Here is a 243,896-nt window from a genome sequence, read left to right on the forward strand (position 1 = left end):
AATTATAATACAATACGGAGATTTAAACTATTTTAGTTTTTAAATAATAATTAAAGGTCCAAGCCCCGCGGGGCTGGAACAGTGGATGCAAGGCAGCGCAGTTTCCAACGCCATGCTCACTTCTGCCTGTGTAGTTTCCAAGAAATATCACAAAACCTGCTTTTACAAACTCATTAACATTGACTTTAGTCAACATATCATTATTATTATTATTATTATTGGTAGTCATGGCAATTCTTCCATGCTGAGAAAGAATGTCTCTTATTCGATTCTCGGACAGGATTTCTACATCCAGCGTCGATCTAGAGATGCCCATGTGTGGGTTTGTTTAATATGGGAGTATCATTGCACGCCGACAAACACACAGTCCTTGAGAGATCCTTAACATGGGCCAATGGCTGGGAATTCCCAGACAATTGAGGTCTGAGGACCTGCTGTAGCCTCATTACCCCCTCCACCTGATCTGCTGTTGAGGACGTCTTGTTTCACCAGAGCCCTGTTAGCTGTCTTGTGTTCAGGGTTCCTGTTGGGCCTTCATGGCTACCATAACGGACATGGGGCACACAAGGTCCCCAGTGTATTTCACCCCAACAGGCAATCCCCTACTTGAGCCGTTACCCATATGTCACGACATGGACAAGGGGTTGAATTTTGACACCGGTGTAGCCAAAGCACATGGTCACCCCAAAGACTGGTCTGCTTATGCTTCTCCTGATAATCAGAATGCCTGAGAGCCACTGATGGGAATGTACTCACTCGGGGTGTATCAGGTTCGACCTCACGCATATGAAGGGCCTTGTGGAAACTTATGTTGTGAATTGATGCTGTATAAATAAATTGAATATTTTTCCAAGCATGACAATCTTCTCTGACCTTTATGTGTAACACAAAGAGAATACTTCTGTCAGTGTTGTTGGCGTGTGATCCAACATTTGGTTGAACAAATATGTTAGTCAATAAAAAAAAAAAAAAAAAAAAAAAACTTTTATTTTGAAAGCACTGAGCGGAAGTTGAGCGCATGTTGCTGTAGCTTCATTCTAAACCTGGCTAATAATCAGGTTTACTGAATTCTGTATTCTGTCTTCAATTCGGAGTCTCTTTGCGGAACTCGGGACTGAATGGAAGGAGGCGACATGAGGAACCGAGCTGATCCGGATCAGTCGAGGTCAGATGGCGAGAAGAAGGACAGCAGCACCCAGACAGACAACAGAGGACAACGTGAGACTGTCAACAACACACACAGACCGACACTTTACGTTTTAAATGTCAGGCTGCCACTGTTTGAAATGACAAATAATAATAAATGTCTGAATTATTTATGTTGTAAAATAATAGACAATATTTGGAAAGTGTCGCCAATAATTTAATGGATTTAAGAGCCAAAAAAAAAAAAACACCTTCAAACTTTAATGCTGTTGACCAGAGTGGCACTCAGTGGAGCGCAGCCCTTTAACAAAGCACACACCGCTTGGAGTTCTAACAACGCCGCGCTTTAACATACAGGCTTTCCTGTCAACTTTTACGTTAATTTAGCTCGTGCTTGAACGTCAGGATATATTGTTGCTTTGTGTTAGCGTTTACGTTGAGTGAACAAAAAACACGACTTTATGTACGAAAGCGATTGGACTATGAAGTATTTAGCATCTTGTACTGAGCTGCACATGTGTGAACTTCTACAATCAATACTCGTGACATCATGATGTGTTTTGTTTTTTTTTGTTTTTTTCACATTCAGTGTACATAATATATTGCGGGATTTCTCCCAGGTCACATCTTTTATGGCTAATCTTAAACACTTATTCATTCATTCTTTCATTGATTCATTTTCTCATGCTTGTCTGGGTCGCGGTGGCAGTAGACCAAGGGGCTTATCCCACACTTCCCTGTCCTACACCAAGTCCTCTTCCGGGGAATCCTGAGGGGTTCCCAATAGAGGTGGGTGGATCGAGCCTAATATTGATAATGTCAATACCAACGCTGATATTGATATTGAACGATCCTCGTGTAAAAAGATCGATACTCAAGCTTTTTTTTCTCCCGCACGCACTGAGTGCTGCACACGCAGATTCATCAAAGTCTGCTCTCTGTCTGTAAGAGCAGCGCTGCGCTGTGTCACACAACATGGAGCAGCGCACCCTCCCCCCTCTGGTCTTTTGTTGTTACGCCGTCACGTGGCTCAGTGGCGCCAGCCAACAGCCATGCAGGTAGGCTCAGTCTGGCCCGCCCACTCAGCGCTCTCCTCGAGTCAGCCCTCTACCTCAGGAGATTTTGTTTTAAGTTGTGTTGAGTGATATTTTTAAACAAAAATGTTGATTGTGATAAAGTATTTTGTTGTCATGTACAATGTTTGGCGAAATTCTGTCCTAGGTCTTTTGGATCCTTTTGATCTATAAAGCTTAAATATGAAAAAGTATTGGAATCGGTATCGATATCGGCGATACTGGGCCTGTATTTACTTGGTATCGGATAGATACCAAAATTCCCAGTATCGCCCAACTCTAGTTCCCAAGACAGCTAGGAAATACAATCCTTCCAGCATGTCGTGGGTCTACCCTGGGGTGTCCTCTCAGCTAGATGTGCTTGGAAGACCTGCCTTGGAAGACCACCAAGGGGATATACTCACCAGATACCAGAACCACCGCAGCTGGCTCCTCTCGATTCAAAGAAACAGCAGCTGTACAGTAAAACTCTCAGAAACTGTCATCATATAAACCAGATATGCGCACTCGCCACACAAAAGCAAAAGTCTCAATGCTTATGTATAGTTTTCTACGTAATAAAACTGTATATACCGGATTTTGTATAACAGATTTTTTTGCTCACGTCAAACAAAATGTCCTGTCTGATCACAATGTATTCCATTAAAATCCCCTCGCGTATACCGAGCAGAGCAGTCTGGACGTGCCCAGTAACAGAGGTATGAAATGAAGTTCAGCAATGACACTTGCTAATTCGAGAAAAGCGTGTACCGTATTTCCTTGATTAAAAGACAGGGCTTTTTTTTTTTTTTTTTTAAATCTGTGCTCAGACCCAGCACCTACACCAGGCAGGGCATAATTCAAGGCCAGCGATTATTAACAAACTGCTGCTTGCTGCCTGAACTGTAATATGGTGTTAAGTTTCACACGTCTCTGGATGTGACGAACCAACACGCACACCTGCTAAATGACGGACACTGCAAGGGATGTGATTTGTCACTTTTTCGATTTCACTCCTTCCTCTTCCGTCATATTTTAATTTTTTTTTTTTTTCAGTCCAATCAGCAATTACATTTCGTTCATGGATCAAATACATTTGACAGAAAAGTCCGCAAATATGACCAACTTTACTACACAGAGTCAGAAAAAGACTTGCAAATGACCCACAATTCATGGAGGAAATTGTACGTACTGCATCATTGGTTTGGAGGCTGTAAAAAAGTGGAGCTCGTTGAGGGACAAATTAATCCAGAAAAAGGTGCTGTTTTTGTGGCAAATTGCTTAAAGACGCGACAGAGTACTTTAAAAGGGTCACGTGCATGTCAGCGTCATTGCATGGCCACAGAGCTACAGAAACATAAATCAATCTTTAGGATTTTAAGGTACCACTCCTCAGCGGACCAGACTAAATGTAATCTTTTTAATGCACATAATGTCCGGCGCTTATTTAAGGCAGGTGTTTATTATTATTCTGACGAAGTTTTGACCCAGTCATTAAATGAAGCAGGTCCAGATTCAAGCTCAGACTTTTAATCAAGGAAATACATAAGCCTAATTGGTGCTGGGGATTACCCGTAGATCGTTCAGCACCTCATGACTGCAACTAAATGGATTTTGTCTGTTTGCCTGGATTTCGATTAGAACAGACAAAATCCATTGGTCTACCTGAATCCATTATATGCAAGTTTTGCTGTACTCCAAGTCCCTCCCAGATAGTCAAGCTTCTCACCCTGTCCAGGAGTATAAGCCCAGATACCCAACAGAGGAATCTTATGTCTGCTGCTTGTATCTGTGACCCTATTTTTTCAATCATTACCCAAAATTCATGACCATAGGTGAGGATAGGAGCGTACAGTACATCTAGAAGGTATTCACAGCGCTTCACTCTTTCCACATTTTGTTATGTTGCAGCCTTTTTCCAAAATGGAAGAAATTTCTTTTTTCCCTCAAAATACTCCACACAATATCCCATAATGACAATGTGAAAAAAGGTCTCTCTTTTAATTTTAACAAAATTATTTAAAATAAAAAAAAAGCCTTTGCCACAAAGCTCAAAATTGAGCGCAGGTGCATCTTGTTTCCACTGATCATCCTTCAGCTGTTTCTACAGCTTAACTGGAGTCCACCTGGTGTAAATTCAGTTGATTGAACATGATTTGGAAAGACACACAAATGTCTGCATATAATGTCCCACAGTTGACAGTGCATGTCAGAGCACAAACCAAGCATGAAGTTAAAGGAATTGTCTGCAGACCTCTGAGACAGGATTGTCTCGAGGCACAAATCTCAAGAAGGTACAGAAACATTTCTGCTGCTTTGAAGATCCCAATGAGCACAGTAGCCCCCATCATCAGTAAATGGAAGAAGTTCAGATCCACCAGGACTCTTTCTCGAGCTGTCTGCTGGTCTAAACTGAACGATTGGGGGAGAAAGGCCTTAGTCAGGGAGGTGATCAAGAACCCGATAGTCACTCTGTCAAAGCTCCAGCATTCCTCTGTGGAGAGAGGAGAACCTTCCAGAAGGACAACCATCTCTGCAGTCAAGATATCACAGGAGTGGCTTCAGGACAACTCTGTGAATGTCCCTAAGTGGCCCAGACCTGAATCTGACTGAACATCTCTGGAGCATCTGAAAATGTCTCTGTACCAACACTCCCTATCCAACCTGATGGCGTTCAAGAGGTTCTGCAATGAGGAATGGACAAAACTGCCCAAAGATAGGTGCACCAAGCTTGTGGCATCATATTCAAGAAGACTTGAGGCTGTAATTGCTGCCAAAAGTGCATCAACAAAGTATTGAGCAGTGGGTGTGAATACTTATGTATACGTGATTTCTTGTTTTTTTTTTGTTGTTGTTGTTGTTGTTGTTGTTTTTTTGTAATAAATTTCTAAAAAATAAAAAAAAACCTTTTTATGTTGTCATTATGGGATGTTGTGAGTAGAATTTTGAGGGGGGGGGGGATTTACTCCATTTTGCAATCAGATTGTAACGTAACAAAATGTAGAAAAAGTGAAGCACTGTGAATACTTTCCAGATGGACTGTAAATCGACTGGTAAATTGAGTCTTGCCTTCTGGCTCTGGCTCTGGCTCATTCTCAGTCCATTCGTTCCACACTCTGCCTCAAAAATGCTCAGTGTGAATCGGAAGTCACAAAAAGCAGAAATGCAACTCTGAGGCCATCAAACTGTCTCCTGCCTGTAGCTATGTCCTTTACCTGATCAGGTTTGTTTGTTTTTAACAGAGGTCCATGCATTATCTCAAGATGATGTGAAATGATTTTGTTTTTAACACTGACATTCTTGCTTTATGACATCAGAAGGCTCTGAAAAAGGAAAAAAAAGCATTCAGACTATTTCCCCTCCTTGCTCAGTTTGGGGAGGTAATAATGGATGGCCAGTTACCCTTCTCGTTAAAAATCTTTTCTTGTATCAACATAGCTGTATTTTAGTTTTAAATCGTATTTAAATGAACGTGCAAAGTCACGTCACCTTCCTGCTGTGACCTTTAACCTGTTGCGTCGGATTCATTGCTTGGGTACAGCTTCACCACATGCATTTATTGTTTCCTGAAAGGTCCAGGCCCTAGGTTATCCAAGATGAACCTCTTCACACTGTTAAGTCTATGGATGGAGGTTTTCCCTCAGCAGGAGCAGCCTTCAAAGGAGGAGGAAGAAGAGGAGGAGGAGGAGAATCACAGTGAGGTTTGTGAACCCATCACCACACCACCTCAGCATTCAGTGATGTGATGTCACACTGCCGTTTCGCCTGTTGCAGATCCGAGGTGTGGGTCTGGTGGTGGTTTGGGACAGTAAAGTGGTGGGATTCCACTGTTCGAGTCCGGACCTCCACGCTGGACAGGCAGCCATCATCCAGCACGGCGCCCGGCTGGCTGAGTGTCAGTTGTACTTCTCTCGAAGACCATGTGCTACCTGCCTCAAGATGATCATCAACGGTGAGGGGACGGGCACGAGTGGGTTTTAAATAGGGACGGGTGGACATGAAGGGACTAAGGAGCTAAACTCCTGAGACTCTAAAGAGACAATGAGAGATATGACATTTTTCATGACTCGACTTTACAGATTTCCTTCTTTTTTTTCAAGACATTATGGGGAAATTATGCTTGTTTCAAGTTTTGGACAAATTTTCTTCGAATGCTTTGAGACTTGACAGAAGACTCTTTCACAATGCAAGTGGTCCTCCTCATCTTAGTCTCCTTACGTAACCACTTGTGTGATACAAAGTCATTATAGCAGTACCCAAAGGTCCTCCGAAGAGATGTAGTACCAAAGACATCCAGTTGTAATGATACTGGACTTGGACTGGTTAGCGTCCATGTCTCATAACCATACATCAAGATATGCAGCACCTGGACCCTAAAGACTTGGACCTTCATTCTCCTGTAAAAACATTGACATCACCAGACACCGCTGTTCAGCAACCTCATGACTCCATAAGCTCATCCTGTGAGTCTCTCAGTCTCAAAGGCCAAAGATTCAAAGACATGAGTGTCATTGCTGAGATACGTGAATGTCTCTACAAGTTCACCACTTTCACCACATACAGATACACTAGTGATGGCTGAGTCCAGGAAGTCATTCAAAGCACAGATCTTAGTTTTTCTTGATCAAAGACCAGACACAAACCCAGACACACTGACTCCTCACTCAGCTTCAGGGTCTCCAGTGATTCTACAAAGATTGCCCTTGATGTCAAGGTCAGTAAACCTGTCCTTGCCAACAAAAGCTCCTAGTCTCCAACCCAAAATCTAGTCCATGCAAGTGCTAAACAGCATAGGAGCCAGAACACAAGACAGATTTGAGATTTTCTTTGAAAAGACCTTATTCAAACTAGTCTGTTTAATTGATAGTTGGTTCAGTGTGACTTGAGACTTGATTTGAACTTGTTTTGATTGTCTTTAGGTGTTCTGTTTATATATTTTTATTTTTTGACTTGCGGTTTTCATTGGCAAGACTGTTGACTTCTCTTGGAACTAACTTGATAACCCCAAGACTTGAATACTGGCATTTGACTTGTATTTAGTTTGGCGGGTTTAAATTTGGTTTGACAAGATTTGAACACTTGGGTGGGGACAGTTAAGATTGATGTCCCAACTTTTTTGGAATGTATTTCAGGTCAGAAATGCAGGAATGGATGTACATTAACAAATTAAATGAATTTGGCCATACGAAACATGAAATACATTTGGTTCATACTCTCTGCAATGAAGGGTAGCACACTGGTTTAGTGGTTAGCACTGTTGCCTCACAGCGAGAAGGTCATGTGATTGATTCCCACCTGTGGCCTTTCTGTGTGGAGTTTGCATGTTCTCCCTGTGTTTGCGTGGGTTCTCTCCGGGTGCTCCAGCTTCCTCCCACATCCAAAGACTTGCAGGTTAGGTGGATTGGAAACTTTAAATTGTCTGTAAGTGTGTGTGCAGATGTGAATGTGTTTGTATGTCTATTTGTGACCCTGCGACAGACTGGCATCCTGTCCAGGGTGAACCCCACCTCACGCCCTATGACTGCTGGGATAGGCTCCAGCCCCCCAGTGACCCTTAATTGGAGTAAGCGGTTGAAGATGAGTGAATGAATGTTGAAAAATGGATAGATGGATGCCTGCAATGAAACAGAAGTCAAAGTAAATTTTGTTTGTTTTTATGTTGTCGTCATTGTCGTCTTTATGGTTCAACTAACTCCAGACTTGCTTTCGAGAACACTTGAATATCAGGGCTCTAGCTATGATGGGCGTCGCCGGGTGGCACAGCCCAGTACCGCAAATTTCCACCCGGCTCTCAGGTTCAAATTGACTGTACCGCGTAACACGGATTTTCCAAAAAAATGAACTGAAATGTTGCTGAAAATGTACCAGTTTGATTGTATTTCGTAGTTTGCTTTATTTTGCAATTTCAAGCAAATAATTAAAAAAAATAAGCAATATATATATATATATATATATATATATATATATATATATATATATATATATATATATATATATATATATATATATATATATATATCATTTTCTTCTTATCAAATCCACCGCAAACAGCAGAGATCAGCAGTCAGCTGCTTTCAGCGTTCTGTGAAGCCACAGTGCTGAAGGCAGCTCAGAGTGGACAGCTGTGTCCGCTCTTACTGAAAGCGAAAAAAAAACAGCTCCATCAGAATCTTTAATGAAATAATCCTGCATTCATTCTGTATCCATAGATGGTGATACATTCAGAAATTTATGGTTTATTTTACAGTTTAACCGCTTTGTGTTTCCAAAACGCTTCATTTTCTCTGTGAGAGTGTGTGTGTGTGTGTGTGGGGGGGGGCTTCACTCATTTTCCACATGAAAAGGTAATAGCTTTCATGTTTTTGACAGATTGACATGTTTTCATGTTAATAGTTTTATATTGGCTTTTTTTAAGTAATGCAGTCCCATTCAAAAATGTTGTCATGACAGAAAAACTGCCTGCTTCACTGGATTAAATGTCATTTTTGAAGAGAGCAAATGCTATGTCCATAAATATTTTTTTTTAGCCTTTTCAACATTATTTATGTCCTTTTCAGCATTATTTATTTTATTAACTTACATTTTGATAAAAAAAAACATGCAAAAAAGAACTTTGATATTACAAATATTACAACATAAATGTCATCTTTTTGTCTATTATTCTTGCTTTCATTGCACCTAAAACCACTCAAAATTAGTTAAAATAGGGCTTGCCAATAATGTTTTAGAGGTATAAAGCCCTATAGCTTCAGGGGGCTCTGCCCCCTCGACCCCCAGCCATGACCCGTCATCTCGTAAATTGCCTGGCACTAAAATGGTCCTAGCTAGAACCCTGTTGAACACTTGTCTGAGATTTTTTCGATAGATTTGAGACTTGGAGTCATTTCACTTTGACAACACTTGATTTCCATTTTTTTCACAGACACTTTCACAGCACTAGTGACTCGACTTGTACTTGGTTCAACTGTCCTTGAAGATGAGATTTGACACGTTTTGAGATTTGCCCATGCTCATTTTGATTGACTTCAGACTGCTTTTTTTTGTTTTTGTTTTTTTTGATGACTTGACTTTGACTTAATTTGATAGACTTGCAACTTGCACTTTTTTTTTTTTTTTGGTCACTGACTTGACACAGCCTTTACTGTCGTACACTCAGACAGATGCTGCTCGCTGTAAACGTGTTCTAAGTCTGGATGTTCTTCAACCACATATTTCAAAACACTTGTTTTGCAAGAGTCCTGATTTTTCTTGTTGTTCTTCAGCCGGTGTGAGTCAGATCTCCTTTTGGCCTGGAGACCCAGAGGTCAGCATGCTAAAGTCTACATCGACAAAACCTTCCCGACACCAGTGCCACGGTCCCACTGACTGGATCACAGAGGAGGCTGCGTTAGATGCCATGGCGACGGAGAAGCTTAAGTCCAACAGTCGTCCTCACATCTGCATGCTGTTGCAGCCGCTGGCTCCTGGTTTTGCTCAGTTTGTTGAGGAGACGTCCCAAGGGACCGATTTCATGGAGCGAGTCGCTGATGATGAACCAGAACTGGATACAGAGAAAATCTTCAACAGGTAGGATCGGTGTTTCAGGTCATTTGCAAACAAGAAGCCGTGTCATGGTTAAAATAAAGATGTTGTTCCTGTTCTCCAGAGAGCAACAGAGGTATCTAAAGACGTTTTTCAGGCAGTTCTTGGTGGAGACGTCTGAGGAGCACCACAAGGTTTTGACACAGATGGGGCTGGAGAACATCTGCATGGAGCCCTACTTCTCCAGCCTGAGGAGCATCATGAAGGAGCTGGTGGAGGTTCTTGCTGCTGTGGCTGCTGGGGTTCCACATCAGGAATTCGGATTTTACAGGTCAGACAGACAATCTGCTTTTATTTGTAGCACCATTCATGCTTAATGTTTTATTTCATTTATTTATTTATTTTTAATTATGTGATCTAGAGATGGAAGATCATTGGAATTGCTATATTTGCCATATAAAGGAAACCTGAACCATATTCATATACGAGTTCAAACTAGCCACAGTTAATGCTAACAGTTAGCCAGTAATGCTAAAGGTACTTGACACTAACCTTGTCCCTAAACGCTTAGCAGTTCATGCTAAAGGTGGTTCTTACTCATCACATTGCTAGAGGTGATCGTCAACTATGGTTAGCGTGACTGCATATGCTAATGCTAACCACAGTTTATGGTTGTTTGTTTTTTTGTTTGTTTGTTTTTACTAGCAACTCCGAGCAGTCAATTGCAAAGTCAACATAGTAATGTACGGCATCAACAATGGGATGCTCCACATCTAGAAAAGTTTGATCCCTGTTGATGAGTATTTTATTTTTTTTAATTGTTATTTCTGTATCCAAGGGAAGAGTTTTCAACTGGTGGACCATCACAGGCCAAAACGTCCTTGTTACCTTGTCATTATGAGGATATATCGCAGGAAGTGGCCCGCCACTGCATGGTCCAAGCAAGGCTGCTGGCCTATAGAACAGGTCAGCTGGTTGGTCCAGATGTGGACTAGATAACTCACACACGGCTGGAATTTTATGCGTAAATTTTAAAATTAAAGGGCCTTTGGTTAAAATATTATGCTATTAAAGTGGAAAGTCACCAGTGTGTTTACAGATGCTATTTCAAATGGGAGACAGAAACATCACTTGGAGACACTGAATTAATTTTCCTGAGGCTTTTCTATGATGAAGCACAGAAATGTGTGAGTTGGATGACCATTAATATGAAGAGAAAGCATTTTATCAGATGCCTTACATTCACCCATTCACTCACACGTGCAAGGCACTCCACTGCACACCATTTATAACGTGGGGAGTAAGCGCAAAGGCTGTGAATACTTATGCACATATGATTTCTTATTTTTTAATTATTATTTTTAATAAATTTGCAAAAATCTCAAACATTTTCATGTTGTCATTATGGGGTATGGTTTGTAGAATATTGAGGAAAAATGTAATCTATTTTGGATTAATGCTGTAACATAGAATGTGGAAAAACTGAAGCACTATGAATACTTTCTGGATTCACTGTAAATAGTTATGATAATTACTATTATTAACAACAAACTTGTGATTTTTTTGGTATATAAGTCACACCAGAATATTAGTCACAGGACCTCCCAAACTACTTTAAAAAAATAAATAAATAAAATACGACTTATACAATAGAAAAGTCTGTATGAGTTTATCAATCTTTCTAGCTCCTTATGTCTTTGGATTGTTGAGGAAAATTTCATTTATGTTCTCAGATTTTGTCACCAGGTGGGTTTTTTTTTTTTTTTTTTAACGTGCAAACTGTCATTTTCATTTCAGAAGACCCGAAAGTGGGTGTGGGAGCTGTTATCTGGGCCAAAGGCCAGCTGGTAAGCTTAGTTAGCTTTTCTTTGTTTTATTTGACATTTAAAAGAGTCATATTGCACAAAAAAGTAAGTAAAATTTAGCCATGAAACAGCTCTTTCTACACTTTTATGATGTAACATCGTGTTTGTTGTATGAGACACGCCCACAGAGCCGTTGTGTGCAAGTGGGAAAGAAACTCTTACATTGCACCTGCTCCCACTCCTTTCAGAAAAGGGGTGTGGCAAGTAGCAGCTCCTTTCCATTTAAAGGAACAGGCGCCAAAAAAAGGTTAAATCCTGAAAATGTTCTTTATTTGGGTCTAAAATTCAGTTTCTACAGCATGACTATAATAACAAATTCACTTTTTTAAACCACCTTAGTCATATTAAAACATCGTTGGTAATCAAACTTAATAATTCAACCCTTCTAATGGGGCGTTTGCATGGTGGCAAAAACCACCTGTTCGATGTGCATTCATGTTCTGAGTTGGGAGTAATGGGGTTTGCTCAACAGCACAAATTCAGATTTTGCTTGTTACATTTTTCTCAGCAGTAAACAGTGAAAACAGATTGTTGCCTTAAACTTCTGCAAAAATGCAAAAAGAAACCAGCGTCTGCATTTGTGCCCTGATTGCTGCAGGCCGGCTGTGAGGGGACAGCGGGTCTGTCCCTGGTGGGCTGTGGGTATAACGCCTACCCAGCAGGCTCACAGTATGGCGAGTACCCTCAGATGGACGACAAACAGGAGGACAGACAGAGACGCAAGTACAGATTCATCATACACGCAGAGCAGAACGCCCTCACCTTAAGGTCAGTGTTCGGAAAGAGTCAAACTGGGACTCATCTCACAGCTCTGTGTTTTCAAAGTCAAAAGCCGGTGTCTCATTTTACAAAACGTTGTTCGCAGGGCTCGGGACATCCAGTCAGGGTGCGCCACCATGCTGTTTGTCACGAAATGCCCGTGTGACGAGTGTGTGCCTCTGATCAGAGGAGCTGGCATCACGCACGTCTACACCTCCGACCAGGACCGGGACAAGGACAAGGGAGACATTTCCTACATCAGGTTCAGCAGCCTGAAGGGAGTCGAAAAGTTCATAGTGAGTGCATGAAGGTTTGGGGCGGGGGGTGTTGGAGTGTAGGCGGCGCTCAAACGGGTCCATATGTAAAGTTCAGTCTCTTGGGAGGTTGCATGTGTCAGAGGACTCAAATCAGAACTGTTTTCTGTTGTATGAAGATTATAATGAGGTTCAGCTCTATTAACCCTTGAGATATGTCAATTTCAAAAGCTAATTTCTATTTTCAAGTCCAATTTGGGCCCTCAATAAACTGACCATTCGAGAGGCCCTGTGCCTGGTACCTTTATTGGAAGTGTTCGACTGAACATAAGACTAATTTGTCCTTAGATTTAATCAGCTTGGTGAATTTTGTTTGTGTCTTCACAGTGGCAGAAGAACCCCTTATCATCTTCTCACCTCATCAGTAAGTCATTTAAGTAATTTGGCTCTATGTTGAATGTGTGGTATAGATGCTTTTGGGTCTGTTTTCTGTCGAGGCAGCACATAAACTGAGCACGAAGGGTATGGCTCAGTAATCCTAAGGGTCATTGGTCCTATGCTTTGTGGTGTCAAACGATATGTGCCAAACTGTGCACACCTCAGTTTTAGACCAACATGCCCACATGAGCGCATCTAGAATTAGTGTTTAAAGAAGCTAGCAAGGGGGATCAACTAGTCCTAGGGTCCGCTGATCCTAACCTCTTTACATTATTTGATGATGTGCATTACCACCCCAAGCTGATTTTAAAGTTCACCCTAACCCTAACCAGGACTAGTAGACCCTAGGACTAGTGGACCCTAGGACTCATGGGAAGTTCCCACAAAGTGGCTTGCACTTTGCAGTGCATGGCTTGGCACCAGATTTCTAGAGATAAAAGTGCTCTATGGTAGACAGAGGCATAAACTGGAAATGGCACAAAAAATCTCTGCAGTGGGGAAAAAGCCACAAACCGGTCGTAAGCCGTAAAAAGCCACAAACCGACGGTAGACGAACACAGACAATGTAAAGAAGATTAGATGCTGCATTTGGTTGCTGTGGCCCAAGAAATGCGGCCGCCATCTTGAACCAGTCATCGCAGTGATTCTATCACTAGGCTGATGGTAGACGAACGCAGACATTATAAAGAGGAGTAGACACTGCATTGGTTGCTGAGGCGCAAGAAATGCAGCCGCCATCTTGGAGCTCTCATCATAGTGATTCTCTCACAAGGCACAGTGAAGGTTTGATTTTATAATCTTATATTCTTTTTTAATCTTTCTAACATAATACAAGTCAATCAATCAATCAATCAATTTTTTTATATAGCGCCAAATCACAACAAACAGTTGCCCCAAGGCGCTTTATATTGTAAGGCAAGGCCATACAATAATTATGTAAAACCCCAACGGTCAAAACGACCCCCTGTGAGCAAGCACTTGGCTACAGTGGGAAGGAAAAACTCCCTTTTAACAGGAAGAAACCTCCAGCAGAACCAGGCTCAGGGAGGGGCAGTCTTCTGCTGGGACTGGTTGGGGCTGAGGGAGAGAACCAGGAAAAAGACATGCTGTGGAGGGGAGCAGAGATCGATCACTAATGATTAAATGCAGAGTGGTGCATACAGAGCAAAAAGAGAAAGAAACAGTGCATCATGGGAACCCCCCAGCAGTCTACGTCTATAGCAGCATAACTAAGGGATGGTTCAGGGTCACCTGATCCAGCCCTAACTATAAGCTTTAGCAAAAAGGAAAGTTTTAAGCCTAATCTTAAAAGTAGAGAGGGTGTCTGTCTCCCTGATCCGAAAGCTGAAGGCTCTGCCTCCCATTCTACTCTTACAAACCCTAGGAACTACAAGTAAGCCTGGAGTCTGAGAGCGAAGCGCTCTATTGGGGTGATATGGTACTACGAGGTCCCTAAGATAAGATGGGACCTGATTATTCAAAACCTTATAAGTAAGAAGAAGAATTTTAAATTCTATTCTAGAATTAACAGGAAGCCAATGAAGAGAGGCCAATATGGGTGAGATATGCTCTCTCCTTCTAGTCCCCGTCAGTACTCTAGCTGCAGCATTTTGAATTAACTGAAGGCTTTTTAGGGAACTTTTAGGACAACCTGATAATAATGAATTACAATAGTCCAGCCTAGAGGAAATAAATGCATGAATTAGTTTTTCAGCATCACTCTGAGACAAGACCTTTCTGATTTTAGAGATATTGCGTAAATGCAAAAATGCAGTCCTACATATTTGTTTAATATGCGCTTTGAATGACATATCCTGATCAAAAATGACTCCAAGATTTCTCACAGTATTACTAGAGGTCAGGGTAATGCCATCCAGAGTAAGGATCTGGTTAGACACCATGTTTCTAAGATTTGTGGGGCCAAGTACAATAACTTCAGTTTTATCTGAGTTTAAAAGCAGGAAATTAGAGGTCATCCATGTCTTTATGTCTGTAAGACAATCCTGCAGTTTAGCTAATTGGTGTGTGTCCTCTGGCTTCATGGATAGATAAAGCTGGGTATCATCTGTGTAACAATGAAAATTTAAGCAATACCATCTAATAATACTACCTAAGGGAAGCATGTATAAAGTGAATAAAATTGGTCCTAGTACAGAACCTTGTGGAACTCCATAATTAACTTTAGTCTGTGAAGAAGATTCCCCATTTACATGAACAAATTGTAATCTATTAGACAAATATGATTCAAACCACCGCAGCGCAGTGCCTTTAATACCTATGGCATGCTCTAATCTCTGTAATAAAATTTTATGGTCAACAGTATCAAAGCAGCACTGAGGTCTAACAGAACAAGCACAGAGATGAGTCCACTGTCCGAGGCCATAAGAAGATCATTTGTAACCTTCACTAATGCTGTTTCTGTACTATGATGAATTCTAAAACCTGACTAGAACTCTTCAAATAGACCATTCCTCTGCAGATGATCAGTTAGCTGTTTTACAACTACCCTTTCAAGAATTTTTGAGAGAAAAGGAAGGTTGGAGATTGGCCTATAATTAGCTAAGATAGCTGGGTCAAGTGATGGCTTTTTAAGTAATGGTTTAATTACTGCCACCAAGTATGTGTGAAATACCAAGTCTTCTAATACTTTTGGAGGGCACAGTATCCTAACCTTATGATGAGTGCAAAATGAGTGTGGTATTATTACTGTTTTGTTTAAGAATGTTTAATTTTCACTGTTGCTGCACTTTGTGCGAAATCATAGTCATATCTTATATCATATTGATATGGCAATATTGCAATATGATAATTTGGCCATATTATGGGCAAAAAAAAGAGCCCCCCCTCCCCTCCCCAGAAGCTGAAAGGTTTTAGCCATGCTCATGCTCCACCGAAGCATTTACTCAAAAAAAAAAAAAAAGAAAAAAAAAAAGTCTGAAGGACCTAAATGACATGGTGAGATGCTGAAGAGCTTCACTCGTCATGTCCACGTATTGGAAATGAATCATGTAATTTAGAAAACAAAAGTCTAAAGGTGACATTTTGTGTTGCAGATGGTTACGTCGGGAAGCAGGACAACCAGAGCACAAAGAAGCAGTGCACCAGCAGAACCCTCAACACGCCTCTCGTCAGCTGAACTTCAGCCGTGAGGGTAGTAACGGGTTTGCAGAGATTTTTAGCACACATGCTGCAGATTTGGAATGATGTCATTCTTTCAGACTGCAGACTGAATCCCAGCTGCAGCCAAAAGTGACTGTTTTGACGAGGAACCACATACAGCTACAGAATAGTTCATGTTCCTGTTCGGGAAGTTAAAGGAAAAAGTTCAGTTAAAACATCCCTTAAGCCATCGAGCCTCTGAATATTGGACTCATCTGTGACATTTATTGTTTTCAAGAATTTTTGAAGTTAGTTTTGGAGGGAATAAGATGAAACACAGCAGCCATACTAGGAGTTACAAAAAAAAAAAAAACACACCACACGCTCAAATTGCTAGCAAACAACTTTGTAACTTAACTGAGGGTATGTTAGTGGAATGATGTTGTCTGGGGAAATATGGCTAGCTAGCTAGGTGCAACTTATTTTTTCCTGCTCATATTCCATTTGAGCCTCACAGTGAGAAGGTCCCATGTTTGCTTCCCGCCTGGTCTTTTCTGTGTGGCTTTAGCATGTTCTTCCCGCGCTCACGTGAGCTCCCTTTGGGTGCTCCGGCTTCCTCCCACTTCCAAAGAGGTGAATTGGATGAGTTTGTCTGAAACGTTAGTCGAACTAGCTATCATAGAGCTTTTTTTGTTCATTCTAAAGTTAATCAAAAAACAGACATTAAAAATTGCACTTTACAGTACGAGTACAACCAGGGTGCAGGTGGTTCCAAGGAAATATAATTTCACCAGCAGTTCACGTGATAATTAAACATGAAATGCAACATGTTCATTACTCCACTGTGCATTTTTAAGATTTGAGAAAATGTGGCTTGAGCTTATTTTGGTGCCCTGTTTATATTCGTATTTGTTTTCAGCTCTTCTCTTGCGTCACTCACTCGTAGTAGGCAAGTTGATCATTTAGCAGTTTGATACGGATTTTAAAATGTTCACTTGTCCTTTAACTGTAGTATTTTTATTACCACTTCTAGGAGCAGTTAAAGGCAGTTAAAAGCTTTGGATCTGTTTTTACAAATCTGAAATGACAAAAATGGAAATATATGAATGACAGATGTGTTTATTGGATTGATGTGAATACAATAAGTAAGCAGTAATGTATTTATGCTATTTTACTTGTAAATGGTGTAAGTTGACGTTTGTCAGACACGAGCTGCTGCTGCTTTGAGAATATTTAATTTTACAGGGGTATTTGACTGGTATTGAAGCAAGGTATGTGGCTGTTGCCATGACAACAAATGTTTTACAGTTCATGATTCTTTGCACGATGGTTTGTTGTAAAAGTTTTTCCAGTATTTGCTACTTGTTTAACTTATTGCAAATATTTGCGTGATACGAGGGAAAACATTTGGCAGAACCATATTTTTCATGATGGATTGGAGCTTTAAATATCAATTCTTCTTCTTCTTTGTCTTTCGGCTGTTCCCGTTAGGGGTCGCCACAGCAGATCATTCGTTTCCATTTCACCCTGTCCTCTGTATCTTCCTCTGTCACACCAACCACCTGCATGTCCTCTCTCAGCACATCCATGAACCTCCTCTTTGGTCTCCTTCTTCTCCTCCTGCCTGGTGGCTCCATCCTCAGCATCCTTCTCCCTATATACCCTGGGTCCCTCCTCTGCACATGTCCAAACCATCTCAATCTCGCCTCTCTGACTTTGTCTCCAAACCGTCCCACCTGAGCTGTCCCTCTGATATGTTCATTCCTAATCTTGTCCATTCTTGTCACTCCCAAAGAGAATCTCAACATCTTCAGCTCTGCCACCTCCAGCAGTGCCACTGTCTCTAAACCATACAACATAGCTGGTCTCACTACTGTTTTGTAAACTTTCCCCTTCACTCTTGCTGATATTCTTGGGTCACAAATCACTCCTGCCACCTTTCTCCACCCACTCCACCCTGCCTGCACTCTCTTCTTCGCCTCTTTACCACACTATCCATTACTTTGAACAGTTGACCCCAAATATTTAAACTCATCTACTTTCACCACTTCTACTCCTTGTAACTGTACTATTCCACTGGGCTCCCTCTCATTCACACACATGTACTCAGTCTTGCTTCTACTGACTTTCATTCCCCTTCTCTCCAAAGCATATCTCCACTTCTCCAGACTAGACTCAACTTGCTCTCTACTCTCACTACAGATCACAGTGTCATCTGCAAACATCATAGTCCATGGGGACTCCTGTCTGATCTCATCTGTCAACCTGTCCATCACCACTGCAAACAAGAAAGGACTCAGAGCTGATCCTTGGTGTAATCCCACCTCCACCTTGAATGAGTCTGTCATTCCGACTGTGCATCTCACCGCTGTCACACTATTCTTGTACATGTCCTGCACTACCCTAACATACTTCTCTGCCACTCCAGACTTCCTCATACAATACCACAACTCTTCTCTTGGCACCCTGTCATAAGCTTTTTCTAAGTCCACAAACACACAATGTAACTCTTTCTGTCCATTCTTAGAGCAAACATTGCATCTGTAGTCCACTTTCTCGGCATGAAACCATATTGCTGCTCACAGATCTTCACCTGTTTTCTAAGCCTAGCTTCTACTACTCTTTCCCATAACTTCATGCTGTGGCTGATCAGCTTTATGCCTCTGTAGTTACTGCAGCTCTGCACATCACCCTTGTTCTTGAAAATAGGAACCAGCACACTTTGTCTCCACTCCTCAGGCATCCTCTCACTTTCCAAGATTTTATTAAACAATCTGGTTAGAAACTCTTCTGCCATCTCTCCTAGACATTTCCATGCCTCCATTGGAATGTCATCTGGACCAACTGCCTTTCCACTCTTCATCCTCTTCATAGCAGCCCTCAATTCTTCCTTGCTAATCTTTTACTTCCTGATTTACTCTCACCACATCATCCAGCCTTTTCTCTCGCTCATTTTCTTTATTCATCAACTCTTCAAAATATTCCCTACACCTTCTCAGCACACACTCCTCACTTGTCAGCACATTACCATGTGCATCTTTTACCACCCTAACCTGCTGCACATCCTTTCCAGCTCTGTCCCTTTGTCTGGCCAATCGGTACCTTTTCTCCTTCCTTACTATTCAACTTCTTGTACAGCTCGCAATATGCCATTTCCTTTGCTTTTGCCACTTCTCTTTTCGCCTTACGCCGCATCTCCTTGTACTCCTGTCTACTTTCTTCGTCTCTCCGACTATCCCAAAACTTTTTCGCCACCCTCTTTCTCCTTATGCTTTCCTGGACCTCTTCATTCCACCACCAAGTCTCCTTGTCTTCCTTCCACTGTCCAGATGTCATACCCAGTAATTAAAAGTTGAATTCAATTGCATATGTAGTATACTGCCTTCTACAGGTCACTTTTGGACAGTGGTTTCATAGTGAAATGCATCTGCTGTACAGTGGCGACTCCTGTTAGCAGCAGATGGTATAATCATGAGTTGCTCATACGCTCGATCGTAGTGTTCAATCTCTTCGTGCCACAAATTGATCAGTAAGTCACGGAACACTAAATACATTTGAATAGAAGAAGTCTTTCAGCACTTTTACCTTTGCACTTTGAGACACTTCTTTTTTTAATGTTATGTCTGGGCAGCTGACTTCGACCAAGCAAGCTTGAATTTATAATTCCAGGTGAATTTACTTGCACAGACACTTTGCATCATCATCCTTTTATTTTTGTGAATGTGGTACAACAGAGTCAATGTGGGAAAACTGGTGACTGCTTTCAAAGTGGACACTGGAACAAAACGGAGAAGTTTAAAAAATAAAGCCCGTAAGTCTCAAACATGCCCAGGTGTTAAATTTGTAAAAGCTGGTTCTCTACATATGAATTTTTAATATATGCCACTCAATTTATTTAACAAAAGTCAAAGAATATTAAAAATATTGACTTATTTAATGTTTGAGGGGAAAAAAATGTAAATATAACATTTGAAAAGTCAATCGTGTGTGTGTTTTCTTTAATACATTTAAATCCAGATCAGTCCAGTTCAGTAAATTAATCGCCACTTAATGTATATTAAACATGCATTTAACCTTTAAATTGAAACATAAGATTTTTGGAAGCTTGTATCTCTTAAACATTTGTGCCAGTGTCAATTTTCATAAGTGAAATCATCAGTTTTCATTTCAAAAGGCAGATTTTACCATTTGATCCAGTTACGGGTTGTCTTTGGACTTCCTGAGATTCATTCTCATTCTGTGATAACTTTTCAATGGTTTGGTAAATTTATCACATTTGTTTCAGGAAACCCTGAAAGCACTCAGTGAACCCATGAATAACAGCAACCACTCCGGTGCAGGAAGTTAAGAAAGCAAAATGATTTTTCAGACAACGGAACTCAAATATAGTGAGTTAAGAGGTTCATGGCTTAATCACAGCAAATATGTTCCATCAGAGCATATTTTCGTTGAACACAATTAAGCTCTCCCTAGAAAGTTATGGAAAATACAAAAAGAAAAGGATGGGAAACCCCGCCAAAATAAAGGCACCTCTCAAGCTTTTTTCTGTTCTAATACCAACACCAGAACTACTTAAACAAAAAAACTTAAATCCTTCAGCTGCTTCTAACACAGCAAAATGTCTTCTGTTAAAAGTTCCAACTCATGACAACAAACTGTACAAAAGAGAAATATACCATCAAGCCACGTGAAAACTGATCTTAAGATTAAAAAATAAAATAAATCATGTTACTTTATTATACAGAAAGTGCTATCAGCCACCAGCAGAGAGAACCAGTGGTCAAAAACCATTGAAGCTTTTTTTTTTTTTTTTTACTAGAAAATAACAAGCCCTTCTTCTCAAATAAGTACTAAAATGTAAAAAAAAAAAAAAAATCCATCAACAGTTACTAAACAATTCTCACAACTTTACTTGGTTGTAGTTTTCAATTTTTCTCAAAATTTGCTTTGTGATTAAATCTAGATTAGTACAGTTATTTCTGCAGCTATATATAATAGCCAAGCGGCCTCTCTGTGTACGTGTGCACATATGGCTTCAATCATGCAGAAACCGGAAAGAGCTAACATTTGCCGTTTGGTATGCTTATGTATTTTAAGTCAAGGAAACAGCGCCAAAATGGAAAGTTGATAGAACTAATATTTTTGGTGAAATAAGCTATTTTAGCCAACCAGTAAACAGGGTTGGGTTTTGGGGTTTTAAATGTTTTTGTGGTTCATGTTAGTTTAACAGTGTTTAGTGTTATTGATTTGTGTTTTTATAGCTCAATTGGTCTAGTCAGTTTAGTTAACATGAGTGAAAAGAGTATTCCTTTTGATGTCTTCCGCTATGGTCTTTGTTTGCGCGTGTGCACGTAAAAATTGCAAGCACCTGCTTGCAGAAGAATGCAGAAAAAAAAAAAAAATAAAGCTCTGACATTTGCCATTTGGTATACTTATGTATTTTGGGCCAAGGATGAGCAGCGTCAAAACGGAACATTGATAGTATATTAGCTAACGGTGCCAATTACATTCTGGACTAACAACCCATTCCAGCAGGGGGTGGTAAACCATCTTTATATTAAAAGTGTGAGTGCGTGTGTGATTTTATTTAGTAAGTTCAATGTAAGTACATAATATAATTGTAAATATGTAAAAAAAAAAAAAAAAAATACATGGATGACAAGAAAGTGAACACATTTCCATTGTGGTCCCTTTACAAATCAAATGAAAAAATACAAGTATAATAATAAAATATAATACTAATAAAAAACTGATAATTGTGTGTATGATAAGAATCTAAAGAAATTTTAAATACATTAAGATAGTAAATTAACATTAAAAAAATACATAACAGGAAATAAAAGGGTTAAGTTCCTCTTTTAAAAATTGCTGAGGTCTACAGTTCTAAAAACATTTTGGATTTACACACCATTCCAACTCATTATACAAGCGTTGCTTAATTTATGACTACCCTTGAAAATGTCAGCTATTTTATAAACACTACCCAATCTAGAGTCTGTGGATCCCCACGGCCAACACACAAGTTAATTTTATTGCTGGTATGTATGAGAGTTTTCTATGGCAAGTACAGTGGTTTCAATCCACGAGTTCATCCACCTGATCTTTATTAACTCTGCTGTCTAAAATGAATGTTAGATCCACTCCTGTTTATCAGTTGTGAAGGTACAGCGAAATTACTGAATTATAAATCTGAACAGCGGATGCTGATTGGCTCACAGCTCCAATGTCTTCATCATGACGAAGCTGTTGCAAAAGGAAGGAAAATGTATTTTAAGCATTACTAGAAGAGGACTTAAACACATCACGCTGACCGCTATGACAGTAGAAAGCATATCCCGCCATCTATATTTAACCCACCTGGGTCAAAATTCTTGTTTCCAGACGAGGCATATTTAGATCATACTGGCGACAGAAGACTGTAAATCCTTGATTTGAACACTAAGGAACAAACATAATGTGGTGCTGTAGTAACTTTTTTTTTTTTTTTTTTTAAGACAAATGGTTTAAAAAAAAGGGGGATTGCAATTTTAATGTGATCTACATAAATACAGTAACTCAATCTTTTACATTATGTCAAATTAATCCAATGATGTTGGTACTATGAGGGGCACGTTTTAGGCTTCACTAGGAGGTGGCAAACCTAAAAACTGCAACTTGGTACGCCAATAAGAAAATGGTCCTTTTTTGGTCTATCACCTTGATAAAGAAGAAAGTTTAAGTCCTCCTGTTTAAGAGCAGTTCCATTCTAAAATCTGTATTGGTTGACCAATTTTAAAAAGGCAGAATTCTTAACTTTTCATTTTTGCACTTTAACAATTATGTCCACCAACCAAGAGCGTGAGCACCCCCGAGTGGTGATGAAAAACACTACATTTTCTCTATACCAGCTGCTAAGGCTTTTCAACCATTGGTTCTCCCAACAGAACAAATCAGCTGCCTCCAACACAGTGGAGCTGTGGCACTACATGCTACAGAAATTTAAAATAAATTACAAAAAAGTGAATGAGAACTATTCTTATATGAATTTTAATGAGCCAGCGGCGGGGAAAAAAAAAAGAATTCTTGAATTTTTTTTAAATAGGAGAACTGTTATTGTTACTGTTTGTTTCTTTTCTAGATCTTCCTATTGATAAAAAGTTAGGCTAAAGGGGAATGTTTCTTTAGGAGGCTGGTTTCTTCAGATCTCTGATCTGTTTGATTAGGTAGGTCTTCTCATCATTGAATTGGTCGTCATCTGTACGATCTTTCTGGAAGCTGCTCAGGAAGTCGATTAGTTTGGTCTGGTTCTTGAGAAGGATGTCAATGATTGGCTGCGTCTTGTTGGGATTGGCTACAAACACCTGAGGACAGGAACAACAACAAAAAATATTCCATTTTCAGTTAAAGCTGAAGGCTGAATTACAGATACATGGAGCCTCTCACCACCACAATTTTTCTTTTTTTTTTTTAAATCCTAATTACTGAACAAAATCAGCAATCCTGATTACACCATCAAATTAATCGCGATCAGAGATCAAAGCTAAATTGGGATCAAAATTGAGATTACAAAATCAAAGCAAGAGCGACAAATGGCAATGAAGTCATAGCATCTTTGGCAAGGATCAAAAGTTAAATGCTCAAGGAAACATGGGACAAATATAACAATAATAAAGTCTTTGTAATTTTTCATGTACATACAACAAATTTGTTCTTTGCATTTAACCCATCCTAGTTACAGTTAGACACAATCCAACCACGAGGAGCAGTGGGTAGCGACAGTCCGGTGTGAGATTAGGATCAAATCTCAGTGATAAAGGACCAAAGGCCAGAGATCAGGATAAGCAGTCAAAAATAAGCAATCAGGAACAAAGATCAGATGGAAGGCGGACCACAATCTTGATCAATAATTGTCCATTTTTATGTGTACCAACCTACGCCCAACCTTCACTGCACAGCTACTCATATGTAGATCTTTTTTTTTTTTTTTAAAGCTTTTTCACACCCCTTCTCCCACAGCACTGTCAGCTCAGCGGTTAATGACTTTCTTGGTTCCCTTTGACCACATAAAGTAATCAGTCCTCAGTGATGTTGGCACAAAATCTAGGCATGAACGTGACCTGTCAAAATCCCAACCACTTTTCATTTGCCGCCTGACTGAAGATCCCAGTCCTTGTGTTTAGCACCTCACTGCAGCTGAGCCTTCCTTCATAACTCTACGACGGCTGTTTGACATTGCGGCAATATGAACTCTCACACAGTTTCACACAAAGAAACTAGTAACCAATTTAGTTCTTGAACTGGTCCCTCTCTAGTGGTACAGAAACAACTCGACAGATTTCCCACGTCCAGGCGGACAAACACAGCTGCCGCTAGACTTCACTTGGTCTTTGTTCACCTAATATTCATAGTCACGGAGTGTGAATGTGACCACAGAACCCATTTTGGGAACAATGTAGCTCATGTTGAAGGTAGTCCCATTTGAAGAAGGTCCTAATTCAGCTCTGAACCTCTCCTATTGAAGCACTGGTTTGTACTTCTTGCTTCCCAATGCAAGACCAAATTCTGACTGGACCTCCTGCCTCCTCCACAATAAATTTATTTAATTTCATCACATTGTGACAAAATTAACACAATGTCACTACAACAATGACATTAAATAAATTTTCATAAAATGTAATTTATTTTCATGCTTCTCCAAATTCCTACACGATACAGCAAATCTGAAATTCTATTTTTTTTTTCACCAAGTACCCATATGAAATTTAACAAAAACACTGTCTTGTTGACTGCTGTTGGATGTGAACGAAGGCCGACTGATTACCTTGAAGACATGGAAGGCTTCAAATTGGATGTTGGGACTCTTGTCTCTGAGCAGGTTCATCATCAGCTTGAGATTCTCAGGCTTGCTAATGTAGTGCGTCATCACCGTGAAGTTGTGTCTGTCCAGTAAGAGCTCGCCCAGCAGCTAAGGAACACAAACACAACTTGACTGGGAGGTGAAATCTTTAGATTTTTTTGATGCTTCATTTGATTCTCCTGTTGAACAGAAAACATAAACCAACAGATGCAGACACACTGGTTAGAAATGAGTGAGCGAGACCCAAACCTTTAGCGACTGCCTCTTGGTGACATAGTTCTCAGAGTGCAACAGCTTCTCATAGTCTGCAAACACCTGTAACGACACACAAGAAGACACACTGTATATTATTAATGCGCCTAAAATCCTTAAAAATTATTCTGAAAATAATTAGGAATTTTTGCAGCGGTGAGTGAGTGGTGTATTGACCAAGAAAACACCTGGTATATAAACGAGCGCAGACTTTTTATGCGATTTTATGACACAATAATCAGATACGCCTTACAGAGGCAGGTTCACAATGCATGTACACAGTAGGAGGCGATCGCATTCCTCTTCGTCACTCAAACTAAAACAAAACAGAATTGAAAGCAAAAATTTAAAATGACAAAGTAAAAACTATTTATTTTTTCCCCAGCTGCTTGGAGTTCCCACAGTGGATCCGGTACAGATCCACACTGGGATGTGGCACAAGTTCTACGCCAGATACAACTCTGGTTCCACATGAAGAAACACGCTCACCGCTCCTGGTATTCCCAAACCTTCTCCCAATGAAATACTAATCAGGACTTATATTCTGCTTCAGTGTGGGGAGCGCACAGAACGATACACGTGCAACTAATGGAGAAACACACAATTCTAATAACTCTGGTGTGTGCCATATTTTTACAGTTTTCTTCCTGCCTCAGTTCGTAGGTGGGGCGAAGGTGGCCACAGAATGGACCAGGAGATACAGAGTTCACATGGGCAGAGATGAAGAAGGTGGTGGTGGTATTACAGGAACAAACCAAATTAACTGCTTCAGCTCAGGAAGATGCAAACGACCCGTGAAGGATCTGCTGTCATCTTTTGAGCACCAGAAAACCTTTCACTTCTCTCATCTACTGAGTCTGCATCTAAACAGCAATACACCACCAGGTTCAAGTGTACACAAACAACTCTTAAAGGCAATGACAAATTACAGCTGAACTGTTGTAACTCATGTTACACTCACCACAAACCTACAACTGACTAAATATAACTGCTAATATGTCAAGACCTCTGGAGATGGGCAGGCACTGCCTCGAGAGGGGGCGTCAGGGAAACTGCAGTCTGTACGAGGTCTCGACCACCAACTGGACCAAAACTACTGTGCGCGATAAATCAGCAAGATAGGGCCCATCAAGTATTTTTCTGTGATAAAAATCTGTAATACCTGCTTCAAACCCATGACCTTCCTTCTGTGAGTCGATGGTGGCAACCACAGCCATGCCCATTTACATGGATGTGAGATTGATAAGAGTTAAAAAAAAAAAAAAAACAAACTATAAAAAGGACAAAAGAAAAACTCAGACACCCACTCCTTTTCGTAATCAGGATCCAATAAAGGCTTTCAAACCTTTTACTCACAGCAGCAATTTCAACAAAGTCAATGTAAAAATGTAATCAGTTATGTTGATGTAAACATAACACAGTCTGATGACGTACAACACATCCAGTCGTCAAAACGTAGGTCCAGCTTATACCAAAAGTACACCAAAGCACAAATACACTACACTCTGGAGTAAATCTTAAGAACATTCTCAGTGAACCGCAAGACTGGACACAGAATAAACAGTTGGTTTTGAATGACTTCATGAAGGCTATGACTCCTGAGGACAAGACGTTACTTCAGGAGTTCTCCATCTGCATGAGCATCTGCACCACAGAGTAGTTTGAAAACTGTCAGAGTTCATCAGTGTTAAACTGAAAGTCTGAATGCTGGTGCTACACGTCACAGGAAAACACTGAAACAGAAGCTAACCTGACCAAAACCTAATCGAAATACAACAAAGACGGCGGGCTGTAACCATCCTGGCTCAGCCATGTCACAAGAGCCTGACTTACATCAACTCCACAGCAACGCTTTGTGACAGACGTCGCACCAACACACCGATGTTTGCCAACATGCAGCGTAGAGCTAAAAAGGCAGTTTTTTGTGGGTTTGTTCAGCCTGAGCCCCTTGAGGGAGCTACATATGAAAGGGGTCTCTCTGCTTCAGGAAGCTGAAGCTGAGAGCAGAGTCAGTGGGCGGAGTTAAAATCTGACTTCACACTTACCTGCAAAACCTTTTTGGGATGCGTGTACCTGTATGTGTTTTTCATTTCATGTGATTTCCTGATAATTTCTTCAGAGCACTGGACAAACTATCAGAGGCTAATCACATATGACAGGGTTCTAACCAGGATGTGGTTTGTTTTTTTTGTTTGACAGCGTAAGCATGAGGCTACCGTAAGTGAGACTGAAGTTTTAGGGTATTAGGAAGGCTAATTTGGCAACCCAGAGGGGTATAATTAATGATCGATGTTTAAACCTACTACACAGAGTTAATGTCAATTAGCAAGACCTTGACATAATACAAGTTCAGAGACAACCCCCAGTCATAGATTAAAAAATAAAGGAAAACATGACTCCAGGGGCAGATCTACAACCCCTGGCAAAAATTATGGAATCACCGGCCTCGGAGGATGTTCATTCAGTTGTTTAATTTTGTAGAAAAAAAAGCAGATCACAGACATGACACAAAAGTCATTTCAAATGGCAACTTTCTGGCTTTAAGAAACACTATAAGAAATCAAGAAAAAAAATTATGGCAGTCAGTAACAGTTACTTTTTTAGACCAAGCAGAGGAAAAAATATGGACTCACTCAATTCTGAGGAAAAAATTGTGGAACCATGAAAAACAAAAGAACGCTCCAACACATCACTAGTATTTTGTTGCACCACCTCTGGCTTTCATAACAGCTTGCAGTCTCTGAGGCATGGACTTAATGAGTGACAAACAGTACTCTTCATCAATCTGGCTCCAACTTTCTCTGATTGCTGTTGCCAGATCAGCTTTGCAGGTTGGAGCCTTGTCATGGACCATTTTCTTCAACTTCCACCAAAGATTTTCAATTGGATTAAGATCCGGACTATTTGCAGGCCATGACATTGACCCTGTGTGTCTTTTTGCAAGGAATGTTTTCAGTTTTTGCTCTATGGCAAGATGCATTATCATCTTGAAAAACATCCTTTCAATTGATGGGATAAGAAAAGTGTCCAAAATATCAACGTAAACTTGTGCATTTATTGATGATGTAATGACAGCCATCTCCCCAGTGCCTTTACCTGACATGCAGCCCCATATCATCAATGACTGTGGAAATTTACATGTTCTCTTCAGGCAGTCATCTTTATAAATCTCACTGGAACAGCACCAAACAAAAGTTCCAGCAGCATCACCTTGCCCAATGCAGATTCGAGATTCATCACTGAATATGACTTTCATCCAGTCATCCACAGTCTAAAAAAGTAACCGTTACTGACTGCCACAATTTTTTTTCTTGATTTCTTATAGTGTTTCTTAAAGCCAGAAAGTTGCCATTTGAAATGACTTTAGTTTTGTGTCATGTCTGTGATCTGCTTTTTTTCTACAAAATTAAACAAAATTAAACAACTGAATGACCGGTGATTCCATAATTATTGCCAGGGGTTGTAGTTTCAAGTGAAATGGGGCTCTGCAGTTTTCCTGCATTCTAAGGATCTGCTTCATTTTAAATGCACAAATTTGTTTTAAACACAGGAAATCTTCTAATTCCACATGCAGTATCAGTCAGCCTTTGGTTATACAAGAGCTTTCCCATATTTTAACACACCTTTGGACAGCGGCACAAGAATCCACCACTGGACTGCTATTTGATGTCCTGAAGTCTGAACACAGCAACTAAATTCACTCAGACCTCTGTGACTCAGAGGATATGGATTTAAAACTAAAACTAATAATAATAATAGCTGTTGAGTTTATAGGAATTTGCATATTATATTTTTTTAAGTTCAAATTTTATAAAGCATTCAACATAAGGTGTACTGTTGGGCGAAAGTTGTATTAACTAAACAAGCCACTTAAAAAAATAAAATTAAATAATGCACACATTCAACCGTACACAAAAAAAGCCCAAACTGAAGGCGCACCTTAACAGGTAGGTCCACAAATGGCAGCGTGTGGAATAAAAGTCTTGGCCAATGACAAATGATGTGGACAGATTGAGCAGCAGCTGAAAACACTGCTAAGTGCAAATACAGAAATGTGTGAGACCGGTGCTTGCAGACGTAGCAAAAGACACCATCAATCCGACTTGTGCGTTCAGAGCTAAATGGATTTTTGTTGCCAGTCTGAACAAAGCGCTAGAGACCAGAATGTATTACATTCAAGATTTCAACACAGATTTAATTTTATTCCTTATTATTCAAATAAAGGATTAACCATTTTATAATGCCAATATGCTCAACATTTGCCTTGTCTGGAAAGAATTCAACATTTTGAATCACAGGTTAAAACTAACAAAAGCATGTCATTTGAGACTCAAAGGGCACAGCTACACTACGTATGCTAACATTAGCTTCATGAAACAGAAGAAATGTCATAAACCCTTAAATGTGACTAACAGTGCAAGAAAAAAAAAAAAAAAGAGGACAGCAACATAAATATAGGTTCTAAGTGATCCCATTGGGAAGAACTTTCGCATAAAGGTTTTGCTGGATATCTGCTGGACAGGTAAGACGAGGCTCACACGGGTCTACTGTGTCAGTTGTCAATACCAACAGTTACCAAGTTTTTACTTGGTTTGCCAAGATGAGTCAGTGAAGACTGATGTTTTATCATTGTTTTAACAAAAGTATTTTTCCCAGCTGTAGCCAGAAATGCAGAGTTCCCTTTTTATTCAAAAAGCAGCATAAACTTCAAAACTTGTGCTTCTTCCTCTATGTTGAGCAGTTACTCTATTTGCCATGGAATCCTCCCAAAATACATACTTTACCAGCAATAAAATCAGCTGTAGTTTTGCGATATACCACAGAACTAAAGGTACTTTATAAGAATGAGATTTCAAAACAAAGCAAATTTTGCCAAGTCTGTGACACGTCCAAAGGGACGACACCTTTAAAGAACATCTAGGATGGTGTGCAAGTTTATGCTGACAGTTTTTGATAAGATCAGATCTTTTGTGGTGGTTCAGGATGATGTTTGTGAGTGATTTATAGAATGACACGGCCAGGAACTCAAATCTACTCTAACGTCTCGGTGTCGCAGACCAAACGGTCCCCCCTAAAAGTTGGTCTGCCCTGCCTCCACTGCGCATGTGTCATTTTGGAGGACAGCAGCTCATCTGAGACGGACTCTTTTCACCCAAAGGGATCAAATGGATTAATGAGATTATTAACCATCAGATGACAAGCTAAAACCTCTTAAATCATTCTAAAGTCAGTATCAAGCAGAAAATGTGGCGATAATTGGTGACACTTTGAAATGACAAACGCGCAGTGAACACATCAGCTAGCAGCTCGTGTAGCTGCAGCGCTCTGATCGCTTCCTCCGTCTTTTATGATGAAATAATAGTGAATTTATGTGGAAATGATTGTTGTACAAAAGCTTCAGATATCTGTCGCTGAGATAGTAATGACTGGAGTGCAGTTTAAAGTAGAAACAAGGTGATAATCGGTGAACTGCGGCTGATGACCCATGCACAGTGAAGGCAGGGCGGACCCATTTTCAGGGGGCACCGCTCGGACAGCGACACCAGTCCAAATAATAATAATAATAAATAAACAAACATTAGATCTATGTCACATGAGAAAGCCAATCAGACCTGAGACATCTCAGGGTGTAATGTGCACACAGCCAGACTCAGAATCCACTCACCGCATCATAGTTCTGTTCAAGGTATTCAGCCACAAGCACTTTGTGTCTTGTCAGGAGATCCTGCAAAGACAAAACAAACCCAAAAAAAAGTATCAAAAGTACGGATTTAACAAAAGGTTATATTGCCATTCACTAGTAATTGAATTTAAGATAAACCAGAGATCTAATAACATTCAAAGGTTGGGGGCTTTCAGCAGCAAAATGTAAAGTAAAACCCTCACCACCCTCCACTCACAGTTTAGTTACAATCAGATTCAACCAGAAATTACAAAACAGACTATAACATGCAAGTGATGACATTATACACATGATTATTTACTACGCCAATACTGGTACTGGTTTCTATGCTTTTTACTCTTTTAATTAATTTTATTAGGAAACGGAGCATGCCGCTGCCTCAACTTTATCTAAATTCTGGGTCTTTTAGTGAAGCTTGGGGCTAGCGGCCGGCGATCACCTTAGTATTTCTTCTGTCTTCTTGTTGCTTAATGCTGACAAATTACACTGTATTTGTCTTTCTGATGCTTCATTCTTTTTTCTTTTCTCTCTGAGGTGCGGCTCCATCCAGAGATGGGTGTGGTATCTGTTCCAGAAACTGTCCTGTGCACCGGCAACATTTCCTGTATGTTCATTTTGTGAATTATTTTGTAATTTATGTCTGTAGCATGGCCCAAGCAGAGGGTCACCCCTTTGAGTCTGGTCTGCTTGAGGTTTCTTCCTCAGAGGGAGTTTTTTCCTTACCACTGTTGCTCTGGGGGTTGGTAAGGTTAGACCTTACTTGTGTGAAGCGCCATGAGGCAACCTTGTTGTGATCTGGCGCTATATAAATGAAAATAAATTGAAATTGAATTGAAATATTTATAGTTACCATAGTGATAATCTGTAAAAGTCTCTGTTATAATACTGAAGCATACATGGTTGCTTAGCTGTAGCATTTCTATCACTGCATGTTCTGACAATCCTTTGTTGTGCTTTATTTTATTTGCCATTTTGATTTTGTTTGGATGTTCAAAGCACATAGTCACTTTAAGCTGCGTTTTCTACTCAAGGTTTCTAAAAACAAGTAAAAACAAAACAAAAAAAAACCTCAGTATGGGGGAAAAAATAATCATGATTTTTATTTTCTGCACACTGATTGGTTTTGATATTTATCATAATACATAATTCGATAATACTATCAGTTTGAAGAGTATAATGACTTAAGCCTGAAGAAACCTTGTCAGATGCAGCAAATACACTCTCAAACCATTATCTAATTTAAAAATGTGTTGCCAGTGTCAGACATGAGGAAAAACACTCTGAAAGTCATATTAGCAGGAGCCCCCCCGATATTTTGGTAGACGAGCATGGCTTCAGATTGTTTTTCCTCATCTCTGACATGGGTAACATATCAAATTGAGCCAATCTGGCAACACTGTGTAAACAGGCCCGTGAGGGGAGATAGTGGAGATGCATCACCGTGCTATTTCTCAGAGTCGTTATTCCAAGCCCAAATGATGTGCAATGATTACTTTCTCAGTTCTTTTCTTCTGTCTTTTAGAAACAAATCTGCCATTTTTATCTGCACTTTCAAAGAGTCTGCCATTATTCTAGTTTATACCATGGTCAGTGAGAATTCCATGTCTGATTAGCGTGCATTATTTTCGTGTATACACACACGTAGTTCGGCGAGTTAAGTCACTTGTTATAATCACTCTGCTCTGGTCGTCACCATAGCAACGCGTAAATCAGTTGGCGCAGATCAGCTGTGTTTTGACAGGTGAATGACAGAAACGCGATAAAACATGGATTTCCAAGTGAATTTTAATATTTTTGACCAAAATAAAACGTTTGAGGAATGGAAAGAGGAGAGCAAACGAGAAGAACAGCAAAAGCAATGGCGTAAAGATTTAACATCAGACGAACTGGACAAGATTGAAGACAGGACAGAAGAAGAGAACGGTTCTATCCTTGAGGGCTGCCGGAGCACTCTGCATCAAAACAGCGAGCGCAGTTTCTGGACCTGTTGCCAGAGTTGGTCGCAGCTCCACAAAGCAGAGAGGGGGGCGGTCTGTCTTGAGACTGGCATAAAATAGTCCGAAATACTTACGCATTTTTTTCATGTTCTGTTAACTAAATAAATATTTGTGTGTTAGCTCACTGTGTGGGACCATAGTATAAGTGGATTAAACAACTCAAAGCCGTGCATTATACGGTTTGAATGCACTCCGCTTCGCGTCGTGGTGTTTTAGACTCCGCGTCGTGCATTCAAACCGTATAATGCACGGCTTCTCGTTGTTTAATCCTTACATATAGAACTGCAAACACGCTACCAAGCAGCTAAACACTACTCACGAGCACATGCACGACTCGACTGTGTGGTAACAATCTTGTTGAGTCTTTAAAAAAGAAGAAAAAAATGTGTTTCTCCTTTAATGTTTCTAACAAACACCTAATGACTATCTTGTAATGCATACGGTGATAAAAGCACTCAGTCTGCAGGAGCAAAGGGTCCGCAGACACAGCAAAGCTCTTTGCTCTTTCCCTGAAGGTGTGAAACCTTTTCCTGCCTCCGCCTCGCTTGCCTGAAGGCAGAGCGGTGTAGATGCAGCCAGTGTCTTTCTGCAGAGATTTTCTCTTTAAAGTGTCTGGAACAGCAGCACAGAAAAACTAAGTTCTTTGGAAGACACGACATACAGTGGCTCTTCTCTCAGTGGCTGCAAATGCTCCGTTCTCAGTGACAGCAATTACAAAAAAAAAAAGGTATGGAGGGAATAAAAACAATTGCACTGTGTGGACACGGGGTCAATAGGCTGTTAGCGCTGCACCTGAGGGAGTTTTTGCTGACTACTGTAGCTGATGGGGTGGGTAAGGTTTAAACCCTGCTCGTATACAGTGCCTTGGAGCAAATTACGTTGCAATTTGATGCTGGGAAAAAAAAAAAAAAATTTTTTGTTAAATTTGAATTCCAACCCCTGTGGTTGAAAGTCACCAAAGGAGGTATTGTCATCAAAATACCAAGTTATCTTAATGTTAACAAAAAGGTCAAATAAATGGACACAGAATCAGCCTCAGATATGAAAAATACAGTGTTTGACCACATTCACCAAACCTCTGAAAACCACAAAAATATACAGTAGTGTTCAGAATAATAGTGCTATGTGACTAAAAAGATTCATCCAGGTTTTGAGTATATTTCTTATTGTTACATGGGAAACAAGGTACCAGTAGATTCAGTAGATTCTCACAAATCCAACAAGACCAAGCATTCATGATATGCACACTCTTAAAGCTATGAAATTGGGCTATTAGTAAAGTAAAAAAAAAAAAAAGTAGAAAAGGGGGTGTTCACAATAATAGTAGTGTGGCATTCAGTCAGTGAGTTTGTCAATTTTGTGGAACAAACAGGTGTGAATCACGTGTCCCCTATTTAAGGATGAAGCCAGCACGTGTTGAACATGTTTTTCTCTTTGAAAGCCTGAGGAAAATGGGACGTTCAAGACATTGTTCAGAAGAACAGCGTAGTTTGATTAAAAAGTTGACTGGAGAGGGGAAAAGTTATACGCAGGTGCAAAAAATTATAGGCTGTTCATCTACAATGATCTCCAATGCTTTAAAATGGACAAAAAAAAAAAAAACAGAGACGCATGGAAGAAACTGGAAAACAACCATCAAAATGGATAGAAGAATAATCAGAATGGCAAAGGCTCATCCTTTGATCAGCTCCAGGATGATCAAAGACAGTCTGGAGTTACCTGTAAGTGCTGTGACAGAAGACGCCTGTGTGAAGCTAATTTATTTGCAAGAATCCCCCGCAAAGTCCTTCTGTTAAATAAAAGACGTGCAGAAGAGGTTACAATTTGCCAAAGAACACATCAACTGGCCTAAAGAGAAATGGAGGAATATTTTGTGGACTGATGAGAGTAAAATTGTTCTTTTTGGGCATCATGATATGGGCATGTTTCTCCTACTATGGTGTTGGGCCTATATATCGCATACCAGGTATCATGGATCAGTTTGGATATGTCAAAATACTTGAAGAGGTCATGTTGCCCTATGCTGAAGAGAACATGCCCTTGAAATGGGTGTTTCAGCAAGATAATGACCCCAAGCACACTAGTAAACAAGCAAAATCTTGGTTCAAAACAAACAAAATTAATGCCTCGCAGATGTGAAGAAATCCTGAAAAACTGTGGTTATACAACTAAATACTAGTTTAGTGATTCACAGGATTGCTAAAAAATCAGTTTGAACATAATAGTTTTGAGTTTGTAGCGTCAACGGCAGATGCTACTATTATTGTGAACACCCCCTTTTCTACTTTTTTTTTTTTTACTAATAGCCCAATTTCATAGCCGTAAGAGTGTGCATATCATGAATGCTTGGTCTTGTTGGATTTGTGAGAATCTACTGAATCTAGTGGTATCTTGTTTCCCATGTAACAATAAGAAATATACTCAAAACCTGGATTAATCTTTTTAGTCACATAGCACTACTATTATTCTGAACACTACTGTAAACTAGAGCATCCAGTATTATGTACTTTAAAATTATAGGGTCCCTTCACACATAACACGATTGAAGCCGACTGGCGCACGAAGGATGAATTACACGCCACTCGTGAAAAATCGGAGCCGCCTCAAACACCTTGTACACCTGTCACCACAACCCTTCACACACACAAGCGTGCCAAAGACAGCAAATGCCTGCCAAGTGCCCATTTGACCCTTCTCTCGGCAGGTGTCGGCCAAATTCCAGGTGCCACACACGAACATCTAACACCGCTCGCCGGGCACTTAGAAAAGGCAGAGCTATTCACGCTCCCGGCATGATAGTAGACAGCAGGCGACCACATTCAAGCTGTCTGTGAAAAGTGCCTGAGTGCCACACAAATGTTGCATAACCTAGCAACACACGTGGCGTGCCACAGTGTCAGCTCCCCCCTCAACACATGTGGCATGCGTGTGTATTGCGCAAGTGTTCCCCCACCGCAACACATGTGGCATATGTGTCTTTTACCACCCCCCAACACACATGGCGTGCGGGGGGTGCACACTTGTGTGAAATGCTGATATGTATAGACATGGTCACATGAGGAGTGACCAGCCATGTCTGACGCACACCTGAACGCACACAGCTGGGCAAGGCGCCTCTCAGCTGATGTCCGGCCAGCCACTCACTGACCGCTGGAAATGACAGCTCCATGCACACGACGTGTTACATTAAAAGCACAGAGACCACACCAAGGACAGATATATAAATAATTACTACAATAATTACATACACAATGACATGACATAAATAACTAAAACGAATGATCACAGAAACAGAGTGTGACACTTTGTTCTGTGCACGACACAAACAGGTAGGCGTGGACCCAAACAGCAGCAGCTGTTGAGATCTCCAGGTCCACAAGTCCCAGCTGGAGAACACGTACAGTGTTTGGAAGGACATGGCCTTACAACTCCATGCTGTGAGGCGCATGTGTGTGCCTTGAGGCGCATGTGTGTGCCTGCTGTTCTCACATGGAAAACATAAAAACATATATTGCTTCTGCCACGGGCTGGAGCACACACCGGCAGGCTGCTCCATGTGAAAAGGACCGTGTGATCATGTGAACACAGCTGGTGATCTGAATGTCACGTCACCCACGAGAACTATGGTCCACATGACACGGTGTCTCTCCTTTAGCGCGCCGCTCCTTGGACATGCATGTGGGGCCGGCTGGACACCCGGGGCCAGCAGATGTGAACATGATAAGAGTGCACTGCTTCATTCATGTCATTTCCTGACTGTACGTCTATGACCATGGGTCATCTACAGAGAAACAGAAGGTTCAAACTTGTATTGTCCGCTTGATAAGAGGGATTTTTTCCTCCACAGCAGCAATGTCCATGGACAAAGGGGGTCGTGTCCCCCTGCGACCTGCAGCTGCAAGGCATGTGCCACTGCGGGATTTCCCCATATTGTAATAATTAACATACATATCACATTTGCAACGGGGTCACCAGTGAATCACTGCGCACTGGACATGCCATGCCGGCTGATGTGCTCATGACAAGAGCCGGCTCTTCATGAGAGGAGCGCATCAAGTAATAGGGCAGTACAGTCTCCTTTGGGGGCGGGTGCTAAAGGGGTAAAATATGATGCATATGACGTAATTTCTCTACTGAAACCATGGCATTTTCAATGGGGTTTTGGGCAAATTACATGCAAACAAAGAAAAATTGACGATGCGGTGGGAAAGTGGACATGTGTTGGGGTTTGTTTATGATCCGGAGCACAAACATGTCGAGGCGGTTTTGCAGGCGAGAGAACAAAGCTACGCTGGTTAGCTGTGTAGGCTAACATTTACCGACACAACATCTTCTACCTCCTCACCTTTTCTTTTCCACCGGGAACCGAAAAAAAAAAAGAAAAAGCTTTTTCACGTCTGCTTCAGTGACTGTAGCCGAAAACAAAACCGTACATCATTTATCCGTGTGTTGTGTATATATTAAATGGAGGTCCCCGTAAGTGGTCAAATCCCGCGATATCACAGAGGGTTCAAACGAGACTACGTTCTCCTATTCATGTAAAACATAAAAGGGAGAACAGTAATCCACGTCATTTCATTACTTCCTGGTGTACAGGTATGTCTAGGTGGAAGCTAAATCCGCTTTTTATAACAGGATTTAAGTATTATTAATTGGGTGATTTATACATTTTTTACTCTGCTCCTGTGTGCGTGACTTTCCACATGCTCACAATGTGTTCGTGCGCGCGAACATGAGCGTGCATGAAACAGTCGCCGTGGTATCATGCATGCCTGTCCGACCGTGCGTCCCTCCCAAAAGCAAGTGGAATGTGTCGCAGTTCCCCATTTTGTTTTTGGTTCGAGAATTTTCTTCCAGTTTCTGCGTCTTTCACGTTATGTGTGAAGGGGCCCTTAATAATGACCTATTTAAAAAGGACACCTCTGGAATAAAAGGGTTTTTTTAAAGCACAACTTTGTCCAAAGACGCTACCTTGAAGGTGGCAAAGGCGTCCGAGGCGATATCAAAGGTTGACATTTCCACGTAGTTGAAGAAACTGTGGAAGTGCTCTGAGTGAAGAACGATCTTGGCAAGCGGCTCATGGCGGATGCATTCTCTCAGCATGATTCCACAATTCAATGCTACCTGGGGTGTCTCATACCTTAAAACACAGACAGATGAGTAGTTTCACATCTTTGGCAGCTGACAGAGAGCAAACAATTAGGACTGGGTGTCTCACCCTTTCAGCAGTATGAAAAGGACCTCTTGGTGGGAACAGAAGTATTCAACAGTCGGACTCCTGGTTCCGATCTGCCTCCTCAGGATGTTGTTGAAGATCTGACATACGTCCTTCTTCCCCTGGAAGAGCAGCGCCACTCAGACAAGTTCACGAATTTGCAGTATTATATAAAATGGTACTACAGACATGCAATATTGTTTGTAATACAAATGCGGCATTACAGTGTGGTCCTTCTACAGTGTTATTTAAGACAGGTCTGTCTGGTAAAAGCTTTGATGTCTCACTCAGAAATCATACTTAGATTTGTGCACAGATGCTACAAAAAAAGGTTTCCTACAAAAAACAAACAATAATAATCCCAGAGACACACACAGCAAAGGTCACCCAGGCCAGGACTTGAACCTGGTCACACTGCAAACAGTGCCCTGTGGTCTGTGCTAGGCACGTCAGCCACTTGTTCACCAGCATGCCAGGACAACATTTTGCCATAGACATATTGTACATAAATGGACAAGCCTTCCATGATGTCACCCACGGCAAATACACAGTAATACTAAAATGTCACTCAGAGGAAATACTGGAGTACAGTCTTATATAGTCACAGTTAGTACAAATAACCACACGACAAGACATTATATTAGATATTTGGAAGAAACTGCTCAGAAAGAACAGGCACAGTTGTGTCCAGAGCAGCTACCAGCCACTATTAGCCAGAGATAACCGTCATTCAAAATGATCACACCACAATTATTATTTTAAATTATTCAAAAAAAACCTTAACTGGAGTTATGAAAAATTAATTAATTCAACCCCCATACATGTGTCATGAATGGGGGAACTAGCTATAGAGATTTAAACTGCTTTTTGTATTAATTTGTAAATGATTATTTCCACTGTAAAGATGGGCATTCTAACATGGGCTCTGTTGAGGAGTGATGATTTTTAGAGCCATTCAAGGAACTGCAAATTTCTGGCACTTCCATGGTAGCCTCATTTTCCAACACTGGAGATTAGCAACTGTACTAGTAGATAAGCCTTTATTCATCCCTCAATGGGGAAATTTCAGATTTCCACACACACATTCCACATACAAACAACAACTGATCTACAATTATTACTTGTTTACCGTAATAATGGCACACATCAGAATTAGGACAACACATATACATTTGACATTGTTTATGACATTGTTTGTTCTAAACTTGAAACAGTCCGTTTTCCAATTGAGGCGATGTGAGTGTGTTGGTAGCTGCTGCAACTATCAAATCGCACTGCCTGCCAGCTTGGGAAAGAACAGAGGCCAGCCACAGGAAGGGAGGGGCAGGAAAGAGGTGAGAGGAGAAAACTGGAGCATGCTTCAGTCCATGTGTAAGTCTGTCAGTTTATTGTCCTTGTGGGTTGAGATAAGAATGGAGCCGAATAATCTCACCAGAGCCTGGATAAATTCCTCTGGAGGTAAACAGTGGGCAATTGACCTTGATGCTAGATAGCTGGTAGTGTTGCAGCCGAGCAATGAAAAACACTATTAACAGTTCCACTCATACAGCCAAATCCCAATTATGAATTAAAAATATTCCCAATATTGAATTAAGAATATTCACCGGCCTCCAAAACCTTCAGCTTCAACTGCAAGGCACGCATCAGCTCCAAGGTGTCATCCAATTTGCGTCTGATTTCAAGAGTCAACGCAGTCTGAGAATGCACTGCCTTGCCAACCTCGTTAATCATGACGGACAAGCGATGGCCCGTGGTTCTTGATGCCGCCGTCTTACCAATTTCCGGTAGATCAGGGCAGCACATAAGCCAAAAAGTACCAGCCCTGCTACCATGAGACCAAAAATGAATAAATCCTCGACATCCTCAATGAAGAAAGGCGCCAAGCATGCCACACACCAGGAACTCCAGGAGTCGAGGACATACCCGCAGGATACGTTCCATCTGGGCAGGCAGGATCCCCCGGTGCTGACCTTCTTGTAGAAAAAAATGGTGTCAATAGCGTTCAGAGACCAGCTGATCAATTCCATGGTTAATCCAATAGTAGTCCAATCCAGAATCCAATATAGTTTTGAGGAATTCACAGTCTTTTGGAGTAGGGACTTGAAGGTTAAAAGCAGAGAGATAAGGGAGAGTGGAGGAGATGCGACCGCCCTCGTCGGAGTCCCAAGCTGTTTACATTGGTACACATGCTGGACTCCAAAAAATGATGCTAACCTCTTCCACCATTCGGAAGATTCAGACGGCTTTCGGTGGCTTTTCAGTCGTGTGACTATCCAAGAAACTGTGGAAGAGGTGAGCATGTCACAACATGTCCTGTGAGACTTCAACATGGTGGCGCCTTTGCTCTGTCAGCTTCGCGCCGAAGCCATCGGCATGAATTTCACTGCAACTCTTTTCATGGCCAAATCTTCTGTCACAGTGGAATGTGCCGAAAAAGTGCTGATGTCCACCTCTTCCGCAATTTTTCAGATAGTCACACAACGGTCCCACATCACCACAGCGTTCACTTTGGAAATGATCTGGTCATTTTAGCATGTTGATGGCCGACCGGAGCGCGGCTCCCTCTCCACCATTGTGCTGCCGTCATTAAACCGGTTGTACTGCTCCTTAATCTGTGTGATGCCCATAGGATCATCACCGAAAGTCGTCTGAATAATCCGAATGGTTTCCACCTGGCTGTCGCCCAGTTTCTGGCAAAATTTGATGCCGTCGCGCTGCTCCAGTCTTTCCGTCTTTTTCCTTGGAATGAAAAAACGCCGCGCGCACAGCACACGTCCCACACAAAGGCTGCTTACCAGGAAATTACGCAATCGACAGGTGTGAAAAATTTCACGCATGCGCACAAAGGTTCAAGGTTGGCTCATGCAAGCACACGTGATTCAAATCAATCAGGTTTTTGAAAAAAATAAAAAGGTCCGATACTTTTCTAACAGACCTCGTATGTGCCCATTTTTTCCCTTTAACAAGGTTAAATGTAAAAGGTACGAGGTCTATTAGACAATAAACCGACCCTTTTATTTTTTTTTAACTATATGGATTTGAATGACGTGCGATTCCACCAATCATGCTTGAACCCTAGTGCGCATGTGTGAGTTTTTTCACGCATGTCGGTGACGTCATTTCCCTGTAGGCAGGCCTTGAGTGAGATGTGGTCCCGCCCTCTCGGCTGAATTCCTTTGTTTCACACGCTGCTCCAGACGGCGCGCGTTGCTTTATCAAAATTTTTTCTGGACCTGTGAGGAATATCCGAGTGGATACTATTCGAGAAATTAAGCTGGTTTTCGGTGAAAGTTTAATGGCTGATGAGAGATTATGGGGTGTTTCTGTCGGTGTAAGGACTTCCCACAGAGCGGGACGTCCTGCAGCGCTTCCAGGCGCCGTCGTCGGCCTGTTTCGACCTGAAAACATCCTAATTTAAGGCTTAATTCACCCAGGACGTCGTGAGAGAACAGAGAAGATTCAGAAGAGGCCGGCATGAGGACTTTATGCGGACATTCCACTGTTGAAGGACATTTTTTAATGAAAGACGTGCGCGCAAATTCGCCGAGTCGTTTCCGTGACGACTCGGCGAATCTGTGTGTGCCGCGACAGGAAAAACACCTCCGTGTTGAAAACCATTTGTAAAATTCAGGCAGCTTTTGATGGCTTTCAACAAGTGAGTAACTGAGAAATTGTTTAACAGCTTGGGCATGTTCCAAATTGCCCGTTAAGGTTTCCAACGGAGGTGTTTTTCCTGTTGCGACCCCCTGCGGTCGGGTCCGGCCCGACATGCGACTCTGCCCGCACGTTCTTTCATTACAAAATGTCCGTTAACAATGGAATGTCCGAATAAACTCCTCATGCCGACTTCTTCTGAAAGTTCTCTGTTCTCTGACGACTTACTGGGTCAACAGAGCCTGAAATGTGGAAGTTTTCAACTTGAAACGGCGAGACGCTGCCGCCTCGAAGCGCAGATCGCCGTCAGGCGCCGTGGGCCGTCCTTACGGCGACACTACCAGACCAAAATCTCTCATCAGCCGTTAAAATTTTTACCGAAAACCAGCTGAATTTATCGAATGGTGTCCACTCAGTTGTGCCTTACAGTTTTGAAAAAATTTTGATCAAACAAAGCAGCAGTCTCTGAGCCATTCCTAAACAATGAAAAAAAACGACGAGAGGGTGGGCGACTCCTCACTCAACGACTGCCCACAGGCAAATGACGTAACCGACAGGCGTGAAAAAACTCTCGCATGCCCACGAGGGTTCAAGCATGTCTGATGTAATCACACGTGATTCAAATCCATATGGTTTTTGAAAAAAATAATAAGGTCGGATACTTTTCTAATAGACCTCGTATGTGAAAAGACCAAACTAAAAAAGTAAGTTGTTTAAACTTCTACTTTTCTGCTTGGGTTAGCCACAAAAGCAAACAAACAAACAAAAAAAATGCAATACACAATAATCCTTTTCTCCAGTTTTTGCAACAGGATGTTGCTGTTACTGCTGGGACAACACACTCAAAATCACATGTGGTGGCTGAAGCATTTAAGAAACAAAAAAAGCTATGATTTTCAGTTGTCTCCCTCCATCTCTTTACCTCAAAGTCTATGAGCTGGAGGTTTTCTACCAACGCTATCAGCAGCCCGCTGACATACAGCTCCTGTGCCAGCTGGGCCACAGTCTCCGTGTGAGGCTCCTTATCGTTGCTCCCATACAGGATCTCCTTCATGGACACCAAACACTTTGACACCTCTTCAGATGCCTGAAGAGCAAGCAAAGGAAAAGACTCATACCAAAGACACACGTGAGAGAGTTCATTTGTCAGCTGTACACTACAAGTCTTTTCGGAAATGACAGGTCCAGTAGGTATTGCACCTGAAATACTTACAGACATGCTTCTATCATTCCTACCTTGTCTGTCTTCTTATCGTGTTTGACCAGGATAGCCAGGTTTTCCTTCAGGGTCTTGACGATATCCGCCGGACTCTTAGGGTTTTTTCCAAACAGAGGCATGATGGCGACGCACTCACCTTGGGACCTGAGTGATGAAATGCATACAAAGTGTGTGAGGACACAGACTACCCAGCTCTGAACTGGGGTGCACTTAAACCTTGGACAGGATTTAATCGATTCATATATCACTATAAACACAGTTATTAATTTTAATAAGAGATTAACAAACTGGTACCAATTTTCATAAATAATTTATGCTTTTTATAATCAATGTGTTTTGTATTTCTGGCCTTTTGGTGCACAACATTAGTACCTTTAAAAACACTGCTTTGGTAAACTAATGAGTGTTTTCTATAACATTTTTAAAGATTAAGTATTTTTGGAAAAAATAAAACATAGCTTCACTGTCACACTGTGTGTACATGATCCAGAAAAGTATTATTAAATTCTCAAAGAAAAATCTTCAACTTTAACTGATTTCAGCTTTTCAAAAAATGTTCTGCATTTTCTTTTTAATAAAGACACCACTTTGTAAAAATGTAATAGTTTATATATAAAAAAAAACTTTTACTAATGATCAGACAAGTACACTTCTCTAAGAAAAATGGTCAATTCTAACTGGTTAAAATGGTAAATAAAGTGACTGCATTTAACTGGTTGCAGTTTTTTGTTTCAGGAGTCAGTACAGTTTTGTTTTTTGTCAATTGTTCAGAGTTGAACCGAACATAGTTTGATGCTGAATCACTTAATTTTACAAATACAATTAAAATGTCTTCAAAAAGGAAAGTTTTAAGCCTAATCTTAAAAGTAAAGAGGGTGTCTGTCTCCCTGATCTGAATTGGGAGCTGGTTCCACAGGAGAGGAGCCTGAAAGCTGAAGGCTCTGCCTCCCATTCTACTCTTACAAACCCTAGGAACTACAAGTAAGCCTGCAGTCAGAGCGAAGCGCTCTATTGGGGTGATATGGTACTATGAGGTCCCTAAGATAAGATGGGACCTGATTATTCAAAACCTTATAAGTAAGAAGAAGAATTTTAAATTCTATTCTAGAATTAACAGGAAGCCAATGAAGAGAGGCCAATATGGGTGAGATATGCTCTCTCCTTCTAGTCCCGGTTAGCACTCTAGCTGCAGCATTTTGAATTAACTGAAGGCTTTTTAGGGAACTTTTAGGACAACCTGATAATAATGAATTACAATAGTCCAGCCTAGAGGAAATAAATGCATGAATTAGTTTTTCAGCATCACTCTGAGACAAGACCTTTCTCATTTTAGAGATATTGCGTAAATGCAAAAAAAGCAGTCCTACATATTTGTTTAATATCACATTCTACTCTTAAAATCCTAGGAACTACAAGTAAGCCTGCAGTCTGAGAGCGAAGCGCTCTATTGGGGTGATATGGTACTATGAGGTCCCTAAGATAAGATGGGACCTGATTATTCAAAACCTTATACACTCAACAAAAATATAAATGCAACACTTTTGGTTTTGCTCCCATTTTGTATGAGATGAACTCAAAGATCTAAAACTTTTTCCACATACACAATATCACCATTTCCCTCAAATATTGTTCACAAACCAGTCTAAATCTGTGATAGTGAGCACTTCTCCTTTGCTGAGATAATCCATCCCACCTCACAGGTGTGCCATATCAAGATGCTGATTAGACACCATGATTAGTGCACAGGTGTGCCTTAGACTGCCCACAATAAAAGGCCACTCTGAAAGGTGCAGTTTTGTTTTATTGGGGGGGGATACCAGTCAGTATCTGGTGTGACCACCATTTGCCTCATGCAGTGCAACACATCTCCTTCGCATCATCCGTGAAGAGAACACCTCTCCAAAGTGCCAAACAGCAGCGAATGTGAGCATTTGCCCACTCAAATCGGTTACGACGACGAACTGGAGTCAGGTCGAGACCCCGATGAGGACGACGAGCATGCAGATGAGCTTCCCTGAGACAGTTTCTGACAGTTTGTGCAGAAATTCTTTGGTTATGCAAACCGATTGTTCCAGCAGCTGTCCGAGTGGCTGGTCTCAGACGATCTTGGAGGTGAACATGCTGGATGTGGAGGTCCTGGGCTGGTGTGGTTACATGTGGTCTGCGGTTGTGAGGCTGGTTGGATGTACTGCCAAATTCTCTGAAACGCCTTTGGAGACGGCTTATGGTAGAGAAATGAACATTCAATACACGCGCAACAGTTCCGGTTGACATTCCTGCTGTCAGCATGCCAATTGCACGCTCCCTCAAATCTTGCGACATCTGTGGCATTGTGCTGTGTGATAAAACTGCACCTTTCAGAGTGGCCTTTTATTGTGGGCAGTCTAAGGCACACCTGTGCACTAATCATGGTGTCTAATCAGCATCTTGATATGGCACACCTGTGAGGTGGGATGGATTATCTCAGCAAAGGAGAAGTGCTCACTATCACAGATTTAGACTGGTTTGTGCACAGTATTTTAGGGAAATGGTGATATTGTGTATGTGGAAAAAGTTTTAGATCGTTGAGTTAATCTCATACAAAATGGGAGCAAAACCAAAAGTGTTGCGTTTATATTTTTGTTGAGTGTAATTTAATGAGAGAGTTAATTCCAAATTTATCCTGTTTAAATGGGTTTTGATCAGATTAAAATCAGTTGAAGTTGGTTTTCAGCCAAATTTTAAAGTGGTTTAAAGTTACTTTGCACAAGTCTGCCTTTGACATTGAACAGTGTCTGTTTCAGAGGTTTTAAAATTAATCCAGTTTAAATGAGGCAATTATGGTTGAAATAGTTTAAAACATGCTTTAGGTTTAATGAAAGATTTTTAAAAAAATAAATAAGTATATTTGACAAAAACAATTTTTTGCAAATAAAAGAAGCAACTTCTCATATCTAAAAATAGCAGAACTGAAATTATATTGATAAATGACCACCAGTAGTCTTGTCTGAGGGTGTGCAATAAAGGGGTTAAATGAAAGAGCATATGATGAACTTGTTATCCCCAGTGTCATTATTCACATTAAATCTCGCTAAAAAGTACCAACATAACCTCTCCCATTTGTCTCATCTTCCTGTCTCCACTGGGAACCGGAAAAAAAAAAGCACTTTTCGCGATTGCTTCGGTGACTGCAGCCGAAAACAAAACAATACACCATTTTTCCGTTAGAAGTGATGCTGTGTTTGTGCAGGCTGTCCCCAGAAGTGGTCAAATCCCATGATATCATGCAGGGGTTCAAACAAGACCGCGGTGCCCAGCTGGGAATTATTTTTCACTTTTTCAACTATGTGCTTCAGTTGTTACCTTTTTTCCCAACCTACCAAAAATATTGTCATGTAGAAATTTTGCACTCAGTAACTGCATTTAATAGACAAATTTAAGGCATAAAATAATATGGATAAAAGCCAGCACTCAGAACTCCTCCTAAGTCATGTAAGTAGTAGTCCATCAGTCATAAAGAATTCCTGGAATGGGTGGATTTCTACACTTCTACTCTTCTTTCATCTGATTGGAATGATACAAAAAGCTGCTGAGAGAAGAAAAACAAAATGTGGCTTTTGTGTGCTTCAGGATTCCTGTAGCACTTCAGAGACACATTCCAAAGTCGTCACTCGTCCGCATGAGTAACTGCAGACCTTAGTCCATCAATGTTCACACAAACCATGACAGTCTGACTGGTTTAATGTTCGGACCACATAGTTAAAAAAAAAAAACCCTACAATACAAATCTTTGTAGTTTGCTTTTTAAAAAATACTATATGGATATAAATGTGCAAAACGTTTTGAAAACACAAAAGAATATTCTAAACACCTACAACAATTTTGACAAAAACAAATGAATCATCACTGAATGACAGAGATGAGTATTGTACGAAGAAAGCAATCACTTTTATCGTTAACAGTTTTTGATGGACAGTCTTCGTTACACAGACAAGTCTTGAAGTGAATGTACTCCCAGTGTGATTCTGAATGAAACTTCTAACTTGCAGGAACCTAAAAAAAAAATGTGTTTGAGGTAGATTATGGCCCGGTCACACGGCATACAATGATTCCTGAATGACGAGAAAAAAGTAAAAAAGTCACAAATAATCGAGAAAAGGTAGACGAATGAGCTTTTGACTTTTCCCCATCACCGAATAGCCTGCAAATCAAGAGCGCAAAAGGAACAAAACAAAACCGAAGCTAACATTGATCTTGACGCTTTAAACGAACTGCGTCTGGGACCACTGCTGGGGCAGTGTGTGTCTGCATTCTGCTCTGCTTCCCAGGACTCGGCGCTGGGACGGAGCTCTGTAGCGCAGCTGCAAACAGAAGTGTGCGATCCGACCCACTGTGGAGATCTGTGCACACGTCAGTGGATCCACCTGCTCTGGTCGCTCATCCAGAACAAAAGAGTTATCATCTCCTTCATCATGATGTGCTGCATGCGCCGTCTTGCTCCAATTAAAAAAAAAAACAAAAAAAAACCTGAAGCACTTGCTCAACATTCATATGACGCCTCATTTTTACAATACAAAAACAAAGAAAAAAAAACACCACCACACTAACCACACACGCTAATATAATTGAATATATAATCAGAGCAGTAAATTGATCAGTCCGTGTGAACACCGCGCACTGACTCCCCATGTGTTGCAGCTGATCCACAACGTGAATTCTGCCTTCCAGAACAGCTCTTTATATAATCATCTGAATCATCTACCTGTTGCCACATGTGCAGAAGGGCTGGATTGTCCTTCATACACTCACATTATTATTATATTTATAAAAAATTATTTATATTTAATAAAAAATAATAATAAGCGCACGCAGGAGGCGATTGCTGCTACTGCTGCTGCATTCAAGTACCGTCGGAAATTACATGACTTTTTTGTTTCAAATTCAGCAGTTGCTTGTGGCAGGAGCATGGTTTTCATTTTACTTTTGGCAAAATAATTCATTGTATCGACACAAAAGATTAATTCTGGCCTATATAAGGTCCCAGAACCCACTGAAGCTGACCCCCCCCCCCCCCAATCCAAATAAAAAAAAAAAAAAAAATTAGAAGCACACAGGCTGAGTTTGCCATGTAATTTCCGACGGTCCATGAACGCAGCAGCACCGCTCACAAACCGGCTTCTGCACTCAACATTCAGCTGGTCGAACGAAGTCGAACTAAATGCTAAAAAACTAAGCAAACGATAAGAAGCCATTAAGATCAACAGCAAAACGAAATACTGACAAATTGAGGTTTTTGGCGGCATTCATTCAAATTTTTCGACAGTTTAAAAATTCGGACAAAGCGCCAGCTGCAGGAACGAAGCTGCACGAAGGTTAAACAATGCCAACGAAAGTCCAGATTTCTTGTTTCATTTAGGCTTCATTGCCCTTTGTTAAGTACCGTGTGACTGCGTCATTATTAAGTAATCTTTTAACATTATTACAGGAGTTCCTTGCAGTAATAAACCCCGTTTGATCATCGTAATAATATGGGGAAGGATTTTTTCCAGCCTTAAAGCCAAAGATTTAGATAGGAGCTTAAAGTCTGTGTTCAACAAGCTAATGGATGAACATTCATCCCCTGGTTTATCCTTCTTAAGAATCAAGCTAATGTTTGCTTCTGTAAGTGTTTTTGGAAGAGCTCCTGTTTCAAGAGAATGATTAAACATATTCAGTAAAGGCTTCATCAACAGTGACCTAAATTGTTTGAAAAATTCTTAACTAAAGCCATGGAGACCTGGGGCTTTTCCTAACTGGAAAACACGGACAGCTTCATTCATTTCTTGTTTTGTTTTATTTTTATAATATATGAGGAGTTGGCTTGTAGCTCACCACGGTGCTGTCGGAATACCACAATGTGTTTGGGCATCAACGCTTAAGAAAGTGCCAATAAATGTACCACAGGTTACAACAGTATTCCGTTTGCCTAACTATTGGTTTGACATGTAACAAGTGTGAACTCAGCAGGCCTCAAAGTCTGACCCTCGTGAAGGCAATTTAAATATCTAAAAGTAAAAATACATTCCAACCGAACATAACCATCAAGTTCTTTGTTCCTATTCAATCCTCATTCGTATTTAACTGATACACGTTAAATAACTTCATCATGCAAGTCAGTTTGAACAATTAAAGCTTTATTCATTATTTTTTAACAAATTTGTGTCCGAAAATTAAATTACCAAACAGTGAAAGAGGTTGGACCATCTTTAGTTCTGATAACAGGGCATTTCTAAGCGAATCAGGAAGTACGCACAGGATATAACATCAGCACTAATTTTATCATTTGAAATTTGATGCCACTTGCTAGTCCCCAAGAGCCGTACTATGCCTACTCCTACTTCTGAGCCCTCCCACAGCTCTGAATGTTTACAGTATCACATTTTACACAGTGGTCAGCATTGTTACGGTTTTTGTAGAAGCGTCTTGTTGTTTTATTAGTTTTATTTCCGCCCTCAGCTTCAACTTTTAATCAGTGTTTGACTTCCTGTTTCAGTGAATAATGAGCAATCAGGCTACCCACAGCTCAAAAACATATAATTTAGCTGTGAACCTAAAGTAAGTAAAAGTAAATAAAACCCTCGCTGCAAAAAGTCCGACTCCACTCATTCTCGTTTATTCATTGATTGTACATCTGTACATTCCTCTCAGGTTTAGAGCAAAAGACTTACACAAACTTAAAAAGATAGAATAATATCACTTGTAGAGCCCGACCGATATATCGGCCGATATAAGCCCTTTTCAAAGTACTCACTATTGGCCGAAATTTTGCCAATAATTCTCATAAACAGAACAGTTACTGAAATAATGTTTGTGTCAGCAATGTAAAATGTCCTTGCACCATTTGTCCAGTAGATGGAGCTCTGACTCCATTCAACTGAGAGCTGCTTATACCCCTGCTTAAATGTGTTCATCACCGGACCCCGTAGTTCGCCGTCACACTGCACTGATCGGCTGACAAAAGCAAACAAGTAAGTTTATAAGGATGTTGTTTGTAATAACTTTGCGATTGTATTCACTCCACATTTCTCCCGTTTCAGTTCAACTCAGTTTGATTAACTCAGTTTATGTAGTAATGCGTCAAATGTGCTTCATTGCGTCGGTTACGCTTTTTATTAATCCCACGTTGTGTAGACCTTATTTCTAGCATGAAAAACTTTCGTTTACTGCTAAGAGGTTGAAACATTCAGATTCACAGGTCATCCGGAAGGGTTCTGTGAATTACTGCCATTCGCCTTGAACCCTCTGAGGCCGACGGCTGGGACCAAGCTTTACTAAATTGTAAATAACTTTTTAATGATATGAGATGGAAACATACTTTTTTTTTGCTGAAAAGTTAACTCCACGGACTTTCGATCCACCGTCGGCCATCTTGGTACTCCTCATAGAAGATGTGTGACGATGTGCGCAATGTGAGTGTCCAATCGGAATTGGTTCTCTGTCACATGGTTTTCCAAAATCCAATCGTAGGGCAGATTTACCTCACGTGATATGGCAAAGATCGTTTTCAGGAGTGATATCTTACCAACTGTCCCATCTGAATAGCCCCCAAACTGCTCCAATTGCATTTTTGCATTTTTTTTTAACTTGAAAATTTTTATAAAGTTAATCAATATGACGACAAAGCTTCAGCTTTTAGCTCATACCTTTTTTGGGTCCAAAAAAGAACATTTTATTCATTTAAAAAAAAAAAAAAAAAAAAATTGGCTAATTTATCAGCTATCGGCAAATCAGCTGATTTATCGATTATCTGCTTTTTTTTTTTCTTCATCCAAATATCATTATCGGCCTCAAAAAATCCATATCGTTTGGGCTCTAATCACTTGTACTATGCAACACGACTTCACAACCTACAATTTCTGCAGCATGAAGTTTTTATGATGCACTTTGCGTACCAACATTAAAAACAAAACATCTGAACATGATAACATAATTCATAGTGTTGCAGACCTCACTTTTCTTTAACAGTACACAGTCCCGCGGTTCAGTACATGTCAAATACTGCAACTTTTCAGCTGCACAGCTTTTTTTGTTGAACTCTACACTGAAGGTTGTTCAGTGGATTATGACAAGGACACACCTGTCCCAGTCAATCCGGTTGTAAATGGGTACCAGCCTTGACCGAGGATGAGTCCTGCAATGGAGTGGTAACACATCCGGGGGAGTCATAGAATCCCATCTGCTTCATGCTACAGAATCCAGGGACATGCACAAGAAACAATAGGCCTTAAGACCTACATTGGACTTACTACAGTAAACGTGACCTATGAACCTAAAACAGATGACCAAACGAGAAATCAGACTGACATTCATTCAAACAGGAAATGTCACTGACTGAACTGGTAAACTAAAGTTTGGGATGAATGAATGTAAAGAACTGTGTTCCTGTGAGAAATCATCTGGTCCTAAACACCCGGTCAGGCCTCAACTTTTCTATGATCTTATTCGGTACTTCTGCTACTATGGGAATGACATGTTGCTAGCATGCTACTAATAACATAAGCTAAATATCCTTTTCACATGTGGGTAAAAACAAACAAACAAACAACAACAAGAGTGCTCAGAGCACAATATCCCCCCCACTGGCAAATGCTGCTTTGGTACAAGTGCTTGATACATTCTGTTAACATTTCAAGGTATGTGATAGTTGATTTCAGAATGCAGACACAAACTTGTGAAACTGGCAGTGTCTGGGTTTGTTAATCAAGACCCATAACTCTGCCATAATGTGTCAATCTTGTACAATATCACAATATGTGTATTACCAACCTATAACAAGGAATTGTACCAAATTTCCTGAAATTCCTCTTAAAAATGTGAGGGGAGTTGATTTCAGAACGCAGCCACCCACTCATGAAACTGAAGTCTAGATTTATTAATCAGGGGGGTCATTCCATGTCAATTCAACAAGGGTCTCACGCACTTTGTCTCAGATTTTCTTCAAATTTTAATCAAATATTCCCAGACTATTCAGAAGAACAAATCTGAGGTTTGAGGCCATATCTCAGAAACTACTTGGCCTACAGGCCTCAAACTTCAGATCTGTTCTTCTGAATAGTCTGGGAATAATTGATTAGAATTTAAAGAAAATCTGAGACTAAGTGTGTGAGGCCCCTCAAATATTCTTTGACTTGACATGGAATGACCAAGGGGCCATAAATCTGGTAAAATGGGCTCAAATGGAACGAGGTGATAATATGCATATTACCAACCTAAAAGGACTTAACCAAGTTTCACAAAATTCCTCCTAAAAATGTGAAAAGAGTTTATTTCACAACACTTATACCCTTTTTGGGACAGAGGGAGGGAGAGATGGACAGAAATCACCACAACATCATCCCCCTTCGGGCCTTTGGCCAGCAGGGGATTAAAAAAAAACTGCCAGAACCCTCTGTGGACATCTGTAAATTTATGATGGAAGGAGAATGAATACTTCAAATTTGGACTCGTGTGAGGTAAATCACACCTTTTCTGTACCAAATTTTGCTTAAAGAAAGAGCATTTGAACATGCACACACACGTGTCCTTGAGCTTCCATAACAGGGATTGCAAATAATTACACAGAATTTGGAGAATTCCATGACTGTGTGGGCGTTTAAAGAATCAAAGAACTCAGAACTCAGGAACAAACACAGAACTTGTGACTGCTAATCCTCAACAGGCAACATAAGGGCGTTACTTCTTCCTTTTACCCTCCCTCCCACCTTCATTCCTCTCCATCCACCCAGTAGCTGTCCTCCTCTGCCACTCCCCTCTTTATCCACCCATTTTTGTCCATTTAACTCACTCGATCTCTCCCCATCCATTCCTGTCATAATGTTCTTCTTTCTCAGCCTGCTCGGTTCTTGCTTCATGAGAAAAGTTCCATCTTTTCTCTGGTTACCAGCTTTCATACAGGGCAGCTGACCACATATTAACAACTAGATATTTTCCAGTTTTGTGAAAATTTCAGAGACTCTCTCCACAAAAGACAATAATTTAAAGGAGTCAAAGGTACTTTTATGTGCAAAATGTCATGTAACTAACAACATGCAACACGTGTCTTCATCACATGTCCAATTCTATCAGTGTTTTCAAAGGAATCAAAATTCTACTTCTGCCAGTGACGGTCCATTTTCCACGTCACATAAAAAAAAATTGAAATAAAAGGAACTATAAAGATTATTATAATAAGTGTATCATATTTGACAAAACAACTTCTTGCAAATAAAATAAGCAACTTGTTATATCTGAAAACAGGAGAAAGGAAATTTCATTAATAAATGACAACCCTGTAACAAAATAATTAAGAATATATTTGTCATTATAAGCTGTGTGTGTCTCTCAATACCTATTTAGATACACTGACTATGATGCAGCATTTTTTATTATGGAGCCTTTCGTTGAGATTTGCAGACATTCATTTTCCATGATAAATGAGAATAAGCTAAAAGTGGCATTGTTTACCTTCTAACACATATTTCAAGTAAAGCTAGTGCCCTTCTTCAGGTTTTAACTATGGTTGACGCTGTCTCTGCTCGACTTTGTTCACCACTGGGGGCAGCACCACAAAGCACAGCATGGAAGAAGAGCAGAAGAAGTAGTCAACTGTTAGCACAGCATAAATTTCCCTTTCTGAGTCAGGAGGTTAGTGTTAACAAATGGTGAACCAAAGCAAGTTGCAACAGGGACATTAATCTGTTATGCTGCGGATCACTATTAGACTTGATGATTTTGTTTTTACCTCACAAAATTAACAATCCCCTGATAAGCCTTGCTACAGCCAGCTTTTAAATTTTTATGAGTTTGAAGATACAGACATAGTGAAACAGGATTAACTCAAGCCATTTATAACATTAAAAACTGAGCCATTGATTCGTTCATAGAATATTTTGAGTGATTCAGGGGTTTGTGTATTTATGTGATCATATCTGTTAAAATCAATTTTAGATTTGTATCAGTTAATTGTTACATCACCCAATAAAATGAAAAAAAGCATTAGCCAGTTAAAAAACACTGTGGGACGTTCAGCACAACTGAAGAAATCAGAAGGCCCAACACTGCCTTCATATTTGTACAGTGTGCGATCCAGGGAAAGTGGAATTTCATTTTACCCCTAAACATGACTGTTATTTTTATCAAAATGAGACTCTAAACCTGTCTCAGCTGTCCACCAACATTGCAAATTCTTTTATCTGAAGTGGTTTAGGGTTAGGATTAAAACAGTGAGCTGTACATTAAGACACTAAGGAAGAAGAAAAAGACTTGTACCAACTGGCCAGGCAAAGGGACCATGCTGGAAAGGATGTGCAGCAGGTTAGAGTGACAAAGGATGCAGATGGTAATGTGCTGACAAGTAAGAAGAGTGTGTTGAAAATGTGGAGGGTATATTTTGAGGTGCTGATGAATGAAGAAAATGAGAGGCTGGATGATGTGGCAAGGGTAAATTAGGAAAAGCAAGACATTAGTAAAGATGAAGAGGATTAAGAATGGAAAAGCACTTTGTACAGATGAGGATGTGGAGTTGGTGGAGAAAGGTGGAAAGAGTGATTTGTGACAGAATATTTGCAAGAGTGAAGGGGAATGTTTACAAGACAATAGTGAGACTAGCTATGTTGAACGACTTAAAGATGGTGGCAACAACAAAAAGACAGGAGGCAGAGCTGAAGATGCGGCGATTTTCTCTGGGAGTGACAAGGATGGACATGATTAGGAATGAACAGAGGGACAGCACAGGTAGGACAGTATGGAGACAAAGTCAGACAGGCAAGACTGAGATGGTTTGAACATGTACAAATGATAGACCCAGGGTATATGGAGTACAATGTTATGGATGGAGTCACCAGGCAGGAGGAGAAGAGGGAGGTCAAATAGGAGGTTTATGGATGTGATGAGGGAGGACATGCAGGTGGTTGATGTAACAAAGGAAAATGCAGAGGACAGGATGAGATGGAAATGGTTCATCAGCTGTGGCAACCACTAACAGAAGCAGCCACAAGAAGAAGACATAAAGCATTTGGAAATTTTAACAATTCTTCTGCTTAAAGAACCACAACTTTGCACCCTTCCAAGTCTCAGGTAGAGTAGCACAATACTGATATGGTCCAGGTCCCATTCTGAAATATCTTAGATTTGCAAAATGCGTGGAACATACACACATGTATATATGATTGGAGTGAAACCAATCAAGTAGGCACGTGCATATGACCCAAATATGGAGTCCATCGTTTTAAACGTATCAGCTGCTTCTGGCTTGCGAGACTTTCCAGGCAGTAGTGCTGAGTTCGCACTTTGAGGAATGCGTTTATTTTTTGACAACCGAGAATCTCCCTATTTGTTGACGTAGATGAAATCTCCCCCTGCAACCTCGTTTTCAAACGGTATTTCTGTGACGAGTAGGTTAGGAAATTCCATGAAAAATGGAATTGGAAAATTGCATCGATAACATTCACTTGTAAAAGTGAGTAAGATCGGTTTTCAAATAATACAGAACATTTAATTCACATGATTATGTACTTTGCTGTGAAGTTTGGCGATGATCACAGCGTTAGCATGCATTTTTTTTTTTTATCCGCAACACCGATGTCAAGTCTGCAAGACAGCGGACATGGTGAAATAGCCTGGCAAATAGCTTGGCAACTACTGTCAGAAAACAGCGTTTATATGGCAGATCTTTGCAAATCACACATTTAAATGAGATAATAATTAGGTTTGATGGAGTACCATCATTTTGAAATGTAAACAATGAGACACCAGTCACAGCTTTTCCCTTAACCCCTTAACGCCCATCGTCGCATATATGCTATAATCTCTGACTCAAATATGCAACTTACCAAATTGACCTGTATGCCTGTTGTCGCAAATTTGCAACATACCATCATTATTATTATAACATTATAACAAAGTCATTACCAGAATACCCAATATTACTATCTAGTTTTTGTGCAAAAGTGAAATGAATAATCTCAACATTATTTACCAACTACTTAAAGGCAAAAACACACACAAAACTTTTTTTATATACAGCTATATAAATTCGGGCGTTAAGGGGTTAAGCACACAGACGAAAGTTACCAAGATCTTCCGACCTTCAAATGCTCATATCTTTCTTCATATGTGACTGAACAAATATTTAAACACCATTTTGAAGGTCTCTATAGGCTCTTTCCAACCACACCATTTCTGTTACAATTCCTTTAACTTTAATTTTTTTTTATCACATATCTAAATCAAGTACTAACAGAGACCACCAATATTGATAGATAAAATACACAACTCAAAAGAATAAATTGTTCCTAGTCCCAAAACCAATCAATAAACAAACAAACAAATAAATATTATGACCGATAATTTACAGACAGACCGACAAAAAGGAAGAAGTCAATGAAGAAAGCTTATGGACAGTTTTATGTTGAAAGCTTTGAGCAAGATCTCTATTGTTTCACGGTGGCTTGACTGATGACCTAAAGTAACACCAGGGATGGGAAGGGGGGTTAAAAACAAAAAACAAAAAAACCCAAAACGCATACATTGTGGGGAGGTTTTACTCTTGGGACATTTAAACCTGCAGTGCACAGCAGTGTTAACGGGAGTGGACTATTTAACACATATTGTGGTCACGTAAAAAGGCCGATAAGGCCGCAAAAACAGTCCCAGATAATGTGATTGTACCAGGTTACACCCCTGTCGCCTCCGGCTAAACTCTCCCTTATTTCTGTTTGACAGACTCCCAACACGAATTACAGCATCATTTCATAAATCAACACCGAGATGGGCACAGCAGAGGTCCATCTTATCAACATTATTAACGTTTAAACATTGCAACCAAAGTGAAGGGCGAGCGGAGCTACTTACAGCAACAACAGCTTTGTTCGATGTTCTTTAAATGTCCAAACCCGCTCAAGCCTCAGAGACGAGATTGTTATGGTGACGCCAGTGCTGTTGGTTAACACGAAAGTCAGCTAAAAATGTGTGCGACACAATTTAAAATGTGAAGAATCTGTTGTGAAGCTAGTGCTGAATTCCATCTGGTGGCCGTCGAGCCATCGTCAAGTTACGAACAACAACCATTAAGACATCCTGTCAGAACTTTCAAAATAAAGTTCCCTTAGAACAGTCTGATTTTCACTGCGTGTGGAACATGGAAAACAGAGGCGTTTCAAAGCATACACAACCTAGATAGTGCAGCAGATAACAGAATATTTACAGAGGAATCCTTCAAATGGTGATACAAGCACCAAATCTAGCACAAATTCTTCTTAGACATTGCTCTTTTGAAAAAACTGACAGGCCACTTGAATTTTCAGTAGGTGGCCATGTAGGGGTCAACTGAAGAATTTCACAGAGGTTAAAATATAAAAATGCTCCAATCATATTAAAGACTACACCACATTATTTGTCTGATTGTAAAGATTCCAAAAAGGTATAGTTTGAACTATCTATGACTGAATTCTATAGCGTTATGGGGTAAAAACAAGAAGAATGACAAACTTCAGTTTCAGTTTGTACAGGGGTCAAAAGTTAGAGTTGCTCCAATTTTGTACAAAGGTGATGCAAATTATTGGTTGGGTTAATAGGGTTTCAAAAAGGAATAGTTTGCACCATGTGTCATGCTTAGGGGAGAGTGGGGTAAGTTGTGACGTTTTTTTTACTTTAAAGCTTTAGTTTTTTTATTTTAAAGTTACTTTAAAGCGAGGCCATGTGAGTAACGCCTCCAACTTAATTATGTAAATATATTTCAGGATGTGGTGCAACCCTGGGAACAATGACTTTGGAACTGAAGTAAAGTATTAAAGAAATATAGCTTTCTGAAAAAAAGTGGTCTTGTGGCACAAATTGCCCCCGGTGCGGGGTAAGTTGTGCCTTTGGAGAGCATACATTGGGGTAAATTGTGCCATTAATTATTTAAGTAAAACTATATTTTAATAACAGAAATTGTAATGCTAGCTGTAATAGCTGTAAAAACTAGACAAATGCAATACAAGCTTGCTCATTTAAGGTTTATTTAAAGTTATTTTAACAATATTTCTCAATATTTTCCTGAACAAGGCCCAACATTTCAGAACAAGGTTGAGTTCAAAATGAAAACAGTTCCAAGGCCTAGAGCCACACAAAACATAAGAACAAAATAAAAATTCAAATGAGACTCTTCACAGATCTGGCCTACTACATCACATCCCACTTGTCAATGCTACAAGGGAATAGAAATTTCTGCTCCCTTCTGGCTGTACCACCAAGTTTTTGTGGTGTGGGTAGTTTCCTACACACATCCTCTCTAGGGATAACTCCATCATTTTCTTTGAAAGTGAAGATGGGCTTTCCATCCACAGACCTCTTGCTTCTTCTTAGGAACTTTGCTCTCTCTGGTGTCAGCACCATCAACCTTCTTAACCAATCCAACATAGTTGTAGGATTTGGTTTTGCCTGCAAAGTTCACAATAACAAAGGCCCCAGCAGACAGATCCTTTGTTGGGAAAGTGTAGTGACACGGACCCACAACAGGGGGCGCAAATGAACGGTCAATAGATGAGCCAAAAAGTAACGATTTAATGTTGTGAATGTGCACAACGAACATACAGACAATCACAGAATATCATAACAGTCAATACACAGAGGTGACGTGTGGGCAGGCTCGAGGATAGAAGACGTCTGTCCTGAGAAGAGCCGGAACCACACGATTTCCGCCGCCCCAGAACCTGGTGAATACTGGAGCCGCCAAGTCCCGAATTCCCAGGTGATCACCGTCCCCGACTGTCGGATCTGGTACTGCTGGCAAAGAACAAAGACAGTCAAGTGTGGGTGTGTGTACACCCAGTAACAACAACGGTGGGAATGCCACCTCCACCTCTCATTCAATATGTTGCAGCGGTCTCAGCTGAAAAGGAGCGCCGTCTTGCACAGCCTCCTCACAAACGACCGGTTCTCCTGCAAATTCTCACAATAACAGAGTTACAAATCTCACAAAAAGGCTGAGTGTATTACCTCCTATGAAGTACGATATCTCGGCAACGAGGTGGAGATGACGTCTGGTCTTTATGGAGTGAGATGATGTTGAGTAGATGGGTGACAGCTGTCAAGAGGTAATGAGCGACAGCTGTCACCCCCGGCTGTGTCCATGGCGGCAGCGCCCTCTCGTGCCTGAAGCCCGCACTTCAGGCAGGGCGCCCTCTGGTGGTGGGCCAGCAGTACCTCCTCTTCTGGCGGCCCACACAACAGGACCCCCCCCCCCCTCAACGGGCGCCTCCTGGCGCCCGACCAGGTTTGTTGGGGTGTCGGCGGTAGAAATCGGCCAGGAGGGCCGGATCCAGGATGAAGCTCCTCTTCACCCAGGAGCGTTCTTCGGGTCCATACCCCTCCCAGTCCACCAAGTACTGGAACCCCCGACCCATCCGACGGACGTCCAGGAGCCGGCGCACCATCCAAGCCGGCTCCCCGTCGATGATCCGAGCAGGAGGCGGCGCCGGTCCGGGAGCACAGAGGGGTGAGGTTCGATGCGGGACATGTGGAAAACCGGATGGATCCACAGTAAAGCCGGGAGTTGGAGCTTCACTGCGGCAGGACTGAGGTCTTTGAGGATCCTGAAGGGGCCAATGTACCTGTCCTGAAGTTTTGGGGAGTCCACCTGGAGGGGGATGTCCTTCGTGGAAAGCCACACCTCCTGCCCGGGCTGGTAAGCAGGGGATCGCCGGCGGTCTGCATGGGTCTTCGCCCTTGTCCGGGCCTTCAACAAGGCAGAACGGGCGGAGCGCCACACCCGACGGCACTTACGCAGGTGGGCCTGGACCGAGGGCACACCGACCTCTCCCTCCACCACGGGAAACAACGGGGGCTGATACCCCAAACACACCTCAAATGGGGAGAGGCCGGTGGCAGAAGACACCTGGCTGTTATGCGCATACTCGATCCAGGCCCAGATGGTTACTCCAGGCCGTCGGGTGCGCGGATGTGACGCAGCGGAGGGTCTGTTCCAAGTCCGGTTGGCCCGCTCTGCCTGTCCGTTTGTCTGTGGATGATACCCGGACGAGAGGCTCACGGTGGCCCCCAGTTCCCTGCAGAAGCTCCTCCAGACGTGTGAGGAGAACTGGGGACCACGATCAGAGACGATGTTGGAGGGTATCCCAATGCAGGACGGACGACGTGGTGGACCAGGAGGTCTGCTGTCTCCTGGGCTGTTGGGAGCTTCGGGAGGGCCACGAAGTGGGCCGCCTTGGAGGAATCGGTCCACTATCGTGAAGATGGTGGTGTTTGTGCCCTGGGACGGCGGGAGGCCCGTGACGAAATCCAGGCCGATGTGGGACCAGGGGCGATGAGGCACCGGCAGCGGCTGGAGGAGTCCTTGGCCTTCTTATTGTACTGACCTTGCCCCTGGCAACAGGTGGTGCAGGCCTGGATATATTCCCGGAAGTCGGCCTCCAATAGACGCCCACCAGAAGCGCTGCCGGACAACCCCCTGGATGACAGGAGAGCTTGGAACCGTGACAGAAGTCCAAGACTGCAGCTCTGGCCTTGGTGGATGTACTGACGGTTTCTTCGGACCGGTTCCGGGCCTCCCGGAACGGTCTTCTCCCACGTCCCAGGTGAGGGTGGCCACGACATAGTGGACTCCGGAATGAGGGCTCCCGGTGGATCCGACAGCTCGTTTTGACTTCGTCTTCGTGTACCCGGGACAAGGCATCTGATCTCTGGTTCTGGTCCCGGGGCGATAGTGATCCGGAAGTCGAAACGCCCGAAGAACAGTGACCAGCGGGCTTGCCTGGGGTTCAGCCGCTTGGCGGTCCTGATATACTCCAGGTTCCGATGGTCAGTGAAAACCGTGAATGGCACAGACGCTCCCTCCAACAGGTGTCTCCACTCCTCAAGGAGTTCTCGATTGCCGACGTCATAGTTCCGTTCAGCCGGGGTCAACCTGCGGGAAAAGTAGGCACACGGGTGCAGAACCTTATCGGTCTCTCCGCTCTGGGACAGCACGGCTCCTATCCCTGAGTCAGAGGCGTCCACTTCAACCATGAACTGGCGGCTAGGGTCGGGCTGCACCAAAACTGGCGCAGTAGAGAACCGTCGTTTCAACTCCTTGAACGCGGCTTCGCACCGATCCGACCAGGTGAAGGGAACTTTTGGAGAGGTCAGGGCTGTCAGGGGGCTAACTATCTGACTGTAGCCCTTAATGAACCTCCTATAGAAATTAGCAAAGCCGAGGAACTGTTGCAGCTTCCTACGGCTTGTTGGTTGGGGCCAATCTCTCACCGCCGCAACCTTGGCCGGATCAGGGGCGACGGAGTTGGAAGAGATTATAAACCCCAGGAAGGACAAAGACGCACGGTGAAACTCGCACTTCTCGCCCTTCACAAACAGTCGGTTCTCTAACAACCGCTGCAGGACCTGACGTACATGCTGGACATGGGTCTCAGGATCCGGAGAAAAGATGAGAATATCGTCCAGATATACGAAGACGAATCGGTGCAGGAAGTCCCGCAAGACGTCGTTAACCAAGGCTTGGAACGTCGCGGGGGCGTTGGTGAGGCCGAACGGCATGACCAGGTACTCAAAGTGACCTAACGGGGTGTTAAATGTCGTCTTCCATTCGTCTCCCTTCCGGATCCGACCCAGGTGATACGCATTCCTAAGATCCAGCTTAGTAAAGATTTTGGCTCCATGCAGGGGGGTGAACACGGAATCTAACAATGGCAACGGGTATCGGTTGCGAACCGTAATCTCATAGGTCTCCATTGATTCGCGCTCAGGTCGTGAGAGGTTGTACAGCCTGCTGGACGGGAACTCAGCGCCTGGAACCAAATCAATGGCACAATCGTACGGACGGTGCGGGGGAAGGGTGAGTGCCAGATCCTTGCTGAAGACGTCAGCAAGATCGTGGTACTCAACCGGCACTGCCGTCAGATTGGGAGGGACTTTGACCTCCTCCTTAGCCTGTGAACCGGGAGGAACCGAGGATCCTAAACACCCCCGATGGCAGGTTTCGCTCCACTGAACCACCACCCCAGACGGCCAATCAATCCGGGGATTGTGCTTCAACATCCATGGGATGCCCAAAATCACGCGGGGGGTAGAAGGAGTCACAAAAAACTCAATCTCCTCCCGATGGTTTCCAGACACTACCAGAGTTACTGGTTGTGTCTTGTGTGTGAGTAAAGGGAGGAGGGTGCCATCTAGTGCCCGCACCTGCAATGGCGAAGGAAGCGCCACCAGAGGGAGCCCTACCTCCCTTGCCCATCTGCTGTCTAGCAGATTCCCTTCTGACCCCGTGTCCACCAGTGCTCGGGCTTGAAGGGTTAAATCCCCGCTCAGGATTGTGACTGGGGAGTCGTGTGGCAATTTGTGTGTGTCTCACTTGAATGGTTTGACCCCTCCTAGCCCAGTCTCTAAGGGCGGTTGTTGTCGCTTTGGCCGTTTGGGGCAGTTTCTCTGTGTGTGCTCAGTTGAGCTGCAGAGAAAACACTCTCACGGATCAGCCTCCCCCATTTTGGCCCTGTGCGTTTCCCTAAAAACGTCAGCAGGGGAGCTGTTGCCCCACAAAGCGCTGCGGCTGTTGGAGCGTGGGCAGGGGCGGCGCCTTATCGAACCCCGGAAGGGAGAGGGGCGGCGCATATCCGGTCACGTCCTTCGCCTCGCTCCCGACGGCGTTGCTCCAACCGATTGTCTAACCGTATAACGAGATCGATAAGCCCATCTAAATCCCGCGGTTCCTCCTTAGCTACCAGCTGCTCCTTCAGACCCAACGACAGTCCGTTTATGAAGGCGGCGCGGAGCGCAACGTTATTCCAGCCGGACCTCGCAGCCGCGATGCGGAAGTTGACTGCATAAGCGGCTGCGCTCTCGCGTCCCTGTCTCATTGACAGCAGCACAGTTGAAGCGGTCTCTCCTCATCTGTTAGGGTGATCAAACACTGTTTCTGAACTCCCCCACAAACCCAGTGTATGCTGATAACAACCGTGAGTTCTGTTCCCAGAGCGCCGTAGCCCAGGCGCGTGCTTTACCCCGAAGCAGAGCAATCACATAAGCTATTTTACTAGCATCTGACGCGTACATGACGGGACGTTGTGCGAAGACGAGCGAACACTGCATAAGAAAGTCCGCGCACGTCTCCACACAACCTCCGTACGGCTCAGGAGGGCTTATGTATGCTTCAGGGGATGGTGGGAGGGGTTGTTGAACCATCACTGGAACGTTTATATCCTGCACAGGGTCGACAGGAGGACGAGCTGCAGCAGCGCCCTGAGCGCTCGCCGCCATCTGTGCGGAGAGAGCCTCCACCCTGCGGTTCAGGAGGATGTTTTGCTCAGTCATTTGATCCAACCGAGCCGTAAAGGCGGTGAGAATGTGCTGCAGCTCACCAATCACGTCTCCTGCAGACGCCTGCGCTGCCTGCTCTCCAATTGGTCGTTCAACAGCCGGGTGACGCCCCTCGGAGTCCATGACGCTGGCCGAGATATCCTGTTGTGAAAGTGTAGTGACACGGACCCACAACAGGGGGCGCAAATGAACGGTCAATAGATGAGCCAAAAAGTAACAATTTAATGTTGTGAATGTGCACAACGAACATACAGACAATCACAGAATATCATAACAGTCAATACACAGAGGTGACGTGTGGGCAGGCTCGAGGATAGAAGACGTCTGTCCTGAGAAGAGCCGGAACCACACGATTTCCGCCGCCTCAGAACCTGGTGAATACTGGAGCCGCCAAGTCCCGAATTCCCAGGTGATCACCGTCCCCGACTGTCGGATCTGGTACTGCTGGCGAAGAACAAAGACAGTCAAGTGTGGGTGTGTGTACACCCAGTAACAACTACGGTGGGAATGCCACCTCCACCTCTCATTCAATATGTTGCAGCGGTCTCAGCTGAAAAGGAGCGCCGTCTTGCACAGCCTCCTCACAAACGACCGGTTCTCCTGCAAATTCTCACAATAACAGAGTTACAAATCTCACAAAAAGGCTGAGAGTATTACCTCCTATGAAGTATGATATCTCGGCAACGAGGTGGAGATGACGTCTGGTCTTTATGGAGTGAGATGATGTTGAGTAGATGGGTGACAGCTGTCAAGAGGTAATGAGCGACAGCTGTCAAGAGGTAATGAGCGACAGCTGTCACCCCCGGCTGTGTCCATGGCGGCAGCGCCCTCTCGTGCCTGAAGCCCGCACTTCAGGCAGGTCGCCCTCTGGTGGTGGGCCAGCAGTGCCTCCTCTTCTGGCGGCCCACACAACATCCTTGTCACCATCATTATCATCATCATCATTCTGGACATCTGAACTGTCATAGTAGTCATAGAGTGTAGTCATAGAGTGTGACAGTGAGTGTGAATGACAGTGTGAGCCATATGATTATTACCTGTCCATCACTTTAGAGAGGTTATCAAAGAACTCCCCCACATTGTGCCTATTAAAGGCAGTAGCTCTACCAAGAGAGGTTGCTTCAGGAGTGCGGCATGATAACTGGTAGCGTGCTTTAAAGGCCGCAAACCAATCACGTCCTATAAAAGATTAAGTTTTTTAGCATTATTATAATATCTCTTAATTTTTCTCTTATTAAGCCATTGCAGTTTACATTAAGATTTACATAAGTTGAAGCTATAATAATAAGCATTTCCTTGGGAAATAATTATTAATGGTCCCTATTACTTTTCTTATAAATGCACACTTAACCAAACCTGCTTTTTCCTCTTGATCCAGCTGGCAGGGGTATTGATGTCATTTCTTCGTGCATACTCAAAAGCCAGTTCACTGGCTTGGAAGTCCCAAAAACCAGTTTTATTTGTTATTATCTATCGTCCACCTGGTCGTTACTGTGAGTTTCTCTGTGAATTTTCAGACCTTTTGTCTGACTTAGTGCTTAGCTCAGATAAGATAATTATAGTGGGCGATTTTGACATCCACACAGATGCTGAGAATGACAGCCTCAACACTGCATTTAATCTATTATTAGACTCTATTGGCTTTGCTCAAAATGTAAATGAGTCCACCACCACTTTAATCATATCTTAGATCTTGTTCTGACTTATGGTATGGAAATAGAAGACTTAAACAGTATTCCCTGAAAACTCCCTTCTGTCTGATCATTTCTTAATAACATTTACATTTACTCTGATGGACTACCCAGCAGTGGGGAATAAGTTTCATTACACTAGAAGTCTTTCAGAAAGCGCTGTAACTAGGTTTAAGGATATGATTCCTTCTTTATGTTCTCTAATGCCATATACCAACACAGTGCAGAGTAGCTACCTAAACTCTGTAAGTGAGATAGAGTATCTCGTCAATAGTTTTACATCCTCATTGAAGACAACTTTGGATGCTGTAGCTCCTCTGAAAAAGAGAGCTTTAAATCAGAAGTGCCTGACTCCGTGGTATAACTCACAAACTCGTAGCTTAAAGCAGATAACCCCGTAAGTTGGAGAGGAAATGGCGTCTCACTAATTTAGAAGATCTTCACTTAGCCTGGAAAAGAGTCTGTGCTCTATAAAAAAAAGCCCTCCGTAAAGCTAGGACATCTTTCTACTCATCACTAATTGAAGAAAATAAGAACAACCCCAGGTTTCTTTTCAGCACTGTAGCCAGGCTGACAAAGAGTCAGAGCTCTATTGAGCTGAGTATTCCATTAACTTTAACTAGTAATGACTTCATGACTTTCTTTGCTAACAAAATTTTAACTATTAGAGAAAAAATTACTCATAACCATCCAAAGACGTATCGTTATCTTTGGCTGCTTTCAGTGATGCCGGTATTTGGTTAGACTCTTTCTCTCCGATTGTTCTGTCTGAGTTATTTTCATTAGTTACTTCATCCAAACCATCAACATGTTTATTAGACCCCATTCCTACCAGGCTGCTCAAGGAAGCCCTACCATTATTTAATGCTTCGATCTTAAATATGATCAATCTAACTTTGTTAGTTGGCTATGTACCACAGGCTTTTAAGGTGGCAGTAATTAAACCATTACTTAAAAAGCCATCACTTGACCCAGCTATAGTACAGAAACAGCATTAGTGAAGGTTACAAATGATCTTCTTATGGCCTCGGACAGTGGACTCATCTCTGTGCTTGTTCTGTTAGACCTCAGTGCTGCTTTTGATACTGTTGACCATAAAATTTTATTACAGAGATTAGAGCATGCCATAGGTATTAAAGGCACTGCGCTGCGGTGGTTTGAATCATATTTGTCTAATAGATTACAATTTGTTCATGTAAATGGGGAATCTTCTTCACAGACTAAAGTTAATTATGGAGTTCCACAAGGTTCTGTGCTAGGACCAATTTTATTCACTTTATACATGCTTCCCTTAGGCAGTATTATTAGATGGTATTGCTTAAATTTTCATTGTTACGCAGATGATACCCAGCTTTATCTATCCATGAAGCCAGAGGACACACACCAATTAGCTAAACTGCAGGATTGTCTTACAGACATAAAGACATGGATGACCTATAATTTCCTGCTTTTAAACTCAGATAAAACTGAAGTTATTGTACTTGGCCCCACAAATCTTAGAAACATGGTGTCTAACCAGATCCTTACTCTGGATGGCATTACCCTGACCTCTAGTAATACTGTGAGAAATCCTGGAGTCATTTTTGATCAGGATATGTCATTCAAAGTGCATATTAAACAAATATGTAGGACTGCTTTTTTGCATTTACGCAATATCTCTAAAATTAGAAAGGTCTTGTCTCAGAGTGATGCTGAAAAACTAATTCATGCATTTATTTCCTCTAGGCTGGACTATTGTAATTCATTATTATCAGGTTGTCCTAAAAGTTCCCTAAAAAGCCTTCAGTTAATTCAAAATGCTGCAGCTAGAGTGCTAACGGGGACTAGAAGGAGAGAGCATATCTCACCCATATTGGCCTCTCTTCATTGGCTTCTGTTAATTCTAGAATAGAATTTAAAATTCTTCTTCTTACTTATAAGGTTTTGAATAATCAGGTCCCATCTTATCTTAGGGACCTCATAGTACCATATCACCCCAATAGAGCGCTTCGCTCTCAGACTGCAGGCTTACTTGTAGTTCCTAGGGTTTGTAAGAGTAGAATAGGAGGCAGAGCCTTCAGCTTTCAGGCTCCTCTCCTGTGGAACCAGCTCCCAATTCAGATCAGGGAGACAGACACCCTCTCTACTTTTAAGATTAGGCTTAAAACTTTCCTTTTTGCTAAAGCTTATAGTTAGGGCTGGATCAGGTGACCCTGAACCATCCCTTAGTTATGCTGCTATAGACTTAGACTGCTGGGGGGTTCCCATGATGCACTGTTTCTTTCTCTTTTTGCTCTGTATGCACCACTCTGCATTTAATCATTAGTGATCGATCTCTGCTCCCCTCCACAGCATGTCTTTTTCCTGGTTCTCTCCCTCAGCCCCAACCAGTCCCAGCAGAAGACTGCCCCTCCCTGAGCCTGGTTCTGCTGGAGGTTTCTTCCTGTTAAAAGGAAGTTTTTCCTTCCCACTGTAGCCAAGTGCTTGCTCACAGGGGGTCGTTTTGACCGTTGGGGTTTCACATAATTATTGTATGGCCTTGCCTTACAATATAAAGCGCCTTGGGGCAACTGTTTGTTGTGATTTGGCGCTATATAAAAAAAAAATTGATTTGATTTGATTTGACTGCATTTAATGGGACTTAGACCATGAAACATCGCTGCTTAGGGCCTTTATATGTTCTGCCAGCTCTTTCTCCATATGTTCGTTAAAGACTTGATTGGCAAGTCCAGTTCTTTTATATCCTGGCCTTATTTCTTCTCCATCTATCTTTTTCTTCTCCATGTAACGTTTTAATGTCATCCTGCATATGTTCATCTGCCTTGCCACCTGACGAATGGGCTCCCCTTTCTCCACCTCTTGCACTGCTCTGTCCATGACCTCTAGAGGAGTGGAAGCTCTGTCTGTCTTCCTCTTATAATTTTGTGGCATGATGGTTTATTTCTGTTTTTACCCTAAAAATAGGAATGTCACACAGTTTTAGTGATTAAATATAAGAATACAGTTTTTGGCACAAATCACCCCAACCCCACCATTTTGGAAAAAATGCATGATCCAGCAGATTTAAGCTAACATCATGCTAGCTATATAGACTCAAAGTGTAGCTTACCAAAGCACTGCAACATGTATGAAATGTTTTTAAACTTGTCTATATCCGTTCAGATACAACAATAAAAAAAACCTTGATCATAGAAATTTTACTTTGAAGAGCAAAAAACAGTGTTTGCACTTAAATATGCTTACATCTTATGCAATGATGCTCCCTTCTTTACAGGATGAGTAAAATGTCTGACTCTTCAAAAATGAGTGGCCACATGACCAATTCCTTATATGGTTCTCGAGAAACAGGTGCTGGCACAACTTACCCGCGGCACAAATCACCCCACTCTCCCTAGTTATCACATTATGGGGTAACATATGTCACATGTCATAGAATTCAATGGATGTCAATATTATTTGACCTTTACTTTAGAGACCAAGCATTCAACACAGTCAAAACTATTCCATTTATTAATCCAAGTAGCTCAATCAACAATTTGTAGCATTTTTTTTACTAAAACTGGAGCGACTTTAACTTTTGACCCCTGTACAAACTGAAACTGACCTTTGTCACCATTCTTAAGGTTTTTACCCCATAATTCCATAACATTCAGTCATAGATAGTCCAAACTATACCTTTTTGGAATCTTTATGATCAGACAAATAATGTGATGTAATTTTCAATATGATTGGAGCATTTTTATATTTTAACTTCTGTGTAATTCTTTAATTGTCCCCTACGTGGCTGCCTATTGAAAATTCAAGTGGCCTGTCAGTTTTTTCAAAAGAGCAATGTCTAAGGAGAATTTGTGCTGGAGTTGGTGTTTGTATCACCATGTGAACTATTGTTTCAGTTATTTGCTGCACTTGTCATGTATTGTGTTTGCCCTCTATTGTAAATGTGGGGTTTTGGTTTTGGATTTTGTTGCTTTTCTGGCTGGGGGTGCTTTGCTTGGGTTTTCTGGTCTGTATGTCTCTTGGCTGCCTTCTCTGAGCTTGGTGGGTTGGCGGTTCTTTGTGATTGGGTCACGCCTTGTTCTGGGTCTTTCTGCACCTTTTGCTGGGAGTATTTAAACACCACTGGTTGCACCGGGTTTTTGCCTGATCGTTGTGCCCTGTGCCATTGTTTCAAGCTCTGTACCTCGCTCCATCTAAGTCCTGCTTCCACCTTGTGTTTTGACCGCCTGCCTGTATTTTTTGACCACGCCTTTGCCTGACGTTTTGGACTTGTTTGCTTTTCTTAGACTGCCTTACTGTGTACCGTACCCAGCTAAGCCTCTCAGTAAACGCTTCCTTGCACCAGAGCTACTAAGTGAGTCCTGCATTTGTCTCCTGCCTTCTTTGTCTGACACTCCTGATAGAACGATCAGGCCAACAATGGAGACAGCGGACTCGGACCTGTTCCAGCTGGCTGTTCATCACCATAGCCGCCAGCTGGCAGAACAAGAGGACCGCATCACCGTCTTAAGCACCGGTATCTCTGACCTGGCCAAGAGACAGGACGCCTTCATGTCCTCAGTAAGCGCACAGATTAACCAGCTTGTAACCTCCCTGATGCCTCAGGCTCCGTCCACCTCGGCCTCTACCAACCAGCCGCCGACAGGACCGAGTGCGGGCCCGCCGTTGCCTACAGCTGCCCCTGTCGTCTGCAACCAGCTGTCTCGACCTGAGCATTTCTCCGGGGAATCCGGAGACATCAAGCCTTTCCTTACACAATGCAACCTGCACTTCGAGTTAATGTCAGCAATGTTTCCGTCCGACAGGGCGAAGATTGCCTTCATCATAACTCACCTCACCGGCCGGGCAGTGGTGTGGGCCTCGGCAGAGTGGAGCAGGCAGTTTCCGGCATGTGGAACGCTCCAGCCTTTCAAGACCGCACTCCACCAGGTTTTCCAGCATACGTCACCGGGCCATGAGGCAGCCTGTTCCCTGATGCGTCTCCGGCAGGGAAACAGGCGTGTCGCCGACTACGACATTGATTTCCGCATTCTTGCGGCTAAGAGCGAGTGGAACCCGGCCGCACTCCACGACGTGTTCTTCCAAGGCCTGTCCACACAGATCCAGGATCAGGTGATAGCCGTCGACCTCCCAGAACAACTGGACGAGCTAATCGCGTTAGCCATCCACACTGATTGCCGGCTGGCGGATCTGCCCCGACGAGACGTGCGCGCCCCCAGCTCTCGGAATCTTCATCCACTCGTCACGTCGGGTCCTCGGCTTCCAGCTCCAGCTCGTCTCATGCAGCCTCAGAAGAACCGATGCAGTTGGGTCGTACCCGGCTGACCACCGAGGAGCAGCAGTGTCGGAGAGACCAGGGATTGTGTTTCTATTGTGGTCAGGTGGGTCATGTGGTCACTGAGTGCCAAGCCAGGGGTGCCCCCATGCGGACACAACGGGTACGCCAGGTGAGTCAATATTCTATTACTTCTGTCACTCCTCAAAACGTGATCACGGCCAGGTTAATTTCCAATCATTCGTCATGTTCAGTTCTGATAGTTATTGATTCAGGTTCTGACGCGAATTTAGTGCAATCTTCTCTCGCCAGGTCTTTACACCTCAAGCTTTACCGTCTCACACGGCCGCTGGTAATGCATGCCGTTGATGGTCATGTACTGGGTCACATCACCCACCGCACTCAGTCCGTTCAGTTGATCATAGCCGGTACCCATTCAGAAACGATAAGCTTTCATGTATTCGATAAAATGACTCACTCCGCCATTTTGGGGCATCTCTGGTTAAAAATACATTGTCTGATTATAAACTGGTCCGACGGACGAATCACTTCCTGGGGCTCCGCCTGTACGGGGCACTGTTTCGCGATGTCCGTGAGGGTCGCTAATCCCCTTAACCCTGATTTGGCAGGCGTTCCTACTGAGTACCACGATTTATCCAAAGTGTTTAGCAAAGTCAAGGCAAAGTCGCTGCCACCTCATCGTGCTTATGACTGTGCCATTGAGCTACTTCCGGGCACGAGTCCCCCACGGGGAAAACTATTTTCTTTGACCGGTCCTGAATGCATCGCCATGAACGAATACATCCGGGAATCCTTGGAGGCCGGTTTGATTCGCCCATCATCTTCTCCCGCATTGGAGGGGTTTTTCTTTGTAGAAAAGAAAGATAAGTCACTCCGTCCCTGTATTGACTATCGCGGGCTTAACGACGTCACTGTGAAGAACCGTTATCCCCTGCCCCTAATAGCTTCCGCGTTTGAACTACTAGAAGGCGCCACAACCTTCACCAAGCTCGATCTCCGCAATGCCTATCATTTAGTGTGAATCAGACAGGGAGGTGAATGGAAGACCGCTTTCAATACTCCCACTGGCCATTATGAATATTTAGTCATGCCCTTTGGTTTAACCAATGCACCTGCGGTATTTCAAAACCTGATTAATGACGTGCTACGAGATTTTTTGGGTAAATTTGTGTTTGTGTATCTTGATGATATTCAGATTTTTTCCCCAGATGCTGAAACACACTCTCGACATGTGCGTACCGTGCTTGAGACCCTGTTACGTAATCAGTTATATGTAAAAGCAGAAAAATGCAAATTTCACAAGTCCACTGTATCATTTCTAGGATTTATAATTACACCAGGGTCTATCCGGATGGACCCAGCTAAGGTAGCCGCTGTGCGTGATTGGTCTACACCTAAGGATCGCAAGGAGGTCCAAAGGTTTCTTGGATTTGCAAACTTTTACCGAAGGTTCATTCGAAATTTTAGTGCGGTAGCTGCCCCTTTGCATAATGTCACCTCAGTACTCCGGCCCTTTTGCTGGACTCCGGAGTGTGAGGAAGCATTTCAGGTCCTAAAGAAACGCTTTACTACGGCCCCTGTGTTGCTCCTCCCTGACCCCACCCTACAGTTTGTGGTCGAAGTAGAAGCCTCCGACATAGGGATCAGTGCCGTCTTGTCTCAGGTCCATCCCATTGATCAGAAATTACATCCCTGTGCGTTTTTGTCCCGTAAACTGACTCCGGCTGAGCATAATTATCACATCGGTGACCGCGAACTGTTGGCGGTTAAAGTGGCCTTGGAGGAGTGGCGCCACTGGTTGGAAGGGGCACAAGTGCCGTTTTTAGTGTGGACCGATCATAAGAATCTCGAATATCTGCGCTCAGCGAAACGACTCAATGCCAGACAGGCTAGATGGTCCATTTTCTTTAGTCGTTTTAACTTCGTTTTATCATACCGGCCTGGAACAAAGAACGGTAAACCCGATGCTCTCTCTCGTCGGGAAGAACCACCGGATGAAACGGCTGAACCGGGGTCCGTCTTGCCCGCATCCTGCTTCCTTTCGGTTCTTACCTGGGACATTGAGACCAAAGTCCAGTCCGCAACGCGCAGTATTCCTGTACCTCAGGACTGCCCTCCGGGGAGGCTGTACATACCAGAGGGCCTCAGGGGGGAGGTGATTTGTTGGGCACATAGCAGCCATTTTGCTTGCCATCCAGGAATAGGAAAGACAGCCACACTCATCCGGGAAAGATTTTGGTGGCCTCGTTTACTCTCCGACATCACGGCATATGTTGGGGCATGTACTACATGCGCTATGCACAAGCCGTCCAACCGATCACCAACCGGCAAGCTCCATTCGTTACCTGTCCCCACCCGACCATGGTCACACATCTCTGTGGACTTTGTTACCGGATTGCCTCCTTCCAAGGGACATACTGTAATTCTTACAGTGGTAGATCGTCTATCCAAGATGGCCCATTTTATACCACTACCGAAGCTTCCTACAGCCAAAGAAACCGCAGAGGCCTTGTTAAACCACGTGTTCAGATTACACGGTTTCCCACAGGACATAGTGTCCGATCGAGGGCCCCAGTTTGTCTCACACTTTTGGGGGGAGGTTTGTCGTCTCCTGGGAGTCACCTCCAGCCTCACCTCCGGGTATCACCCTCAGGCCAATGGGCAGGCTGAGAGGGTCAATCAGGAGTTGGAAAAGGGACTTCGTATTCTCGCCTCACAGCACCTGGCTTCCTGGTCATCTCAATTAGTATGGATAGAGCTTGCACACAACTGTTTGCCATCTGCTTCTACCGGCTACTCTCCTATCCACGTATCACATGGGTTTCACCCTTCTTTGTTCTCTTCTACAGACTTGACCTCCCGGGTGCCCTCTGCCCTCTCCTTAATCCGCCGTTGTCACCTAACCTGGGAGCGGGCCCGACGAACATTGCTATGATCTTCGGCGACCTACAAAGAGGCGGCCGACAGGAGGAGGATCCAGCAACCAAGATACTCCCCGGGACAACGGGTTTGGCTCTCCACCCGGCATCTGTCCCTCCGAGGTCTGCCGAGGAAACTCGCTCCCAGGTTCGTGGGGCCGTTCCCCATCTCAAGGGTGGTTAATCCGGTCTCGGTACGTCTGTGTCTGCCCCGGTCTATGAGAATTCATCCCACCTTCCACGTCAGCCAGGTCAAGCCTGCTCGGTCCAGTGTTCTGTGCCCTCCGGCCGTTCCCCCGCCTACCGCCCGGTTTGTGGCCAGGGGGGCCGGTTTTTACTGTGAGGCGCCTCTTGGGGTCTCGGCGGCGTGGGAGGGGGGTGCAGTACTTGGTGGACTGGGAGGGCTATGGGCCTGAGGAACGCTCATGGATCCCCTCTCGTTTCATTTTGGATCCTGGACTGATCACGGACTTTCACGCTCGGCATCCTGGGTCCCCCGGGCCCTCAGGGGCCGGCCGTTGAGGGAGGGGTCCTGTCATGTATTGTGTTTGCCCTCTATAAATGTGGGGTTTTGGTTTTGGATTTTGTTGCTTTTCTGGCTGGGGGTGCTTTGCTTGGGTTTTTCTGGTCTGTATGTCTCTTGGCTGCCTTCTCTGAGCTTGGTGGGGGGGCGGTTCTTTGTGATTGGGTCACGCCTTGTTCTGGGTCTTTCTGCACCTTTTGCTGGGAGTATTTAAACACCACTGGTTGCACCGGGTTTTTGCCTGATCGTTGTGCCCTGTGCCATTGTTTCAAGCTCTGTACCTCGCTCCGTCTAAGTCCTGCTTCCACCTTGTGTTTTGACCGCCTGCCTGTATTTTTTGACCACGCCTTTGCCTGACGTTTTGGACTTGTTTGCTTTTCTTGGACTGCCGTACCGTACCCAGCTAAGCCTCTCAGTAAACGCTTCCTTGCACCAGAGCTACTAAGTGAGTCCTGCATTTGTCTCCTGCCTTCTTTGTCTGACACTCCTGATAGCACTAAGATGCAGCAAAGCTGGTCTTGTTAGGAGAGACGGCATCCATCCCATTTTGGATGGAGCAGCTCTCATTTCTAGAAATCTGGCCAATTTTCTTAAATCCTCCAAACCGTGACTATCCAGGGTTGGGACCAGGAAGCAGAGTTGTAGTCTTACACACCTCTCTGCAGCTTCTCTCCACCTGCCATCCCCTCATTACCCCATCCCCATAGAGACGGTGCCTGCTCCCAGACCACCAATAACCAGCAAAAATCTATTTAAGCATAAAAATTCAAAAAGAAAAAATAATATAGCACCTTCAACTGCACCACAGACTAAAACAGTTAAATGTGGTCTATTAAACATTAGGTCTCTCTCTTCTAAGTCCCTGTTAGTAAATGATATAATAATTGATCAACATATTGATTTATTCTGCCTTACAGAAACCTGGTTACAGCAGGATGAATATGTTAGTTTAAATGAGTCAACACCCCCGAGTCACACTAACTGCCAGAATGCTCGTAGCACAGGCCGAGGCGGAGGATTAGCAGCAATCTTCCATTCCAGCTTATTAATTAATCAAAAACTCAGACAGAGCTTTAATTCATTTGAAAGCTTGACTCTTAGTCTTGTCCATCCAAATTGGAAGTCCCAAAAACCAGTTTTATTTGTTATTATCTATCGTCCACCTGGTCGTTACTGTGAGTTTCTCTGTGAATTTCCAGACCTTTTGTCTGACTTAGTGCTTAGCTCAGATAAGATAATTATAGTGGGCGATTTTAACATCCACACAGATGCTGAGAATGACAGCCTCAACACTGCATTTAATCTATTATTAGACTCAACTGGCTTTGCTCAAAATGTAAATGAGTCCACCCACCACTTTAATCATATCTTAGATCTTGTTCTGACTTATGGTATGGAAATTGAAGACTTAATAGTATTCCCTGAAAACTCCCTTCTGTCTGATCATTTCTTAATAACATTTACATTTACTCTGATGGACTACCCAGCAGTGGGGAATAAGTTTCATTACACTAGAAGTCTTTCAGAAAGCGCTGTAACTAGGTTTAAGGATATGATTCCTTCTTTATGTTCTCTAATGCCATATACCAACACAGTGCAGAGTAGCTACCTAAACTCTGTAAGTGAGATAGAGTGTCTCGTCAATAGTTTTACATCCTCATTGAAGACAACTTTGGATGCTGTAGCTCCTCTGAAAAAGAGAGCTTTAAATCAGAAGTGCCTGACTCCATGGTATAACTCACAAACTCGCAGCTTAAAGCAGATAACCCGTAAGTTGGAGAGGAAATGGCGTCTCACTAATTTAGAAGATCTTCACTTAGCCTGGAAAAAGAGTCTGTTGCTCTATAAAAAAGCCCTCCGTAAAGCTAGGACATCTTACTACTCATCACTAATTGAAGAAAATAAGAACAACCCCAGGTTTCTTTTCAGCACTGTAGCCAGGCTGACAAAGAGTCAGAGCTCTATTGAGCCGAGTATTCCTTTAACTTTAACTAGTAAAGACTTCATGACTTTCTTTGCTAATAAAATTTTAACTGTTGTGATGCCGGTATTTGGTTAGACTCTTTCTCTCCGATTGTTCTGTCTGAGTTATTTTCATTAGTTACTTCATCCAAACCATCAACATGTCTATTAGACCCCATTCCTACCAGGCTGCTCAAGGAAGCCCTACCATTAATTAATGCTTCGATCTTAAATATGATCAATCTATCTTTATTAGTTGGCTATGTACCACAGGCTTTTAAGGTGGCAGTAATTAAACCATTACTTAAAAAGCCATCACTTGACCCAGCTATCTTAGCTAATTATAGGCCAATCTCCAACCTTCCTTTTCTCTCAAACATTCTTGAAAGGGTAGTTGTAAAACAGCTAACTGATCATCTGCAGAGGAATGGTCTATTCGAAGAGTTTCAGTCAGGGTTTAGAATTCATCATAGTACAGAAACAGCATTAGAGAAGGTTACAAATGATCTTCTTATGGCCTCAGACAGTGGACTCTCTGTGCTTGTTCTGTTAGACCTCAGTGCTGCTTTTGATACTGTTGACCATGAAATTTTATTACAGAGATTAGAGCATGCCATAGGTATTAAAGGCACTGCGCTGCGGTGGTTTGAATCATATTTATCTAATAGATTACAATGTGTTCATGTAAATTGGGAATCTTCTTCACAGATTAAGGTTAATTATGGAGTTCCACAAGGTTCTGTGCTAGGACCAATTTTATTCACTTTATACATGCTTCCCTTAGGCAGTATTATTAGACAGCATTGCTTAATTTTTCATTGTTACGCAGATGATACCCAGCTTTATCTATCCATGAAGCCAGAGGACACACACCAATTAGTTAAACTGCAGGATTGTCTTACAGACATAAAGACATGGATGACCTCTAATTTCCTGCTTTTAAACTCAGATAAAACTGAAGTTATTGTACTTGGCCCCACAAATCTTAGAAACATGGTGTCTAACCAGATCCTTACTCTGGATGGCATTACCCTGACCTCTGGTAATACTGTGAGAAATCTTGGAGTCATTTTTGATCAGGATATGTCCTTCAATGCGCATATTAAACAAATATGTAGGACTGCTTTTTTGCATTTGCGCAATATCTCTAAAATTAGAAAGGTCTTGTCTCAGAGTGATGCTGAAAAACTAATTCATGCATTTATTTCCTCTAGGCTGGACTATTGTAATTCATTATTATCAGGTTGTCCTAAAAGTTCATTGAAAAGCCTTCAGTTAATTCAAAATGCTGCAGCTAGAGTACTGACAGGGACTAGAAGGAGAGAGCATATTTCACCCATATTGGCTTCTCTTCATTGGCTTTCTGTTAATTCTAGAATAGAATTTAAAATTCTTCTTCTTACTTATAAGGTTTTGAATAATCAGGTCCCATCTTATCTTAGGGACCTCATAGTACCATATCACCCCAATAGAGCGCTTCGCTCTCAGACTGCAGGCTTACTTGTAGTTCCTAGGGTTTGTAAGAGTAGAATGGGAGGCAGAGCCTTCAGCTTTCAGGCTCCTCTCCTGTGGAACCAGCTCCCAATTCAGATCAGGGAGACAGACACCCTCTTTACTTTTAAGATTAGGCTTAAAACTTTCCTTTTTGCTAAAGCTTATAGTTAGGGCTGGATCAGGTGACCCTGAACCATACCTTAGTTATGCTGCTATAGACTTAGACTGCTGGGGGGTTCCCATGATGCACTGAGTGTTTCTTTCTCTTTTTGCTCTGTATGCACCACTCTGCATTTAATCATTAGTGATTGATCTCTGCTCCCCTCCACAGCATGTCTTTTTCCTGGTTCTTTCACTCAGCCCCAACCAGTCCCAGCAGAAGACTGCCCCTCCCTGAGCTTGGTTCTGCTGGAGGTTTCTTCCTGTTAAAAGGGAGTTTTTCCTTCCCACTGTCGCCAAGTGCTTGCTCACAGGGGGTCGTTTTGACCGTTGGGGTTTTTCCGTAATTATTGTATGGCTTTGCCTTACAATATAAAGCGCCTTGGGGCAACTGTTTGTTGTGATTTGGCGCTATATAAATAAAATTGATTTGATTTGATTTGATTTAAGATGTCACCTGGGTCAGACTCTCTGAGCTCTGAAGAAAAAAGGATGGAAACCAGTGGCCTGGAGCACTGAATGGGTGCCTCTCCTGCTCCTCAAGCCACCAAAATTATCTATATGTTTATAAAAATAATTTATATTACATAATAAGTATATGTTGTATTTATTAGATTTGTTTTTAATCATTTAAGAATTTATTTCATTACGCACTATTCTTGAATATCTTATTTTAACCTTTTTGCTGTTTAGTGCTTTGCAGAAGATCATGTTAAAATAAGTTGTGTTATTTCCTCATTTAAAAGCCTATTTTTGGGGTGGGGGGGAGCAGTGGTTAGATGCACCAAGAACTGCATGGAAGCTTCCAGATTTATGACAGATTCCCTGACATAATTCAGCGTTAATTAGGGAAAAGTTGCTTCTATTTAAGAGCCTAACTGTAGAACCAGTCTTCTTGTGATCAAGAATGTGAAAAAAAAGAAACGTAAAGAATTTAGCAAAGGCATCCAAGTCCAAATTTAAGATCACAGTTCACGTTTCTCCATCACAAAAAAAAAAAAAAAAAACACACACACACAAGCGACTGACTGTACAATCTATTATACAAACATAAGAAGTTTCAGACCATTCAGATGTTACATCAGTGAGCACGGAGGCCCAAATGAACAATCAACAAACGTTTGTTCTAAAAGGTCCACTTGAACCTCAGGATCGAGGCATCAGATAGAAATGTGACATCGGCCACCTTTAAAAGACTGTAGACCATTAAACCATAGCGAACATGTAAAACTAACAACTAACTTTTATCAAGCTTTTTTAACTTAGATTTTTACAGTCATGGCTTCCTCCAGCTTGCGGACTAGAAATGTTGAGAAAATGCTTTGTTCCATACTGGAACAACCAGGGCCACGGATGTCACAGGTCAGGGCTTTTGTCATGTTTGTGCTTTTTAAGCCGGTTGTGGTGAGTAATAGTCAAGCAAACAGGTATTGTTTTCAGGTTGTTGGTGCAAACATGTTGAGCTGGTCTGGGCCTTGGTTAGCGCTGCTCAAAAAGAAGTCACATGCCTGAGTGGGGCTGGGAGCAGAGGACAAAGCCTGCTTTTGTTCCTGAAATGCATAAAAAGACAGGTGAGCAAAGCACCTACGAGACTAAAATTCTCTTTGTGATGTTGTTTTTGTGACCAGAGGTTCCCAAAATCAAGGTCCTGGTGGCTTTGGAGGCCACCAGGTTACTATAGAAAACAAGATTACCTGAACCAGTTTGTACCAGTTTCCTCATGTCCGGATTATTTATTTATTTTGTGTGTGTGGGGGGGGGACTTGACCCAGATGTGTTTGACAAACACGTGCAATAATGCACTCAAAGACTCTGCACATGCAGGTATGTTGGCTTTGTATAAATTTACATCCAAAGCACGTTAATTACTCTACAAAAGAATACCCAAAGTGATTTGTAGAAGGCAATTTTTAAATGTAAATGTGTCCTTCTTAGAAGTCAAGATTCAAACGTTTTTAATGTTAGTTCACTCAGTGTCCCAGCGATTTAACATTTAACAGAGGCAAAATTCAAACACGTCAAACTTTGTCACCTCAACCAGTGAGATTATGGGGAGGTGATGGTCTAGTGCAGGGGTGGCCAAGTTTGGTCCTCGAGAGCCACATTCAATGAAAGACTAGTTAGCAGACTTTTAATGAGCCTTTCATTGGATTCAGGTGTGTTGGAGCAGGGAGACAAATAAGAGTGTCAGGAATGTGGCTCTTGAGGACTGAACTTGGCCACCCCTGGTCTAGTGGTTAAGGTGTTGGGCTTGAGTCCAGAAGATCATGGGTTCAAATCCCCGCCTGACTGGAAAATCACTGAGGGCCCTTGGGCAAGGCCTTTAATCCTCTATTGCTCCCGGTGTGTAGTGAGTGCCTTGTATGGCAGCACCCTGACATCGGGGTGAATGTGAGGCATAATTGTAAAGCGCTTTGAGCGTCTGATGCAGATGGAAAAGTGCTATATAAATGCAGTCCATTTACCATTTACCATTATGCTTCTGTTCATTTGTCCATTAGAAGGATTTCCAACAGACATTAATTGCAACAGACACCAGACCAGCAGATTACAGATGGACATATTACAGATTACATATCACAAAGGGGCATATTACAGATAACAGGCAAACAGATTCCAGATTACAGAAGGCAGCATTACAGATTACATATAGATATATTGCATATTACAGACGATTGCAGATCGAGAGATTACAGATGGTCATATTATTGATTGCAGACAAAGACTACAGATGGAGAGATTACTGACAGATTACAGATAGACATACTTAATTTTATAGACAGATTACAGATGGACATATTTCATATTATAGAGAGATTACAGATGAATATATGTCATGTTATAGGCAGATTACAGATGGACATATTTCATATTATAGAGAGATTACAGATGAACATATTTCATGTTATAGGCAGAGTACAGATGGACATATTTCATATTATAGAGAGATTACAGATGAATATATGTCATGTTATAGGCAGATTACAGATGGACATATTTCATATAGATTTCTTACAGATGGACATATTTCATGTTATAGACAGATTACAGATAGACATATTGCAGATTATAGGTAATAAACAGATCACAGATTACACACGGACATATTACAGATGGTCATATTATGATGGATGCCTTCCCTTTAACAGGTTAACAGAACACAGATGGACAGATTACCTTGGTGTACAAATTTTTAGAAGCTGTCTGTTTCAGAAATCAAATGTGGTGTTTACTCTGGATTTTGGCATGCTGAATTCAGTTATGACAATAAAAATGGCTGACTGGCTATTGTTTCCAAGATGTTTGTTTTGCTTTTTTCTTTAATTTTTTTTTTTTTTTTTTTTTTTTTTTTACATTTTAAAGCTATATAATTATATTGTGTTGATAGTAGAGTTTTCATAATAAATCATAAACTAGATATTTTCATGTCTCTCTGATCATTTATAAAATAATATTTCACCTGCTCTCTCTGTGCAACACTTTAAAAATTAGCAAAATGGTTATATATTAAATTTATTTTGGAACAAAAGCAAAAAACTAAAAAAAACCAAAAAACAAAAAACTACTATTCATAGTGCAAAGAGTGTCTACTCAGCACTTCTTGGCCTGTCTTTTGTCTTCATTAAACATTTTTCATTCTTAGTGGCCTAAAACAGATTGCAGGTAGGATTACAGATTCTATTAGATAGAGCTTTATGAATGCCATGGGAAGAATCCCTCAGGGAAATTGAGGTTCCAGCAGCATTGTATAGCTTCATACAGGGTAAGAAGCACACAGAGTATCAAAAGTAGAAGTAAAAAAAAATGAGCAAAATGTAAATACAAATATAAATATCAGAATACTGTTCATTACTGGTTTTCTGGCTGCTGCTGTTCCTCTCCTTTCCGTCCCTTGTCTTCCTGTTACTCCTCCTCCCCCCGAGTGAGGAGCTGTGCAGCCTGATGGCCTGAGGGACAAAGGAGTTTTTCAGATGAACAGATTATAAATGGACAGATTACAGACATATTCCAGACAACAGACAAAGATTACAGACAGAGATCTCACACACAGACAGATTACAAATAAGACACATTCCAGATAAACAGATTGCAGACAGATATATTATAGATAACAGATGGGCATATTAAAAGGTAACAGACTACAAATGGGCATATTATGGATAACAGATTGAATATTTTCTGAGGCCAGATAACATCATGATCTCAACGCTAACACAGGTCATTCAGATCACCCTAACAATCCCAGTCAATAGCTGTAGTTGTGAAAGGTCATTCAGTGTGTAGAGACGGCTCCACACTTGGCTGAGGTGCACAATGGGACAAGACAGGCTTCACCATCTTACTGTCTTAGTAGTTGAGAAGGAAGAACTTTCAAAGTTTCAACTTTCACAGTCAAGTGATTGACAGTTTTGCGAAAATGGATAAATAGGTGGTATGTTTTAATGCTCAAACAATAAACAAACTCAGTTCGGACTGAGCTGAACTTTCCCTTGAAGTATAACCCTGAAAACTAGGTAATAACCATTTCTTTGGAATGTGTGTGAAGAGAGTTATCACTTGCCATTGTTTGTTATGATTTATATGCTTTTGCTGCCATGTTAAAAATGTGCATGTTTGTTAAAATAAATATGTTCCTACATTCATTAATATCTCAAGTAGCAGTTTTGGTAAGAATGTGGCAGTGGGGTTGGGCAGTGTATGTGTGTGTGTGTGTGTGTGTGTGTGTGTGTGTGTGTGTGTGTGTGTGTGTGTGTGTGTGTGTGTGTGTGTGTGTGTGGGAGGAGGAGGATATGCGGTAGGGGGCCTGTGCCCTAGTAGAGCTTTATGTCTAGCAACGCTCCTGGTTAATAGTATGAAAACAAGAGTGATGTAGACACCAGAGACACACTGATGAACATTTAACACAGCCACGTCTTTGCAATTATATGGATGGATATAAAAGCACGTGCCAAGTGATGCGTAACATGGCACTAACAGCTGCTGCATTAGCGTCAGATGACCTTGCAAATGGTGCAATCTGACGTGAGCGTGTATTTAGGTAACATGAAGATTTACTTGCAAATGACAATAATTGGCTCATAAACTGATATTGATTACCAAGGCCACTGATACTGGAGTTGCGTGCAGAACTGCAGCCGTCCCAGAGCACAATACGGCGAGGAGCCAGAAGGTTGTCTGTGCCCACACAGGTGCTGACCACGCCGCACTTCCTGGCAAAAGGGGCATTCCAGCTTGAGCTGGCCGATCAGTCAGGGGTGTGCCAGTCAGCCTTGAGCCGAGCCATGCCAGCTGCGTGGAACGCAATCATCCAAAAGTCATCCAGATACAGCCCATTCCAAATCACCATTTGCTGCAAGAGCTGGTTTCTATGTAATCGGAGCTATTGACTGCACGTTCACATAGTATGTGATGCACAAATGCGTATCAGGCTGGTTTTTGGCACGGTGCGTGATGGCAGCTGCTCAATCAAGCAAGCAACTTTTTTAATCTCATAAGGGCCAATTAAATAGCTGCTTGCTGTGTAAATAGTGAATTTGTGTAATTTATCTGAACAAAAACCAGCGTGGCCACATTTGTGCATGTGCACATTCAAATATGTTTATTATTATTATTGTTAAGGGTTTTTTATTTTTGCTTGATGTTGAAAGCTGCAGAACTTCTTAACAGGCTTCCTGTGTTCCGTATTTGTCAATAAATGCGTGTGTAAATTGTGAACTTCACACTGTCATCAGAGGCGCACCTCACCTTAACATCAGTGTGTGTCGGCCTCACACACAAACACTCCATAGCTCCCACAAATATTTTTCCTGTTTCATTACTAATCCATTTAACAGTGTACTGAATAAACTGTCCCCACATGTCTCCACGTAATTTCCAGTCATCTGTAGTAATTACAGACACAGTGCCTGGGGGAATCCAGGTAGTCGTGGGGAATCCAGGCTCAAAGAGCCTATTTACATAAAATTGTATATTTAAATGCGGTGTGGCCAGGAAGGAGTTTGGTTCCACGTTTAGTGGGATGTACAAACGGAACATGCATGGATCCATGCCTACGCACACTTTGATACATCTGAATATTTTTGTGCTTACGCCAGATTCAGGGTTTTGGTGTACGCCATGTTTTAGTAGGAAATCCACACAAGTCTTTGCACATGAGGCCTCTGGTTCTTCCAGTCTTACTGTATGGTTGTGAGACTTGAATTCTAATCAGTGACTCAGTGACCGTAGGCGACTACTGAATGTCTTCTACTAGGTCTCTTTGGACAATCCTTGGGTACTGCCGGACTGATTTTCTGTCAAACCAGCTGTTACTTAGGGAAAGCCAGATGGGGAGTATCGCTTGCCTGATGAAGCAGTGCTAGCTACGACATTTTGGCCATGTGGTGCTTTTGTCTACACATGATCCAGCATGTGGGTGGCTCAGCATTAAGGACCCCAGTGGCTGGAGAAGGCCATGGACACGCTCATGTTTTATCTGGCTAGAGCAGACAGATGGCTACTTTCAAGAAGCAGGGATGTGCCACAGGGGGGGCACACTTGCATGACATGCTGATAATTATGTACAGACAAGATCACATGGGGACCAGTTCAGCCACATCTGAGCGCACACAGCACAACAAGGCGCCTCTCAGCTGATCGCCGACCAGCCACTCACTGACAGCAGGAAATGATGGCTCAGTGCACACGACGTGTTAAATTAAAAACACAGAGAACACAGCCAGGACAAGTATATAATTACTGCAATAACTACATATACAATTACATAACAAATGACTAAAATAAATAATCACAGAACACAGAAACAGAGAGTGACACTTTGTTCTGTGCGCTGATCGAAAAAAGTGGGCGTGTCCACGTGTGCAGCTGCTGCTGTTATCTCTGGACCTGCAAGTCACAACTGGAGAACACATATCGTGTTATGAAGGACTTGACCTTACAACTCTACATCGTGAAGCGCATGTGCGTGCTTGCTGTCCTCATGTGGAAATACATAAAAACATATATCTCCTTTGCAACGGGCTGGAGTGGCCATGTCAGCGCACACATCGGCAGGCTGTACCACGTGAAAAGGACCATCTGATCATGTGTACACTCAGCTGGTGATCTGAATGTCACGTCACCCATGTGAGCTATGGTCCACATGAAGCGGTGTCTGTCCTTCGGCACGCCACTTACTGGACACGCGGGCTGGCTGGACATGATGGACTAGCAGATGTGGACATGAAAAGAGTGCACTGCTTTATTCATGTCATTTCATGACTTGACGTCTATGACCATAGGTCATATACAGAGGAACAGAAGGACCATACTTGTATTGTCCACTCGATGAGGGATTAAATATTAGAAATTGTGGTGTATTTTATGGCGTGTGGTTTTTATTTTTTTTTCTCCACAGCAGTGGCACAATGTGGGATCACACATTCCAGCTGCTCACACTGTGTTCGTGCACGTCTACAAGCGTGCGCAAAACCATCGCCACGGTATCGTGCACGCCTGTCCGAATGTGTGTTCCTCCCGACAGTAGGTGGAATGTTTCACAATTCCCCATTTCGTTTTTTTGTTCACAGATTTGTAGCCGGTTTCTGCTTCTTTTGCCCAACTTCATTTTATGTGCGAAGGGGCCCTAAAATTTGGTGACTTGCAAGATAATCACATTTACTGTTTTTTAGCTATATTAAAGTGGAGTGGATGGACTCATTCCTTCATTTATCTATTCACTCACTGCATTTTAGAGGATACATACCTGTTGTGTGTTGGGGGGTTTGGCTGGATGTTTTTTTGTTGTTTTCTTTTCTTTGTTCTCCAGGTGGTATGCAAACTGGTTTTTGTCAGTGGAGACGGTGCTGGCAGAAGAGTCCTTCACCCTCATCAGCATTATTAGCTGCACCTGTGGATGATGTTCACGTGCAGGCCTACTGACTCGCAGCACCTGTGGATGATGCTCAAGTGTAAAGACTTTCAGCTGAAGCAGATAATGAGATGGCGTTCTGCATTTAAGCCATGAGTGGTTCAAGCAGAATTGCTGGGAACTCGACTTTGTGACATTCGTTTGTGAGATGCTGAGGACCGCGCCAGGGTTTGACACATCGTGCCTATGAAGGAGGACGGGTGAGGGACACATGCTGTCAGCACACATCAGAGGTGATTATTGTCTGTATGATCGTTAATAGTAATTTGGCATTTTGTTACGCAGTATATTTGAACATTGATGAGAATTGTGCAGTTTGCTTCTCACTGCCGTGGCGTACGGACTAATGATCCTCCACCTGTTGTGAGAAGCTGCTCATTTACATAAAGCTTAAATTCAGACCTGAATGTGTTGCTGATAGTGTGTGCCTCTGAAAGATATTTGCTGTAGCTCTGTTGACTTACCTCACCTTTTCCATCCTACACAGAGTCAGTTTGTTGTGTCCACCTGGGGGGTGTTTGGCGGTGAATCTGAGTCCAGAAACGCCGAGGCTTCGATCCTTTTGGGCGCTGGAGAGCGCGCCGTCCTTCACTCCGCCAGACAAACTCAATATTTATGTTGTACACTAATTATTGCACTGGAGGGGAAATAAAATTGTTTTGTTTGTGGAACCGCTTTCTGGTTATTTAGCGCTGGGTTCAGTCAGACGTTAGTCCGCTCCTCAACCTGCGTCTGCACATAACACATACCTAGGCTTTTCCAAACCCTAGGAAGTTTGCAAAGCCTATGAATAATGTGTAATAATTATTCTAATAACTGTTCTTACATTTAGATATATAGAATCTTCCAGGAAAGTAAAAGTCTATTTAGGTCCACTTAGTTCAACAATTAATTCAGTGTACCAATTATATCATGTGAATATTTAACATTAGGGCCAAGGGTCCTGTGGGTTACCGGTTCAATTAACGCCCAAGGCAAAATGGGCTAAAAAACAATGTCAATGCCCAATATTGTGCCCTTGTTATATCAAAAGAAAAGTTATTGGACAGTTTTTGAGAAAACTGGGTCCAAATACACAAATTGGCTGTTTTCGGCATAAAAATGGCCGCCATTTCCAAACAAACAAAACTATGGCTATAATGTTTTGATGTGAAATATGCCAATGACCCATATTATCCCCTTGACAAATTAGGAAAAAAAAAGTTATCAGTTTTTGAGAAAATTGCCTTTAAATGCTCAAAATGGCTATTTTCGGCATAAAAATGACCGCCATTTCCAAATGAACGAATCTACGAATATGAATTTTAGACGAGAACAATGTCAATGACCCATATTACACCCTTGCCAAATTAGAAAGCTATCAGACTGTTTTTCAGATATCGCAATAAACAGACACCGATGCTGATGACATAGGGTTACCGGCCTAAGTACATGTTTTAAAATAAAATCAAAAAGAATTTTGACACTGACATACTATTTTTTATAATTACTGAGCTAACAAAGAACATAGTTTAGAAATTATAGGACTAGTAAATTAGATAAAGTGAAGCGCTTTGGAGGAACTTCTATTGTGATTTGGCGCTATATAAATAAACTGAATTGAACCCAGAAGAAATGTGCAAAGTCCTTTAGACAAAACCATCTCAGACTTTATTAAACCTGCTTTTCAGTTTACATACAATTCAGAATTACATATTTACAAATATACACATTTATAATATCTTAATATCAACACCACACTCAATAGATACAATAAGAAAATAAAGACGGTGGTTGCTGCAATGTGCTGCATAAAAAGTAAATTTAAAAATATAATCCTTCTCATATCTCCGACCGCCGAGTCAAAAATACAAATCATCCAGTAAGATTTAGCGTGTCTTCACAGTCAAACACAGATAAGTTCAGTGCCCGTGTCAGCTTCCATAAGAAAGCAGAAAACCTCACGAGAGATAATGTGTTTGACTTTTCCAGTGATTTGACACAAGAGCTTTAAAATCGGGGCACAAGTAAAGAGTTGCGTCTTGACTGATGATTTACAAGCAGAAAGACTCAAACAATGTGATCCCAGTCACACAAAAAAGTGAGGTATAGAGGGTAGACCTGTATACGTCTTACACATAATACCAGAGACGGTTTAGTCTCCTGATTAACTCACAGTTTGACACCAAAAAGACAACATATTTTAACAACCTTTCCCTTCATGTGTAATGGAGATTTGACCCATAAGAGCTTCTTAAGGTCCAGTAATGTGAAGAGCAGCAAGAACGTCAAAATAAAAATAATAACGAGATAATTTAATAACACTATAAAGGAGTCTGGCATAGTTTGGTTAAGTCACCAAACAACGTATCAGAGTATGGAACTGTGGGGCTGGTTTTAGCTCAAATACATGCTGCACTTTGGCATCTAATAACAGGGAATGGCCTTAAAGGGGTCATATTGTGTAAAATTAATTCCGATATGTTTTTGTAGACAATTATCACTGATGTTCCATTTGCAATTCATCCAGAAATTCTCACACTATAAGACAAATGTAGGGCTGAAGGTGTGTGCAGTCTTGCACTCCATGTACCGCATTAGTCCCTGCAGATTTTTACCACACTTTCGTGGAGCTACACTTTATTATCCTTTGCTCCCATCCTTAATCAATGCTAGGATTAGCTGTAACATTAGCTGTAATTATTTTAAAATGATCATTTTAGTAACAAAAAAGCTGCATTTGAATGCTGACATTTCCCCATTTGCTGTTATTAGCATTAGCTAATATAGTCAGGGCCCTGCTCTACACTCACTCATTGGCTGTACGTTCCAGTGCATGTTGCAGTCTTCTGTGCAAGGCTAATTTTTGACTTTTGCCACCTTACTCTGTGACACACCCGTTTTAGAGAAACCAGTCATGTCTCGGACACCTAAAAATTAACTAATATTATTATTAATTATAATTATTATTAATTATTATAGGACACAGGATCACTTTAATTGTTTCTGGTTGCAGAGCAGAGTGACCTGTATCATTTTGCTGAAATGGTGCACAATATGACTCCTTTAAGGAGAGAAAAAGAAGATACAGTTTCACAATGCAATCTGTTGAGCAAAATACTTGGAAAATGAGTACTGCAGTGATGTGCCAGACGTTGGCTTTGATGTTTATGTGACCAGGGGTTCCCAAACTGGGGTCCTGTAGGTGGCATGACCTAAATATTCTTGAGAAACATTTCTTCTGACGTGCATATGTGCAATAATGCACATAAAGAATCTGCACAAGCAGGTATGTGGTCACACCTGCCTGTACAAACAACCTATTGGGTTTACTGCAAACTCAACCCAGAGCAGATGAATTACTCTTCAACCGAAGCCCCAAAGTGATTAGTAAGTGTAGTTTTTAAATGCTAACATGCAGTGTTTGTGATAAAGTTGGGGTTCAAGCAGAAATTCTCCAGCTATAAAGTAATGTTCAAATTCAAAACATCAAATTTTAGATTTCTGTGGCACAGGTAAAGGAAATCCACATCTGGACTCCTGCTTGCTTTGTGAGAGTCTCTGCTCCACATGCAGAGAGATCAAGGCATTGGAGGAAAGAGGAGGTGTGGCAAGCAGTTCATTATCATTTAAAGAAACAGGTGGGAAAACAGGTTACCTGATTAGCTTTCTGAAAATGTGCAGAATATGATGATGATAACAGTTACTACCATAAAGCAGTGTTGAACAGAAGGTCATATTTCCAGTTTTCCCCATGTGACATGAATACATCATGCTAAATGAATTAAAAATAATGAAAATCCAAACATGGGTTAAACACCATATTTAAACTGAGCATATTTAAACTGCAGGTGTCTAAAAAAAGTGGTAAGATTTACTTGAACATGCTCAGTGTGGCACCAAGATGCACTGAAAGTTTTTTGTTGTTGTTGTAGCCATCCGGCAGTTCTCATAATGCAGGAATAAAGTTTGACCCCTAAACCGATGTGTCGTGAAATATCGACCAGATATCAGCAAATGTTTTCACACTATGTTGCAACATCCTCGACTTTAAGGTGCTGTATGAAACTTGCAGTGATTACAGATGCAGACGTTATCTGCTGACATCTGTTATTTAGTACAGATGTTCTTCCAGTTTACTGATTTTAATGCTACAAAAAATAAATAAATAAAAGCATTCAGTTCAACGCTGAATCCCAAATTGTTGAAGCAAACCAAAGAAACTGTCAAAGGCGGCCTTGCAAGAAATGCCACCTCTTAAAGGAGAACTCTGGAATTTTTCCAACCTGGGCTGTATTTTTAGATCTTATTTGGGTCCAGCTTTTCACGCTGGAGAAAAACGACAGTAACTAGCCCAGGATTGAGTTAGCCCGCTAACACTGTCATGGGCTAAACAGCAATGCATTAGAAGCCTATGGTGCAAGCCAAAAAACCTCAAAGCAAACTGCTTCTTGATGGCACTGCATTGGCAAAAAAAAGTCAGAATTATCTAGTAGCATGGAGAGGATCCCTATGGACATAAATATGTATGTTTATCAGTAAATGTAAAGATAATTTGTAAACTGAGACATTATACAGGCAGAAATTTACCTTAGTTTTCTTCCCGGTTGGTGGTGCAGCTCTATATTAACGCCATACACGTTAGTTGTTGGTGTTGAGTTCATTCTTGTGCTTAAAATAGGAATCAGCACCTCATCTACAATCAGGTTGTTTGGACTTAAATGAGAGCAGCAACACCAAAAAAGAAGGCGGCTAAGGTAAGTAGCTGCCTGTATAATCTGACAAATGAAAAGGTTCTTTACATTTACTGAGCCATATGTGGAAGCTACCAGACTCTAATCTAATTTTCACAGAATTATTGGTGAGTTGAAGCAGTTTACTGTGGGGTTTGTAGCTTGCCCCATAAGTTTTGATTGTACAGCTGTTTAGCCTATGATGGTGTTAGCATTCCAACTCATTACTGGACCAGTTATCATTTTTAACTTGACTGACAAGCTGTACTGAAAAACATATAAAAATAGAGACCAGGTTGAAAATTCCCAGAATTCCCCTTTAAAATGTATCTAGAGGGACTATTTCCACAGACATTTTTGTTAAACGCAGTCCGCATCACTGGAATAAATTGCAAATAAATCTGATCACTTTAGGTAAAAAAAAAAAAAAAAATTACAAATGACAGTATATTCGTTCTGAGTGAAGATAAGATTTTTGTTGTGAATATGAAATTTGAATAACAATACTGAAAAATACACTGAGAGGATTAGATTAGACACAGATTACTCCTGAAGAACAGAAAACTGAGTCTAGATTAAGGTTTACATTCTGCATTTCCACCTGGAAACAGGACAACGCCCGGACATGGATGTCCCCTGTCAGGGTTTGATATCAGAAAAGCTGGTGTAGGTCTCACTGCAGCTGGAAGAGGTGCTGAGGTTCCCAGAGACACTGCCATCTACAGGACAAACACACAAACAATTACAGTGATTTGTAGAAATTAAAACTTTATAGCCTACGGGAATAGAAAGAAGAGGTTATAGATTTGTGAGCCCATGAGCAATGGTTATTGATCATGGAAAGGTTTATTAAATTTTGACTGTGACCCTAAGACTGAAACCTCAACGTACCTTATGATGTCATAAAGACTTATACTAAAAAGAAAAAGTTTGTTGGAGGATAGTTGGCCATTATTAAAGTTGCAAAGATGTATGTGCACTCCGAGTCCACTTTCTAATTATTACTTTAAAACAAATAGTACTTGTCATACAATTACATAAAAAGTTTGGATAATTTGGTGTCTTCATACATCTTCAGGTGTCCTTGAAAACTATGCAAAAACTTGTTAAATACTAATTGACTGTCAGCTTTCTCGTAAAATACATATTTTGCACACTGCAGCTGCTCTAAGGCGGCCAAATTTTTATTGATAATTACTACTGAAATGTAGTGTAGTTTTACTACGCACTGCAGGAAAATGTACAAATGTATAAATAAAAGTTGAGTTGAGTAACAAGCAAATGCCCAGATGTTTATACAGTTGAGCCAAAATGTAGTTTTTACTGTCAAACTTAGTACTAAATAATGAGGCGTTGGCTGACTAATGTAACCAACCTGAGCTGCTGAGTGACTGGGTGGACTTAGATTCTGAGATGAGGCTGAGGAGGTTTGCTGCTGCCACCCAGCCCTCCTTACTGCTTCGGAGATTCTTCACAAACCTGAATACATTTAAAGAAACAGATTTAACAACTAGCATAATAACATAGCCGATTATCACTACATTTGGATTATTTTTAATATGGGAATGAAGATGTTTACCACTGTCCCTCTTCTCCTTCTCTGATAAGTTGGACCACGTCTCCACTCTTGACAGACAGTTCCTGAGGTCCTGCCTTGTCGCAGTCCGCGACAACCGTATACTTTCCTGGAGTCTACAGGCATTAAGCATCATAAAAGTCAGAAAAAAACCCAAATTAGAAAAAAATTGTGAGAATACAGAAAAAGCCAAAAGCATCTTCTACCACAATTATTCACAACTTTCTGCCTTATTTAATTTAGCCTTTATTTAACCAGGTTAGTTCCATTGAGATCGAGATCTCTTTTGCAAGGGAGTCCTGGACAATTATAAAGTTTCCAATTGACCTTACACTTAAAATATCTTAAATTGATAAGCTTTTTTGTTTGTTTTTTTATTATCTCCCCCACCACAGCTGTCATGAACAAGGAAGCTAGATACAGACAGATGTGGAGAACCCCAGCGTCAGAAAGTAAGTCCTACCATGTATTGTTTCTACCCGTGTACCTAAAACAGGTGATTTCCCTAATTAGCTCATCTACCTGACTGAAGAGTTGAATTAATTACATTGAGCTGGCTTAGTGAGAGGATGGAACAAAAAGGTACTAGGACTTTGACTTTCTGAAATGGAGAGGATCCCTATGGAGGTAAACATGCATGTTTAATCAGTAAATATAAAGATAACTTATAAATTGACACATTATACAGGCAGAAATTTACTTTGGCTTCCTTCCCGTTCGGTGGTGTAGCTCTATACTAACTCCATACATGTCAGTTGTTTATGAGGCGTTCATTCTTGTGCTTAAAATGGGAATGCGCTCCTCATCTACAACTAGCTTGTTTGGGCTTAATTGAGAGCAGCAACACCAAACAAGAAGGCGGCTAAGGTAAGTAGCTGCCTGTATAATCTGACAATTGAAAAGGTTCTTTACATTTACTGAGCCATATGTGGAAGCTACCAGACTCTAATCTAATTTTCACAGAATTATTGGTGAGTTGAAGCAGTTTACTGTGGAATTTGTAGCTTGCCCCATAAGCTTTGATTGTACAGCTGTTTAGCCTATGATGGTGTTAGCATTCCAACTCATTTTTGTCACAGCGTTCTGAAATTGGGGTTTTCCACCTCTGGCTATTGAGAATAAAGTCAGGAGGTTTTTGTTTTGTTTTGTTTATTTATTGTACCAGGTTGTAAATGTGCTAATTTAATGGGGAGTGATTAACTTTTGGAGGCAGCCAGAAGTGGCCACTGAAGGAACTGCCAGATTTTGCACTTTCACTTCCTTATTTTTATTTATTTATTTTTGTACTGGACGTTGGGGCTCGGTTACCAATCTGCCGCATTCGCCTCCAGTGGACTAGGTCTCACAGACTGGGGGCAAGTCTAGTGGTCACCCCACTGAGTCTGGTCTGCTTGATGTTTCTTCCTATGATCAAACAACACTGAGGGAGTTTTTCCTTACAGACATCGCCAGTGTGTTGCTCATGGGGTGGGAAAGGTACTCATGTATAATGCCAGGAGATGACTTATATTGTGATTTGGCACTGTATAAATCGATCTAAAATTGTGTAAACTATTACAGCGATCCAAAACCCGAGGAAAGCCTTCACAACGTGCATAATTCCATTTTAAGGGGGAAAAAAGGTTGAAATACCGTTAGACTTTACCTAAAGTTGTTCCAGTAGGTGATCAGACCCACCCCAAAATAAAAGCCACAAAGTAAAAATGTTTCATGTTCAGACTCACCAGCTTCTTTCCTACTTCATCCTCTGGGTCAGAGTTCATGGGGTCCTCACCACTTGAGTACCCGTCATTCTCTTCTGTGGCATCCACCGAACCAGAAGTCTTGTTCAGAGCTGCTGCTGGACGGGGCGAGGGTTACGGCAAATCGGCAACACAGAGGACAGAAGACGGAAACAAATTAGACACACTGTACTATTTTGTCAAAAATACTGTGAGATAGACTGCCAGACATATGAGCACTTTTATCCACACAAAGGTCATCCCAGAACCCCAGAAAAGATGGATGGTGACAGCAGAGAAGCCCATTTACAAACCCCCACCCATCTGGAGTCCAGGAAAAACACACAGGACACAAAAGTCAATCAAGGATTGTGATCAGACTGTAAAATATTTTCATATCAATGCTCAAAAGTGTTTTTACAAGAATGAGCATGGGAAATCTGGAAACCCCAAACAGAAGAGATTGATTGATTGGACATATAGTGGGTGTCTTCAAAAATCAGTGATTGTTTAGCCAGATAGAAGACATCAAATCGACTTTTCCGCCATTTATAAGGTCAATTAAGACTAACATAAAGCTAAATTATCTGAATTTTTTTTTTAAATCTTTGCAGCCTAATATTACACTGCAAAACTCCACTTTATCCCCAAATCAATCGTGACCACAACCAGTCACAGCAGACACCCGCAGAGGTTAATGCTCAGAGTGACTCAATACCTCGCCGTTTGCTCTGTAACAGACTAGAAGTACTCAGCCATTTGATTCTGCTCAGAGTGATTACGGAACCCAGGTCTAGACAAAAACAGACAGCCAGCAGTCAGGCAGCTGGTCAACAAGGCAGTTAGTAGAATGAGAAGATTTCCTCTTTCAGTTTGATTGGTTTGAGTGAGACCTGATGAGCATCAGAAAAACCAAACAAATAAGTTGTATGTAAAAGTTTGGGCACCCCTGATGATTTCCATGATTTTCCTTTATAAATGATTGGTTGTTTGGATCAGCAATTTCAGTTAAATATATCATATAGCAGACAAACAGTGATATTTGAGAAGTGAAATGAAGTTTATAGGATTTACAGAAAGTGTGCAATAATTCTTTAAACAAAATTAGACAGGTGCATAAATTTGGGCACCCCAACAAAGGCCTTAACTAGTACTGTGCCTGCGGTCTTCCATTTCCTCACTATGTTCCTCACAGTGGAAACTGACAACTGAAATCTCTGAGATAGCTTTTTGTATCCTTCCCCTAAACCATGATGATGAACAATCTTTGATTTCAGGTCATCTGAGAGATATTTAGAAGCTCCCATGTTGCCACTCATTAGAAGTGATGCAAAGAGGAGAAACATTTGCAAATGGCCACCTTAAATACCCTTTCTCATGATTGGATTCACCTGTGTAAGGAGGTCAAGGGTCAGTGAGCTTACCAAACCAATTTTGTGTTCCAATAATTAGTGCTAAATGTATTCAAATCAATAAAATGACAAGGGTGCCCAAATTTATGCACCTGCTTAATTCTGTTTAAATAATTATTGCACACTGTGGTGACCCTGAGTGCAAACAAGGGAGCAACCGAAGGGACTTACTTATTTTATGTAAATACTAGAAACTTCATTTCACTTCTCAAATATCAGTGTGTTCGTCTGCTATATGGTATATTTAACTGAAATTTGTGATCCAGAAAACCAATGATTTATAAAGGAAAATCCTGAAAACTATCAGGGGTGCCCAAACTTTTACATACAACTGTATATCTCAACATTTGGTCTGGCCAGAAGAAGAGGTTAGTGAGCAGACAGATTTATACATCTATTAGATGTTGTCAAATGAAAATGAATCACAGCACAGAGAGCACAGGATGATGAGATGATTGTGATCTGTGGAAGAGGATCATCAGCGCTGTGCACATAGAAATTATTGCAACATCCCGGTAGTAGCCAAACAGTACCCAGACAATCTACCCAGACTACCTCCATACTGTGAAAACGGACTGCACTGTGCTATGCAATGAGGCAGCTGGAGCATGGTAACCAAAGAAGAATCTCCGGAAAAATTCAATGAAGACAACAGACATGCATGAAAATTGTAGTGTCATCCAAGGGGCCGTGGTACTGTACATACGACAGCAAATGTTTTAAAAAGTCTGCCATTATAAAACAGAAGTTTTCAAGGCATATGTAGGTATGTACATATGCGTCATCTGTGGAAAAAAAAGGCTGGTTAGGCATAGTTCATTGGAATTGTGTCCGTACGACTTGCTCACTTACATCTAGGACATAACCATCCCTGGTTCTCTAGACCAGGCACCTAAGTGGCTCTACTCTACTCTACTGTTCTATTCTACTCTTCCTTTTTTAGATATATACCTTACTATACACTAGTATACTTCTACCTTGCAACTGGAATATATTATAGAAGACATACCTTACTGAATTTTCATAATACAGTAATGGCTGGCGAGTAGGATCCTAACTGATGTTAACTACATATTGAGTATTCATATGCAGGGTACATGTTTCAGAAATACACAGACTAAATATACGCCAGTAGTAGCGTGCATGAATTCCCTTGATATCATGCTATAATTTGAGCAACATTTGTCTATCTGTCCCTCAACTTCTCCCAGGTCCTTTGGCCAGATTCTATCAAAAAGGATGTGGATGGATGTCAACCTGAAATTTCCCTTTAAGGGTTAGTTTCAGCAAAGGTCATGGTGACTGATATTAAATGTCAAATTTTTGATTCCCCCCCCCAATCACCAAACCTGGCATACACCCATATGTAGGTAGCTTCTGGAATTTAAGTGGATGTATGCATGTGTATATTCAGGCCTGTATGAATAATTGCAACCCTGTGTGGATTAGAGAAGATCCAAAATAAATTCAAACTTCTTGTTTTTTTAAAGTCATTAATGATGTATGCTGTACAGTCAATCCACCCTGGCAGAAGAACAGTTCAAGGACATCATTAAAAGCTCAAAATTAAAATGACGTTCATGCCCACGATGAGAGTATGTAAATGTCTGACCACAACTGTATCTTTAGTTGCAACATCACATCTTAAAGAGTACATTAATGACATCATGTGCTATAAGGGGGCGTGACAGTATATTGGAAGAAAAAAGTGACAAACACATTTCTCTCTTCCTGGTGACATGACAAAAACATGGGACATGATGATGAAGAACTAACTCTAGTGTTAAATTAATATCTAGTAGACCATCAAAACCCATCTTGATGAGATGGATATGAGAAACAAATACTGGAAGTAGAGTGGAAACATTGACATGGTGAAGGAGTGCTACAAGTAGACGAACAGAGGTCTGGCCTCCGTGACAGGACTAATGTGTACCTTTGAACCCACATGGTGTGGTGTCACTCTTGACCAAACATTGTTTGGTGTTATGCTCGGGGCTCAGGGCTGAGCCTGGCCACGCAGACAGGAGAAGTCAAGAAGAAGAAGACATAAAAAGGAAGGGAAAAACATGAGTGGAAAGAAAGCAGAGAAGGGAAATTTAACACGGTCATGAAAACAACCCAATGAAGTGCTGATACAAGATTAGTGTGGATAAAATTAGACATTTAACTGTTAATCATAATTGGGCTAAGAAAAAACAACAGCTATACAGACCACACTATTTTTTTTTAATCTAAATTTCTATCATAGCGATCTATAAACTGTTGTAGGAACATATTTTGCACTCAACTGCAGGACAATATCATGAATTAATATTGAATCAATTATGAACTGCAACTGGATTAAATAAATATAATCTAGAAGAACCCTGGGACACGTTTCTCAATATTTTGCCAATAATTCCTCTTAGGAAAGACTAGTGACTCAACAGATCATAACCAAATTTACTAGCTATGATCATAAGAATGCATATTTTATTTAGCAACTCATATTTAATATTTTTTATTTAAAAAACTACTAAAATAATTAGCTATTGTTATTTGGAAGATTTTATACACTTCATTAATTGATGTTTTTATAGTATGTGGGGATATTTCAACTAGATTATAATGGCTTTACCTAAAGGTTATTGCGCTAGTATATCGTAATTCTGTAATGTCACTGCAACAATAATGAAGCACTGAAAGTGGTGAAAGAATAGGATTAAAAATATGAAAACAGGAAAGAAAAACAATAGTTTAATCTAAAAATGAACCAACACAGTAAATGAACTTACAAACAACAATTTTATGGAATAGAAAGACCTGTTACATAGCTAATTATGGTGACTCTGCAAGTGTTTGTAGTTATGACTATGTTTTAAGCTAATACTAATACTAGCTATCTTACTAAGCTACTACTAGCTTAGTAGTAATAATACTACTACGTATGTAGCTAATACTACATACTATTGGGTTGCATCAAATTAAATTATTACCGCTTTACCATTAGGAGGCCATGTGAGTGGAACTAAAAAAAAACAAAGCACCTCATTCTACATGTATGATACTTCTCAAACACTGAACTGGAATTGGTTCATTAATGGATTTTGGAACAATTCCAGACACATAAATAGTTTCAGAAATGCTTCCCACTCAGCTATGGTGGCTCTGGTGATCAAGCACCAGAATTGTATGGAGTCAAAAGCAGCACCAGTCAGCTGGTCTTACTTGGAATCAGTGGTGGGCACAGCTAACCAAAAAGTTAGCTTCAATAACTGCTAATAAGCTAACTGAAAACTTATCTTTTATAATGCTAAACCGATAACCTGCCTAAAAATTTATCGGAAGCTACAGCTAACCGGTAACTTTCAATTCTGTCTCCCGTACACTCAGCTACTAACAAGCCGATTTTGAGTTTAAACAACGCCAAAGTACAAAATGTACAAATCTTCGGTATTAGTGCATTATTTTAAAATGAACAGATATGTGTTATATAGAGTGGTGGGCACACTTCCAATAATCTGATAACAGATAACTATTGAAGATAATGTTTTCATTATCGGATTATCTTTTTAGATAAATTTAAAAACCATCATCAGACTAATTATCTTCCAATGAATTACCGTCCGATAACTTTTAGACCGATAACGTACTAAACTAAGCTGAACAATGAAAAACATTTTTAAAACTGTTAAAGCTGTTGAGACCTACCTGTTAAAAGTTTCCTAATAGGCAAGTTGTTCCACCCTCTGCAAACAGAAACCACTGTATTGTCTGTAAGCAAAGGAGAACTGGTGACCAAAAAAAAAAACTAATTTCCTTTAACACCATACTAATATAATCGCAATGTCACCAAGTCATCCAGAGGCATACATGTTTAACTTATGGTTCAAATTTTAACCACTCATTTTAGACAAGTTATTTAAAATTATTGTCATGTCTGAAGTTTATAAAGTGAAAATATCAGATATATGTTTTCGTTTTAAAGTAATGTGCTAATTTTTAAACATTTTTAAACAAGAGCTTCCAGCAGGGGCAGAATGTTGAAAGAAAAATGATTATGATTAGTAAAGAGTTGATTTCGTGGGTGCTCTCAGGATTTGTCTGTGCTGCTTCCTGCAGGGGGCAGCATGGTCAAACATTCTTGCTTATTCTTTAGGTCTTTTACCGTTTTTGATGCTTTCAAAAGCGATCGAGTTAAAAATCAATTTCAGCTCTTTAGTAATTGCAAATGTCCCATAGACAACAACGGAATTTATCGGTTATCGATTATCTGTAACTTCCGATACATTTTTGGGTGGTTTATCGGTTTATCTTTATCAAAGATAACTTTTCAGTTATCTTATCTGTTATCGAAGTTAATTTTTTGGTTATCTGTGCCCACCACTGGTTATATATATTCACTTTGTACATTTTAAGAGTTTACTTTAATGTAGTTATTCTATCCGGAATAATTTGATTTATAAATCAAAACCATAAGTCAAACCTGCTTTCCATTTCAAGACCTCTGCCTCATGGCTGAACCACTGTATGGTTTCTGTGTAGGCTCTCAGTTGTCAGTTGGTGGTTTTCATAGTAGAGAAGCTTGAATCTTATTCTTCTCTACAAGAGTCGAGACAGAAGTCAGACTACCAGAGCAAGAATTTTAGCTGAGGAAACGTCTGCGATTTGAAGCGAAATGTCCTCGCGTCAAGCAACCCAGTCCAGTCGAAGATTCAAGCTTCTCTACCACTGTATGGTGTTACGGAATAATGACTTTTCTTTATTCTTTATTTTTTGTGGTAGTCTTGTGGCAATGCCCCTTTGCTGGGGGCAGAGTTGAGCTCAGCTCCTCTTAGCTACCTCACTGCTGCAAAATACATAGCAGACAGGAGCAAAAGGGATTATAAATGTTTTTGAATGTTACTAGCTATGTAAAAAACGTTAGTGGTCTAAAAGTTATCGGAACTAAATTTATAGGAAGATAATTGGTCCAGTGATGGATTGAAAACTTATCTGAAAAGTTAATCCGCTAACAAAAACATTATCTTCGATAATTATTGGATTAGCTGAGTAGTGCCCACCACTGCTTGTAATCAACATCAAGTGCTACTAATTTGGACTTTTACAAAGATCCCCATTGTTAAGTGTCAGGATGTATTTCACAATGACCGTTTTAAAAAACTCCTCGTGCTCATTCATGTTACCTTTTGGACTCTTCAGATTGCTGAAACCCTGCAAAGTGAAACGCTTTTTAGCCACTGAGGACCGCTCAGTGGTTGGACTGGTCACTGCTTCATCTGAAAGCGATGGTTTGAAATGGAAAGGGGAAAGCGTGGCAATCCAGAAAAATAAATTGTGTGAAGGAACCATGAGAATGAAGAAGGAAAGTCCTTATTAGTGTGAGTAAAGCTTTCGAGGGGAGTACAGATAAAACAGAGTATTAAGACAACTATTACAGAATACATTTCCCCACCGATGTGAACATGCGTGAATCAACATGCTCACCTTTGTGTTTTGGTGAGGAAGATTGGTTCTGGTCAGAGGTTAAGCTGGGTTCAGCCTTCTTTTCCTCTTGCTTCTTCTGGTTTTTCTGTCCATTGTTACGAAAGGGGCTGAAGAAAAAGAAAAGGTGCATAATAGATAATGTCCCAAACTAGGTCAGACCCATTTAAAACCCATGGCTTCGGATTTATTACTTCTGATTACAGTTTTAAAATAATCAAACATTTTTATGTCATTTTAAACTTCTTTACAAAATTGAAAATCAACCAACCACTCATGACCCACATGCAGTACCTTCATGACCCAGCAGGGGACAGCGACACTTTGAGAACCACTAACATACAGTATATGCAAACGTGTATAAATATTATGTCGTAGCTAGGAAAAACAAAAACAACAACAACAACAAAAAAACCCTGAAATTTTTATCAAGAGGCCAAGATAGACAACTCAAGTTTTGGGTCCCCTGCTGGATTTGTTGCCCCTGCGACCCGGTCCTGGATAAGTGGTTGAAGACGAGTGAATACAAATAAATACTAATAAATAAAAATTGATGACGACCAGTGATTCAGAACATTCAAACTCTGTTATTTATTGCTCCAAACTGTTTGGTCTTTACATATTATCTCATAAACTGAATGCAGAATGAATACAGAATAAAGTATTTGTGCTGTACTGTACTGTATACTGCACCAACCTGAGGGAGATGGAGGTGTTGTTGCTGACGGGACTTGGGAAAACAGAATCTGTGCCTTTCTGCTGACTGGCTTCTAAACCAAACAACACTTTACTGTACTTTGAAATCAGTACAGTGTGGAAAATACTGAAAAGTGGGTTTGTTTTTCTTATACCTCTGCAAGCTTTGAGCTGTTCCGTAAGAAGTTTGCGGATCTCGTTCACCCATGTCGTTTTAATTTCTGTTGTCGGAGCCTAGAAAGACATTTCAATGACAGTTAACAGTGACAGAAAACCCTCCATTATTATCGACAGTACTTCATTGAGCAATACTGATGTTACCTGGACAATAAAAACTTCTTCTCTGGAGTTGCACCATATCTCGAACTTTTTGTTGTCACCTTTTGCATTTTCTGTGATGCCCACTGCACTCATCTGATAGATAGGAGTGGAAGAAATTGAAGACAAAGCACACAGAAAACAACTAATGTTGGTAGCTGTGATTTTCTCCTGCAGGTCTTACATGGATCAGTGTTGTGACCTCAGGCCGTGTGGGTGAGAACATGTTAAACCAACAGCCTAACCAGAGTTTTATGGTCCAGAAAAGCCGTCCCCTATGACTGACTCGGCTTAAAGCCAAACTCTGGGACCCCATTGGATGAGCGCCAGTGGAATTCCCATGAGCCTTGGCCCCTCTACCATGTTGTCACCCAAAACACATGAAGTAACTGCAGCTATTCAACGCTCTCTTTTTCTGACATCTTACAAAAGTAAACATGACTACGCTATCATCGCTAATGCTAATCAGCCAAGAAGACAATAACTGCTCTATTAAACGTAGTACTGTCACCGGGCCAATCTTTGAACATCGTGCTTCTTCTCTCTGTCTCTCTTTGCACAAACCCACATTTACATTTGCACACAGCTGCTCTTGGGGGCTAGAGTGGTAGCACAGCCGCCATATTGGCCCTTCCCACGTTCCCTCGTTGCCAAGGACACCCGGGATGTTGTCACCATATTGGCCTTCTCACACTCTACCATGTTGACAAGGGAACATGTAGCATCACTGCCAACACTTTGCACTCTCTAGTCCCTGTGCACACCCGTGGTGTTATGTTTGGCAGTTTAATGTTTTTGTAGTAATTTTAGTAAATAACAGACATCATTAGTGAAAGTTATGTTTATGAGAATGAATACTGCTCATCACTCATCTTCAAAAGCTTTTCCAGATTCGGATCGCGGGGGGCAACAGCTGAATATTGAATGAATATTGCTATTGTTAATAAATTCTGTTAAACCTGAAGCAGCCATTACTGCCATTATTATCCAAGTGTATTTATTGTGATAACAGCTTTTTGAGATGGTCAGTCCTTCCACACTATCTTGACATGGCCTTTTCATAGTCTGGTTACTGGTCCTCATCATGAGGATGGTGCCCGGTAATGATCAAAATATACAAATTTATTAATATCAACAGTTACCAATGCCAACTATTACAACCCCTGGCAAAAATTATGGAATCACCGGCCTCGGAGGATGTTCATTCAGTTGTTTAATTTTGTAGAAAAAAAGCAGATCACAGACGTGACACAAAACTAAAGTAATTTCAAATGGCAACTTTCTGGCTTTAAGAAACACTATAAGAAATCAGGAAAAATAATTGTGGCAGTCAGTAACGGTTACTTTTTTAGACCAAGCAGAGGGAAAAAAAATATGGAATCACTCATTTCTGAGGAAAAAATTATGGAATCATGAAAAACAAAAGAACGCTCCAACACATCACTAGTATTTTGTTGCACCACCTCTGGCTTTTATAACAGCTTGCAGTGTCTGAGGCATGGACTTAATGAGTGACAAACAGTACTCTTCATCAATCTGGCTCCAACTTTCTCTGATTGCTGTTGCCAGATCAGCTTTGCAGGTTGGAGCCTTGTCATGGACCATTTTCTTCAACTTCCACCAAAGATTTTCAATTGGATTAAGATCCGGACTATTTGCAGGCCATGACATTGACCCTATGTGTCTTTTTGCAAGGAATGTTTTCACAGTTTTTGCTCTATGGCAAGATGCATTATCATCTTGAAAAATGATTTCATCATCCCCAAACATCCTTTCAATTGATGGGATAAGAAAACTGTCCAAAATATCAACGTAAACTTGTGCATTTATTGATGATGTAATGACAGCCATCTCCCCAGTGCCTTTACCTGACATGCAGCCCCATATCATCAATGACTGTGGAAATTTACATGTTCTCTTCAGGCAATCATCTTTATAAATCTCACTGGAACGGCACCAAACAAAAGTTCCAGCATCATCACCTTGCCCAACGCAGATTCGAGATTCATCACTGAATATGACTTTCATCCAGTCATCCACAGTCCACGATTGCTTTTCCTTAGCCCATTGTAACCTTGTTTTTTTTTCTGTTTAGGTGTTAATGATGGCTTTCATTTAGCTTTTCTGTATGTAAATCCCATTTCCTTTAGGCGGTTTCTTACAGTTCAGTCACAGACGTTGACTCCAGTTTCCTCCCATTTGTTCCTCATTTGTTTTGTTGTGCATTTTTGATTTTTGAGACATATTGCTTTAAGTTTTCTGTCTTGACACTTTGATGTCTTCCTTGGTCTACCAGTATGTTTGTCTTTAACAACCTTCCCATGCTGTTTGTATTTGGTCCAGAGTTTAGACACAGCTGACTGTGAACAACCAACATCTTTTGCAACATTGCGTGATGATTTACCCTCTTTTAAGAGTTTGATAATCCTCTCCCTTGTTTCAACTGACATCTCTCGTGTTGGAGCCATGATTCATGTCAGTCCACTTGGTGCAACAGCTCTCCAAGGTGTGATCACTCCTTTTTAGATGCAGACTAACGAGCAGATCTGATTTGATGCAGGTGTTAGTTTTGGGGATGAAAATTTACAGGGTGATTCCATAATTTATTCCTCAGAATTGAGTGAGTCCATATTTTTTTCCCTCTGCTTGGTCTAAAAAAGTAACCGTTACAGACTGCCACAATTTTTTTTCCTGATTTCTTATAGTGTTTCTTAAAGCCAGAAAGTTGCCATTTGAAATGACTTTAGTTTTGTGTCATGTTTATGATCTACTTTTTTTCTACAAAATTAAACAACTGAATGAACATCCTCCGAGGCCGGTGATTCCATAATTTTTGCCAGGGGTTGTAATATTCCATTTAAAAAAAACAGACTTGCTCCTACTTGTGCACAACAATCACTCGCCCTCAGTTCTCAAATCAGTGTGTACTTACACTGAGAGAGTGTTTGAAGCTGTAGGATGGAGCTTTCTCATAGCCCTCTCCGTTCTCCTCCCTCCTCTTACAGAAGAGCAGGGCCTTCTCGTGCAGGAAAAGGTGCCTCTGCATGGGCTTAAACCTGGCCAGGTCTTTGACCTTGGCGTGACCTTTCTTGTGCTCAGTCCATACGCTGAAGGAGCCCTGCATCAGCAGACGACCTAAACCTGACAGGCTACCCTGTGAAGGAGAGAATGGAGACGTGTTTATGTGGCGGAGGACAGCAGGAGTCGCTGTGCAATACTAGTTAATGGGCCTCACTCCCCCCCCGAGAGCCAAAGAACAGGCCAGGGCCCAAGTTTTGGCCGACTGGACAGAGCACCCATCTCCCATGCCAGAGATCGTGAGTTTGTGTCACGAGGGGAGTGAGTGGGAGGAGTCAATCACAACCCAATACAGAGCAAAAGTCACTACGTTTACACCAGGTGTCAACGTGGAAACATCCATCACATTGACACAATACACACGCAAAGACTGTTTGTTCCCCATATTTTAAATATTTCAGCAAAACCACAGGAAGAATCGGTGCTTCAGAACCATGTAAAATTAACAAAAATTAATTCAGATGTATTTGAAAAGCTATACGTATAACAATAAGCAATAACAAGAGCAATCAGAGATTTCTGACGTCCGCCAAGGGTTGTCAAGGACTCAGAATAAGAGATATGTGATTTGCATCATGACCCAGACTTTACCTGGATCCGGATTCCAAAACACAATGCAATAATTGCATACTGATCCAGAATGGTCCGACTGATCAAGATGTTGCAAGCTGATATTTAATTCAAAAGCTGAAACAAAATGCCATCTTCCTGATCTTGGTTTTACATCGTGATGTTATATCCGTGAAGTAGTTTTGATGTAATCCTTAAAAGTCTACAAAGTGAAATCCTGATCCAGAATCTGAATCCAGATCACCTCTAAAATGTAATGGAGTCTTCCATGGCCTAATATCTGTCTGTGATGAAAGGTTTGTCTAAATCCATGCAGCAGTTTGGACATAATCCTGCTAAAAGACAGGCAGACAAATAAATAAGTGCCAATGATTTTATTATATCCTTGGCAGACATAATGATAGCAACAATTTATCGCATGCTACAGCAGCTGATTTACAACCCCCAAAATCAGAAAAAGATGGGATGATATAGAAAATATAAATTAAACTAAATGTAGTAATCCTTACATTTAATTTGACTTAAATTTCATTGCAGACAGTATATGAACCCAAAATATTTCATGTTTTCCATGATCAACCTCATTTCCTGCAACACATTCCAAAAAAAAAAAAAAGTTGGGGTGGGGTAATTTATTCTAAATATAAGGATTATTACTTTTCTGGCCTAGTTTTCTTGAGACAAATCAGGGGATGGATACATGAACATTTCCAAGTCACTGAATATGTCTTGGACTCCATTTACATTAATCATTAAGAAATACAAACAGTATGATACTGTATAGTAAAAGCTGTGTCAAGTAAACAGTTCTCAAAAATCGAGTGACCCTGCTGGAAGGAGACTAGTGAAGGAAACCACCAAATCACTCAGACAACACTGAAGAAGTTACAGGCTTCTGTGATTGTAGCTGGAGAAACAGTGCATGGTGCAACTTTTGCGTGTTATATCACCAGTTATACAGCTTTATGATGAAGTGGTAATGAGAAGGATTTTCTTGATAAGAACAAGAAAACTTTCACCTGCCTTTTGCCAGAAGGCACATGGGAAACCAAAGCCTAGAACTGATTTGTTTTCCTGTTTTAAAGTTATTCTGTGCTCCCCCCCCAATATGAAGCTTTGAATGGGATGCACCATTCTCAATTTCTCCATTCACATCCACTGACTGAAGCCTATAATTCTTTCAGAGTTGTCTGGTGCCTTCCCTCACTAGTCTCCTTCCAGCATGGTGCCTACAAGTCACAGATTTATATTTATTACTCACTGATGCAAATGAAGTCCAAGTCATATTTCATGACTTGGAAATGTTCATGTATTCATGTAAAAGTGATGATTTAATATTTAATTTAGAATAAAAGGTTCTGACCTTTTTTGGAACATGTTGCAGGCGTTAAATACAGGAATGGGTGTAAAGTAACAAAGGAAATTAAATTAGCCACACAAAACATGAAATATCTTTGGTTCCTACCGTCTGCATTGAAAATGAAGTCAAAGTAAATAGAAGGATCAAATTCCCCCCCCCCCCCCCCCCAAAAAAAAAGATAATTAAATTTTTTTTTAAATACCTTTGCATTTGGGTAACACATGACTTTAAGGAGCTTTATAAGGCTACTTAGGGGTGGTGGCCAAGTGGTTAATGCGCTTTGTTTCAGTTCAGAAGGTTCCAGGTTGAAATCCCACCCCTGCCACATTTCTCCATGTAATGTGGAGTTGCGTCAGGAAGGCCATCCGGCGTAAAACTTGTGCCAATTCAACATGCAGATCCACCTTGGATTTGCTGTGGAAACAAGGGAGCAGCCGAAGGGACTTACTATAAGGCTAACTACTTACCTCTGTTTCAAATCTCAAACATGATATTACCAGGTGGGAAACTCTACCTCTTTCTCTTGGGGATACAATGAATTCAATTAAAATGACAATATTACCTCATTTTTTGTATTTATTTCAGAGTTTGCCAATATTTTTGACAAAATCATTCTTTTCTAATTTGCAAAGCTAGCTGTCCACTTTCATTTGTAATAAAAAAAAAAACACCCACAAATTTGCAAAAAAGATGTTAGAGCTGCCCCGTAGCCTCCGTGGCATGTCACTGCCTAATTTCACGTTTTATTACTTGGCAGCCAATATTACAGCATTACTATATTTGTTAAAATTCTTTAAAATGTCACATAATGTCTCTGACCTCGTATCCTGTGATGGCGATGAGGTGCATGGAGTCATTCACAGCTTTCAGAATCCCCAGAATGGAAGAGAGAGCTTCCTGTAAGTCGTCGTGGCCTTCACAGCCACGACTGTACTTCAACAATTCCTGTAAAAATAAGTTAAAGAACACAGTAAGTCCTCTTGCTCTCAAAGGGACCTGCATGTGTTTCCTGATGACATTTCACCTTTAGCAGTAGCTGGTACTTTGTGATTCTCTGTACGGGTTTAAGGAGGTAAGAGTCCAAACCAAGTTTGTGTTCCAGCTTCTTCTGACACTCCTAAATCACAAAACAATTTTTAGCTTTTCCGAACAATCATATTCTCCTCCAATATCAGAAATCGATATCAGAACTTCATAGTGGAGTTTCTGTTCATTGTCTAAGTTGTTCAGGTTTATTCATTAAGAGCTCAAAAATAAAATCACCACACATGATGGTGACAGAACTTAATATGCAATGAAAAGCTGTCGACCTGGAAGAAGGCGCAGTCCGAGCACTGTCTCCACAAGCTCTCAGAGCGCGGTTTGTTCTGACAGTATGCCTCGTAGATCTGCAGGTCCTTCATCTGCACACAGAACACACACATTAGGTTTCTTCCTCACAGAGCGCCTACCTACAATACAAACTCTTACCAAGTAGATTTGTCTGTTTTAGTCAAGATATCTAATCTACACTTTATATAAGATACAATCACTTAACAGGTAACATTTCAGGAAGATAAAAGGATTTGTTTTTGAGATGAATACATCTTTGTCAAATTAAAGAGTCTTGGAAACCTTTGGTTTTAAGTAATATCTGAGCAGAAAAACTTTGCTGACTCACCACAAGATTTTTAAACTGATGCTCATTGTCAAAAGATGCAACACTTCCTAATATAAGTAAAATAAAACCCAAACATGTTTTCACTGCTGATTTTAAGACCTTGTTTCAAGAAATCTTTGCCACACAGATTTAATTTTTTTATGTCACGTTAAAATATAAGCAGGAAAAACTACTATTCCTGTTGTATTTTTTAGATTTTTCAAAAACCGCTCTTTATGTACATGATGATTATCCTGTTGATGTTTGTGCAGTTCTTTTTACTGGTTGGTGTGTTAGTTTGTATAGCTTTAGATTTTTTTTAAGGGGAATGCAGAGAAGTGGCTGAACTACAAGTCCCAGCTCAGCATTAGTAACTCAGCAGAGGTGTAACTCATCCTGCTGGTTGTACTAAGTGCCTGTATGCTCTTGCCCAGATATGTTTCTATTTGAGATGATTGCAGCGCCCTGATGAAGGTCTTGTGGCCAAAAGCTATTTTATTAAAAATTCTTGTCTGGATCAAAGTGTGCAGGAAACTCTTCTGACCTAACACGCACCCCCACCACATTTTTAACAGCATTTTAAACTTGTAACAAGATTTCTTGTCATAAGGTATGGGAAATTAGCTGATAAAACTCATTTTGAACTTTATTTTACTAGTATTAAGAAGTGTTATGTATTTTATAAACAACAGCTTAAAAATCATAAGTGAAAAAAATGTCAATTTTTAAAAATATGACTGATATGACTCTGAGCAAGATATTTCAAAAACTCATTCACTTCAGTTTTTTCATATGTATCACCTAAAAAGTCCTTATAGTTTACTGACATTTTACTGAATTAATTTAGACTATAAATCAGACAAATATACTTGTTAAGATTTTGCATTTTTTTCAGTGTTCTGCAATTTATGATTTAAAGAGAAATATAAGCTACCAAATGATTAATATGTTTCCCGCTGTAGTCAGTAAGTAGTCAGAATGTGAGACATACAATCTTGCAAAAGTGTTTACCCTTTCTAAGAAACAGCGGCCCACAAGTTCAGGACAATCAGTGTACGCTCCAAGTTCTTTTAGAAATGTCCTGAAGAAGGAAAATAGAAACAAATATTAGTTGAAGATCATGTGGTAATTCCTCTTCCAAAATAACAAAAAATCCCAGGGTTACAAGGGTCAAAATTTGTTTGTTTATAGTCCACAACTGAATAGTTCTCACATTTTAGAGATACTGATACAGAAACTTGAAAGTTAGTATTCCACAACTGGGCTACCTCTTATGAAACTGGTAGATTTCTGACATGTTTCCAAAAAGGACGTCTTTCTTGCCGAGCAGGGTGCTGGGGATCAGGTGAAGCATGGCCGGGTTGTCCATCTCTGCTGCATATCCCTGGAATTGAATATGAGAACATCGCTTCATGTCAAAGACCATCATCACATACGGAGATAAGGTCCAACACTGCACAATATTTCATTCTTACCAAGATAAAACAACTTTAAATGCAGAAGGGTTAAATAATTTATCTTGTTTTAAGGGTTAATTTCTTAAGTGTTTGACATGCTTATTTCTTTAACAATCTTAATTCAAGACAGCTTAAGTGAAATGATCTGTCCCTGCAGCAAGATAATTTCCTTCAGATTTAGTGTTTTTATCTTGTTTTTAGACACCCCTTTTTGCAGTGAAACAGCGCCATATGATTTGATTTTGTAAGTTTTGGTCCCATGATATGCTGGCAGGACTGTATATTCAGGCTTTATCACAAATGTGCTTGTTTCTGTTTGTTTCACATTTCTTGTGAATATGGATGTACTGAACTATTAATCATCCAACTGCACTGTATATTCAGAAATTACAGTGACAGCAATGATGTAACATTTCTGATTAATGCGTTATAAGACTTCAACGATTTACAAGTGTTGCATGAGACAAAAATAATTTGATCTACGGTATCTTTTACAAGAAAATATATTAATAATTCAATGGTAACCAACACACAGTACAATATGAAAAGTCTAAGCTCAGTGCAGATCACAGACAGAGAATCACAGTCAGGAATGTCTCTTTCCTGTCTCTGCAAGATCAGATTTTAAGGTCCTGCTACTAGCTTATAAAATTGTTCACTTAAGCCCTATGTACCAGCCCAGGCTTTGCGCTCACAGGACGCAGGATTGCTCTGTGTCCCTAAGGTGAATAAAAAGTCTGTGGGAAATAGAACCCTTTCCTATCATGCCCTGGTCCTGTGGATTGATCTCCCTGTACTAGTGAGGCAGTCAGACTCTGTGGAGACTTTAAAGTCGTGTCTGAAGACGCAGTCGTTTTCTATTCTATATGATTAATATATTCTATATGATATATTGTTTACTATTCTTTTATTCTTTTATTTTTTACCTTTTTAACCTTTTGATCATACTCTTTCATTTTTTTATTACCTCTGCCAAGGAGGTTATGTTTTCGGTCACGTTTGTTTGTCTGTCTGTCAGCAGGATAACTCAAAAAAGTTTTGAACGGATTTTGATGAAATTTGTGGAGTGGTTGGAAATGACGAGGAACAAGTGATTAAATTTTAGTGGTGATCGGGATCGGGATCGGGATGCTAACGCGTTAGCATGCCTATGGCATTTTCAATGTTAAAAGTTAGCATTAAGCAGTTGCAGCTGTCATCACATTCGGGTGCATTTGTTTTCAAATTGTAATATTTCTTAAATTTATTTTTGTTGATATATTAATAATCTAATGATTATTATATACAATTTTAGAGAAAGAGACAAAAAGAAATAGATCACTGTACCAAGGAGGGACTCTCTTTAGGGTCAGTGACCCTATGGCCTTGTTTAGAGAAGTGTTTCATAAATGTTAAATTCATATATTTGCAGTTTAGCTGAATAATAAATTGAATTTTGTCTTTTATTTGTTTTTGTCTATAAGCACATGCAATATCAATATCAGTGCTCAGATGACAGTAGCTTCTGGGAAAGGTGCAAGTTGCAATAAACTGTGATACCAAGCGCTAAGGATACATGCTATCCAGTCACAGCAGATGAAACTTTTTTTTACTACTGAGCAAACATCACTGTTAGACTTTTTTAGGTTCAATGATTCCACGGCTTGTAGATGTTATGGCGTCAGTGACCCCATGGCCTTGGCGGAGGTTTGCACTCTCTGAGTGCTTCTAGTTTAATTTGTTTTGGTTTTTATTGTTGTTTTATATGAAGAGCCTTGAGACGATGCTGTCGTGATTTGGCGCTCTACAAGGTCTATTAGAAAAGTATCCGACCTTATTATTTTTTTCAAAAACCATATGGATTTGAATCACGTGTGATTGCGTCAGACAAGCTTGAACCCTCGTGCACATGCGTGAGTTTTTCCACGCCTGTCGGTTGCGTCATTTGCCTGTGAGCAGGCTTTGAGTGAGGAGTGGTTCAGCCCCCTCGGCGGATTTTCATTGTCAGGAAATGGCGTAATGATTTGGGCTTTTTTTTTTCCATCAGAATTTTTTCAGAAACTGTTAGAGACTGGCAGCTGGAAACCATTAGAAAAATTTATCTGGCTTTCGGTGAAAATTTTACGGGCTTCACAGAGAATAAGGACTGTTACTACAGCTTTAAGGACGCTCGGCACGCCGCGCACCGTGCCGCCATCGAGAGCCACAAACCACCGGATCATTTCTAAACGGATGGCTCTGTGGAGCCGGACCGTCGTGTGCACTTTCTCTGGTTATCACAAGAGCTGGACATCAACCATTTTCCGGCAGATTTCACTTTTAACAAGAGATTTTGTCATGGAAAGCCGAGCGGAGGCTTCGCGCGTCACGACCGATTTGCTGATGGAGCGAGACAAAGGAATACCTCCGTTTTGGTCTCACAGGACGGCTTTGAGATGGCGTTCAGACAGCTGTCGGTGGTTTTTCCATCCAGTGATTATCCGAGAAATTGTGGATGTGCCTGGACATGCCAGAACATGTCCCGTGAGGCTTCATCACGCCATTGCTTTGTGCCATGCGGCACCGCCGCGACGCACGGAATTCCTCCACACGTCTGTCTCAATGTGCCGAAAAAGTGCTGATGTCCACGTCTTTTCACAATTCCTGTGCTAGTCAGACGACGTCCCGGATAAAACACAGCGTCCAGTTTGGAAATGAACGGCACATTCCACTGTTACATGAGTTTTTGTCATGGAAAGAGGAGCGGAGGCTTCGCGCGTCGTGGCGGTGCCGCATGGCGCACAGCAACGCTGTGATGAAGCCTCACGGGACATGTTCTGGCATGTCCAGGCACATCCACAATTTCTCGGATAATCACTCGATGGAAAAACCACCAACAGCTGTCTGAACGCCAACTCAAAGCCGTCCTGTGAGACCAAAACGGAGGTGGTTTTGTCTCGCTCCATCAGCAAATCGGTCGTGACGCGCGAAGCCTCCGCTCGGCTTTCCATGACAAAATCTCTTGTTAAAAGTGAAATGTGCCGGAAAATGATTGATGTCCAGCTCTTGTGATAACCAGAGAAAGTGCACACGACGGTCCGGCTCCACAGAGCCATCCGTTTAGAAATGATCCGGTGGTTTGTGGCTCTCGATGGCGGCACGGAGCGCGGCGTGCCGAGCGTCCTTAAAGCCGTCCTTAAAGCTGTAGTAATGGTCCTTATTCTCTGTGAAGCCCGTAAAATTTTCACTGAAAGCCAGATAAATTTTTCGAATGGTTTCCAGCTGCCAGTCTCTAACAGTTTCTGAAAAAATTCTGATGGAAAAAAAAGCCCAAATCATTCTGCCATTTCCTGACAATGAAAATCCGCCGAGGGGGTGGACCACTCCTCACTCAAAGCCTGTTCACAGGCGAATGACGCAACCGACAGGCGTGGAAAAACTCACGCATGCGCACGAGGGTTCAAGCTTGTCTGACGCAATCACACGTGATTCAAATCCATATGGTTTTTGAAAAAATAATAAGGTCGGATACTTTTCTAATAGAACTCGTATAAGTTTAATAAATTGAAATTGAATTAATGACAAGTGTATATTAGCTTGCAGAACAGCAGCAATAAATGATCCACTTACATAAAGAAATTCTTTTGACAAGAAGTTATTGTCTTTTTTAAACTTGTGAATGCACATACCGGTTGCTGTAATACACACAACTCACCTCCAACACACACAGCAGCTCCTCCACATACGCTCGCTCAGTCTCCAACAGCTCATTCATCACGTGGCTGCCACAGACACATAAAACAGACATTGAAGTTGCTATAAGTTTTTTTTTTTTTATAGCTCTTTCACTACACATGTTCTTAGAAACGCTTACCGCCGAAGTATTGCAAGATTTTCTTCTTCTTCTGAGAGAGATGCGTGTCTGGTACCACCGTTTTTTAAGGGAGATTCCGCCTGGACACGCACAGTCATATTTCATCACACTTCAAGAGTACAGATAACCATTAACCGCTAACTGTAACTAAATATCAACAGACAGAGCTTATGGTTTTAAATCATAAAAAATTCAGCCATTTAACTACCTTTTTGCCAATTACATGATCAGCAGAGTATCTCCTCTCCTTCCTCTGCTGACCTGATGGATAAATGGAAATTAAACCTCTACCATTACAGAGTGTTTTTCTTTTAATCAGCTGATGTATCCACCTATCCTTACTGGGAGATGAGAGTGGAGACTTCACTTCAGGTCTTGGTGCTACAGGTTGGACTGGCCTAGTTTGTTTGGTGGTGAGTTTCTTCAGGCTGATGCGTCTCTTCTCAAACATTTCATGGACGGATATTTGCTTGAGGAAAACTTTCTCTACCTGGTCCTGATGGAGGACAGAGCACAAAGATGCAAAAGAAAAAAGAATGCAGTAAAATCAATATTATTTATAAAATATAATATAAATAAATAAACACACACTCACACCCAAACAAAAAGGGAGCAAAAACAGCAGCACATTATAAGTTAATATAAGGTCTAAAACACAAAAAAATGATAAAGGGCAGTCCAAGTCTCCTCTTGAATATATAAATCAAAAGACGACTGGTCCAAAAAAATATATATTTTTAACTATCATGGTGCTAAATCATGCAGTCACCAAGTCAAATCTGGGGCCGTGTACTGGTGCTGTGCTTCCCTGCATCTACAACGCCACAAAACTGCCTTGAGTCCTGGATGGCAAACACTCAGGAAGTCAAAGAGTCCATCCTCACATCTCTAAAATAACCACCCCCATGGCCTTTTCCAGCCCCTGGGGTCCTCAACACTCAGGCACCTATGTGCTGGATCATGTATAGAGAAATGCACAAAATGACAAAGGGACCATCAGCTCCCTCAAAATGCAAGTGATACTTAGGGAAACTAAGATGAGGAGTAACTGCTGGTTTGACACATTCATTTCAGCAGTATCCAAGGATCCTCCAAACTGACCTAGTTACAAAAGTAGACTAGACCATTAACCCAACCCTACCCAACACTGACTCTGTGCAAACATTGAACAGTGTAGGAGGCAGCAGGCATCCCTGATGAAAACCAGTTTTCACTAGGAAAAACTCTGAAGAACTGAGAGAAGAACTCTGTACTATGGTGTCCAGCAATGTCTTAGGGATCCCACAAATTCTCAGGTTGTTCCAGAGAGCAGTCTGATCAACTGAATCGGATGCTTTGCAAAAATTAACATAGGTTGCAAAAAAGCACTGCTGATATTGACAAGAACCCAAGTGAGTATGTCTTGGGTGTTCCCAAGACTGGACTGGATCAGGTATGCTCAGAATGGTATGACTATAAACCAAACTGAAGTCCCCACAAAGACTTGCCATGACCATTACACTACAGAACCATCAATCTTAAAATGTGACTGTTGCAGGCGCACATAAAAAGTGGACTCATACTGTTAGGAAACCACTTTAAAGCTTTTTACTGACCCTGAGCTGAGGTGTGAGCACTGTCTCATACTGGCAATAGATGGCGCTACGGTCGGTGAGGGTGTGTAGTGTTGCTGTTTCAAAGTAACGCTCCAGTTCTTGCAGGGTTGCTTCCGCTCCATCCTGAGACTGACAGCGATCTACAGACTGGTTAGCCAACAGGTAGATGCCATCCTCACACCAGCGTGATGCCTGGTAAAAACAAAACAAAACAAAACATGGACAGCTAAAGACATCGATGAGGACAAACTGCAGTTTTTCACTTTGATGAATCCCTACACTAATGCACTTTTACATATCTGTTAAAAAGGTAGCTTATGTGACATTTCCAACCAACAGCAGTTGGGCAAAAGATGAGTCCACTTTGGTCCACTTTCCATCCTCACTGTGAACCAGATTTCATTCAGAACTGGCCCAAGGAAAATATAATCTGATGCAGCTGATGTTTTCAGATTTAACCAAATTAACTAAACCAAGGAAAACTGAACCAATTTGATTCAACTAGTCCAGAAACATCAACCTTGCTCCTGGACGTCATTTGCCCTCCGTGTTTTCTATGTGGATACCTGCTGCAAACACAGTTGTTTAGTCAAATCTGGTGTTTCCTAGCTCTTGATTAGCTGATCATACCTGCCTTAGTTAATTAGCAGTGGGCAGAGCTGGGAGAGAGTTATAAAACATGCAGGGCATGTGATGTTGAGAAGCAGTATTGGTGACTCTGGAAACAGACTAATTGGCTCTGGTATTGGACTGGTGATTTTATATTGTACAAATAATGAATGTTTATGAGTTCAATGGTACGAACATTTCATGAGTTGAAAGCTGGAACATACCATTTCACCGAATTAAATATTTGTTCCATTGAAAGAATGTAAAAACATTCATTATTTGTTTTATATAACAGCTAAAATAGATCCTTGTCATTTAATATTTTATTAATTTATAAACAACAGAAAAGGGACTTACATTTTGGTGTTCCACTGCTGCTAAAGTCCAAATTGTGATGTGTAGTCGGGTGATGCAGTGCACTGACTTCGGATTTCCATAAAAAAAAAAACAAAAAAAAAAACAAGACTTTGTGTAGTTCCTCAGTCCAGCCAAAAATCATGTCAGCTTTTCAGCTTTTCATCTGAACAGTTCTTCATGCATCCAGAGAGCTTACAGCGGAGTGGATTTTATGTGTGTGTATATGTGTGTTACAAGAATTAGCATCAGTTAGCTCAATCAAATCGTCCTCTCTGTAGAGTTGTTGTCCCCCACACACACAACTCGGTCGGCACTTGCGCGCGTGTGTACTACCAAAAAAGAAAAAAAAAAAGACTGTGTACATCCTCGTTGCGAAAAAAAAAAAAAAAAAAAAAAACTCACATCAGAAAATGGTCCAGCTTTTCATTCTAAATTCCTGCTAACAGCCTCCAGACAGTGCAGTGGATTTCTTTTGTGTGTGTATGTGCGCACGCCTGCATGTGTGTGCCTGCGCACACGTGTGTACAGAGTGCAATGGTACCAAATGTATGGAACCAAATTTGCACTCTAAATGGAACCAAACTGCACTCTAAATGCAATGCAACACAAAAGGGACGACTAATCCATGTCATGTGACATACAAAGCACCAATCAAATGACAAGGATCCACTCAGCTATTATAAAAATATAGTTATAGATATCAAAATAATCACACTCATTCTGTTGCTGGATTATTGGTTGTGTTTGCACGCAGTCATACTTTTTCCAGAGCTTGGTGGAGCTCCATTGCCTGGAGTAGGAAGTTCTTCTTGCTCCGAAGAGTAGAGTTGATTTCCTCACACACTGCTCTCAACTCACTGCACTTTGGCCTGATTGAGTCTTCGGCATAATGAGAGTTTCCAATCAGCTTCTCACCTTCACTGGCCAGGGACAGGGTACGGTCGAGGACGTCCTGTTGCATTACACACAAACACATTGCACACAAGTCACATGTAAAGACATGAAGCTCTTAACCGTTGTGTTAATGGCTGTGTGGTGATAAACAGGTCTGTGAAAGGATATCTGAGGACTACTGGCTTTGGCAGAAGTCTGCACTCTTCAAATTTCTCTATACTTGGCAACATGGCTTTGACAAGACATTAAAGGTGAATCTACTGAACAGAATCAGAATCGCCTTTATTGTCATTGTAATTTGCATTACAATGAGATTTGAGTGCAACTCCAAAAAGGTGCCTTCCGTGGTGCGAGTAATTTTTAGCCAAATAAAAGATAGTGAAATTTAACAGTAAATTATTCAGAGTATATGTACAACTAATATATATATATATATATATATATATATATATATATTTATATATATATATATATATTTATATATATATATATATTTAACAGGACGAACATACTCGTAAATGATCAGGTCTCTGAATGTGTCTTACACAGGCTTTGTCCTCAAGGCCACTGAGCTCTTGGAGGAGATGCTCAGCGTGGGCGGGACTTATGCTGACTTCAGAAAAACACAACAGCCGTTCTGATGTCAAATCAAGCAGTGTGCGCACCTACAAACATGCACAAAACATGACTATTAGTAATATGCACACACACCGTCACGTTTTATTTCATACAGTATGTATTATAGATCTATTACAGATGATTTTAGACAGGCAGGCAGAGAGATGGGTAGATCAGACAGACAGATAGACAGACAATTATAGATAGAGACACAGCTAGAGCGACTGCCAATGCGCACCTACAATTTATATTTATGTCTGTAAGAAAACTGTGTTTTATGCAATGTAACTCACTTCACGAAAGTCCTGTTCAAAATGTCGAAGCTGCAAACATTGTTCCAGCTTGGTGTGGTGACGCTCCCAAAAATCATCAAATGCCATCTGAGTTTCATCCAACTGACCCATAAGTCTGGAAAGGAAGAAAAGAATGACAGGGGGGGGGAAAGAGCAAGTAGATCAACTAATGCATGAACAAATAAATTACTCAACCACTTGTGTCATTTGTACCTTTGTACAGTATCTAGATTTTCCAGTTCATCATGGGTCATACTGTAGTCCGGGTCAGACTGTAGTGGCTCATTGATGAAATCCAACAGGCTAGCCCCTTGAGACAACGCCACCTGCAGGTCCTCCTGGAAATCACACACATAAGTTGCAGGCATCTAAAACAAGGAAATTACTAACCGATGGACAAGTTAGACTGTTACCTCTAAGGTTTATTGACTAAAATGTCAAACTGCCAATTTTATATATATATATATATATATATATATATATATATATATATATATATATATATATATAGTTAGTTACAGGAGACTAAAGGTCATCTGATTTTTCTCCAGCTCATATTTTGTTAAAGAAAGTTACTTGCATTTGATGTGTTGTTTTCTATTCAAAAAGGAATACTTTTTGATGCAATACTTTTCAAGGTACCATATTCTAAAAGAAGAGGGGTTTTTTTTACCTTTATATTTTTCTTTATCTTTTGACCTGAACAACGCCAAAACGAAACCACCCTGACAGGAAGCGATTAGGCCAAAATACACCTAAATATGAATCCTGATAATTAATTAATTCTGGATTCTGTAGCTCCTGTAGGGTCTATGTTACCTGGTCACCTCGTAGGTTTTAATGAGGACCATCATTTTGACTTGGTTCTGTGCAAGCACGATTTTTAAATATTTTTAAAAGTAATTTCACAATTGATCTGACCAAACAAGCAGAAATGTAAATACCCAGGACCCACCAAAATCCACAACTATGTACAACCGTTATACAGTAAGTCAAAACCTATGAATACCTTCATTTATGCAGATATTAATCTAATGAAAACTTGCAGTGTATTTTTTAAAATATCTTCCAGAGACAATGTACTGACCTGGCAAGATATTCTTGTTGGAAAAATGTTGTTGGACAGAATACACTCAAGAACAACGTTCAGTCTTTTTTTTGTTACTTCTTCATTTGGCATTTGTCTCAATCAAAGGTCCAGTACATTAGATTATAGATACTTGTTGACAAATGACAATATCTGCTTGTGAAAGGTACCTCTATGAGCCAAAGGTGAAAAGCATTGCTTGAGAGGTATTATAAATTCATCTGAAAAACTTTAATTTAATAATATTAATAATAAGTAATGCCCAGTAAATGTTAATGTTTTTAATTAGCATTTTATTAATTTCCTGTCTTCATTCTTCTTAATTAATGTGAATTATATGGAGGTAGTTATTGCATTTTACTTTGAGCAGCACTTTGGATGTATAACTGAAAGTGTTAAATATTGTGATGATTAATAGTCTGACAATTTATATATTTATCATTTTTTTTAAAGTATAAAAATTTAACAAACTTTTGAATTGTAACTTTCTTATAAGCATATCTTATATTATCCAAATTTGGGGGAGGGGAAAAAAAAATCCTTTAATAGTTTTTGAGATATTTCCAAGACAAATAAAAAGAAAAAAAAAAGCTTTTTGATGGATAGAACGACGTTCAAAGAGAACTCATTAGTATTTATCTATACCCTTTTTGGTCAGGTGTACAAAAATTGTACATTTTGCAATCTAGCTCAAATAGAGTTATGTCAAAGAAATGCAAATTATTGAGCTTGGGACTCTGGTGAGGACGGTCACATCTCCTCTCCTCTCTTATCTCTGCTCCAACCTTCAAAGTCCCTAATTCACCTGACTGTGAATTCTTCAAACTACATTTGGAATAACCATGGAATTGATCAGCTGGTCTCTGAACGCTATTGACACCATTTTTTGGAGGATGTTGAAGACTTATTTATATTTGGTTTCATACTGGGAGGGCTGGTTGGGCTGGCTTATTGGTTTATGTGCTGCCTGGACCTACCGGAGAATTGGCAAGACAGCTGCTACCAGAACCACAACCCCTCACCTGTCCATCATGATTAATGAGTTGGGCAAGGCGGTACAGTCTCAGACTATGTTAACCCTTGAACCATCTGGGAGCAAATGTACGCCTTGCAAAGGAAGATGTCGGGGACGAAGGAATACTCAAAAATTGGATTTGGTCAGTCAGAGGAGCTATAAATGGTGTTTCTCTGCTTAACCCTAAACATGGCAGGCTTATCAGTCTCCGAAGGTCAAAACACCCTGCTGTTTTCCTCCAGAAGAATCTCTACGGCCTTGGTGAACCATTTGGCTGCCCCTCTTATCTTTCTGCCCTCCCCTACAGTGTGATGTTGTCAAGTCTACTCCAGAAATTATGAACACACTGACAGAAACCTTATACAAACTCATCTCATCTGCACACATGAGGCACACCCCCTCTCTCCCCCACCCCTACCACCCCACCCCCTTGCCTCTGCCCTGCCACTCCCCCCGAGCTCGCGGCTGTGCGGGATACTGCTGCGGCTACCCCACACTCGCAATGCCTCACTTCGGATGACAGACTGTCTTAAAGTTTAGTGTACACAGTGGTGGGCACACTTCCGATAATCCGATAACAGATAATTATCGAAGATAATGTTTTCAGTATCTGATTATCTTTTTAGATAACTTTAAAAACCATTATCGGACCAGTTATCTTCCGATTAATTTTTGTCTGATAACTTTTAAACCGATAAACAAAGCTGAACAGCGACAAGCATTTTTAAAATTAGTTTAGCACCCACCTGTTAAAATATTTGTAACAAACGCATAGTTATAACCTTTGCAAACAGAAGAGAACTGCTTGTATAAAAAGCATCTCAATCCTCTGCAAACAAAGGAAAAACAACCCCAAAAGGAAAAAGAAAAAAAAAACATTTCCTTTAACACCATACCGATATGCGGGCAATATGACCTAAGTCATCCAGAGGCATACATTTTTAACTTATGGTTCAAATTTTAACCAAACTAATTTTGGACAAGTTATTTAAAATTACTGTCATGTCTGAAAATATCAGATATATGTTTTAGTTTTAAAGTAATGTGCTAATTTTTAAGGTTTTGGGAGCACATGCTCTGCCCCGTAGTGCATTTTGGGTAGGATGTTGTAATCTCAGTACGTCACGACAGGACAAATGCATTTCAGACACTCTGTTCAGGCTCCACGGACAACAGCATTAAACTCTAGTGCTTAAAACTCTCTTGAATATATTCTCTGCGTTTATAGACGTTGATTTTTTTTTTATTGCGTTTGTTAAATTCCACGCATTTTAAATGTGAGCAGACAGGGATTATCTAGAATTTGTTTTGAAAGCCTCTACTGCCATCTAGCATCTACTGGCCAGTAGTGTTCATGGCAGTGTCTGGGAACCAGTAGATGGCAGTGTTCTATTTATTTTGACCCCGGTTATGTCAGATGATTGTCAAATCAACTTTTTTGCTTTGCAAATGGCTTTTTTTTTTTTACAAATGAAGTTTAAAAACAAAACAACTGCAAAATAATAATAACAACATTATTACAAGACAGCTCTGCAGTATTTGCACAGGCACAGTGCAAACGGTTGGATGCTGCTTGTAGCTTTCAGCAGCAGGATAACCTCACGACGGCCGACCACAATAATATATCAAACAGGTTTGATTCTCATTTGACCATACGATCGGCGATCAGGAGGTGGTCGTCAGATGTTGACCGCAGCTTGATACTCCATGAACACTAAACGATGCAGGATGCACAATTAACCTGAAACTTGGTCCAAAAAATTCCTGCATGAAAAATCATCTCGCACACTGTAAAGCATGTTTTACAACATCAAATGAATGTTGGAAAGAGAGAATGTGGAGAGAATGTGTGCAAATATGCGCACATTCTCTCCACATGCAAAAACATTTTGCGATGACACTTCCAGGGCTCCGTAAAAATGCCTGTTTTTACAAATAAAAAAATGGAATATTTTACAAAAGCACATTTAAACACCAACACACGACAGACGTCACATTAACGTGTTGGTTTACATAATGAATGACTGAACCAATTAGTGTTTAGCAGAGGCACGTTTACCCAGAATCCTTTGCGATCTCTTTGTTACAAAATGTCAGAATTAGTGCATTATTCAACATTAAAAGATATATGTTTTAATGTCAGAATTGACATTAATGGAGTTATTCTATCGGTATTAATGTTATTTATAAATCAACACCATAACTCAATATGACTTTATTTTTCAAGACCTCCGCATGACCGGAGCTTTGTCGTTGATAGAGAGCTGGCTTTACGGCTGCTCTCAGGGTGCCTCTGTGTTGGGAGGGCTGTAATAAACAAGAGCTTCCAGCAGGGGCCGAATGTTGAAAGAAAAAAGTGTGGTCTCATTGTTTGGGTCTCAGAGTGCCTCTGTGCTCAGAGCGCTGTAGTAAACAAGAGCTTCCAGCAGGGGCAGACTGTTGAAAGAAAAAAGTGTGGTCTTATTGTTTGGGTCTGTTGTTATTTATAATATTATTAGAAGCTATTAAATTTGTTTTACTAGTAGTTGTAAATGTGCCAGAGATAATATTGGAATTTATCTGTTATCGGTTATCTGTAACTTCCGATACATTTTTGGGTGGTTTATTGTTTTATCTTTATCGAAGATAACTTTTCAGTTATCTGATTATCTATTATCGAAGTTAATTTTTTGGTTATCTGTGCCCACCACTGAGTGTACATAAACAATCAAATGCATGCGTATGGTTGTTTTAATTCTGATGTGTGCCATTATTACGTTCAACTAGTCATAATTGTGGATTAACTGCTGTATTTTTGTCTGAGGTGATTAGGTGTGAAGATAATTTTGTTGCACTTGTTGTAACTTCGTTGCAATATCTATCTATCAAATTGAAACATTTAAGGCATAAAGGTGAGGATAATGGGCAAGGATAAATATATGCATTTTATAGCCCCTCATTCCACCATGCCAGCCTTTATTCACCATGGGAATGACAATAAAATTACAATAAAGCTGATTTAATGAAAATTCCCTGTGAACTTATAATAAAAATAATAGAGTAACAATAGCTGCAGGTGATAAGGAAGCCTGAACATCTCTGACCTTCATTTTCTCCTTCTTCAGGGTGTGTGTGTGCAGCAGGATGGTGGTGGCCTCGGCATTGTTCGGTAATTCAGTCTCTGCAAGCTCAGTGCCAAACGTCTGCAAGGTCTGTGCCGTTGTCTTCACCATGAGGGCAAATGCCTCGATGGCCTGCACATACACACGGAAAAACAGCATGCGCAGGATCAACACACCAGTGCTCAAAATGGTCCTGATATTTGCACAGTCGCAGCTGGTTAAACCACCACTCTGTCCATTCTTCCTATCGCTAATTATGATGATATAGATTTTCTGTTCTCAGAGAGCTGACTTATAGAAGCCATTTGTTATCGAGGTGAACAGAAATTCCTGCTACTACAGTGACTTCAATCAAGTTGCTATTTTAAAGTCGTCGGCTCATATGGCCACATTAGAATAAATGCAGTTTAACGACACACTGATTCACGATAGAGTAGCACAGAGAAAAACACCGTGGTTGCGTTGCACACACCCACAGAAAAGCTCTGTATTTCTGTTCGTGGAGTGGCATGGTAGGAAGTAGGATGTGGGAGAACATGATAAACACCGCTTATACTGAATTACAGTCAATAAGAAAAATAGCAGAATTATGGTGACGGCTCAGAATGTGTGCATACAGTGCGGTGTGAGATCCAGGTATCATGACAGTATTCCTGAGTTCCTCCCAGCTCTGTGGTTAGCTGTCCAGGGTCGATGTAGGCGTGGAGCTCAGTCACCGAACTCAGCATCACCACCTGGAAGCCAAATCAACTCACTAGATCATTTAATCCAACAAAATAATTCATCACCACAATGTACATATGGAGAACAAGGGCAATACTGATGCTAACCCCCATCACATATTTTCTGAGCATAGCAAACAGACTAAAGTACTCTGCAAAGAAAGACATGCAAGTTATGAATGAGAGTGGTACCTTCATGTTGAAGTCATTTTCGTTGTACTTGAAGAGGAAGTCTGACAGCGTCCGCTGGAACAAGGATGTGGGACGCAACACCAGAACCAAGTTCACGTTCTCTCGAAATGTGCCCTGAAATAGACAATAGACAAAGAGAATGAGGACAGAATGTTTTATATATAAAATTCAAAAGGTGTGCAGTTTTGATATTGTGCCGTTTAAATGAATGCATGTTGAAAATAATCCTTCGAGCATTTGTGATTTCAATATCAGCCCCAATATGCTGCTGTAAAATGCTGATTGAATGTAATATGGTCTCTAAACAGGAAGATGAATTACAATATATTTTGGACACAGCTCACGATATTGCATTGTAATGTTCTAATTCCCAGAAATTAAAAAAAAAAATTTAGTGTGTGAATCAATTCCTGGCGCTTTGTGGAGGAAGTGGTCTTCTACAACTGCTGTTTTCAAAAATAAATCCATCTATGGAATATATTTCAGTTACTCCGGGTCACAGTACAGCAGGCCAAGCAAGGCAGGCCAGATGTAATTCTGACCCAATCGTATCCTCCAGTTCCATCTGGGAAATTCAAAGTGTTCCCAGCCAGACTGAATATAATCCCTCAAGCATGTTCTGGTTTACCCAGGAGTCTCCTCCCAGATGAAGGAGGCCTGGAACACTCCTCGAGGGAGGCATCCGGGGGGGTCCTGTTAAGATTCCCAGACTGCATCAATTCTCCTTTTAATGAGGGAGGGAGCAGCAAATTGCCTCAGATCTCCTTATGGAGCACTTGCATATCATTTTGATTACCTCCAAGAAACCGGTTATATTTTCATCCATATCTGTTTGCACAATTATGTAAATATACTAACTAAATTATTTTAATAAAACTTTTGAAAGGGGTGGGGTATGGACCAAAGAAGAACTCACTAATGGTTAGGAACATGATCAAAGATGAATGATCAGGATCAAAGATCAAAATCAAAGGAGAGCGTTCATGTACAAAGATTAGAATCAGGATTGCAGGTCAGTAATCATAAATAAAAGGTCGGCAATCAGGAACAAAGGTACATTTTCAGGATCCCATGATCAGAAAAGTGTACTTCAGTGCAGATTGAGATAATGATCTAGATCTGCTGCACAAAAATCTATTTTCAGACAAGGGTTGGCCAGTAGAATGAACTGTACGAGGGCTGTCAATAAAGTATAGGTCCTTTTTATTTTTTCAAAAACTATATGGATTTCATTCATATGTTTTTACGTCAGACATGCTTGAACCCTCGTGCGCATGCGTGAGTTTTTCCACGCCTGTCGGTGACGTCATTCGCCTGTGAGCACTCCTTGTGGGAGGAGTCGTCCAGCCCCTCATCGGAATTCCTTTGTCTGAGAAGTTGCTGAGAGACTGGCGCTTTGTTTGATCAAAATTTTTTCTAAACCTGTGAGACATATCGAAGTGGACACGGTTCGAAAAATTAAGCTGGTTTTCTGTGAAAATTTTAATGGCTGATGAGAGATTTTGAGGTGATACTGTCGCTTTAAGGACTTCTCACGGAGCGAGACGTCGTGCAGTGGTCCCAGGCGCCGTCGTAAGCCTGTTTCAAGCTGAAAACCTCCACATTTCAGGTTCTATTGATCCAGGACGTCGTGAGAGAACAGAGAAGTTTCAGAAGAAGTCAGTTTCAGCATTTTATCCGGATATTCCACTGTTAAAGGAGATTTTTTTAATGAAAGACGTGCGGACGGGTCCGCGCGTCGGGACGCAGCCGGCGCGGTGCGGCGGCACAGGAAAAACACCTCCGTGTTGATAACCATTTGTAAAATCCAAGCGGCTTTTGATGGCTTTCAGTGGAGTGAGTATATGAGAAATTGTTTAACAGCTGGACATGTTCCAACTTGTCCTTAAGACTTCCAACGGAGGTGTTTTTCCTGTGGCGGAGCGTCACGGCGGCTGCGAGCCGACGCTGCAATCCGCCCGCACGTCTTTCATTAAAAAAATCTCCTTTAACAGTGGAATATCCGGATAAAATGCTGAAACCGACTTCTCTGTTCTCTCACGACGTCCTGGATCAATAGAGCCTGAAATGTGGAGGTTTTCAGCTTGAAACAGGCTGACGACGGCGCCTGAGAGCGCTGCGCGACGTCTCGCACCATGGGAAGTCCTTAAAGCGACAGTATCACCTCAAAATCTCTCATCAGCTGTTAAAATTTTCACTGAAAACCAGCTTAATTTTTCGAACCGTGTCCACTTCGATGTGTCTCACAGGTTTAGAAAAAATTTTGATCAAACAAAGCGCCAGACTCTCAGCAACTTCTCAGACAAAGGAATTCCGACGAGGGGCTGGACGACTCCTCCCACAAGGAGTGCTCACAGGCGAATGACGTCACCAACAGGCGTGGAAAAACTCACGCATGCGCATGAGGGTTCAAGCATGTCTGACGTAAAAACATATGAATGAAATCCATATAGTTTTTGAAAAAAATAAAGAGGACCTATACTTTATTGACAGACCTCGTATTTTCTTTTTTCTTTTTTTTTTTGGGGTGGGTGGGTGTGTGCTTAATTTAAATTAAAGGGGACTGTAGGGCCTTGGTGGGAGGATGAGCTCTATCAATTGCACTTTAGATAAAAATGAATAAATTATATTATAAAACACATTTTGAAACATATAGCTCTGTAAATTCGTATATATATATATATATATATATATGTATGTGTGTGTGTGTGTGTGTGTGTGTAATTAATTCAGCTCCTATACTGACTGAAACCACTGCTGCCCTTGTGGACCTGCCATAAAGAAGATTTCCTCAATAACACACATTATTTATTTATGCGTTTTTCTGGTGAACAACTGTTCCCTGACACCATCCCCCCTCCAGTCAAGCAAGATGACATGTGATTTTATCCAGTGCATCTGGGAGTAACTACCGGTTTTTTATTTCTCCAACACATTAACAGGTTAAAAGCCTGGAGGTGTCTTCACACAGACCGACAGCCCCAGAAGCCACTCAGCGGATAGACTAAATTGGTTCGAGCTTCAGCTAAAACCCTGGGTAAATTGGTCTATCCTGTTAGGCACCATAAATCGATGCAGGATGACAAGTAGACACACACAAAGCCAGAGGCAAGCGCAGCAATGCAACACGCTCATGAATTATGTAATGCTGCCACAAAAAGAATTTATTTATTGCTTATTTAATGTGCACTACATTGCTCTGGAATATTTACAAAGCACTGTACCCTTCAATGTGAATCTGAAGTGTCAGGATTTATAATTTTTTTTAATTAGGACAAAGAGAGCGAGAAATGGAGAACAGCTGTAGTATTTTGAATGTGTTTATATGATCAAACATTATATGCTTTATGAGGTTTGTGCCATTTAAAGAGACAATCGTTGAAAAACAGTCTTCAGAAATGAAGCCCATTTGAAGTTACAGTACATGTAACTTCAAAACTGCACGTTGAGAGACAAAGAGAAGAAAATAAGTGTGTACTTCAGCACCCTTCTTACAAAATGCTTTTTTGCAGGGTGGTGTGGACGTGTTTGTCTAATCTAGTAACATTTGTGCGCAAGAACAGTCTCTTTCACGTCATACCTTGCTCAATCACCTCATCATTTTTCATTTTTCTTTGTAGCCTACATTCATTAAGAAAAAAAAATCCTTTCCACAGGGTTGTGTGGAGGTATGACCATGTTTGTGTGAGTGTTAGAACACAACAGTTTCTCTGATTTAGCATATTTCTGTGTGGAAATGGTCTGTCTCTCACACAGACGACAACGATGATACTGCATGGATTAGGAAACCATAGTATCTGTTATAATATCTACATTCTCAACAAACTGATGCCATCTGCTGACTAAATGTGTCAAAGCTGATATTCAGCTGAATAGTAGAATACATCCTCACTACGGCTTCTAATATTTACTCTGTGACTTATGACTCAGTCTGCAAGGAAACAGTCATTTTCCTGTGCACGCACGCACGCACGCACGCACGCACGCACGCACGCACGCACACACACACACACACACACACACACACACACACACACACACACACACACACACACACACACACACACACACACACACACACACACACACACACACAGTCATCTGGTCTTTGTGGAGGTGCAAACTACACACAGCCTGCTGCCAGGTTTATGAAAGACAGCCAGGTTTGGAAGCTCACTGCATGTGCTATAGAGTCCCACAGCAATTTCACCCAAAGACACCTAATATTCTGTTTCCATCCTGCCACATGCCTCAGTATAGAATTTGATGCTGTAATTATAACAAATAACAAAATACCAAATAATTTACTGTAGGTAGGACTGCAAGTAAGAATTATTTTCATTAATAATTAACCTATCACTCAATTTAACAAAAACATGACCAATAAAATAGGTAACTGACAATGTTCTTATTACAGTTACCCAAAGACTAAGCGTTATGTCTCTAGATGAATTTACAATCTGCCAGACCTGGATAAATGTGAATTTGTAGGTGGAGCAGTTGAAGGTACCCACTGTCCATTTAGTCAGCATTAGTCCATAAATAAGTGCTATCAATAATGCTCATCCTCACAAAGACTAAAATATGATTCATTCAAAAATACACATTTGGATCATCACCAACGCGTCGCTGGCAAAACTCGATTTGTGACAGTAAAATCTAGCATGAATGTCCACAAATTATCAGACACAACAGGGTTATTTCCATTCTAATCCAATTTCATCATTTGCACGGTTTATTTTTCTGTAAGTAATTCGGTCGGTGAATCGTTGTGAAAGGGTGTGGTCATCGGCTCATCAAAGTTTACCATAGCAACAGCGTCTTCATGCCAAACTGGAAAATCTGTGTGCAGACCCACAGATTTCTCCATCTCATCAGCTGCATTGAGTTAAATCCATCAATCAATCCAGTTAAATCCATTAAATCCACGCATTTCGGCATCGTCGTCGCTGCACTAGTTTCTCTCGCTCTCAGCTGATAGCGCCATTATTGACACCTGTGCAGCAATGCGGTCAGGGGGCGGAGTAATACATCAAATGTGAAATGGTCAAATATTTTGCCAATGTCTACTCCATATTTTATGGTCTGAAATCTCACACGATTAACCAATCAGATGTGCGGAACAAATATGAGGTCTGTCCAAAAAGTAACGGACCTTTTAATTTTTTTCAAAAACTATATGGATTTGAATCATGTGTGATTGCATCAGCCAAGCTTGAACCTTCGTGCGCATGCGTGAGTTTTTTCACGCCTGTCGGTTGCGTCATTCGCCTGTGAGCAGGCTTTGTGTGAGCACTGGTCCACCCCCCTTGTCGGATTTTTATTGCGAATAAATGTCTGAACGATTTGGAGCTTTGCTGCATGAATTTTTTTCCAGAAACTGTGAGAGACCTCCAGGTGGACACCATTCGGAAAATTAATATGGCTTTCAGGGACGATTTTATGGGGATTACACAGATTAAGGAGTGCTCCAGACGGTTTAAAGACCGCCCACAGCTGCTGAGAGCGCGCCGTGCTCCGAGCGCCGATCGACAGGCTCAAACCCCGCTGAAACAACCAGATCATTTCCAACGTGAAGGCTTTGTTGATCCGGGACGTCGTCTGACTTTCACAAAAAGGCAGAAGGCGTGGACATCAGCACTTTTTTGGGACATTCTACTGTTACAGGAGTTTTTTTTCATGGAAAAAGAAGCGGAGGGTTGCGCCACCGTGCCGCTCATGGCGCGGGACAAAACCACCTCCGTGTTGGTCTCACAGGACGGCTTTCAGGTGGCTTTCAGACGGCTTCCGGTTGCTTTTCAGTCGCGTGAATATCCGAGAAATTGAGCATGAGCTGGACATGCCATAACATGTCCTGTGAGGCTTCATCACAGCGTTGCTTTCCTCTTTCCATGACAAAAACTCCTGTAACAGTGGAATGTGCCGTTCATTTCTAAACTGGACGCTGTCTTGATCCGGTATGTCGTCTGACTAGCACAGGAATTGCGGAAGACGTGGACATCTTTTCAGCACATTGAGACAGACGTGCGGAGGAATTCCGCGCGTCAGGACGGAGCTGCATGGTGCAAAGCAACGCCGTGATGAAGACTCACAGGACATGTTGGGGCATGTCCAGCTCATGCTCAATTTCTCGGATATTCACACGACTGAAAAGCAACCGGAAGCCATCTGAAAGGCGTCCTGTGAGACCAACACGGAGTTGGTTTTGTCCCGCACCATGAGTGGCACGGTGGCGCAATCCTCCGCTTCTTTTTCCATGAAAAAAACTCCTGTAACAGTAGAATGTGCCGAAAAAGTGCTGATGTCCACGCCTTCTGCCTTTTTGTGAAAGTCAGACGACGTCCCGGATCAACAAAGCCTTCACGTTGGAAATGATCTGGTTGTTTCAGCGGGGTTTGAGCCTGTCGATCGGCGCTCGAAGCGCGGCGCGCTCTCAGCAGCTGTGGGCGGTCTTTAAACCGGCTGGAGCACTCCTTAATCTGTGTAATCCCCATAAAATCGTCCCTGAAAGCCATATTAATTTTCCGAATGGTGTCCACCTGGAGGTCTCTCACAGTTTCTGGAAAAAATTGATGCAGCAAAGCTCCAAATCGTTCAGACATTTATTCGCAATAAAAATCCGACGAGAGGGGTGGACCACTGCTCACCCAAAGCCTGCTCACAGGCGAATGACGCAACCGACAGGCGTGAAAAAACTCACGCATGCGCACGAAGGTTCAAGCTTGGCTGATGCAATCACACGTGATTCAAATCCATATGGTTTTTGCAAAAAATAAAACGGTCCAATACTTTTTGGACAGACCTCGTATAATTGGATTAGAATGTAATTTGGTTTTCCCACTTATAATACCAAGATTTCCACCTTCAGGTTCGGTCTGGGAGTATGCCCTGGTGTCGCACATTGCTGCATTCACCACATCATAGAACTGGCACATGCCCTGAATGGCAACCACCCAGGTAAACAACCGATCCATCACCACCTCTATCTCCCACAGGTAGGTTAAACGTGGGCAACACCTAGGCCTTCTCCAGCCTCTGGACACTGAGGCTCAACACTACATGTCCAAAATATTGTAGTTGATGCTCCCTAACAATGCAAGTGACAGTCATCATCATCAGCCTCCCTAAGTGACTATATGTTAAACACAAAGTCACTCCAGCATTATCAACAACAATATCCATGTATATCCTCCAAAGAGCCCTCGTACCAAAGACGACCAGTCACCATCGCCCTAAGTTACTGTTACAGGCAGCACCTGAGTCCTAAAGACAAAGATATCAGCATCACCAAACACCTCTGTCCACTGACCTCATGGCTCCATAAACTTTTCCCAGGCGTCTCTCAATCTCAAAGGCCGAGGAGGAACCACAGAGAATGAATGTCACTGCTGAAGTAAGTGAATGTCTCCATAAATTCAATAATTTCACCACATACAGATACATTTCTGATGGTCGAGTCCAGGTAGTCACTGAAACCCTAGATCTTAGTCTTGAGACAGAACAATTGTAAACCCAGACACTCAGATTCATGCAACAATCAGGGTATTCACTGATTCCACAAAGATCACCGCATCCTGTAAACCGTTCCTCACCAAGAAAAGCATCTAAGTCACTGGTTTCCACAACCTAAAACCCAATCTAACAACCACTCCACTTTCCACCTTCATTCACACAAAAAATGGTTGTGTAGTTTGAATAAAAGAGATCAGACACACTGAAAAGGCACAGTGCAAAGAAGCAAAAATGAATAGCATATCAGTAATTAGAAATACATGCAAATTATACAAAGAAAAAGCAAAACAAGTTCTAAAAAAAAAATAAATCATATTCTAGAATTGATCTAAGATAATCCTTCCAGTACCCACCTCTGCATTTAAAAATAACACCATGCAAAACAGGCTGAAGTCATTCAAATCAATTAAGCCTGAAAGGTCTTGGTATAACAGACCCCTGAGACTGAGACTGAGACACACACACACACACACACACACACACACACACACACACACACACACACACACACACACACACACACACACACACACACACACACACACACACACACACACACACACACACACACACACACACACACATTAGGAATGCACACAAACACCTCACTGATGCAAAACACACATAAATAAATAATAAGGAACAGAATACATTTTCTCTTGATCAGATGATTCAGATTCTGTTAAGAAGGAAGCAGGAAGGGAGGAGAAAGAGTGCAAGAAACCCACTCCACTCCTGTAATGACATCTACAATGTTCTGTTGGGTATCCGATATAGCAACCATACTATACTACTGTACTTCCATCCATGTCACACACTGTAACCCACCTCAAGCGAAATCAGAGTTTTACTTGAAGCAGCTCCAACTGCTTTTGAACATACATAAATTATAAATGTAGTAAATTCAGATGGCATAGCTGAAATTTCTCCAGAGTGAAATATTGCTTCTTCACTTTTTATAATACAAGTTAATCATGATGTTTGTATGATGGCATCACTAGAAAGAGGTGTACAATTAATATGGTGGATTTCTTCCAACATGATTCTATGGAAGCCTGATCAATGCTTCAAAAAAACAACATAGTTTTAGATTTTTAAAAAGGGGTGGGGGTGAAGGGTCCAGGGCAGTCCCATCTAGCACCACTCCAGTGAGGGCTGACATACAGTGAGGAAAATAAGTATTTGAACGCCCTGCGATTTTGCAAGTTCTCCCACTTAGAAATCATGGAGGGGTCTGAAATTTTCTTCTTAGGTGCATGTCCACTGTGAGAGACATAATCTAAAAAAAAAAAAATAAATAATCAGGAAATTACCAATGTATGATTTTTTTAATAATTTATTTGTATGTTACTGCTGCAAATAAGTATTTGAACACCTACCAACCAGCAAGAATTCTGGCTCACACAGACCTGTTAATTTTTCTTTAAGAAGCCCTCTTATTCTGCACTCTTTACCTGTATTAATTGCACCTGTTTGAACTTGTTACCTGTATAAAAGACACCTGTTCACACACTCAGTCAATCACACTCCAACCTGTCCACTACAGCCAAGACCAAAGAGCTGTCTAAGGATACCAGGGACAAAACTGTAGACCTGCACAAGGCTGGGATGGACTACAGGACAACAGGCAAGCAGCTTGGTAGAAGACAACAACTGTTATGATTATTTATTAGAAAGTGGAAGAAACACAAGATGACTGTCAATCTCCCTCGGTCTGGGATTCCATGGGTAAGGATGATTCTGAGAAAGCTCAGAACTACTCAGGAGGACCTGGTCAATGACTTGAAGAGAGCTGGGACCACAGTCACAAAGATTACATTAGTAACACATGATGCTGTCATGGTTTAAATAGTTTTAATGATCCAGAGGAGGCATGGGAGAAGGTCATGTGGTCAGATGAGACCAGAATAGAGCTTTTTGGAATCAACTCCACTTACCATGTTTAGAGGATGAGAACAACCCCAAGAAAACCATCCCAACCGTGAAGCATGGGGGTGGAAACAACATACTCTGGGGGTGCTCTTCTGCAAAGGGGACAGGACGACTGCACCGTATTGAAGGGAGGATGGATGGGGTCATATATTGCGAGATTTTGGCAAACAACCTCCTTCCCTCAGTAAGAGCACTGAAGATGGGTCATGGCTGAGTCTTCCAGCATGACAGTGACCCCAAACACACAGCCAGGGCAACTTAGGAGGGGCTCCGTAAGAAGCATTTCAAGGTCTGGAGTGGCCTGGCCAGTCTCCAGACCTGAACTCAATAGAAAATCCTTGGAGGGAGCTGAAACTCCAAACCTGAAAGATTTGGAGAAGATCTGTATAGAGTAGACCAAAATCCCTGCTGCAGTGTGTGAAAACCTGGTGAAAAACTATAGGAAGTGTTTGACCTCTGTAATTGCAAACAAAGGCTACTGTACCAAATATTAACATTGACTTTCACAGGTGTTCAAATACTTATTTGCAGCAGTAACATACAAATAAATTATTTTAAAAAAATCATACATTGTGATTTCCAGATTTTTTTTTTTTAGATTATGTCTCTCACAGTGGACATGCACCTAAGATGAAAATTTCAGACCCCTCCATGATTTCTAAGTGGGAGAACTTGCAAAATCGCAGGGCGTTCAAATACTTATTTTCCTCACTGTAATTTTCAGTCATCTTTCAGAGCAGGTAGCTGAGTAGATAAGGAGCTGGGCTGCCAATATGTTGATCCTTAACCTGCAGAAATCAAGACCCCTCAGACCAGGGTTTTGGTGAGCCTCTACCCACCATAGACTCAGTTTCTTGTTCTTAGCCACCATGCGGAACACCCAGGTTGGTTCTCAGATGCCATAACCCATCTGCTTCAAGGATCGACGTAGTGCATGTTCAGAGATGTTCTTCTGCATGCCTGTTTGTACAAGTGGCTATTTTAGTTATCGGTACCTTTTTATCAGCTTGTACTAGTCTGGCCATTCTTCTCTGACCTCTGCCATTGGCCATTGTGCACTCGATGCTTCTTACCAATCACTTTTTTTTTTTTTTGGCACTTATCTAGGTCTGGGTCATGGTAGCAGTTCTGACCCTATCCTTGACCAAGTCCTCTAAGTCTTCCTGAGAAATCCTGCAGCATTCTCAAGGCAGATGGAAAACAGAAATCCTCCAGCGTGTCCTGGGCCTTCCCTGGGGCATCCTCCCAATTAAACATTCCTGAAAGACTTTCAGAGACCAAATCAATTCAGCTCATGTTTTGTTTTGTTTTAAATTGGATAATTTTCTGTAGATCCTAGAGATGGTTGTTCATGAAAATCCCAGTATATTAACAGTTATGTTTCTGCCACATGATTGGCTGATTTCATATTTGCTTTGATGGCCAGCTAAACAGGCACACCTAATACAAATGGTAAATGGACTGCATTTATATAGTGCTTTTCCATCTGCTTCAGACGCTCAAAGCACTTTACAAATAGTGCCTCACATTCACCCCGATGTGAGGGTGCTGCCATACGAGGTACTCACTACACACCGGGAGCAACTAGGGGATTAAGGACCTTGCCCAAGGGCCCTTAGTGATTTTCCGGTCAGGCTGGAATTTGAACCGAGGATCCTCTGGTCTCAAGTCCAACGCTTTAACTACTACCATCACCTCCCCTAAATAGAACAAGGCAAGTCCTAATGCAATTCTTTTTTGCATGATGTAAGCTTTTTCTTAGAATGAATTTAATTTTGTAACCACTTCAATTTTGAAAAACATCTCTAATTTTTTATTTTTTGGTTTTGAAATTCCAGCAAGGCAATGTGAAAACAAATGTGTGCACTAATCTGTCCTTGCAACAGATCAATGCCCACTCATGTTTTCCCCTATAAAAGTTTTTTTTTTTTTTAAGTGACAGTGATGACCTTGAACAGCCTTGAATTGAGCTGAGGCGGTGCATTGAATGGCAGCTCCCAATAGCGATGTGCGTATTATGTTAAATGTGTTGTCTAGACCATCACACAGTGTTGCAGAGAATAGTCTACAGCAGAAACTCATTACTCGGACTATGAAATTCCAACTTCTCAAAAAATCTTTCTGGAGTTATACTGGCTTTGGAACTCCAAACTAGAGCCCGACCGATATGGATTTTTTGAGGCAGATGCCGATAATGATATTTGGATGAAAAAACTGGCGATAGCCGATAAATCAGCCGATATTAATTATTTTTTAAATGAATAAAATATTCTTTTTTGGACCCTTAACAAAAAAGGTATGAGCTAAAAGCTGAAGCTTTGTCCTCATATTGATTAACTTTATAACAGAGAAGAATTTTCAAGTTCAAAAAATGCAAAAATGCAATTGGAGCAGTTAGGGGGCTATTCAGATGGGCCAACTAGTAAGATATCACTCCTGAAAACGATCTTTGCCATATCACGTGAGGTAAATCTGCCCTATGATTGGATTTTGGAAAACCATGTGACGGAGAACCAATTCCGATTGGACACTCACATTGCGCACGACATCACACATCTTGTATGATGAGTACCAAGATGGCCGATGGTGGATCGAAAGTCCGCGGAGTTAACTTTTCAGCAAAAAAAAAAAAAAAAAAAAAAGTAAGTTTCTATCTTATATCATTAAAACGTTATTTACAATTTAGTAAAGCTTGGTCCCAGCCATCGTATACAACGGCGTCGGCCCCAGAGGGTTAATGGCGAACGGCAGTAATTCCCAGAACCCTTCCGGATGACCAGTGAATCTGAATGTTTCAACCTCTTAGCAGTAAACAAAAGCTTTTCATGCTAGAAATAAGGTCTACACGATGTGGGCTTAATAAAAAGCGTGACCGATGCAATGAAGCACATTTGACACATTACTACATAAACTGAGTTGAACTGAAATGTGAGAAATGTGGGGTGAATGTAATCGCAAAGTTATTACAAACACCATCCTTCTAAACTTATTTGTATGCATTTTTGGTTATTTGGATGCATTTATTTGCTTATTTGTTGATGTCCGTGTGCACTATTTATGCTATATGTGGTATGTTACATTAATACTTGTACACTGGAGTTTGGGGAAACGCAATTTCGATCCACTGTTTAATTACTGTTACATGGTCTGATTGACAATAAAGTTCACTTTGAGTTTGACTTTGAACAAAGACACTCAGACACTCGTCTCACCAACTGCTCTTTACGCCTGAAGGTTCAGTTATAAATACTGCCTGCTTCTGCTGCAGCATTTCTGTGCTACAGCTCACAGATTTTGCTTTTCCATGCAACAACTCCTCTGCATTAAACATTTGAAATGACTTCAAGCTGGGAAAAAAGTGTAGTGTGGAATCTAATTTAAAGCTACAGTGTGCAGGATTTCAGGATCCTTATTTGCAGAAATGGAATATAGCATTCATAACCTGAAACTTAGAATGAGCCGTACATGTCTACATATCAGCGGGGACCCTCACTGAGGCCGCCATATTGCAGCACCATGTTAATATAGTAGTACAAAAGGAACATACTTTCTCTGCCTTTTTCATTTTACAGCACAGCTGAAAGACTGAAGGACAAAAGAAGAGGAATAAGTGGTTGCTCCTGTATAACACAACCTATTGGTTGCTCGTGCTGGCAAACAAGATAGGGAACCATTTTGGGAACTGGAAGATTATACATATTAGAGAGGGCAAGGAAGCAGCAATTCCTGTCATCAAAGATGCAAAAACGTGAATGGAAAAATGGTGACCAGAGACAGCAAAATGCAATGTGCCACCTCACCACTGGATAACAGTAAATCCCTTCTGACTGTAGCTTTAAGGAAGCATTTGGGTTCCCTCATCATGTTGTGTGAATGTTTCTTTTGTGTGACATAAAAATTGCTTTGGCATAACTTAGAATCCTGATGAGTCTAAGTTGGATAACACACAGTTCTAAATTTCAACTGTTCACCTCATCATTATGGACCACCTTCCTCAAAATGAGTACATTCCAGCTACCTGCATATCAGTAACACAAGGAAACTGAATTTTTCCAACCAACACCAATAAGCAAACTTCAAATCAAACCAGTCAATGTAGATCTAAAGCCTGCTGTGATCACAGTGATGCTGCAATCTAATCAAAATCAAATCCCTACCTAATAGACTACCTGCATGGGAAGAGCTATTTATGTGAAAAATGATCATTGTATTCCAATGTTATGCAATGGTTAACAAACCTTACCCCCCACCCCCACCCAATTTTTAGTTTCTGTACTTATGTTTACATTTTCATTTTATTTATTGTAATTTACTTTTTTGTTATTCCACTACAGATTTTTATGTTTAATTATCATGCATTTATATATTTTCAAATTGTTGGGAGGTCCTGTGCAGGAGAATGTTTAATTCTGTGTGTGGCTAAAAATGGGAAAATCAAATCTCTTCTTCCCCATTCACAGACCCAATGTTCCTACGATGTTTGATCAACACTGAATTCAATTCACATTTATTAGGCAGAAATCCTGCACAAAATTGAACTGAGTACATTCAATGAGGGTGTTTTGTGGTGTGTGTGTGTGTGTGTGTGTGTGTGTGTGTGTGTGTGTATATACGCATGGAGATGCAAAGCTGTTAACATGAAAATCAGCATGCAACTGTCCAGCTATGTTGGTCAGTTATTTCACACCATTTTCAGACAAGCTAAAATTTCTTGCAACAGCAAATAACTGAATTTCTTCAAACATTACTGTTCACCCCAAAAAGAAACATATTTAATTTGAATATCCTAAACATGGAGGGTTATTTTAAGTGCTATTTTCCAGCGTGTTGTGTAGGAGGGGAAACTGAGGCGTACTCTAGGGACAGCCGAGACAAAAGCAGAACAGAGAGAGGCGGAGTGATGGATGGTGAAAATGAAGTGATGAGATGGAGATGGAGAAAGGGGAAGTCCCTAACCGCCTTCTGTTAGCTTGGTGATAAACTGGGCAGTAACCATCTTTCTGAATTGTCTTCAGCTGGATTTTTCATTAATTATTGAGCCTGCAAGCAACGACTGCCAGACAACTACCAGACATCCATCTGTCCAGGGCCAAAAGAAAAATACCAACAAGCTGGAAAGAGCAAATACAGAATTTTTGCTTTAATAGTGTAGCAATCGCCTCACACATTTTTGGGGGTGTTTCTTCCCATCTAAATGCTCTCTTAAGGGGAAATTTAAGAGGAAAACCAAGGTTCAAGAGGTTAATTGATTTTGTTGACCTGAATCTCACAATTTATAGCCATGTCCAAAAAAAAGGGTATCTTGTCACTCATCACTAATGATCATTAAGACTTTCAAACAAATCTGTTTTAAAATGTGAGTCTAAATGAACTGCAAACAGTCGAGAGGAGAATAATTGTCATTTTGAGTCTACCACAAAGATGCAGATTATAAATAATGAGTTTTAAGTCACGGAACATGTGTTTGCACACAAACACGACCATGGACACTGGCGAGTACCTGGACAATAATTCATTCAATTTATTTCATTTATATAGCGCCAAATCACAACAAAGTTGCCTCAAGGCACTTCACACAAGTAAGGTGTGAAGGTATGACGTCAGTCACGCAAGTAAATCTTGCGTGGTTGACATCATACCTGACCAGTCATTCTCACTGTTTTGTACAATAACACTACCTCTAACCTTAGTGACATGAAATTTGGGTTTCCACAGGGGTCAGCCTTAGGCCCCCTGCTTTTCTCCCTTTATATAGCACCCCTTGAGCACCTATTATGGCACCTAACTTTCACTGCTATATTGATGATACTCAGTTATATATGCCGATAACTGCTGGTAATCTCATCCACATAAAATCCTTAGAAGATTGCCTTGCATCAGTGAGAAGCTGGATGTCTAGCAACTTCCTACTTTTAAACTCTGATAAGACTGAAATGATGGGTCTTGGTCCAGTGAAACATCGGCATCAATTTGACCAGTTAATGCCTAGCCTAGGCTCATGTGTCATATGTCACATTGACAAAGTGAGGAACCCTGGGGTAATTTTTGATCCTACGTTGTCCTTTGACCTCCACATTAGAGATATTACGAGGACTGCTTTCTTCCACCTGCAAAATATAGCGAAGATTCGTCCCATCCTGTCTATGGCTGATGCTGAGATTCATGCATTTGTCTCTTCTAGATTGGACTACTGCAATGTTCTATTTTATGGTTTACCACAGTCCAGCATTAGGGGTATCCAATTGGTTCAAAATGCTGCTGCCAGACTTTTGACATGAAGCAGAAAGTTTGCCCACATTACACCCATTTTGGCATCATTTCACTGTGGCATCGCTTCACTGGCTTCATGTCCCTGTGAGATCAAAGTTTAAGGTTCTGCTACTAGCCTATAAAATTGTTCATGGACTGGCACCTCCCTACTTAGCTGACCTTATTAAACCCTACGTACCGGCCTGGGCTTTGTGTTCTCAGGGTGCAGGACTACTTTGTGTCCTTAAAATGAATAAAAAAAAATCTGTGGGTCACAGAGCTTTCTCCTATCGTGCCCCTGTGGAATGATATCACTACGTCAATAAAACAGTCAGATTCAGATACGAGGTACATTCAAAAAGTATCCAACCTTATTTTATCTGATGGAAAGAAAGTGTGTGAGTTGTTGGGGGGTGGGGGGGGTGGGTGTTAGGGAACCATCTTGAGCATATGTGAATTTTTTTCCCTGCTGGCAGAGCGCAGCAGTCAGTCGCTAGCAGACAGTCAGTCAGTCAGTGAACATGTGCACTGAGCACCTGTCGGATTCTCAACTGCTATATGCATGATGGATAGACTTAAGCAAAGGTATCGCATCAAATTTTGCCAAAAGCTTGGTGATACCCAAGTGCAAACCATTCACGAGATTCAGCAGGCTTTTGGCAATGATGCCATGACCATAACTCAAATAAAAGAGTGGCATAACTGCTTTAAAAATAGCACACATCAGTAGAGCACGTAGCATGTTTCAGTAGGTCATCAAATGGTAAATGGACTGCATTTATATAGCGCTTTTCCATCTGTATCAGATGCTCAAAGCGCTTTACAATAATGCCTCACATTCACCCCGATGTCAGGGTGCTGCCATACAAGGCGCTCACTACACACCGGGAGCAATAGGGGATTAAAGGCCTTGCCCAAGGGCCCTTAGTGATTTTCCAGTCAGGCGGGGATTTGAACCCATGATATCCTGGACTCAAGCCCAACACCTTAACCACTAGACCATCACCTCCCCTCAACAAGCCAAAATGACCAAATGATGGGCCCAATATGGACTTTGGTCATGGATGCCCATCATGTCACCATCCAAGAACTTGCAGATGAGGTGGGGATAAGCACAGGTTTGGTACATTCCATTTTGATGGAGGATTTGGGCACATCATCAGTGATGATGAGACATGGGTTCACAGATACAACCTCAAACCAAATTTCAGTCAACGCAGTGGAAACATCCAACATCGGCGGTCAAAGAAAGCACTGCAAGTACGTAGTAATGTCAGAGTCATGTTGACAGTTTTCTTTGACTCCTGTGGGGTGGTGCATCATGGGTATGCACCAGAAGGCCAAAACATTAATAAAAGAGTATTATCAGGATGTCCTACGTCGCCTTCGTGATGCTGTGCACCGCAAATGACAAGATCTGCAGGTGGTGAAAAGTTGACAGCTCCATCATGACAATGCACCTGCCCATTCTGCTCAGCTGATTCAGGCTTTCCAGTCAAACAACACTCTTGTAATTTGCCAGACTCCCTACTTTCCTGATATGGTTTCCTCTGATTTTTGGCTGTTCCCCAAGATAAAACAACACTAAAAGGGGCTTGATTTCAGTTACGAGAAGACATGGAATGTGACGGCCCAGCAAAAGAACATTCTAAAAGAGGATTTCCAGAAATGCTTCCAACAATGGCAGAACTGCTGAGAGAAATGTTTGTCCAAGGGGACTACTTCAAATGGGATTAAGATTTCAGATCCCAAGGAAAATAAATGTATTTTTCATGGCCAAAGGTTGAATACTTTTTGAATGCTCCTTATATTTACTGACACCTAGAATGTAACTTTATTACTTCCACCAAGGTCAAAAGTCCTAAACACGTCTGCAGATCTCTCATAAGAAGAAAAAGAAAATACTGTGATATCACTCTCAATAAAGTTGTGCTTTCATTGTCAATCGTTTCACTGTTATATTATTATCTTCTTTTTACAAACCCATAGTTCTGTACCATAGTCTGATGGGCTTGTGCGAGAAAACAATGAAAATCAATGTTGTTTTTTATTTGTTTGTTTGTTTTGGGTTTTTTTTTTTTTTTTTTTTTTTTGTATTTGAGCCAAATAGTTTACCCATGACTAACTTTGAAATATTTATACTTTATTGCGTTTGGGTGGATTTCCAAAAACCTAGAACCCTGGCTGAATAATAATACACAAAAGGGAAAAACCGTGATGACTCTGCAATACAATCTAATCACCAATGAAGTCTTACAAATGCTAAGAATTCATTGAAACAACAGGTTCAATCAATTCAAACAGCTTTTGCATAAGAGTACAAACATAGTTTCATAGGTGAATCTTTTTAAAGACAGCTCATAAGTGAGTTCAAGCTATCTAAATATGATACAGGAAATTCTTCTTGAGGAATAAAATAAAAATGTTGTATTCTAGTGGACACCCACATTTCAGCTGGCCATGGCAGATTACTTTCGAGAGATGGGGATGGACTGGTTGTCTGCTTGGATGGTTGCCCTCCATGTCCCAAGGTGGTTCTATGGTGTGTTGGGAGCAGTAACACAGCACATGTTCCAGATCTCATGTGAACAAAAGACTGTTGGATCTTGCCTGAGGTGACTGAGTGCCTTTCCAAATTATTACTCATCACTCACGCATTCATCGGCTTGTCTGAATCTTTCTTCAAAGTTTATAAAAACTGGTTTCATGGGTTTTTTTCAGTGATACTGCCATCATCCCAACAAACAGATGCAGGTGAAAATGTAATCTCCTCAACAGAGGATTTGTTAGCACTATTAGCAACACCACAAGCCCATCACCATCCCGTCTGAGGATACGGAATGGACCAGTGGTGTATGAATGAAATATGTTTGTGCATGCTAATGCATATTTTCAGGTGGAAACTGATATTGTGGGGTTCTGTGTATAAAGCATGAATCACTGTGATGAGTTATCGTCACAGTGGGACTAGTTTCTTGGAAATCCAATCAAAGAAACATTAGACTTGATGATTATCACTGTCCAATTAGCATATATTTGCATGTATTTGCATACATACAGCATGGTAAATGGTGTAAACGCATGGCAAACACACCAACAACAGATGTGTAAGGCATGCTGAGGGTTTAGCTCTATGTTACTTGAGTTCATACATAATCATTCACAGATTGAACAGAATGGCAATGCATCAATTCAGGAATATTAGGAGAGAAAGATCAAATATCTATACTTTAACCCTTTAATATCCTCACATTTTCCAATAGATATTAATATGATCTACCAAAGGGCTGAGATAACTATTAAAGCGTTAAAATTTAATTAAAATAGTATTTAAGGAACTGGATAATAGGACCAAGTAAAAAATAGCATTTACAGAACAGCACATGTTCTCAGTCTGTTCCCACTGATTGGTTCAAAGAAATTAAGTTTGAGAAAGACTGGGGGGTAAATGGTGGAAAAATCATCTCTCCAGCAAATGTTTGTGTTAATTTGCAGCTTTATTTATTGAGAGGAAGTAAAATATTATCTAGACTCTTGAGCATCATGTACAGTACAAGTTGACGTGACAATAAAGAAACACTGATGGCAAGTTTAAGGACATATACGAGGTCTGTCCATAAAGTATAGGTCCTTTTAATTTTTTTCAAAAACTATATGAATTTCATTCCTATGTTTTAACGTCAGACATGCTTGAACCCTCGTGCGCATGCGTGAGTTTTTCCACGCCTGTCGGTGACGTCATTCGCCTGTGAGCACTCCTTGTGGGAGGAGTCGTCCAGCCCCTCGTCGGAATTCCTTTGTCTGAGAAGTTGCTGAGAGACTGGCGCTTTGTTTGATCAAAATTTTTTCTAAACCTGTGAGACACATCGAAGTGGACACGGTTCGAAAAATTAAGCTGGTTTTCAGTGAAAATTTTAACGGCTGATGAGAGATTTTGAGGTGATACTGTCGCTTTAAGGACTTCCCATGGTGCGAGACGTCGCGCAGCGCTCTCAGGCGCCATCATCAGCCTGTTTCAAGCTGAAAACCTCCATATTTCAGGCTCTATTGATCCAGGACGTCGTGAGAGAACAGAGAAGTTTCAGAAGAAGTCGGTTTCAGCATTTTATCCGGATATTCCTCTGTTAAAGGAGATTTTTTTTAATGAAAGATGTGCGGGCGGACTGAGGCGTCGGCTCGCAGCCGCCGCGACGCTCCGCCACAGGAAAAACACCTCCATTGGAAGCCTTAAGGACAAGTTGGAACATGTCCAGCTGTTAAACAATTTCTCATATACTCACTCCACTGAAAGCCATCAAAAGCCGCCTGGATTTTACAAATGGTTATCAACACGGAGGTGTTTTTCCTGTGCCGCCGCACTGCGCCGGCTGCGTACCGACGCGCGGACCCGTCCGCACGTCTTTCATTAAAAAAAATCTACTTTAACAGTGGAATATCCAGATAAAATGCTGAAACCGACTTCTTCTGAAACGTCTGTTCTCTCATGACGTCCTGGATCAATAGAGCCTGAAATGTGGAGGTTTTCAGCTTGAAACAGGCTGACGACGGCGCCTGAGAGCGCTGCGCGACGTCTCGCACCGTGGGAAGTCCTTAAAGCGACAGTATCACCTCAAAATCTCTCATCAGCCGTTAAAATTTTCACTGAAAACCAGCTTAATTTTTCGAACCGTGTCCACTTCGATGTGTCTCACAGGTTTAGAAAAAATTTTGATCAAACAAAGCGCCAGTCTCTCAGCAACTTCTCAGACAAAGGAATTCCGACGAGGGGCTGGACGACTCCTCCCACAAGGAGTGCTCACAGGCGAATGACGTCACCGACAGGCGTGGAAAAACTCACGCATGCGCACGAGGGTTCAAGCATGTCTGACATAAAAACATATGAATGAAATCCATATAGTTTTTGAAAAAAATAGAAAGGACCTATACTTTATGGACAGACCTCGTATTAATGTGGGTTAAATGTAACTTGGCGATGCTGATACTTTTGTTTTTGTATCATGTTTCTCTTGACATGATGGAGCATGCAGGTGCCTCAGTGTTGAGAACCCCAGCAACTGGAGAAGACCAAGAAGCATAGACTGTATATATAATGGACAGAGCCTGAGTGACGTGACCCACTGGTTTTCTATAGAGATGCAGAAGAGCCGAAATGAAGCCAGTGTTTTGGCTATGTTATGTACAGCGCCATGTTCACAGTAGCTACATGACAAACTCAATGCATAAAGGGGTGGAGCGTAGGTGGCTCTATGTGTGACAAAGAACCCTCTCATAGAGTCCAACCCACTTAACCAGGGTTCTGGTGTTTATTAAATCATATTTTTGGGGACTGCACAGTGGTTCTAACGGTTTACTTTATTGTGGACATTAAAATACATTAGGTGGAGTTAACAGATGAAGCTACCGACAGCTGCCAAAAGGAGCGTTTGCATACAACATTAAATCAGACGCAGGTTTCACTCAGCACGAATACTGCAACAGAGATGTCTGATCCGTCAGGATGTTTCACCAAACAACAATATTAATGCAGGTGTTAGTCATAAAATACTCCAAACAAGCAGACAGAGGCTCCATGACCAGTCACATCAAGCGAGATGAGATGCTCCACTCAGCAGCTGCCAGCTGTCACTCCAAGTGATCACGCTCCCAATTATACAGACCTTTATGGCTTAACACAACTTAAATTAAGACGTTAGAAAAAAATTCACCCCCTGTACAGTTGTCATGGAGGCGGAAACTGTTTTGTACCAGGCTGTAAACATGTTTATTTTTACTCTAAAGTTGGACACTTTAACATGGAGTCCTATGGGAAAGTGCTCTGATTTGGAGCCAGCCTCAAGGGGCCAACCATGGTACTGCACTTCCATATCTGCCTCACTTATAGTGGGCTCAGGTTGCCGCTTGCCAAGTACATAGCCGCGTTTCACCAAGCTGTGGCAGAGAGATGGGGACTTTTGAAATGTGAGGATGGACTGGTTGCCTGCCTGGGTGTTTGTCATCCAGGGGACAAGGATGTGGTGCATGTTGTGAGATGTGGCACCAGCACATGCTATCTGACCTCATGTGACCTGTGAAAAATGACTGGGGTACAGCAGTGCTCGATAAAGCAAAATACATTTTCTATTCTCAGTTCTTTTTCCTCTACATCTAAATGAAATCCCCTCCTTGTTTTCTGATGTTCTCATTTCTGCTTTCCACTGGAGTGGAAAGCAGTTTTTTTTTTCATGTGTTTATCTGTGCATGACCCATCTCGCCATCACACTTGTGAAACTCCTGCCTGCCCGCCTCATGGGTTCATAATATCATTGCAATGACGCACAAAGAAATAATTTTTCACCCCAGTCGATCTGTGCACATTACTCCATATCTAACAATCTACTGGTCATATGGCCTTAATTTTGGTGACAAAACCATGGAGGTCAGAAAGCAGACACTGGATTTAAAGACTCAGGGACCACTCGGACAGTTGTAGCAGCAGCATATACAGTTGTATGCAAACGTTTGGGCACCCCTGATAATTTTCATCGTTTTCCTTTATAAATCATTGGTTGTCTGGATCAAAAATTTCAGTTAAATATATCATATAGCAGACGAACACACAACACATGAAGTTTCTAGTAGTTACAGAAAGTGTGCAATAATTATTTAAACAAAATTGGGCAGGTGCATAAATTTGGGCACCCTTGTCATTTTATTGATTTGAATACATTTAGCACTAATTATTGGAACATAAAATTGGTTTGGTAAGCTCACTGACCCTTGACCTCCTTACACAGGTGAATCCAATCATGAGAAAGGGTATTTAAGGTGGCCATTTGTGAATGTTTCCCCTCTTTGCATCTCTTCTAATGAGTGACAACATGGGAGCCTCTAAACAACTCTCAAATGACCTGAAAACAAAGATTTTTCAACATCATGGTTTAGGGGAAGGATACAAAAAGCTATCTCAGAGATTTCAGCTGTCAGTTTCCACTGTAAGGAGCATATTGAAGAAACAGAAGACCACAGGCACAGTACTAGTTAATGCCCGAAGTGGCAGACCAAGAAAAATCTCAGATAAGCTGAAGGGAAGGATGATGGGAACAGTCATAGTCAACCCACAGACCTGCTCTAAAGACCTACAACATGATCTTTCTGCAGATAGTGTGTCTGTGTATCATTCAACTATACAGTGCACTTTGCACAAGGAGATGCTGTGTGGGAGAGTGATGCAGAGGAAGCCTTTTCTGCATACACGCCATAGAGTCGCTTGAGGTATGCTAAAGCACATTTGGACAAGACAGTTTCATTTTGAAATAAGGTGCTGTGGACTGATGAAACTAAAATTGAGCTATTTGGACATAACAAGGGGTTGTATGCATGGCTGAAAAAGAACACAGCATTCCAAGAAAAACACTTGCTACCTACAGTAAAATTTGGAGGTGGTTCCATCATGCTGTGGGGCTGTGTGGCCAGTGCAGGTACTGGGAATCTTGTTAAAGTTGAGGGTCACATGGATTCCAGTCAATATCAGCAGATTCTTGAGAACAACATTCAAGAATCGTGACAAAGTTGAAGATGCGCCAGGGCTGGATCTTTCAACAAAACAACAACCCTAAAAACTGCTCAAAATCTACTAAGGCATTCATGCAGAGGAACAAGTATGACGTTCTGAAATGGCCATCTCAGTCCCCAGACCTGAATATTATTGAAAATCTGTGGTGTGATTTTAAGTGGGCTGTCCATGCTCAGAAACCAACAAACCTGAGATGTTTTATAAAGAACAATGGTCCAAAATATCTTCAACCAGAATCCAGACTCTCACTGGAAGCTATAGGAAGTGTTTAGAGGCTGTTATTTCTGCAAAAGGAGGATCTACTAAATATTGCTGTATTTTTTCTGTTGGGGTGCCCAAATTTATGCACCTGCCTATTTTTGTTTAAAGAATTATTGCACACTTTCTGTAAATCCTAGAAACTTCATTTCACTTCTCACATATCACTGTGTTTGTCTGCTATACGATATATTTAACTGAAATTTCTGATCCTAAAAACCAATGATTTATAAAGGAAAATGTTGAAAATTATCAGGGGTGCCTATACTTTTGCATACAACTGTATACAATTTTAACTTTCAAAGTTGCTGCATTGCCATTTGATTTACACAAAGTTCAGACACTTAAATGCGTGTTTGTTGAAGCACACGAATTTCCTTTTTCCATACAGACAAACTGGGTCTTACTGCGATGCGGAGCAGGGTCGTCTTCACGGCGGCCCATCGGTCCAGCCGTCTGTCAATGACCAGGATAAAACCCGCTTGTGATGCTGCAACTCTGCACAAAAGAAACACACACTGCGCTGAAACGCTTCACTTTGATGCACTAGAGATTGAACAACATACAACCAGATCATGCGAATGCATTTTTCCTGCATGTCAGCGAGGCCTCAAGTGTCCCAAATTCAGTTAAAATAAATAAACTAAAATTATGTTTATCACTGCATGTGTATGAATGACCAGTTTCTATTTTTACTGTCATGTTGTTCCAGCATCTCACTTCTCAAAAGATTAGTCTTCCAGTTTGGGATTTTCTGTGGCTCAACAAAAAAATAGACGACACCTTTAAATTCAGCAGAGGAACACTACCAGACAACTTCTACCATGTTTCAACTAATACCTTAAAATCTTTCATGACCCATTTACAGTGCAAATCACAGTCAATTAACTTTGCACAAGGAGGGGAAAAACGTTTTAAATTCAAGGAAATGCATAACGAAATCTTTCAAATATTTAAAAGAATATCTACAAACATGCAAATAATTACATTTAAGGGGTAACTGAATGAAGCTGAAGCTCAAAAAATACTGTTGTTTGCCACAAAATTAACATCCAAATCTTCATAACAAAGAAGGATTAAAATTCTGTTGAATTCTACAACCGTGAAGAGGTTTGCTGTCTGTGGCTTAGAATTCAAAATAGTAAATACATTTTGCCCAACTGAATGTGTTCAAAATAATATTACTAATTGCAATTATTAAAAAAGTTGAAAAGGGTGCTTGTGTAGATTATGCACATGGGGTCACTTTAACAAATTGAATCCAGCTGTAAGATTGTATTTAAATCTGTTGTGAAACTACAAAATACTCCTGTGTATTGGAAATGTACTCAACAAAACTATAAATGCAACATTTTTGTTTTTGCTCCCATTTACACGAGTTGAAGGAAAAAAATGGAAGATTTCTTCTATGGAGACAGAAGGTCTATTTTCCTCCTAAATATTATTCATAAATTTATTAAAATATTTTAAAAAAAATTATTACATCCTTGGCGGACATAATAAGTCTTGTGTGTGCACAGAAAAAAAAACAGCTCTTTTACTTGTTTATGATAGATGAGAATAAAAGCAAAAGTGATGCATGGTTTGTTGAGTATACATCTATGATACAACACACAGTAGTGACCACAAATGCCTTAAATATTGCTGCATTTGAAATTACTTTGAGTGCAACCTTTCTCCTGCATCTTGCAACAATAATAGTGATCGGCACTATGAGAAAATACAAGTCAGCTTTGTCTCACCTACACTGTGTTGTAATGCATTAACCCACAGGTAGAGACTGGGACACCTGACAGCAAAAACAATTTGCTAGCGTGATGATCACAAGCCACCATTTTGATCACCATGGCAACTTTGACTATTTTTGTGTGTGCATGAAAATGTATTGTCAGTTCCTCAAGCAGTGTCGTATGCAGCAGCCTCATTAAAATAATATACGTGTGTGTGTGTGTGTGCACGAATGCAGGGTTTCCAGCAAAGGTCCTGCTGCACTGAGTGACATGCATCCAACATAACTGTGGTGCCAACACACACAGGGTGGCGATTCATTCCCTTTGAGTGCCGGTGTTGACGAGTGTCACATGATCACACATGCAAAAAAGAATACACTACCCAGTGAAAACTGCAACAGTCCATCTTCAATCCATTTCTGCTAAAAAGATGCATCCAGGCCATATGAAGAGGGGTGAAATTCCAGAATAAAAAAAAAAAAAATCAGAAGAATACCCTTAATAATCCATCACTATCATCCAGGATTAATCCATTTGTTATTTAAATGTCCTTATTCTGTTGTCATTCCATCCACAGATGAGCAAGCAGACCGTTCACATCCTTACAGAGCATCTCCCTCCTCCTCTTCCATCTCCCTGTGTTCCTCCACCACCTGCTTGTCACCCTTAGCCAATGAAAATCGAGCTCTGCATCTTGCTGCTCAGCCACAGCCAATCAGAGTGGAGAGTGCAGCTGGGTGCAAGGGAGGCGATTGAAAGAGGGTTGGGACTTCAGAGATGATGAGCCGCAGAAAAACCTGATACATTGGAGCCCCACCATAATTCACAATGTATGCGCTATGCAGATATGCAAACACATAATTGCTCCATCCTCATTATTTGCATTTAGTGCATGTGTGTGCGTCACTGCGGCATCAGCAGAGAAAGTCAACGAAATGAAGGGGAGATGAGAAGGGGGCAGGAAAAAGGGTGAGGAGAAAATGGTGAAAAGACATCATCTATGGCACAAGCCTCATCTTTCCTCAAGGGTTATTGCAGTATTCAACTATGAAAAGTACATGAAATTATGCAGCATTTGATTCAGAATAACAGCAGCATGCATTACATGCAAACCAATTATTGATAACATTCTACTAACATTATCTGCATGAGTCTTTTTCCTCTAAATCACGATACCAACTATTATTTCTTTATCTTCAAAAATCTTTTTATTCCTTTTGTAGCACCTTCCACACCAGGACAAGCAGTGTGCTGCCATCTCCTGGGCCGCGGAGGTACTACACCTCCCATATTGGACTAGTATCTTTTCACGGTTTGTTGCACAAACCTGGGGATGCTGGTGAGGTAGCAGAAGACATCCTTGAGCACCTCATCCTCCAGCTCACTGAAAGCTGGGAATTCTGGGAAAACAATGATGGGGCTGCCATTTAGCCCTCGGCCACCTGAAGACAAATGATGGAAAAGTGAATACAAGCTGTATCAAAACAACTGCTAGTTAAAAAAAAAAAATTCTAAATAAGGAACTTTTCCATTTCAAAAGGAGGTTACTGAATGCACAGTGCTGTATAAATGATTGCATCCCCCCTGAGGTTTTATAAATAAATATTCAGGTTTCTTTATGGCAAAAAAAATTCTTAAAGGATGCCCTTTAAACACAGTGAAAACAAATTTCTACAGGACATAAATTAAATAAAAATATCAAAGCCAAAATGATGGTGTGCACAGCTAATGACAGAATTTTCTTTGGAGAAGTCAGGGGATGGATACATGAACATTTCCAAGTCACTAGCTATGTCTTGGTCTTCAATTGCATCAGTCATTAAGACATACACACAGTACGGTACTGTATGGTAAATCTGTATGGAGTTACCATGCACAAAGGAAACAAGTGAGGGAAGCTATCAAGACACCTTTGACAACTGAGGGAGTTGCAGGCTTTTGCGTCTGTAATTGGCAAGACGCTGCGGAGTGCAACTTCTGCCAGCTCCATCAGCCGTTATGCAGCTTCATATAGTGTGGAGTGGAACAGAGCGGGATTAAAAAAAAAAAAAATAAGATGTGAAATTTCAGCTACAGTTTGCCAGAAGGCACAAGTGTAGATTTAGTGTATCTTCTTGTGTGAAAACTCCTCTCTGTGCCACTCCAACATTAAGCTGTGACTGGTGGACTTCAGGCATCATCGAATCCAATATATAAAGCTGACTGTGTATACGTGTGTGTGTCCTATGCACAGCTACAATTAAGCAATTGACACCAAACTTGCTATGGTGACTGGGGGCACCAAGGGGGAGGTCACGTGGGGCCCTTAGGTTGAAAGCATACGTATACAAATCACAGATCATGACCCGCTCACCGGAGCCCTTATTTTCACAGTTCACGTGGTACTTGCGTCACGTAGCAAGAATCACACTTTACTTACTACATAGTAGCAGCTGGCTAAGTTTCACTTTGATCACAATTTTTTTGTCTTTTGTTTTTCATTTATCTTTGATTTCTATTTAATAGAATGCAGTGGGCCCCAGACCCAGGGTCTAAAGTTGCCTCCTAGGCTCTATAGTTACCCTAACCATAGTTGGCATTGTATCCGAGGGCCTCTTCAAGATGATTGTTCCTTTAATTGCAGACAACTGCACCTCATGTGCACTTGGGTGACCGGGGCTTGCCTCAAGGTATTTCTTCAGGTTCTTCTTCATCAGGCCTGTTGCTCCCACCACAAGTGGGATGATATCATTCATCCATTTTCTTCAGCTTTATCCGGAGTCGGGTTGCGGGGGCAGCAGCTCAAGCAAAGCTGCCCAGACCTACCGATCCACAAACACCTCCCCCAGCTCTTCCGGGGGAACCCCAAGGCGTTCCCAAGCCAGCCGAGAGACATAGTCCCTCCAGCGTGTCCTGGGTCTTCCCCGGGGCCTCCTCCCGATGGGACGTGCCCGGAACACCTCTCCAGCGAGGCATCCAGGGGGCATCCGGAAAAGATGCCCGAGCCACTTCAACTGGCTCCTTTCAACGTGGAGGAGCAGCAGCTCGACTCCGAGCTCCTCACCCTATCTCTAAGGGAGTGCCCAGCCAACCTGCGGCGGAAACTCATCTCGGCCACTTGTACTCGCGATCTCGTTCTTTCGGTCATGAGCCAAAACTCATGACCATAGGTGAGGATCGAAACGTAGATCGATCGGTAAATCGAGAGCTTTGCCCCCCTACTCAGCTTTCTCTTCACCACAATGGTCCAATACAGCAACCGCATCACTGCAGATGTTGCACCGATCCGTCTATCGATCTCACGCTCCATCCGTCCCTCACTCAGGAACAAGACTCCGAGATACTTAAACTCCTCCACTTGAGGCAAGGACACTCCACCGACCTGAAGAGGGCAAAGCACCTTTTTCCGGTTGAGAAACATGGCCTTGGATTGGGAGGTGCTGATTTTCATCCTGGACGCTTCACACTTGGCTGCAAATCGCCCCAGTGCACGCTGAAGGTCCTGATTTGACGAAACCAACAGAACCACATCATCCGCAAACAGCAGAGACGAGATTCTGCGGCTCCCAAACCAGACCCCCTCTACACCCTGGCTGCACCCTCGGGCACCCGATGGAGTGTGTAGAGCTGGTCCAGTGTGCCGCGACCAGGATGAAAACCACTGTACTCCTCCTGAATCCGACGTTCGTCTATCGGTCGAATTCTCCTCTCCAGTACTCTGGAATAGACCTTACCGGGGAGGCTGAGGAGTGTGATCCCCCTGTAGTTGGAACACACCCTCCGGTCTCCCTTCTTAAACAGAGGGACCACCACCCCGGTCTGCCAATCCAGAGGCACTGTCCCCGACTGCCACGTGATGTTGCAGAGGCGTTTTAGCCAAGACAGTCCCACAACATCCAGAGACTTAAGGTACTCAGGACAGATTTCATCCACCCCAGGAGACTTGCCACCGAGGAGCTTTCTAACCACCTCGGTGACTTCGGCCTGGGCAATGGATGAGTCTGCCTCTGAGTCCCCAGTCTCTGCTTCCTCTTCTGAAGACGTGACGATGGGATTGAGGAGATCCTCGCAGTATTCCTTCCACCGCCCGACAATATCCCCAGTTATGGTCAACAGCTCCCCATCCGCACCGTAGACAGTGCTGGTGGAGAGCTGCTTCCGCCTCCTGAGGCATCAGACAGTTTGCCAAAATTTCTTCAAAGCCGACTGATAGTCCTCCTCCATGGCTTCCCCGAACTCCTCCCAGACCCGAGTTTTTGCCTCTGTGACCGCATGGGCTGCGGCATGCTTGGCCTGCTGGTACCTGTCAGCTGCCTCCGGGGTCCCACCTACCAACAAAGACAAGTAGGACTCCTTCTTCAGCTTGATGGCATCCCTTACGTCCGGCGTCCACCACCGGGTTCGGGGATTGCCGCCGCGACAGGCATCAGAGACCTTGTGACCACAGCTACGAGCGGCCACATCAACAATGGAGGTGGAGAACATGGTCCACTCGGACCCCATGTCTCCAACCTCCCCCAGGATCTGGGAGAAGCTCTCCTGGAGGTGGGAGTGAAGACCTCGCTGACAGAGGGTTCCGCCAGTCATTCCCAGCAGACCCTCACGATACGTTTGGGCCTGCCAGGTCTGACCAGCTTCCTCCCCTCCCAGCGGATCCAACTCACCACCAGGTGGTGATCGGTCGACAGCTCAGCCCCTCTCTTCACTCGAGTGTCCGAGACGTAGCCGAAGGTCAGATGATACGACTACAAAGTCGATCATCAACCTCCGGCTCAGGGTGTCCTGGTGCGACGTGCACTTATGGACACCCTTGTGCTCGAACATGGTGTTTGTGATGGACAAACTGTGACTAGCACAGAAGTTCAACAACTGAACACCACTCGGGTTCAGATCGGGGAGGCCGTGCTTCCCAATCACCCCCCTCCAGGTCTCACTGTCGCCGCCCAACGTGGGCATTGAAATCCCCCAGGAGAACAATGGAGTCCTCAGTCGGAGCGCTATCTAGTACCCCTCCCAGGGACTCCAAGAAGGTCGGGTACTCTGCACTGCCGCTCGGCCCGTAGGCCGAGACAACAGTGAGAGACCTATCCCCGACCCGAAGGCGTAGGGACGCAACCCTCTCATTCACTGGAGTGAACTCCAACACATGGCGACTGAGCTGGGGAGCAATAAGCAATGCGACACCAGCTCTCCGCCTCTTCCCGTGGGCAACGCCAGAAAAGTGGAGCGTCCAGCCCCTTTCCCGGAGTTGGGTACCAGAGCCCAAGCTGTGCGTGGAGGTGAGCCCGACTATCTCTAGTCGGTATCTCTCAACCTCCTGCACAAGCTCAGGCTCCTTCCCCCCCAGCGAGGTGACATTTCACATCCCAACAGCCAGGGGCTGTGAGCGCGGACCGGGCCACCGGGCCGCCCACCCTCGAACACCACCCGATCCTCTCTGCACCCGACCCCCATGGCCCCCTCTGCAGGTGGTGAACCCACAGGAGGGGGATGATATCAATGTCTTTCAATGACCATGTTGTTCGTAGGTCATTTTTCAGGTCTTGGTATTTCGTGATCTTTCCCCTTTCCGCTCCACTCAGGCCATAGTCATTGGGGACTGTCACATCAATGATTTTGGCTGTTTTCTCTTGCTTGTTCCAGATGACAATATCAGGTTTGATTGCACCTCCTTTGGTATGTCTTCCTGCTGGGATCTTTGTCGTAGAAGACCGTTACTTTTCCATTGGATGAGACTGGTGCTGGCTCATGTGTGAGTTAAGGCGTGCGTTTTGTTTGTTTGTTTGTTTTATTTTCAAGTAAAATGTCACGTTTCATCAATCTCATGAATGTCACAAATTGTTCTATGAGAATTAATGATGACAACATACACACAATGCAATGCAACTTACTACACTTTAACTAAAGTGACATGAAATATACAATGACATGGCTAAAATTCTTCTCTATTACCCGTGCGGAGAACGGATAACTCAGCTAGTTTTAAATAAAATTTCAACCAGACAAACAAATCACAAAATAGAACCTCTTGTGTGCAACAGAAGCTGCAGCAGGTGGTAAAAGTTCAACAAGAAGCAAAGGTTTTGTAGCTTTTCCTAATCCAAATTTGTACTTGGACAAAGTGCAACTGAGCAGTGTCGCATCATATTTTATGTTCATCAACACACCCCCCATCACAGAGAGACTTTTCAAACTATCCAAATCTGTTTTTTTAAAATAAAATAGTCTTTAAAGCACAATGAGATAGTATAACCTCATCCACAGATTTAACAATATTTTTGTAACTCTCATATTAATTTCAATTTCAATTTATTTTCATTCATATAGTGCCAAATCACAACAGAGTTGCCTCAAAGTGCTTCACACAGGTAAGGTCTAACCTTACCAACCCCCAGAGCAACAGTGGTAAGGAAAAACTCCCTCTGAGGAACCTCAAGCAGACCAGACTCAAAAGGGTGACCCTCTGCTTGGGCCATGCTACAAACATAAATTACAGAACGATTCACGGACGAATACACAAGAAATGCTATTGGCGCACAGGACAGGAGGATTGCCAACACGAATACAACTCCCATCTCTGGATGGAGCTGCACCTTAAACAGAGAAAAAAAAACAGAATCAGGCAGCAGAAAGACAAAAAAAAAAACAACAACAAAAAACTGTATAATTTGCCAGCATTAAACAACAAGAAAAACAGAGAAATACTAAGGTGATCGCCGGCCACTAGCCCTAAACTTCACTAAAAGACCCAGAATTTACGTAAAGTTGAGGCCGCAGCCCGCTCCGATTACTAATAAATGAATTAAAAGAGTAAAAAGCATAAAACAAAAGTGTACCAGTATGCTAGCCATATGAAAGGGAAAATAAGTGCGTCTTAAGTCTGGACTTGAAAATCTCCACAGAATCTGATTGTTTTATTTATGCAGGGAGATCATTCCACAGAACAGGGGCACGTTAAGAGAAAGCTCTGTGACCCGCAGACTTCTTATTCACCTTAGGGACACAAAGTAGTCCTGCACCCTGAGAACGTAAAGCCCGGGCCGGTACCTAAGGTTTAATTAGGTCAGCTAGGTAGGGAGGTGCCAGTCCATGAATAATTTTATAGGTTAGTAGCAGAACCTTAAAATCTGATCTCACTGGGACAGGAAGCCAGTGAAGGGATGCCAAAATAGGTGTAATGTGGTCGAACTTTCTGCTTCATGTCAAAAGTCTGGCTGCAGCATTGTGAACCAATTGGAGACCCCTAATGCTAGACTGCGGTAAACCAGAAAATAGAACATTGCAGCAGTCCAATATAGAAGAGATAAATGCATGGATCAGGGTCTCAGCATCAGCCATAGACAGGATTTGAAATTCAAATCAAATTATGGCTGGATTTATAGCAGACCTTAAAAAAACGAAAAAAAGAAAAAAAAAAAAAAATATATATATATATATATATATATATATATATATATATATATATATCCCTAAGCACCAGATCCATAGAGGCAGGAATCTACCACAGCCGTTAGGACCCAAGTTGCAGGCTGTGCAAATGTGCCCCAGAGACAGTCCAGCACATAGTAGCAGGATGCAAGATGCAAAGTAGGACAGCGTACACTGAGAGGCACAACCAAGAGTCGAGAATCGTGTACATGAACATCTGCGCCACATACGGATTAGAAGTCCCCAAGTCCCAATGGGAGACACCAAAAGTGGTTGAGAATTACAGGGCTAAGGGACTTAGCTTGTCTGTCTGGGACTTCAAATTCCAGACAGACGAGCTTCTGGCCAACCAAGCAGATATAGTGGTGGCTGACAAGGGAAAGAAAACTGCAGTTGTGATCGATGTGGCAATCCCAGCTGACAGCAACAACGGAAAGAAGGAGCACGAGAAAATCGAAGGAGCAACTGGAGCACATGTGGAAGGGTAAAGCCCAAAGTGGTCCCAGTGGTAGTGGGAGCACTAGGAGCTGTAACCCCCAAATTGGAAGAGTGCCTCCAGCAGGCACAACGTCAGAAGTCTCTGTCAAGAAGACTGCAGTACTAGGAACAGCTAAGACACTGCGACAAACCTTCAAACTCCCAGGCCTCTGGTAGAAAACCCGAGCTTGAGGAACACACATACCAGAGCGGAGGGTGGTATGAGGTATATTATACATATACACATACCTCATACGTATTCGTATATATACACATTGTCATGCTGGAAGACCCAGCTACGACCCATCTTCAATGCTCTTACTAAGAGAAGGTTGTTTGCCAAAATCTCACAATACATGACCCCATCCATCCTCCTTTCAATACGACGCAGTCGTCCTATCCCCTTTGCAGAAGAGCACCCCAAAAATGTGTTTCCACCCCCATGCTTCACGGTTGGGAAGGTGTTCTTGGGGTTGTTCTCACCCTCCAAACACAGTGAATGGAGTTGATACCAAAAAGCTCTATTTTGGTCTCATCTGACCACATGACCTTCTCCGATGCCTCCTCTGGATCATCCATATGGTCACTGGTGAACTTCAAATGGGTCTGGACATGTGCTGGTGTGAGCAGGGGGACCCTTCGTGCCCTGCAGGATTTTAAACCATGATGGTGTAGTGTGTTACTCATGTAATCTTTGTGATTGTGATCCCAGCTCTCTTCGGGTCATTGACCAGGTCCTCACATGTAGTTCTGGGCTTTCTCAGAATCACCCTTACCCCACAAGGGGAGATCTTTCATGGAGCCCCAGACCGAGGAAGACTGACTGTCATCTTGTGTTTCTTCCATTTTCTAATAATTACAGCAACAGTTGTTGCCTTCTCACCAAGCTGTTTGCCTGTTGTCCTGTAGTCCATCCCAGCCTTGTGCAGGTCTACAGTTATTCTTCAGATCTTTGGTCTTTGCCATGGTGGATAGGATGGCGTGTGATTGATTGTCTACACAGGTGTCTTTTATCCAGGTAACGACTTCAAACAGGTGCAATTAATACAGAATAGGAGTGCTTCTTAAGGAAAAAACTAACAGGTCTGTGAGAGACAGAATTCTTGCTGGTTGGTAGGTGATAAAATAATTATTTCATGCAATCAAATGCAAATTAAATATTTAAAAATCATACAATGTGTTTTTCTGATTTTTTTTGTTTTTTTTAGATTCTGTCTCTCACAGTTGAATTGTACCTACAATAAAAATTACAGACCTCTCCATTTTTTGTAGGTGGCAAAACCAGAAACATCCCATAATAGACACGTAATTTGGTCATGTGACCAGGAGCGCTGAGCTGCTCATCTTGGAAGGTTGAAGTGCTGCAGCTGCCAGTGGAAAATGCATGCTCTGCTCTTGAAATCACTGTCGATCCTCTGTACTGATTTCTCCACTGTTATTTACATTTAAGACGTGAAAACTTGTGCTTTGGTCAATTCAGATACGTAGATTTGATTTGTGAAGTGAGGTTTATCGTAACTGCTGATCCTTTCTCCCTATAAGACTGTGAATAGAGAGTAAAGTGGGGCTCATGTCAACAGAAAACTCATGTCAGTCATCTCTCTTCTCCTCTTTTTTTTTTCCTCTGTGCTTTGACAGCGAAGGATTAGAACTAAATCATGAGCAGAAGAGGCAAAACAGGCGGTAAGGCCAGAGCCAAGGTGAAGACTTGCTCCTCCCATGCTGGATTGCAGTTTCCAGTCATCCACCGTCTGCTGGGGAGCCCGTTTACCTGGCAGCTGTGCTCAAGTGTGTGGCCACTGGAGTCCTGGAGCTGGCCGGCGGCGCTGTTCGGAACAGTGGGAAGACTCGTATCATTTCCTGTCACCTGCAGCTGGCTGTCCGCAACAATGAGGAGTTCATGGGCGGGGTTGCTGGCCAGTTCGGTAATCTACATATACATATACATATATATACTCAACAAAAATATAAACGCAACACTTTTGGTTTTGCTCCCATTTTGTATGAGATGAACTCAAAGATCTAAAACTTTTTCCACATACACAATATCACCATTTCCCTCAAATATTGTTCACAAACCAGTCTAAATCTGTGATAGTGAGCACTTCTCCTTTGCTGAGATAATCCATCCCACCTCACAGGTGTGCCATATCAAGATGCTGATTAGACACCATGATTAGTGCACAGGTGTGCCTTAGACTGCCCACAATAAAAGGCCACTCTGAAAGGTGCAGTTTTATCACACAGCACAATGCCACAGATGTCGCAAGATTTGAGGGAGCGTGCAATTGGCATGCTGACAGCAGGAATGTCAACCAGAGCTGTTGCTCGTGTATTGAATGTTCATTTCTCTACCATAAGCCGTCTCCAAAGGCGTTTCAGAGAATTTGGCAGTACATCCAACCAGCCTCACAACCGCAGACCACGTGTAACCACACCAGCCCAGGACCTCCACATCCAGCATGTTCACCTCCAAGATCATCTGACGCCAGCCACTCGGACAGCTGCTGAAACAATCGGTTTGCATAACCAAAGAATTTCTGCACAAACTGTCAGAAACCGTCTCAGGGAAGCTCATCTGCATGCTCGTCGTCCTCATCAAGGTCTCGACCTGACTCCAGTTCGTCGTCGTAACCGACTTGAGTGTGGCAAATGCTCACATTCGCTGGCGTTTGGCACATTGGAGAGGTGTTCTCTTCACGGATGAATCCCGGTTCACACTGTCCAGGGCAGATGGCAGATAGCGTGTGTGGCGTCGTGTGGGTGAGCAGTTTTCTGATGTCAATGTTGTGGATCGAGTGGATCGAGTGGCCCATGGTGGCGGTGGGGTTATGGTATGGGCAGGCGTCTGTTATGGACGAAGAACACAGGTGCATTTTATTGATGGCATTTTGAATGCACAGAGATACCGTGACGAGATCCTGAGGCCCATTGTTGTGCCATACATCCAAGAACATCACCTCATGTTGCAGCAGGATAATGCACGGCCCCATGTTGCAAGGATCTGTACACAATTCTTGGAAGCTGAAAATGTCCCAGTTCTTGCATGGCCGGTATACTCACCGGACATGTCATCCATTGAGCAAGTTTGGGATGCTCTGGACCGGCGTATACGACAGCGTGTACCAGTTCCTGCCAATATCCAGCAACTTCGCACAGCCATTGAAGAAGAGTGGACCAACATTCCACAGGCCACAATTGACAACCTGATCAACTCTATGCGAAGGAGATGTGTTGCACTGTATGAGGCAAATGGTGGTCACACCAGATACTGACTGGTATCCCCCCCAATAAAACAAAACTGCACTTTTCAGAGTGGCCTTTTATTGTGGACAGTCTAAGGCACACCTGTGCACTAATCATGGTGTCTAATCAGCATCTTGATATGGCACACCTGTGAGGTGGGATGGATTATCTCAGCAAAGGAGAAATGCTCACTATCACAGATTTCAACTGGTTTGTGAACAATATTTGAGGGAAATGGTGATATTGTTTATGTGGAAAAAGTTTTAGATCTTTGAGTTCATCTCATACAAAATGGGAGCAAAACCAAAAGTGTTGCATTTATATTTTTGTTGAGTATATATATACATATACATATATATACATATATATATATATACACACACACACACACACACACACACACACACACACACACACACACACACACACACACACACACACACACACACACACACACACACACACAGAGAGCTAACCAAAAAGTTAGCTTCGATAAGAATAAATCCACTAACTGAAAAGTTATCTTTTTTAAAGCTAAACCGATAAACCCCTAAAAAATTCAGCGGAAGTTACAGATAAAAGCTAAACCGATAACTTTCAGTATTGATTTCAGTACACGAGCAGATACTGACACAACACCAAGTTTGGTGTTGATATATATATCAACACCAAACTTGGTATGATGACTGGGGGAACCAATGGGGGACACCTTTGGGGCCCTTAAGTTGTAAGCGCACGTGCGTGAACACACACACACACACACACACACACACACACACACAGTCAGCCTTAAATAGGATTTGAAGGATTACGTCAAATCTACTTCATGGATTCTCACCAAATTTGCACCACAGATACATATTAGGCCATGGAAGACTCCAATAAATTTTGGATGTGATATAGATTGGGGATCAGGATCAAGACTGACTTTATATAGGCTTTGAAGGATTCTGGAACAAGATTTCACTTTGTATAGGATTTGAACAATTACTTCAAAAGTACTTCAAAGATTCTCACCAAATTTGCACCACAGATAGAATGAATGAATGAATTTATTCGGCACACAGACTCAACAATTACAAAAAACTGAGAAATAAAAGAATTCAACAGACAGATATTAGGGCATGGAAGACTCCACTGAATTTTGGATCCGGATTGGCGTACTCGGGAAACTCAGTGTGTGTGTATATATATACGAGGTCTGTGATAAAAGTAATGGACCTTATTATTTTTTTCAAAAACCATATGGATTTGAATCACGTGTGATTACATCAGACGTGCTTGAACCCTCGTGGGCATGCGAGAGTTTTTTCACGCCTGTCGGTTACGTCATTCGCCTGTGTGCAGTCTTTGAGTGAGGAGTCGCCCACCCTCTCGTCGTTTTTTCATTGTTTATGAATGGCTCAGAGACTGCTGCTTTGTTTGATCAAAATTTTTTCAAAACTGTAAGGCACAACTGAGTGGACACCATTCGATAAATTCAGCTGGTTTTCGGTAAAAATTTTAACGGCTGATGAGAGATTTTGGTCTGGTAGTGTCGCTTTAAGGACAGCCCGCGGCGCCTGACGGCGATCTGCACTTCGAGGCGGCAGCGTCTCGCCGTTTCAAGTTGAAAACTTCCACATTTCAGGCTCTGTTGACCCAGGAAGTCGTCAGAGAACAGAGAACTTGCAGAAGAAGTCGGCATGAGGAGTTTATTCGGACATTCCATTGTTAACGGACATTTTGTAATGAAAGAACGTGCGGGCAGAGTCGCATGTCGGGCCGGACCCGACCGCGGGGGGTCGCGACAGGAAAAACACCTCAGTTGGAAACCTTAACGGGCAAGTTGGAACATGCCCAAGCTGTTAAACAATTTCTCAGTTACTCACTTGTTGAAAGCCATCAAAAGCCGCCTGAATTTTACAAATGGTTTTCAACACGGAGGTGTTTTTCCTGTCGCGGCGCACACAGATTTGCCGAGTCGTCACGGAAACGACTCGGCGAATTTGCGCGCACGTCTTTCATTACAAAATGTCCTTAAACAGTGGAATGTCCGCATAAAGTCCTCATGCCGGCCTCTTCTGAATCTTCTCTGTTCTCTCACGACGTCCTGGGTGAATTAAGCCTTACATTAGAACGTTTTCAGATTGAAACAGGCCGACGACGGTGCCTGGAAACGCTGCGCGACGTCCCGCTCCGTGGGAAGTCCTTACAGCGACAGAAACACCCCATAATCTCTCATCAGCCGTTAAACTTTTCACCGAAAACCAGCTTAATTTCTCCAATAGTGTCCACTCGGATATCCCTCACAGGTCCAGAAAAACTGTTGATAAAGCAACGAGCACCGTCCGCAGCAGCTATTCAGACAAAGAGATTCCGACGGGCGGGGTGGAGTACTCCTCACTCAAGGCCTGCCCACAGGCGAATGACGTCACCGACACGCGTGAAAAAACTCACGCATGCGCACGAGGGTTCAAGTATGTCTGACGTAAAAACATATGAATCAAATCCATTTATTTTTTGAAAAAAATAAAAAGGACCGCTTTTTTCATCACAGACCTCGTATATATATATATATATATATATATATATATATATATATATATATATATACATATACACACACACACTCAACAAAAATATAAACGCAACACTTTTGGTTTTGCTCCCATTTTGTATGAGATGAACTCAAAGATCTAAAACTTTTTCCACATACACAATATCACCATTTCCCTCAAATATTGTTCACAAACCAGTCTAAATCTGTGATAGTGAGCACTTCTCCTTTGCTGAGATAATCCATCCCACCTCACAGGCGTGCCATACCAAGATGCTGATTAGACACCATGATTAGTGCACAGGTGTGCCTTAGACTGCCCACAATAAAAGGTCACTCTGAAAGGTGCAGTTTTGTTTTATTGGGGGGGATACCAGTCAGTATCTGGTGTGACCACCATTTGCCTCATGCAGTGCAACACATCTCCTTCGCATAGAGTTGATCAGGTTGTCAAGTGTGGCCTGTGGAATGTTGGTCCACTCCTCTTCAATGGCTGTGCGAAGTTGCTGGATATTAGCAGGAACTGGTACAGGCTGTCGTATACGCCAGTCCAGAGAATCCCAAACATGCTCAATGGGTGACATGTCCGGTGAGTATGCCGGCCATGCAAGAACTGGGACATTTTCAGCTTCCAAGAATTGTGTACAGATCCTTGCAACATGGGGCCGTACATTATCCTGCTGCAACATGAGGTGATGTTCTTGGATGTATGGCACAACAATGGGCCTCAGGATCTCGTCACGGTATCTCTGTGCATTCAAAATGCCTTCAATAAAATGCACCTGTGTTCTTCGTCCATAAGAGATGCCTGCCCATACCATAACCCCACCGCCACCATGGGCCACTCGATCCACAACACTGACATCAGAAAACCGCTCACCCACACAATGCCACACACGCTGTCTGCCATCTGCCCTGGACAGTGTGAACCGAGATTCATCTGTGAAGAGAACACCTCTCCAACGTGCCAAACGCCAGCGAATGTGAGCATTTGCCCACTCAAGTCGGTTACGACGACGAACTGGAGTCAGGTCGAGACCCCGATGAGGACGACGAGCATGCAGATGAGCTTCCCTGAGACGGTTTCTGACAGTTTGTGCAGAAATTCTTTGGTTATGCAAACCGATTGTTTCAGCAGCTGTCTGAGTGGCTGGGCTCAGACGATCTTGGAGGTGAAAATGCTGGATGTGGAGGTCCTGGGCTGGTGTGGTTACACGTGGTCTGCAGTTGTGAGGCTGGTTGGATGTACTGCCAAATTCTCTGAAACGCCTTTGGAGACAGCTTATGGTAGAGAAATGAACATTCAATACACGAGCAACAGCTCTGGTTGACATTCCTGCTGTCAGCATGCCAATTGCACGCTCCCTCAAATCTTGTGACATCTGTGGCATTGTGCTGTGTGATAAAACTGCACCTTTCAGAGTGGCCTTTTATTGTGGGCAGTCTAAGGCACACCTGTGCACTAATCATGGTGTCTAATCAGCATCTTGATATGGCACACCTGTGAAGTGGGATGGATTATCTCAGCAAAGGAGAAGTGCTCACTATCACAGATTTAGACTGGTTTATGAACAATATTTGAGGGAAATGGTGATATTGTGTATGTGGAAAAAGTTTTAGATCTTTGAGTTCATCTCATACAAAATGGGAGCAAAACCAAAAGTGTTGCATTTATATTTTTGTTGAGTGTATATATATACACACACACACACACACACACACACACACACACACACACACACACACACACACACACACACACACACACACACACACACACACACACACACACACACACACACACACAGTTAACCTTCTTTTTTGCAGGTAGGTCAAGTTGCAAAGCAGATCATGATGAATTATTCACATCCTGTCACTGAGCAGCAGCTTCATGGTAAACCAACAAAGAACTGTGTGGGCGTGCCTGTGTGTGTGTACTTTTGTCTATGTGTACTTTTGTGCATGGTGCTTTGAATTCATTTCTATACAAGTGTATTTGTATGTATGGAACTTTGCACGTCCCATGTCGGTGGACCTGTGAGCGGTGAAACCAACACCGACTCAGCAGAACTCATATGACCCTTGGTGCATTTTTCCTCATTTGTTCTCCATCATATTATTTGAATATCTTTTGGATCACATCATTGCTGTTGTAGGCATTTAACTCAAGAAAGGTTTTAATAATTTATGCCAACCAAAAATGAATTTAAGGATCAGACGTTACGTTACACAAAACACAAATGCCAGTGCAGTCATGGCTGTGATGACCATCGACTGGTGGCTATGACATTGTTTCCTACAAAAATGCACTTTCTAAATGTAATTGAATCCATAATCTCAGTATAGGAATGATGCAGAATAAAGACACCGTGTACCTGGGTTCACGACTGTACTTAATCTTAAGCAACAGGACAATAGAGCTTCACTGGCTTAGTTCTGTCCATTTAACGTGTATCAAAAGACAGTTTGCAAATATATGTTTACAGTTGTAGTTATGGGATTCCAGACAAAAATGTGCTCAAATTTAGGCTTCATTTAATTGAAAGATGGGAAGATCTTCTTGTGCAATTGCATGAGATAAAATAAGATCACAAGTAAAGTGGGTGACTGAGCCCCATAAAGTAACAAGAGACAGAAATCACACCAACCTGGCAGGATGGCAAACTGCTTCTCAAGTTCTGAGCCAATTTCTGCCGCACACAGAGGACCATACCCCCGCTGCAGAATGCCATCTGGAAAGAGAGAGGAACAGTGTCATGTCCATTTTGTACAGACATCTTTACACACAGCTGCTTGCTGTTTCAGAGGTTCTTGCCATTAATGACGGCTGTCTGCACTGGGGAGCTGTTCTCACATCATATGTTTAAAGGTTACTGAACACAAGGATCAAGGCGTGAGGCGTGCAGGTGTGAATGTGTTTGTCTATATGTGGCCCTGTGACAGGCTGGTGTCCTGTCCAGGGTGAACCCCGCCTCACGCTCTATGACTGCTGGGATAGGCTCCGCCCCCCATGACCCTTAATTGATGTAAGCGGGTATAGAAAATGGATGGATAAATAAATAAACAGATGAATAAATAATAATAATTATGGTAAACTAATAATTTTAAATGAAATAACGACAACAACAACAATAATAATAGTCAGAATTTAATTTAAAAAAAATTCAACGATAAGATACCATTATAAAATTGTTATTCCAGATTCAAGTAATAAATTAGGTTTTATGAACTCTTGTTGACTGTTTTTAAAGTGACAATCCTGGCAACAGGTTTTACCGTAATCACTTTAACAAAGAGAAAAAGGGTTTTTGTATGTGTTTTAATTTACTATATATATATATATATATATATATTTATTATATAAAGGAGTATGTGTGTGTATGCATGTGTCACACTATGCAGGAAAAACACCGAATATGTGCGCATTTCCGGTGTACTCTATATGCAACACAACGCAGCTGTATGCAAGCCCGGTGTGAAAGGGGCTTAAGTGTTCATAAATGCAGTTTGATCTGATCCAGTGATGCTGGCTTGGATCAGATCAGCATCAAACGTATGCTCAGAGATCTGTTTTAGTTAGAAACAGTGTTAAGACCATGTTTAAACCAAATGTATCTGAATTTGATGATTGCATGCCAGCCATTAAATAATAACTGACATGGAAAATCTAAAGGAGACAAAGGGAGGAGAGGGGAAAGCAAGATGGAAATGCTGACAGGGATTAGCATTTTTTTTTATTTCATCTGGTCTGTTGTCCAAATGGATTACAGTGATCACATTTACACCTCTGAGATGCAGTGCATCAGGAAAGTATTCACAGCATTTCACTTTTCCCACATTTTGTTACAGCCTTATTCCAAAATGGAGTAAATTAATTTTTTTCCTCAAAATTCCACTCACAGAACCCCATAATGACAACATGAAAAAGTTTTTATTTTTATTTTTATTTTTTTTTTTACAAATTTATTTAAAAAAAAAAACTAAGAAATTGCATGTACATAAGTATTCACACCCTTTCCTCAATACTTTGTTGATGCACCTTTGGCAGCAATTACAGTCTCAAGTGCTCTGGAGCAGGTTGTCATCCAGGATGTCTCTGTCCATTGCTGCATTCATCTTTTCCTCAATCCTGCTTTGACTCCCAATTCCTGCCACTGAAAAACATCCCCACAGCATGATGCTGCCACCACCATGCTTCACTGTAGGGATGGTGCCTGGTTTCCTCCAAACATGACACCTGGCATTCACACCAAAGAGTTTTGTTTCTCATGGTCTGAGAGTCCTTCAGGTGCTACAGACCAGCTGCCATGTGAATTTTAGTAAGAGGTGGCTTCCACCTGGCCACTCTACCATACAGGCCTGACTGGTGAATTGCTGTAGAGATGGCTGTCCTTCTGGGAGGTTCTGCTCTTTGCACAGAGGAATGCTGGAGCTCTGACAGAGTGACGATCGGCTTCTTGGTCACCTCACTGATCGCTCAGTTTAGACGGGCGTCCAGCTCTAGGTGGATCAAAAACTTCTTCCATTTACGGAAGATGGAGGCCACTGTGCTCATTGGGACCTTCAAAGCAGCATAAATGTTTCTGTACCCTTCCCCAGATTTGTGCCTTGAGACAATCCAGTTTCAAAGGTCTATAGATCTGACATGGACTGTCAACTGTGGGACCATATAGGCAGGTGTGTGCCTTTCCACTCTATGTCCAATCAACTGAATTTACTCCAGGTGGACTCCAATTAAGCTGTAGAAACATTTCAAGGATGATCCATTATTTTTAATAAATTTGCGAAAATCTAAAAACTTTTTCACATTGTCATTATAGGGTACTGTGTGTTGAATTTTGAGGAAAAAAATATTTAATCCATTTTGGAATAAGGCTGTAACATAACAAAATATGAAAAAAGTGAAGCGCAGTGAATACATTCCAGATGCACTGTATGTTGACACAGAGGCAGAGCGAGTCTTCCCCATTCTTGTGACAGCCAAGTGTGACACATGGACGTTTTTCTGGTGTATATTTGAAAATGAAAATTGAGAAATGCCTTCTTCATATCTGTGCATGTGCCTGCAGACAAAGACTGGCACAGAGTCTGGTGTGAGGATGTGTGATTAGGGGGTTTTCCAAGTGGCATGGTGGGACTGGCAGTGAAAGTCATTAATTACACCAAAGTGCAAACCAAACAAACTGTTCACATCTAGAGGAGCAGTGAGACGCTCGCTGTCCGCGCTCCGCCTCACTCACTCCTTCCCTGCTGAGGTAACACACACACACACACACACACACACACACACACACACACACACACACACACACACACACACACACACACACACACACACACACACACACACACACACACACACACACACACACACACACCCCTCAAAAGCAGCAACCAGATTCTACATTTGATTCATAAGTGTTAAAGTCAAGTCAGGTCTCAGAGCATGCTCTGCTGCTGTGGTTTGCTGCATCCATGACACCACAGAGCCAGCTTGGGTCCTGGATGGCAACCACCCAGGCAGACAACTGGTCCATTCCCACGTTTCAAAGAATCTGCCACAGCAAGGTGAAATGTGGGCGTCTCCTACTCTGCTTCCACCTACTGGGGCTCTCAACACTCAGGCACCTGTGTGCCGGATCATGCACAGAGAAACGCACCACATGGCCAAAATGTCAAAACTGATGCTCCCTCACAATCTTAGTCTCTCTAAGTAACCGCTGGTTTGATACAAAATAAGAAACTAAAATAATGTTAAGCATTTATTAAATTATTTTTAAAAACAGTAATTTCCATACAGAAACATGTTTACTATTTGTGCTTAGAAATATGCATTTCATAAAAATCACAATACTGGTTAAAAAACAAACAAACAGCAGAGCAGCACGTTACTTTTATTTAATGTAAGCTTTTTCATTTTTTTTAAACCAATTACATTCCCAAACATGTGCCTTTCAACATATATTTAGCCAGTCGGTGTTGTTGATGATGTCCGTATGGAAAGTCATGGTAGCATCTTACTGAGCTTCCACATTTAGCTCTTGTGACAGAAGGGATGGATACGTTATAGACATCTGTAGAAACTTTAAACACTAAATACATATGTGTAGGGTGTAATGCATCTGGAATGGGTAGTGTACAAACACAGGTCTAGTTTTCATGCCCAGCTCCCACACTGTGCAAACAGTGAATATAATTGTGCTTGTATGGTTGTGCTGATCTAAAACTGAGACACGCTCAGGTTCAGTGTAGCAGCAGAAAGCAATTGCACCATATAGCCCACTAAAAATGTAGCCGAAAGTCAAGAGCAGAGTTGTTCTGATATTTATGAGGCACAATCTTCAGATGCAGCTTATACAAGTGGGAACGCGATATGTACAAGGTCTGTCCATAAAGTATAGGTCCTTTTTATTTTTTCAAAAACTATATGGATTTCATTCATATGTTTTAACGTCAGACATGCTTGAACCCTCGTGCGCATGCGTGAATTTTTCCACGCATGTCGGTGACGTTATTCGCCTGTGAGCACATCTTATGGGAGGTGTGGTCCAGCCCCCTCGTTGGAATTCCTTTGTCTGAGAAGTTGCTGAGAGACTGGCGCTTTGTTTGATCAAAATTTTTTCAAAACCTGTGAGGCACATCGAAGTGGACACGGTTCAAAAAATTCAGCTGGTTTTCGGTGAAAATTTTAACGGCTGATGAGAGATTTTGAAGTGATTCTGTCGCTTTAAGGACTTCCCACGGAGCGGGACGTCGCGCAGCGCTCCCAGGCGCCATCGTCAGCCTGTTTCAAGCTGAAAACCTCCACATTTAAGCCTCTGTTGACCCAGGACGTCGTGAGAAAACAGAAGTTTCAGAAGAAGTCAGTTTCAGCATTTTATCCGGATATTCCACTGTTAAAGGAGATTTTTTTTAATGAAAGACGTGCGGGCGGATTCGCACATCGGCTTCCAGCCGGCGCAGCGCAGCGCAACAGGAAAAACACCTCCGTTGGAAGCCTTAAGGACAAGTTGGAACATGCCCAACTGTTAAACAATTTCTCAGATACTCACTCCACTGAAAGCCATCAAAAGCCGCCTGGATTTTACAAATGGTTATCAACACGGAGGTGTTTTTCCTGTGGCGGCACATTGCGGCGGCTGCAAGCCAACGTGCAAATCCGCCCACATGTCTTTCATTAAAAAAATCTCCTTTAACAGTGGAATGTCCGGATAAAATGCTGAAACTGACTTCTTCTGAAACTTCTCTGTTCTCTCACAATGTCCTGGGTCAACAGAGGCTTAAATGTGGAGGTTTTCACCTTGAAACAGGCTGACGACAGCACCTGGGAGCGCTGCGCGACGTCCATATGCGACTTCAGATGGCAAGTCCATATGTATTTATTATTGATATTTAATAAAGCGTTCAACAAGACTTGTACTTTGAGGGACACGCTGTCAGATGACCAACGTTAAGATAAGCTGCACGGTCTGTTAAAATAAATGAATGAATGAATAAATATATATATATATATATATATATATATATATATATATATATATATATATATATATTCATGAAGTTGCTCCACAGAAGACAGAGTGTTGGAGAAAGTCATGATCAAAGCCATATGATGTGGAATAATTGAGCTGGCTGTAGCAGCAACACAACAGAAACACATGTACGCACGTACTTCAGCAGCTCAGTCCCCACATGCATACAATACGTTTGGTATAAAACAGGCACCACATTTTGGAGCAGCCTCAATGAGCACTACAGTGCTGATGCCAGTGCACCAAAATTATTACTGATTTCCATATTAGACCATGCATCATTTTTCAATCATCCGTCACTTTTTTTATTTTTTTGGCCATTTTTCAGAGAATATGAACAATAACAAAAACGTTTCTTTCACTCATGGTTGGTGGTTGTGTGAAGCCATTTATCATCAAACTGTGTTAAATCATAACGACAACAGAAACTACCCAAATGACCCTGATCAAAAGTTTACGCGCCCTGGTAATTTAGGCCTGATAACATACACACAAGTTAAGACAAATGGTACTAAAGGTAACCATCCTCACCTGTGACCTGTTTGCTTGTAATCAGTGTGTGTGTATAAAAGGTCAGTGAGTTTCTCGGCTCCTGACAGACCCTTGCATCTTTCATCCAGTGCTGCACTGACGTTTCTGGTTTCTGAGTCATGAAGATAACAAAAGTATTGTCAAGGGATCTACGGGAAAAGGTATCTCAACTGTATAAAACACGAAAGGGATATAAAAAGATATTCAAGGACCTAAGAATGCCAATTAGCAGTGTTCAAACTCTAATCAAGAAGTGGAAAATGAGGGAAACCATACAACGGTCATGTAGATCAACAGCAATAACTGCCAGGAAAATTGTTCGGGGTGCAAAGAAAACCCACAAATAACTTCAGCTGAAATACAGGAGTCTCTGAAACAAAGTGGTGTGGCTGTTTCAAGATGCACAATAAGGAGGCACTTGAAGAAACATGGGCTGCATGGTTGAATCGCCAGAAGAAAGCCATTACTATGCAAAGTATCCCACTTACAATACGTCAAACAGCACAGAGAACAAAGAGGAGAGGCACCAACAAAGCCTATGATGAAAGGTACACCGTACCTACTGTGAAACACTGAGGTGTATCACTGATGTTTTGGGATGTGTGAGCCACAAAGGCACAGGAAACTTAGGCAAAATTGATGGCAGGATGAATACAGCATGTTATCAGAAAATACTGGAGGAAAGTTTACACTCATTATCCCGGAAGCTGCACATGGGACGTACTTGGATGTTCCAACATGACAACAATCCAAAACACAAGGTCAAGTCAACCTGTCATTGGCTACAGCTGAATAAAGTGAAGGTTCTGAAGTGACCATCTCAGTCTCTTGACCTCAATATCATTGAGCCCCCCCCCCGGAAGATCTCAAATGTGAAGTTCATACAAGACAGCTCAGGAATTTACAAGAACTGGAGGCTTTTTGCCATGAAGAATGGGCAACCTTACAATCAAAGAAAATAAAGAGCCTCATCCACAACTATCACAAAAGACTCCAAGCTGTCACTGATGTTAAAGGGGCAAAACACAGTATTAAGAACAGGGGTATGTAATCTTTTGATCAGGGTCATTTGGGTAGTTTTTGTTAGGGTTGAGGCCGATCCGATCTCGGATCGGTATCTGGTTCTGATACTGCCATAATTCGTGGATCGGAATTTCATGATCCAACCTGCGGGATTTTCCAATACCGAAGAGAAACTACATCTGTGAAACCTCTCTTGTGCTGCCTGCTCTCTGCTCTGTTTTCTGCTGAGCAGGAGGAGAAGAGGAGGAGATTTCTGAGCTGTTTCTTCCGCGCACTGCAGTTGAGACTTTTAAGCCACCGGTAATGGCATATTTCCGCACGGCTCTGAAGTTCAAATGGTCTGTGCCGCCAAGCATGGATTTTCCAAAAAATGAATTGAATTTTTACTTTAAAAAATCAGCTGCTTCAATGTCCTGAGGCTGTGAAACACTTTAACAGCAGCTCAGGGCACAGCTGAGGAGGACAGCCGATCAAAGATTCACTTTTTTACCCAGAGTTACTCCTGTGAGCACCACTGATGATACATGTAGAAATTTAAGGTTTATTTTACAGTTGAAAGGCTTCGTGTTTGCTCAACAGGAAAACAGCAAGTGAGGGAGGAGAGAGAGAGAGAGAGAGAGAGGGAGGGGGGAGGACTTTTTCTTCTTTTTTTGCTCCAGCAATTGCTTTGACAATGTAAACATATGTTTCAACTGAAACTGAATTGAGAGACGGGGGGGATTTAATTTCTAATTTTTACTGTAACACTTGCTTTGACAATGTAACCATACATTTCCCATGTCAATAAAGCTCCACTGAAATTGAGAAGGAGAGAGAGAGAGAGAGCACTGTCTTTTCTCTTTTAAGTCTATAAATAAAAGTACTTAATTCTTTCAACAAACATTGTGAAAGCACTGTGCTGGAGACCCTCCTGTCCTGTGCACCAACAGCTTTTCCTGTATGTTCATTTTGAGAATTGTTCTGTAAAGTATGTCTGTAGCATGGCCCAAGCAGAGGGTCACCCCTTTGAGTCTGGTCTGCTTGAGGTTTCTTCCTCGGAGGGAGGTTTTCCTTACCACTGTTGCTCTGGGGGTTAGTAAGGGTAGACCTTACTTGTGTGAAGTGCCTTGAGGCAACTCTGTTGTGATTTGGCGCTATATAAATGAAAATAAAAAAACATCAAATCTAGGTTTCCATCTTAGATGTACCTTCTGGCAAATTGTAACTGATCTTTCAGATCTTTTAAAGAAAATGCTCCTCTAAACAATCATGAAGCTGTATAACTGGGAATACAAAATATCTTCATAAAATCAACAATCATGATAATAATATTAAAGCAAACAGAGCTCTGGCATCGGATCGGAAAAGTATCGGTATCGGCAGATAGCCAAATTCAGGTATCTGGATCGGATGTGAAAAAATGTGGATCGGTGCATCCCTAGTTTTTGTGGCAATTGAAAAAGAGTAAACACAGTTGTTTGACAATGAATGGCTTCACACAGCCGCTAACCATGCGTTAAAAAAAACAAAACAAACTTTGTGTTATCACTGAAAAATGGTCAAAAAAAGCAAAAATTATGCCAGGGTATGTAAACTTATGAGCACAACTGTACCCAAGGAAAATGTATAAAGTCATCTGCCAGTAAATGTGTGTCACACTGATGGGCTCAGGCCATGAAAGTAGTTTCACTGACATGAAAAGGTGTCTACAGTTGAAATGATGGAATCAATCCAAGCATACCATTGGTGCTTTGCTTTTTTTTTGGTAACATTTCTTGTCCTCTGCATTCACAGAAACACAATGTTTAAGATTATTATGAAGCTGATGTCTGAAACCTTGATCGCTATGATCAGGTTCAACAAAGCAGAATTACAAACCACTTTTCGTCCATCCATTACTTGTGCTCTTTGCACAGTTAATTCAATAAATAGAAAACAAAAACAAACCACCAATTTTATTAGCCATTTCAGTCACGTTGCAACACATGGCAATGAATGGTGTGAATGGTGCAAACATTTCAGACATTCAGGCGTCACTCTGCTTTTCACTGCTGCTGAAACTCAAAAACTCCAGCTTTGTCCTTAAATGAAAGAAGAAATTAAACTACAGCAGCCAGCCAACCTTCCCCCTCCCCCACACACACACAAACCACAAGTGGGGTGATGCAGCCCAACACAAATAGTGATTATGGGGAGCTGAGAAAGAATGTGTACCCCCATTGCACCCTTCCCCCTCAGCTCTGATGCTCTTTCCCCGATCCATTCATCCTTCTTCCCCACAAACTCAGAGTCTCACAACTAAAAACATTTCATAAAACTTTTCAGCTCTGTAAGAATGCGAGTTATTCTAAGGCAGTTTATAACCTCCTATATGTCCTAAAATGAGGGATAAATAATATTACATCCATGTTTTGAGGATTTAAGTACAATTCCAGAAGAATAAGAAGAAGAGCCTTTTTAATGTCATTGTTCTTTTATATATATATATATATATATATATATATATATATATATATATACACACACACAACAAAAATTTGTCCTCTGGATTTAACCCACCCTAATTGCAGTTAGACACAATCCAACCACTCGGAACAGTGGGCAGCCACAGTCCGGCGCCCGGGCACCAACTCCAGATGTAGATGCTGCCTTGGTCAGGGGCAGAAAAAGGAGCAGACCTTAAATAAGCATGTTTTGTTTGGGGAAGAAAACCGGAGTTCAAGGAGGAAACCCACACAGACACAGGGAGAACATGCAAACTCCACACAGAAAGCGATCCCACGACCTTCTTGTGTTGAGGCACCAGTGCTAACCACTAATCCACCATCTCTTTGAAAGATGTAAAAACAGCTGAAATAATTATCAGGACTGAACTTCCATCAATGGACTCAATTTACAGTCAACAATGCAACAACAGGGCATAGAACCCTCACCATCCTGCTCACTTTCTCCTCAGGACCAAACACACAGCTTACAGCCTGAGGAAAAGTAGAGCATCATTACACACAGGACTCCATCCCAAAAAAGTTTTTTTTTTTTTTTTTATTGGCCACAGTCAGACTGATGGCATTCCTGAACTCACACTAATGGACTGTTCACAACCAAAACCCACTGGACAACAGTGTTGCCAAAGTTACTTTGAATGAGTATCGTAATCCAATTACCGATTACTCCTTGAAAAGTAACTTAGTTACTTTAATGATTACTCAATTTTAAAATTAACTAAGTTAGATTACTAGTTACTTTATTAGTTAGTTAGTCCGCAGCTGCTGAAACTAACTAACACCCGCCTCCATGACCTCAATATGAAAATGATAACCTGTTTTGCTAATTCTCACGTTATAGTCACCCTTTCTTGACTTCAATGAACATAAATACTTGTTTTATAAAAAAATAAAATAGACATCTTTCTTGACCTCATATTTAACTGTTGACAGCACTGGATCGGAAAACTTACAATTTATAATCTACATTGTTTATAAATGTAACTATTAAATTTTTTCTAACATTTTAATTGTTAAAATTATTATTATTATTATTATTATTATTTAGCATTACTCGTAGTAGTCATGGTATGAAGAATTGTCTTCAAAAGTGGACCTTTAATGTACGCCCCCACCACACCCTCCTTCCACCTGGATTCGCCCCTGGATGGCCTTCTTAGCAGAAAGAATTGACAACTTGTATTTATGGAAAAAGCACAACCAAATTGACAGGCAGGAATTTTTTTAATGTTTCTCAGTGTTTTTTTGTTTTTTTTACATCATGTTATCCTCAGAAAGAGACTTTAGGTGCATTTGGGTGGACAAAACAAACATTAGCATTTGTTAATGCGTGCGGATTAGCTGTTTTTAGCGAGGACACACACACGGAGCGGCACAGAGTTTAAAAAAAAAAAAAAAGAAGCGTAAAAATGTCTTTGTAAAGCTAAGTGCAGTGCTGCCGTCACCGCGCTCTGAGAGACGACAACTGTGCTTTCAACTCAGAGCTGCACTGCAGAAAACAGATGAAAAGCTCGCAGCATCAAACGCTTTGTGAGTGAAGTGGGCAGTTCAGTCGAACCGCACCCTCGCCCATGAAGTGGGAAGGCGGAGGTTTCTGCTGCTGCAATCAACCAATAATACAAAAATAATAGTTTCACACAGTGACTTGGAGAAGTAACTTTAATCAGATTACTGATTTGGAAAGATTAACGTGTTAGATTACTCGTTACTGGAAAAAGCGGTCAGATTAGAGTAACGCAGTACTAAGTAACGCGTTACCAGCATCACTGCTGGGCAATATTTAACACTCAACTCTAAGCTAATATGCAATATACACTTTATTGTCTGTGCAATATCCACTGTTTATAATATACAAAGTGCAATAACTGCTGTTCACAATCTCCATTAACCTTGTACTTCGTAACATATTTATTGGGAGCACTGGGTAAGAAATTATCCTTTTTATACTTTTTTATATTTATTTACTCAAGCGCTCTGCAGAAGAAACCCTATGTATCCAAACCTTGCATGCGAGTACAAATGGCAAAGTCTTTAATCTTTAAGAAAATCTCTAAAAATTGATTTCAGATTTGTATCCATTAATTGTTAAACCTGTAATATTCTGATGACATAACTGTGGAGCAAACAGATGAACCGACTTCCATTTCAGTGACAATATACTTCAATTTTAATATGAAGGGAGGAATGAAAATATATCAATTTCTTTTCATTATCATTTCAACCAATGCTATGATTTCTGACAGCAAATATAAGGGCAATTATTAATTCTGTGTGGCTGTTTTAGAGGTATTGTATGAATGGAAGTCGACTGTCAAGGAAAAAACTAACAAACAAGCAAGACAGTTTGTTAGCCAGTTGTTTTTTGTTTATTAAACTTTTCAACTTTCACTGGTCAAGAACAAGAAAGAATATGGAGTAAATGCAACATGTTATCTCAATATTATTTATTTAACCAAAGCTGAGCTTTAGTCAAACTGAAATCAAGAAGCATAAATTAGGAAATATGACTAATCACTTAGTAATATCAAATCAAATCAATTTTATTTATATAGCTCCAAATCAGTTGCCCCAAGGCACTTTATATTGTAAGGCAAAAGCTATACAATAATTACAGAAAAACCCCAACGGTCAAAACGACCCCCTATGAGCAAGCACTTGGCGACAGTGGGAAGGAAAAACTCCCTTTTAACAGGAAGAAACCTCCAGCAGAACCAGGCTCAGGGAGGGGTAGTCTTCTGCTGGGACTGGTTGGGGCTGAGGGAGAGAATCAGGAAAAAGACATGCTGTGCATTTTGAATTAACTGAAGGCTTTTCACTGAACTTTTAGGACAACCGGATAATAATGAATTACAATAGTCCAGCCTAGAGGAAATAAATGCATGAATTAGTTTTTCAGCATCACTCTGAGACAAGACCTTTCTAATTTTAGAGATATTGCGCAAATGTAAAAAAGCAGTCCTACATATTTGCTTAATATGCGCATTGAAGGACATATCCTGATCAAAAATGACTCCAAGATTTCTCACAGTATTACTAGAGGTCAGGGTAATGCCATCCAGAGTAAGGATCTGGTTAGACACCATGTTTCTAAGATTTGTGGGGCCAAGTACAATAACTTCAGTTTTATCTGAATTTAAAAGCAGGAAATTAGAGGTCATCCATGTCTTTATGTCTGTAAGACAATCCTGCAGTTTAGCTAATTGGTGTGTGTCCTCTGGCTTCATGGATAGATAAAGCTGGGTATCATCTGCATAACAATGAAAATTTAAGCAATGCTTTCTAATAATACTGCCTAAGGGAAGCATGTATAAAGTGAATAAAATTGGTCCTAGCACAGAACCTTGTGGAACTCCATAATTAACCTTAGTCTGTGAAGAAGCCTCCCCATTTACATGAACAAATTGTAATCTATTAGATAAATACGATTCAAACCACCCCAGCGCAGTGCCTTTAATACCTATGGCATGCTCTAATCTCTGTAATAAAATTTTATGGTCAACAGTATCAAAAGCAGCACTGAGGTCTAACAGGACAAGCACAGAGATGAGTCCACTGTCTGAGGCCATTCATCTTATATGATACAATTCATCATATAAAGCAAGAAAAGACTGGATGACAGGACCAATGACTGGATACAAAGGTTGAACTTTTGAGTCTGCAATACACAATAAGGCCACAAGATGGAGACAGTTGTCTATCTCACTACAAGCTACAAGTAACATCAAGGATTTCTTTTATTACCAATTTGTGTTGCTAATCAACTTAGAGAATGACTCAATTTAAAGTAAAATGTTAGGTATGTGAAATTATGCCAGGACTTGGGAAAATACATTTTAGACAGGGACGCACCGCAGACTGTGCAAAACAGCATACTTCGTATGACCGACGCACGACCGTCACACAAATAGAATAAAGAATAAAGTAACAACCTGGCGGCAACAGCATGGTAGCTAGCCATGCACACCATTTGCACAGGTTACATTGCTAGGCTAGGTTACGTGACTGGCAGAGTTAGCACGAACGAAAATAATATCCAACCTTAATTCATATCTGAGTGACCCAGTTAGACAGCACTTTACTTCAGACCAGAAGATCAGAATGTCTCTCTCAAACACAGATGTCTGATTTATGAACAAGTTAGGTTGCTCAACAAGTTTGGTTCATCAATTAATAGCTGAAGTTAACCTTCACTTACCGTCATGGCCGTAGTGGTCCCCGCCTCACTTTATAGTCACCCTTTCTTGACTTCAATGAAAATATATACTTGTTTTATAAAAAGTAAAATAAAGACCTCTTTCTTGACCTCATATTTAACTGTTGACAGCACTGTAACAGTAAAACTTGTAATTTCTAACCTACATTGTTAATAAATGTAACTATTAAATTCTTTCATTTTTCTAACATTTAAGTTTTCTCTAAACATTTTACTTGTCGAAATTATTATTATTTTAAGTAGTATTAGTAGTTGTAGTAAAAAAAGGCTTCAAAACTGGACCTTTAATCTAGGGGTGTTGTGGGGGGGGGGCATCCCTGCCCCACGCCCCCATTCCATCTGGATTCGCCCCTGCTTTGGTGTTTGAGCACAAAGAATGGATAAGATTTATTTATGCAGAAAACATGACCAGATTTACAGGTAAGAAAGTTTTATTGCATTTTCACATCATGTGGTCCTCAGAAAGAGAGTTTAGGTGCATTTGAGTGGAAAATAGTGTTAGTTGTTGATGCGTCGCGGAGGATCAGCTGTTTTAACGTGCAGATACAGAGCGGCTCAGCTTAGAATTCTAAATAAAGGAGGAAAAAAGCATAAAAATGTCTTTGTAAAGCTCAGTGCAGGTGTGCTGTTATCACCGCGCTTTAAGAGTTGACGAGTCGTAGCTGCTACAAAAAAAAAAAAAAAAAAAAACGCAGATGAAAAGCTCACAGCTCGCTTTACTTCGTAAAAAAATAAAATAAAAAAAAATCCGCAGGCCAGTAGGCCATCAGGCCAGCGGGCAAATGCCCGGTGTGCAATACTATCAGTCCAGCGGTGCTTTCAGGTACAGACAAACCAACAAGGGGGCAATTACAAAAATAATGATGATGCTAATATTTTTGTTTCGTTAAAGAAGATGAACAGCAAACGCCGAGTGTGTGTAAAAGCACAGGTCAGGCTTCGTTTGCCACTATGCACATATTTGAGAAAAACAACTTGTGAAACAAATATTTTGGTGGAAGTCAAATTAAAAGCCTTTGTGCAAAGTACAAGCTGATGGAGACTCAGCTGAGATAATCCATTACCATCTACCTCACACCTCCTTTGTCCTGCAGTCATGTTCCGACAGGTTTTCTTCCAAAACACACAGAACACAGTCGGCAGCCAGCTGTTCTCTGCTTGTTCATGGCTGCAAACTGGTGGCTGGTCAAAGTCCAACTGTGCAAACAAAGACAAGCACAGCATCGCACAGACACACAAATGACCTCAGATATGCAAAATGCAGCATTTTGTGCATGATGCAATAGACTTGAGCAAGTGAAAACCTCATCCATGTCAAAGTTCTGCAATTGTAAGTATTCATAATCTCTATGTCTGTTTATCTTTTCTGTCATTTCTCAACATCCAGAGGCTACTGTGGACCACTGTGGTGTTCACAATGCTCCCTCCACCCTGCACAGTTCTCAGAACACTTCCCGTGGTTCCGTGTCACCTGTGAGATGATGACAGGTGTTGTACAGCTGTGGCAAGATGCCAGGCTCTTGTGCGCCGACATGCAAATGCTCAATTAGCGTTCTTCTATTTAGGCTCATGGAAAACACCAAATTTTGATTAACTGTTTATCAGTTGAGGAACTGAGCTTCCACATTTTATTAGAGTTTTTACAGAAGACATATTATTATATGGCTTTCGTAAAAACTGTAAGATCAAAATAGGTGACCTACCCCCATGCCAGGCATTCATAAATGTCAGAATGTCAACCCAAGTGATTTTAAAAAGCACACAAGGGTCACGTCACTGAGACAGACTGGTTGCAGCACATGGAAAGGACCACTGTTGTGAAAGTAACTTCAAATCAAATCAATTTTATTTATATAGCGCCAAATCACAACAAACAGTTGCCCCAAGGCGCCTTATATTGTAAGGCAAGGCCATACAATAATTACGGAAAAACCCCAACGGTCAAAACGACCCCCTGTGAGCAAGCACTTGGCAACAGTGGGAAGGAAAAACTCCCTTTTAACAGGAAGAAACCTCCAGCAGAACCAGGCTCAGGGAGGGACAGTCTTCTGCTGGGACTGGTTGGGGCTGAGGGAGAGAATCTCGAAAAAGACATGCTGTGGAGGGGAGCAGAGATCAATCACTAATGATTAAATGCAGAGTGGTGCATACAGAGCAAAAAGAGAAAGAAACACTCAGTGCATCATGGGAACCCCCCAGCAGTCTAAGTCTATAGCAGCATAACTAAGGGATGGTTCAGGGTCACCTGATCCAGCCCTAACTATAAGCTTTAGCAAAAAGGAAAGTTTTAAGCCTAATCTTAAAAGTAGAGAGGGTGTCTGTCTCCCTGATCTGAATTGGGAGCTGGTTCCACAGGAGAGGAGCCTGAAAGCTGAAGGCTCTGCCTCCCATTCTACTCTTACAAACCCGAGGAACTACAAGTAAGCCTGCAGTCTGAGAGCGAAGCGCTCTATTGGGGTGATATGGTACTATGAGGTCCCTAAGATAAGATGGGACCTGATTATTCAAAACCCTATAAGTAAGAAGAAGAATTTTAAATTCTATTCTAGAATTAACAGGAAGCCAATGAAGAGAGGTCAATATGGGTGAGATATGCTCTCTCCTTCTAGTCCCTATTAGCACTCTAGCTGCAGCATTTTGAATTAACTGAAGGCTTTTCAGGGAACTTTTAGGACAACCTGATAATAATGAATTACAATAGTCCAGCCTAGAGGAAATAAATGCATGAATTAGTTTTTCAGCATCACTCTGAGACAAGACCTTTCTAATTTTAGAGATATTGCGCAAATGCAAAAAAGTAGTCCTACATATTTGTTTAATATGCGCATTGAATGACATATCCTGATCAAAAATGACTCCAAGATTTCTCACAGTATTACTAGAGGTCAGGGAAATGCCATCCAGAGTAACGATCTGGTTAGACACCATGTTTCTAAGATTTGTGGGGCCAAGAACAATAACTTCAGTTTTATCTGAGTTTAAAAGCAGGAAATTAGAGGTCATCCATGTCTTTATGTCTGTAAGACAATCCTGCAGTTTAGCTAATCGGTGTGTGTCCTCTGGCGTCATGGATAGATAAAGCTGGGTATCATCTGCGTAACAATGAAAATTTAAGCAATGCCGTCTAATAATACTGCCTAAGGGAAACATGTATAAAGTGAATAAAATTGGTCCTAGCACAGAACCTTGTGGAACTCCATAATTAACCTTAGTCTGTGAAGAAGATTCCCCATTTACATGAACAAATTGTAATCTATTAGATAAATATGATTCAAACCACCGCAGCGCAGTGCCTTTAATACCTATGGCATGCTCTAATCTCTGTAATAAAATTTTATGGTCAACAGTATCAAAAGCAGCACTGAGGTCTAACAGGACAAGCACAGAGATGAGTCCACTGTCTGAGGCCATAAGAAGATCATTTGTACCTTCACTAATGCTGTTTCTGTACTATGATGAATTCTAAAACCTGACAAACTCTTCAGATAGACCATTCCCCTGCAGATGATCAGTTAGCTGTTTTACAACTACCCTTTCAAGAATTTTTGAGAGAAAAGGAAGGTTGGAGATTGGCCTATAATTAGCTAAGATAGCTGGGTCAAGTGATGGCTTTTTAAGTAATGGTTTAATTACTGCCACCTTAAAAGCCTGTGGTACATAGCCAACTAATAAAGATAGATTGATCATATTTAAGATCGAAGCATTAATTAATGGTAGGGCTTCCTTGAGCAGCCTGGTAGGAATGGGGTCTAATAGACATGTTGATGGTTTGGAGGAAGTAACTAATGAAAATAACTCAGAACAATCGGAGAGAAAGAGTCTAACCAAATACCGGCATCACTGAAAGCAGCCAAAGATAACGATACGTTTTTGGGATGGTTATGAGTAATTTTTTCTCTAATAGTTAAAATTTTATTAGCAAAGAAAGTCATGAAGTCATTACTAGTTAAAGTTAAAGGAATACTTGGCTCAATAGAGCTCTGACTCTGTCAGCCTGGCTACAGTGCTGAAAAGAAACCTGGGGTTGTTCGTATTTTCTTCAATTCAACTTTGACAAGTTACTTTTTTAGTTGCTTTATACAGTTGCTTTATCCAGTTACTTCATTAGCAGCATTATGCAATTACTTTATTAGAATCTGCCGAAAACGTGCAACTAATAAGTAATGTAACTAATAAGGTAACGAGTAATGTAACTTGGTTACTCGTAAGATTGAGCAATCAGCAAAGTAACTAATAGTTACTTTTCTGAGTATTAAATCTTAAAAATAACCAAATTAGATTATGAGTAACTTTATTAATTACATTCAGCAGCTGCCGACAAGGTGTCCGCAGCTGCTAATGAACTAAATGTATGAAGTAACTGTAAAATATAACTGTATAAATTAACTAATGAAGTAACTTTCCAAAGTTACTTTCCCCAACACTGGAAAGGACGGTGTTGGAATGTAGACTTTAAGACTGTGCTGCAGACCTGAAGCATCTGTATGTGGTATGAGGTTCTGCAGGGGGCACTAGCTGCTGCTGGCTTCAAATGCCAACTTTTGTAGTGGCAGAGATATGACCACGTTGAGCACATGTATGTGTGTGTCTGTGTGGTGAAGCAGCTGCATGTGACAGAGTGTTTGTGTGTTTTTATGGAAGGAAGCAGGGATTTGTGCACCACTCTGCAGCTGTCTGTATGTCTGTGTGTAAAGCAATCCAGGCTCCATTATCTGGCAATCTAGTTAGGGCTTAGCAAAGCCCCATCTGTCACTGTTATGGGTCATCTAAAACAGTGGAAGAGGTCTGACAGGCACATACGTGCACCATGCCACCAAACAACTGTGGTGTGCAGCCTGTCCACAGGCAAAAGCTGAAATTAGTCTGCTTCATGAAAAAGAGTCACCAGCAAAAATATATCACATATCAAGAACTAGACGGCCCAGGGTGCAATGCACAATCAATGACTTGATTGGTTAGTTCAGGTGACATGATCCCTTGAATGGGATATTGATTTCATCTGACATCACACTGCACCAGTTACTATGTCTTAAACATTAGCAAGAAGCTAGCACCTCCACCCCACATTGTCCCACCATCCCCAGAGGTAAATACAACTCCATCATACTCTAAATTCCTGCAGAGACCCTCGGAAGCCCTTGCATGTATTACTGATTTCATATGATGTTACACTGTCCCGTTGTCATATCAAACATTATCAGCTGCGTTTCCATTACAGATTTGTGCAAAGGTCAAGCAATATTTTCAGATTATCTACAAAACCCAGCAGTTTAATGATAGTGTTTCTCCTGAGTGAGGAATGAGACTGCTGGGTTTCGGCCTCTCGTGATAACTCATTTCAGTGAGGCTCTCGAGAGAACTGTAATTCCAATAGTTGTGGCAACAGAAGGGAAAGTCACACTAAATCTTGCCATTTCATTGTTTTTTTTTCTAATTCAATATTGCCATAACATTATATCTTATAAGGTTTATCAAGCCCTCAGTCTCTTCCTCTGTCCACACGTGCCACACCATGTATGGATTTTAGAATGTCATGGGACTCTTTCTGTACATTATGTGTCCTGTAATAGTGGAAAAGTATTTCTATTGCAGTTTTCCAAACTGCCAGAAAAACCACCTTATAAAAACTTTTTTTGTGCCATTTCAAATTTTTCAAAATACATGTTTCCAGTAAGTGTATTTTCAATTCACTATATCAAATTGCACAGTTTGGAGGGTAATGGAATCTGTGGTAGTGTCAGCAAATCAGGTGTGGGTAGAGAAAGGAGATGGCGCAAGTGGTGTAGACAGTTCGGTGAGTCAATGTTGAGACAAGGATACATTTTCCATTGTACACCCACTTGTCCAATAAAATAGTATCTGTCATTTGATGTTCTTATTAAAACGCCATTGTCACTTCAACAGATGTGTGTCCAGGAAACCACTGACAACAGCACCACACAATTTGAAGCCCACTGGCCACATCTGGCCCTTCATATGGCCCAGCATAAAGTTTACAGTAAAAGTATTTTTATTTCTGCCCCAATGGCAGTCTTTTAGGGTTCTCTGTAGTAATATATCTGATCACAATATTCAGAAATTCTGGCATGCTGTGGAGTTTCTGTGATCAAAAACTCCATCAGACTAAAAAATAACTTATGAACAGCTTTAAGATTCCTCAGTTTGACTAAGGAAAGTCTGAGACTAATGTGGTGCAAATAGCCTGAATTTTCTTGCTTGCTGCGGATACTCGATAGCCTGGAAACTCAGTCTTTGTTGTGGTTTTGTCTTCGCATTTGTCAGTGCATATTCTGTGGATGTGAAGCCTCTCTTTGACAATGTGAAAATTAAAAGCGAAAATGTTGCCAATGCTGAACCATACACTAGGAAATGAGACTCGAAATATTAACGCTACTGTCAAAATTATATAACAGCATGACAAAAACAAAAACAGAAAACAAAATGCAAAAATAAAACAAAGTCTTGGGTTACAATTTTTGTGTGTGATTACCAAATATCACAACCAAATATTGATGATACGGCTGTGTTTTCTGTAGTGGGGATCATTTAGGACAGCTTTTAGATATGGTGAAGAAGGAAGTACAGAAATTCAAACAATGGTTTGATTTAAACAAATTATCATTTCAACTCGGTAAAACAAAGTGCATTATTATTTTTTTTTTCAATATTTATTTCATTCATTTAAAAGAAAAACAGAAAAGCAGAAATGAATATATTACAAGACATTGAATGAAAAGGAGCAGAGGGAAGAACAAGTCTTATATTTTCTGCCCCTTTTTACAATACAATCTTTCAATTTTAAGCATCATTATTCAACATTATTTAATAGATTACATTTTTTGACTTTGTCACATACCACTGACTTATTTCATAATTTTAGCCATTATTTAAAATATTACATTTTTAACAGGTTACATTTTAGACATTATTAACAGATTACATTTTAGACTTTGTCACAACCCACTGACTTATTTCATAGTTTCATACTTACTTAATACATCTAGTTTAATACGTTTTTTAAATAATTTAAGCAACCTTGATTCTTTGATTTCTTTGTTGAGGTTGTTCCATAATTTTACACCATTCACTGCAATACTCCGTTCCTTCACTTTGGTTCTGAATCTTGGTTTTTTAAAGACTTCTATTCCTTTCAAATTATAACTACTTACTCTTTTTTCAAACATATTTTGAATGTTTATTGGTAAGGTATTTTTATTAGCTTGGTGCATTGTTTGTAATATTTTCAAATCAACTAAATCATGAAATTTAAGTATCCTATACTTAATGAATAATGGATTAGATGGATCTCTAAAATGACTATTGCTAATCATTTTTAAAGCTCTTTTCTGCAGAATAAATAATGGTTGTGGATAAGTTTTACATGTTGATGCCCAGATTTCTACACAATAAGTTAAATATGGGACAATCAATGAATTGTACAATGTTAATAAACCATAACTATTTAACGAAAATTTTACTTTATGCAAAACAGCAATGGCTTTCGCTATTTTTCCTTTTATGTAATTTATGTGTGACTTCCATGTAAGACCTTCATCAATCATGACTCCTACAAATTTTGTTTCTTTTACCCTTTGTATGTCCATTCCATCTATTTTTAATGACATTTTTTTCCACTCTGTCATTAAACAATATGAAATTTGTCTTATTAAGATTTAGTGACAACCTGTTTATATCAAACCAATGTTTAACTTTTTCCAACTCTGTATTTATCACTTGTACTACTTCCTGTATATCTGATCCAGAGTAAAATAATGTTGTATCATCAGCAAATAATATGCTGCCAAGTACTTTAGATACATTCACAAAGTCATTGATATACAAAATAAACAGTTTGGGTCCAAGTACCGACCCTTGTGGTACTCCATAAATAATGTTTATTCTGTTTTATTCTGATTTAGTATTATTTATCTGAACAAACTGTTTTCTATTTTCTAAGTAGCTTTTTACCCACTGATGTGCAATACCTCTAATTCCATACTGTTGTAACTTGTGAAGCAATCTTGAGTGGTCGATAACATCAAAAAGTTTTTTCAGGTCGATAAAAATACTTACAAAATAATCCTTATTATCTATTGTTGATATTTTCTCTGTTAATTCCATAATTGCCATAGCTGTTGAATGTTTTGTTCTGAATCCATACTGAGCATTATTTAAAATATGATGTTTCTCAATGAATTTGTCCAACCTTGTCACAAAAACTTTTTCCATAATTTTAGAAAACTGTGGAAGCAATGACACTGGCCTGTAATTTGAAAAATTATGTTTGTCTCCATTTTTATATAATGGGACTACCTTGGCAATTTTCATTTCGTCTGGGAAAATTCCTGTTGACAGAGACAGATTACAAATGTAAGTGAATGGTTCAATAACAGTTTCTATTATACTTTTGACAGTCATCATGTCTAAATCTTCATAGTCAGTTGATCTTTTGCTTACACAGTTTTTTACAATATTTCTTATTTCATCTTTTTCCATATTGTCAAGGAAAATACTATTGACCGTATTTACAAGTGTATTTAATTTATCTTCTACTATTAATTTCCCACCAGACTTGATCCCACATTTGAAAAATAATCATTAAATTCATTTGCAACTTCTTTTATATCATATATCTCTTTATTTTCGTGGACAAAGTAATTTGGAAAAGTTGATTTCGCTCCATCACTTTCAATCACACTATTTATAATTCCCCATGTTGCCTTTATATTATCTTTACTCTTATTTAATTGTTCACTATAATAATCTTTTTTTTGTTTGTTTCATAATTATTGTCAATAGTTTATTTTTATATTTTTTGTATCTGTGTTCTGTTTCCTTTGTTTGCATTTTTAAAAAGCACCTATATAAATAGTTTTTCTTTACACAAGCATTTTTTATTCCCTTAGTCAGCCATGGTTTATTTACTCTTTTCTTACTAATTTTTATTAATTTACAGTTTTTATTATATGATTTCATCAGTATTTTCATAAATGAATTATATGCTACATTAACGTCGCCGACAAACTTCTTCCCAATTTTGATTTTTAAGGTCATAATTTAATGCCTCTAAGGCTTTTACTGACTTATCTCTTTTAAAATTTATAACAGTTTTTTTCTTGTACCAGTTTTTATATTTAAATATTGAAAAAACTGGTAAATGATCACTAAGATCTGTCATCAAGATCCCATTCTTAATAATTTCATCTGTTCTATTTGTGAATATATTGTCAATTACAGTTGCACTTTGCGATGTAATTCTGGTTGGTTTTGTTATCAAGGGGAATAAACCCAAACTATACATTGAATTCACAAAATCACTTGTTCTTTGGCAACTGGAGCTTTCTATATTAATGTTAAAGTCTCCGCACATAAAAAGCGTTTTGTTTTTGATTTGATGGAATAATTCTATTATTTTATCTGTAAATTTCACAACGCCCATGCGGCACCGCTGCGATGCGTGAAGCCTCTGCTCATCTTTCCATGACAAAAACTCCTGTAACAGTGGAATGTGCCGTTCATTTCCAAACTGGATGCTCTGTGTTATCCGGGACGTCGTCTGACTAGCACAGGAATTGTGAAAAGACATCAGCACTTTTTCGGCACATTGAGACAGACGTGCGGAGGAATTCCATATGCCGCATGGCAAACAGCAAGGCCGTGATGAAGCCTCATGGGACATGCTCTGGCATGTCCAGGCACATCCGCAATTTCTCGGATAATCACTCGATGGAAAAACCACAGACAGCTGTCTGAACGCCATCTCAAAGCCGTCCTGTGAGACCAAAACGGAGGTGGTTTTGTCTTGCTCCAGTAGCGAATTCATCGTGACGCGCGAAGCTTCCGCTCAGCTTTCCATGACAAAATCTCTTGTTAAAAGTGAAATCTGACGGAAAATGGTTGATGTCCAGCTCTTGTGATAACCAGAGAAATGGCACACAATGGTCACGGATCCAGACAGCCATCCGTTTAGAAATGAAATGGTGGTTCAGCCTTCAGAGCGCGGCGCGCCCCACAGCCGCTGGGGGCCATCCTTAAAGCGACAGTAACACTCCTTATTCTCTACCAAGCCCGTAACATTTTCACCGAAAGCCAGATAAATTTTTCTAATGGTTTCCAGCTGCCAGTCTCTAACAGTTTCTGAAAAAATTCTGATGGAAAAAAGCCCAAATCATTCCGCCATTTTCTGACAATGAAAATCCGACGAGGGGCTGTACCACTCCTCACTCAAAGCCTGCTCACAGGCGAATGACGCAACCGACAGGCGTGGAAAAACTCATGCATGCGCACGAGGGTTCAAGCTTGTCTGACGCAATCACACGTGATTCAAATCCATATGGTTTTTGAAAAAAATAATAAGGTCGGATACTTTTCTAATAGACCTCGTATACCATTTGTTCCTTCTTTCACTCTAATCCACACAAGTCACTCTAATGGAAATAAGCCCAGGAATTCAAGTAGAAACTTAATAATATATGACGCTGAAATTGTACCTGAAACAAAATTTCTCTGAGTTATTATTGATGATAAATTAAGCTGCAAAACACAGAAATGTTAAATCCAAAATGTCAAAATCCATTTCAATTCTGTATAAAGCCCAAGATTTCCTCTCTCAATATTCACTAACCACATTATATTATTCATTAATAGCCCCATATACAAGTATGACATGTTGCATTAAGGTTTGGGGAAATGCATATAAAACAAACACTAATTCAATATTTTTATTGCGAAAGAAAGCCATAAGAATTATTAGGAATAAACCTTACCGTTAGCCAACCAACCCAATATTTTTTTGCTTAAACATTCTGAAATTCAAGGACTTAGTTGATTGCATTACAATGCAAACAATGTACAAAGCAACAAACAAACTTCTACATCATCACGTCCAAAAATCTGTTTAAAATGAAGGACTCCAGTTATAACTTCAGAGGAGCATTATTATTTGATAAACCAAAGACTCGAACCATTGCAAACAATCACTGTCTCTGTAAAAGGACTAAACATTTCGAACAACTGTCCCAAAAATCTTAAATTATGCTGTACTTTAGATGGCTTTATAAAAATAGCAGTTTCTCATTACAGAATGGAAAATTAAGTTTACAGATTTTGTAATATTACTTTTGGATTGTGTGCTGTGTGCTATTATTTATTTTGGTGTAATGAGAAATTTAAATTCACGGATTAATTTCAAATGTCTGTTTTGTTCTTTTTACATTTATTGTGATGAATATAAATTCCTAAAGTAAAAGGGGTCTGTGTATATAAGCTTTTGCTTCAACATACACCCTTTCAGTTACACAGGGTAACTAAGAAATTATTTTTTTTGTATCAAAAAGGTTTGTTTTTGAGTTGAGTCTTTGAAGGTCCACTGACGTCCTCACAGACACGCCTCATCCACGTTCCCCACACAAGTGAAGTCCGCTGTCCCTGCCGTTGCCCAACAGCATCAGACTGAGGACCTCAGAAAAATAAATACATAAATAGAGAAAATCAAGTTTGTGTGCTCCTCTGTGGCTGGGCACAACGTGTACAGTGTGCCTGTACACCGGACTGTGCGTTCACACCGGGGCCATGCATAAAACTGGGTTTTACCAGGTGGCACAGCTCATCTGTGGCTGAGCACAAATCACAGGCATCGTGATCCTTTGGATGTACTCCGATAAAAACAAAACAAAATAATGAAGCCACAGTACATCATCCATGCATGCCGGTCAAGGGTGGTCGCTGGCCTGCAGCATTAAACTTCATTCCCACTTCTGTCCTCAGTAAAATAAACGAATAAATAAATAAATAAATAAATAAACACACACAATGAATGCAGTTCATGCAGCTTGTATGACCAGCCCAGTGTGCGTGGGGTGTGTGCTGGCCAGAAGCATTAAACTTAAATTCACCTCTTTCCTCAGAAAAATAAATAAATAAAGGAAAATGCAATCAATTGAGCCTGCAGCTTGTCTGTGGCTGGACAGGATGCGTCCAGCTCACATATGCATGTCAGGTGGGTGCCGACCGGTTGCACAGTGGGGTGGTTGGAGTGTTCATTCACTTCCAGAAGTGCTGCTCCTCTCCAATCATATAAAAGCAAAACGTGCGTGTCAACCCCTCACAAGTTGTCTCACATCTTGCACTCCTTAGTTACAGAGACGACGTAGTGAGGGTACGAGGTGCCCACCTGACAATTTGGCGTGGTGGTTAGCTGCGGCGATTTTTGGTTTGTTCAAAAATCTAGCACCAAACTGCGTGAATGCCATTCGCAAGCTGTCGCAGCCAAGTGAGGTACTAGCCTTAGTACCGCTTCATAAAACCAGGTCCAGGACTTTGCAAGGATAAACCAGAAGCTTCTCCTTGGTCTGTGATTCTGCAGTTAATGATGTGGAACAATAACAGAAAATGTTTTCCCTCACATTGTGTGTTTTTCCTGAACATGCTATTGATAAAGTACTTTACAGACATTTTTGTCTCATACATCATTTTCATTCTTTTCTTCTGATCTTTGATACTTAAATTTAAAAAGTTTTAGTTTTAAAGTAGACTGATGTCTTAAAGGACTGAAGTCTGCTCCCTATTCAGCAGTGGTTAAAAATACAGAACAATGACTTCAGGCCCGACTCCGTCACGGGCAGTCAGAGCTGAAGTACTGAACAGATGGTGGCATCATCATCTCAGCAAAACAACACCCTACTGTCTGCAACAACACACACACAGACACACTCAGACACTGGGTTCCATCCGGCACTCAATAGAAATGAGTAAAATAGTGTCATTTTGATACAATGTGGAAAAAAAATAATCACAAATATTTCAACTGCTGGTTATAAAGCCAAAGAATAAACATTATGACTGTTCAACCATCATTGTCTGCATCAGGCAATGTAAAGAATCATCATCAGAAAGAAAAAATCCTGGGATCTGAGTGAAAAGCAGAGAAGGAGTAGAGTCTCTGGTTCTTCAAAGTGAATTTTGGCATTCATCAGGTATATATATATATATATATATATATATATATATATATATATTCTGGCTCCTACTCTATTCAGTGTTTGCATGGACTGGGTGTCAAGAACAGTGGCTCAAGGGCTTGAGTTAATAATGAAAGGTTTAATGACGTTGACTTTGCACAATGACTGTGACACTTGAGAAACTGAGTGAGTGTCTGGGTTTGCCATTGTTCTAGGTCAAGACTTACTGTATGGCTGTGAGACACTAACCAGTGATTGACGATAATGACTGGACATCTTTGGTACTAGGTCTCTTCAGAGAATACTTGTGCACTGCTGGAATGACTTTGCATCAAACAACCGGTTATTTCAATTTCTTTCATTTTATATATCTACTTGGGTGGTTGCTGTCAAGGTCCCTGAGTGGTTCCATGGTGTGGTGGATGCAGTGACATATGGCATTAGCGCATGCTCCCAAACCTGACTTGAGTTCAAACTTGCATCCACTTGATTCTGGAGAAGGGTCACGCCATGTCTGACAGGTATGGTTACTGGGCTTGCAACATTAAATATTACTCAAATATGCTGTAGCATTTTTTTTTTCTTTCCTATCTTGACTGGCAAACTTCAAAAATACACCTCACACACAAACAGCTTTTATGATACTTAACACCTGCGCTAACAAACCCACTAGTCAGGCATTGGCAACTCGATCCTTTGCCTGCTCCAGAGGAAAATGCAAATGACAGACAGGGCCACTGATGAGAACACGTGGAATACTGCCTCTCTCTCTCTCTCTCTCTCTCTCTCTCTCATCTACCCTTAGAAAGAAAAATAAGACTGTAAAAGCTTAGCAGAGAGCAAAACCAACAGATATTACGCCCTGTTTTTTTAAGCCTCTGGCCACAGCTACTGTCATTAACTACAGAGGGGAAAAAACCACAAAAAAAAACCCCCAAAAAAACATGGAAACTGAGACGGACAGATGAGAAGGGAAAATGTACAGAGAGAGGAAGGAATCCCACAAGGACTGTGTTTTTACTTGCCCTAAAGGAAACAAGGCTGTTGGAAAAACCCAACATTTCTTTTAGACAATTGTATCAGATGACAGTGACCCACTAAACCAACGTAAAAAAAACTACCTGAAAAACTGCAAAATTCTTAGTAACCCAAACAGTTCATTCATTTGATACATGTACTGAGGTTTTACTATGAAAGCATACAGGATTCCTGTCGTCTTTATTTGGAGTGTCCTGGTGGATGCCTAAATAATGATTCCCAAATGAGTCTTCAAAAATAAGCTTTAACAGTGCATATTTCTGTGACTCTCTTCCTCCAATCTGATCTTAATCAACAGACAAACCTTTTACTTATGTACTGATAATATTTTAAAACAACCCTCTTCATTCATTCATTTTCAGCCAGTTACCTGGATCACAATGGTATTAGGTCAGGTAGCTCATCTTACACTTCCATATCCTTGACCAAGTCCTCCAACTCTTCCTAGGCAATCCCGAGGCATTATGAAATTCACTTTGACACAGGTGAAAAATTCATACCATTTAAACACCCTTTCTTGAAACTCTGCACAAAATATTTGCAGTGTATACACAATCCAAACATTATGTCAGAATTGCTAATACACTAATAACTTTATTCATTACCTCCAAAGGTATACCTTGATGGACAAAAAAGCAAGTTGCACATAAGACACCAATCCATTTGTGGGTGTCCAAATGTACATTGCTATTTAAGCATCAGGAAATCCTGGTGCGTATTCTGAATATAATATCAGCCAGCTGGTGTGGCATCTGTCCTTCCGTTTAATCTAGAGAGCACCAGACGCAGAGTGCTATGGTACGGAGAAAGTAGACATAAGTGAAAGATTTCTGGTGACTAAGCTGATTAAGTCAAGTAGTACAACAGCAAGATGGAACTTTTTTGTCCCAAGTGTTTACTCTTTTAATGGTTGTTTTCAGTATTTATTTTACAGCATATAATTTCATCTACATCTAACAGAGCCCCCCCCCCCCCCCCCCCTCCCCATCAAGAACAACTTTGCTTTACTTTGGAGCATGGCATTACAGACGCTGTTGCCAAATGTGCACAACATTGAGGTGCAATATCCTTGAACTTGCTGCACATTGATAGTCATATTGCACCTTGGCAGAAGGAGGATACATCTCAAGAGCTCCTCTAGTATCTGAGGGTCAGCTGATGATCAGTATTAAGGGGCAAAATTAGGATTTTATTCACAAGGTCTCAATCCTCTTCCATAAATGTCTGCTGGTTTGGTTAAACAATTTAATTCAAGCTGTCATCAGCTCAAAGATAACCCCAGTCCATCTGTCAGCAGGGAAAACACACCGTCATTCTGCCTGGCAACACAAACAAAACCACATAACACCTGAAAAATCCCACGAGATGCCAAGAAAAGCGCAGCAGGATCTCTATCGACTATTTTTAACACATTACTGCACACAACAGAAAGAAAAAATGTTGTGCAAATGATGTTGACATTTCAAACATACAGGAATAGATTTGTGCAAACTTTGCACCAAAATGACATCAGAAAAGGCAGTATGTTAGTGGAACTTGCATGTACAACACTTCAACATTCAGGATGTCGGAACGCAAACAAACACTGCTGTAGATTGCATTATGTAAGCTTTTGATGGACAGCAATGTCTTCAGTAGGAAATGCAGCTTTGGGAGATGAGACAAAAATCAATGTGAACTATGTTCATTTATTTATGTTATGCCAAAGGATCATCAAGATGCTTGGTGATGTCGATGCCTTTGTAGGAGAATGAGTGATTACTTGGGGGAATATCATGAGGACCATCACTTGTATTGTGAGAGAACATCAGCTATGACATTTTGGCAATGTGGTGCATTTCTCTGTGCATGATCCAGCACGCAGGCACCTCAGTGCTGAGGACACCAGCAACTGGACAATCCATTTGACAACTTTATTGTCCTGTAGCTTCATAAGAAAATCAAGTTGTTCAATTTATGATGTTAGTACAAACATCTCATTGATTTTTACTTGAAGGTGCACTCAGACTTTCTGAAAAGTTAACTATACTAACTGTATATAACTGTCTAAATTTGACAAAATGACAGAGAAGGAATTTTAAAATTGGGTCTATTAGCCTTTCTGAAGCATACTGATACACCTTTGTGATGTCATATGGCTGGCTCTTAAAAATCCCAGCAAATATTTCAAATGAAAATAACAACGGAAGCTCACAAAAGAAAACTTGGAATCAAACCCAGAACTAGATCAAAATGGAATCAATTCTTCTGTAAGCTAACAAACATCTCTCTGCAACCACTAGTCAAAAATATATTCAATATTTTCAATTTTCTTGACAAACTTATTGCTTAACAAATTAACAAAAGAAAAACTATGGTCTCACTCATTTGCTGTCAAACCTTTCTCATGAATCTCCACTTTGGAAAAACAAATAAAGGCTGTCCTTCAAACCAACCTTCTTCACTTTATCTATAAAAAAGTTCAATTATTTTAAACAGGCATTTTAAAAAAGTGACCCAAATTAAATTTTTATCTTATTAAAGGTATAGTGCCACTGGGTTTTTTAAAGATTCAAGTCATAAAAAGAATTTTCTTTGGCACTACTATAAGTGTATTCCTTAGTATTTAGATAAGAGATACTCAATCTGATATTGCTAATATGGTCAAAATTCATGCTGTCTGGATCTGGAAACAATTTACAATTTCAACCCCTGAGGTGGAGAAATTCAAGAGATCAGATGCTATGACCAACATTTGGTAGATTTGGAAGTGATTTACAAAAAATCTTATAGATGTTAACGTAAGATGGGTCACAGGTCATCTCAAAAAGTCACGCATGTACACACGCGCTTTCTCCTGTAGTTAGCCTGAATGACAGTGATGAAGAAAAAGACAATGCTCATTGTGTAATTTTCCCCCAGATTAATATGTCCTCTTCATTAAAATGTGCTGTAATTTTGCAACATGTTACAAACTAAACCTACGTTATAATGCTTGGATTTCGGTAGAAACTAAATTTTGTCAGTTTTGTGAAATTTGAAAGGCCCTGATTGATTTAAGCACAACTCCTACATGTTTCCTTTCTCATTTGAAAAACTTGCAGTTGAACAAATTTAAAGAAGGTATCACTTCCAGTGTATTTAATGAGAAAAAAAAAACCACATGACTCTTACAAAACTGACAGAAAACTGATTTGGTTTTGCTTGAAGAACAGACTTTTTTCATGTCTGTGAAAAATCTGTTGATCTTGTAGTTTACATGTTGTTCTCTCTCTCAAAAAAAATCTTGCAAATGTGAGTTAAAACCAGTGAAATGATGAGAAATGTTTAGTTCAGCGTAACATTATGGATTAAAAGAAAAGAAAGTGGACTGTGTTCTAACCACATCTGTCGGTACTTTCGTTTGTTCTTGCACATGATGAGTGCGCCACACTTCAAGCTTGAATCGCACAAACCAAAACCTGCAGAATTCCACATTTTAAGTTAATATCTGCAGGACTGCGTGCATGCACACACTTTGTTAAAATCCCGCAAAAGCACCAGCAGGATTGACAATGTGGCACCTTTCTGTCAGACACACAATACCTGTGAGCATGTTGAGCTGCAGCCATAGCCTGGTGATATCGTGGCAGAGCTGGGACACTCTGTTTAGAGCCATTGCTTTGCCGGTACATGCACACCCCCCCACATACACAAGCACACACTACTACTACACACAGTTTAACACATTCACAGATTGTCAGAGGACATCACGGTGGAAGTGAAGGCAGCCCATGTTTACGCCACAGCCAAAGACTTCAGCCGCTTACTGGGCTGTCATTCTCTTACCCCACACACACAAACACACACATGCACACACACCTCCCCCTCCACACAGTCTGACAGAGAGGCTTGGATAAACTTGCTCTGACATTTGTGCCAGTCAGTGAGGCGGGGTTTCAGTTGGTCCGCCCCCTGTTTCACATTTCATTCTGTTTCCTAGAGCAAAAGTAAATGCGTTAAAAGTGACATTATCTTTCAAAAATGTACTAACAGACAAATCATGAATTCTGCTCCTTTTAAAAGATGCTGTTCATTCTTTACTGATTGATTAAAAATTTTACTGCATCATGATTGTTTGTGGTTCAGTGGCCATTAGTGGATAAATTTGATTACTGCAAGATTGAATTTCTTCATTTTAATTTTTCGACAACATGAACTATGGTCTGGATCAGCTGAGAACATCTCTTGGCCATTACTAATCAGTTTAAGAAATCTGGTTCAGCGTTTTCCTCTGACTTAGCCTCTTTCTTTTTAATTCCAACTGAGAAATAAAAAAAATCATGGAAATTGATATTCATACCCTGTAAACTGCAGTGAATGAATAGATTGATGGATACAAGTCCATTGTACTCCAGTTTTTCAACACAGTACAAAACAAAATTGCATCTTGTAAGCACCCAAATTAACCCCTTAATGCCTGAATTTATATAGCTGTATATAAAAAAATGTTTTGTGTGTGTTTTTGCCTTTAAGTAGATGGTAAATGTTGAGATTATTAATTTCACTTTTGCACAAAAAATAAATGGTAATTTTGGTATTTTGGTAATGACTTTATGTTATAATGTTATAATAATAATAATAATAATGGTATGTTGCAAATTTGCGACAACAGGCATACTGGTCAATTTGGTATGTTGCATATTAGAGTCAAATATTGTAGCATATATGCGACAATAGGCGTTAAGGGGTTAAAAGAGTACATAGTAAGGACAAACTCATTAAAATATGGTGAACTTTGGTGCACCAGATCAATCACAAAATCTGCTTAGCTTTGCATATATAATATCCTACAGACATGGCTGCCACCTGCTGGATGGTGAGTGGATGCTGGATTGATGATGGACTAGGAGTAGGCTTGTTTATCTGTGATGGGCACAGTTCTGCTAATCTGCTAACTGCTAATTATCAAAGATAATGTTTTTATTATTGGATTAGCTTTTCAGATAACTCTGAAAACCATCATCGGATCAATTATCTTCCGATAAGTTTTGGTCCAATAATTTTTAGACTGCTAACATTTTTGCAGACATAGCTTTTTGTAGTAGATGCGCAGTTCTATCCTCTACAAACAGAGAAGAGCTGGTTCTAGAGGAAACCGCTCTATCCTCTGCAGGCAAAGAAGAACTGGTCATAAAAAAGAAAACAGCTCATTTCTTTTAACCCCATACTCATACGCTGGCAATAGCACCCAAGTCATCCAGAGGCATACAGTTTTAACTTATGGTTAAAATCTTAACCAAACTAATTTCGGACAAGTTATTTAAATTAATGTCACATCTGAAGTTTTATAAAGTGAAAATAAGATATATATTTTTTAGTTTTAAAGTATTGGACTAATTTTAAAGGTCTTAGCATGGACATGGTGTGCACAGTGCATTCTGGGTAAAAGTTCACAACAGGAGAAATGCATTTGAGATGCTCTGATCAGGCTCCACGGGGACAACAGCATCAAACTCTGTATATTTTGCCTAAAACTCTCGTGAATATATTCTCTGGGTTTATAGACATTGTTATTGTGTTTGTTTTATGGGAAATGCCAAAAGAAGCCCAGGTTGCTCCACCAAAAGCCGAAAAGACTGTTAAATTGTGATTCAGGCCGTGTGAGATAACCGATGTCAAAATGCATAGAACATTACCAATCTCCTGGCGACCAGTTATATCACAGTGTTGTCGACAGCAGGATTTTAAAATTATCTGTAGGTTTCCAAAACCTGAGAGACCAGACACGTAGAGAAAAAAAAAATCATAGATCTGACAGGTTTAGTTGTACAGTGTGCGGTGTCAGCCACATGGTAAAAATAACACACACAAACACACACGAACATTCCCAGGTCAGACAACTCACTTTCTGATTGGCTGCATGTCACATTTAGCTCCTCATCCTTCTTAACACACCACACATGGCAGGAATATCTGATAAGATTATATTTAGCGTCACCACGATTGTTGGGGCGTCCTTAAGATTGTCGGAAGGGGAAGATCGGGTCCGATATCAGCCTAATTATCTTGCCATGTGACCTAGGCTTGATATTATGATGCCTCACAGAGCGACTGATTGATGCGTTATGACACTGCACCGAACATGTTTTCACTATTATTTGATTTCTTTGTGCGACTGACATCATTATTCAAGCATTCAAACGGCAATCCCTATTGCCACACAACTCCAGCAACCACACACGAGAAAGTTTTTTGACAGTTCTAGTTATTGAAAGAAACCATGTCTCCCTAACCGGATAGAGTTGTGATGTCATCATGCGTGCACTTAGGAGCTGTCTAGCGGGATCTTAAAAATTTCTTTCTTTTTTTATACAAAAGAGAAAAATGACATATTTTACAAAAGCACATTTATTTGTAAACACCAACACGTTACATGGATTCAGTTGTGTTGGTTTTTACATAGAAAGAAAGAATCAACCAATCAGTATGAGCGGAGGCTTAGTTTACCCATAATCCCTTTGGTGCGTTAATGTTCAAATCTTCGGAATTAGTGTATTATTTTAAAATTAACATTTATGTGTTACATATCACTTTGTACATTTTAAGAGTTTACATTGAAGAAAGTTATTCTATCCGGAATAATTTTATTTATAAAGCAAAACCATAATTCAAACCTGCTTTCCATTTCAAGACCTCTGCCTCATCACGGGACCACTGTATCCAGTCAAGGTAAATTACGCTTTCCTACAGCAGGGGGCAGAGCGCACAAAGCAGAAGCACTGGCTCATTGACTGTTTGGGTTTGTGATCACTGTTGGTTCTATTAGAAGCATTGGCGGTGTTCAAACTCAAAATCAGCTTCTTAGTAGCTGAGAGCGTATGGGAAGCAAAATTGAAAGTTATCGGTCATCTGTAGCTTCTGATAAGTTTTTAGACAGTTTATCGGTTTAGCATTAAAAAAGATAACTTTTCAGTTAGCTGATTACCAGTTATCAAAGCTAACTTTGTGGTTAGCTGTGCCCACCACTGGAAATAGAGTTTCTACACAGGAATGTCCCAACTCAGTGGTAAAACTAAAAAAAAATACCATTCACACAACCCTGCAGAAGGCATTTAGTATAAATTTAGCCACAAAAGAAAAAAAAATGGTGGAGCTGGTCAAGCCAGGTATGGAGTGAATAAGGACACATTTGTACACAGAAATGCACTAAATTAAGTAAAAGGTTACTTTCTAATTGGTCCACAGCAGGTACGTTCTAAAAATTAATATACTTCTTCACAACTCCTCAGAAAAGCTTCTGAACTAATTTAGCTGCAAAGGAAAAACAGAGTGAGTGAGACGGATGTGAATGGCGCCAGCCCAACAGCGAGCGAGCGAGAGAGCATACACAAAATTTATTTAAAAAAACCCTCAATTATAAACTATTACCACGCGGGACTATTTGGGCTCAGATTTTGCTTCTAGTGAACTGTTGGAGGCCATAAGGTAATTTCCTTCTGGAAAGGCTCCTGGGCCTGATGGGTTTGGCCCAGAGTTTTATAAGGCCTTTGGAAGCAAGTTGGTCCAACTGTTATTAAGAATGATACGTCACACTTTTGCCAATAAGCTATTGCCATCATCTCTTTGCGAGGCAAATGTTTGTGTCCTGTTGAAGAAGGGAAAGGATGACGCTGACCTGAGCAGCTATAGACCCATCGCTCTATTAAATTATGATCTAAAAATAATTACAAAAATTTTAGCAATGAGATTGGGAAAATGCATAGAGCATATTTTACATCCCGATCAAACAGGGTTTATCCCCGGTAGATATTCATTTTGCAATGTTCTTAAGATCCTGAACATCATGTACTCAGATAAAAATAAAATTGATGGTGCTGCCATACTGTCTTTAAATGCACAAAAGGCCTTTGATACCGGAAAGTGGCGCTATCTTCTCAGAGTACATGAAAAATTTGGTCGAGGTAATACCTTTATTCAGTGGGTCAAGCTCTTGTACACTGATCCCAGATCCTCAATTCTTACTAATGGAATCAAGTCTAAACAATTTTCTCTGGGAAGAGGAGTGAAGCAGGGTGATCCGCTGTCCCCCCTGCTTTTTAACATTGCAGTGGAACCATTGGCCATAGGGATTTGCAAACATCCGAATATTAAACGTATTAATTTTGGCGATATTGAGACTCGTGTAACTCTCTATGCAGATGATCTGCTTATTTGTTTATCTGATCCAAAAACGTCTATTTCTATCCTCTTGGACTTTGTCAACTCATTCGGTCATATATCTGAGTATATTATAAATTGGGGAAAGAGTGAGCTTATGCCTCTCGGGGATAAACTGCCTAAAGTATTTCTGGAATCTGTTCCTTTCAGCATAGTAAATCATCATTTCAATTACCTGGAGTTAAAATTAACTAAAGATCCTAAGAATCTATTTAAGGCAAACTTTTCTGATTCAATGGACAAGCTTAAAATTAATATTGAAGCCTGGAGAATCTTACCACTAACTATGATAGGATGAGTCAATGCAATTAAAATGGTTACTCTACCAAGATTCTTATACTTGTTTCAGAACTTGCCCATTTATCTTAGTGCATCCTTTTTTTTAAAAAAAAAATGGACTATCATCCTGCCTTTTGTCTGGGGATTTAAATCTCATAGGATATCTAAGGCTCATCTCTATAAATCAACGGATAAAGGAGGCCTTGGTCTCCCAATCTTTAAACATTATTATTGGGCCGCCAATTCCAGGGCCCTCACCTATTGGAAACAAGGGAGCCCTATCAACCGAGAGGGGCGAGGTGCCGTCCCCTCTTGGTTACAACTTGAGGCTCCCGAGGCCGATAACATTTCACTAAATACACTTCTATTTTTGAATGTCACACTGGAAAATTTGAACCAGCAAAACTTTGTTTTGAGAAATTCTGTGCGTATCTTGCATCAGATTAAAATGGGAAATCAACTCCCTAAAGACTGTATCTATGCTCAGATTTGCAACAATTCCCTCTTTAAACCTGGGCAGATGGATGCTGCATTCAACATTTGGAGAGAGAGGGGCATTTCATCTTTTGCCGATCTGTATATAGATGGTCATTTTCCCTCATTTGCCCAACTACATCATAAGTATAATATTCCAAATTTGCATTTCTTTTGCTATCTACGAATTAGGCACTATATGGAACAAACATTTAAACACTTTGAATTTATTCCAAACACACATTCATTTTATGAGAATCTAAGGATTTGTCCCAACTCTAAACATTTGATTTCCAGGTTTGTTGATAGTTTCACCATTCATGAAACACCACCATTCACTGAACATCTGCGTGTATCCTGGGCTAAAGATCTCATTTCAGAAGTACCATATAAACTATGGGATGAAGCCATGTCAAAGGTTCACTCCTGTTCCATTAACAGTTGCTACAGACTTATCCAGTACAAAGTAATTCACAGATTATATTATTCAAAGACAAAACTAAGCAAAATGTTTGCCAATGTATCTTCTCATTGTGATAAATGTTCTTATGTTGAAAGAACACTAGCACATCTGTTTTGGTTTTGCCTCAGAGTATTTGGGTTTTGGTCTGCAATTTTTAATTGGTTTTCTAAATGCTATTCCACAGATATTAAACCAGATCACCATATTGCAATATACGGATGTTCTTCTAACAGCTTGGGATAAACAACTGATTTATGGTCAGCATTACAACTCGGAATGGTAGTTGCCAAAAAAACTTATCCTGATGAACTGGAAATCCACCAACCCTCCAAATTTTGAACACTGGCTAAGAGAAATGGTCTCAGCAATACAGATGGAACGTCTTCACCTGGATAGACAGACAACACAGACATGCCGCAATAAGGGGACCTTTCCTGGCTCAATGCCAGATTATTGCTCATGGATAAAAGTTTCTGACTGTGTAAATTTGATATAGATCTTGTCAGTTGTATGTTCATACCACTTTGCTGTCTCTGGTCTGGCAGTTTGCTGTTTTTCGTTGTTGCTTTTTGTTTATTGTTACTGTTCCCTGTTAAAAAAAACCCCATAAACTATTATTTTCTGATTGTTTACAAGTGGCTACAACCCAAGGCTCAAATAACACAGTCACAAGCCCACGCAACCCTGCAGAAAATGGAAAAGAAAACTGGAACAATATGATAATAGGTTTATTACCAATGTATAACAAGGATTTGTACAGAGTTTCACAAGACCATTGCTGTTTGTGGTTAACAGATCAACAAATAGAAGCATTGTGGCTTTTGGGATAAATGTACAAATATGTACTAATAACAGGCAAATCATTCAACTATATATTTTAAAAAACAAACAACAACAACAAAAAAAAAAACTGTTTGAAATTCGTGACAGTTGAGGTTGAGTTGTTTAGGATTGTTTCCACAGTGTGTTTTTATTTGTTGCACGTCATTTTCAATGAAGACATTCAACACAACATGACTATATGAAAAATTGATTCTAACAATGCAGGTCTTTTACAACGAGTATAAAAGCTCAGAGGCATTTCACAATACAGACCCTGTGTGTTTGAGTAACAAATGTCAAATTTAGATGATGGAGTATGTTGGCTGGTGGACAGGAAAAGGCAGAGGGTTTATAATGGCTCCTATCCGGACTCTCCTAATTTATCCTCTGACATCAACCAGTGTCACAGACTGATCACGGCTCATTTAAAGTACTGAAGCATGTTTGAAGCATTTAGATTTCACACAGAAATGTTAATTTAGTGAGACCAGTGTAAAAGGTTTAATGTCTTTCCACAAACATGCAGACAAATTATATTAACATTTTATTTTCTCACTCAAAAGAAGCATATTTAGACATCTTGTTTAATCTTTTTCCTTTTTTCCTGAATCAAATACAAATACAACCCCAATTTCAATGAAGTTGGGACGTTGTGTGAAATGTAAATAAAAACAGAATACAATGATTAGCAAATCCTCTTCAACCTATATTCAATTGAATACACCACAAAGACAAGATATTTAATGTTCAAACTGATAAACTTTTTTGTTTTTGTGCAAATATTTGCTCATTTTGAAATGGATGCCTGCAACACATTTAAAAAAAAATGGGATAGGGGCAACAAAAGACTGGGAAAGTTGATGAATGCTCAAAGAACACCTGTTTGGAACATTCCACAGGTGAACAGGTTAATTGGAAACAGGTGAGTGTCATGATTGGGTACAAAAGGAGCATCTTCAAAGGGCTCAGCCGTTCACAAGTAAAGATGGGGCGAGGATCACCACTGTGTGAACAACTGCATGAAATAAACAGTTTAAGAACAATGTTTCTCAACGTTCAATTGCAAGGAATTTAGGGATTCCATCATCTACAGTCCATAATATAATCAGAATATTCAGAGAATCTGGAGAACTTTCTACACGTAAGCGGCAAGGCCGAAACCAAAATTGAATGCCCGTGATCTTTGATCCCTCAGGTGGCACTGCATTAAAAACTGACATCATTGTGTAAAGGATCTTACCGTGTGGGCTCAGGAACACTTCAGTGCAAGTGCAAGTTAAAACTCTACCATGCAAAGCGAAAGCCATACATCAACAACATCCAGAAACGCCGCCGCCTTCTCTGGGCCCGAGCTCATTTGAAATGGACAGACACAAAGTGGAAAAGTGTGCTGTGGTCTGATGAGTCCACATCTCAAATTGTTTTTGGAAATCATGGACGTCGTGTCCTCCAGACAAAAGAGGAAAAAGACCATCCAGATTGTTACCAGCGCAAAATTCAAAAGCCAACATCTGTGATGGTATGGGGGTGTGTTAGTGCCCATAGCATGGGCAGCCTGCACATCTGTGATGGCACCATCAATGCTGAAAGGTACATCCAGGTTTTGGAGCAACACATGCTGCCAACCAAGCAATGTCTTTTTCAGGGACGTCCCTGCTTATTTCAGCAAGACAATCTCAAGCCACCTTCTGCATGTGTTACAACAGCGTGGCTTCGTAGTAAAAGACTGCAGGTACTAGACTGGCCTGCCTGCAGTCCAGACCTGTCGCCCATTGAAAATGTTTGTATGAAGTGCAAAATACGACAAGGGAGACCCCGAACTGTTGAACAACTGAAGTCGTACATCAAGCAAGAATGGGAAAGAATTCCACCTACAAAGCTTCAACAATTAGTGTCCTCAGTTCCCAAACGCTTATTGAGTGTTGTTAGAAGGAAAGGTGATGTAACACAGTGGTAAACATACCACTGTCCCAACTTTTTTAAAACGTGTTGCAGGCATCCATTTCATAATGAGCAAATGTTTGCACAAAAACAATAAAGTTTGAACATTAAATATCTTGTCTTTGTGGTGTATTCAAATGAATATAGGTTGAAGAGGATTTGCAAATCATTGTATTCTGTTTTTATTTACATTTTACACAACGTCCCAGCTTCACTGGAATTGGGGTTGTATATTCAGTTATATCAAAGTGTGCATGGGCATGAATCCACGCATGTTTGGTTTGTACATCCCAGTGAACGTGGAATTTTGCACACGTGCACATGCACCAAACTCCTTCCTGGCCACACCTCTATCTAAATATGCAAATGTATTCAAATAGTCTGGTTGTGTCGTGCTGACGGCAACATAAGTGTAGAGTGTTGTGTGTTTGATGACGTCCGCTATCGTCTGTGTGGTTGTGTGTAAAAATTAAAGAACGTTCAGAGACAATGTGCAAAAACAATGAAATCTGTGGTTAGATCGCAGTTCTCTTATCTCGCTGTTATGTAAAACAGAAAGTAAATACAGTGAGGAAAATAAGTATTTGAACACCCTGTGATTTTGCAAGTTCTCCCACTTACAAATCATGGAGGGGTCTGAAATTTTCATCTTAGGTGCATGTCCACTGTGAGAGACATAATCCAAAAAAAAAAAAAAAAAAAAAATCCGGAAATCACAATGTATGATTTTTTTTTATTATTTATTTGCATGTTACTGCTGCAAATAAGTATTTCAACACCTGACAATCAGCAACAATTCTAGCCCTCAAAGACCTGTTAGTCCGCCTCTAAAAAGTCCACCTCCACTCCACTTATTATTCCAAATTAGAAGCACCTATTTGAGGTTGTTAGCTGCATAAAGACACCTGTCCACCCCACACAATCAGTAAGACTCCAACTACTAACATGGCTAAGACCAAAGAGCTGTCCAAAGACACCAGAGACAAAATTGTAGACCTCCACAAGGCTGGAAAGGGCTACGGGGCAATTGCCAAGCAGCTTGGTGAAAAAAGATCAACTGTTGGAGCAATTATTAGAAAATGGAAGAAGCTAAACATGACTGTCAATCTCCCTCAGACTGGGGCTCCATGCAAGATCCCACCTCGTGGCGTATCAACGATCCTAAGAAAGGTGAGGAATCAGCCCAGAACTGCACGGGAGGAGCTGGTCAATGACCTGACGAGAGCCGGCACCACTGTTTCCAAGGTTACTGTGGGTAATACGAGGTCTGTCAATAAAGTAACGGTCCTTTTTATTTTTTCAAAAACTATATGGATTTCATTCGTACGTTTTTACGTCAGACAAGTTTGAACCCTCGTGCGCATGCGTGAGTTTTTCCACGCCTGTCGGTGACGTCATTCGCCTGTGAGCACGCCTTGGGAAGGAGTGGTCCCGCCCCCTCGTCGGATTTTCATTGTCTGGAAATGGAGGAATGAAAAGGACTTTTTTTTCCATCAGAATTTTTTCAGAAGCTGTTAGAAACTGGCACCTGGAAACCATTCACAAAATGCCTATCTCGGCTTTCAATGCTTACCAGTCCAGTAAGTTTCAGAGAAATTGTGGAGAGCTGGACATGTCCAAACTTGTTCTCTGACATGCCGAAACGGAGGTGTTCCTTTGTCTCGCTTCCAAAGCGAATCGGTCTTTACGCGTGAAGCCTCCCTGCGCGGCTTTCCATGACAAAATCTCTTGTTAAAAGTGAAATCTGCCGGAAAATGGCTGATGTCCAGCTCTTGTGATAACCAGAGAAAGAGCACATGACGGTCTCGTATCCACAGAGCCATCCGTTTAGAAATGGTCCGGTGGCTTGTGCCGCGTTGTCGCAGCTCGGAGCGTGGCGCGCCGAGTGTCCTTAAAGGGGTCCTTAAAGCTGTAGTAACAGTCCTTATTCTCTGTGAAGCCCGTAAAATTTTCACCAAAAGTCCTTTTCATTCTGCCATTTCCAGACAATGAAAAGCCGATGAGGGGGTGGGACCACGCCTTCCCAAGGAGTGCTCACAGGCGAATGACATCACCGACAGGCGTGGAAAAACTCACGCATGGGCACGAGGGTTCAAGCATGTCTGACGTAAAAACATATGAATGAAATCCATATAGTTTTCGAAAAAAATAAAAAGGACCGTTACTTTATTGACAGACCTCGTACACTAAGACGTCATGGGTTAAAATCATGCATGGCACAGAAGGTTCCCCTGCTTAAATCAGCACACGTCCAGGCCTGTCTTAAGTTTGCCCATGACCATTTGGATGATCCAGAGGAGTCATGGGAGAATGTTATGTGGTCAGATGAGACCAAAATAGAACTTTTTGGTCTTAATTCCACTCGCTGTGTTTGGAGGAAGAAGAATGCCGAGTACCATCCCAAAAACACCGTCCCTACTGTAAAGCATGGGGATGGAAGCATCATGCTTTGGGGGTGTTTTTCTGCATATGGGACAGGACGACTGCACTGTATTAAGGAGAGGATGACCGGGGCCATGTATTGCGAGATTTTGGGGAACAAACTCCTTCCCTCAGTTACAGCATTGAAGATGGGTCGTGGATGGGTCTTCCAACGTGACAATGACCCAAAGCAAACAGGCAGGATAACCAAGGAGTGGCTCAGTAAGAAGCATATCAAGGTTCTGGAGTGGCCTAGCCAGTCTCCAGACCTAAACCCAATAGAAAATCTTTGGAGGGAGCTCAAACTGGCTGATCTAGACAAGATCTGTATGGAGGAATGGGCCAAAATCCCTGCTGCAGTGTGTGCAAACCTGGTGAAAAACTACAACAAATGTTTGACCTCTGTAATTGCAAACAAAGGCTACTGTACCAAATATTAACATTGATTTTCACAGGTGTTGAAATACTTATTTGCAGCAGTAACATACAAATAAATTATTTTAAAAATCATACATTGTGATTTCCGGATTTTTTTTTCTAGATTATGTCTCTCACAGTGGACATGCACTTAAGATGAAAATTTCAGACCCCTCCATGATTTCTAAGTGGGAGAACTTGCAAAATCGCAGGGTGTTCAAATACTTATTTTCCTCACTGTAAGTACATTTGTGTGTGTAAATGCTAAACTGAGCTGCACACACACTGAAGTGAAAAGATATTAGGTGCACGGCGGCTGACAGTGTGTGACATTAAGATGACACATGCTTTTATTGACAAATACTGAACACAGTCAGGGGCTTGTTAAGAGGCTTATCTCTAGTTCCACCATCAAGAAAAAGAAACCATATTAATAATAATAAAAAACATTTGAATGCGCACATGCTCAAATGTGTCCATGCTGGTTTTCCTTAGGAACAATTACACAGAAAACTTATTTAACCACCAAGCAGCCCCCCACTGCGCACCGTGCAGCCTCCAGCCTGATGCGCATTTGCGCACAACACAATGATTTAACCATCGATAGAATGAAAATGTTTCGTATTAACAAAAACAAACTCACGTGATGTCACCTTCATAGCAATTTGTGTGCAGTCAATAGCTCCAATTATATTCGGGAAACTGGCTCTGCAAAATGTGCTGTAATGTTGGAATGTACCTGGATGAGATTTGGATGATTGCATTCCACACAGCTGGCATGGCTCGGCGGAAGGTTAACTGGCACACTCCTGACTGATCAGCCAGCTCACGCTGAAATGCCCATGATGCCAAGATGCCCAGCATGATCAGCACCTGTGTGGGCACAGACAACCCCTGGTTCCTCGCTGTATTACACTCTGGGCCGGCTGCAGTTCGGTGCGCAACTCCAGTAACAGTGACCTTGGTTATCAAAATTGGTTTATGAGCCAATTATCGTCATTTGCAAATAAATCCTCGCGTTCCTTGAGTACATGCTCATGTTGGACTGCACCATTTGCAAGGTGCTAACGCAGCCATTGTTAGTGCCATTTTACGCATCACTTTACACATGCGTTCATATCCATCCATATAACTGCGTTAATTGCTCATCACTGTGTCGCTGATGTGCACATCACTCTGATGACTTCTTGTTTTCACAGTATTAATGTTTCCCAGCGTCACCTTTACATGCTCACAGTGGAACAATAGCTGCAGAAACGTGCGTACACCAGCCAGGATTTTTGCATAATGCATCGCACATTTCCACGGTCATTTCACTTTAGATACATGTGAACATTGGTGTGGAGATGGACGTACACCAGGTTTTTGTGCATAAGCATGCTTTGTACATGAGGCCACTGAGGTCTGATATTCCCATACAGACTGAGCAAGCGAGGTATTATATGTATATAAACACGTGAACTTATGGTATCACCCGAATATGAAAGCTGCAGACGGTTTTTGGGCTCGTAGTCAGACCCGTTCGCATCACCTCCATGAAGAACTTGCTAACACATGGTCCGGTCATTGGCTGCTGAGCTTTCAATCACTGTGCTTGTTCCAATGCTGTTTCGATATTTATGGAGTATGTTCATGTTCCACTTGTTTTTCTAATCGTGTTTTTAGTTTTCTGGTTTGTAACGAATGTGATACGTGTTCCTGACCAATTGTCATGGTAACCGGTCTGATATTTTCCCATATCAGACATGAAATTATCCAATCATAGCGCACGCAGCATCGCAGTCATATAATAAAGTGCATTATTGCACAAGTCAAAATAATTCACCACAAATCTGGCATTTACTTCAACAAGAATCACTATGTTATTTAGTTCAATAGACTGTTATTACATTCTGAGTGCACATGCGCAATGGTGCGTAAATGTCATGGGACTAAGCGTGGACTCCTAACTCTGTTGCCAGCACCAGAGACAAAGCATTTAATGCACATTTGTCCAAAACATGTCCAACGAGTGGCTCTCCATGCAGAGTAAGGAGGACCTGATGCCCTCAACAGAGTGGATACTTGATGGGTCAGGCCAGACCGATCACATCAGCACCGTGCTCAGTCACCTAAAAGTCCATTGTTGGGTGGGGTTGCCGGTGGATCGTGAATGAGATTTATTTTCATCGCAAGCAGGAAGCTGAATGACAGATCGCCATGAACACTGATCGTGAATAAATGGAGCACTGTCATGCTAGTAAAGCTTTTTCAGCTTTTAAAATAAATGTTTTTTTCCCCCTTTTTGTCGGTGGCAGGACAAAGCGACAGCAGGATGGAAAACACACCTTGAGCACCGAGAGACTTCTTCAAGAACGCTGCATTTATTCACAAACTTTTTCCACAAAAAAAGAATTAAAGTATTTCCAAAACAATGACGTCTCATTTGAACACCAGTGTGTCTGTGATGATGATCCGGATGAAAGGAGGCAAGAACAGGTCATATTAAAAGGCTTTATTTACTCTGTGTGCAGGTCTACCTCACATGACACAAACATCTGTTTTTTTTTTGTTTGTTTTTTTTAATCAAAAAGAAAGAAAACACAAGTTCTAACTATTTTATTCCTATTTGTGGGGATTTGTTTCAGATGGAAACAACAGGTTTTGACAGAAACATTAACATGGGTTTGAATCAGGTTTGGACAGGAATATGGAGGCTCAAGCGGAATTTTAATACCCACTAGATCCAAGACCGATGGCCCTCTGATACTGACAATTTGGTTTACAATAAATTCAGAAGTTGTCTGAGAGCTGCTGGGGACAAACTAGTATAAGCCGAGTGACCTCTGAGCACAGGGACAAAGTCATCACACCTGTTCTGGTCCAGACTATGTCTCCTGCCTTTGGGGCCTCTTGCACAATCTAGAAACTCTGTAATAGCACTCTTATCAATACACTGTACTTTGCTTTTCATCCTAGCTTCCTGAATTTTGGGTCCCATTTCAGCTCAATCGGCTTGACTGTAACAAAAACAACAAAAAACTGTTGAACAAGGAAACAGTTCTATTATGAAAAAAGTGTGTATCGTGTCTTGTATTAATCTCTTGCTGTGAAATCAATTGTTTACAGTGATACTGATACTGTGATTTGGCGCTATATAAAGGAAAATAAAGGGAAAAAAAACTGTAGCCAAGCTGAATTTTAACAGATTAAAACAAGAGCCAACAAATCTCCAGATCTTGAAATAAATACAGATTCGGACTGAAGACCTGGGCATGCAACAGGCATATGTAGCAATATATACATCACTTGACCCAGCTAGCTTAGCTAATTATAGGCCAATCTCCAACCTTCCTTTTCTCTCAAAAATTCTTGAAAGGGTAGTTGTAAAACAGCTAACTGATCATCTGCAGAGGAATGGTCTACTTGAAGAGTTTCAGTCAGGTTTTAGAATTCATCATAGTACAGAAACAGCATTAGTGAAGGTTACAAATGATCTTCTTATGGCCTCGGACAGTGGACTCATCTCTGTGCTTGTTCTGTTAGACCTCAGTGCTGCTTTTGATACTGTTGACCATAAAATTTTATTACAGAGATTAGAGCATGCCATAGGTATTAAAGGCACTGCGCTGCGGTGGTTTGAATCATATTTGTCTAATAGATTACAATTTGTTCATGTACATGGGGAATCTTCTTCACAGACTAGGGTTAATTATGGAGTTCCACAAGGTTCTGTGCTAGGACCAATTTTATTCACTTTATAAATGCTTCCCTTGGGTAGTATTATTAGACGGTATTGCTTAAATTTTCATTGTTACGCAGATGATACCCAGCTTTATCTATCCATGAAGCCAGAGGACACACACCAATTAGCTGAGCTGCAAGATTGTCTTACAGACAAAGACATGGATGACCTCTAATTTCCTGCTTTTGAACTCAGATAAAACTGAAGTTATTGTACTTGGCCCCACAAATCTTAGAAACATGGTGTCTAACCAGATCCTTACTCTGGATGGCATTGCCCTGGCCTCTAGTAATACTGTGAGAAATCTTGGAGTCATTTTTGATCAGGATATGTCATTCAAGGCGCATATTAAACAAATATGTAGGACTGCTTTTTTGCATTTACACAATATCTCTAAAATCAGAAAGGTCTTGTCTCAGAGTGATGCTGAAAAACTAATTCATGCATTTATTTCCTCTAGGCTGGACTATTGTAATTCATTATTATCAGGTTGTCCTAAAAGTTCCCTAAAAAGCCTTCAGTTAATTCAAAATGCTGCAGCTAGAGTACTGACGGGGACTAGAAGGAGAGAGCATATCTCACCCATATTGGCCTCTCTTCATTGGCTTCCTGTTAATTCTAGAATAGAATTTAAAATTCTTCTTCTTACTTATAAGGTTTTGAATAATCAGGTCCCATCTTATCTTAGGGACCTCGTAGTACCATATGACCCCAATAGAGCGCTTCGCTCTCAGACTGCAGGCTTACTTGTAGTTCCTAGGGTTTGTAAGAGTAGAATGGGAGGCAGAGTCTTCAGCTTTCAGGCTCCTCTCCTGTGGAACCAGCTCCCAATTCAGATCAGGGAGACAGACACCCTCTCTACTTTTAAGATTAGGCTTAAAACTTTCCTTTTTGCTAAAGCTTATAGTTAGGGCTGGATCAGGTGACCCTGAACCATCCCTTAGTTATGCTGCTATAGACGTAGACTGCTGGGGGGTTCCCATGATGCACTGTTTCTTTCTCTTTTTGCTCTGTATGCATCACTCTGCATTTAATCATTGGTGATCGATCTCTGCTCCCCTCCACAGCATGTCTTTTTCCTGGTTCTCTCCCTCAGCCCCAACCAGTCCCAGCAGAAGACTGCCCCTCCCTGAGCCTGGTTCTGCTGGAGGTTTCTTCCTGTTAAAGGGGAGTTTTTCCTTCCCACTGTAGCCAGGTGCTTGATCACAGGGGGTCGTTTTGACCGTTGGGGTTTTACATAATTATTGTATGGCCTTGCCTTACAATATAAAGCTCCTTGGGGCAACTGTTTGTTGTGATTTGGCGCTATATAAAAAAAAAATGATTGATTGATTGATTTAATCAACATATACATCATTTTTTGAGTTACTGACAAAAATTACACACAATGCTCTTTATCAATATTAACGTGATGGCCACAACTACATATGTACGGAGGTAAGGTGTTGGAGTTTGAGTTGAAGCTGTGCAACGCTGCATCTACCACAGGTCCTGGATGGCAACCATGAAGACAGACAACCAGTCCACTCAACTCTTGAAAGTAACCATGTATCAGCCACAGCCAGGTGAACTTGGGGGTCCCCTTGGTCTTTTCCAGTTGCTGGGCTCCTCAACACCAAGTCTCCAGCATACTGAGTTACTACCAGAGGAACTTATCACATGTCCAAAACAGCGTGTGAAAAAGTGATATGCTTCTCATCAGAGTCTCCTCAAGTAACCAATCATTTGACACAAAGTCAATCCAGTGGTGTTCTGTGTTTTGGCTCCTACACTGTTCAACGCTTGCATTCATCTGCATAGGGTAAACTGAATAACTATAAAGACAATGGAATTGGAATGTTTCGATTACATTTACAGTTGGCGATGAAAGACTTTGGTGTTAACTTCGTGTTAAAGTCAGAACAAGATGCTGCACTGAAAGAGATCTATCTGGGAAAAGACACATTCTGTAGGTTCCCTACAAGTAGGCATTTGCTTTGATTTAATTTTCACCAATAATAATCCTAATGATTTCACCACTCAGCGGCACGATGAGCAGTGTGGCGAAAGTAGTCCAGTGAGCTCAATCTGTGGGCAAGCTATCCCACAATGCCAAAATAGCAGAGATGTTGTTCCAATGAGAGGGACACGCTAAGCAGTGTGCAGTATGGTTGCTAGCTGCAAACTTAGTTTTTGGAACCTAATAATTACTTAAACAACTGCAAATTATACAGAACACAATGCTCATACAGCCGAGGGTATTTTGGCATTGAGTTATATTTTACTATTTTAGAAAAGCTAACACCCTGATATTGTAAAACAATTTTATAGAAGTGCCATTAGCTAGCCAGTAATCTCTAAGTTTATGGTAAAAACCCAATAAAATATACCCAGAACAGCTGGGATGATCAGCCCAGATCACAGGCCTGACTGGAAGAGCAATAAAAGAAATGTGTGTACTAGGTGCATACCGATAATGCAGTTGGTTTACATCAGAAGAAAAATGGGACACAGAAATAAGTATCAAACTTCTTACATAAGACAGCAACTGTGCCACTGAGAGCCGAATGTCCCAGAAAACCAGCTGTGATCATGCTTAACCAAGCAAGCAAGTCAACATGAAGAAATGTTTTGGTAATTACAGCTGGCAAAATTATAAAAATACCCATGAAAGAGGAAGTTTTTACTGACAGGGGAAGGCCACAGTCAGTCACAATGGATTACCACCAGGCAAAGTCACAAAGAAGACAGCTGACTGCTGGCCATCACGCTAAAGTGAAACCACTAGAACCATGACATTTTAACTGTCAAAATTACTGTTTATTCCAAAATGGTTACAATGTTTGTTCATCCCGACACATTTAGAGTTGTCACAATGTGTAATCTGTGTACATAGAGGACTAGATCTGGTAGAGGCAAGTGTAATTTTGCAGGTTAATAGCACATGGTGCAACAGCAGAGTAACTCCGTCCCAATGAACACAGTTTTACCCGAGGCCATCAGGTACCACAAAGGTTTTGCGTACATCCATCCATCTGTCTGTGCTCAGCCTATGTCTAGTCCGAGGATCACCACTTTGTGAACAACTATGTGAAACAATAGTCCAACAGTTTAAGAACATTGTTTCTCAATGTTCAACTGCAAGGAATTTAGGGATTCCATCATCTACAGTCCATAATATAAACAGAAGATTCAGAGAATCTGGAGAACTTTCTACATGTAAGCAGCAAGGCCAAAAACCAACATTGAATACCCGTGACCTTCGATCCCTCAGGCGCCACTGCTTTAAAAACCAACATCATTGTGTAAAGAATTTTACCGCGTGGGCTCAGGAACACTTCAGAAAACCATTGTCAGTTAACACAATTCGTCGCTACATCTGCAAGTGCAAGTTAAAACTCTAACATGCAAAGCGAAAGCCATACATCAACAACATCCAGAAACACTGGCATCTTCTCTGGGCCCGAGCTCATTTGAAATGGGCAAACGCAAAGTGGAAAAGTGTGCTGTGGTCTGATGAGTCCACATTTCAAATTGTTTTTGGAAATCATGGACACTGTGTCCTCCAGACAAAAGAGGAAAAAGACCATCCAGATTGTTACCAGCGCAAAGTTCAAAAGCCAGCATCTGTGATGGTATGGGGGTGTGTTAGTATACATCTGTGACCTCACCATCAATGCTGAAAGGTACATCCAGGTTTTGGAGCAACACATGCTGTCATCCAAGCAACGTCTTTTTCAAGGACGTTCTTGCTTATTTCAGCAAGACAATGTCAAGCCACATTCTGCACGTGTTACAACAGCGTGGCTTCGTAGTAAAAGAGTGCGGGTACTAGACTGGCCTGCCTACAGTCCAGACCTGTCGCCCATTGAAAATGTGTGGCGCAGTATGAAGCGCAAAATACGACAATGGAGACCCCGGACTGTTGAACAACTGAAGTCATACATCAAGCAAGAATGGGAAAGAATTCCACCTACAAAGCTTCAACAATTAGTGTCCTCAGTTCCCAAATGCTTATTGAGTGTTGTTAGAAGGAAAGGTGATGTAACACAGCGGTAAACATACCACTGTCCCAGCTTTTTTGAAACGTGTTGCAGGCATCCATTTCCAAATGAGAAATATTTGCACAAAAACAATAAATTCAGTTTGAACATCAAATATCTTGTCTTTGTGATGTATTCAATTAAATATAGGTTGAAGAGGATTTACAAATCATTGTATTCTGTTTTTATTTACATTTTATACAACATCCCAACTTCATTGGAATTGGGGTTGTAGATAGAGAGCAAGAGAGAGTTTCTTCTTCATTACTGAACATGTAAAAATTGTACACAAGACAATAGGATCTAAATAATTACTTAAACAACTGCAAATTATAAAGAACACAATGCTCATACGGCGATGTATTTTCGCATTGCATTATATTTAAAAATAGGCACATCCTGTTTACTAAATGTTACAAGTATTATTCATTACCAAAAGGGCAAACCAATTTCTCTTCATTGCATGATGTAACATTAGTCTGTAATTATACATCTGCTGCTTCAAGAACCTTTACAAACACAGCCATCTTGACATTGCATTGACTGCATTTTGAGGAAGGAGAGGATTAGCCACATCTGGCCACACACGAGCAGCAGTATAGCCGTAATTTAACAATAAACTGCTTTTAACATGCTTAAAGAGCAGACCAGTTTATCAAATTCCTCGTCTTTGTGTCAACATTTGTGCAAAGGTTTTTATTAAAATTTTGCAGTTAGATTTCTGGGGTTTCACCCAATACATCCCCAAAGTCCCACAGTTCAATATTTAAGTATGTAAAAAGTACCATGTATTGAGCAAAACTACAAAGACAGAAACGTTTTTGTGATATGCCACAGAAGTCCATATCAGGACTCTCGTTTGCTCTTTGAGACATCCCACTGATTCCAATCTGTGCAACAAGATCGGAGGGGTACCCACTCTCTGGAAAACAAGGAGAGTAACAAATAGCAGTACCTTTCCATTTAGAGAAAATACACAGAAACAAGTCAATACATAAATTTCTTGAAGATGCCCTATTTCGATGTTTATCGGGTATTTTGGCTACAAACTAATATACCTTTTAAAACACCCACCGATCTACTATATGTTAAGTTGCTGATAAAAGTACCTCTTTAAAATAAAAAATATACAATTGAGATTTAAGCAGGTATGAAATATTTCAATAAGACAACTCAATGACGTGCTTATGAAACCTTTTATACTTTACACAGCAGCTGTCTTTGTCATGCAGTGTTTCTACAATTAGCGCCAACTAAAAATACACATGCAGTGCTTAAATATAGACCAAAGTGAACAAAAATGGATGAGAACAGACCCATAGAGGTCTATTCTCATCCATTTTTGTATTTTCAACAGAGCAAACTCATCAAGCAAATACCACACAGGCCTCACATCCAAACTCTCACCCAACACTGAACAAGTTTTTTGTCAACACACACACACACCTCATGTTTTTCTGTCACACACGCTCACAGTCTGTCAGCTAATTACACCGACTTTTACTGAGCCGCCCTAAGCAAATAAGGATGTAGTACACTGTATTACTGTCATTTGTCTGACAACAGCAGTTATTTTCCAAAACTGTAGTTTGGTGAAACATAGCAATAAAATAAATAAGATCTAAAATTTAATTTGTTAAAGCTCAAGAAACAAAACCTTCAAATTTGTCAAGATGGAACCTCTGCCCAAGTACGCTCTTTACGTGCACGCAAGATCTGCTGAATTAGGACTGAAGGGTAAAGAGTTACAGCCACAATGAGCACTTGGGGGACAAACCGAACAGTCAAGGAGAGGAATAGCTGTGAGGAATGGCTTGCCTCAAACTAAGTAGTTAACCGAACATGACTGAGCAGTCGTTTAAATAATGTTGCCATGAAGAAAAAACAGACAAGTGCTACACAGACATAATTCTTCCCCAATGACAATGTCAACTATCCACTATCCATCTGTTTTGGGATGAGCTGTTAAAATGATCTAAAATTAGTGAAACAATGTGCAAAACTAAAATTCATCTTATAAATGGAATGGTAAATGGACTGCATTTATATAGCGCTTTTCCATCTGCATCAGATGCTCAAAGCGCTTTACAATAATGCCTCACATTCACCCCGATGTAAGGGTGCTGCCATACAAGGTACTTGCTACACACCGGGAGCAACTAGAGGATTAAGGACCTTGCCCAAGGGCCCTTAGTGATTTTCCAGTCAGGCTGGGATTTGAACCGAGGATCTTCTGGTCTCAAGCCCAATGCTTAACCACTAGACCATCACCTCCCCTTATCTTATACCATAATTTGTACAGAAAATGGTGGTATCACGACATAGAAACAGCATGACACCACTTTTTCATGTCTGACACAGTACAGGTAGTCGAACCTTCAGTATCTGCAAATACCAATCCTACATTTGTTGTGACGAGGTTTGCTAACCTAGCCATGCAACAAATAACACGTACATAACCCACAACATCACTCAGATGTTCAACAGAAAACTTGGATCAGATTGCAGTTTTTTTTCCTTCTTTGATATCCAATCCAGTCATTTTTGCCAATCTTGATTCAAAATTGGCGCACCTCTAATAACAAGAATCAGTGAATAATAACAAGAATCAGTGAAGTAGTTTTGACGCAAGCCTTCAAAGCCTATGGCCTAGTTCAAAAATAATGAAGCCAAAGTGTGACATAACCATCAAAATTTAAAAGTGGTCTTTTTTGTGAAATGTTATTTTAGGTATGGTTATATATCAGCTTCAATATTTCTATTGGTCTCGGTTCAGTCATTGCTAGAAATTATCAGTGCATATATATACTATAATGTGCTAGAGCGTAACACTTGCGACAACAGTTGGAGGTATCTTCTTTAGTCTGCAGAAGCCTGAAACAAAGAAATTCTGTCCATTAGTTCCTGGTATTATTGACCAAGTAATATAATTATTCTATTGAAGCAGAGTAGGAGATATATCTAGGTTTTGACACAAATAAATCAAGGACTTATTCTCAGCGTTACACTTGTGACAGTTTTACCTTGCTTTAGAAACATGATCTTTTTCTTGGAAATGACATTTCTACCTTGACAAAAATGTATTACTGTGTGTTAGTATGAAGCACAAACAAAAACTGACAAAATACAAGGTTATTTCTTTAACATTCAACTTTAAATGATAATGTTAAATATCAATGTCACACAAAATTGATGAAAAAAAAAGTGCTATTTTGGGGGTACATTTCATGCATATCTCTGGAACCGTGCAGAATTTTTCCATGAAATTTTCAGTACCTGTCAAAGAGACTATAGGCAACTCACAGATAAATCTGGATGGTGCTAAATAAAATAATGGCTTGTTCACGACAAATGCAATGCAAATCAGCAGTTAGGCTTCATTATTTTTGAACTGGGCCCTATATAAAGTGAAATCTTGATCCAGAATCTGAATCCAGATCTGGATCACCTCAAAAATTAAGTGGAGTCTTCCATGGCCTAATATCTATCTGTGGTGAAAATTCTGTTAAAATCTGTACAGTAGTTTTGATGTAATCCTGCTAATAGACAGACAGACAAATAAATAAATGCCGATGATTTTAATTATGTCCTTGGTGGACGTAAAAATCCTGCCTGTATAATACTGGAATGGAGCGTAGTTGAATAAAACTATATTTTGCAATAACCCATTTGAGAAAATGATACAGTAACCCAAAAAGGGCATATTTGCTCAGTCTTTGCATTTTGCAACGTGGCCAGAAGACTGAAGAAAAAAAATGAGAAACTAGTGTTTGTTCTCCTTTACACTGTCTACTGTTTGCCACATGTATCACAATACTTATTTTTGTGAAATGGAGAATCATACATGTTGCCTACCACAAAAGAAGGTAAGGGAGCATGAATCCTCATTGTCAAACAACAGAAAATGTGAAGGGAAACAAAATTGTGACCGACGATGGCATAATGCAATCTGCAACCTCACCCCTAGATGACACTGAATCCCCCACATTGCCTCTTTAACTGTCAAACTCTACCTCACCGATAAATTTAAATTACACCTCGACTGTCAGGATGATCTTTTTTTGTCCCAAATTAATCCATCAGCCTTAACATCCATCTATTTAAAACTCACTGTCCAGCTGTTGACAGCGGTGCATGTATGTGTAGTAAGTCTCCATCTCTGCCAGTGAAATGCGGATAAACCTCTCTCCTCCATGCTCCCGTTGTCCCGCGCACTCCTTCGTCTCATCCCTCTGTCTGCTCTCCTGTTCCTCCCTTACCATCTCCATAGGTAGAGAGAGGAGACGAGCCTGCTTCCTCTCGCTCTCCTCATTTGTGCTTTCCAACCCTCCGTGTCTGGTTTTCGCTCTCTCTCATAAACACACCTGTCAAAGTTTTTTGAGCGACTGCACCACTCCTCCTTCCTCTGCCACTCCCACTTGCTGTGTTTGTGTAGAAATCTGCATATATATATTTAAACTACAGAGACAAAAATGTTTTGTAACACTCAAAAATGAGCCATATTCAGAGTTTAAGTAAAGCTTTGTTTTGGCGTCTTTCAAACAAGTGACATTAACAATTTAACTCTGTTTCTACATGTTATAAACATAAGGTATTGCAATTTTGTTCCAAGAGCCACCACCCAAAATACACACATGCAACAACCCATCTTTCACATTTTGACTGGCCATTACTTAATCTCAATGCATGCCTTTTGTAATGCTGAACAGATTTTGATCATGTGACATTTGCTCATTAGTACCTTGATATATGGCACACAATTGTTTTATGCTAATCTGTTTATTTTATAGCTCTATCACCATAACATACATACGCTGCATATTAAGTGACTTTTATAAAGCTTTCTCAAGTTACATCCTCACTAATTTGCAAACATAAGCAAACAATGCTGAAATCTAAAGACATCTGAAGTATCTGTGGTGTAAGTATCAAGTGTCAATTTTACATTGTTATTGAATTATGTTGACAAAAATGTACATACACACACATTGTACATGTCTTATGTAGTGGCAGGACAGTAAATTTGCTTGGGTTGGCCCAAAATTAAATGACATCAAGAGTGCTCAAAGACCAAACCTACATCGCAAAGTATCAGGAATATACAGTAATCCTTCTTTATAGTCTACCTTTAACTGCAAAACTATCCCTGGCAGAAAGTGTGACCAACTATCCACTATCCATCTTTTAGCATTGTGTTACTTTGCCGTTTTGAGATGGTGGTGCTGTGACTTGTTTGCTCTTGTTGATTGATTTCTTCTCATCTCTTCTTAGTTTGATCAAAATCTGATTAGGTGTGCCTAAGACATTTTGTTGACATACATATAAACATGGTTACATAGAGACCAATATGACCACATGAGCATACACTCATGGCACTCCATCGCTAATACCTTCTATTCCAGGTTTAACTAGACATTTTAACCAAGATTCATGAAAAGTGGATGAACTGTAAAATTCATAATGTGAATTTTGTTTTTCCAGCAACCCACCACACACATACTTTAATGCTGAACTCCCTCCATATTCAACACCTTTCATAAAAATCTCCTCATGACATTATTTTTAAAATGCTCCGACTCCACCCCTTTATCCAGACTGCCTCACAGGTTAATAAATAACTATTATATCGCCCTTTATCATCCTACTGTATGTCCCACACAATAAACTAAATGTAAGTGCCATAGTTCAGCAAGGAAACAAAATTATATATTAAAAAACAACCAAAAAAAACAACAAAAAAACAGAGTTAACAGGTACACTAATGTAAAGGCCCTGTCACACCGTGACGATTTAGCCTGCGTATGCCGACCGTACTAAAAATAATAATAATTAAATAATAATTTAATGCAGCTGTCACACCTTGACGATGAACCAGCGTATGCTGACAGCCCCATTTCCACCCAGTGGTTCGGGTCGGTATTGCACCGTGTGTTGCGGGTCAGAAACAGAGTAATTTAACATTATTTTATTTTTTTATTTTCATTTTTTATCTTGGTGGACCATTTTCATTGTGTACAGAATGAAGATGAGTGGACTGGCTGTGGTAAATGCTGCCGTGAATGAAATGCTGTCTCTTTAAATGTTTAAAGCGTTGTTGATTTCTGATCAGGTCTGATCAGCAGACCTGATCAGGTCATCACAGACCTGAATAATGAAATGCTGTGATTTAAACTTTTAAAGCGCCAGTTGACCACGATCAGGTGTGATCTGAATGAAGTGCTGTGTGATCGGTCAGTGTGATCTGTCGGTGTGGTGATCACCAACAGCGAAAGCACTTTAAAGAGTTACAGCACATTAATCAGGCATGACCACACCTGATCGATCGATCAGGTCGTCTGATGATCACACAGACAGCGACGACGTGTTATAAGTTTAAATCATCACAACGCTTCTGTGTGATCACAGTGCGACACCAGCATGAGAAACGCACCTGGAGAAGAAAAACCACCGAGGCACTTGCTTTAAAACGCTACGTTTCTAGACATGAATTAAAGTATTTTCAGACGTCATTTTCCAAAATCAGGAGCTTTATATGGATTCATGTCAGTCTGCGGTGGTGAATTGATAAGATTTACTCTGTGTGTGAATGAAACAGTCTGTCCGCATGAGGACCACAGGTTTCAGCCAATCAGTGGCCAGCATTAATGGATGTATTTAGACTTATGAGTAAATTACAAGAAATGTGTGCCAACAATCACAAAATTTACCTACAACTTACACTCAACAAAAATATAAACGTAACACTTTTGGTTTTGCTCCCATTTTGTATGAGATGAACTCAAAGATCCAAAACTTTTTCCACATACACAATATCACCATTTCCCTCAAATATTGTTCACAAACCAGTCTAAATCTGTGATAGTGAGCACTTCTCCTTTACTGAGATAATCCATCCCACCTCACAGGTGTGCCATACCAACATGCTGATTAGACACCATGATTAGTGCACAGGTGTGCCTTAGACTGCCCACAATAAAAGGCCACTCTGAAAGATGCAGTTTTGTTTTATCGGGGGGGATACCAGTCAGTATCTGGTGTGACCACCATTTGCCTCATGCAGTGCAACACATCTCCTTCACATAGAGTTGATCAGGTTGTCAATTGTGGCCTGTGGAATGTTGGTCCACTCCTCTTCAATGGCTGTGCGAAGTTGCTGGATATTGGCAGGAACAACTGATCAACATATTGATTTATTCTGCCTTACAGAAACCTGGTTACAGCAGGATGAATATGTTAGTTTAAATGAGTCAACACCCCCGAGTCACACTAACTGTCAGAATGCTCGTAGCACGGGCCGGGGTGGAGGATTAGCAGCAATCTTCCATTCCAGCTTATTAATTAATCCAAAACCCAGACAGAGCTTTAATTCATTTGAAAGCTTGTCTCTTAGTCTTGTCCATCCAAATTGGAAGTCCCAAAAACCAGTTTTATTTGTTATTATCTATCGTCCACCTGGTCGTTACTGTGAGTTTCTCTGTGAATTTTCAGACCTTTTGTCTGACTTAGTGCTTAGCTCAGATAAGATAATTATAGTGGGCGATTTTAACATCCACACAGATGCTGAGAATGACAGCCTCAACACTGCATTTAATCTATTATTAGACTCTATTGGCTTTGCTCAAAAAGTAAATGAGTCCACCCACCACTTTAATCATATCTTAGATCTTGTTCTGACTTATGGTATGGAAATAGAAGACTTAACAGTATTCCCTGAAAACTCCCTTCTGTCTGATCATTTCTTAATAACATTTACATTTACTCTGATGGACTACCCAGCAGTGGGGAATAAGTTTCATTACACTAGAAGTCTTTCAGAAAGCGCTGTAACTAGGTTTAAGGATATGATTCCTTCTTTATGTTCTCTAATGCCATATACCAACACAGTGCAGAGTAGCTACCTAAACTCTGTAAGGGAGATAGAGTATCTCGTCAATAGTTTTACATCCTCATTGAAGACAACTTTGGATGCTGTAGCTCCTCTGAAAAAGAGAGCTTTAAATCAGAAGTGTCTGACTCCGTGGTATAACTCACAAACTCGTAGCTTAAAGCAGATAACCCGTAAGTTGGAGAGGAAATGGCGTCTCACTAATTTAGAAGATCTTCACTTAGCCTGGAAAAAGAGTCTGTTGCTCTATAAAAAAGCCCTCCGTAAAGCTAGGACATCTTTCTACTCATCACTAATTGAAGAAAATAAGAACAACCCCAGGTTTCTTTTCAGCACTGTAGCCAGGCTGACAAAGAGTCAGAGCTCTATTGAGCTGAGTATTCCATTAACTTTAACTAGTAATGACTTCATGACTTTCTTTGCTAACAAAATTTTAACTATTAGAGAAAAAATTACTCATAACCATCCCAAAGACGTATCGTTATCTTTGGCTGCTTTCAGTGATGCCGGTATTTGGTTAGACTCTTTCTCTCCGATTGTTCTGTCTGAGTTATTCTCATTAGTTACTTCATCCAAACCATCAACATGTTTATTAGACCCCATTCCTACCAGGCTGCTCAAGGAAGCCCTACCATTATTTAATGCTTCGATCTTAAATATGATCAATCTATCTTTGTTAGTTGGCTATGTACCACAGGCTTTTAAGGTGGCAGTAATTAAACCATTACTTAAAAAGCCATCACTTGACCCAGCTATCTTAGCTAATTATAGGCCAATCTCCAACCTTCCTTTTCTCTCAAAAATTCTTGAAAGGGTAGTTGTAAAACAGCTAACTGATCATCTGCAGAGGAATGGTCTATTTGAAGAGTTTCAGTCAGGTTTTAGAATTCATCATAGTACAGAAACAGCATTAGTGAAGGTTACAAATGATCTTCTTATGGCCTCGGACAGTGGACTCATCTCTGTGCTTGTTCTGTTAGACCTCAGTGCTGCTTTTGATACTGTTGACCATAAAATTTTATTACAGAGATTAGAGCATGCCATAGGTATTAAAGGCACTGCGCTGCGGTGGTTTGAATCATATTTGTCTAATAGATTACAATTTGTTCATGTAAATGGGGAATCTTCTTCACAGACTAAAGTTAATTATGGAGTTCCACAAGGTTCTGTGTTAGGACCAATTTTATTTACTTTATACATGCTTCCCTTAGGCAGTATTATTAGACGGTATTGCTTAAATTTTCATTGTTACGCAGATGATACCCAGCTTTATCTATCCATGAAGCCAGAGGACACACACCAATTAGCTAAACTGCAAGATTGTCTTACAGACATAAAGACATGGATGACCTCTAATTTCCTGCTTTTAAACTCAGATAAAACTGAAGTTATTGTACTTGGCCCCACAAATCTTAGAAACATGGTGTCTAACCAGATCCTTACTCTGGATGGCATTACCCTGACCTCTAGTAATACTGTGAGAAATCTTGGAGTCATTTTTGATCAGGATATGTCATTCAAAGCGCATATTAAACAAATATGTAGGACTGCTTTTTTGCATTTACGCAATATCTCTAAAATCAGAAAGGTCTTGTCTCAGAGTGATGCTGAAAAACTAATTCATGCATTTATTTCCTCTAGGCTGGACTATTGTAATTCATTATTATCAGGTTGTCCTAAAAGTTCCCTAAAAAGCCTTCAGTTAATTCAAAATGCTGCAGCTAGAGTACTGACGGGGACTAGAAGGAGAGAGCATATCTCACCCATATTGGCCTCTCTTCATTGGCTTCCTGTTAATTCTAGAATAGAATTTAAAATTCTTCTTCTTACTTATAAGGTTTTGAATAATCAGGTCCCATCTTATCTTAGGGACCTCGTAGTACCATATCACCCCAATAGCGCGCTTCGCTCTCAGACTGCAGGCTTACTTGTAGTTCCTAGGGTTTGTAAGAGTAGAATGGGACGCAGAGCCTTCAGCTTTCAGGCTCCTCTCCTGTGGAACCAGCTCCCAATTCAGATCAGGGAGACAGACACCCTCTCTACTTTTAAGATTAGGCTTAAAACTTTCCTTTTTGCTAAAGCTTATAGTTAGGGCTGGATCAGGTGACCCTGAACCATCCCTTAGTTATGCTGCTATAGACGTAGACTGCTGGGGGGTTCCCATGATGCACTGTTTCTTTCTCTTTTTGCTCTGTATGCACCACTCTGCATTTAATCATTAGTGATCGATCTCTGCTCCCCTCCACAGCATGTCTTTTTCTTGGTTCTCTCCCTCAGCCCCAACCAGTCCCAGCAGAAGACTGCCCCTCCCTGAGCCTGGTTCTGCTGGAGGTTTCTTCCTGTTAAAAGGGAGTTTTTCCTTCCCACTGTAGCCAAGTGCTTGCTCACAGGGGGTCGTTTTGACCGTTGGGGTTTTACATAATTATTGTATGGCCTTGCCTTACAATATAAAGCGCCTTGGGGCAACTGTTTGTTGTGATTTGGCGCTATATAAAAAAATTGATTGATTGATTGAACTGGTACACGCTGTCGTATACGCCGGTCTAGAGCATCCCAAACATGCTCAATGGGTGACATGTCCGGTGAGTATGCCGGCCATGCAAGAACTGGGACATTTTCAGCTTCCAAGAATTGTGTACAGATCCTTGCAACATGGGGCCGTGCATTATCCTGCTGCAACATGAGGTGATGTTCTTGGATGGCACAACAATGGGCCTCAGGATGTCGTCACTGTATCTCTGTGCATTCAAAATGCCATCAATAAAATGCACCTGTGTTCTTCGTCCATAACAGACGCCTGCCCATACCATAACCCCACCGCCACCATGGGCCACTCGATCCACAACACTGACATCAGAAAACCGCTCACCCACACGATGCCACACACGCTGTCTGCCATCTGCCTTGAATAGTGTGAACCGGGATTCATCCGTGAAGAGAACACCTCTCCAACGTGCCAAACGCCAGCGAATGTGAGCATTTGCCCACTCAAGTCGGTTACGACGACGAACTGGAGTCAGGTCGAGACCCCGATGAGGACGACGAGCATGCAGATGAGCTTCCCTGAGACGGTTTCTAACAGTTTCTGCAGAAAGTCTTTGGTTATGCAAACCGATTGTTCCAGCAGATGTCCGAGTGGCTGGTCTCAGACGATCTTGGAGGTGAACATGCTGGATGTGGAGGTCCTGGGCTGGTGTGGTTACATGTGGTCTGCGGTTGTGAGGCTGGGTGGATGTACTGCCAAATTCTCTGAAACGCCTTTGGAGACGGCTTATGGTAGAGAAATGAACATTCAATACACGAGCAACAGCTCTGGTTGACATTCCTGCTGTCAGCATGCCAATTGTACGCTCCCTCAAATCTTGCGACATCTGTGGCATTGTGCTGTGTGATAAAACTGCACCTTTCAGAGTGGCCTTTTATTGTGGGCAGTCTAAGGCACACCTGTGCACTAATCATGGTGTCTAATCAGCATCTTGATATGGCACACCTGTGAGGTGGGATGGATTATCTCAGCAAAGGAGAAGTGCTCACTATCACAGATTTAGACTGGCTTGTGAACAATATTTGAGGGAAATGGTGATATTGTGTATGTGGAAAAAGTTTTAGATCTTTGAGTTCATCTCATACAAAATGGGAGCAAAACCAAAAGTGTTGCGTTTATATTTTGGTTGAGTATATGTCCCACATGTGCGGGACTTATGAGTCACATGCTGGCACTTTTTGAAAATTTTCAGCATGCCCAAAATTTTTTGAGGAGCTCAGCGTATTAGGACATACATCAGCAAGCTTCAGCGTGTTCCACTGTGCTTCAACGTGCTCTTAACTTATAAAAAACTTAACCTTAACTCATTAGGCTGCTAGCGTTTAATACGATTGGCATATACACTGACTAAATCGTCATGGTGTGACGGGGCCAGTTTTTTGAGAAATTTTTCCAGACCTTGGCTAAAATTCAAGCATATGTGGCAAGCTAAAAGAAGAAGAAGAAAAATAAATAAATCATATCTTTCAGCGTCATTGTTGGGAGCGTATCAACATGGTGTTTTTTTTTTAAACACAAAAGGAGCCTGAAGATATCACTTTGTTTGGATAGAAAACCTCAAACACACCCAAAAACAGCCTCCAATGTAAAGCCTACAAAAGCAGAAATAATCCCCTAACCTGTCTGGTTTCTGGCCTTCTGGGAGAGTTGTGACTGTTCACAAATATTGATTAGGCTGTTCCACGTTAACTGAAAACAAAATGTTATACTAAAGCTATCCAACATCAGGCTGTAAAACTTTACAGATTAAGTTTATACTGTAGATTATTACAGCGCTCACCTTTGTTATTAGTCTGGGTGTTTTTATGAGTCTTTACTTTTTGATGCTTGATGGTAAAAGCTGGCAGACATGATCACTCAGACAGACTTCACCTTCTAATCAATCTCTGACCACCTCTCCACAATGCTCCATAGATTTCTACTGCTAATGTACTGAAACATGAGGTAAGTTATCAATTAGTTATGCTCAGGGGGATCGGAAGTAATCAATCACTAAGGTCAAACACCAAAGAATGCCATGTTCAAGGAAACGCAATACAGTAAAAAAATAAAGTAAAAATAAAAAATAAAAATACATAAAAATCAGCATGCAGCGACCACTAGCGACTCTGCTTCTCTTAAAATGCAAAAATTTTCTTTAGAAATTAAAGGAATAAATGGCAATGTTCCTTCTTCCCATTACAAAGCATTTAACAAGCCAACAGGAAAAAAGGTAAAGATCCCCATAAGATGATTAGGGGTGATGATCTTTAGACAGTCTCACTGATATTCAATGTTAATAGTAGGTTTGAAATATGTAAGGCAAAAGCCCGCAAATAAAAACTGTTATCATTTGTCAACTTTATTAGTATCACTATTAATCAATTTTATTATTTTACAATTGTATTTTTTAAATCTAGCCAGTGCCAAAAAACAACTGAAAATAAAATGAAAAATATTCTGCCACCATTTCCCATTTTTTTCCTGATCAAATCATTCAATTTACTGTGCACTGAAAAACAGAAGTGTTTTAAAAACGGCTTCAATTGCTAACACTCAAATTAATTCAGTTAATCCAAAATAACAATATTTACACCAACCTGTTAAATTAAGTTGGACAAAGGATTCATTTGTATGTTACCAACTGAAGGAATATAATTAAGTTTCTCTTTTGTCAGGGTGATATGACATAAACAAGCTAGAACATTTTCGAAACATAAGCCAATCAAAATCTGACATCTTTCTAGTGATAATTTTAAATGCATTATATTCATAATACCCTACCTTTACCCATCCTTAACAGAGCTGAAGTACAGGCAGGGTTTTTGTTTTGCCAAGGTATACAGAACGTCCAGAAAGTATTCACAGCGCTTCACTTTTTCCACATTTTGTTATGTTACAGCCTTATTCCAAGATAAAAAAAACAAAATTTTCTTTTTCTTTTTTTTGTGGATTGCTGCAGAGATGGTTGTCCTTCTGGTAGATTCTCCTCTCTCCACAGAGGAATGACGGAGCTCTGACAGACTGACCATCGGGGTCCCCGACATCGTTTGTATGAATAGGTGAATGTGAGGCATAATTGTAAAGCGCTTTGAACGTCTGATGCAGATGGAAATGTGCTATATACATGCAGTCCATTTACCATTTCTTGGTCACTTCCGTGACTAAGGCCCTTCTCCCCTGATCACTCAGTATAGATGGGAGAACAGCTCTAGGAAGAGTCCTGGGGGATCCGAACCTCTTCCATTTATGGATGACGGAGGCCACAGTGACTTCATGTTTGGTTTGTGCTTTGACATACGAGGTCTATTAGAAAAGTATCCGACCTTATTTTTTTTTTTTTCAAAAACCATATGGATTTGAATCACATGTGATTACATCAGACATGCTTGAACCCTCGTGGGCATGCGAGAGTTTTTTCACGCCTGTCGGTTACGTCATTCGCCTGTGGGCAGTCTTTGAGTGAGGAGTCGCCCACCCTCTCGTCGTTTTTTTCATTGTTTAGGAATGGCTCAGAGACTGCTGCTTTGTTTGATCAAAATTTTTTTCAAAACTGTAAGGCACAACTGAGTGGACACCATTCGATAAATTCAGCTGGTTTTCGGTAAAAATTTTAACGGCTGATGAGAGTCTCTTAAGCCTGGTAGATTCCTTCATTCATATCTGCATTTCAACCAGGAAAAAAGACACTCTAAATAAATATTTATAAATATATATTTATCATAAACACAACAGGAGACGACATAACAATGACTGCAGTGTGTTTGTTCATTAGGATTTCTCAATGTGACATAAACTTCATGATGAAATCATTTTTTAAATTTAGTCATTTCAACATTTAATTACATCCTCATTGACTATTAGACCTGTGCAAAATGTCAAATGTTACAAAATCTTTTGGGCCACATGTTGTTCTTGTTCCACTAATATAATAAAAGATCTGTGTCAAATTTTACGGTAATCAGACATTGTTTCAGGGTCCCCCACAAATCAACAATTTTCCCCAAACAAGCAATGTAGTAACCCAGTAATTCTAGTAATGTTCTCTTCTGAGTGACCAATCAACCACCACTTTTTGCTGTTAGAAGCCATCACGTGTACCTGTAAATGAAAAATAATGGCATCAGAGTCTTCTCCCTTTAGGGTGATGCTGCCTTGCCAATGGAGTGAGAGGAAAATTTGTCACTCTGGGGGACCTCTAAATCTTATCTGACTGAGTTCAAATTTGGTCTGCACCTATAAAACCCCAAGTGGAACAAAAACAACATGTGGCCCGAAGTCTCTCACAACTTTTATTTTTTCACTATATAAGATGACAGCTCTATTGACTATGTGACATCAGGACAGAGTAATTACTCACATACGAATTTCACTATTCTATTGATTATGAATGTTTTAAAATTATGCACAACAGGGGCGGGGCTTCTTCTACCTGTGCAAAAGTCTTTTTGACTGAACTTTGACATCATGGACATGTTTAATGATTCATTCATTTAATGTTAAAATAAGGATTTTTTTTTTCAAATAATAAAATTGTTGTTCAAAGAGCCTTTGTTTTATTTAGAAGCGTAGCAGCAGGTGTGAGTTTGCAGAGATGACAGGTGAGCTGGACCCTCAAGGCATTTAACCAGATGAAGGTCTCCTCTGCAGCTTCAACCTCAAATTGGTGGAGTTTTTGGGGACACTTTCCTCACATTTTGAAGTACAGAGATGTTTTCTTCTTCCGTCTGGACTTCAGATTTTGGTATATTTAGACTAACAAAGAAGGCTCCTTATAAGCCCATAATGCAAAAGGTTCGGGCACAGGGGGTGGGGGGGAAAAGACGAGCCCCCGGCATTTTAAGGTGATTTTTCAATCCCATTACACTGAGAAAAAAATCCTGCTGAGAACCCTGGGTTTGAAAAAAGAAAAATAGAACAAGACTTATGGTGTGATTTTTATGGGACTTAGTGGAAGGAATGAGTATTCTATAAATTTATTAATGCTGATCTGGATCCAAAAGCAGATTGAGGACATGTTCTCATTTTTGCTGACATTTTGAGATTTTGTCAATCATTATGAATTATTGCATGAATCTCAAAAATAAATAAATAAATATGGTCAAACATTGGAACATAATGTACCCCTTTCATTCAAATACATTATAGGCAGACCCAATTAGTCCCCCCCCCACCACACACACACACACACACACACACACACACACACACACACACACACACACACACACACACACACACACACACACACACACACACACACAGTAATAATTCCTCAGCCTAATTTACTGCTAATTTAAGTTACTAGTGCATGACAATCAAATCTAAATGGCTTGAATAGTGTACTTGTTAAAAGGTACACCATCAGTGTTGACAGAGGTGTTCTTAAGGTTTTGACAGCACAGTCTAGTCAACAGGAACTGCCCATGTTATACACCACAGTAGACATGTATTTCATCCAAACAGACTTTACGTGACAGGCTAATTAATTGACTTGCTCTTGCTGCTTGGGGTGAGACAATATCTGAGAGATACTTATTAAGATACACTATAAACAGCAAACAGATGTTTGTTTATTTTAAACCTAAGCTCCACCCTCCCTCCAAGTTCATAATCAACAAATCAACAACAGACATGTTCAGAGAACTTGAGCAACTGGTAACATGTTATAAAACATTTGAAGGAGTTACCAAAATTTCCCAAGATTCAAAAGCAGTGGACTAACAAGTACAACTACTGCTTTGGATGCGTCCAAGTACAAGTGCTGGCTGGTAGCTCAAAGGTTTAGAATTCATCATGGCCATGTAGTCAGAATGTCTCCAGTTTGAATGCTGGTCAGGGATTTTTGTTGCTCAGCTCCAAGCTCATTTCCTGACTGATAATAAAAGCTAAAACCTCCCAAACAAATGTATTGTGGGTACAACAAGACTGAATGAGGGGAATATGCCATTTCAACAGTTTTCTTTGGGATTGCCTCACTTTTCTGCAAACAAAAACTGGCCATCAGGAATATTTTTAATTTTGCAGCCAGCCTGACATTAACACATGCTGACTTGATAGTAATTATTCAACCTCTAATAAACCCAGGTTGTCACAGTTACAATAACCATCACTTTAAAAAGGATTCAATTATAGAACACCACCAAAATCTAATCATCTTGCCCTTGTACCAATCTGCCCACTAAATTTCTGCCAAATCGAGCGATGCCTGTTTGAGCAGAAAGCCCAGTCTGATTACCAATATATGTTGTGAGGCAACACGTACCAAACAATCAAGCATTAGATAATGTTTGAATATTCTATAAGCATGAAAATTAACAATGCTTAAAGAAAGGAAAAACTCAGATTTTATAGATTCTTTAAAATGCGAGTTTAAGGTTATTTGCCACGATGACGGTCAATAAGAAAAGTGAGTAAAGGCAAAGAAACCAAACATCACCGCTGAGCCACAGCACTGTAAATCAAGTAAAAATATCAAATATTTCTGAGTTCATCAAATACTATTTTGCCTTACTATCATTATTTTGGCTGGTATAACAACAACTGAACAATGAAAATAACCATTTTCCGCAGCTTAATAAATTCTACCAAGTGATCTGCAAATATTCCAGATACTACAGGATTCCTACCGTCGGTTGCTGACACCACCTCCAGAGTTTCTTCCAGCTCCACTGGTACAGACATCTGCTGTCCCATCCTTGGTCTTGGGCAACAAACCACAGATGGTTTTTGTTGTCTTCACATGTACTTCACAGTTCCTAAAACAACACAGATGCTAAATATTGCAAAAAACAGCAAAGACTAAAAATGGCACTAAACTGTGACTTCAGCTTGAGACCAAGAACAGAACAGAAACAAAGAGAGTCATCCAGATGCACCTTAATTTTTATATGCTCAGCAGTGCACAGAGGAGGAACACACACACACCACCACACACACCCCAAAGTCACATTTTGTGATTGCATAACAGCTGTCATGACCGTCCACACCACAGTCACACTTCTGTTTTGTGGTATTTATTACCAGTCCCATGGTTACAGGCTAGTTACACCAAAGTGCAATTTGGGTGTGTGTGGGCAACTTATGGCAAGTCAGTGCTTCCATCAAAGAGGTAATGTTTGTCTGTTTGTTTGTCAGCAGGATATCAGAAAAGGATGTGAACACATTTCAATGAAAACTGGTGGAGGGTGGTAGGTCTTGAAATAAGAAGTCCTCTATAGGCCCTGAGGCCAGTTGGTGCCAGAGCTCATCTCCAGATCCCATAGTGTGAAGCAGAAGACAGTCTCTGATCACCCCCCCACAGATGGGACTTCAGATAAAGCTACAGGATTGCGTCAGGAAGAGAATCAGGTGTCAATTTTGTCAAAGTAAACATACAGATCACATACTGAATTTCAATACGGGATACAAAAAGGCAGAGAACGAGTCTGAAGCCAGTGGAAGACGAGAAAAGTTATAAGCGTGGATGTGAGATTTGGAACTTTGAATGTTGGCAGTACGAATGGCAAAGGGAGCGAGTTAACTGATATGATGAAGAGGAGAAAGGTTGATATAATAGAGGCACAAGAGACCAAGTGGAAAGAAAGTGAGGCCAGTAGCATCAGAGGTGGGTTAAGATTGTTGTATGATGTGTCGATGGTAGGAAAAATGGTGTTGGACTCATTTCTGACCACATTGCATCCATTTTGGTATCTCTTCATTGATTTCCTGTTCCTGTGAGATCAGATTTTAAGGTTCTGCTACTAACCTATAAAATTGTTCATGGACTGGCACCTCCCTACTTAGCTGACTTAGTTAAACCCTACGTACCGGCCTGAGCTCTGCATTCTCAGGGTGCAGGACTACTTTGTGTCCCTAGGGTGAATAAGAAGTCTGCGGGTCATAGAGCTTTCTCTTATCATGCCCTGTTCTGTTGAATGATCTCCCTGCATCAATAAAACAGTCAAATTCTGTAGAGATTTTCAAGTCCAGACTTAAGACGCACTTATTTTCCCTTTCATGTGGAAAGTACAGTGGCATAGTGTGTTACTGTGCTTTTTAATCTTTTAATTCATTTTATTAGGAAACGGAGCATGCTGTGGCCTCAACTTTATTTAGATTGTGGGTCTTTTGCTGAGGCTTGGGGCTTGGCGAAGGTGAAGAAAGTGTCTGAAGGAGTGATGAGTGTGAAGCTGGAAACTGAGGGGGTAATTATGTATGTCATCAGTGCATATGTCCCATAGGTAGGTTGTAATTTGAAGGAGAAAGAAGATTTCTGGAGTGAGTTAGATGAGGTGCTAGAGAGTGTGCCCAAGGAAGAAAGAGTGGTGACTGGAGCAGACTTCAATGGGCACCTTGGTGAAGGTAACAGAGATGATGAGGCAGTAATGGGTAGATATGTATGAAGGAGAGAAATGTGGAAGGGCAGATGGTGATAGATTTTGCAAAAAAGATAGAAATAGCCATCTTGAATACTTATTTTAAGAAAAAGGAGGAGCACAGGGTGACAGAGTGGAGGAATGTACACACAAGTAGACTACATTTATTTAGAAGATGCACCCTAAAAGAAATTAAAGACTGTAAGATGGTGGCAGGGGAGAACGTAACTTGACAACATTGAATGGTGGTTTGTAGGAGGATGTTGGCGGTGACGAAAAGAAAGAGTGTGACCTGAACCAAAGATCATATGGTTGATGCTGCAGGAGGAAGACCGTTGCGTGAAATTCAGGGAGGAGGTGAGACAGGCACTGGATGGAGATGAAGTGATTGTGGAAAAATGTAAAAGTACAGCAGATGTGGTGAGGGAGACATTAAGGAAGGTACTGGGTGCAACCTAGGAAGGAAGCTAAGGAGACTTAGTTGAATGAAGAGGTAAATGAAAGTATAAAGAGGTTGGCAAAAAAAAATTTGGACAGTGATGACAAAAGTAGACAGGAGTACAAAAAATGTACAAACAAGTTGAAAGGTGGAGGAAAGTAAATATAGTGAGCTGTGCTTGAAGTTGACCATAAAGCAAGGAGAAAAGAACTTGTACCAATTTGTCAGAAAGAGCAATACCCTGGAAAGCAGGTGCAGCAGGTTAGGATGATTTAAAAAAAAATGCAGGTAAAAATGTGCTGACAAGTGAAGACAGTGGGTTGAGATGGTGGAGGGCATATTTTGAGGGGCTGATGAATGATGATGAGGAAAAGATTGGACAATGTGGAGAGAGTAAATCAGGAAGCACAACAGATTAATAAGGACAAAGACAGTTGGTCAAGATGACATGTCGGCGGAACCATGGACGTGTTTAGGACAGATGGTCGTGGAGTTTTTAACCAGACTGTTTAATAAAATCTGGGAAAGAGAAAGGATGCCGAAGGAGCGGAGAAGGGTGCTGATTCTCATTTTTTAAAAATAAGAGTGATTTGCAGAGCTGCAGTGACAACAGAGGCATAAAGGTGCTCAAAAGTGTTTCAATTCAGCATATTTATATTGGCAGCACATAATTATATTACAATAGCCATTTTAAAATACTGAAACTTTTCAAAAGTTTCAAAAGTTTTGTAACTGGTTCAGTGTTAAAATTCACCTCGACAAATAACAGTAAGGCACATCGAAGCTTTAGATTAAAAAAAAGAAAAGCAAAAAAAAAAAAAAAAAAAAAAAAAAAAAAAAAAAAAAGCAAATTTTATGGACGTTCTAAACAGAACATCAGTTTAAAATAGCTCAGTTTTGCTCGCATGCAATAAACTATTCACTCACACATACACACAAAACATTTGGTTACCTTCAACCAGTAGTGAAACTGCAGTTTGGCAAAAGGGACAACACTTGAAATCTTGACTTTTAATGCGGTTCACCTGACTTTCCTCCATATTCCAATACTATTGTGTTTCTGACTCAAATTTCGAGGGGATTTCAATAAAATTAGTGACACACTTGCAACCGAATTGTCATCTGTATAAGACGGGTAAAATGTTATTGAACTATTAATTTTACAGGCGGTAATCTCACTTCACGTTAAAACCTCAAATCACCTACCTAACAGAACGGTGCTGCCCCCTTGCGTCCCTTTTCGAAATGACACCGATGAGACCAAATTGATTTGTTCTGGAAGCAAAAAAAGGTCTTACTCAAAACAAAACATTAATTCAGACATACAGTTGTAGCTGTGAAACGTTGCTGGATTAAATGACAACCGTTAAAACAGAAACCTTGTGACTTTTCCTCCAATCTTAAGAAGCACATCCGCCCCTCAACTGTGCTTTTTTTATTCAACCCAAACTTTATTGATAGTCATGCAAATATAGATAGTAACCTGTTGCCACCCAAGGTTGAATAAAATAACTAAAGTGTCAAATGTCAGCTTTCAGATGCAGTGATCAGTGGTTATTATGTTAAATGATGTTTCATAAACAGTTCAAAGTCTAAAGCTAGCTAATATACTTGCGCTAGTATACACATGGAAGTAGGGAATAAAATAAAATAAATATTTTGCTAATTGTCGCCATGGCAATCCCTTAGTGGGTAGGAAGATTGACTCTTGATTGATTCCTGGATGGGATGGTAGACCCGGAGATGAGTGAAAAAGTCCAGACTTGAAGTACACTGTTTCTGACAGATGCTGCACGTGGTACCTCCAGGAAGCTTCTGTCGGTCAGGATCTTGCTCTCTCTCTTCTTCTTCTTCTTCTTCTTGGTAGTCGGCAGGGTAGACACGTTTGCTTTCTCTCTCCCCTCCCTCTTTCTCCATTTATCTGTTGTTCATCCAAATATTTTTTTTCAGAGGCTTCCACTCCCATATGGATCATTGCTCACCAGTTGGCTCAATCCCTCACTTGTTCTTTCCAGGTTCCTTCCAGTCAATGGAGCAGTTCTTGAGGTTGTGCTTCAGGAGGTCCTTGTAGCGTTTCTTCAGCCCTCCTCTGGAATGTTTTCCTTTGCTCAGCTAGGAGTAGAAGATCTACTTGGGAAGTCGGCTGTCATCCATCCTAACGATGTGACCCACCCACAGAAGCTGGTTCTTGATGATGACACACTCGATGCTCTGGAGCTTAGCTTCAGCCAAGACACTGATGGTGCAGTTGTTTTCACACCTGATGTAGAGGATACTCCTCAGGCAGCACTGTGGAATCGCTCAAGGGTCTTCAGGTGGCGGAAGTATGTGGTCCAGGTCTCAGATCCGTACAGCAGGGTTGGCATGACAAAAACTTTGTGGACAAGGTTTTCCGTCTCATATTGAATGTCTCTGTTGTTAAAAATGGATATGAAGGCAGCCGAAGGCAGTTCCTGCACACTTGAGTCGTGTTGGATCTCATCATTAAATGTTGGCATTTGATGACACAGGGCTGCCCAGGTATGGAAAGTGGGCCACATTCTTCAGGACTTGTCTGTGCAGTTTCACAGAAGGAAGCTTTGGATTGACCATGTTAAATAGAGACTAATACAGCACCTGTGTCTTGTTCAGGTTGATGTGAAGACCAAGCTTGGCCTAGGCTCCAACAAAGGTTTCAAGGATTTTCTGAAGATGTTCTTCCATACATAAGGACTCACTGCTGTCGTTGGCATTCTGGAAGTCCAGGAGGGAAGTGGTGGTGATTTTCTTCTTGGCTTTCAGTCAGCTCAGGTTGAAGAGCTTTCCATCCATTCACATAATGTCAGTTAATAGTGACACCTTTTCCTTGATCAGGTGGGGGATTGTTGCCATGAAGATAATGAAGAGCATTGGAACAATGATGCATCACTGCTTTACTCCTGATTTAACAATGAAGGCTTCAGATTTTGTGCCATTTACCAAAACTGTGGCAGACCTGTCATCATAGAGAAGCCTCTTGATGAATTTCTCCAGGTAGACTGTTTTGCTCAGGATCACGTTCAAGTCCACTTTATTCTTTGTCCCAAAAGGGCAATTTGTGTGCAGCAGGAATGCACCACATGAAAAACATACAACATAGAACACACAACAATGAATACAACACCAAACAACAGCTTCTGCTAGAGTTAAAAGCATAAATAATTGCAGAGTTGTGTTGGGGTAATGAATAATGAAAGTAGTTAAAAACAAACTTTAAAAAAAAGTAAAAACTAAATAACTGGACTGTATTTATGTAGCACTTTTCCATCTGCATCAGAAGTTCAAAGCACTTTACAATTATGCCTTGCATTCACCCAAACACACAAACACCGATGTCAGGGTGCTGTCATGCAAGGGGCTTGCTACACACCGGGAGCAACGTAGGGGATTAAGGACCTTTCCGAAATGCCCTTAGTGATTTTACGGTCTGGCTGGGTTTTAAACTGAGGATCCTCTGTCTGGTTTGAAGCCCAACACTTAAGCACTAGACCAGTGGTGTCCAAGCTATTCCAGAAAGGGCTGACTTCAGCAAGTGATTTCACTGATTAACATTCCTTTGAACAGGTGGAATGAGTTCTGTTATGTGTCGGACGCAGCTCGGAGAACCGACCAGAGTTTGAAGGACCCAGTATGAAATAAGCAGAGCACGGTACAAAGGCTAACTGAATTTAATACATAACAGTGATAATATAATAACAAAAAGGTGCGGCCTGGCGTGGTGCGCTCCCAGCAGCGCTAACGGTCCGGAGCCAGAAGCGGTTTCGGACCCAAGGACCCCGCCGACACCCCCCAGGTGGCCGCAACAACCGAGTCTGTGAAAGAAGGAACCATTATGTGAGTCCACACTCTACACACAGAACACTTAAAGGTGTACAAACAGCAAACACTTCCTGGCTTGATTACTGATCAGCTTCCCAACCTGCAGGCATGGAACATCCAGTTCACAAAACTCCACTGCAGTGGAAGCTGATACATGACTAACAAACAGCTCAATACAATAAGGTGTGAGGGACACCACATTTACTGACTGTATAACTGTTAGTCACAAAATCTAACGTACCTCAGGAAGTGTGCTGACGAGCGTGAGACCTCACCCCCTCCTCTTTCACAGACTGTGCATCAAACCTGGACGTTCTCAGCATCCGCTGCTGATGAGATGGCTCCCGAGACGACGATCTCACCCGTCTGGTCACAAGGTCGAGTCTCTGGCAAATACACACTGTGCACTCCAGTCTTAAATGCCAACATGTTCCAATCCATCCAGATGCACCACAGCTGTGAGTCCTGACGAGTCGCAGGTGATCAGGGTGAGGTCCTGACAGCCTCAGCAACACAGCCACTCAGTCCCAAACGCACGCCACCTGGGAGGAAAACCAAAAGACAGAAACAAACCGGCAGCCAGGCCCCCCCAGCCATATAACAAGTTCCTCAGTGAAATCACCTGCTGGAGTCAGTGGCTGCAAGGAAAACCTGCACCCTCTCAGCCCTTTCTGGAATAGCTTGGACACCACTGCACGAGACCATCACCACCACTAATAAATAGACAGAGGGGTGGACAAGGGTTACAGTGCATTCAGAAAGTATTCACAATGCTTCACTTTTTCCACATTTTATGTTACAGCCTTATTCCAAAATGGAGTAAATTCATTTTTTTTTCTCTCAAAATTCTACTCACAGCACCCCATAATGACAACATAAAAGTTCTTTTGAAATTTTTGCAAATTTCATAAAAAATAAAAAACTAAGAAATCACAAGTACATAAGTATTCACACTCTTTGCTCAATACTCTATTGATGCACCTTTGGCAACAATTACAGCCTTAAGACTTCTTGAATATGATGCTGCAAGCTTGGTGCACCTATCTTTGGGCAGTTTGGTCCATTCCTCTTTGCAGCACCTCTCAAGCTCCATCAGGTTGGATGGGGAGCGTCGGTGCACAGACATTTTCAGATCTCTCCAGAGATGTTCAATCAGATTCAGGTCTGGGCTCTGGCTGGGCCACTCAAGACATTCACAGAGTTGTCCTGAAGCCACTCCTTTGATATCTTGGCTGTGTACTTAGGGTCATTGTCCTGCTGAAAGATGAACCATTGCCCCAGTCTGAGGTCAAGAGCACTTTGGAGCAGGTTTTCATCCAGGATGTCTCTGTACATTGCTGCATTCATCTGTTGTGTGGGCCGCTGAAGACCCCCTGTTGTGGGTCCGTGTTCCTACACTTTCACAACAGGATATCTCGGCCAGCGTCATGGATCCCGAGGGGCGTCAACCGGCTGTTGAACGGCCAATGGAAGAACAGGGCGCGTCGGCGTCTTCGGGAGGGGTAATCGGTGAGTTGCAGCGGATCCTCACCGCTTTCACCACTCGGATGGATTTAATGACCGAGCAGAATGTTCTCCTAAACCGCAGGGTGGAGGCTCTCGCCGCACAAGTGGAAGCGCGCCCTCCGGGCGCCGCTGCGGCTCTCCCTCCCGTGGATCCTGCGCGTGATAGTGACGTTCCACTGGTCGTTCAACGGCCCCTCCCTCCGTCCCCAGAAGCATACATAAGCCCTCCAGAACCGTACGGAGGCTGTGTGGAGACATGCGCGGATTTTTTGATGCAGTGTTCGCTCGTCTTCGCACAGCGTCCCGTGATGTACGCGACTGACGCTAGCAAAGTAGCTTATGTAATAAACCTGCTTCGTGGGGAGGCACGCGCTTGGGCTACAGCGCTCTGGGAGCAGAACTCACGGCTCCTTCATACATACGATGGGTTTGTGCGGGAGCTCAGAACGGTGTTCGATCACCCCAATAGAGGAGAGACCGCTTCAACCGTGCTACTGTCAATGAGACAGGGGCGTCAGAGCGCAGCTGCCTATGCAGTCGCCTTCCGCATCGCGGCGGCGAGATCCGGCTGGAATAGCACTGCCCTCCGCGCCGCCTTTGTAAACGGACTGTCACTGGTCCTGAAAGAGCACCTGGTGGCGAAGGACGAACCGCGGGACTTAGATGGGCTCATCGATCTAGTCATACGACTCGACAACCGGCTAGAAGAACGCCGTCGGGAACGAGGCGAAGGGCGTGGCCAGGCACGCGTCGTCCCTCTCCCTTCCGGTTCCGCCCAGGCTCCGCCCTCCCCACGCTCCTCTGTTCCTGCGCTCCGTGCGCCTACGGCTCCCCCTGCTGACGAAGCTATGGACACGAGCAGGGCAACATTTAGGGCACCTGGAGCACAAAGGAGGCGGGCCTACGGAGCTTGTTTTGTTTGTGGCTCGAGTGAGCATCTTGCAAGCGACTGCCCCGAGCGGTTAAACTCCAACGCCCGCCCCTAGAGACTGGGCCAGGGGTGGGCCGAAACATTCACGTGGGACACACCCACATTGCCACACGACTCCCAGTCACGATCCTGTATGAGGATTCAACCCTGAAGGCCCCAGCACTGGTGGACACGGGCTCTGAGGAGAATCTGCTAGACAGTAGATGGGCCAGGGAGATAGGGCTCCCTCTGGTGGCTCTTACCTCGCCTGTACAGGTTCGGGCACTAGATGGCTCCCTACTCCCACCGATCATGCATAAGACACCACCAGTAACTCTGGTGGTGTCAGGTAACCACCGGGAGGTGATCGAGTTCTTTGTGACTCAAGCCACCTCCCTCCTGGCCGACTTCTACCGTCGCCATCCGGACAAGCCCGGTCGTGCGCCAGGAGGCGCCCGTTGAGGGGGGGTCCTGTTGTGTGGGCCGCTGAAGAGGAGGTACTGCTGGCCCACCACCACCAGAGGGCGCCCTGCCTGGAGTGCGGGCTCCAGGCACCAGAGGGCGCTGCCGCCTTACGAGAGCAGCCAGGGTGACAGCTGTCACCCATTACTGGACACAGCTGGCTCCACTCAGCACGGAGGTATATCACCAGGACGGCGTCTCCACCTCAGTGCCGAGATATCGCCTTAAGATAGAGGTAACGATTCTCTGCTGTATTATTGCCTTTCTTATTGAGCATTGCAGGACAGCTGTCTACTCAAAGCCGTTGCTTCAGATAAGTACTCACCTTCCTGCAGTATTGTGACGTGAGGTGGAGACGGCTTCTCCCCTCTCTGTGTTACTGGGTGCAGCCGCATCCACACCTGTGTGTTTTGTTCTCTTGCCAGCAGTACCGGATCCGACGAGCGGAGGCAGTGGCCACCTGGGAATTCGGGACTTGGCGGTTCCAGTACTTCCAGGGTTCGGTGGCAGAGGAAATCTGGGTGGTTCTGGTTCGACTTGGACGGACGTCTCCTACCTTCGAGCCTGCCCACACGACACCAGTGGAATTCGGCTTAACCCCAAATTGTCAATTGTTGTATTGGTTGTGCACGTTTCACAACAGTAAAACCTTGTTATTTACCTTCTCCATTGTCCGTTCATTTGCGCCCCCCTGTTGTGGGTCCGTGTTCCTACACTTTCACAACATCATCTTTCCCTCAATCCTGACTAGTCTCCCGGTTCCTGCTGCTGAAAAACATCCCCACAGCATGATGTTGCCACCATCATGCTTCACTGTAGGGATGGTCCCTGGTTTCCCCCACAAATGACACTTCGCATTCACACCAAAGAGTTCAGTCTTTGTCTCATCAGACCAGAGAATTTTGTTTCTCACAGTCTGAGAGTCCTTCAGGTGCCTTTTGGCAAATTCCAGGCAGGATGCCATGTGCCCTTTACTAAGGAGTGGCTTCCGTCTGGCCACTCTACCACACAGGCCTGATTGGTGGATTGCTGCAGAGATGGTTGTCCTTCTGGAAGGCTCTCCTCTCTCCATCAGGTTCTTGGTCACCTCCTTGACTAAGGCCCTTCTACCCCAATCCCTCAGTTTAGACAGGCAGCCAGCTCTAGGAAGACTTCTGGTGGATCCTAACTTCTTTTATTTATGGATGATGGAGGCCACTGTACTCACTGGGACCTTCAAAGCAGCAGAAATGTTTCAGTACCCTTACCCAGATTTGTGCCTTGAGACAATCCTGTCTTGGAGGTCAACAGACAATTCCTTTGACTTCATATTTGGTTTGTGCTCTGACATGCACTGACAACTGTGGGACCTTATATGTAGACAGGTGTGTGCTTTTCCAAATCATGTCCATTCAACTGAATTTACTCCAGGTGGACTCCAGTTAAGCTGTAGAAACATCTCAAGGATGATCAGTGGAAACAGGATGCACCTGAGCTTAATGGCAAAGGCTGTGAATAGTTATGTACATGTGACGTCTTTTTTTCATATTTTTAATAAAGTTGCAAAAAAAAACCTTTTTCACATTGTCATTATGGGGTATTGTGTGTAGAATTTTGAGGAAAAAAAGAATTTCATCCATTTTGGAATAAGTCTGTAATATAAAATGTGGAAAAACAGAAGCGCTGTGAATACTTTGTGGACGCTGTATATTTTACCTCAATAAAAGCGCTGTAAAATAAGGTCATTAGTGTTTTTTCCACCTGGAATTTGGCAAATTTCCTGAGTGCAAAGAGTCATTGTTGACCTCTATTCAAGTCAAATTTAAGATGGTTACTGGTTATCCATCAAGCTGCCCAGATACTCGTATTTGTGGCATGTTACCATATCGATTTCCTGACTCTTTATAACACTGCACTGGGGGACAGGGGGAAGGCGTCTAAAATCAAGGGACATGTCCTTAATTACTCGAGGCCAAAATATGGCCACTGGTTATTGCGAAGGCCTTGCGTCCGTCTGTCCATATGTCTGTTCGTCCATCCATCTGTCTGTGCTCAGCATAATTCCAGTCCTATTACTGCCAGGGTCTTCAAATTTACAGGTACCATTCTTGGGACACAGATGTTGGACAAGTTCAAAGATGGCTAACCTTGACCTATTTTAAGAGGTCAAAAGGTCACATTCTGTTGCTGAGGGTAGTTTAGCATTGTGTTATATTTTTAGTGATGTTAAGATGAAGGAAAGCACTTTTGCACCAGGAAACAAAACCATCAATCACTAGACCATGATCATTCTCATGTGCACTAAGAAGGCTGACAATAATGGAGTCATCTGCAACCTTGATAATGTGCCTGTTATCATGATGGCTATGGCAGTCATTAGTGTATAAGATGTCCAACAAAGGCGACAGAACACAGCCCTGTGGGAAGCGAGCGGATGATGTTAAGGGTTAGGATCAGGATTAAAATGAACTGACTTAGTAACATTACTACAAGTCAAAGTGAGCACATAATATCACAGAGGATAGCACACACACAAAAAAACATAAAATGTATTTCCGTTTTGGTCCTCACAAATACAATTTAAATTTACTAACACAACATTAATAAATGGAACAATATAAACAGCTGCAAGAATAAAACAATATTAAAAATCAAAGTCAAATCTATAAAAGGTGAATGTATAGACTATAATTTAACAATATATAAAAAGCTCAGCAAGTGCATTTTTACGGTGGCCCTGAAGTGCAAAACACAACAGCAAATCGCACAACACAACAGCAGATTTTTTTTATTTGCTGTTGTGTGATTTGCTGTTGTGCTGTGTGATTTGCTGTTGTGCTGTGCGATTTGCTGTTGTGTTTTTTTGATTTGCTGTTGTGCTGTGCGATTTGCTGTTGTGCTGTGCGATTTGCTGTTGTGTTGTACAATTTGCTGTTGTGTTGTACAATTTGCTGTTGTGTTGTGCGATTTGCTGTTGTGCTGTGTGATTTGCTGTTGTGCTGTGTGATTTGCTGTTGTGTTGTACGATTTGCTGTT

The 243,896-nt window shown here is 41.1% G+C and overlaps 3 protein-coding genes across 10 annotated transcripts; 1 reads left to right on the forward strand and 2 right to left on the reverse strand.

Moving 5' to 3' along the window:
* The first annotated feature begins 1,039 nt into the window (after window positions 1-1,039).
* cdadc1 (cytidine and dCMP deaminase domain containing 1) lies at window positions 1,040-17,696 on the forward strand. 2 transcript variants are annotated; one of them, XM_034177694.1, is made up of 11 exons: window positions 1,040-1,218; window positions 5,772-5,899; window positions 5,973-6,150; window positions 9,461-9,764; window positions 9,844-10,050; window positions 10,558-10,685; window positions 11,520-11,566; window positions 12,183-12,352; window positions 12,450-12,639; window positions 12,985-13,021; window positions 16,089-17,696. In XM_034177694.1, the coding sequence occupies exons 1-11, from the start codon at window positions 1,119-1,121 to the stop codon at window positions 16,169-16,171; spliced, it is 1,572 nt and encodes a 523-aa protein (XP_034033585.1). In that variant the 5' UTR covers window positions 1,040-1,118; the 3' UTR covers window positions 16,172-17,696. The 2 variants fall into 2 exon arrangements, with proteins under 2 accessions (XP_034033585.1, XP_034033577.1); XM_034177686.1 differs by having other exon boundaries at window positions 11,517-11,566; window positions 16,089-17,695.
* A 4,909-nt stretch (window positions 17,697-22,605) lies between these two features.
* cab39l (calcium binding protein 39-like) lies at window positions 22,606-57,052 on the reverse strand. Its single transcript, XM_034177705.1, has 9 exons — window positions 56,839-57,052; window positions 43,008-43,134; window positions 42,694-42,858; window positions 38,121-38,239; window positions 37,874-38,042; window positions 30,888-30,947; window positions 25,220-25,285; window positions 24,935-25,078; window positions 22,606-23,474 (listed from the first exon to the last, which is right to left on the reverse strand). Exons 2-9 carry the CDS (start codon window positions 43,107-43,109, stop codon window positions 23,295-23,297), a joined length of 1,005 nt encoding a protein of 334 aa, XP_034033596.1. The 5' UTR covers window positions 43,110-43,134; window positions 56,839-57,052; the 3' UTR covers window positions 22,606-23,294.
* A 29,794-nt stretch (window positions 57,053-86,846) lies between these two features.
* On the reverse strand, window positions 86,847-196,048 carry mcf2la (mcf.2 cell line derived transforming sequence-like a). Of its 7 annotated transcripts, none has more exons than XM_034177741.1 (32): window positions 195,785-196,048; window positions 165,090-165,173; window positions 150,100-150,214; window positions 147,450-147,540; window positions 123,540-123,653; window positions 123,243-123,359; window positions 122,608-122,757; window positions 117,636-117,760; window positions 117,423-117,537; window positions 117,057-117,176; window positions 116,378-116,569; window positions 114,652-114,843; window positions 113,399-113,552; window positions 113,265-113,317; window positions 113,057-113,136; window positions 112,898-112,964; window positions 109,036-109,151; window positions 108,779-108,848; window positions 107,439-107,531; window positions 107,153-107,245; window positions 106,948-107,073; window positions 104,053-104,274; window positions 101,124-101,216; window positions 100,958-101,036; window positions 100,804-100,873; window positions 100,110-100,216; window positions 99,809-99,901; window positions 96,577-96,651; window positions 93,232-93,347; window positions 91,511-91,623; window positions 91,307-91,410; window positions 86,847-90,650 (listed from the first exon to the last, which is right to left on the reverse strand). In XM_034177741.1, exons 1-32 carry the CDS (start codon window positions 195,855-195,857, stop codon window positions 90,571-90,573), a joined length of 3,492 nt encoding a protein of 1,163 aa, XP_034033632.1. In that variant the 5' UTR covers window positions 195,858-196,048; the 3' UTR covers window positions 86,847-90,570. The 7 variants fall into 7 exon arrangements, with proteins under 7 accessions (XP_034033632.1, XP_034033614.1, XP_034033605.1 ...); XM_034177723.1 differs by having other exon boundaries at window positions 93,232-93,344; window positions 100,804-100,891; XM_034177714.1 differs by having other exon boundaries at window positions 100,804-100,891.
* Between the last annotated feature and the right edge of the window lie 47,848 nt (window positions 196,049-243,896).

Source organism: Thalassophryne amazonica, chromosome 1 (assembly GCF_902500255.1).
Source record: "Thalassophryne amazonica chromosome 1, fThaAma1.1, whole genome shotgun sequence".
Taxonomy (NCBI): domain Eukaryota; kingdom Metazoa; phylum Chordata; class Actinopteri; order Batrachoidiformes; family Batrachoididae; genus Thalassophryne; species Thalassophryne amazonica.

Bases quoted from the DNA above. Each gene is read 5' to 3' on its own strand.
- cdadc1 (XM_034177686.1), top strand. From the start codon at position 1,119: ATGGAAGGAGGCGACATGAGGAACCGAGCTGATCCGGATCAGTCGAGG. The intron at 6,151-9,460 runs GTGAGGGGACGG...GTTGTTCTTCAG, and splicing joins CCTCAAGATGATCATCAACG to CCGGTGTGAGTCAGATCTCC. The intron at 13,022-16,088 runs GTAAGTCATTTA...TTTGTGTTGCAG, and splicing joins ATCATCTTCTCACCTCATCA to ATGGTTACGTCGGGAAGCAG.
- cab39l (XM_034177705.1), bottom strand. From the start codon at position 43,109: ATGCCTCTGTTTGGAAAAAACCCTAAGAGTCCGGCGGATATCGTCAAG. The intron at 42,859-43,007 runs GTAGGAATGATA...CTTGCTCTTCAG, and splicing joins ACGATAAGAAGACAGACAAG to GCATCTGAAGAGGTGTCAAA. The intron at 30,948-37,873 runs GTAGCGTCTTTG...TTGTCTTTGCAG, and splicing joins ACGCCTTTGCCACCTTCAAG to GATCTCCTGACAAGACACAA.
- mcf2la (XM_034177714.1), bottom strand. From the start codon at position 195,857: ATGGCTCTAAACAGAGTGTCCCAGCTCTGCCACGATATCACCAGGCTA. The intron at 100,892-100,957 runs GTATAAGAAAAA...AGTACAGTAAAG, and splicing joins ACAGCTCAAAGCTTGCAGAG to TGTTGTTTGGTTTAGAAGCC. The intron at 91,411-91,510 runs GTAAACATCTTC...AAATGTATTCAG, and splicing joins GAAGGAGAAGAGGGACAGTG to GTTTGTGAAGAATCTCCGAA.